The 269,203-nt window shown below is 59.2% G+C and overlaps 16 protein-coding genes and 1 pseudogene across 47 annotated transcripts; 6 read left to right on the top strand and 11 right to left on the bottom strand.

The window, feature by feature from the left end:
* Positions 1 to 2,762: 2,762 nt before the first annotated feature.
* On the top strand, positions 2,763 to 14,955 carry WNT10A (Wnt family member 10A). Its single transcript, XM_090046174.1, has 4 exons — positions 2,763 to 2,912; positions 4,281 to 4,543; positions 8,070 to 8,446; positions 14,392 to 14,955. Exons 1-4 carry the CDS (start codon positions 2,863 to 2,865, stop codon positions 14,857 to 14,859), a joined length of 1,158 nt encoding a protein of 385 aa, XP_089902300.1. The 5' UTR covers positions 2,763 to 2,862; the 3' UTR covers positions 14,860 to 14,955.
* Positions 14,956 to 36,756: 21,801 nt separating this feature from the next.
* Positions 36,757 to 46,634, top strand: CYP27A1 (cytochrome P450 family 27 subfamily A member 1). Of its 2 annotated transcripts, XM_090046164.1 has the most exons (10): positions 36,757 to 37,041; positions 38,095 to 38,285; positions 38,586 to 38,785; positions 38,875 to 39,072; positions 39,386 to 39,546; positions 39,820 to 39,983; positions 43,038 to 43,119; positions 43,383 to 43,583; positions 45,125 to 45,407; positions 45,991 to 46,634. In XM_090046164.1, the coding sequence occupies exons 1-10, from the start codon at positions 36,772 to 36,774 to the stop codon at positions 46,068 to 46,070; spliced, it is 1,830 nt and encodes a 609-aa protein (XP_089902290.1). In that variant the 5' UTR covers positions 36,757 to 36,771; the 3' UTR covers positions 46,071 to 46,634. The 2 variants fall into 2 exon arrangements, with proteins under 2 accessions (XP_089902290.1, XP_089902292.1); XM_090046166.1 differs by lacking the exon at positions 45,125 to 45,407.
* A 167-nt stretch (positions 46,635 to 46,801) lies between these two features.
* On the bottom strand, positions 46,802 to 65,330 carry PRKAG3 (protein kinase AMP-activated non-catalytic subunit gamma 3). Of its 8 annotated transcripts, none has more exons than XR_016442139.1 (12): positions 61,261 to 62,000; positions 60,092 to 60,390; positions 59,693 to 59,774; positions 59,413 to 59,471; positions 59,241 to 59,286; positions 58,839 to 58,893; positions 58,347 to 58,473; positions 55,312 to 55,477; positions 55,144 to 55,181; positions 53,723 to 53,869; positions 52,905 to 53,087; positions 46,802 to 47,453 (listed from the first exon to the last, which is right to left on the bottom strand). XR_016442139.1 is itself a non-coding variant. In XM_090046169.1 (12 exons), exons 1-12 carry the CDS (start codon positions 61,613 to 61,615, stop codon positions 47,431 to 47,433), a joined length of 1,491 nt encoding a protein of 496 aa, XP_089902295.1. In that variant the 5' UTR covers positions 61,616 to 62,042; the 3' UTR covers positions 46,802 to 47,430. The 8 variants fall into 8 exon arrangements, 7 of the variants coding, with proteins under 7 accessions (XP_089902295.1, XP_089902297.1, XP_089902299.1 ...); XM_090046169.1 differs by having other exon boundaries at positions 52,994 to 53,087; positions 61,261 to 62,042; XM_090046171.1 differs by lacking the exons at positions 46,802 to 47,453; positions 61,261 to 62,000 and adding exons at positions 52,002 to 52,904; positions 64,970 to 65,330 and having other exon boundaries at positions 52,994 to 53,087; positions 60,092 to 60,451.
* On the top strand, positions 61,226 to 61,428 carry LOC149867787 (U2 spliceosomal RNA; annotated as a pseudogene).
* Positions 65,331 to 65,483: 153 nt separating the features above from the next.
* Positions 65,484 to 91,217, bottom strand: TTLL4 (tubulin tyrosine ligase like 4). 3 transcript variants are annotated; one of them, XM_090046161.1, is made up of 19 exons: positions 91,099 to 91,217; positions 84,949 to 86,305; positions 84,672 to 84,760; positions 83,188 to 83,251; positions 81,576 to 81,700; positions 80,933 to 81,043; positions 80,179 to 80,255; positions 78,952 to 79,146; positions 78,667 to 78,749; positions 77,657 to 77,785; positions 77,315 to 77,437; positions 76,365 to 76,463; positions 74,759 to 74,893; positions 74,261 to 74,398; positions 73,085 to 73,187; positions 71,128 to 71,338; positions 67,128 to 67,195; positions 66,930 to 67,012; positions 65,484 to 66,830 (listed from the first exon to the last, which is right to left on the bottom strand). In XM_090046161.1, the coding sequence occupies exons 2-19, from the start codon at positions 86,232 to 86,234 to the stop codon at positions 66,683 to 66,685; spliced, it is 3,267 nt and encodes a 1,088-aa protein (XP_089902287.1). In that variant the 5' UTR covers positions 86,235 to 86,305; positions 91,099 to 91,217; the 3' UTR covers positions 65,484 to 66,682. The 3 variants fall into 3 exon arrangements, with proteins under 3 accessions (XP_089902287.1, XP_089902288.1, XP_089902289.1); XM_090046162.1 differs by lacking the exon at positions 71,128 to 71,338; XM_090046163.1 differs by lacking the exons at positions 65,484 to 66,830; positions 66,930 to 67,012; positions 67,128 to 67,195; positions 71,128 to 71,338 and having other exon boundaries at positions 73,137 to 73,271.
* An 853-nt stretch (positions 91,218 to 92,070) lies between these two features.
* On the bottom strand, positions 92,071 to 108,565 carry STK36 (serine/threonine kinase 36). 3 transcript variants are annotated; one of them, XM_090046158.1, is made up of 27 exons: positions 108,462 to 108,565; positions 108,163 to 108,265; positions 107,892 to 108,032; positions 107,665 to 107,742; positions 107,335 to 107,465; positions 106,978 to 107,227; positions 106,582 to 106,675; positions 106,207 to 106,376; positions 105,540 to 105,700; positions 105,210 to 105,336; positions 104,954 to 105,097; positions 103,866 to 104,045; positions 103,599 to 103,696; positions 103,264 to 103,369; positions 102,873 to 103,014; positions 102,173 to 102,300; positions 100,895 to 100,996; positions 99,250 to 99,348; positions 98,931 to 99,025; positions 98,650 to 98,713; positions 98,298 to 98,408; positions 97,697 to 97,771; positions 97,239 to 97,410; positions 95,586 to 95,733; positions 95,242 to 95,401; positions 93,583 to 94,314; positions 92,073 to 92,978 (listed from the first exon to the last, which is right to left on the bottom strand). In XM_090046158.1, the coding sequence occupies exons 2-27, from the start codon at positions 108,244 to 108,246 to the stop codon at positions 92,832 to 92,834; spliced, it is 3,939 nt and encodes a 1,312-aa protein (XP_089902284.1). In that variant the 5' UTR covers positions 108,247 to 108,265; positions 108,462 to 108,565; the 3' UTR covers positions 92,073 to 92,831. The 3 variants fall into 3 exon arrangements, with proteins under 3 accessions (XP_089902286.1, XP_089902284.1, XP_089902285.1); XM_090046159.1 differs by having other exon boundaries at positions 105,540 to 105,697; XM_090046160.1 differs by lacking the exon at positions 93,583 to 94,314 and having other exon boundaries at positions 92,071 to 92,978.
* Positions 108,566 to 108,599: 34 nt separating this feature from the next.
* RNF25 (ring finger protein 25) lies at positions 108,600 to 116,949 on the top strand. The gene is made up of 10 exons (XM_090046157.1): positions 108,600 to 108,692; positions 108,921 to 108,995; positions 109,277 to 109,379; positions 109,465 to 109,532; positions 109,899 to 109,968; positions 110,125 to 110,196; positions 110,674 to 110,805; positions 113,278 to 113,367; positions 113,611 to 113,745; positions 114,036 to 116,949. The coding sequence occupies exons 1-10, from the start codon at positions 108,649 to 108,651 to the stop codon at positions 114,717 to 114,719; spliced, it is 1,473 nt and encodes a 490-aa protein (XP_089902283.1). The 5' UTR covers positions 108,600 to 108,648; the 3' UTR covers positions 114,720 to 116,949.
* A 2,798-nt stretch (positions 116,950 to 119,747) lies between these two features.
* On the bottom strand, positions 119,748 to 125,881 carry LOC149867782 (sterol 26-hydroxylase, mitochondrial-like). Its single transcript, XM_090046156.1, has 9 exons — positions 125,681 to 125,881; positions 124,328 to 124,518; positions 123,848 to 124,047; positions 123,561 to 123,758; positions 123,087 to 123,247; positions 122,650 to 122,813; positions 122,351 to 122,432; positions 121,818 to 122,018; positions 119,748 to 120,071 (listed from the first exon to the last, which is right to left on the bottom strand). The coding sequence occupies exons 1-9, from the start codon at positions 125,879 to 125,881 to the stop codon at positions 119,952 to 119,954; spliced, it is 1,518 nt and encodes a 505-aa protein (XP_089902282.1). The 3' UTR covers positions 119,748 to 119,951.
* A 1,196-nt stretch (positions 125,882 to 127,077) lies between these two features.
* On the bottom strand, positions 127,078 to 138,940 carry BCS1L (BCS1 ubiquinol-cytochrome c reductase complex chaperone). Its single transcript, XM_090046155.1, has 7 exons — positions 138,173 to 138,940; positions 129,597 to 129,736; positions 129,324 to 129,518; positions 128,863 to 128,926; positions 128,436 to 128,605; positions 127,915 to 128,032; positions 127,078 to 127,330 (listed from the first exon to the last, which is right to left on the bottom strand). Exons 1-7 carry the CDS (start codon positions 138,784 to 138,786, stop codon positions 127,078 to 127,080), a joined length of 1,554 nt encoding a protein of 517 aa, XP_089902281.1. The 5' UTR covers positions 138,787 to 138,940.
* Positions 138,941 to 139,217: 277 nt separating this feature from the next.
* Positions 139,218 to 156,086, top strand: ZNF142 (zinc finger protein 142). 3 transcript variants are annotated; one of them, XM_090046153.1, is made up of 9 exons: positions 139,218 to 139,331; positions 140,286 to 140,578; positions 142,189 to 142,404; positions 143,476 to 143,700; positions 148,359 to 149,171; positions 149,897 to 150,074; positions 150,480 to 153,411; positions 154,330 to 154,435; positions 155,522 to 156,086. In XM_090046153.1, exons 2-9 carry the CDS (start codon positions 140,338 to 140,340, stop codon positions 155,998 to 156,000), a joined length of 5,190 nt encoding a protein of 1,729 aa, XP_089902279.1. In that variant the 5' UTR covers positions 139,218 to 139,331; positions 140,286 to 140,337; the 3' UTR covers positions 156,001 to 156,086. The 3 variants fall into 3 exon arrangements, with proteins under 3 accessions (XP_089902279.1, XP_089902277.1, XP_089902280.1); XM_090046151.1 differs by having other exon boundaries at positions 142,189 to 142,908; XM_090046154.1 differs by lacking the exon at positions 142,189 to 142,404.
* Positions 156,087 to 159,078: 2,992 nt separating this feature from the next.
* Positions 159,079 to 182,620, bottom strand: CNOT9 (CCR4-NOT transcription complex subunit 9). Of its 4 annotated transcripts, none has more exons than XM_090046148.1 (8): positions 182,465 to 182,620; positions 171,625 to 171,804; positions 165,902 to 166,017; positions 164,931 to 165,070; positions 163,884 to 163,993; positions 162,758 to 162,856; positions 159,998 to 160,089; positions 159,079 to 159,559 (listed from the first exon to the last, which is right to left on the bottom strand). In XM_090046148.1, the coding sequence occupies exons 1-8, from the start codon at positions 182,486 to 182,488 to the stop codon at positions 159,391 to 159,393; spliced, it is 930 nt and encodes a 309-aa protein (XP_089902274.1). In that variant the 5' UTR covers positions 182,489 to 182,620; the 3' UTR covers positions 159,079 to 159,390. The 4 variants fall into 4 exon arrangements, with proteins under 4 accessions (XP_089902274.1, XP_089902273.1, XP_089902276.1 ...); XM_090046147.1 differs by having other exon boundaries at positions 159,079 to 159,566; positions 159,999 to 160,089; XM_090046150.1 differs by having other exon boundaries at positions 164,931 to 165,040.
* A 34-nt stretch (positions 182,621 to 182,654) lies between these two features.
* Positions 182,655 to 229,432, top strand: USP37 (ubiquitin specific peptidase 37). 2 transcript variants are annotated; one of them, XM_090046145.1, is made up of 24 exons: positions 182,655 to 182,763; positions 184,278 to 184,483; positions 190,040 to 190,211; positions 190,782 to 190,882; positions 192,375 to 192,559; positions 192,916 to 192,990; positions 193,624 to 193,721; positions 195,778 to 195,862; positions 197,348 to 197,509; positions 198,191 to 198,322; positions 199,801 to 199,924; positions 200,230 to 200,435; positions 203,475 to 203,592; positions 204,192 to 204,271; positions 205,914 to 206,078; positions 207,316 to 207,384; positions 209,312 to 209,474; positions 212,072 to 212,327; positions 217,392 to 217,558; positions 221,069 to 221,129; positions 223,307 to 223,422; positions 224,763 to 224,832; positions 225,470 to 225,608; positions 228,914 to 229,432. In XM_090046145.1, the coding sequence occupies exons 2-24, from the start codon at positions 184,328 to 184,330 to the stop codon at positions 228,999 to 229,001; spliced, it is 2,988 nt and encodes a 995-aa protein (XP_089902271.1). In that variant the 5' UTR covers positions 182,655 to 182,763; positions 184,278 to 184,327; the 3' UTR covers positions 229,002 to 229,432. The 2 variants fall into 2 exon arrangements, with proteins under 2 accessions (XP_089902271.1, XP_089902272.1); XM_090046146.1 differs by lacking the exons at positions 221,069 to 221,129; positions 223,307 to 223,422.
* A 4,959-nt stretch (positions 229,433 to 234,391) lies between these two features.
* Positions 234,392 to 246,598, bottom strand: VIL1 (villin 1). Its single transcript, XM_090046116.1, has 20 exons — positions 244,296 to 246,598; positions 242,952 to 243,052; positions 242,712 to 242,786; positions 242,402 to 242,598; positions 242,155 to 242,263; positions 241,914 to 242,024; positions 241,620 to 241,822; positions 241,384 to 241,462; positions 241,205 to 241,303; positions 240,943 to 241,096; positions 240,638 to 240,738; positions 240,419 to 240,556; positions 240,092 to 240,250; positions 239,544 to 239,723; positions 239,297 to 239,442; positions 238,416 to 238,560; positions 238,005 to 238,193; positions 237,128 to 237,196; positions 235,586 to 235,735; positions 234,392 to 234,626 (listed from the first exon to the last, which is right to left on the bottom strand). Exons 2-20 carry the CDS (start codon positions 243,024 to 243,026, stop codon positions 234,513 to 234,515), a joined length of 2,493 nt encoding a protein of 830 aa, XP_089902242.1. The 5' UTR covers positions 243,027 to 243,052; positions 244,296 to 246,598; the 3' UTR covers positions 234,392 to 234,512.
* Positions 246,599 to 246,740: 142 nt separating this feature from the next.
* On the bottom strand, positions 246,741 to 249,339 carry CTDSP1 (CTD small phosphatase 1). The gene is made up of 7 exons (XM_090041739.1): positions 249,204 to 249,339; positions 248,882 to 249,018; positions 248,674 to 248,775; positions 248,340 to 248,396; positions 247,965 to 248,057; positions 247,558 to 247,743; positions 246,741 to 247,487 (listed from the first exon to the last, which is right to left on the bottom strand). The coding sequence occupies exons 1-7, from the start codon at positions 249,337 to 249,339 to the stop codon at positions 247,359 to 247,361; spliced, it is 840 nt and encodes a 279-aa protein (XP_089897865.1). The 3' UTR covers positions 246,741 to 247,358.
* A 902-nt stretch (positions 249,340 to 250,241) lies between these two features.
* Positions 250,242 to 258,111, bottom strand: SLC11A1 (solute carrier family 11 member 1). Of its 4 annotated transcripts, XM_090046120.1 has the most exons (15): positions 256,432 to 258,111; positions 255,835 to 255,974; positions 254,828 to 254,950; positions 254,512 to 254,631; positions 254,323 to 254,429; positions 254,149 to 254,219; positions 253,919 to 253,986; positions 253,607 to 253,762; positions 253,078 to 253,236; positions 252,887 to 252,976; positions 252,693 to 252,812; positions 251,726 to 251,875; positions 251,489 to 251,562; positions 251,246 to 251,399; positions 250,242 to 251,179 (listed from the first exon to the last, which is right to left on the bottom strand). In XM_090046120.1, exons 1-15 carry the CDS (start codon positions 256,448 to 256,450, stop codon positions 251,021 to 251,023), a joined length of 1,710 nt encoding a protein of 569 aa, XP_089902246.1. In that variant the 5' UTR covers positions 256,451 to 258,111; the 3' UTR covers positions 250,242 to 251,020. The 4 variants fall into 4 exon arrangements, with proteins under 4 accessions (XP_089902246.1, XP_089902244.1, XP_089902247.1 ...); XM_090046118.1 differs by having other exon boundaries at positions 250,242 to 251,399; XM_090046121.1 differs by lacking the exon at positions 251,489 to 251,562.
* A 136-nt stretch (positions 258,112 to 258,247) lies between these two features.
* CATIP (ciliogenesis associated TTC17 interacting protein) lies at positions 258,248 to 261,176 on the bottom strand. Of its 5 annotated transcripts, XM_090046140.1 has the most exons (10): positions 260,794 to 260,840; positions 260,644 to 260,694; positions 260,173 to 260,373; positions 259,756 to 259,811; positions 259,577 to 259,663; positions 259,334 to 259,501; positions 259,123 to 259,241; positions 258,947 to 259,023; positions 258,748 to 258,836; positions 258,248 to 258,654 (listed from the first exon to the last, which is right to left on the bottom strand). In XM_090046140.1, the coding sequence occupies exons 2-10, from the start codon at positions 260,690 to 260,692 to the stop codon at positions 258,454 to 258,456; spliced, it is 1,047 nt and encodes a 348-aa protein (XP_089902266.1). In that variant the 5' UTR covers positions 260,693 to 260,694; positions 260,794 to 260,840; the 3' UTR covers positions 258,248 to 258,453. The 5 variants fall into 5 exon arrangements, 4 of the variants coding, with proteins under 4 accessions (XP_089902266.1, XP_089902264.1, XP_089902265.1 ...); XM_090046138.1 differs by having other exon boundaries at positions 258,947 to 259,241; XR_016442133.1 differs by lacking the exon at positions 259,577 to 259,663 and having other exon boundaries at positions 258,595 to 258,654; positions 260,794 to 261,176.
* On the bottom strand, positions 261,168 to 266,453 carry LOC149867773 (putative thioesterase PNKD). 7 transcript variants are annotated; one of them, XM_090046134.1, is made up of 9 exons: positions 265,309 to 265,518; positions 263,941 to 264,056; positions 263,594 to 263,706; positions 262,871 to 262,929; positions 262,324 to 262,416; positions 261,998 to 262,161; positions 261,809 to 261,895; positions 261,625 to 261,740; positions 261,227 to 261,548 (listed from the first exon to the last, which is right to left on the bottom strand). In XM_090046134.1, exons 1-9 carry the CDS (start codon positions 265,455 to 265,457, stop codon positions 261,375 to 261,377), a joined length of 1,071 nt encoding a protein of 356 aa, XP_089902260.1. In that variant the 5' UTR covers positions 265,458 to 265,518; the 3' UTR covers positions 261,227 to 261,374. The 7 variants fall into 7 exon arrangements, with proteins under 7 accessions (XP_089902255.1, XP_089902260.1, XP_089902258.1 ...); XM_090046129.1 differs by having other exon boundaries at positions 261,168 to 261,740; positions 265,309 to 265,521; XM_090046132.1 differs by lacking the exon at positions 262,324 to 262,416 and having other exon boundaries at positions 261,313 to 261,548; positions 263,515 to 263,706; positions 265,309 to 266,437.
* Positions 266,454 to 269,203: the final 2,750 nt, after the last annotated feature.

Genomic DNA, 269,203 nt, shown 5'->3' with positions numbered 1-269,203 from the left:
GCCCAGCAATACCTCACCAGCGCGCGGGGCCCGGCCGGGGGGGTGAGGACCGGCCCCGCGGGCGGGACGAGGTCGGGGTGCCGTGCCACCGGGCAGGGCTGCGGGGGGCTGCGGGTCATGAAGCAGGGCGGAGCGGGGCTGGGGTCCGGTCCCGGGCCGAGCCCGGGGGTCAGCTCCGGCCACGGGAGGGGCCACGAGAGCCCACGTCGCCGTGACTCAGGGCCTGACTCAGCCGCCGCGGCCCCGTGACCTGTAGCGGGGGGGCTGGGGACACGCGGCAGCGCCCCCCGCCCCGCCGGTGCCCCCCGCCCCGCAGCCCCTGCCCCGCAGCCCCGCCAGTGCCCCCCACCCCTGCCCCGCAGCCCCTGCCCCCCCAGCCCCGCCGGTGCCCCCCACCCCCGACCCGCAGCCCCTGCCCCCCCAGCTCTGCCGGTGCCCCCCACTCCTTGCCCCTGCCCCACCGGTGCCCCCCACCCCGCCCCGCAGCCCTTGCCCCCCCAGCCCCGCCGGTGCCCCCCAACCCGCAGCCCCCGCCCCCCAGCCCATGCTGCGCTGTCACATTCATGGGGGCTCCAGGGCCAGAGCCTCGGGGATGGCAGGAGCCCGCGCCGGCCCCTGGCTGCCCCCAGCAGTTTCCCGGTAAGGGGCCAGCATGTGGCATCGAGGCCTGATCCTCAGCTGTGTCCTGCCCCCTTGCTCCTGCCTCCATTAACCCTCTGGAGCCCCCCCACAGTCCAGGGCATCACAGAGACCTCTCCCGGCATCACCTCTGGTGCCGCAGGTCCCCCCGCCCTAGCCTGGAAACCTCCCAGGGAGACCGAGTCACGGTGCTTGGTGCCCCAGCCCACCCCAGGCACCTGGCTTCCACCCCGGGGCTCTGGGCAGATGCACCCGGGGGTCCGGGAGGTCTCCCACCCTTCCGCAGCCGGGTGCATGCCCAGTCAGGGTCTGCAAGCCCAGCTGCCCCCAGCCCCCACCTGCACAAGGCGGGTCTCGGGAGCTGGGCCCACCACGACCTGGACCAAGCTGCCGCATCTCCACGGGGCCCCGGGGACCCCGGCAGGTCCTGCACTTCCTGTCCCAAACAGCCGAGCGGGTCCCACCCCAGAGGTGGCTGCATCCAGGTGCTGTGGCCTCATCACGGGGAGCAAAGGGCGACTTGGCTCTGGGCACTGGCCTGGACCTGGGCAGCGGGGTGCCCCATGCCAGGGGGGGCTGTGCAGGACAGTGGTTAGAGCAGGGGTGGGGCAGCCAGGATGTGGCCTGACCTCACAGGTGCTGGCGGGGACCACATTACATATATGACGCAGTCAGCCACATGATGAATGGAGGCCATCCACGCCTGATTATCATGTGGCAAAAATGGTTGTCCAGCTACAAAACGCTGGTGCTGGAGAGCAGGCAATGTGTCCTGAGCCCAGTAAGTGCGCAGCAGGCCTGGCCACATGTTACATGTATGACACAGCTGACGGGCAAAGCGTGCAGTCAGTGGAGACTGGCCGTGTGAGCAACAGGGTGACCACACCGTTCGCTGGCTCGCGGCGCAGTGGGCTGGCCTGGGAGGGTCTGGACGGAGCCGATCCTGCCTGGGGCCAGGCTGGGACTGGATGTGACCCCACAGGTCCTGGCCTTCTCCAGGGTGCCCGCGCCGGGCTCCCAGCACCCCCCAGGGCCAGGCCCTTCATCTCAGGGGCCGAGGGGGCAACGCCCACGGGGAATAGCTCCCAGTTCTGAGGATAACAACCTGCTACTGCTGCTCCCCAGCTCCAGCCTCAGGTCCTGCATCCACCCCACAGCCACCGCCACTGGGGGGGTTACAGCAGGGGACGGGCTGAAGTGCAAAGCTCTTCCCTGCTCCCCCTTGCCTGTGTCCTCCCAGGGGCAGCCCCCCCCCCGGGGAAAGACCCTGCTCCAAAAGCCGCCCTGGGCTCAAGCCCCCTGAGCCCCCTGTGCCTCCTCCAGCCTAAAGGCCTCGTTGTACCTGTGCAATGCCCGCCAGGAACCCGACTGCGGCGCTGGGCCCCTGGACCCTGCAGTGTAGAGAGGTGCTGGATGTGACCCCACAGGCCCCATGCCGCTGGGGCTGCAGGATTCTTGTCCTGCCTCTGCCACCGGCGCTGTGCCTGGCCCTGGTCCAGTCCCTTCACCCTGGCGGCACCTGGTTCTCCCCTCCACAGGGTGGGGGGGCAGAAGGGACCCCTGTGTGCCTGGGGCGGGGGGTGAAACCCCCTCTTGTCCCCCATGGGCGCAGGGCTGGGCAGCGGGGCGGGGCGACCGGGCAAGACACCGGGGGCGGGGGGGCACGCCGAGGCTGGCCAGTTAGGGAGGGCGGCTAGAGGCCTCCAGTGAAGCCAGCGCTAGGTGTTGCATGTGCGCTCGGCGCTGGGCTGCAGAACGGGCCCACTCTACAGGCGGAAACACTGAGGATGCCGGCGCGCAGGAGCCCCGCTGGGCATCCTGGGGACAGGGAGAAGCTGAGCCCACCCCCGCTGCAGAACGGGCCCATTCTGCAGGCGGAAACACCGAGGACGTCGGCGAGGCGCGGCCCAGGCAGCATCCCGGGCACGGGGAGGAGCTGAGCTGAGCTGGGACCCCTGCCCGGCGGCACAACGGGCCCATGCTGCAGGCGGAAACGCCGAGGAAGCGGGCCCGGAGGCGCGCCCCGGGCATCCCGGGCACGGGGAGGAAGCGAGGCGGGTCTGGCACCCCCCGTGCCCGGCGCGGGGCGGCGCGGGGCGGCGCGAGGCGGGTGCGGGTGCGGGCGGGGCGGGGCGGGGCCCGGGCGGGGCGGGCAGGACCCCGCGCCCTGCTCGGCGCTGCGGGCGGCTCGGGCCGGGCGGAGGCGGCTCGGGGCCCCGCACCATGGGCCCGGCGGGGCTCTGCGCCCTGCTGCTCGGCCTGGCGGCGCGCAGGTAAGCGGGACCCCCCCGCCCCCCCGCTTCTCCGCGCCGCGCCGCGCCGCGCCCCGCGCGAGACGCGGTCCCGGGTGCGTCCCGGGCACGAGCCCCGCCCGGCCGGCGGCCTGCCTCAGTTTCTCCAGGCGGGGGTCGCGCCTGGGACCAGACCCCACGGGGACGGGTGGGGCGCTGCTCCGGGACCGCTGCTGGTGCCAGGGATGGGGAATGCGGACCCCCGCGCGGCACCCCTCTGCCCGCCCTGGGTGCCCTCTGCTCCAGCAGGGAGGGGCGGGCGGGGGCGCCCTTGGGACCCCTGCCCCCGGCTCGGCGCCAGCCCCGGGTGCCGGGGAGGGGGGCTGGCTTGGGCGCTCCGGGATCCAGGGGAGACGGGGCCTGGGCGTCATCGCTGCCTCTCGCCTGGTCTTCCCCCGCCCCGGCTGCGCGTCTGTCCGGGCCGTCCCCAGCGCGCTGCACCCCGTCGTCTGGCCGGGTCGTCCCTCCCTCCGCCCCCTGCATCATGTGTCCATCTGTCCATCCAGCTCTCCCTCAAGCCCCCTCATATCTGTCCGTCCATGCCTCCATCGATCCGTCTGTCCACCGATCCAGCCATCCTTCCTCTGTCCATCTGTCCACGCAACCAGCCCCAGCACATCTGTCCGGCTGGCTGACCGTCTATCCATCCATCCCTCCACATCATCCACCCCTTCACGCACCCATCTTTCGCTCCAGCCCCCTCATGTCCACCGATCCATCCATCTCTCCCTCAGCCCCCTCTACATCCATCCATCCACTCCTTTCTCCCTCCAGCCCCCTTACATCCATCCATCCTTCTGTCCCTCCAGCCCCATAATCTCCGTCCATCCATCTGTCCATCCATCCCTCCACCTAGGTCTTGATCCATCTGCCCAGCATCATCCATCCATCTCCCCCACCCCTCCTGTGTGCAGACCCCACTCCGTTCCGCCCCCCCATCCACCTGCCTCCTCATTCCTCAGCCCTCCAGACACCCCGTCCCTACTTACCCTGCGCCCCCGTCCGCTCTGTCCGCCCATCCTGTACCCACGGGCATCTCTTCCTTCCTCCTCTCACCTCTACACACTCCCTCTGCTCCCCTCAGCCTCTGGATCCATTCCCTGCCCCTTCAGGCCCCGGACGCGTGGCACCTCTGTCCATGTGTCCATCTGTCCCATCGCTCCTGTCCCTCTGTCCGTGCCCGGTGGCGCTGGGGCCCAGGGCGGGCAGGTGCTTCTGGTGCCAGGGGTCGGGACGGAGCTGGCGCTGCCCTACGTCAGCTCCACACGGGAGGGCCAAAGCCATGCCCCGGTCCCTGCCCAGGACGTGCGGACTCTGGCACTGACCGCCCGCGTCTCCGTGTCCCCCCAGCTCCGTCTCCAACGAGATCCTGGGCCTGAGGCTGCCGTCGGAGCCGGTGCTGAACGCCAACACGGTGTGCCTGACCCTGCCGGGGCTGACGCGGCGGCAGCTGGAGGTGTGCGTGCGCCACCCCGACGTCACGGCCTCGGCCATCCAGGGCATCCAGATCGCCATCCACGAGTGCCAGCACCAGTTCCGGGACCAGCGCTGGAACTGCTCCAGCCTGGAGACCAAGAACAAGATCCCCTACGAGAGCATCATCTTCAGCCGTGGTAAGGACCGTGCCCAGCCCGGAGACATCGGGGCGCGACTTGCCACTGGCACCAGCCCCCAGCTCCTCCGTGCTGCCTGGGGCAGGGGCGCCGGGCTCCACAGGCTGGGAGGAGAGCGCCGGGGTCTGCTTGGGCCCGTGGCCCCCAGGCCAAACAAGCTTCTCTCCTGGCAGTGGCTTTGCTGCGGAGGCGGTCCCCTTCCCCCTGCAATGCGGCCAGCTCGGGGGTAAACCTCCCCTCCATCCCCTCTGGGCTCACTCACGGCATCGCTGTGTCTGGGGACAAGGCCAGACCCGGTGCCCGCGTACCTGGAGCCCACCCCTTTGGCTGTTTTGGGGGCTGGGGCCGCGGCCTGGCGGGCGCCTGGAGGCTGTGAAAGGGGTGCCACCCAGCAGCCCTGCAGGGCCAGGGGCAGAGGGGCCGTGCATTCACCCCCCTCCCGTTGGACCCAGGGAGCTCAAACCTGGACAGCGGCAGGGCCATTTCAGGCCCCTCTTGGGCCTGCTGCGGGGCAGCCGTGCCGTGGGGTGGGCGCCCCGCTCGGGCATCACCCCGGCCACGAGAGGGTAGAGTCGTCATCTGCGAGGGGGCGGCCCTGGGGTCTCTGACCCTAACGCGGCACCATGCCTGCCTCTGCCCGGCCCGCAGCAGGGTGGCAGATGCAAGGCAGGGGCGTCCCACACTGTCGGGATGGACCGGGCCCCGCCTCAGGGCCAGTGTGGGGGGGAGACCGGGGACCCCATGGCAGCTCCAGCAAGGTGGGGGCTTTCCGCAGACCCCAGGCCCAGAGCAGACGCTGGAGCCGCTCCTGTGCCAGGCGGGGGCGGGGGGTCCCGGCGGAGCCGCCGTGCGCGCTCAGATCATCCGAAGTGACAGCGCCCGTTAATCTTTCATTCCCTTCCCGCTGCCGCGGCCATCAGCTCAGCCGTGCGTGCGCGGCCTGTAAATTATTTGTAGGCCCCCCCGTCGGCCCACCCCCCGGCCCTGCTGCCTCTCACAGCCCCTCCTGCCAGCCCACGGTGGGACCGGGCGGCTCCTCCGCAGCCGCTCGCCCCGTGTCCGTGCCCGGGGCGAGCGGACAGGAGAGGCAGGGCAGGGTGGAAAGGGCCGCGGAGGCGCAGACCGCAGGTGCCCGGCAGGCAGCGCCCAGGGCAGGCACCAGGCTCCTGTCCCTCCTGCAATGTCCAGCCCTGACCCCTTGCCTGGGGGAAACAGGCTCCCCCCAACCCACGGGGGCTGGGTCAGGATTTGAACCCGGTCCCCCACGTCCCAGGAGGGCGGCGCATGCCCCATCCGTGTCCGAGAGGAGCCACGAGCTTGGAGCGGGGTCCCGCGTGCTCGGGAGGGGACGGGGGCAGGTCGGGATCTGCCCTGCCTGGCTCGGGGCCAGCCCCTGGCGGGTTCACCTGCAGTTTAATTAGGGAGTGAAGGGGGTGGGGGGGAGGACGGACGTGTTGCAACCGGCTGTCTCCAAGGGCCTGGAGGAGCCGGGCAGGGGAAGTTCTCTCCCATCTGCCTGGCCCTGGCTGGGGACCAGGCAGCCGTGGGCTGGGGGGCTGGGCACAGCCGTGGAGCTGGCCGGCTAATGAGGCGGGCCGGCCTCATTAGAGCTTGGCTGCTTCTGAGCGCCCCCAGCCTGGCCCAGCACATCCTGGTGCCCACCCGGGGACGCCGGGCCTGCCCCCACGCATTTCCCAGCAGCGCGGGCATTCGGGGCCTTGCAGGCTGCACCGAGTGCCAGGACGGGGGACAGGTGGCATTGGGAAATGTCATTTGGGCAGGACCCTCCGGGCTCCAGATGCCTCGCTCCTGGCAGGTCCCTGGGCTCTACCGCCCGCTGGGGCTGGGGTAAAGGGGTATATCCGCACCCGCATGCAGGGGCTCTTGGGTGGCTCCGTGCGTGGCGGCCACCCGAAAAGTGATAGCCTGTCAGGTGTCTGGAGGAAGGGAAAACGTTGTCCTGCCTCTGCAAACCCCTGGGGTGCCCATGCACATGCAGGGCTGGTCCCCGCGTCTGCAAAAGGATTAGAAAAGGCCCAGAGACGGGCAGCCAGCGCGAGCAGGGGCCTGGAGCTGTTGCCAGAGGCTAAAAAGGCCTGGACTTTCCCATCTGGAAAACGGGCAGAGGACAGGGGCCTGTCGCATCATGCAGGCTGCGGACCAAAGGGGCAGGGAGCTGTTGTTCCCCTGTCCCAGCCGCTCGGCCGGGGCGCCGCTCCAGGTTCAAAACAAGCAAGGGAAGAGCTTTCTCGTGCAACGTGTTGTTAACGAGAGGGATTCGTTGGCGCAGGAGGGGGTGGAGGCCGAGAGCAGGGGGACGGCGTATCTGTCTGTTCACGGCTCTTGGAGCCCACCCCGACCCTAACCCTTGAGCGGCTTCAACCCAGTGATGGGGGAGGCTGGGGGGGTGCCGGAGAGGGGTTAATGCTCGCCCTCGCTAGCATCCGCCGGAGACGGGACACGGGGCTGGATGGACCCTGGGTCCGACCCAGTCCTTAGGTCCCCCAAGAGCCCGCAGCGGGTGCCCGTGGGGCGGGCGACACAGGGCGGCCCGGGGGAGGATTGTGCAACGTGTGGGACCGCGGGGAGGCCCGGCTTGATGCCCGTCGGATGAACGGGGGCAGACGAGGGCGACTGGGCCGAGAGGGGGACGCAGGGGCGGTCAGGACCCCGGGGAGCGACCGTTCCCTGCTCCGGCTGAGTGGAGGCAGGTTCGATCCCAGGTTAAACCCCCCGGGTGTGATGCGGCCGGGCTCCAAGCTCCCCGTTCGCCTTGTTCTCTGCCCCGCCACAGCCCCCCGGGATCTGCTGGGGGTGTCCCGGGTTGGGGCCTCCCCCCGGCATCAGGGGGCTGAAGCCCCCTCCAGAGGTGCTGGGTGCTGTGCCCGGCTGTGCCAATGATCTTGGTGGGACTCAGCCCCACGGGATCCTGGCTACGCGGGGTTTGTCTGGGCGGGTCCGGATGGGGCTGACCCTGCTTCGGGCTGGGGTCTACGATCTATGCACCCGCCGTCCCCGGCAGGAGGATGCTGTTGGCCAGCGCTGGGTGCAGCCGTGTGGGGCTGGGGCTGAAGCCAGCTCCTTCCCTCTTTCCATCAGCGCCTCGTCAATATTTAACGTGCGCCTGTGTGCAATTAGTGCCACCAGCCGCGGCCCCATCAGATCATCGCAGGGACCAGCGATGAATCATTGAAGACATCAGGGTTTGCAGAGAAGTTGTTATACGCCGGGGCCAGCCTCACGGCACACGGCCCAGCTGGGGGCAGCTCTGAGCGCTGCGGGGTGCCAGCATGGGGTGCCCCAGCCAGCCGGGCCCCTCCTGCCTTGGCAGGGAGCTCTCTCCAACGCACGGGACCCCCCATGCATCCCCTTCCCCGCTTGGAGGTTTCCCTGGAGCCCATGAGCTTGGTGCCAAGACCTGGGCCCCTGGCCGAGAGAGGGCGAGGGGGCTGCGCCTGGGCGAGGCCAGGAGTCCCAAGATCCCAGCCCCAGGGGTTCACTCCTGCTCTCCCCCTGCTCCCCGCAGGCTTCCGGGAGAGCGCCTTCGCCTACGCCATTGCAGCGGCCGGCGTGCTGCACGCCGTGGCCAACGCCTGCGCCCTGGGCAAGCTGCAGGCCTGCGGCTGCGACCAGACGCGGCGCGGGGACGAGGAGGCGTTCCGCAGCAAGCTGCACCGGCTGCAGCTGGAGGCCATGCACCGCGGCAAGGGCATGGTGCACGGCGTGCACGTGGAGCCCACGCCGGCTGAGCCGCCGGGCCCCGCCGACGCCTGGGAGTGGGGCGGCTGCAGCCCCGACGTCGACTTCGGGGAGAAGTTCTCCAAGGACTTCCTGGACTCGCGGGAGACCTACCGGGACATCCACTCGCGCACGCGCCTGCACAACAACCGCGTGGGCCGCCAGGTGAGCCGGGCAGTGCTGCCCCGGGCGCTGGGGGCGGGGGGCACCGGCCAGCAGCCTTCCAGGAGGACGGCAGCCCCCCAGGCTAGCTGGGCTGGGGGGCCACTGGGGTATGCCCGGGCCCCGCAGAGGGCTGAATCTGCCCCTTTCAAGAACAAAACTGCCCCAGGAGCTGCTGAGCTGCTTCTCCCCCGTGATAGCCAGTGCGGCTCCCCACACGCAGAGCCCCTCGGGTAAGGAGATCCTGCGTTCGTGGGCAGGGGCCGGTGGCTGGGGAGAGGGGGTGGATGACGTGTGCAGCGTGCCCCCGCTCCCCTCCTTTCTCGTGCTGCCAGGGTTCGTCAGAGGCGCTAATTAGTGGCTCTTGTAGCCGTGGCGGCACACAGGAGGGCGTGGGCATGGCGCCTTCCCCGGCCCGACTCGGCTGGTGACTGCGGCACGTCCCTTCCCTGCATCGCCCAGGCCGTGCAATGAGGGGCAGAGGCCACGCGGTGCCCCGCGCACTCCCAGGCTGCGCCAGGGTGTACCACACAGGCATGCACGGCTCACGGGACACGCGCCCTGGGGGCACACGTACACGCCTGCGGCGTCGGGGCAGCCTCGCCAGACACTCACACTCATGCACGCTCCTTCGGCCGCAAGCCCTGCACGCACCTCCAGTGTGCATGCACGTGCCAAAAGCACACGCCTATGATGTGTGCTTGTAGAGCCACCCCTGGCACACGCTCCTCCCCCACCTGTGCCTAGCACGCACGTGCGCGCATACCCAGTACGCCCACACTTGCAATGTGCACACGCTGTGCGATCCTGCAGTGACACAAGCCCGGGGCACATGTGCTCACGTGCTCTCGCCTTCCTCCAGCTACTGGCTCCTTTGCACTTAAATCCTGCCCTCTGCCCTTCCCGACCTGTGGCCCAGGCGTGGAGCCGCCCCAGGGCCAGGATCTCCACCAGGTTCAGGGCAAGAGATGGCAGGTTAGCTGGGGGTGGCAGGTCAAGGTTGGATCCCGGGAGCCACCTCTGCACTGCCCGAGCAGGGACGCACTGGGGCTGGGGGTGCTGCAGCGCGGGAGGGCGCGAGGGGAGGCTGGGCGGGCGGACGAGGTGCAGCGCTCTGCTGCGGGGCTTTCCCAGGCTGCTGCAAGGGGCCGGCAGGGAATTCCACCTCTCCTGCTGCTACACGTGTCGGGGGTTTTCAAACCTCCCGGGTGCTGGCTGCAGCCCAGGCTGGGGATGGGGACTGGGCTGTGCCAATGCTCCTGCTGGGACCAAAGCCAGGCGATCTTCCCCTCGGCTCAGGGTCATCCTCATGCTGCATTTGGGGTCAGGAAGGGATTTCCACCCCAGGGACTGGGGGGCGTTTATCTTCCTCTGGGTCTCTGCATCTATTAACAACCTTTTCTAGAAGTAGGACGCTGGCCACCGCGGTGCCCCCAGGGCAGGGGCGGTGAGATGTCTGGTGTCGTGTCTGGTGGCTGCACTGGGAGCTCAGACATGGGGGTTGTCTGGGGTGGTTTGCACAGGGCTGATCCTGCCTCGGGCAGGGGGTCGGGCTCGATGTGACCTCTGGAGGTCCCCTCCACCCCCACGGCTCTAGGACTCGATGACTCCATGATAGAGGCTTTATGCCAGGGTCCCGGCGCTGTAGCATTCAGTTGCAGATCAAAGCAAATATTGCTCCTGGCACGTGCACCGATTGCTAGATGAGATACGAAGTGTAAAAGCCCCAGTGCACCAGGCAAAAGGATAATCCACAGATCTGTTTGGACTTTGGAGACGCACAGGGCTGGGGGTGTCTGAGCAGGGGGTGCCTGGACCCCACTGTGCGTGACCCCAGTTTGCAAGACTGGTCCGGAGCCCGCAGGGCAGAACCGAGGCCGTGTGGCGGCCGCACCCCGTGGAGCAGTGCCAGGGCCCTGGGGGTAGCAGGGCAGGGCCTGGCAAGGGCTGGGGGGTTTCAGGACCGGGGTGGCAGAGCCCGCCATGCGCAGCCCGCCGGCCCGGAGAGAGCCTGGGCACGTGGCAAACGCTGCACATGCCTGGGGGGTGCCCCAGCACAGGGCAGGGCCCATGGAGGAAGTCGTTAGAGCTCAATGGACACGTCGTATTCAGTTGGTAACACAACATCTTGTCTTCTTGAGCATCCTGATGGCGCCAACAATGCTTCGCTGCCAGTCACGTCTACCCCTGAGTTCGCAGGCCCGCATCTGGTTGAAGGTTTCTAGTGAGAGCCAGAACCAGCCACTTGGCTGGGAGGTAGAGGAGGGACGTGACCAGAAACTGCTAACAGCAAGGTGGCAGGAGAAAAGATAGCGTGAGCCGTGCAACATGGAGCGCGTTAGCAAGAAGAGAGGGCTGTTCACGCCTGCGAGTGGAGAGAGATTAGCAGGAATCGCAGAGATGACGCTGACCTGAGCCCCTCACTGCCGCCTGCATAGAAATGCGGCTGCCTCAGCTGGGGTTAAAGTTTGGGTTAAAGCTGGAGTTAAAGCTGGCGGTTGCACCACGGCCCCCACCACTGCATCCCCCCGTGCCCCCTGCCCTATGTCCCTCAGGGATGGGAGAGGAGGGGGTGCAGCGACAGGTTGCTCAGTTAGGCTGGAGCCCAGGGGTCCTGGGCCAGGCGCCCATCTGTGCGGTCACTTATGTGCACCTGGGAGCATGGGTGAGGGTCCCCATGGGCTTGACCACCTACGACAGGCATGCATGGCCCTGGCCAGGCCGTGGGGGCGAGCAGGGGGTGCCGTCTCTAGTGGGGGAGTCCGATGGACCTGATCCAGCACGAGTGCCCCACTGGCCTGCCCAGAGCCTGGCATTGAGGATGGAAAGTGAGAAGGGGCCGTGCCAGGAGACAGGTGGTCCCAGGTCGGGGTGGGTGGGGAAGCGAGCTCTCCCTGGGGATTGAGAGCCTGCCCCCCCCCCGCCGCAGTGGGTGCCTCCCTGCCCCCCCAACCCCCTGCAGGAGCACGTCGCAACAGGCCTGTTCGGAAAGCACCACGGCAGCCCCGGGGGAGAACGGCCACGTGGTGGGCACTGCGCTGGCCTGGGGGGTCCCTGGCGCGGGCCAGGCCCACTGAGCAGCGTGGCAGCCCTGAAGCCCCCCAGCCCCAGCCCTGCTGCCCCCAGGGCCGGGGCATCGGTCACCTCCATGGGCCTGGGCTCTGCCCTGCTGGCCCTGTGTGGGTCTGGCCAACTGGGGTCACTCCCTGCTCAGACGTGCCCTGCCCCTCCCCCATCCTGCACATGGGGCTGGGAGGGAGTCCCCCCCATTGCTGCTCCACAGCCAAGGGGTCGAAGCCCCCCCAGAGGCGCTGGGTGCAGGGGCCCGTGCCAATGCTCCTGCTGGCACTCAGCCCTGCAGGGTCCTGGCTGCAGGGTTTTGCCCCTCACTGATGCTGCCTTGGGGGGCAGGCAGGGATTTGCCCCCTGCTCCGCTGGGGCAGTTTCCCCTCCCTCTGCAGCGGGGGCACGGCCTGGGCCTGGGCTCTCCCCAGTGCCCCCCGGCAGCAGCAGGACGTTGGCAGCTGCGGCCCCCTGTATCCCAGGGGCGGGGGCGATGCCCGGGGCTGTGTTGGGGCGACAGTGTCGTGCAGCTCCGAGGTCGCACACGGGGTTTGTCCTGGACGGGGCTGATCCTGCCGCAGGTCGGATGTGACCCTGCACCTCCCTGTGGCCCCACAGCTCGAGGACTTCTCTGACGGTGCCAAGGGGCCGGTGGCACGGCACGGCATGGCACGGTGCAGCCCCTGGGCATGCTGCCATGGTGCCAGGCCCCCTGAGCAGGCAGGAGTCCAGGGTGGGAGTGAAGGGGTCGGAGGTCTTGGCCAGGCTTCCCAAGCCCAAGGGCAGGAGGAGGTAAAGGGGGCAGCAGGGAGAGGGGGGATAGCATCAGACAGGAGGCGGGGGTGGTGGGGGTGCAGTCTCTATCCTGCAAATATTCTCCCCCCACCAAGAGCCATCTCCTGTGACCCCCACCCCACGGACAGCAGCCCCTGGGAGCATGCCCCTGCCACCCGCCCCGCACCAGACACCCCCACCCCGGGCCACAGCCCGCTCACTGGGGGAGCCCGCAGCGCCGCGGCTGCCAGCTGGAAGCCTCCAGCGCCCACGCGTCGGCTGCCGGTGGCCGATCCTGCGGAGAAAACGGGGGCGGGGGGGTGGGCTCCATGCCTTCCGGGTCCCCGTGGGTGTCGCACGGGAAGGGACAGGCTGGGGCTTGGCACGGGCAAGTGGCCGAGCTGGGTGGGGGTCTCCGGCCGCCTGCCTCGGGCAGGACTGGCCCTGGGGACCCAGCCAACGTCCAGCGTCTGTAGGGAGAGGACAGCGGCTGGGTCCAGAGCCCCCAGGGCCGGGTGTTTCACCCTGGCCAAGGTCCCCCAGGGATCGGGGCCCTGCTGAGTCCTGGCTCTGCCCCGCCCAGGACTGTCCTTCCCTGCGAGCCATGCCACCCCTTGCCTGAGTCCGGCCCGGGGGCAGATCCCTGTGCCTGGTGACACCAGGGTCCCTGCTGCAGGGTTGTGCCCTGGGCCACATCACGTGTGCTCATGCACACACGCGCCATCCTGGCCTCACCAGCGCACCCCACGGCACCGGGACCCTGGCATCGCTGCCCTGGGTCTTACCTGGGGGCCCCTGAGGCTTAGCCCCGTGCTGGGGCCGCCTCACCTGCAGCAGGTGCTGGAAGAAGGGGTGCTGGGTGCTGGCTCCACTGTGGATAGTTCAGACCGTGCCAGGTTGTGGTGTGCCGTGCCATGCCGTGCAGTGCTGTGCCATGCTACGGTGTGCTCTGCTGTGTCCTGCCATGCTGAGCTGCGCCGTGCTGTGTGCCGTGCTGTGCTGCATCATGTGATGTCAGTCTGTACTGTGCCAGGCTGGCTCACAGTGCCATGCCATGCTATGCTGTGATGTGCTGTGCCGTGCCGTGTGTCGTGCTGTGCCCCGCCATGCTATGATGTGCCATGTCATGCTGTGTTGTGCTATGCCCTACCGTGCTATGACATGTTGTGCCATGTTGTTTCATGACATGCCATGCTACGATATGCTGTGCCATGCCCTCCCATGCTATAGCATGCTGTGTCATGTGGTGTCATGTTGTGCTATGCCATGCTATGCCATGTGGTGTCATGCTGTGCTATGCCATGCTATGCCATGCCATGTTGTGTTGTGCCATGGTGTGCTGTGCCATACCATGCTATGTATGACATGCCATGCTGTGTTGTGTCATGCTGTGATATGATGTTTCATGAGGTGCCAAGCCATACCATGCTGTGACATGTAGTGTCATGCTATATGATGCTGTGCTGTGCCATGCCCTACCATGTCATGCTGTGTTGTGCCATGTTGTGCCATGCTGTTCCATACCGCGCTATAACATGCTGTGCTGTGTTGTGTCATGTTGTGCTATGCTGCTCCCTGCGGTGCCATGCCTTGCCATGCTATGACATGCTGTGCCACCTGGTGTCATGCTGTGTTATGCCATTCTGTGCCATGCTATGACATGTTGTGCCATGCCATGTTGTGTTGTGCCATGCTGTGCTGTGTCATAACATGCTTTGCTGTGCTATGTCACGCTGTGCTGTGCCATGCTATGACATGCCATGCTGTGTAGCATCATGCTGTGATATGCTGCTCCATGCGGTGTCAAGTCATACCATGCTGTGACCTATGATGCCATGCAATATGATGCTAGGCTGTGCCATGCCCTATCATATCATGCTATGATGTGCCATGCCATGCCATGCCATGCTATGACAAGCGGTGCCACGCCACATGATGCTATGCCATGCCCTACCATGTCATGCCATGCTGGATGTGCCATGCTGTGCCATACCGTATTGTCATGCTGTGCCATGCCCTACCACGCTATGACATGCTGAGCCACATCATGTCATAGCGCGTGCCGTGCCGTGCCGTGCCATGCCAACACCCGTGTCCGCTCGCGCTCGCAGGTGGTGCTGGACAACATGCGGCGGAAGTGCAAGTGCCACGGCACGTCGGGCAGCTGCCAGCTGAAGACGTGCTGGCAGGTGACCCCTGAGTTCCGGCGTGTGGGCACGCTGCTCAGGGACCGCTTCTTCGGGGCCACGCTCATCCGCCCGCACAACCGCAACGCGGGGCAGCTAGAGCCCGGCCACGTGCGGCACCGGCGCCGCGCCGGCATGGGAGACCTGGTCTACTTCGAGAAGTCGCCCGACTTCTGCGAGCGGGAGCCGGCGCTGGACTCGCTGGGCACCCGCGGGCGCCTCTGCAACAAGACCAGCCCGGGCATGGACAACTGCGAGAGCCTGTGCTGCGGGCGCGGGCACAACATCCTGCGCCAGACGCGCAGCGAGCGCTGCCACTGCAAGTTCCACTGGTGCTGCTTCGTGGCCTGCGACGAGTGCCGCGTCACCGAGTGGGTCAACGTCTGCAAGTAGCCCCCCCTCCGTGCACGGACCCCCCCGGCCACGCCGCCGCGTGCCATGGGCCAGGAGGGGGAGCGGAGCTGGTAGGGGCTCCCTGCCCCATCCCGGCTGCGGGGAGGGGGAGCGGGGAGGGGGCAAGCTGGGGGGTGGGGACAGTGCCATAAGTTATTTTATTATTGTGAATAAAAGTGGAGCGGAGACGGCGTGGTGCATGTCTGGAGGGCCAGGCCTGCCCCCAGCGGGGCTCAGGACCGGGCCCAGCGAGGGCCCGGGCCCTCTGGCCAGGGGCAGGTGCCAGACGGGGAGGAGCCGGTGCCCGCTGCGGCGCAGCCCACGCAGCGTGAATCATGCAGCTGGCATCTCCCTGCCCCTCCCCGGCTTCGCCCCTGGGCTATGAAAAGCAAAGCAAAGCGGCACAGGCAGAGGCAGGGCCGTGGCCCTGCCTGCTCGGGCTCTACCACGCTAGCCTAGTCTGGGCTGGGGGGCCACAGCCGGACCCCTGCGGGCAGGCCCAGACCATGGCCACCTGCTCCACCAGGCACGGACCAGCCCCCCGCATCTCCCAGCAGGTCGTGGGGGCAGGAGACCACCTGAACCCCCGGGGCCACACGGGAGATGTGGGGCTGAGCCAACGCCGAGGCTGCCGTGGGGACCTCGAGCAGTGGTGCTGGCAGGTTGGGTACCCAGGAGCCACTGCTCCCGGGCACGTCCGCAGCCCCCCACTCAGGTCCGCCGAGGGTCTGGGCCCCGGAGCCAGGCACTCTGGCAGCAAACACGTTGCCTGGCGTGAGGTGCACCAGTCCTGGAACAGGGGTGGGCATCATCAGCGTGGGCATGCTGTCCGGTCCCTGCCCACGCCCTGGTGCCTGGTCTCCGGGGCCGGTGATCAGGGCCCCGCTGGGATTCCCCACCAGCTGCCTCTGCAGAGCAGTGAGTTGCTTTGCTGGGAGCATCACAGGGTCCTGGAGCCCCCTGCACTGCCCCGCGGCCTGGGGCTGGGTCTCACGGCTTCCACCTTCCTGACCAGCCCGCGCACCCTTCACCTTCGTGGCTGCACCAGAGACTTCACGGCCTGAAGCAGCAGCAGGAAGGAGCCTGATGGGTTTCAAGACAATGTCGTGGGCCTGATCCTCAGCCTGAGAGTCCCCGGTTTCCCCTAGCCCCAGTCTGGGGGGGCCCATGCCTCCCCTGCTCCTGGGTGGGGAGCTCTCCCCTGGGATGGGACTTTCCCCGGAGACGAGGGCGGCCCGCTGTGAGTAACTGCTCTGGTATTCGCTCCCCGCTTGCACGCTCCAAGCCTGCTCACCGCGCTCGTGCCCCCGGGCACAGGCAGGGAACGCCCAGCCCCGGCCCCGGCCCCGCTCCGCTCGGTCCCTGGGCCCAAGTGTGGCCAGGGGCTGCACCCCGGTGACCCCCCACCCTGGAGACGGGGCTGACGTGGGGCAGCTGCCCCAAGATGCCCTCAAGCTGCGTGGCCCTGCTTGCTTTGGGGGTCACATGGATCCAGGGCTCTCTGGGCAGAGAAAACGAGGGACCTCCCTCCCCGTGGAGCGTGTGGACGGACTGGAGCAGACTGGCCCCTGCCCCCCCATGATACCCATGTCCCAGGCTGGCGGGGCTCGGGCCCCCTCCCCCATCCCCTGCATGGCCAGGCTGACCTGCAGGGAGTGCTCTCGCGCCAGCCCCCAACTCCCACCGTGGTGCCATTGGCCGACCCCCCCTGTCAAGTGGCATCACTTCTGCTCCCCGATTGGTCAGTGGTTTATCGAAGGTGGCAGCCTGCCAGGGTTTTCGGGGGTGCCATTGGCTGAGAGGTGCTGTGCTCCCACCCCCTATAGGTGTGGGCGTGTCCAGGTCATTACTGGGGCAATAAAGCCCAGTGGGCAGCCAGGCCAGTCTGGTCTGGGGAGCCCCCGGGGGCACAGAGCCCGCGAAGGGGCCTGATCCCGGCACGGGAGGGCCAGGGCCAGGGAGCCACCTCCAGCTGGAGCAGAATCGGGGTCGGGGCCACGGGGGAGCAAAGGTGGGGGGAGAAGGAGGCCGGGCCGGGAGGCGCCGACATGAAAGCGCAGTGAGGCAGGGCGGATGAAAGGCCCCGCGCCCCTGCCCGGGGTGCACTTCAAGGGGCCGGGTGGAGCTGGGAGCCCTGTAATCCCGACGCTGCCTGCTCTCATGTGGTTGCCTGCAGCTGCCTGCGGTCGCCCCAGCCCCGCTGCTCCGCTCCGCTCTGCGCAGGGACTTTCCAGCTGGGGGGAGAGGGGGGACTTAATGACAGCCTGGGAGGTGCCCGCCAGCGCCCTGTAATCACCGCACGGGGGGCGGCGGGCACGGAGCACGTGCAGGGCCACGGAGACCCCAGGGGAGCGGGGAGCCCCTCGGGGGGGCTGCAGGTCGGCAGTGAGGCAGGGCATAAAGGGAAGGGGGCAGCTGGGCCCTGAGCCCGGGGGTGGGGGGGTCTCCGGGCTGCAACCCCCTTGCCTTTTGCCCCGCTCTGTCTCTGGTGGCATCAGGCTTCAAGTGCCCATCTCGAGAGCCCCAAAATGGGGCTTCCCCCCACACCAGCTACCGGGGCCACCAGCTCCCCCCTGCAGCCAGGGCGGGACCCGAGCCTCGCTCCGCCCCTGGCACGGGGGTGGGTGGGCTGTGCAGCCCCCGGGGCCAGTGGGTGATGGGGGCCCTATCCAGGCCTGGCCCCGAGGAAGCCAGAAGCTGGCAGGGCCCCACAGCCGCCCCAGCCCGGGTGCCCGCAGCCCGAGGCACCCGGGCACGTAAGCTGGGTCGCTTGCGGCCGGTCAGCCCCCTTGAACCTCCTGGCTCAGGGGTGGCTCAGGCCTGCCGTGCTCAGCGCCCTTCACCCGTCCCCGCTGGCTCCACCTTTCCCCATTCCTCAGGCTCAGCCCCCCCATTGCTGCTCCCTATGTCCGGGGTTGAAGCCCCCCACAGAGGCGCTGGGGCTGCGCCAGGGCTCCTGTGGGGCCTCAGTCCTGCAGGGCCCTGGCTGCAGGCTCTTGTCCCCACTCACGCTGCCTGGGGGGGCAGGCAGGGATCTGCCCCCTGCTCAGCCTGGCCTGGCCCAGCCTGGGGGGTTTCCCCTCCCTCTGCAGCGGGGGCACGGCCTGGCCTGGGCTCTCCCCAGCGCCTGCCACCCCGAGCAGCAGCAGGACGTTGGGCTGCGGCCCCCCCGTGTCCCGGGGGTGGGGGCGATGGCCGGAGCTGTGTCGGGGTGATGGTGCCGTGCGGCTCGGAGCTTGCACACAGGTTTATCTGGGCAGGTCGGATCCTGCCTCGACCCTGCAGCTCCCCGCTGTCTCTGATTCAGTTTGTCTACAAGGGGCACTTCAGCCTTCGGCCAGGCAGCCGCGGTGGGCACCGGGCTCGGGGGCTTCTCCTGAGACACCCACGGGCTTTCCTGGAGAGCGCTGGCCGCAAGCTCCTGCCCACACAAGGGGCACAGCCCGCGGGTCTTGTACCCAGCCCTGTCTGCCCTCGGGCCCCCAGCGTGGAGGGTCCCCACCCTGGCCCCGGGGCCCTTCCCGGGTGCAGACGGGGCTGGCGGTGAGGCAGAGCCGTGCTCCCCGAGCCGGGCACAGGCCTGGAGGAAGCTTCCTGGCTCCTGGCAGCTGAGTGCGGCAGCCACCCCGGCACGTCCCTGCCTGGAGATGGGGGCCACGCAGGTCCCCCCAAGCTGGGCAGGCCGGGGGCGCCCTGTGGCCTCCCCCAGTAGCCATGGGGAAATGCCTGCCCGCCTGGCTCTGCTCGCCGCACCCCAGCCCCAGCTCCGGCGCCCGGGGCTAATTCCAGCCTCCCGTCCGGGCGAGGCTGCGTCGTGCCCATGCCGCACCCCAGAGGTGGCTGCATCTCAGGCTGGGCCTGGACGTGCGTCAGCCCCTGCGCCGCCGGGGCCTGCGGGGCCGGAGCAGCTGGGGAGCGGTGCAGAGAGGCGCTAATTATTTAAGGCGGGACGGGATAGGGTAGGCGCTGCACTGGGGGGGCCGCGGGCTGGCTCCCAGGCCGGCTCTGCCCCCACACGCCGGGCCCTGCTCAGCATCTCGCTGGCGCTTTCATGTCAGGGATTCACGCCAGCTTTGCATAATGAACGCCGGCGACGCAGGGGGAGCATGGGGAGTGGGGGCTGCCGTGGGGCCCAGGAGCCTGCGACAAGGGGCCTGGCCGGGGTGCCAGGGGCAAGGGGACCGCGCCAGGCCTCCCTGGGCGATGGCTGCAATCCCCCCGCCTCTGCTCCAGGCTGACCCCGACCGCGCCCCTTCCAGCCGTCCCGCAAGGGCCCCGACCCGGGACCCCCAGCCGCACTCGCTGCTCCGGGGGCCCCCCAGGTGACTCAGGCTGCCAGACGAGGAGCCCCCCACCCCTGCCCTGGTCCCCAGGACGGCACTGAGTGGCAGGCACTTGGAGCAGACGTGCTCAGGCAACCATAGAAATCCCAGACTCCCGGCGCCGCGGGGTGGGACGGGGCTGCGGGTCACATCCAGCCTGAGGTAGGATCAGCCCCATGTGCCCCGTGTGTGACAACACCGTCGCCTCCGACAGCCCCTGGCATTGCCCCCCGCCCCTGGGATAAGGGGGGCCGTGGCCCTACTTGCACCCCGGCTTCGAGGAGGGCTCAGGGGAGCAGGCAGGACAAGCCCCGGCCCGGGAGGAGCCCCCGGGGAGAAGCACGGGGGTGTCTGGGAGTTGGCAGCTGCTGCCCAGCCCTGGGGAAGGGCAGGATCAGTGGGGCCATGGCAAGCTCCAGGGACCAGTGAGCCCCCACTTGCCGGTGGGCTGCCCCAGTGCTGGGGGGTGCTGGCTGGCTCCGTGTGCCCCAAGGCACCCCGGGGGAGACACCGAGATGTCTGGCCTCGTCCAGCCCTGACCTCCCCGGCAGGGTCACGGAGACCCCCTTACCCCAACCCCAGAGGGCAAGAGCTGGAGGGGCCGCGCCCCGCTGCCCCGAGCACCCCCGTCGCCAGAGCCGCGTGGCACCGCCAGGCCTGTGATTAACGGTACAGTTCAGCCTCGTTCCCCAGCACACGGCAATTACACGCAGTGCAACCCCCAATTAGCTGAGGGAGTGGAAATAAGTGTGTGCGCCTGTGTACGTGCATGCTTGTGTGTCTGTGTGCATGCATGCGGATACATGTGCATGTGTGCATGCCTGTGTGTATGTGCATGCATGCATACATGTGCCTCTGTACGTGTGTGACCATGCATCCCCATCTGTGCCCGCACATAGACATGTGTGTCCTCCATCGAAGCATGTGTGCATACATGTGTGTTGCAGGCATAGACCTGTGTGTTCCTGCATGCATGCATGGGTGAAAACGCGTGCATCCATATGCATGCATGCGTATGTGTACATGCATGTGCATGTGTGTGCGCCTGCATGCCTGTCTTTATACCAGTATGTGTGTGCATGCGGGTAGGAACCAGGGAGGTTCTGTGCCCCACTAATGCCACGTCAGGGCCAGACACGCCACGCTTGGTGTCCAGCAGCCTTGGCCTCCCCTTGTCCCGTCTCCCCCTCCTCAGCCCCAGGAGGTCACATGTGTGTTGGCATGTTCCCCGAGTTGCCACATCTCTTGCAGATGGGATGGGGGGACCCCCAGGGCCTCCAGCCCCCTCCCCTGAGATACCTCAGCCCCCACTGCTCCAAGCGGGGAGCCAATAGCTCCAGACCCTATGGTCCAGGGACCTGCACAGTGCCCGGAGGCCTGGGTGACATGTGTGGCTGCAGCTGCTCTCATGATGTGTCCTGGGGGTGGGGGGAGCTGACAGGCGCCCCTCTAAGCCCCACTCTTCCAAGCTGGGCCTAGGTGCCTTGCGACCCCCCACCTGGGGCAGAGGCAGATATGCCCACGCCTGGGTGGACAGGGGACGTTTGGGGTCCCTCCGAGCTGCACAACAAGCTCGTGCCCCTTCTGCAGCTGGGGTGGGGGAGACAGTCCCCCCCGGCCAGCCCCACTGTGGGGGGGAACACCCTCCTGCGGCTGCGGCTGGGGGCGATAATGACAGGGTGACACCGGCAGCCGCTCTTCCCTGACATTTTGTGGGTGGATAAGTACAGGTCCGGAGCCCCTGCGACGGCCTCGGCCCGTGCACAGCGCCCCGCCACATGTGGCCACAGCTGCACCAGGGCTGGCACAGCTGGCAGGGGGATGGGGCAGGAGGGGACAGGCTGGGCCTGCCCCACTGGAGCTGGGGGCTGCAGGATCCTGGCCCGGATGACGGGGCAATGAAGCGAGAAGCTGCCTCTGGGCAGAGTCGGCCCGGTCCATCCATGTGTCCTAGGCCCCGTACTGCAGACCCGGAGTCTCCCTGGGGTCTCAGGTTGGGCATGAGGCACCTTGGAGCTGGGAAGATGTGTTGAGGCTGCAATAGGGGCCCTGGAGAGACCCCCTGAGACCTCCCACCGGAGCCCATGGGGCCATGGCACAGGCTGGCCTCCTCCCTGTCCAGCTGTTCAGCCCCTGACTTCTTTGCTGGGGGAGCCTGGAGCTGGCCCACGCAGCCCTCCTGGCCCTGGGTCTTCCGGAGCTGGGGGGAAGCCTCTGTGGAGGCCAGGACGGCTTGCTTCCTTGCTCACATCTGGCGAGCAGGTGTGAGAGCAGCGCGGGCTGCGGGCGGCTGCAGCTGGAGGGAGCCGTGCCCTCTGCCGGGGACCCTGGAGCGTGGGGGGGCAGGGGGAAGGGAGCGTGTCTGCACCAGGAGCTCAGGGTGCAGCACACAGGGGCTCAGCACCCACCGCACAGGGCTTAGCATCCACTGCACCCATGCTGCACAGAGCTCAGCACCCAATGTGCACCTGATGCACCGAGGGCCTTTGGGAATCTGGCTCTGGTCAGGGGTCAAGGGTCAGACATGTCTCCTAAAACCTCCCGGCCAATCCAGGGGCTCCCTCTAGTACGGCCAGTTCAGCTGGGGAACGATGCCAGGCCTGCTGCCCCTGCCCAGCACCCTCCCCAGCCTCCACTGTCACTGGGTTGAAGCTGCCCAAGGAAATATCTCTGTCCACGAGCCATAAATAGATGGATCCTCCATGGATGTATCCAGACCCTTGCTGACCCCAGCTCTGCTCTCGGTCTCCATCCTGTCCTGGGCCAGTGAATCCCACTCGTTCACAACATGTCGCATTAAAAAGTATTTTCACTTGCTTGTTTTTAAACCCATCCCTTGGTCATTGCAGTGGTGCCCCTGGCACGCGGGGAACAACAGCTCCCTGCTCCCGTGGTCTTCACCCTTCCTGATGTTATAGGCCCCTGTCCTCTCCCCCCTTGGCCAACTCCTATCCATGCTGAAGACTCCCAGCCTTTTTTAGTCTCTCCTGGTCTGACAACGGCTCCAGGACCCTGCTCACGCCGGCTGCCCTTCTCCGGACATTTTCCAGTTCAATGACATCCTTTTGGAGCTGCAGAGACCGGCTCGACACACAGGATTCAGGCCGTGGGTGCCCCAGGGGTTTGCATAGAGGCAGGATGATATTGGATTGAGAATCACAAACAACGAGGGTTGAAGGGAGCTTGGGAGGTCACATCAAGTCCAACCCCCTGCTCCAAGCAGGACCAGCCCCACCTGCATCAACCCAGCCAAGGCTTTGTCTACCTGGGTCTTAAACACCTCCAAGGATGGAGATTGCACCACCTCTCTGGTAACCTGCACCACCCTCCTCGTGAGAGAGTTTTTCCTAATATCCAACCTCAACTTCCCTTGCTGCAGCTTGAGCCCATTGCTCCTTGTCCTGTCATCTGCCCCCAGTGAGAACAGTCTAGCTCTGTCCTCTTTGCAGCCCCTGCAGGGAGGTGAAGGCTGCAGAGGGAGGGGAAACCTCCCAGGCCAGTTGAGCAGGGGGCAAACCCCTGCCTGTGCCCCCCAAGACTGGGGGCAAGAGCCCTGTAGCTGGGACGCTGTGGAGCCGAGTCCCAGCAGGAGCATTGGCACAGCCAGGCACAGCCCACGTGGAGCCTGGGAGCAGGATTGCGGTGGCTCTGCCCTTGCTGTGCCCAGGGCCGTGGGATGGGGTGGCTGAGCCTGCCACGGAAAGCTTGTCCCCCGGCTGTGGACACGGGATGGGGTCTGGCTGGAGCAGGCGTGTGCATGCGTGTCCGTGTGTGTGGCTTTGCTAGTACACGGAGATGCATTCTCCCAGGGAGCAGTGTCGGTACAGCACAGTGGCATGTGCTATGCCTGGGGTGCACACATGTGTGTCATGCCTGTGTGTCCCACACTGCATGTGGGCAAGCAGGCCTGTAGCCTGAGTGTGCACTTGTATCACCACACACACACATGGGTCTGTGTGCGTGTGTGCTTACACACCTGTGGTGGGGATTGCACACACTGTCTCAGCACATGCGTGTTTACCATGTGTTTTGCCCATGTGTGCATTTGTGTGTCTGCATGTGTGAACAGCAGGGGCCAGCAGGAGACTGCATGCTGAGGGGCAACCAACACGGGTTCATCAGTGGCAGGTCCTGTCAGACCAACCTGGCGGCCTTTTACGACCAGGTCACCAGATCATTAGCCGCAGGGGTAGCAGTGGTCATCGTCTTCCTGGACTTCCGGGAGGCTTTCGACACTGTCTCTCACCCCGTTCTCATTAAGAAACTGGGGGGGGTGCGGTGTCGACACCCCCACAGTCAATGGGTCACCAACTGGCGGGAGGGCCGCACCCAGAGAGCGGTGGTGGACGGGTCGTGTTCGACCTGGAGGGACGTGGGCAGGGGGGTCCCCCAGGGCTCGGTCCTCGGGCCCGCACTGTTCAACATCTTCATCAGTGACTTGGACGAGGGGGTAAAAAGCACCCTGTTGAAATTTGCTGATGACACTAAGATGTGGGGGGATGTGGGCATGCTAGAGGGGAGGAACAGGCTGCAATCGCACCTAGACAGGTTACAGGGGTGGGCGGACGAGAACAGGATGGGATCCAACACTGACAAGTGCAAGGTGCTGCACCTGGGGAGGAAGAGCCAGCACCATACCCACAGGCTGGGGAGCTCCCTTCTCGTCAGGGCAGAGGCAGAAAAGGATCTTGGAGTCATCATTGACTCCAAGATGAACGTGGGCCGGCAGTGCAGGGACGCGGTCAGGAAGGCCAACCGCACCTTGTCCTGCATCCACAGATGCATCTCGAGCAGGTCCAGGGGGGTGATCCTCCCCCTCTGTGCGGCACTGGTCAGGCCGCAGCTGGAGTCCTGCGTCCAGGTCTGGGCACCGCACTTCAGGAGGGATGTGGGCAGCACGGAGAGGGTCCAGAGGAGGCCACTCGCATGGTCGGGGGCAGCAGGGCAGGCCCTACGAGGAGAGACGACGGGACCTGAACCTCTTCAGCCTCCACAAGAGAAGGCTGAGGGGGATCTGGTGGCCTGTTACAAACTAGTCGGGGGGGACCAGCAGGCACTGGGGGAGTCCCTGTTCCCCCGAGCACCGCCGGGAGTGACCAGGAATAACAGTCACAAGCTGGCAGAGGGCAGGTTTAGGTTAGATATCAGGAGGCACGACTTCCCGGTCAGGGCGGCTAGGGTCTGGGACCAACTTCCAAGAGAAGTGGTGCAGGCTCCTGCCCTGGGGGTGTTTAACAGGAGGCTGGATGAACACCTTGCTGGGGTCGTGTGACCCCCGTACTCTTTCCTGCCACGGCAGGGGGTCGGACTCGATGATCTGCTCAGGTCCCCTCCGACCCGACCAACTATGAAACTGTGAAACAGGCGTGTCTGCCTTGCGTTGCATGGTGGGGCTGGGCATGCATGCACTGCTGCTGGATGTGCATGTGCTGAGTGTGGCACATGTGCATGCACGGGCAGGGGGCATGCCAGGGGACGTGCGTGCTCCTGGACAGGGGCGAGGAGCAGCCGGGGGCCAGGGGTGACCCCTCTTCCTCCCCAGGCCCCGGTGCAGGGTGGGCAGCTGAGGTTCTCTCCCCAACTTGCTCTGCTTGGATGCTTGCCGGTCCCATTGGCCAGTGCCCAGTCACCATGACAACAGGATGCTGTCACCATGCCAGCCCCCTGCAGAGGTGCCCTAGGATGCCCCACGGGCTGTGTGCACTATCCCAGAATGCACTAGGGCACCCCCGCACCCATCAGGTGCCCCACGGCAGGGACAGCACGGTCTGGGCTTTGCAGCTGCCGGCCTGCTCGTCCCGTGCTGGGACCCCCACTCTGTCTGGGCAGGGACGGGCAGGAATAAACCCCGGGGACTTTCTCCTTCCTGTGCAGTGCGGTGCAAACCCTGCTCCTGTCCCCCTTCATCCTCCTGGGTGCCAGGAGGGGACCTCTGCCAGGCATGGGGCAGGATGGGCAGCTGAGACCAGCCAGGGGGTTTTCCCCTCCCCTCCTCTCCCCGCTGCCTTGCAGGGACACTGCAGCAATGGGCACCCTGGTCACATTCCTTCCCACTTCAAAGGCCCCATAAATCACCCACTTTTTGGTACAAGCCCGGGCATAAATCACCAGGGAGCAAAGGTTGCTCCTGGCTGCAGCCGTGCTGGGCAGGGCTGGCTTGCCAGAGGGCACTGGGCACCAACGGCACGGGTGCCAGGCCCAGGCCGTACCCCCGCTGCAGAGGGAGGGGAACCCCCCAGGCTGGGTCAGGCTGAGCAGGGGGCAAATCCCTGCCTGCCCCCCCAGGGCAGCGTGAGTGGGGGGCAAGAGCCTGCAGCCAGGGCCCGGCAGGGCTGCGTCCCAGCAGGAGCACGATGTCGACGTGAGGCCAGAGCTGCCGGGCCCGGGAAGGGCCCGGGACTAGGAAATCGGGGACAGGAGAGATTTGGCGCTGAGCCCCCCCGGCTCAGAGGAGAAGCCGGTGCAGCGCTGAGGTCATTGCCGCGTGAATCACCATCAGTAGGTTTCAGAGTTAACACCCAGCGCCCCGGAGAGCAGGAGGCGGCTCTTCCAGGGGACAGTCCCAGGTGCCTGCAGGCTCCGGCGGTGTCCGTCTGCCCCGCAAGCAGGGCAGCAGGCAGCCTCCTCTGCCCCGTGCGAGCCTCTCTCCTCTAGCCAGAGCTGGGATTGCAGCCTGGGGGGCGCAGGGGCTTGGGGCGCTCAGCCCAGAGGGGAAGGGGCGCAGGGCACGGCATGCAGGGGAAGGTATCAGCATTCAGCCCCTGGGCCGTGCAGCCTCCTGGGTTTGGGGACTGCAGTGCGGTCGGCCTTGGGGGGCCATGAGAAGGACAAGGCTGCCCCCCTGTGGCCAGCTCTGGGCAGTGCATGGGGCAGCAGCCCGGGGTGCAGGGGTGGCCAGTGCCCCCCACCGGGGCAGTGCTGGGGGCCTGTGCCCCCAACGGGAGCTACCGCCATGCGGGGCATGGCCCTGCTGCCACTGCTGCCCCAGGAGCACCAGGGCTGGGGGGGCTGGGGGGTCCCGGGGCAGACCTAGGTGGATGGACTCTGCCGGGAGCATCTTGCAGGGGGGCTCTGGGGACCCCCCATGGGGACAGGGAGCTGGGGGGCCACAGCCAGGCCAGGGGGCTCCAGGCAGGGGGCCAGGCGAGATGGGGCGACCATGGCCCCCCCCCGCCCTGGGTATTGCCCCACCCCCCAGAGACGCCGCCACCCTGCCACGTGGCCTGGTCATCCTCAGCCTTATCTGCCCAGCGCCCACCTGTGCAGCTGGCAGGGCCCCCCCGAGGCCGCTGCGACAAGGCGCCTTTGTGCTGAGGCTGCGGGGAGCGGGGTCCCAGCCCGGCCCTGCCACCGCCCCCCCCCGCGGCCTTGGGTGAGTGCCCATCTTCTCCGTGCCCCTTCCCTCCTTGTCCCCTGCCCTGCCCAGCCTCGGTACCCCAAGGGGGGTGGGGGTCCCAGCTCCCGCTTCAGCCTGGGAACGGGCAGGGCCGGGAAATACCCCCGTGCATTGGCCCAACACTCATGTCCCCCCACTCCTGTATTGCACTCCCCTCCCTCCCGCAAGGACTCCAGGGGAAACTGAGGCACGCAGCCACGGGGGCTCGGCCCTGCATGACACGGGGCTCAGTGATGGTGCTCCCTGTGGGAGGGAGTGAACAGCCCTAATTGCGCCCCTCCCCTGTGCCCAGAGGGACCCTGGGGTGCTGAGAGCCACTGTCAGCGCCCGGCCCCCGCCCACGACCCGGCAGGCAATGCCCCCCACCCTTCCTGGCCCAGGCTAATCTCCCCGACTGACAGACGGGCCTTTCATCTGCTCTTCCCTTGCTGTCAGCAGCCTGCAGCAAGGCCCATGGGGCCAAGGGACCCTCCTCGGGATTTACACCCGCTGCAGCCGAGACCTGGCGCAGCTCCCCACGCCCAACAGCCCTGCATCCGTTCACTGGGGCAGCAGCTGGGGCCAAGCAGCTCCCCTAGTGCCCGCAGGGACCTATCCACCCAGCCCCTGCACCCTCCTGCTGGAAGAAACCCCAGGAGCCAAGGGAGAATCCCCAGTCTGTGCCAGCACTACGGGGCCCATGACACATGGTAGAGCCATTCTCGCTCCAGCTAGCAGGGGGCCCATTCCTGACCCTTGCCGCACACCCTGTTGCGATAGAGGAGCCGGCTGGCTTTGGTGGAGATGCCAGGGCCTGGTGACAGCCGTGACCCACCGTCCCCGGGTGAATGGGGGTTATAGGGCATGGGGTGGGTACAGTTGTGGGCACAGGAGGGGGGACCAGCTGCCCGGGGAAGTACAGTCATGGCTGGCTTCACTCTGGCCCCTGCCCCCCAGACCACTGCTTGGAGCACGAGTTTGCCAGGTCTCTGCCTAGTTCCCGGGAGAGCGCCATGACCCCAGGCCGTCACCGCCAGCTGCCCTCTCGCTCGCGCTCCCTGGGCCAGGCTGCACATGACCCTGCAGCTCCCTGCCAGCCCCGCACCTCTGGGACACGGCAAGGATGCGAATAGTTTCATAGTTTCATAGTAGCTAGAGTCGGAAGGGACCTAGGAAGATCATCTAGTCCGACCCCCTGCCTTGGCAGGAAAGAGCACCGGGGTCAGATGACCCCGGCAAGGTGCTCATCTAACTTCCTTTTAAAAATCCCCAGGCTAGGAGCCTGCACCACTTCCCCTGGAAGCCGGTTCCAGGCCCTAGCCGCCCTGACTGTGAAGTAGCGCCTCCTAATATCTAATCTAACCCTACCCTCCGCCAGCTTGTGACCGTTATTCCTGGTCACTCCTGGCAGCGCACGGGGGAACAGGGACTCCCCCGATACCTGCTGATCCCCCCTGACCAGTTTGTAGCAGGCCACAAGGTCCCCCCTTAACCTTCTCTTGTGGAGGCTAAACAGGTTCAGGGCCCGTAGCCTCTCCTCATAAGGCCTGCCCTGCTGACCCCTGATCATACGAGTGGCCCTCCTCTGGACTCTTTCCATATCGTCCACGTCCCTCTTGAAGTGTGGCGCCCAGAACTGGACGCAATACTCCAGCTGCGGCCTGACCAGTGCCGCACAGAGGGGCAGGATCACCTCCCTGGACCTGCTCGAGATGCATCTGTGGATGCATGACAGGGTACGATTGGCCTTCTTGACTGCCTCCCCACACTGCCGGCCCATGTTCATCGTGGAGTCAATGACGACTCCAAGATCCTTTTCCGTCTCCGTGCTGGCAAGAGGAGAGTTCCCCAACCTGTAAGTGTGGTGCCGGTTCTTCCTCCCCATGTGCAACACCTTGCACTTATCAGTGTTAAACCCCATCCTATTCTCATCCGCCCACCGTTGCAACCTGTCAAGGTCAGCTTGTAGCCTATTGCACCCTTCTAGTGCACCCACATCCCCCCACATCTTAGTGTCATCAGCAAACTTGAACAGGGTGCTTTCTACCCCCTCATCCAAGTCACTGATGAAGATGTTGAACAGCGCGGGCCCGAGGACCGAGCCCTGCGGGAGCCCCACTGCCCACATCCTTCCAGGTCGAGAAGAACCCATCCACTACCACCCTCTGGGTGCGGCCCTCCAACCAGCTGGCGACCCATTTGACCGTGTGGGCATCGACACCACAGTCTCCCAGCTTTTTGATGAGGACAGGGTGAGAGACAGTGTCGAAAGCCTTCCGGAAGTCCAGAAAGACTACATCCACAGCAACCCCTGCGTCTAATGATTTGGTGACCTGATCGTAAAAGGCCACCAGGTTGGTCTGACAAGACCTGCCACTGATAAACCCATGTTGGTTGCCCCTGAGCATGCATTCCCCCGCAAGGCCCTCCTGGATGTGTGCCAGGATGATTTTTTCAAAGAGCTTACCCGGGATTGAGGTAAGACTAACTGGCCTGTAATTTCCCGGGTCCTCTTTTTTTCCCTTTTTGAAGATAGGGACCACATTGGCCCTCTGCCAGTCCTCCGGCACCTCACCAGAGCACCACGAGTGCTCACAGAGCCGCGCCAGGGGTCCCGCAATGACCTCGGCCAGTTCCTGTAGAACCCTAGGGTGAAGATCGTCCGGACCAGCGGACTTGAACACGTCCAGCCTCTCCAGAAGTACCCTAACTAACTCCTCGCTAACCCCCGGCCCAGGCGTGTCTCTCCCGGGGCCTGAGGGGGGCCCAGCAGGGAGGTGGCTGAACTGGTCCCTACTTAGGAAGACAGAGGCAAAGAAATCGTTAAATATGTTAGCTTTGTCATCTGGCATGACGAATGAAGCTAATGAAGATCATGCCTGGATCCTTAACGACCGCCAGCCCAGGGGGTTGGGGCACTGGCACCAGGGGGACCTGGGGGGGCAGCAGCCTGGTCTGGCACCGCTCCCCACGGCTGTGTGGCACTGTGCGCAGGAGCCCAGCTCCGCACTGAGCCTGGGGGGCGTGTGCCCCCAGTGCAGCCCCCACCTCCCCCCTGCCAAACTCCCCCAAATTCATGCCCATCCTCGCCCAGCCCAGCAGACAGCATTGGCAGGGGCTCGGTGGGGGCACTCCAGGCCCCCAGCGATGGGGGGAGGGTGCAGGCAGCAGGCAATTCTCCAGAGCGGCAGAGACGCGAACGGCCATGTGATGGCACCGCGCTGCCAGAGGGGGTCCCGGGAATGACCCCCACACACACCCCCAGGCCTGGAAAGCAGCCAGGCAAGGCGGGGATCTCAGAGATGCTTCAGAGCCCGAGCAGGTGCCCAGGGCCGGGGGCTGCAGCACGGGGGGGCCAAGGAGAGGCTGGGTGGGAGGGTCGTGGTGCAGCGATGCTTGCTTTCTGCTGGGGGGTCCCAAGCAGGGGCTGTGCTGGCTGCCCCCCACCATGGTCAGGGGTTGAAGCCCCTCCAGAGGCACTGGGCTGTGCCCGGCTGTGCTGATGCTCCTGCTGGGGAGGCTACAGGCTCTTGCCCCTGCTCCCTCTGCCTTGTGCCGGGGGGAGGCAGGGATTTGCCCCCTTCTCAGCCTGGCCTGGCCCAGCCAGGGGGGTTCCCCTCCCTCTGCAGCGGGGCACGGCCTGGGCCTGGGCTCGCCCCAGCGCCCGCCACCCCCCGCCCGCAGCAGCAGGACACCTGTGCAATGCCTGTGTCGTGCGGCTCCGAGGTCACACACGGGGTTTGTCTGGGCAGGTTTGCACAGGGCTGATCCTGCCCCGGGCAGGGCTGGGCCTGGATGTGACCCACGGCTGCCCCTGCCAGCCCCGCGGCTCTGGGACTCGTGACGGCCCCTGGAGGGACCCACGGACAGCGAGTCTAGACTCTGGCTCGTAACGTGTACAAGTCGGGCGCTTGCCCACCGCCCTGGGGCAGGCAGAGGCGCCCCTGCAAGTTCATTGAACCCCAGTGCCGCAGGGCCGCAGGGAGCCCGGGGTCACATCCAGCCCGAGGCAGCATCGGCTCCATCCAAACCAGCCCAGACAAACCCTGTGCGCGACCTTGGAGCCGCATGACACCGTCGCCCCGACAGCCCGGGGCATCGCCCCTCGGGAAGGGTGGGGGGGGGCAATTACTGCAGCGAAACATCCTGGCCGGGGGCAGCAGGCAGGGTGTGGAGTGCCATCGCCACGTGGGCTGTGGTGCCACGAGCCGCTCCCGCGCGCCGGGGACCTGGAGGTGGCCGGCACGTGTGCTGCTTCGCGGAGGTGACGCAGGGCCTGGGCAGCCCCGGTTGCATGTCGCAGCCCCACGCTGCAGGCACAAAGGACCCGCGGCCTCCTTCCCCCGCCAACCTCCAGCACCGCCCGTCGCTGCCCGTGGTCATGGCCATGGAGGCTGTGCCCACGCGAGGGACAAAGTGCCTGCTGCAAGCCCTTGAACCTGCCTGCCTGATAAGGGGAGTTAATGATCAGCGCAGGGGAAGGCCACCCCCCACCCCACTGCCGCCTGCTCCGCACAGGCAGCCGGGCATGGTAGCACGCGGCTGGGGCAAGGCCCGGGCCGCTGCGCCCCACAGGGCCGGGCACGCTGGCTCCATCCCGCACCCAACCTCCTTCCCCCATGTTGGCATGCCCCAGGGCTCCCGTGGCCCAAAAGCAGCCCCCCCCCCACACATTGCTGTCTACTCCTTGGCTCCCTCCAGGCTCAAGCCAGCGCCTGGACGACCCTGCACTCGGTGGCTTGAAACCTACCCCTGCAGGGATGAGTGTCCAGGTGAGCGAGACACCGGCTGTGTGCCTGAGTCCCCCATGTACACACTTGTACATGCACCCCCCCCCAAGGGAATAGTGGGCAATGCAGAATGAGGGGGAGGCCAGGCTACAACAGACAAGCAGGATGCTGGGGTTAAGGGACTTGCCCAGGGACATCCGGGAAGCCGGTGGCAGAGCTGGGACCATTTCATTTTCATGTTCTGGGCCTGGAGGGGAACAACAGCTCCCTCTCCCTTGGTCTGTAGTCTGTGCGATGTTATAGACCTCTGTCCTCTCCCCCCTCGGCCAGCTCCTTTCCAAGCTGAAGTGTCCCGGCCTTTTCAGTCTCTCCTGATCTGGCAGCGGTTCCAGGCACAACCCTCTTCGGGTGCCACAAGGCAGGGGCCACACCGTGGGAGCTCTGCAAATGCCCACCTGCGTGGTCAGCCCCGAGCTTTGCAATGGGAACCAGCAGTATCACAAGCCTCCCGAGCTCTTGGCCCCAGACCCGCTCTGGGATGTCTCCAGAGTCAAGGAGCAGGGGGCAGCTCCGAGCCCGGAGGTCCCAGCGAGGCCTGGACAAGCAGGCCGAGAGACTTCAGCCGTTGTCCGCCCGTGGCTCGGGTCGGAGAGCGGGGACACTGCCATGTCCTCCCCGTCCCCCCAGAGGCAGCGACAAGGGAAACAAAGGCCGCCTGGGCAGCGCTCGGGCTGGGCATGGAGCCGGCGGAGGGGAGGGGGCCGCTCCATGCAGCCGGGCGGCTGGGCCGGCTGGTCTCAGCCTCCTGCGTTGGCCTCGCTCCCGGTTGGCAGCACCCGAGGCTGAAAGGAGCAGTGCGGGGACTCGAGGAAGGACTGCGAATCGCTGCGGGGAAACGAGGTCACTGTCCCTGGCACAGGCCGGGGGCTGGGGGCTGGGAACAGCTGGGCCAGCGCTCCTGCTCTTAGACATTTCCAGTGATGGAGACCCCACAGCATCTCTAAGTGCCTGTTTCAATGCTTCGCCCCCTCATCTCCAGCACCAGCCCTGCCGGGACCCTCCGTGCTGGAGGAATGGGGGAAACCCTCCCCCGACCTGGGCACTCGTCCTCCAGCTCCGCTCTCTGCCCCGGGACGTGGGAGATGGGGCGGGCCGGGCCCGGGGTGTCCCCCAGGAAATGGCAGCTCTGATATTTCTGGTTTCTGCACCGACGACTTGTCCAGTCCTTGCTCCTCCTCCCTCCTCCCTCCCTGGAAGTCGTATGAGGAGCAGCTCCACCAGCCCGGATCCTCTCTGCTCCTTGTATTCTGGGCAGCCCATCCCTGGTGCTCTCTTCCAGGAGGCGGAGGGAAGCGGGACAGGAGCAGGGACCTTGTTCACCTAAAGAGTCATAGGACCCCAGAGCCACAGGGCCTGCAGGGAGCTGCGGTGTCGCATCCAGTCCTAAGGCAGGATTGGCCCCATGCAAACCCATCACTACGCCTCAGCCCCCCTGCACTGCACCCTTCCAGCCTCTCCTTGCACCCCCCCGTGCTGCAGGGTCCCCGGCCCTGGCGTCTCCCCGCGGCTGCCCTGCTTGGGCCGTGCGGATGTGTCTCTTGACAAATACTGCTTGTCTGGGGCTCTTGAAACCCAAAGTTTCCCTTCCCGCAGGTACCCCCAGCTCAGCTCAGCTCAGCTCAGCTCAGCAGACGTCTGCAGGACAACACAGCTCTCCCTCCCTGCTTCTGGATGGGCCAAGAGGGTAACGCTGCTGTCTCCTGCATCGGGGTCGGAGACTCCCAAAGCTTTGTCGACCCACAGCCGTTCTGGAGCCGGAGTCGGCAGGGCTCAGGTCTGTGGAAGGTGCTTTCTCCTGCTTTATTCTTCCTGGACGGACCAGATGCAGCGCTGGCTGCATGCACACCCTCCCTCTTGGTTTCACAAGCGAGGCCTGGGCCTATTGCAGGTGAGATCTTCTCCCTCTGGATTTCAGCCCTTGCCAAGATTTCCTGTGCTCTCTGCTGCTGGAGGAGATGCGTCCCCTGGTACACCACATGCCCATTCCCTGGGCACAGTCTCGGGGCCGGAAAAGCTCACATGCGAGCCTCAGATCCATGCCGACATACTATTGCTGCAGGCACGGCCTCTTCCAACCTTCCTGCGCTTCCTGACAGCTCATCACCTCCTTTCCCAGAGCACCGACGAGCAGCCTGAACCTGAGAGGGCCTGGTCGGGCCACACTGCTTGAGAAGCACAGAAAGAGGCAGTTCCAGGACTGCAAGCAGCTGTCCAGAGTCACGGACTCGTAGAGTGAGGGTGGAAGGGACCTCGGGAGGTCACATCAAGTCCAGCCCCCTGCTCGAAGCAGGACCAGCCCCAGCTACAGCATCCCAGCCAGGGTTTTGTTTACCCGGGTCTTAAAAACCTCCAAGGATGGAGACTGCACCGCCTCTCTGGGGAGCCTGCTCCAGTGCTTTACTACCCTCCTAGGTTTTTCCTAATATCCAGCCTCAACTTCCCTTGCTGCAGCTTGGCCCCATTGCTCCTTGTCCTGTCGTCTGCCCCCACTGAGACCAGCCCAGCTCCATCCTCTTTGCAGCCCCCCTGCAGGGAGGTGACGGCTGCTATCAAATCCCCCTCGGTCTTCTCTTCTGCAGACTCAGCCAGCCCAGTTCCCTCAGCCTCCCCTCACCAGTCCTGTCCCCCAGCCCCGCAACCATTTTCACTGCCCTCCGCTGGACTCTCTCCAATTGTCCACATCCTTTCTGTTGTGGGGCCCACAGCTGGACACAGGACTCCAGATGTGGCCTCCCCAGAGCTGAAGAGAGGGAGGAATCACTTCTCTTGACTTACTGGCAATGCTCCTGCCAATGCAGCCCCGGATGCCGTTGGTTTTTTGGGCACCCAGGACACACTGCTGGCTCCTGTCCCGCTTCTTGTCCCCTGTCCCCCTGGTCCTTTCCTGCAGAGCTGCTGCCCAGCCTGTCCCCCCCACCTGCCCTGGTGCGGGGGATCGCTCCCTCCGCAGTGCAGGACTTTGCACTTGTCCTTGTTGAACCTCAGGAGATTCCTTTTGATTCAATCCCCCAATGTGTTGAGGTCCCTCTGAATCCCAGTCCAACCCTGCAGCATATCTACTCCTCCCCCCACCTTGGGGTCATCTGCAAACTTGCTGCGGGTGCATCCACCCCACCTTCCACATTGTTGATGAAGATATTGAACAAATATCTCCGTGAGGCATGGAGCAGAGAGGAGGAGGGTGCAACCAGCACAACCCAGCAGCCTGGGACTTTCCTATAGCAGAGCACAGGCATTGCAACACCAAGCTTACCCCATGTCCCGTGCCTGTCCGGCCTCTCCTTGAACCCTCCAGAGCTACTGCAAAGGACCTTGGCAGAAGCAGGCTTTGCTGATGGCTGAGTGACCTAATAAAAAGGCAGTTTGCAAAAACACTGATTCAGAGAAAACAGGGGGAAAAAACAATCCAATAGCTGAACAAATGGAGAAGGACAAAGCCATGGCTTGGAAAGCAGGGATAACAAGAGGCAAGCTGTAGCGAGGGGGCACCCCGACTCTAAAAGCGGGGCCGCTGGTAGTGTGGGTTGTACGTCCTGTGCCCTTACCGTTGTCTGGGTGTTTTCGCTGAGCCGGGCCAATGGCTAGAGAGCCCCGCTGGTGCCTTGCCCCTGGCCTGAGAGACAAGGAACTTTTTGGAGCTTTTCCCACCAAATACGCTTGCAATCGTTGTTTCTGCATCTCACCCAAGCTCCAGGAGCCAAGTGGCAGACAACGGAGCCCGTGGCCCTGCCTGGACCCGAAGACACAACACACAGTGTGGGGGGCGACGCTCCTGCCAGACCCGCATGCTTCAGATCAAAGCAGCAGGAAACGCATGGAGCTGGCACCGGGCCCTGCAGCGCCCCGGCACCCTGGGCAGATCTGGGATTTCAAGAAGTGGGGTGCACGCAGCAGGAGGCACGGTTTTCTCCAGTCAGAGAGAACCCAGAAGCTTTACTAACAGATCAGGGCCTCGGCATTGGAGACCAAAGCAAAAAACATGCCACTAAAAACCCGTGTGCCAGCACTACTGCGCAGTAGTGTGAGTTGCTGCCCATTGACCTCGTACCTGGTTCTCCAAGGACTAAACTTAATGTGCAGTAACTAGGATGCAGTAATGAATGTGTAAACATGCCCCGTGAGTCATTGCTTCTCCAGACTGGAACTTGTTGGCTGGAGTTGAAAACAGTCTAGGGGGCTGGAAGAAAGGGATGTCCCCAGGGCGGGCTGGGACAGGCGCCTCCCGAAGAAGAAAGGGTAGTTTGGATGGTGGAGTATCAAGAGCATTAAAAAGGAGAAAGGGCGGCTCATACCTGTGGGATGGGAGATATTAGCAGGAAGGGGGAGATGATAATGAGCACGGACTGATGCAAAATAAGGGCTGGGAGGGAGCTCGGAGAGTCGCATCTAGTCCAAGGCTCTGCTCCAAGCTACATCATCCCAGACATGGCTTTGTCCACACCTCCAAGGGTGGAGACGCCACCACCTCTCTGGGTGCGCTTCACCACCCACCTTGGGAGAAAGTTTTTCCTTATATCCAACCTCAACGTCCCTTGCTGCAGCCTGAGCCCATTGCTCCTTGTCCTGCCATCTGCCCCCACTGAGACCAGCCCAGCTCCGTCCTCTTTGCAGCCCCCGGCAGGGAGGTGACGGCTGCTGTGCAATCCCCTCGGTCTTCTCCTCTGCAGGCTCAATCAGCCCATGTCCCTCAGCCTCTCCTCACACATCACGGGCGGGTTGGAGGTAGCTGGGCCGCGGCCGTGAGTGAGACCTCAGACCACTGCAGCCCTACGGGACACAGTGATTGACTGACAGATGAAACAAAGCAAAATGAAACGATGATATGCGGGTTATTTCCAGGTCATGCTGCAGCCAGCCAAGACTTGTCCTATTCCAGATATAGATGTTTCCTACTTTTGTGGCCAGCCCGGACCTCCAGGTGACCGCCCAACCACCTCCTAAATTTATGCTGCCTCAAGCATCCTGGTAGTCTGCGATTGATCTTATCTGTGGACTCAATGCTGGCTTCAAATTGTGTCGCCATTTCTAATACACTGGGCGCATTTACATGTGCGCATTTACTGCACAGTAACCAAAATGACTGTGCCGTATGGGTGCGTGTCTGCACGCGCATCACTGCACAGTATATATGGCAACTTCCACCGACTTGCGTGTAAATGTGATACGCGTGTCCTGCAAGTGTCGAATTCACGCCGGATGAGTTAGTGCGCAGTGCGCAGTGGAGAAGCGCGTGTGCGACGTCCAGCCGGGCGGTGACAGGTGTCAGCTCCGCAGAAAGCATCCAGGGCTTCGCCCTCGTCCGGGCGAGCGCCGCGGGCAGGGGACGCGGGGCTGCGGCGCCCGGCTCTGCCCCCCCGCCCCGCCTCCGCCCGCCGGGCCGCTGCGCGGGGCGGATCCGGCCTCGCGCGCGCCTCCCGCTCGGGCCATGGCGCTGGGCGGCCGCGGCCGGGGCTGGGGCTGGGGCCGGGGCTGGGGCCGGGACTGGGGCTGGGGCCGGGGTCGGGGCTGGGGCCGGGGTCCGGGTCGGGGCCCGGGCTGCGCGGCGCTGCGGGCCCCGGGGCCGGGCCGCAGGGGCAGCGCGGCCGCGGCCGGGCGGCGGCTGAAGGGCCCCGAGGACCTGCCGGGCCCGGGGCTGCTGGCCGGGCTGTACTGGCTCTTCCTGCGCGGATACCTCCTGCACACGCACCGGCTGCAGGTGGGCGCGGCCGGCCCCGGCCCGGGCCCGGGCCCCCCCGCCCGGCCCCCCCTGCCCCCCCGGCCCCCCCGGCCCCCGGCATCTGTCCCCTCCAGCCCAGGCACCCTCTGCCCTGGGGCCCCTGCCCGTGCACCCCCCACACCCAGGTCCCCCGCCCCGTGCCCCCCAGTCAGGCACCCCCTGGTACCCTGGGGCCCCCTGCCCCTGCACCCCTCATCCCCGGGTCACCCTCCCCGTGCGCGCCGGCCCAGGCACCCTCTGCCCTCCGTCCTGGGCCCCCGGAGCACTGGGCTGGGGTCCTCCATCAGCCTGGTTAGGGACCCCTGCCTCAGTTTCCCTGGGGGCACGGGGAGGCTGCCTGGTCTCCCTGGCTGTGGGGGGCACCGAGCGCCCATGGGAAACCGAGGCCCTTGGTTTCTTCCGGAACAAGGAGGCTTCAGGGAGCCATAAAGCCCCGTCAGGCCGGCTTGGCGGGTGGACGGGGGCGGCATGCCCGCCCTGTCCTGGCCCGGGGCGGCTGCAGGTCACGGCCACGGGGCTGGCAGAGACCTGCAGGGGCACGTCCAGCCCTCGTCTCCCTTCTGCTCAGCCGGGTGCTAGGGGCTGGAAGCTGGAGGCAGGGCCAGATCCTGCTGCTCCCCATGGGCCCTGTCTTAGGAGCAAGACAAGGGAAGACTCAGGCCCCCCCTCTGACTGCCCAGGCCCAGGCAAGGCCTGGCGCGGGGGCCCAGCCAGCTCCGCTGAGGCCGCAAAACTGGTTCCTGCGGCTCTGAATGTGTTTTTCCCTCGGCGCTAGAATTGCAGCTGGAGCTGGGGGTAGGGGAGGCACCTGCCAGCCGAGGCAGGTCTGCAGAAACCTGAGCCACGGGGCTGGGCACGCCGCATGCAGGGGTTGAGCTCCCGGCCCTGTGTTCCCGCACGGCGGGCGGATCCGAACCTGTCTGGGCTTCACGCCTGCGCCTCGGCCCCCGTGGCAGCCTGCACCTGCGATGCCTGGCATCCTGGCACGCCCGCCCTATCGCTCTGGTCGGCATCAGTCCCTCTGCCTTGCAGCTCATCTCCAAGCAGGCGTACGGGCCCCTGTGGAAGTCGTCCCTGGGGCCTTACACCAACATCAACGTGGCCTGCCCCAAGCTGCTGGAGCAGGTGCTGCGGCAGGAGGGCAAGTACCCGGTGAGGAGCGACATGGCGCTGTGGAAGGAGCACCGCGATGCCCGGGGCCTGCCCTACGGCCCCTTCACTGAGTGAGTCCGGCGTGTGGCGGCTCCAGGCTTGGGGAACAGGGATGGGGCCCCCAGCTTCTCTCAGCGAGTCTGGCTCCTGCTTCTCCCTGCGGGCACGAGCAGTACCAGGTCCTGAACCAGGGGGACGGCGGAAGCAGGCTGCCCAGGATGGCCCTCGGGCACTGTGGTGCACCCCACTGCTGCAGATGCAGTGCACACACCACCTGCAGCGGAGCCCCGTCTACACTAGGGCTCATCTCCGTCCAGGCGCGGGGGGGCTGCCGAGGGTGCGGCTCAGTCTGATGCTCGTGCCCCGTGCAGGGATGGGGAGCGCTGGCACCGGCTGCGCCAGGTGCTGAACCGGCGGATGCTGAAGCCGACGGAGGCCATGCTCTACGCCGGGACCCTCAACGCCGTGACATCCGACCTGCTGGGGCGGCTGGAGGCCGAGCGGCGCGGCAGCCCCTCGGGCCAGGGCTTGGGCGACGTGGCCAGCCTGCTCTACCGCTTCGCCTTGGAGGGTCGGTGCGGGGCCGGGGCCGGGCTTGGGGGCCCTGCTGGCCATCACCCCGCGGCCCTGCCCGTCCCAGCCCCTCCCTTCTCCCCCCAGGCATCGCCAGCATCCTGTTCGAGACCCGCATCGGGTGCCTGGAGCCGCAGGTGCCACCTGAGACCCAGCGCTTCATCGACGCCATCGGCTGCATGTTCCGCGACTCCGTCTTCGTCACGGCCCTGCCCGCCTGGACCCGGCCGCTGCTGCCCTTCTGGGACCGCTACCTGCGCAGCTGGGACACCATCTTCGCCTTCGGTCCGTGCCGGCGCGGGGGAGGCTGGGTCGTAGGCCCAGGGGCAAGGGGAGCGGTGGGGTCGCATCCAGCCCAAGGCAGGATCACCCCATCCAAACCCTAACCCTAGCCCAGGCCCAGACCGTGCCCCTGCTGCGGAGGGAGGGGAACCCCCCCAGGCCCTGGGTGGGGGCTGGGGGACTCCGGGGATCTGACTGCCTGGGGGGTCCTGGCTGGAGGGGACCGGCATGAGTAGGGTGGGGGGCTCTGCTTCCAGCTGGGCCCTGCCTGCCCCTGCCTCGGTTTCCCTCCTGCCGCTCACCCCTGGGCCCACAGGCAAGCAGCTGATCGACCGCAGGATGGAGGAGCTGGCGGCGCAGCAGGAGCGGGGCCAGGAGGCCTCCGGCTACCTGAGCTACCTGCTGGCCTGCGGCCACCTCACGCCCACACAGGTCTACGGCAGCGTGGCTGAGCTGCTGCTGGCCGGCGTGGACACGGTGCGGCCCCGGGGACCCCCCGTGACCCCCTCCCCAAGCCAGGCTGGGCCCAGGGGGGATGGGGGACCCCTGGGGCCCTGGCCCTGGGACCAGACCTAGGCTGGGCTGCATTTGGAAGGGAGGGTACCTGGTCCCAGTACGGCTCTGCCTGCCCCGCCTGTTTCCCTCCTGCTCTGCCAGGTGCCAAGTGCTGGGTTGGGGGGAGATGGGGGTCAGGACAGGGCTACCTGGGGCTCCCCTGATCACTCACACCTCCCCCCACCCCCCACCCAGACATCCAACACGTTGTCGTGGGCTCTGTACCACCTGGCCCGGGACCCGCAGGCCCAGGCCGACCTTCACCGCGAGGTGACCGGTGTTGTCGGGGGGCAGGTCCCCGATGTCCCCCATTTGGCCCAGATGCCACTGCTCAAGGCCATCGTCAAAGAGACGCTCAGGTAGGGGCTGGGATGCTCTGGACCTGTCCAAGCCCCAGGGACCGCGAGTGCACAGCGGTGGCCTTCACATCTTGCCTGGGAGGGAAACTGAGGCAGGGGAAGCAGGAGGGAAACAGAGGCTGCTCCCTGCATCTCCTTGGCGCCTGCAGTACCAGGGTTGGGGGTCAAGCCCCTGCCACCCCTGAGCAGCCTGGCATGGCCCTGCCATGCACCTTCCTCCTGGCCCAGGGAAGACAGGTGCTGTAGTGACCTGCCAGGCTCGACCCCAGGGTCACCCCCTTAGCAGCAAACCAGATCAGAACGACCCGCTGGCGGGCGCCCAGCTTGCTACGGCGTCCGTGCAAGTGCCACGCACGTCATGTCCTAGATCACGTCTGGGAGCAGAGATGCAGCTGTTATTGCCATACATCCTGTTTGCTACGTTAGGTGCATTATAGCAGATCTACACTGCTGCATAGTACTGCTATGTGTATTATTTGCTAGATTATATATAGTATAGCATATATATATTGCTAAATATGATTGTTAGATATTTTATTTGCTAGATTATATAGTAGCATATATACATATTGCTATATATTATTGCCATCTATTTTGTTTGGTAGATGATATATATCATAGCATATATATATTGTCTAATATAATTGCTATATACCTTATGTTCTAGATTATATATTCTAGTATGCATATATACGTATAGCTATGTATCATCTGCTGGATTACATATATATTGCTATATATGGTTGCTATATATATATTCTTTGTTAGATTATATATAGTATAGTATATATATTACTATATATATTATTTGCTAGATTATATATTACATATAGCTATATATATGGTATGCCATATATAATCTAGCAAATAACTATATGTTACTACTATATGTTACATATGTGGTATGCTATTGCTATATGTTATTTGCTAGATTATATATATTAGATCATATATATAATTCCAGGATTACATTTGTTAGATCATATATATATTGCTCTATATTATTGTTAAGTATATGCTTTGCTAGATTATATACAACATTTTTAAAAAACCCAACACATTAGGCCAAAAAGAGTCCAGAGGCAGTCACATTTCTATCCAGGCAACAGCAAGGGCCTGCCCCGAGTCCCGCAGTCATGAGAGTCAAATGAACGTCTCTTTAGTTCATAACACATGTCGCCTTCTTGTGCGCCCTGATGGCGCCTGCAGCACTTCACAGTGGGTCGTGTCTGCCAAGTTCTCAGGCCCATGTGTAACAGAGCTGAGTGTGCGCTCTGTTACTCACAGGGGCACAGGCAGCAGCAAAGCAGCCTGCAGCTGCAATCCCAATTAGGCAACTGACTGGAAACAGGGCCCAGCTGTTTCCTATAAGAGCAGGACCCTGAGCAATGTGGCCGGCAGTTTGCTGCCAGCAACTGAGAGGACACCACCCAGCTGAAGCTGCTGCTCATGAAACACCCTCGGAGATCTGGGGGGGACTATGGGGATGGTAGGAGTTTCCCTGTCCCGGGGCATGACATACAACTACGGGGTAGGATAGTCTGGTGGGGCTACCCATGGTGGGGTAGTCCCTGGAAATGCCAGGCCAGTTGTCTCCCCAGTGAAAGGTGAGTACAGGGCACCTTTTAACCCCAACCCCCACAACTCAGGTGGGTACTAAGAACAAAGCAGGGGCCCAGGCTCCCTGTGAGCTCTGAGGTTTCAATAAGAGAGCTGGGTGAGAGGCCCACATGAGCATGAAAAGACCACAAGGGTCCCAAGTGGGGCTGGGAGCCCTGAGTGGTGTGATCAAGAGCCCGGTGTGAGGGCATAGGGATTGCAAGCTCCAGTGGGGAGTGAGAATCCCATGTGAGACTCTGGAGCATGGGTCCCAGTGCGGAGGCACAGGCTTATGGGCCGGGTGTTAGGTCAAGCAAGTTAAGGCCGGGTGTCAGGCCATAGATTTCATAGACATTAGGGCTGGAAGGGACCTCGGGAGATCATCGAGTCCAGCCCCCCACCTGAAGGGCAGGAAGTCAGCTGGAAGTCAGTCATAGGATCCCAGCAAGATAAGCATCCAATTTGCTCTTGAAGGTGTTCAATGTAGGTGCTTGAACCACCTCTTCTGGCAGGCTGTTCCAGGCCTTGGGGGCTCGGACAGGAAAGAAATTCTTCCTTATGTCCAGCCTGAAACGGTCTCGCAGGAGTTTGTGACTGTTCGACCTCCTCATCCCATGGGGCGCTCTGGTGAACAGAGGTTCCCCCAGATCCTGGTGGTCACCCCTGATAAACTTATAGCTGGCCACCAGATCACCCCTGAGCCTGCGCTTTTCCAGGCTAAAGAGTCCTGTGGCCAGACAGACTATAGGCTGGGTGTCAGGCCGCACAAACTTGGGCCAGGTGTTAGGCCATGGATGCCATCTCCAAGGCATGGGACATGGTATCAGGGAAGGTTCGGAGCCATGTATAGACCCTTGGCATGAGGGCAAGTAAATGGATAGCCTCCCGCCTGACATCTTAATCGGTATCATCAAAGGCATGGCAGGCGAGGTGGGCAGTTAGCCCAGAGACAAGTAGGCAGACCAACAACTGACCGGCCCCAGGATGCCCACTTGTTATATCACACCTGAGTGAAGGTTTCTAGCTAGAGCTGGTGGGGTGGGGGGTAGAAGAGATACGTCCCTGGGCTGGGCTGGGCTGGCAGGTGGCAGCCAGCAGAGGAAAGGCTGGTTTGGGCAGGAGCATGCAGAGAGCTCGAACAAGGAGAGAGGGGCGTTCACACCTGGGAGCGGAGAGAGCTTTGCAGGGACCCGGTAGCTGACAGGGAACCGTGAGGCTGGGTGAGGCCTTTGCTGCTGCCTGGATAGAAATGTGACTGCCTCTGCCAGCAGCTGGGGTTAAGTTTTAGGTGGAGCTGGAACTGGGGCGGGGAGCCTCAATTGCGTCATGGCACCCCCAGGCTAACTGGCAGATAAGGGGCAGGGGAAGAAGAGGCAGGTAGGAACATGCCCAGGGATGCTCGGGTTGGGGTGCTCTGGGCTCCCCCCTGCCATGTTAACACCCCCATTCCCATAGGCTCTACCCCGTCGTGCCCACCAATGCCCGGATCATCGTGGAGAAGGACATCGTGGTAGGAGACTATCTCTTCCCCAAGGACGTGAGTGTGTGCTGGGCCCTGAAATGGGGAGTGGGAGGGAGGACTGTGCATGGAGGTGACACCTGTTTGGCACCATGGAGTGTCCCAGCTTGGACGGGCTAGGGCTGAACCTGGGGGTGGAGGAGGAAGGACTGGTGGAGAAGGGGGTGTGGGTCAGGAGCGAGGTGCATGAGCAGGGCTGGAGAAGGGGGCTGTGGGTCAGGAGTGAGGGGCATCAAGGGTTGGGAGCTGTCCCAATGTCACGGTGCCCTGCCACCCCGCAGACGCTGTTCGTCCTGGCGCACTACGCGATGGCTCATGACGAGCGCAGCTTTCCAGAGCCTGAGCGCTTCCTGCCCCAGCGCTGGCTCCAGGCCGGGGCGGCCCCCCACCACCCCTTCAGCTCCATCCCCTTTGGCTATGGCGTCCGCGCCTGTGTTGGCCGCCGCATTGCTGAGCTGGAGATGTACCTGGCCCTCACACGGGTGAGTGGGGGGGCCTGTGCTTGCATGTGTGTGCACAAGTATGCGTGTGATGCATCTGTATGTGCATGTGAGTGTATTGGTGTGCATACGTGCATTCAAACGTACGTGTGCAATTGTGCCTGGGAAGGTACTTGTGTGCACGCGTGTGTTCACAGGTGCATGTGTGCCTGGGCATGCATGTGCAGGTGTGGGTGTTCACGTGTGCACTTGTGCATGGGTGGTTGTGTGCAGGCATGTGAATGCTTATGTGTGTGCTTTCACACATGTGAGATTGTGTATAGGAATACATTTGTGCAGGTGTGTGTTCCTGCGTGCACTTGTGCATCTGCATGTGTGTGTTCAGGTGCATGTGCACACATTCCCATGTTTGAATGTGCATGCGTTCCTCTAGGCTGGTGTTTGCATGTGCACATTTCTGCATTCACGTGTGTGTGTCCATCGGTGGGTCTGTGGGGGTGCATGTGCACATGGCCACATCCAGCCCTGACACAGATCCCTGCAGTGGCCGCAGCCTGGACAGAATGGGTGGCTGGGAGAAGAGCCCCACAGGCAGGAGCTGCAGGAGGGGAGAGGACCTGGCTCTGGGGACAGGGCCAGAGCTCGGCCCCAGCTGGGTTAGGAAAGGAGGTGGATGGGGCTGGGATCCGCTTGTGGAAGAGACTGGCACCTTCTGGCTTCCAGCTTCCCCTCCCCAGGCTGCCAGGCAGAGCAGAGGAGTAGGGTCAGAGCCCTAGCAGCGTGGGGTGGGGGGAGTTTTGGGGTTGCATCCAGCCCGAAGCAGGAGCCGCCCCATCCAAACCCCCAGACAAACCCTGGGTGTGACCTCGGAGCCACGTGACACTGTCACCCCCAACACAGCCCCGGGCATTGCCCCCGCCCCTGTCCTGGGATAGAGGGGGGCCGCAGCCACCAACATCCCCCTGGCAGCAGTAGGTTGGTGGGCGCTGGAAAGTGCCCAGGCCCAGGCCATGCCCCCACTGCAGTGGGAGGGCTAAGCTGAGCAGGGACAGCCTGTAGCCAGGACCCTGCAGGGCTGAGTCCCAGCAAAAGCATTGGTGCAGCCCCAGCCTGAGCTACAGCCAGCACCGAGAGCCTCTGGGGGGGCTTCAACCCCCTCACCCAGGGGGCAGCCAGCACAGCCCAGCCTGGGACACCCCCAGCAGAGCACGGGCATCGCTGCACCTCAATCCTCCTGCCCAGCACCCGTCCAGCCTCGCCTCGCACCCTCCTGTGCTGCAGAGCACCCCCAGCCCTGGCATCTCCCTGCTCGGGCCGTGCAGAGGTGTCTCCCCAAATCCAACCTCAACCTGCCTCCAGCTCTGGCTCTGCATCCTCATCCTCTGTGACCCTCCTGAGGCTCTGGCCAGCTGGGCCTTGCTATGACCCCGCTTCATCCCCCTGGCAGTGGACACTGGGTGGGAGCTGGTTGCCCCACGGCTGAGACCTGCCGCTGCTGCTGCCCATGGCCCCAAATGAGATGCAGGTGGGGGTGAGCTCTATATTAGCTGTTAGCTCACATGGAGGAAATCTGGGAATTGCAGGCTCAGACTCACAGACAACGAGGGTGGAAGGGAGCTCAGGAGGTCACATCGAGTCCAACCCCCTGCGCCAAGCAGGACCAGCCCCACCTACATCATCCCAGCCAAGGGTTTGTCTACCCGGGTCTTAAACACCTCCAAGGATGGAGACTCCCCACCTTGGGGACTGTGAACACAATAGGAAGCATCACGAAGCCCTTCATAAACCCATGGGACAGTCACACCTTAAACCAGCACCCAGCTCTGGTCCCCACAGCCCCAGGAGGAGAGAGAAGAGCTGGAGAAGGTGCGGAGCAGGGCAGCAAGGAGGCTGGGGGCTGCGGAGGGGCTTCCCTAGGACCAGAGACTGAGGCCAGGCCTAGGAGAGACGTGGGAGGGGACAGGAGCAGGGTTTGCACCGCACTGAATGGGGAGGAGGAAGTCCCCGCGGATTTATTTCTACCGGTCTCTGCCCAGACAGAACAGGGGTCCTTGCACAGGACGAACAGGCTGGCAGTTGCAAACCAAGCCCAGGCCGTCCTGCCCCCCGCGGGGCATTCACGGGGGGCTCGTGCCCCCAGACGTGGTGGAGCTGAGAGCGCAGCTGGATCCACCGGGGACCGGACGCGTGCAGGGAGGAAAGGGGCGCAGGGAGCGCTGGGCCAGGGAGCGAGGGCCACAGCCTCTGCACCAGCCCTGCTGGGACCCTCCGTGCTGGGGGAACAGGGGAAAGCCCCGCATGGCCCCGGGCACTTGCCCGCCAGCTCCGCTCTGGCCCAGGACACAGGGACAGGGCAGGACGGGCGGGGGCTGAGCCAGCGCAGGGCAGCTCGGCAATACCCGTGCTGGAGGTGCGAGCACAGCACTGATGGGCATCTCACCCCCCGCAGATCGTCCAGAACTACGAGCTACACCCGGACCCCCGCGGCGGGGAGGCGCGGCCCCTGTCCCGCATTGTGCTGGTGCCTGACAAACCCATCAACCTGGAGCTTGTGGCCCGGGCGCCAGTCCCCTGAGTGCAGCCAGCCCTGCCGGGGACCCTGGGGGTCCTGTCCCGGCCCAGGGGACAGACTCCAGGGCAGGGTCAACGGGTCATTTTATCGCTTCAGGACCAAGCTGGAGGTTACTTGTGCCCCCCCCCCCCCCCCATGCCCACTGCTGTGGAGGGCTCTGACCCTCTCCCAGACCCAAAGGGGCCCCAGCTGGCACCCAGGACAGGGCTGGGCTTTGCAAGTCCTCCAGCCCAGCCCTACAAGTGACCTGGGCACTATGTGCCCCATAGGGTTCTGCTGTGCCCAGGGTTGGGAGGCAGGGGGTACCACCAGCTGGGAGCCCCAATGCCTGGGTTTACCCCCAGCTCTACCCCAGATAGGCTAACCCCATGCAAGCCTAGGCGGCTCTGTGCCTCAGTTTCCCTGTTGGCCAGCAGTACCGCTAGCCCATGTGCAAGCCATGCAGAGGGGTCGGGGGGAGAGGGGCTCTGCCAGACCCTAGAGGATTCAGCCAAACAGCAGTAAACCACCAGTGTGCAAGGCCTAACGAGTATGTGCGATGCTATGGGAAGGGCAGGGGAGGGGTCTTGGGGCTGGGGGGGTGCATATCTGAGCCCTGCCACGTGCCCTCGAGGCAGCCCCAGGCCTGGTGTGAGCGCCAGGGTGGGGGGGACCTCCCTGCCCTTGTCACGGAGCCACATGGAGCCAGTGCAGTCCCACAATTTATTTCACAGCTCCAAGAAGCAGGAGGAGGGCGGGGGGCAGCCAGGGGCAAGTAACAGCCCCCAGTGCCCACCCCTACCCCAAGCAATAGCTGCTGTAGCTGCAAGCGCCGGGCCAGGGGCAGCATTACCCCGGCACCTGCTCCCAGCCCAGCCCAGCTCCAGGTGCCTAAAGGTCAAGGGTCAAATGTGCCTAGGCCTTGGCACAAGCCCAGAGCCCTCTGGCGCTGTCCATGGCCCAGTTATGGGACCCAGGGGTCCAGGGCCTTGCAGGGAGAAGCAAGGGGGCAAGCAGCCCCATGTCTGGTTGAGCACGAGAAGCACAGACAGGACCAGACCGGCTGAGCATAGCCGTGCCCCCCCAGCCCCACGCCAGCAAACCCATTCCCTGTAAGTCTCCCCCTGGGCATGGGTGGCAGGACTGGGTCTGGCCGCCTGTCCGGTCCATGCGAAGGTCAGAGCCTCGCACCGCGGGCAGGGCATTGGGTACCAGACAGGCGTCGTCTCAGGTCCCAGGGAAGGTGATGCCAAGACAGCTTCACTCCTCCCCGCCGAGCACAGCAAGCAGGCCGGGTCCCTTGCCAGAGCTGTGGTTCTTCCCGGGGGCAGCAGCTCCTCAGAGCGAGCTCCAGTCGATGCCTGCAGAGAAGGGGGCAGGGGGTCAAGGGGGGCAGAAGTGGGAGGTCACATCCCCCTCCCACACCTTTTCCCAGCCCCCCACTGAGGCACTGCAGAGTCCCAGAGCCCCTGGCAGGGAGCTGCAGGGTTGCATCCAGCCCGAGGCAGGGTCAGCCCCGTTCAACCTCCCCCGACAAACCCTGTGTGAGACCTTGGAGCCGCATGACACCGTCACCCCGACACAGCCTAGGCATTGCCTCCACCCCAGGATACAGGGGGCCATGGCCCCAACGTCCTGCTGCTGCCTGGGAGGTTGGTGGGTGCTGGGGAGAGCCCAGGCCCTGCCCCCTTCAGAGGGAGGGGAAACCCCCCCATCCAGGCCAGGCTAAGCAGGGGGCAAATCCCTGCTTGCCCCCCACCCTCCCCCAGGCAACGTGAGAGGGAGGGCAAGAGCCTCCAGCCAGGACCCTGCGGGGCTGAATCCCAGCAGGAGCATTGGCACAGCCCCCAGCACTCAGTGCCTCTGCGGGGGCTTCAACCCCCTGACCCCAGGGGGTGGGGGGCAGCCCCAGCCTGGGACAACCCCCAGCAGAGCACAGGCATCCCTGCGCCTCGACCCTCCCGCCCAGCCTCGCCTTGCACCCTCCCGTGCTGCAGAGCCCACTACTCCAAGCCCACCCCTGCCTGTTACCCTGAGTGGCAGCCAGCGCCGTGTGCCGAACCACCCCTGGGGCCATGGCACTACGCCTGGCGCCAGGGCTGAGGACAGTGGCCCAAGGCAGGCACTGGGGGTGGGGGGGAGTGTTAGCTCCAGGCAGCCCCACCCCTGGCACTCGACAGACATCACCCCACACACGTGGCCACATGGAGCACAGCTGGCAGGAGGGCGTGGGGGGGACAGAGCACGGGCACCACGTGGCTGGTGGGCGGCTCGGGGCCCTCAAGGCCTGTAGACAGTGACAGCCGCAAGCTGCCCCATGCTGCATGCAAGGATCCGTGGCAGCTGGCAGTCTTTGCCCCCTCAATGCCATGTTGGTGGGGGGGCGAGGAGGTGCCGCTAATAGAGAGGGGTCTCTGCTCATGCCAGGCCGTGTCAGTCTTGCACACCAGCCAGCTGAGGTCGTGCCCCCCAGGGGATACTGCCCATCTGCTCCCAACGCAGTGAAGCCCTGCCAGGTTAGGGAGAAGCAAAGGGCCAAGCCTGGCTTGCAGGCAGATTCATAGGTTCATAGATGTAGGGTTGGAAGGGACCTTAATAGATCACCAAGTCTGACCCCCTGCCCTGGGAAGGAATGAATACTGGCTCATGTGACCCCAGCTAGGTAACTGTCAAATCTCCTTTAGAAGTCCCCCAGGGCAGGAGCCAGCACCACTTCTCTTGGAAGCTGGTTCCAGGCCCTAGCCGCCTGACCGTGAAGTCGCCTCCTGATATCTAGCCTAAATCTGCCCTCTGCCAGCTTGTGACCGTTATTCCTGGTCACTCCTGGCGGTGCTCGGGGGAACAGGGACTCCCCCAATGCCTGCTGGTCCCCCCTGACTAGTTTGTAACAGGCCACAAGATCCCCCCTCAGCCTTCTCTTGTGGAGGCTGAACAGGTTCAGACCCTGTCGCCTCTCCTCGTAGGGCCTGCCCTGCTGTCCCCTGACCATGCGAATGGCCTTCTCTGGACCCTCTCCATGCTGTCCACGTCCCTCCTGAAGTCCAGCGCCCAGACCTGGACGCAGTACTCCCGCTGCGGCCTGACCAGTGCCGCGTAGAGGGGGAGGATCACCTCCCTGGCCCTGCTCGAGATGCATCTGTGGATGCACGACAAGGTGCGGTTGGCCTTCCTGACCGCGTCCCCACACTGCCAGCCCATGTTCATCTTGGCATCAATGACGACCCTCAGATCCTTTTCTGCCTCTGCCCTGACAAGAAGGGAGTTCCCCAGCCTGTGGGTATGGTGCTGGCTCTTCCTCCCCAGGTGCAGCACCTTGCACTTGTCGGTGTTGAATCCCATCCTATTCACATCTGCCCACTCCTGTAACCTGTCTAGGTCCGATTGTAAGCTATTCCTCCCATCTAGCGCGTGCACTTCCTCCCACATCTGAGTGTCGACTGCAAATTTGAACAGGTGCTTGTTACCCCCTCGTCCTAGTCACTGATGAAGATGTTGAACAGTGCGGGCCTGAGGACCGAGCCCTGGGGGACCCCCCCTGCCCACATCCCTCCAGGTCAATTATGACCCATCTACTACCACTCTGAGTGCGGCCCCTCAGCCAATTTGTGACCCATCTGACTGTGTAGGCAGCAGTGCCACAGTCGCCTAGCTTTTTAATGAGGATGGAGTGAGAGACAGTATCAAAGGCCTTCCCAAAGTCCAGGAAGACTACATCCACCGCAACGCCTGCTTCTAAGGATTTGGTGACCTGGTCGTAGAAGGCCACCAGGTTGGTCTGACAGGACCTGCTGCTAATGAACCCGTGTTGGTTGCCCCTGAGCATCATCCCCACTGCTGGCCCCTCCCAGATGTGCTCCTGGATAATCTTCTCAAAGAGCTTCCCCTGGATCGAAATAAGATTAATGGGCCTATAGTTGCCCAGGTCCTTCCCCCTCCCTTTTTTGCTGGACCTGGTCCTGGCCATGGGGGGTGACCTGGTGAGGGGACTGCAGGTCCTTGACCACCTGGGCAATAGCGATCATCACCTGCTGGGTTTCACTATCCCACGAGGGCTCTGGGCTTGTGCCAAGGCCTAGGCACATTTGACCCTTGACCTTTAGGCACCTGGAGCTGGGCTGGGCTGGGAGCAGGTGCCGGGGTGATGCTGCCCCTGGCCCGGCGCTTGTAGCTACAGCAGCTATTGCTTGGGGTAGGGGTGGGCACTGGGGGCTCACACCAAGGCTAAAGCCCTTGACTTCAGAAGGGCCAGCTTCAATAAGCTTAGGAGCGTAGTGGGGGAGGCGCTGAGGGCTCAGAGGGTAGAGGAGATGGGAGTCCACGAGGGATGGTTGTACCTTAAGGGGACGATCCTCCAGGCCCAAAGGCTAACAGTCCCTGGGAGAAGCAAGGGGGGTAAGAGTGCTCAGAAACCCCCTTGGCTCGGCAAGGGCACTCAGCAATGCCTGAGGACTAAAAGCTGGGTGTACAGCCAGTGGGAGGGAGGAGCGGTCACCAAGCAGGAGTACTCCTCCTTGGCCTGGGGGGGTAGGAGGGCTATTAGGAAGGCCAAGATGGGGATGGAGCTCAGGCTAGCATCCAGGACTAAGGACAACAAAAAGTCCTTTTTCAAGTACATTGGGAGCAAGAAGCGGGAACCAGGCAATGTAGGGTCCCTGCAAGATGCAAACGGTAATCTTGTGGCTACGGCAGACAAGGAAGCTGATATTTTTAACAGTTTCTTTGCCTCTGTTTTCTTGAACAGGGGCCGGGACATCCCACCGACCAGAGGTAGGGACAATCTTGGGGACAGCTCTGTCAGGCCTTGGGTCAGGGCAGGTGTAGTTAGGGATATTCTGGAAGGGCTGGACATTTTTAAATCTGCAGGTCCAGATGCCCTCCACCCAAGGGTGTTGTGGGAGCTGGCAGGGGTCATTGCGGAGCCCTTGGCCTGGCTGTATGAGCATTCGTGGGATTGGAACTGGTTAATGTGGTCCCCATTTTCAAGAAAGGGAGGAGGGAGGACCCAGGTAACTATCGGCCTGTAAGCCTCACCTGGGTGTTCGGGAAGATCTTGGACAGGATGATCAAGGAGCAGATCTGTGGGGGCAGCAGGGGAGATCGTGCTCAGGGGCAACCAGCATGGGTTCATCAAAGGCAGGTCCTGCCTGACCAGCCTGGTTGCCTTTTATGACCAGGTGACTCAATCCTTGGATGATGGTGTCGCCATGGATGTAGTCTTTCTGGACTTTAGGAAGGCCTTTGACACCGTCTCTCACCCCATCCTCATCAATAAATTAAGTGACTGTGGCATTGATGCCTGCACAGTTGGGTGGGTAAAAAACTGGCTGACGGGGTGCACCCACAGGGTGGTGGTGGACTGGCGAGATGTGAGCAGTGGGGTCCCGCAGGGCTCGGTCCTCAGGCCTGGACCGTTTAACATCTTCATCAGCAACTTGGACGAGGGGGTGGAAAGCAGCTGTCCAAGTCTGCTGATGACACTAAGATGTGGGGCAAGGTGGGCACACTTGAAGGGAGAGAGGCTGCAACTAGATTTAGACAGACTGCAGAAGTGGGCAGATGAGAACAGGATGGGGTTGAACGTAGACAAATGCAGGGTGCTGCCCCTGGGGAGAAGGAGTCCACAGCACACAGACAGGCTGGGGAGTTACCCTCTTGAAAGCAGAGGTGGAAAGGGATCTTGGAGTCATTACTGACTCCAGGATGAACATGAACCACCAATGCCAGACCGCAGCCAGCAAGGCCAGCTGCACCGTGTCATGCCTCCAAAGGTGCATCTCCAGCCGGTCCAGAGAGGTGATCCCCCCCCTCTATGCGGCACTGGTCAGGCCGCAGCTGGAGTACTGCGTCCAGTTCTGGCTGCCGCACTTCAGGAGGGATGTGGGCAGCCTGGAGAGGGTCCAGAGGAGAGGGCCACCCACTTGGTGAGAAAGCAGCAGGACAGGCCCTATGAAGAGAGACTGAGGGACCTGAACCTGTTCAGCCTCAGCAAGAGGAAGCTGAGGGGGGTGCCTACAAACTCCTCAGGGGAGATCAACAGCAAATAAGATCCCTTTTCTCTGCAGCACCACCTGGGGTGATGAGGAACAATGGTAATAAGCTGATGGAAAACAGGCTTAGGTTAGAGATCAGACGGCAATATTTTACAGTTAGGGTGGCCAAAATCTGGAACCAGCTTCCCAGGGAAGCGGTCCTCGCCCCTACTTTGGGCGAATTCAAGAGGTTAGATGATCACCTCCCTGGGGTCTTGTGAACCCAGCATTCATTCCTGCCTATGGCAGGGGGTCAGGCAAGATGATCTGATCAGGTCCCTCCTGACCCCAGCTACTATGAAACCATGAATAAAATGGGGACTACATTGGCCTTCTTCCAGTCGTCTGGCAGCTGGCCAGAGCACCACAAGTGCTCGTAAAGCCGTGCTGGGACCCCTCGATAACCCCTGCCAATTCCCTCAGCACCCTGGGGTGGAGAGCACCAGGCTTGAACCAGGAGGTGAGGGAAACACCCCCCCGTCCCACCCCGCCTGCCCACAGATCACCACCTGCTGCATTTCAGGGGCTCCTCTGCCAGGGGCACAAGGACTGGGGGGGATGGGGGTGGTCAGGGCCAACAGGACAGCTGCAGCCAGGGAGCGGTGGCTGGGTGCATCGAGGGGGCATGGGGGTGCCCATCCATGGTACGTGGAGATGCCAAGGGATTTGCCGGCACGGGATACAGACCTGAGCGCGAGGCAGGCACGGGGCCCTCCCAGCCCCAGGGCAGCCAGGCAGGGGCATGCGGCAGGGGTGGGGGGGCGATTGGGGGGCAGAGCCTACCTGAGCCGGAGAGAGAAGCGGAGAAAATGGAGGGTGGAAATGGAGAAAGGATGGAGCGTCGTGGGCTTAAGAGTTAAGAGCATCGATACCTGCGGGCGTGAGCACCAGCGCCTGGAGGATGTCAGACAGCGAGATGATGCCTCGCGGGAAGTGCTGCTCGTCCACCAGAACCAGGCGATGGACCTGTCGGGGGCACGGGGCAGGTCAGAGCTCAGCCTGGCCATAGGCACGGAGGTAGGCACAGACAAGAAATCCCAGCATCCTGGGGACGACCAGGAGCTGAGGCAGCCCAAGGCAGGATCCGTCCCATCCAAACCTGCCCAGACAAACCCCATGTGTGACCTCGGAGCTCCTGACAAAGTCCCTGGCATCACTTCCGCCCCCGTCCCCAGGAAAGCAGAAGGACTGTGGCCGCCAACATCCTGCTGCTGCCAGGGGGGTTGGTGGGCTCTGGAGAGAGCCCAGGCCCAGGCCTTGTCCCGCTGCAGAGGGAGGGGAAACCTCCTCCCCCCAGGCTGGGCCAGGCTGAGCAGGGGGCAAATCCCTGCAGAGGCATCTGCCCAAATCTAACCTGCCTGGCTGCAACCTCCAGCCCTGGGCAGGGACCTCTAAGGCCTTCCCTGCTCTGGGCACCTTTGTGGGCACCCCCTGCTTTCTCTGGGCACCTGGGGAGAGAAGCTGCTCCCCCTCGTCTCTGCAGCATTTCGTGCACTTACAGGTTGCTCTCATGTCCTGGAGCCCGGGACGGGGTCCAGAGCCCAGTGAGGGGGTGAAGGGCCCAGACAGGGGTGTTTGAGGTGAGGGGACCAGAGACCGACCTGCTCACTGGTGATGCGGTCAATGACGGCCTCCATGGTCTCGTGGGGGTAGCAGGTGAGGACGCCCTCCAGGCTGAGGCTGCGCTGCCGCAAGGCCTCGCCCACGCTCACGTCCAGGTTGTTGTAGGTCTTCTGTGCCGCCAGGTGCTGCGGGAAGAGACCCAGGGGTTGGACCTGGAGCTGGGTCCCAGCCAGGACATCCCCCCAACCCCACTGGCAGGACCCTGGCTGCAGCTCTTGGACATGGAGGAGTCCCCGGCCCAGCCTGGGGGTGGAGGGAGAGCTCTCACTGGCTAAGTAGGCAGGGGTGAGCATGTGTGTGCAGCATTTGTATACCTGCAGGGGTTGTGTGTGTGTGTGTGTGTGTGTGTGTGTGTGAGAGAGGGGACATGCACATGTGCAGCGTGTGGGTGTGCATGTCTGCAGGAGTTGTGCATGTGTGGAGGTGAGCCTACACGTGTAATGTGTGTATAGGTAGGCATGCCTGTGGGGGCTGTGCGTGTGTGGGGGGTGAGCATACCACGGCAGTACATGCATGCAGGAAGCATGTGTGCAAGCACACACACACGTGCATGGGGGGTGCTCACCCTGCCACCCCTTGGTGCCACACTGGCACACTGCACTTGGTACCAGACCCCACTGCCCTGGGGATTACTTCAGAAGTCTCCCCTCCACCCCTCCACACATGCGTGCACACTCCCCTCAAACACACACTGCACACATGTACTGATCTCCCATACACACACACAGACACACATAACTCCTGCAAGCATGCACACACTGCACACATGCTCACACCGACACCCATGCACATACCCCCTGTAGGCATGCCCACACACATGCTGCTTCTGTGTGCTCATCTCCATTCACACACGTGCCACAACCCCTGCACACATGCACAAGAATATGTACACACACACACTGCATACATGTGCTCACTCCCACACCCACGTGTACAATGCCTGCATACATACACAAGAACACAAATGCACAACCCTGACCCACGTGCATACCTGCTGCACACATGTGCTCACCCCAATACACACATGCATACACCCCCTGCAGGTGCATACACATGTGCACAACCCCTGCATGCATGCACAACATATAGTACACATGTATGTTCACTCCAGCACATGTGTACAACCCCTGCATACATACACAAGAACACACAATGCATACGTGCGCTCATCTCCACGCACACACATGCACAAGCACTGCATGCATGCACAAGCACACACACGTGCTCACCCCTGCACACACATGCACAACCGCCCCTTGGCAATCGGGGCTGGTCCCTGCCCCAGAGTAGGTGCCCCTGCAGCTCTGAGGTTGTGGAGCAGCTGTTGTTCGCTCCCGCCCCCCTGAGGCAGCATGGACAGAGCCCCCCCACGCCCACCATGCCTGCCCCTGGCACTCACAATGACGTCAAAGCGGGAGTACAGCCCCACGACCTTCCCTGCGGGGACATGGGAGAGAAGTGTCAGGGCCAGGGGCAGCAGGGATGGGATCCCACACACCCCCAATGAGTAGGCGGTGGGGGCAACCCAGGCATGGGGCAGGACACGGGGGAAAGGGTGCACCAGTACCAGCTTCGTTGACGACTGGCAGGGCAGAGATCCGGCGGTCGACAAAGATCTCAAGGGCGTCATAGACAGGCGCTGCCTCGTGCACCATGGCCACGTTGCGGAAGGTGCCAATGCCCAGCTCCTGGATGGTTTTCTGCAGAAACCGCGGCTTCGGGATAGTTGCGCCCTGCAAGCAGCCCAGCTGCACACACCTGCACGTGTGATCGCACCCCCCCACACTTGGGCTGACCCATGCACATTGTTGCCTGCACACACAAATGCTGTACATGCTGCACGCATGATCCTGCACACACGCATATACGCAGCATGCATGTTCTCATGCGTCCAGCTCACTTGCATATCCGCCCACATAGATCCATAGATGTAGGGTCGGAAGGGACCTGAGCAGATCATCAAGTCTGACCCCCTGCCATGGCAGGAATGAATACTGGCTCATATGCCCCTTGGTAAGTTTAAGCTCATATGACCCCAGCTAGGAATTATCCAGCCTCCTTTCAAAGCCCCCCGGGGTAGGAGCCAGCACCACTTCTTTTGGAAGTTGGTCCCAGACCCTAGCCGCCCTGACCGTGAAGTCGCGCCTCCTGATGTCTAGTCTGAATCTCCCTCTGCCAGCTTGTGACCGTTATTCCTGGTCACTCCTGGCCGTGCTCGGGGGAACAGGGACTCCCCCAATGCCTGCTGATCCCCCCTGACTAGTTTGTAACAGGCCACAAGATCCCCCTCAGCCTTCTCTTGTGGAGGCTGAACAGGTTCAGGTCCCGTCGCCTCTGCTTGTAGGGCCTGCCCTGCTGTCCCCTGATCATACGAGTGGCCTCCTCTGGACCCTCTCCATGTTGTCCACATCCCTCCTGAAGTGCGGCGCCCAGAACTAGATGCAGTACTCCCGCTGCGGCCTGACCAGTGCCGCGTAGAGGGGGAGGATCACCTCCTTGGACCTGCTCGAGATGCACCTGTGGATGCACGACAAGGTGCAGTTGGCCTTCCTGACCGCGTCCCCACACTGCTGGCCTATGTTCATCTTGGCATCAGTGATGACTCCAAGACCCTTTTCTGCCTCTGCCCTGATGAGAAGGGAGTTCCCCAACCTGTAGGTATGGTGCCGGTTCTTCCTGCCCAGGTGCAGCACCTTGCACTTGTCGGTGTTGAATCCCATCCGGTTCTCATCCGCCCACCCCTGTAACCTGTCTAGGTCCGATTGCAGCCTGTCCCTCCCTTCTGACGTGCCCACGTCCCCCCACATCTTAGTGTCATCAGCAAATTTGAACAGGGTGCTTTTTACCCCCTAGTCCAAGTCACTAATGAAGCTGTTCAACAGTGCGGGCCCGAGGACCGAGCCCTGGAGGACCCTGCTGCCCACGTCCCTCCAGGTTGAATATGACCCATCTACCATCACTCTTCGGGTGCAGTCCCTCAGCCAACTAGTGACCCACCTGACTCTGTAGGCATCAGTGCCACAGTTGCCTAGCTTTTTAATGAGAATGGGGTGGGAGACAGTGTCGAAGGCCTTCCCGAAGTCCAGAAAGACGATGTCCACTGCTACCCCTGCATCTAAAGATTTTGTGATCTGGTTGCAGAAGGCCACCAGGTTGGTCTGACAGGACCTGCTGCTAATGAACCTGTGTCGGTTGCCCCTGCACATGGTCTCCCCTGCCAGTCCTTCCCAGATGTGCTCCTGGATAATCTTCTCAAAGAGCTTCCCAAGGACTGAAGTAATAATAATGGGCCTATAGTTTCCTGGGTCCTCTTTCCTCCCTTTTTTGAAAATGGGGACCACATTGGCCCTTTTCCAGTCCTCCAGCACCTCGCCAGAGCACCACAAGTGCTCATAAAGCCATGCCGGGGTCCCGCAATGACCCCTGCCAATTCCTCAGCACTCTGAGGTGAAGAGTGTCTGGACCTGCTGGTTTGAACATGTCCAGCCCCTCCAGAAGTTCCCTGACTCGGTCCTCCCTGACCCTAGGCCTGGCGGAGTTTCTCCTGAGTCCGTTCTGTATCCCAGTGGGAGAGATGTCCCAGTCCCTGCTCAGAAAAATGGAGGCAAAGAAATTGTTAAAAAGGTCTGCCTTTTCCTCTGGTGCAACCACCAGATTGCCTAGCGTATCCTGCAGGGACCCCATGTTGCCTGGTGCCTTCTTTTTACTCCCTATATATTTAAAAAAGGACTTTTTGTTGTCCTTGATGCTAGCCCTAGTTCCCTCTCTGCCTTAGCTTTCCTAACAGCCTCCCTACAGACCCGAGTGGTGGAAGTATATTCGTCTTTGGTGATAGCCCCCACCGCTTCCACTGGATACACACCTCCTTTTTGGCTTTCAGATGTTCCTGAATGCCTTTGGTGAGCCAGGGGGGCTTTTGAGCACTCTTGACCCCTTTGACTCGCGTTGGGACTGTCACCCCTTGGGCTTGGAGGATCGTCTCCTTAAGGAGGAGCATGCCCCCTGCATGCTTGCACACCTCTACCCAAACATATGCTGCATATGTGTGCTCACCCATACACACATGCTTGTCCTCTGCATGCATGCACACCCATGTGCACACGTGTGCTCACCCCACTACATGTATGCCTCCTGCATGTATACACTCCCACCCATACACTGAACATGTGCTCACACACACTTGCCCTCTGCACGCATGCACACACACACATCCATATGCACACAGCACGTGTGCTCACCCTGCTACATATGTGTGTTTGTACAAGCCTGCTGGGGGCATGCATGTGCACACACACTGCACGTATGTGCTCACAACCACACACAAGCACATAACTCCCGCATGCAGACACATACCCAATGGCACTGCATATGTGTGCTCATCTCTTGGCTCACACACCTTCTTGCCCATATGCAATGTGTGCCCATCACCTTTCCACACGCATGTGGTTCGCACACGCCAGGCCCTCTGCACCCAGCTCAACCTCCAGGTACCCCTAGTATGCCTCTCCACCCTGCCAGGCATGTTTCAGGTATGGCCCCTGCCACACACACCTCCTGCTGCCACAGACAAGGGCAAGGCAGGGCCCCCCCCATGCCACTCACGAAAATGTGGAGGAACTTGAGCAGGCGCTTGTGTGTGAGGATGTGCAGGACATCACCCGACGCTGGCTCGATCACGGGCAGCCGGTGGATTTTGTGCTTGATCAGTGAGTAGACAGCATCAAAGAGGCTGGGGGGAGCAAGGCCCAGGGGTAGCATGGGGGGGTAGCTGGGGCCCCCCTGCCCAGCTCCAGGTCCTTGGCTCTGACCATAGTAGGTGGGGCACCTGGGCTGGGTGGCTCCAGCCTGCCAAGCCCCCCCACCTCCACCCCATCACACATAGCTCAGGGGCCCAGACTCCTGGGTCCCATTCCTACCCCTCCCATCTTCACTGCCTTCACCTCCCCCTCCCTGACCCTGACCCTAGTGCCCAGCCCCCTGAGTGCTGGGAAAGACCCTGATGGGGGTCCCAGCTACCTGGGGGATTGGCTTAGAGCTGCCCCTGCCTCCCCAGGGTTCCCTGCCTGGCGGGGGGGGGCGGGGGTTGTCAGTTACCTGTCATTGGGGGAGATGAAGACGAGGGGTTTGCAGGAGCCTTGCAGGTAAACCTCTACGGGGAAGCAGAGAGTGTGAGAGGGGGTGGAGGCAGCACATGTACACAGATGCACACACATGTATATGTACATGAAAGCAGGCATGCACAAGTAGGCACATGCACATACAGGCACAGAGGCATGCACATGCACACACACCTATGCACACACACACACACACACACACACACACACACACACATCCACGCCCTGCCTTGGATGTTTCACAGTAGTGGCTTGTGTCAGATCTGTGCGCCCTGACCCTGCATGAAGCCCCCTCCTCCTCACATCCACACATGCTCACAAGCACACACACACACACACACAGTCTCCCACCTGCACACGTGTGCACATGTGATCTCACCTCTCCAGGTCTCAATCTTGTGCTGCTCGATCTCATAGATCTGCACCTGCAGAGCATGGGGGGGAGGAGTGAGCAACTGGGGGAGGGGAGGGTCTTTGCACAGGGGCCACAGCACCCATGGGGGGGTCCCACCTGGCACACTTCTCCCACACCCCCTGGGGCCACAACTCACCAAGGGTGACCGGTAGTAGCGGTGCAGGATGTTAATGAAGTCTGTGATGGTGAGCATGCCTACAGGGGGGCAGGGGGGAACATCAGGGGGTCCCTGAGATCAGAGGCCCCCCCAGCAGGCCCTGAAGAGTGTGGCCACCCCCAAGAGGCCACAGTCCCTCCCCTAGAGATCACCGCAGCCCCCAGACCACACCTGCACCCCCAGAACCCACAGTCCCCCCCAACCCCCAAGACCTGAGCAAAGGACCACAGCTACCCCGAGGCCATGGGCCTGCACTCACCCACAAAGCACCGCTGCCGGCTGTCCCACAGTGGTGCCGCCCGCACGCCGTTAGCCACCATGGCCAGGAAGGCCTTCTTGATCTGGGGTGGGAGTGGGGAGGGAAGACTTCAGGAGGGGTGGGGCAGGCACCAGGCCACAGCCAATCCCCCCAGGGCCACGGTCGCCGCCAAAGATCCAGGTCACTCTCCAAGACCAGAGCTGACCTGAGACAATGGCCAACCCCCTGGGGCCACAGCCCCTTCCCTAGAGACTATTTCCCCCCCTCACCCCCCCAGAAGCCACAGCCCCTCTCGGAGACCACAGGCTCTCAGCCCCTGCCTCTTGACAGCCCAGACCCCCCCAGCGCCAGCCCAGCCCTAGAGCCGCAGGCTCCGGCCCCCACGACCCCCGGCCGCACCTCAAGTGAAGTCTCGAAGACGACGAGCTTGGAGCTGGTGGGCATGGCGTCGTAGCAGCAGTGGCTCATCATGAAGCGCATGTACGCCTCGGCGTCCGGTGCCTGGAACTCCACATCCGGGCCCAGCCCCAGCAGCTCCGCGTCCAGCACCGGCTCCGGCTCCGGCTCCGGCGTGCCCGAGCTTGTGGCCTGGGGCTCCGGCTGCACGGCCTCTGGCTCCGTGGCCTCAGGCTCCATGCCCTGCACGTCGGCTCCTGCGTCCCCCAGGCCCAGCCCCCCAGCACAGGGCCCGTGGGAGCCTGGAGGGACGAGCAGGAGCCTCGTGAGGCAGGGGCAGCTCAGGGGCCTGTGGCTGTGATGCTGGGGGGGGGCAGGAACCCTGTTGTTTTGCCCCCTGTGGGGATTACAGGGAGCAACCTCATTTCCAGCCCTTCAACCCTGCCGGTGCCCCTTGCTCCCGACCTGCAGCCCCCCAGCCCTGCTGGTGCCCCTCACTCCTGACTCCAGGGCTGGAAGAGACAGCTCAGCTGGCAAGGGCAGACTGGGAGGGGGTCCCCAAGATAGCAGAGAGACAGGATGGAGGGGACTCGGGAGAGCCCTGGGTTTCACAGTTAGTAGGGTTGGAAGGGACCTGAGCAGATAATCTAGTCCGACCCCCTGCCCTGGCAGGAAAAAGTACTGGGGTCAAATAGCCCCAGCAAGGTGATCATCTATCCTCCTTTTGAAGACTCCCAGGGTAGAAGCCAGCACCCCTTCTCTTGGAAGCTGGTTCCAGATCCTAGCCGCCCTGACCGTGAAGTCACCTCCTGATGTCTAGTCTGAATCTAGAGGGGAGGAGGCTCTCCTCAGCCAGGCTGGCTGACCTGCTCCACCCGGCTTTAAACTAAGCCCGCTGGGGGATGGGGGGACTACTGCCCCTGCTGGCCCGCTGAACGGCCCTTGCAAAGCCAGCGGACCAAGGCACTTAAGGGAGCCCACCCCTGCCCCAGCCCTGGCACAATCTGTGGGCAAGGCAAGAGCCCCCAAGGGCACACTTCCCTGCCTGTACACTAATGCCAGGAGCCTGGGCAACAAGCAGGACGAGCTCGTCCTCCTGCTCAGTGCAAAGAAATATGACGTCACTGGGATAACCATAGAGATGCTCTGGTTGGTTACCAGAGTGTACTTACCTGGCCACGTAGGCGAGCTCCCCAGGGTAATTGTCTCTGATATGTCCTCCATAGGAGGTCTATATTGAGCAGATTCTTTTTGGTATTGGGTGGTGGAACCGGAGCGTGCTCCATCCACTCCATGCATTGACCTGGTATTACAGTGCTTCCAGGACCGGTGCAAAAAAAGCAGAAAAAAAAAAAAAAAAAAAATGGGATAACGGAGACCTGGTGGGACTCCACCCATGACTGGACCACGGGCATAGAGGGCGATACCCTGTACAGGAGTGATCGTGTTGACAGAAGGGGCGGGGGTGTAGCTCTCTATGCGAAGGAAAGCTACATGTCCCTGCAAGCTGATGTTGGCGACCGGCATGGACAGCTAGAGACCCTCTGGGTAAAAATTCGTGGGGAATTCGGCACAGGGGACACAACGGCGGGAGTCTGCTACAGACCTCCCACCCAAAGTCCCGAGCTTGACCAGGAGTTCGCCCGGGAACTGACTGAGGCCGCTTGCTCCAGGACCTTGGTTGTCATGGGTGACTTCAATTACCCGGACATCTCGTGGGAAGATCACTCAGCTAAATCCGAGCGGGCGCAAAGCTTTCTCTCGTGCGTGGATGACCTCTACCTGACTCAAGAAGTCTATGGGCCAACGAGAGGCAAAGCGCTGCTCGACCTGGTACTGGCTACGGGGGACGACCTAATCGGCGACCTAGTGATCGATGGAAAGCTGGGTGACAGCGACCACGAGCTGAGCACCTTCACCATCCGCCGTAAAGCTGGCAAGTCAGTCAGCAACACAGAAGTCCTTGACTTCAGAAAAGCCGACTTTGACAAGCTCAAGAGGCTTGTTGGTCAGGCCCTTAGGGACCATGACCCCAGGGAGATGGGAGTTCAAGAAGAGTGGTTGCTTCTCAAGGAAGCGATCCTCAGTGCACAAGCTAAATCTATTCCAATACGGAGGAAAGGCAGCAAGAAGGCACAGCAGCCCCCCTGGCTCTCCAGAGACCTAGCGGACCTCCTGCGGCTAAAAAGGAAAGCCTACAAAGGATGGAGGATGGGATTCACCTCCAAGGAGGATTACTCCGCGCTGGTCCGGTCCTGCAGGGAGCAAACCAGGAAAGCCAAGGCTGCAACTGAACTCCAACTAGCTTCAGGCATCAAGGACAACAAAAAGTCCTTTTTCAGATATGTGGGGAGCTGGAGGAAAAGCGAGGACAACGTCGGACCCCTGCTAAACCAGATGGGGCGACTGACAACTGACGCCCAGGAAAACGCCAACCTATTAAATAGGTACTTTGCGTCAGTCTTTCATCAGTGACACGGGACGCCCATGCCTGCTATGGGACAGGGAGATCCGGGTGATGGGGATCCCCTACCCTCCATCAATGCTGACCTCGTGAAGGAACACCTTGAGAAGCTGGAGACCTTCAAGTCAGCTGGCCCTGACAACCTGCACCCCAGGGCACTCAAGGAGCTGGCGAGCGTCATAGCCCAGCCCCTGGCACGGGTCTTTGAAAACTCCTGGCGCTCTGGCGTAGTGCCCGAAGACTGGGAGAAGGCCAATGTGGTGCTGATCTTCAAGAAAGGGAGGAGAGTGGATCCGGCTAACTACAGGCCCATCAGCCTGACTTCTATCCTGGGGAAGATCTTAGAAAAGTTATTAAGGAGGCCATCCTTGAGGGACTGGCCCAGGGTAACATCCTAAGGGATAGCCAGCACGGGTTTGTTGCGGGTAGGTCTTGTTTGACTAATCTCATTTCCTTCTACGACCAGGTGACCTATCACCTGGACAAGGGAGAAGAGATTGATGTCATATATCTTGACTTCAAAAAAGCTTTTGATCTGGTATCCCATGATCACCTCTTGGCCAAACTGCCCAGTTGTGGCCTTGGCTCCACCACGATCCGCTGGCTGGGAAATTGGCTTCGTGGTCGGACCCAGAGGGTTGTGATTGATGGCAGTCACTCATCGTGGTGCCCTGTGACCAGTGGGGTCCCTCAAGGCTCTGTCCTGGGACCCATCCTGTTCAACATCTTCATTAATGATGTGGACATTGGAGTCAGGAGTGGACCGGCCAAGTTCGCCGATGACACCAAACTTTGGGGCAAAGCATCCACGCCAGAAGATAGGCGGGTGATCCAGGCTGAACTGGACAAGCTCAGCAAATGGGCAGATGAGAACCTCATGGTGTTTAATACCGATAAATGCAAGGTTCTCCACCTTGGGAGGAAAAACCTGCAGCACCCTTATAGGCTCGGCAGCGCTACGTTGGTTAGCACTACAGAAGAAAGAGACTTGGGGGTCATCACTGACCACAAGATGAACATGAGCCTGCAGTGCGATGCTGCGGCTAGTAAAGTGACCAAAACACTGGCTTACATCCATAGGTGCTTCTCGAGCAGATCCCGGGACGTCATTCTCCCCTTGTACTCGGCCTTGGTGAGGCCGCAGCTGGAGTCCTGCGTCCAGTTTTGGGCTCCACAATTCAAAAAGGATGTGGAGAAGCTTGAGAGAGTCCAGAGGAGAGCCACGCGCATGATCAGAGGTCAGGAAAACAGATCTTATGATGACAGGCTGAGAGCCACGGGACTCTTTAGCCTGGAAAAGCGCAGGCTCAGGGGTGATCTGATGGCCACCTATAAGTTTATCGGGGTGACCACCAGGATCTGGGGAAACGTCTGTTCACCAGAGCGCCCCAAGGGATGACGAGGTCGAATGGTCACAAACTCCTGCAAGACTGTTTCAGGCTGGACATAAGGAAGAATTTCTTTACTGTCTGAGCCCCCAAGGTCTGGAACAGTCTGCCAGCGGAGGTGGTTCAAGCACCTACACTGAACACCTTCAGGAGTAAATTGGATGCTTATCTTGCTGGGATCCTATGACCCCAGCTGACTTCCTGCCCTTTGGGCAGGGGGCTGGACTCGATCTATCGAGGTCCCTTCCAGCCCTAATGTCTATGAAATCTATCTATGAAACTCCCTCTGCCAGCTTGTGACCGTCACTCCTGGTCACTCCTGGCGGTACTCGGGGGAACAGGGACTCCCCCAGCGCCAGCTGGTCCCCCCGACTAGTTTGTAACAGGCCACGAGATCCCCCTCAGCCTTCTCTTGTGGAGACTGAACGGGTTCGGGTCCTGTCGCCTCTCCTTGTAGGGCCTGCCCTGCTGCCCCGACTATGTGAGTGGGTTGTGGGTTGAGAGTGAGGAGCACTGGGAGGGCTGGGCAAGGAACTGGAGCTGTGGGTCAGGACAGGCACTGGCAGGGCTGGAGGTGGAAGTAGGGGGCTGTAGGTCGGGAGTGAGGGGCACCAGCGATGCTGAGGACCGACACTGCACAGCCACCCCAACCCACCTGCCTGCTGCGAGGGCAGCCAGGCGTCCAGTGGCCGGACCTGGCAGGGCGGAAGGCAGTGCGAGGTGGACACTGCCGTGACCGGGGCCTTGCACCTGCTGCTGGGGAGGCACCAGCAGGGCAGCCCAAGGCCTGGGCCCAGCCCCACCCCGCAGGGGGTGGAGCCCCCGCCATGGGACCTGCTTTGGGGCTGGGGGAAAGGCAGGGGGGGATTCCAGACCACAGTGGGGTGCACCCCCAGGCTGGCAAGTGCCAGAGGCCTGGGGCAGGAGGGGCCTAGGAGCTGGTGCACCTGGACCTTGGCCCACCCCTGGGGACTGTCCCCCCAGTGGGGGCTGCCCCTGGCCCCCCAGACCCCCGTGCCCTGCTGGTACCTGCTGGGTGGCGACAGGCAGCTCCATGCAGCCGCCCCGGCGCTGTTATTCTGAGCTGGCTGCAGGCAGATTGAGTGTCACAGGCCCCACGCCCTGTGAGGGGGGGTGGGGGGGTTGCTAGACCAGAGCCCCAGCACCGTGACCCTGGCAGCGCTGATGGATGCAGACAGACGGGGGATGCCCAGGCGGACGCACGGCCAAGTTTGTCCAGCCCCTGGGAGAGGGGGCTCAGCCCCACAGCACAGCAGGCCCCTGGGAGCCTGCACCGTTAAGGTCCCCCCCCACCCTGCTCCCCCGCCCCACAAGGTCTGGCTCCAATTTCGGGACAGCTGCCCGGGCAGCTCACATAACCTCTCGGAGCACAGGCCAGGCGGCTCGGCCCTCTGCATGGCTGGGGGGGTGGAGCCCAGGCAACATCCCCCCCCCGCCCGCAAGCCTGCCTGTTTCCCCACGTCTCCAGCAGTGGCAGGGCTGGGGGTGGGGGGCGACGAGCAGAGATCAGCGAGGCCCAGCCCTCAGCACTCACAGACTTTATTAGAAAACCCACTGGGACCGGCGTCACCCCATACAAAGCCAGACCCCACCCCCAGCCTGGGGGACACCCTGGCACCAGGAACTAGGGGGTAGGGGCCACGCACATCCCCAGGGGCAGCCCCTGGTCTTGCCAGAGGGCTCCAGGGGGCAGGGCTTGGCACTGGGTCTCCCTTTTGGCAGGCACATGGCAGGGGGAGGGGGCAGAGGGCAAGGCACAGAGAGGGCAGCAGGTGCCAGGCAGGGGGTGGGGGAAGAACAGGACAGGCGCCTGTAGGGTCCAAGCCACAAAGCTGAGCCAGGTGCCAGCCCCATGGCCGGGGTGGGGGTGACACACACACAGCTGGGCCCTGGACACCCAAACGGGGCTCTCCGCTTTCACTGCCGCCTGCGGCTATTTTCGGTCACTCAGGAATGCCGGACTGGGGCACGCAGAGGGAGGAGGGCACTGCCTTCCCCTGCTGGGGGGAACTGGGCAGACTCGGGGCAGGGCCCGGGGCTCTGGGCACTTGCACGCCACAAGCAGACACGCAAGTCCAAGGCTGCTGGCTGCCCTGGCCCAGCCAAGCCTCAGGGCCCAGTCTCTAGCCCAGACAGAGCAGGTGGGAGGGGGACCCCCTTGCCTGGAACAGCGCCAGCTCCTGCCCTCCACCGAGGGCACCGTGCAGCAGCCTGGCTCCTTTGGGGGCAGAGCGATGTGGAGGCACCGCCTCTGCCCTCGTCGGTGCAGGCAGGCAAGGGTTGGTGCCTGGGAGGGGGAGAAGGGAGCAGGGTCAGAGTCTGGGGGCAGGGAGGGCAGCAGTGCCAGTGCCCAAGTCCCCTTGGCGGCCATCGCTCCACATCCCTGGGCAAGACGGACCTTCCTGCGGGTGGCAGAGCTGCGGGGTGGGGGAAACTGGACCCAGCCCCCATGGCACAGGGGCTGTAGCTCTACCCCCAGCGCCTCCCCCCTGCCCAAAGAACGGCGCCAAGCCCCGACCTCGCCTTCCAGAGATCATTATTGAAACATCCCAGTGCCCAGCGGCCTGGCTCCCGCACCCTGTGGCACACGGGCAGCGGGGCAGGTTCCAGGGCTCCTGTGCTGGCACCTGCAGCTTCCGGTGAGGTAGGTTCAGGGTTCCCCCCCCAGCCACACAAAACTTTCAGCTTGGGGTAGGGGCAAAGGGGGTGTTGGTGGCTCAGTCACATGACCAGGGTGGGCTCGGCCACAGGGGCTCCAGGCTTCTTGCTGGCTCCGCCACCGCAGGGCAGCAGGGATGAGCTCTGGGGTCCAGGGCTGGACTCTGGCACCTGGGTGGCATCCTGGGGCTCCTGTGCTGGGAGGGTCTTGCTGCAGGGGAGGGGAAGGGAATGGGGTGGGTGAGTGACTGAGAACACATGCCAGCCCCCTCCTCTGGGCAAGGGCCCATGCCCTGCAGCCATCACATACCTGATGCGGCTGGGGTCCAGCTTGCTGAAGCCATTGAGGTGGGGGTCACTTTTCTGGAGGAGATGGGACCTGGGCAGAGACCACTGCAGGGGGAAGAAAGGGGCAGGGGCATCATGAGGTGCTGAGGCCACAGTTGGGGTCCCAGGACCAGAGCCCCAGGGCCTGTGGTGGGAGAGGAGGGCACGGGCGGTCTCTCACCAGCGGTGCATCCGTCGCCACCCCCGCATAGAAGCCCTGGCGGCACCAGCTTCGCAGCAGCTCCAAGCCTGGAAGGAAAGCCACTGGGTGAGGAGGGGGGCAGCTGGGCCCTGGGGCAAGTGCCACACACAGAGGATGGGTTTGCTCAGCTCAGCCTGGACGGGTTTCATAGTTTCTAGGGTCAGAAGGGACCTGAGCAGATCATCGAGTCCGACCCCCTGCCATGGCAGGAAAGAGAACTGGGGTCAAACGACCCCAGCAAGGTGACTGTCTAGCCTTGTCTTAAAGCCCCCCAGGGTAGGAGCCAGCACCACTTCTCTTGGAAGTTAGTTCCAGATCCTAGCCGCCCTGACCGTGAAGTCGCGCCTCCTGATGTCTAGTCTGAATCTCCCCTCTGCCAGCTTGTGACCGTTATTCCTGGTCACTCCTGGCGGTGCTTGGGGGAACAGGGACTCCCCCAATGCCTGCTGATCCCCTCTGACTAGTCTGAGGACTTGTTCCCAGGCTTCAGATCCCCAAAGGGCCAATAGAGAGGATGGAGATGGCCTTTTCTCTGGCCTGCAGGGGACAGGGCAAGGAACCAGACCAAACAGTACCCACAACTATGGCCCAGCCAAAACCAACGAGCGAAGCGAATAAACAGGTAAGAGAGAGGGGCCAAGGTAACGCTGGGACTAGGGGGTCAGTACACACACCCATAGGAGGCCTCAAATGCCTCTAAACAAACGCTCGTAGTATGGGCAACAAGCAGGAGGAACTCACCCTCCTGCTGGCTGACACCAGCCCGGACATAGTGAGGATCATGGAAACGTGGTGGGACGAAATGCATGACTGGGCAGTGAATATCCAGGGCTATAGGCTGTACAGGAGGGACAGGATGGGGAAGAGAGGTGGGGGTGTGGCACTCTATATTAAGGAGGGATACACATCCTCGTTAATTAGCAAGGAGTCAAGGGAGGGGCACTCTGAAGTGCTTTGGGTTAGAGTACAAGGCAGTCGAGGGGAAAGGGACTTAACAGTGGGGGCCTACTACAGACCTCCCAACCAGGGAGAAGAGCTTGACCAGGAATTCTTGGGTCAGCTCACAGAGGTGGTGAAGGCTAAGGATGTGGTAGTCATGGGGGACCTGAACTTCCCAGACATCTGCTGGGAAGAGCAGTCAGCCAGGGCTGACCGCTCACGTCGGTCCCTAGCCCAATTGCAGGACCTTCATCTAACCCAGGAGGTGCACAGCCCCACCGGGGGGACGCCTTGTTGGACCTGGTGCTGGCCACGGGTGATGACCTGGTGAGGGGGCTGCGGGTGCTCGACTACCTGGGCGACAGCGATCATTGCCTGCTGGAATTCACCATCCAGCGCAAGGTGGCAAAGGCCTGCAGTAAGGCAGCAGCCCTAGATTTTAGGAGGGAGGACTTCAATGAACTAAGGAGAATACTTGGGGAAGGACTGAGATCCTGGAGGGGAGGAGAGCCAGGCGTCCAAGGAGGGTGGTCGCTCCTCAAGGAGACGATCCTCCAAGCCCAAAGGAAGGTAATCCCAACGAGGATCAAAGGGAGCAGGAGAGCACACAAGCCTCCGTGGCTCACCAAAAGCATCCGGGAATGTCTCCTTGCTAAAAAGAAGGCGCACACCCAATGGAAAGAAGGGGTCATCACCGGGGGGGACTATTCTGTAGTTGCTCAGGGATGTAGGGGGGCAGTCAGGAAGGCCAAGGCAGAGATGGAACTGGGGCTAGCTTCCCAGATTAAGGACAATACGAAGTCCTTTTTTAAATACGTAGGGGGTAAAAAGAAGGTCGCGGGTAACGTGGGGCCCTTGCAGGACGTGATGGGAAACTTGGTCGTCACACCAGACGGCAAAGCTAACATGTTTAATGATTTCTTTGCCTCCATCTTCCTAAGTAGGGACCAGGACAGCCACCTCCCTGCTGGGCCCCCCTCGGGCCCCGGAGGAGGCACATCTGGGCCACGGGTTAGCGAGGATTTAGTTAGGGAGCTTCTGGAGGGTTTGGATGTATTCAAGTCAGCCGGCCCGGATGATCTCCACCCTAGAGTTCTAAAGGAACTGGCCGAGGTCATTGCAAGTCCCCTGGCACAACTTTACGAGCACTCGTGGTGCTCTGGTGAGGTACCGGAGGACTGGAAGAGGGCCAACGTGGTCCCCATCTTCAAAAAAGGCAGGAAGGAGGACCCAGGAAACTATAGGCCGGTTAGTCTCACCTTGATCCTAGGCAAGCTGTTCGAGAAAATTATGCTGGCACACATCCAGGAGGGGCCAGCAGGGGACTGCACGCTTAGGGGCAACCAACACGGGTTCATCAGTGGCAGGTCCTGTCAGACCAACCTGGTGGCCTTTTACGATCAGATCACCAGATCATTAGACGCAGGGGTAGCAGTGGACGTAGTCTTCCTGGACTTCCAGAAGGCATTCGACACTGTCTCTCACCCAGTTCTCATTAAGAAACTGGGGGGCTGTGGTGTAGACACCCACACAGTCAAATGGGTCGCCAACTAGCTGGAGGGCCGCGCCCAGAGGGTGGTAGTGGATGGGTCCTTCTCAACCTGGAAGGACGTGGGCAGTGGGGTCCCCCAGGGCTCGGTCCTCGGGCCCGCACTGTTCAAAATCTTCATCAGCGATTTGGACGAGGGTGTAAAAAGCACCCTGTTCAAATTTGCTGATGACACTAAGATGTGGGGGGATGTGGGCACACTGGAAGGATGCAACAGGCTACAATCAGACCTAGTCAGGTTACAAGGGTGGGCAGACGAGAATAGGATGGGTTTCAACACAGACAAGTGCAAGGTGATGCACCTGGGGAGGAACAACCGGCACCATACCTACAGGTTGGGGAACTCCCCTCTTGTCAGCACGGAGGCGGAAAGGGATCTGGGGGTCATCACTGACTCCAAGATGAACATGGGCTGGCAGTGTGGAGAGGCAGTTAGAAAGGCCTCTGGCCTGCAGGGGACAGGGCGAGGAACCAGACCAAACAGCACCTTGTCCTGCATCCACAGATGCATCTCGAGCAAGTCCAAGGAGGTGATCCTCCCCCTCCATGCGGTACTGGTCAGGCCACAGCTGGAGTACTGCGTCCAGTTCTGGGCGCCACACTTCAGGAGGGATATCGACAGCATAGAGAGGGTCCAGAGGAGGCCACTCGTATGATCAGGGGACAGCAGGGCAGGCCCTATGAGGACAGGCTGCGGGACCTGAACCTGTTCAGCCTCCAAAAGAGAAGGCTGAGGGGGGATCTAGTGGCCTGTTATAAACTAGTCAGGGGGGATCAGCAGGCATTGGGGGAGTCATTGTTCCCCTGAGCACCGCCAGGAGTGACCAGGAATAACGGTCACAAGCTGGCAGAGGGTAGGTTTAGGTTAGATATCAGGAGGCGCGACTTCACGGTCAGGGCAGCTAGGGTCTGGAACCAGCTTCCAAGAGAAGTGGTGCAGGCTCCTACCCTGGGGGTGTTTAAGAGGAGGTTAGATGAACATCTTGCTGGGGTCGTTTGACCCCAGTACTCTTTCTTTCCTGCCAGGGCAGGGGGTCGGACTAGATGATCTGCTCAGGTCCCTTCCGACCCTAGAAACTATGAACAAGAGCCTCAGGCTGCGGCAGGGGAAACTGAGGCAGGAGTCCAAGAGCAACTGGACTGAGAGGGGTGTGGATGGAACCTCCATGCTTGGAAACCAGACCAAGTTGGACAGATGCGTGTCTGGGGTGGTGTGGATGTGGGTGCTCCTGCCTTGTGCAGGGGGCTGGCCCAGAAGGGACTCCTGTGGTCCCTTCCAGCCTGACTTCCCTACAACTCACTGTGCCAAGGACCTGGGGGGTGATGGCAGAGTCCTGGAGGGGTTAATGTCCAAATGCAGCCCTCTAGGACAGAGCCTGCTGGGAGCCAGACCCGCCTCAAGGCCCACACTGGGCCAGCCCTTCCCTGGACATCCAAGGGCACTGGGGGGAAGGAACTGTAAAGAACCCAGGGGGTGCGGAGGGGACTTGCCTTTGCCCTTGCACAGGTGGTAACGAAGCTCCCACTGTGCCGTGAGGATGTTGAAGTAGCGTGGCTGCTCGAAGAAGCGCAGGTAGCGGGAGGCACCAGGCCCGGGGAAGACCCGCTCAAACTGCCCGCGCCGCGAGAGCTCGTCCTCCGTCTCCACCAGCACCCGCACGTCATCTGGCGTCAGCACATCCAGCACTGAGGTGTAGAAGTCCTGTACCCGGAAGCAGCAGGTGTGGGTCCAGAGGATGGCAAAGGGGGCCACAGCCCCTGGGGCCAGCTCTTGGCTCAGTCCTGCACCCCAGCCCTCCCCACTGCTGCCGAGAGCAGGATGCGGACCCAGGGCTGGGGTTTGCAGCCCAGTGTGTTTAGATTGGATCTCATAGTTTCATAGAAGTAGGGTTGGAAGGGACCTATTAGATCATCGAGTCCGACCCCCTGCCTGGGCAGGAATGAGTGCTGGGGTCAGATGACCCCAGCCAGGTGTCTGTTCAATCTCCTTTTAAACACCTCCAAGGAAGGGGACAGCACCACCTTCCTTGGAAGAGTAATCCATATCTTGGCAACCCTCACTGTAAATAATTTTTTCCTGATGTCCAGTCTGAATTTGCTCTCTTCCAGTTTGTGGCCATTATTTCTAGCGACCCCGATGGGGGTAATCATATCCCCTATTTCTTGCTGGCCCCCCCGATGAGTTAGTAGGCAGCTATGAGATCAACTCTCAGCATCCTCTTGTGGAGGCTGAAGAGGTTCAGGTCTCCCAATCGGTCCACATAGGGTTTTTTCTGTAGGCCTTTAACCAGATGAGTGGCCCTCCTCTGAACCCTCTCCAGGACATCCACAACCCTCCTGAAGTGTGGTACCCAAAACTGGACGCAGTACTCCAGCTGCAGCCTGACCAGTGTCATACAGAGGTGCAGGATCACCTCCCTGGACCTGTTTGTGATGCAACTACTTCTCCAAGAAAGGGTGCAATTAGCTTTACTTGTTACCTCCTCACGTTCGTTTTGAAGTCGACTACAACTCCGAGATCCCTTTCCATAGTCCTGCTACTCAGTATGATCCCTCCCAGGCTATAGGAGTGTTGATGACTGTTCCTCCCCAGGTGCAACACATGACACTTATCCTTGTTAACCTGCATCCTATTCTGTGCGGCCCATTTCCCCAGCCTGTCCAAATCAGCCTGGATTTGCTCCATGCTCTCCAGTTTATGTACCTCCCCACATAGTTTGGTGTCATCAGCAAACTTGGTGCTTTCTACTCCCTTGTCCAAGTCACTAATGAAGATATTGAATAGTACTGGTCCCAAGACAGAGCCTTGGGGGGACTCCATTGCCTACGTTTCTCCAGGTAGAAACTGACCCGTCCACCACCACTCTGTGGGTGCATCCCATAAGCCAATTTTCTACCCACCGAACCGTGCAATAATCTACATTGCAACAGTAGAGATACTTCTTGGGAGAGACTTCTTCACTGCCTGAGCAGGGAGACTGCAGGGGTGACATCAAGGAAGAGGGGGGCTGTTCAGCCCTGGAGGGTTCCAGATGGGGATGGAGATGGTCTAGGTGCACCCAGCACCTCATAGGGCTGATCCCGCCCCAGGCAGGGGGTTGGACTAGACATGACCTCCAGAGGTCCCTTCCACCCCAATTCTCACTTTGTGGCTCTCAGCAGAGCTCCCTGAGCCACAAGCGACCTGTAGGATATGGAAACTGAGACACAGAGGTGTTGCCTGCTTGTTGAGGAGATCCAGAAGGAGGGCCATGGCAGGGCTGAGGCCTCAGAGCTGCAGCCAGGGGGGCGCAGGGGCCTGCAAGGGTGGGACACACACACACACACGCACGCACACACACACACACACACGCACACACACACGCGCACACACACACGCGCACACACACACGCGCACACACACACACGCGCGCACACACACACGCGCACACACACACACACCTCGTACCTGGTTGGGCGCCTTCTGTGTCAGGTAATATGCCCTCTTCATCTTCTCAGCCACCAGCTGCTCTGGGGCCGGCCGGGGCTTCTCCCTCACTGTGCTGCTCAGGCTGTGTGGAGGATGGCGTGGTTACGGCTCTGCCTGTTGGCAGCCTCCCGGCCCAGGGCCTCCGCAGGCTCCGGGGAGGAGGTGGCTGCAGCCAAGACAGAACCACCGCAGCCCACATGAAACCACAAGCTGGATCCCCGGTGACACTCCCTTGCTCATCTGCCGGGATCCCAGGGCCTCTGTCTGGCAGCACAGATCCAGGCCCCCCCCACACTGGCTCTTGGCTGTAGCCATGGGTTTGTCACAGGCCCGGCTGCAACATGTCCCTCCTTCCCCCATACTGTCCTGGACTCACTGAGCCAGCCCTGCCCAAGCACCAGGGAACGCATGGAATCGTGTCCATCTCCAACCGGCTGCCCAGCTCTGCCCTGGACAGGGCCCAGCCTGACTCAGGCCCGTCCCTGGATGCAGGATGGTTGTTCTGGATCCCATTAAGGGGCTGGTGCTTCTCCAAGGCCAGGTCAGGCACAAAGTGCCTCAGGGCAGATGGCCTCAGGGCAGGCAGAGAGGCTGCTCCGGCCTCTGTTTGGGGCAGTGGCAGCAGACAGGACTGGTGTCATCCTGCGGTGGGGCAGGGCTAGCAGTCGAGAGGAGCCAAGCTGCTCCAGACTGATTCATGGGCTCTCTAATGCCATGTGACACTGGAGCCAAAGCAGGATGGACCTAGGGTCTGACCTGGGAAGTGGCCATTCTTCTGGGCACTGCACAGGCCCCGTGAAGGCCATGGGTGCTGCCTGACACCTACTCCAAACACTGCTGGCAGCCATGAGAACACAGAGCCCCCCTCTGCTCTCTTGAGCCATGTGGAGGTGGTGTGAGACTGGGCAAGGAGGGAACTGACTAGACACTGGGCAAGGCACAATGGCCAGGTCAGAGACCCCTGCACAGCCACGGGCAGTCAGAGCCTTAAGCTTCTCCCATAACTCTAACCCAAGAGACCTCAGGGGCCTGTGGGAAGGGGCGAGGGTCCACACCCAAGCTAAGGATCTCTGCCCTGTTCACAGTGTAGCTGGGAGCTGAAGGCAGGGACCAGCTGCAGGAGGAGGATTGGGCTAGGTCCAGTCCCCGACTCACCTGGTGGCAGAGCTCCTGCCACTGGTGGTGCCTGAGGCCACGTCATCGGCGGGTGGCAGGACAAAGCCAGCCAGGTTCAGCAGGTCACGGACCATCTGGCCCTTGATGCTCATGTCCAGCGGCGAGTTGGAATGGAGGCTGTGGGGAGCAGGGAAGAAATGAGTCTGCTGTGGCTGGAGATCCCAGAGGTGCCTGGGCCCTCTCCGCACCTGCAAGGGCTGTGGGAGTGATAGTCGAGGAACTCTATGAGGGCAAGTGTCCCCTCCTGCACTGCTGGGCAGCTCCCATGCAGGCCCCAGATCCAGTACACCCACCCTGCCCTGCCAAGAGCACAGCTGAGTGCCCGGCTGTTGACCAGCTCAGCCGGGGGAACGTGCAGAGATGCTGAAATAGAGAAAGGGCAGGGAGCCTTTGTGCCCCGCTTTGGCAAGGGAGAGAGAGGAAGGGGCCCAAACTGACATGCCGGGCAGTAGGGCCGAGGGTCCCCCGGGTGCCCACCTTGGGGAAATGTTGACTTCCAGGATCCAGGGTTTGAGGTTCTCATCCAACATGACATCAAAGCCGAAGAGCTCGTGGCAGCAGTACGGGCGCCGCACGTACATCTTCACCAGGCTCGTCACGTAGGGCTCCGACCTGCCAGCCAAGGGGAGGCATGCTGGCTTGGGGAGCTGGGCAGCAGCTAGCCACGCCACACCATGCCTCATGCAGAGTATCCCAGAACTCTCCCAACAGGCCAGTCCTGGGCATAGCAGCACAGACCCTTGCTGAACAAATCTTTGCTAGTTGTGGCCCCCTGGTCTCTGCTCCATGCATCAGGTAGGTTTTAAGCCCCACCTCCCCCAAGAGATGCTGGATGCTGGGCCCAGGTTGTACCAATGCTGGTGCCAAGACTAAGCCCCGCAGGGTCCTGGCTAGAGGCTCTTGCCATTCCCCCACCCTCAGCCTCAGCCTGCCTTGGCTGCGGGGCAGGCAGGGATTTGCCCCCTGCTCAGCATGGCCTGGCCTGGGGGGGTTTCCCCTCCTTCTGCAGCTGGGGCACAGCCTGGACCTGGGATCTCTCCAGCGCCCACCAACCCCCAGGACATTGATGGCCACAGCCCCCATGTATCCCAGGTGCAGGGGCGATCCCTGTGGCTGTGTCAGGGGTGACTGTCGTGCAGCTCTGAGGTCGCACACAGGGTTTGTCTGGGGCTGATCCTGCCTCAAGCTGGATGTGACCCTGCAGCTCCCTGCTGGCCCTGTGACTCTGGGGCTCTGTGAACCCGAACTCAGGTCCCAAGTGACCTGCCCTAGCCAAGCCTTGGTGGGATCTGTGGGGGCCTTTGACAGGGGAAACTGGCCTTTGAGAACAGGCTCCACAGCACTGGAGACCTGCCATCCCTGCCCTAGCCCCACAGGGCATGCTCCAGCCTGAGATCATGGTCCTGAGGCCTAGGTGAGGGCAGATGCACAGCCAGGTTCAGAGGGTGCCCGAGCGGAGGCCTGGGCACCTCACAGCCATCACCACAGGAAGGAGACAAAGTTCCCAGTCCCTCTGGGGCTGCACCTAGATCCCTGTGGCCCAAACATCAGGCACAGCCAGTGCTGGATAGGCCGGGGAGGGGAGGGGTGCAGAAAGGAGCTTGGGCAGAGCATATGAACACGAGGTGCCTAGGGCAGCCCCCACCTTGGACCCAAGTCCCAGGAGACAGACAGATGGCCCCAGACCCTTCTGCCCTGGGGTAACTGCCCCCCACCCCAGCTCTGATAACAGTCATATGTAATGCAGCAGAAGCTCATGCAAGTGGCAGCTATCACAGGTTGGCTGGGGGCAGGGGTCAAGACACTAGGCTGGCTGCAGATGCCAGCCCCCCACGCTGCTGTGACCCATGCTGGGAGCATTCTGTCCCCAGCTCTGCCCAGAGGAGAGCCACACCTGGCAGAGTTACCCTGAGTTAGGGGCACACATCTGTCCATCCCACCCCAGCTCACTGGACACCGATTCCACCCAGGCTGCAGGTGATGGCTAAGCCCAGCAGCTGCTGTAACTACATGACCAGGGAACACGACAGCTCAGGGCTGTGGCAATACTAAGGAAGCTGGCGGGGGGACCCCTGAGACTCACGCGATGATGGTCTTGATGACAATGTCCTTGATCTTCTCCCAGATGGCCTCGCTGTTCACCCCCTTCTGGCTCAGGTAGCTCCAAAGTGCTTTCAGTGCCCTGGGGGAGCCGGATGCCGGGAGGTCACAGCACCAAGTGGCCCTGTCCCCCCCACAGCACATGCAGGGAGGGGCAGGGAGCCACAGTGGGCAGAGTCAGAGAGCGTGCTCCTCTGTGGCCAGTCTTCTCTACTACAGACAGCCAGTGCTGCAGCAGCCAGGGTGAGCTGGGATAGATAGCTCTGCACCCCCAACCCCCTGGGATAGTGAACCTCCCATACAACCAGTCAGGATTGCATGGGACAGGTCACCACTGTTCCCAGGTCCTGCACAGGAACCAGAAGGATCAGACAGCACTGTGTAACACGGGCATTACAGCAGGAAGGGGGCAGGGAAGGGCAGGGCCTCCCTACACGCAATCCCCAGCATGGGCAGCAGTGTCAGCTGCTCCATACCCTGCAGGTCCCACGGAGCCGCAGAGGGGGGACCTGCAGCCTGCCTGGCCCAGATGTGACCATGACCCAGGCATGTCCTGGCCCCCATCACCACCCTGCACCTGTGGGCAGCTGGGGGTAACTCTGGGCAGAATCATTCTTGGTAAGGACAGCACTGAGCACGGTGAGACCTGGCCCAGCTCCTGGAAGCAACAACGGGGACACCAACACTCGGGTCACCGGCAGCTGCATCTGGCGCATCCCAGCATCTGAGGTTGCCAGAGCAGAGGGCAGCTTGGCAAGGGAGGAGCTCTCTGGCAAACACCATCCTTAGCTCTGCCACTGGCCCTGCCCATGCCTCAGTTTCCTTGCCTGACATGGGACAACACTGGGCAGCTTCTGGAAAGTGCTTGGAGCTCTGTGGTGGTGGAGGCCTCCCCACCTGCAAACGATAGAGAGGAGCTAGCCCTGGCCTTACCACTTGTGGCCCTGGCAGGCGGTCTCGTCAGCATTGGCCTTGTACTCTGTGTTCTTCTTGTTCACGCTGTAGTTGGTCAGGTGCATGAACTTGTTGCCAAGGCTCTTCATAGAGGACGAGTACCTGAGCCGGGAGTAGGAGGATAGACAGGGATCAGCACGTGGGTAATGGGGTGCCCAGACAGTGCCAGGGAGGGGGCTCTGTCTTAACCCCTGCCCTGGGAGCACCAGACTACTCTGCTACAGAGAGAACTGGTGCTCCCCAACAACATCAGCCCCCTACCATGCCCAGATAGCAGCACGGCTTGTCTGTGCCCCACCTGAGCTGCCCCCCAAGACATACTTGCAGCTGGCAAAGCGCACAAGCCCATCCCTGAAGAGGTAAATGCGGAGCGGGTCATAACACGTGACGTAGACATAGATGCGCAAGTCGAATTTGCTGCCTCCAATGAGGTAGGGCTTATGCAGGTACCTGCAGGCAACGAGGGGGGCATGAGGGTGGGGAGGGGCATGGCTGTGATGGTCCAGGCTCCTGAGTTGCACCCAGGCCCCCCCCGTCCACAGCTCTGGTCCAAACCAGCCTGGCCCAACCAACACTCCTAAGCTTCCAGGGATAGAAACCCCTCACCCTCCTAGGCAGTCTGGCCCAGGGCACCATGGGTTCTTGGCTGGGGGATAACACAAGGAGGCTTGGAGATGCCTCGTCCAGCCTCAGCACATAGCCCAGAGGAAGGTTCCTGTGACCCGAGACAGACCTGTCCTAGCCCAGGTCACTGCCCCTTCCCAGGGATCCAGGCGCTGGGTGCAGCCCAGTCTGGGGCTGTGCCCAGCTGTTTCAGTGCTCCTGCTGGGACTCAGCCATGCAGGGTCCTGGCTACAGGCTCTTGTCCCCTGATTACACTGCCTTTGTGGGGGCAGGCAGGGATTTGCCCCCTGCTCAGCTTGGCCGGTGTGGTTTCCCCTCCCTCTGCAGCAGAGGCATGGCCAGGGCCTGGGCTCTCTCCAGTGCCCACCAACCCCCCTGGCAGCAGCAGGACATTGGCTCTGCCTTCCCTGTTGCAGGAAGGGAGCTGGGGTCTCCCAGCTCCATCCCAGTGCCCCCCTTGGGCATTGCTGGGGGCACCTACTCTACTCACTTGCCTATCAATAAGCTACTGCCTTATCGCCAACCCACTCCTATTATAAGGCACTTGGCATCTCTGTTCTGACATGGGGCACAAAAGGGTTTTTAGAACTGGGTTATTTCCCTGGGCAGGACCCTTGCTCCTGCGCACCCTTTGAGAGGCAACCTTTCCTGCAGGGGAGATGGGAACAGAGGCCTGCCTGCCTGCCCACATCCCCACGCCCAGTCACCTCTGCACCAGCAGCGGCCGGCGCTTGGGCAGCTGGCTCCACTTGTGGACGACCTGGATGCCGATGCCTCTTGCCGATGCCGGCTGGAGAAGGGGTCACACACAGGAGAGGGGATTAGGTTCCCTACCAGTGCCTTGGCACCAGGTCCGATGCTCCAACTATCCCCTCCAAACGCCCCAGAGCCAGCCCCCACAAATGCCCAGGCCCAGGCTGCGTGTCCCACTCTTAAGCCCTGAGCCCCACCAGCTGCCCTGTGCTCCTCATTGAACCCACCCCCCAGCGCACCGGCTTCACGATCCACTTCTGGCGGTTGCCACCCTCCTCCCAGGCCTGGCGCAGCCCCCGGATATCCTGAGGCAGGATGAAGGACTGGGGGAAGAAGTTGAAGTCCCGCTTGCCGCAGCGCGTCTGCATCTTGGCCAGGTTCCGCCACAGCCGGTCCTTGCGCCCGATTTGGAATGAGCCGGGAAAGTGGTTGATCTGGAAGAAGGATCGAGTGAGCTGAGGCAGCCACCCCCCAGCCTCCTAGTCCCAGGCAGGGACAGGCCACCACCGCGGAGAGGCCAGTTTGCCTGTATGGCCAGAGCACTGTACTGGCAGGGCTATGTATGCCTGGGGCAGGGTCCATTGTCAATCGTAGAGTCCCAGGCTGTGAGCCTGGCAGGGAGCTGCGGGGTCATGTCCAGCCCGAGGCAGGATCCACCCAGTCCAACCCCCGCACAGACAAACCCCATGTGCAACCTTGGAGCTGCATGACACCATTGCCCCTGACAGCCCTGGGCATCATCCCCACCCCTGGGAAAGCAGGGGGGCCGTGGCTGCCAACATCCTGCTGCTGCCAGGGCGTTGGTGGGTGCTGGAGAGCCCAGGCCCAGGCCGTGCCCCTGCTGCAAACAGAAGGGAACCCCACCACCTGGGCCAGACTGAGTAGGGGATAAATCCTTGCCTGCCTCCCCTCTCCCTCCAGGCAGTGTGAGTGGGGGGCAAGAGCCTGTAGCCGGGACCGAGTCCCAGCAGGACCACTGGCACAGCCCCAGCCTGGGCTGCAGCCAGCACCCAGAGCCTCTGGGGGAAGTGCAGTGCCCCACATGCCTAGTCACAGCCAAGCCAAGCGGTTTGCCTGGCAGCCAAGCTCTGCACTCTACCCAGGCCCAGAGCAGGACCCAGTGCATGGGGAGACTGGACAGACGGGGGTGGGGAGATGGCAGTGGTGAGGGAAGCCATCACCTCTGCTAACCAGGCTCAGACCTGAGTGTAAAGCAGGTTTGAAAGTGTCACCATCGAGGGTGAGGGGGCAGCTCATGCTGAAACAAGCTCCCAGGTTCCTTGTGGCCCCTCTCACCACCCTGCAGCCCTGGTGGAGGCCCGGGGGTGCCAGAGCTGCAGAAAGAGCCCACACGGGCCAAGCCACAAGTTCCATGGGGTTTCCCAGTGCTACAGAGCAGCATGTGACCACCCCTAGGCACCAGCCCTGCTGCCTCCCACCATGGGCACCCCCTAAGCTCTCCTTACCTTCTGGTGCTCCTTGATGATGCGGAAGGCTGGAGACTTCATGTGGTGGCCCCAGCAGCCCAGCCAGTCGCTGTTCCCTGAAGGGAATGAGGGGGTGTGGGTGCCCCAGCCCTCACCAGCTCAGAGCCCAGAGCACATGGCTCCGCAGCCCCCTCCAGCTCCCATCCCCAGATGGCCCAAGTGGGCGCTGGGCCCCAGTGCTATGTGAACCTTGCAGCACAGCAGATGCTGCCAAGGCAACTGCGGCAGCCTCCCCAAGAGTGCCCAGCATGACCTAGGCACCAGCCATTACCGCCCATTTCACCCAAGGGTGCCTCAAGTGTCCTGTCCAGGCTGGGATGGGGGAGTTCAAAACTATGGCTCCCCCCAGCCCTGGAGTTGAGCTGAGAATCACCCTCCCAAAGCAGGCATGAGGGCTCCCCTGGTCCTCCCAGCTCCCTGCACACTCACACGACCCAGCTCCAGCTGTGCTGGAGGGGTGGTGCTACAGGTACAGATACCTGTAAAGACGCTGGCTCAGGCAGTCCGGGCCTGGAGCCTTCCTTTTGGGATAGTTCAAGCTGTTGTGAATGGTGCAGCAGCCTCTGGGGACAGCCCCCTGGGTCCAGCTGCTCCATGCTTGGCCCAACCTGCTCGGGGGCTGCTGGCCACCAGCCCCTTTGTCCCGGGGCAGCAAGAACCTGGCTCAAGCTCTACAGGGGCTAGGGCAGGGTGATGGGAACCCAGCAGGGCGCCGCGGCTCAGGCAGACTCACTTCTGCTGACTCTGAAGTGTGAGCGGGCAACTGTCTGTTTCACGACATTGGGGGTGACTGAACTCATCTTCCACCGCAGCAGGCGCCGCTGTTCCCAGGGCAGCTTCTCCACTGGCAGGGGAAAGGAGGTGGCAGAGGGTGTGAGGGAGACGGTGAGCCTGACTGGGCCCTGGTAACCCTAAGACAGCTTGGGGCGGGGGAGCCTGCCGGCTGAGTGGTAACCCAGTCTGAGCACCAGGAAAGCCTGTCTCTAGGATCCCACCACACAGGGTTACGAGAGCAGGGGACACAAAGGGCAGCAGACGTGAGTGGACACCAGTTGCCTCTGCCTCCATACAGCCAGCGCCCAGCATCTCCTGTCCTCCCATAGTGCCAGCCTGATCCCCCACCAGGGAAGTAGGCAGGTGGGGGGAAAATGCTTCTTTGCCCCGTCTCTCCCGTGAGCAACCAATGCCCTGAGAGGCTGGGGCTGTTGCATGGCCTCACCTGAGCCCAGGGCAGGCGTCCCAGCACTGAAAAGGGCAGATGATGACTTTAGTTGGCTCCTTTCAGGGGACGGAGGGGCCCTGACTGCCTGGGAGGGATGAGGACAAGGGGGAGAGGAGCCCTCAGAGCCCAGATTCCAGCTGCCCTCCTTCTTTACCTCTCTCGTCGCAGGTCCCGAAGTAGATGGTTGGGGGCACGTTGGGGAAGAGGCTGCCCAAGAGGGCTGGTCTGAGCACCCGCTCCTGGACCTCCACCCGTTGTGCCAGGCCCTCCTGGCAGCTCCTGTGGGGAGGGCAATGGGGCACGAGAGCTGCTTGCCTGACACCTGCCTGCCACGGCCCCAAGCCAGGGAGCCCCACAGCTCTGCAAGGAGTGAGCAGGTGTGGGGGTTGCGCACATCACCCATGGGCTGCGCTCATGGGTGTAGGGGCGTGGCAGGGCCCCAAGGTCAGAGACAGCCAGGCTGGCCCCCAAGGACATTTAGCTGATGGCAACGAGGTGCTATGGCTGCTCCGGGGCGCCAGTGCAGAGCGCTTCATCCCCCTGGCAGCTGCTCCTACTGTGTGGGCACAGCCAGCCCCAGGGTCAAGGGCGCTACAGGGCTGCACACGCACATGTACACACTCACACCTGCATGTATCCAGCAACGTACCTGCATGTACGCATATGCATCCACAAGTACACCCGCAACCCACACATGCACATTACACACCTGCACAAGTGTATATGGCCAGGCATGTACACGCCCTTACATACATGCCTGTACATACATACATACGCACCCACATCTGCATGTACACACACTCACCCCCAGGTGTACACACACGCTTACACCTACACCCCACAATAAACATATACACCAGCACGTGCATATGAATTTATACACCTGCCTGCACATGTACATACCCATACCCACATATACACATCCATGTTTGCACACACTCACACCCACATGTACTCACATGTACACACAGGCTTATGCTTACAGCTACACCTGCACATATACACCCACATCCCACACACATACATGCTCAAACCCACACTTGCACATACACATGTACATGCCAGACACTCATGCACAAACACACCTGCATCTGCACATACAAACACCTGCAACTACACACCTCTCATGCCCCACCAGGGGCAGCACTACCCCCCAGGACCCCCTCACAGAGAGCCCCTTCCATGGCTGCCCACCCTAGGCTCACAGCAGCCAGGGACAAAAAGCCCATTAAAGTGTAGACACACGATGCAATTACCCCAGGGCAGCACTCAGCTGACCCCCTGCCAGCTCCTCCTCCTCCCAGGCCCACAGGCCCTATCACACCACCTGGCTAGCTGGAAGGGGGCCCATGGGTCCCTCTTGCTCTCCACAGTGTCCTGGGACAGAGCTCCTAGCGCCAGGCTGGGGATGCGCCTGCCAAATGCTTGCTGAGGGATAAAGCCCATGTACTCGCCCAGCACATGCTCCGTGTGTCCCTGTCCTCAGGGGAGCATCATGGGGCAGCTCTGAGTGTCCCCACGAGGGTGCTAGAGTCTGGCTGACCAGAGCTGCAGCCAATGTGCACCCATGACCCCAAGCATGGAGGCCAGCACCGGCCCCTGCCTTCGGAGCTGGAGACCTGACAGGCCATTCAGGCCCAGGCTGCCTCGGTGCCTGGGACAACAGAGCTTGGTCCGAGTGCTGGGTGCAGCTGGCTGCAGCCCAAAGATTACAGGTCCCAGAGGGGCCCCGTTGCCTGAAGGATGTCACCTGCCTAGCAACTTACCTGGATATGAGCGCCACTGACCCGCTGGGTGACAGGCCCATGACAGAGGAGCTGTCTGACTCGCCTGTTGGAGACAAGACAGCATTAGGCTTCCAGGCTCCAGCTGCTGCCTCCCAGGGGGCCTGGGAGAGCAGGAAGAAAGGCGGTGCCCTCGCTCCCTCCCCACTGCCCAGGACCAGCCACCTGGAACATGTCCCTAGGGCTCCATGAGACCCTCATGTGATACCTGAAAGTCCACAGGTGCTCGGGCACCCCCGGGCCCAGGGACTTCAACATGTCTTTGTGCAGCCTGGTCTCCTCTTCCAAACCACCAGTCCTGCCCAAGCCAGTCCAGGCAACCCTCTGCTCCCTTCTGGAGCCCAGCACTGTTCGCAGTCCCCAGCCAAATCCTGGCCAGGTGCTATCATCTCACTTGTCTCACACATGCAGGGATGGGAGCATGTCTGTGTGCCTGCTCACAAGCCAGGCCAGCTGCATGGAGGTGACCCCAGACTGCAGCTCTCTGATGGAAGGTGCATGGGGGATGGGGACAGACTTCTCTGTGGCCATAGGGTATAGTACATGGAATGAGGGACTGAGATTGTAGCAGGGGAGATGGAGAGCAGAGATTAGGAAGAGTCCCCTCTCTCTAACACGAGGGGAATCTCCATCCATCAGGTCTCAGGAAATGCTTCTTCACTGCCCAAGCAGGGAGTTTGTGGGGAGACACCAGGGCTGGGGTACTCTGCAGCATGGGAGGGTCCAAGGAGAGGCTGGACGGGTGCCAGGCAGGGAGGATCAAGGCACAGCAATGCCTACTCTGCTGGAAGGCGGGGGAAGGGGGGTGTCCTAGGCTGCTGGGCTGTACTGGCTGACTCCCCACCCCTCCCGTCAAGGGCTGAAGCCCTTCCAGGGATTCTGGGTCCTGGCTGCAGCCCAGGCTGGGGCTGTGCCTGAGCTTTGCCAATGCTCCTGCTGGGACTCAGCCCCATAGGATCCAGGCTGGAGGTTCTTCCTCACCCCACTGCATTGGTGGGGGTGTCAGGCAGGGATTCACTCCATGGTCAGCCTGAAGGGTTTCCCCTCCCTCTGCAATGGGAGCATGTCCTGGGACTAGGCTCTCTCCAGCACCCACCAAGCCCCCTGGCAGCAGCAGGACATTGGCGGCTGCAGCCCCCGCCTTCCTGATGGCAGGGGTAGGGGCAATGCCCGGGGTTGTGTTGGGGGCGACAGTGTCATGCGGCTCCGAGGTCGCACATGGGGTTTGTCTGCTTCTGCCTCAAGACTGGATGTGACCCCAGAACTCCCTGCTGGCCTCATGGCTGTAGGACTCTACGATCCTCAGGAATTTTCCAGAGCAGGAGGGACACACGCTGGCCTGGTCCTGCCCAGAGCAGGGGCCTGGCCAGCCTGACCACTCTGTGAATTTGTGCACATAATTCTGTGGGTGCTGCGATGGTGCTGCCATTTCAGTGTCCCCCTCTGCACCTGCCCCACCATCTCACCGTCCTCCTCCTCCCCATCCTGGCTCTCATCATCCAGCCCATCGGGAAGCTCCTCTTCTGCCTCGTCCTCAGGCTCACTGGGGGAAGCGCTGGAACACAGAGTGGGAGGTGAGAGAGGACCATGGTTTCCCGTGGGTCCCGCTTCCCCTTGCCACCCGCATCCAGACCTGCCCGAAAGGGGGAACATGGAGCAGAGATTGACACCCCCAAGGGTGGCCAAGTTCCCAGCCCCCATCCTGCGGGGAAAGGCAGATAAGCCCCTTCCCCCAACACTTACTCTGGGAGCTGTGGGGATACCCTCGGCATGCCCATGGCCTTGCACTTGTCCTCATCTAGCTGGACAGTGGCAATCTGGGCAGCGACTCTGGAGACAGCGGTGAGGTGCATGGGCCTAGCTGTGTCCCCATTGCTCAGCGACAGGAGGTCCAGCCCACGACAGGGCAGGGGGGTGGGCGCTTCAGTGCTGGGGGCGAGGAGCTGAATGCTGATGCGCTTCGTGCAGGCACTGGCACTGGGAGGGCTCTGGCCCCCGGGGAGGCTGCAATGCCTTGGCTCAGAGCTCTGGGGAGCCAGGGTGACCTGGGGGCTCAGCTGGGTGAGGAGGTGCGGTCTCCAGTGCCCGGCCGCAGGGAGTACATTGCAGCGGAGGCCACTGGCGGCTGGACAGACAGAGTCGAGGTGCCGGCCGTAGTCTTCGCAGGTGCTCACCTTGCCCCTCAGCTGCCTTACAGCCTCTGTCAGCCGGATCTCACGCTCCCTGGTCTGCAGGCTCCGCAGCCGACTCTCCGCATCTTCCAGGCACCATGGGGTCAGGCCCTCAAGGGTGGGGGGCAGGCGGGCCAGGACAGCTGGCTGGGGCCCTTTCATGGGTCTGTTCTCCAGGCCTGCAATGGAGCCATCACCGGTGCCCCCAGTGCAGGCCCAGGACGTGGCAAGCTGCCTCAGGGAACTCTTCCCTCTCTTTCTCTGAGGGGACGGGGGCGAAGGCACTTGGGCACTGCTTGGCCGCAGGAAGGCATTGTTGTTCAGCACGGGTCTGTAGGGACTGGGAGCTGGCTGCCCCAAGCCCAGGGGGGAGTCTTTAGGCGAAGGGGAATGGTCTTTAGGCGCCCGCGGCAGCGGGGCCAGCTCTGGGGCGGCTGACAGCATGCCAGGGCCCTGGGTGAAATTGCTGGCTGGGGGGCCCTGGGGAGGGAGGGGGACCGACCGGCGTTTGAAAGTGCTCGAGCGTAGACAGATGGACTCAAGCCGCTGGTAGGGTCTCTGCCGGGCGTAGGATCGGCGGTACAGCAGTGTGCTCCCTGGGGAGCTGGGGAAGGGCAGGGGCAGGCCAGAGTGGGCAGCGTCACCAGGGCATGGCACAGGCAGGGGCGGGAAGCTGGGGGGCCCCGGGTGGAGCAGGCTGGGGACCGGTGGAGCCCTCACATGCTTCCTCTCCAGCCTCCAGATGGGCTTGATGTGCTGTGGGGCCAGGGGCCAGGCCTGGCTCTTGCAGGCTGGCTGCGGGGTGCTGAGCGTGAGCCCAGCACTACAGCTATAGTGCTGCGGCCCAGCCGAGGCCATGGGTGGCCATAGCAGGGCGGGCAGGTGGGTGGGCAGCCCCTCACTGCGGCATCCTCAGCAAGTCCGGCAGCCTGCAGGAAGGACACAGAGCAGAGACGCCAGGTTAGAGCATGCCCAGCTGGAGCAGGACAGGGGACAGGGCCCGATCTGCTAGAAACCCTTGCCTCTGCTTTCCTTCCTTTGGAGGGCAGACCCACGCCCCCAGCATGGAGCCAGCCGGGAGGAAGGAGGCGGTCATAGAGACAGGAACAGACGTGATGAACATCCCAGGAAGGTGCTTGCTGCATCCCAGGGGCAGGTCCCTGCTGGGTGGAGGTAGCCAGGTAGGGGCCAAGCAGGGATTGAGCCAACCTCCAAAACAGCCCTCCTGTCTCAGCCCTGGTGCCCAACTCGTTTCTGCCCTCCAACCCTGAGCCTGCCCAGAGCCTGAGAGGCCCCACACTTGGAGGGTTGTTTAGGTCTCTGCTGCCCAGGAAGCCGGGCCCATGAGAGATGCAGCCCCACAGAAGTTCCTGCCTCTGGCGTGCTCCCTGGGCCGCTGCAACTACAACATGGCTCTGATGCTACCTATAGCCCCTGGTGCATGCCACGTGCCATAGACACTGTGTGTCCATGAGGCTGGGCCCATGGCTGGGCGTCCCTGCAAACCAAAAACCCCATCACTGGGTGTGTCCATTCCCCACCCCGCTGCAGTGCCCAGCAAGTGGAAGAGGCACGGACTCTGCTAGCCTCAGAGTGACCAGCTATGCTACCCATGAGAAGAGCCCTGTGCCCAGCGGCTGTGGCCCCTGCTGGGAAGAGAACACTGCCAAGGAAGGGTCAGGGGAGCCACACACACACAGACAGCAAGAAGCTGCCAGCACCAAAGGGACAACGCAGGCCAACACCTGCTCATGCTGACTCAATGGGACACCCCTAACCAGGTGCCAAGCCTCACCAGGGACATGCAGCAGAGAGCAGCTCCCACCGCCCTGAATGGCCATGGCACCAGGTGCCCACAAGTTGAATGAGTCCCCAGCACAAGCCCACAGGAACTGCCAGCCTGTAGGAGCTCTCAGCAAGGCACTGTATGCCCATGTCTGGAAAGAGCTCTCTGCCAAGCCCAGCAGGACCCGCAGGGCCTGGCCAGGACTGCCCACCCCTGCTAAAGTGGCCCTGCTATGGGGGCAGGAACTGCAACACACCTGCAACACAGCGGGCATGAAGCCAGCCTCTTCCACACACCTGCTCGAGGAGCCAGGCCCAGCGGGTCACGCTGGACAATGCAGCATTGCCACACCCCCATGGGCATGGCTGATGGAGGATGGCAGATGCCATGCCCCCTACTGCCATGGGGCACATGGACAAGAAGACAGACAGGAGTTCGCTTCCTGCTGAGCCTTGTAGCAGGGACATTGAGGTCCCGGGAACATGGAGTCCTATCAGGCTGCACTGCAGCCAGCATGCAGCTGAGGGAACCCGAGCCAGCCACAGCAGGAGGCCAACAGGGCTGGTGACCCCCGCTCACACCCAGAGGCAGATCTGTGCTGTTGTGACAGCCAAACCAATTAGCACGGGACAAACGGACACGGCTCCCTGGCTCAGGTGTCCCTGGCAAGCGGGTTTACGCACACACTGCAGCCAGAGAGGACGGACCAGGCCAGCTCCACTTGGATCAAGGTGAACGCGAGGGAGACAGGAGTTCTGTCTGGGCTGTTGAGGCAGCTCCCAGCCAGGAAAAGGGGCTTTCAAACCCAGGGATAATTAGCGCACATTCTCCGTAAGCTCCTGGAAGACCTCCACCCACCCACTCTGATGAGGTCTAAGGTGCTGGCTCGGGCCCTGAAATGTGGGGAGACAGCCCAGCAATGAGGGGTACTGACAGTGCTACAGGGACACTGATCCAGGAGACTGGGGCTGAAGAACCAAAGGAAGCGCAATGTAAAATGTCACTCGCCTCCCAGGGGAGAGAAGTGAGGCAGCTACTGCATGGCTGGTCCCAAGCAACAGTGTCCTGGGGCACGGTGACATGCTGGGGCAGGTGGTTGCAATGTCCATAGCTGGGGCATGCAACAAAGGGGATGGAGGAAGGATGCTAAATTCTCAAGCTGTGGGGCCAGCAGGGAGCTGCAGGGTCACATCCAGCCCGAAGCCAGGATCAGCCCCATCCAAACCTGCCCAGACAAACCCTGCATGTGAATTCAGAGCTGCATGACACAGTTGCCCCCGACAGCCCTGGGCATCACCCCTGCCCCTGGGAAAGCAGGGCGGCCAAGGCCACCAACATCTTGCTGCTGTCAGGGAGGGTTGCATGCATCAGTGCGCCTTGATCCTCCCACCCAGCACCTATCCAGCCTCTCCCTGGACCCTCCTGTGCTGCAAAGTCCCCCCGGCGCTGGCATCTCCCATGTGGCTGCCCTGCTTGGGCAGCAAAGAAGCATTTCCTAAGATCCAAACTTAAACCTGCCTGGCTGCAGCTTTCAGCCATGGGTCCATGTCCCACTCTTGAAGCTGGTGTGCCAAGGGGGTCAGAGAACAGGAACTGAGACGCAGACTGATTGATTGACCGACACTGAGGAGAGCAGCTGTCCTGGAGGGGTCACTGCCTTGCTTCCTGTGTGGGCTGGTCCTAGCTCCCCTGCCTGGCTTCTTCCAGAGTGAGTCCTGACTTTAACTTCACTGCCCTGCACCTCCTGGGCACTTGTTACAGCATCTGCAGTGACTCCCATTTTCTCTGGCCTTGCCACGCTTGCAGGACAGAGCAGCACTGGGACAGCAGCCACAGACCCGCAACCGGGACCGTCATTGTGGAGGCACAGGGCATCCAGTGAAGGGCTGGACACAGGATATTCTCATATAGGCCTTGCCAGAACACCAATCCATGTGCGCTGTTTGCACAAAGCTTTGGACAGAGCAGCAAACCCAACGCACGTAAGAACAAGCTGCACTGTGCAAACATGGCCAGGATGGCGCCAGACATACGGTCTCACCACGAGACGGACAGGCCAGTGGCAGAGTGACCAGGCTGGATCAGGATGCGAAACAAACCCGTAGCACAGGACAGTTAAAGATATTCAAGATACTCGGGTGTAATCCATTTGACCGCTACAGAACAGGTGGGTTGGCAAGCACGGGAGCTGCGTGGCAGCCTAGGGGAGCTAATGTGGTGCCATGTTGACTGCCTCGTCACAGGTACGAGCGCCGTACCTCCTGGTCTGACATGCTTATTAGGCCAAACCGTGTCAATCCTGCGCTTGTAGATGAGACACCAGGCTGAATCTTTGCCATGAACAGAGCCTGTGGTCACTCTTTAAGACAAGGCGGGGGTTGGGATCTCCCAGTTTTGGCTGTCGACACCGCGGTTCCCGAGACCTCAGGGCTGACGACACACTAGTAACACCCGACACAAGGACAACAGCAACAACAACACAGGTGGCAACCAACATGAGGGCAACGTGGCAATGGCAGCTAGGAGCCTCCTTGGACAACTCACGGCAAACAGTCCTCTGCCCAATCCAAGCCCTTCTGAAGTGTAGCGGGCACCTCCACCACAGCTGAGCCCCCATGGCTGGAACAGCTTCCTGTGAGTAGAGAGAGGGGGAAAGCCCCTGTCCCTCTGCCCAGCTGCTGCCTGTGACTGTCGGGGGGGTCACAGGACAGTGTCATATCCCACGCTCCAACGCTCCCATCACAGGCCTCTGTCTGGGGATGGGGGACTGCAGATCAAGACATGCACACGCTGCTGCAGGGGGGAGGCAGGAGATGCTCCACAATAAGAATCACGACTGAAGCAGGTGGAGATCAGGCCCAGGCTCCGCTGGGGAGCTCCATAGCCCCCTGGACGGACGGACCACGCTGGGGCAGTGGAGATGCGGGCTCCAGGGTGCTGCTGACACAGAGCCCATGAGCAGATGGAAACGACTCCAATCCCCTTTGCAAAGCATGAACCCCGGTCCTGTGGCCCCATTCCTGGCTGTGTCGGAGCGGGGGGAAGCACTGACAACCTCAGCAAGCACTTCCCTGCTGCCCCCGAGCACCCATGTGCGTGACAGGGACCTTCAGCCCTTCAGAGAGACTCCCGGGCAGGCCTAGGCATCCTTGGGAGCTCCCGGCACAGCAGAAGCAAGGATTTAACGAGCCTGCGGGGATTAGTCAGACACTGGGACAGCCCGACATGCGTGTGGGATTGCCCTTTGAATGGGGTTAGGCCTGAGCCTGACCCCATTCAAAGGGCAATCCCACACGCATGTGCAAACCCCACAGCACGGGCCATGGCTACGGCATCCACCCGATGAAGCCAAGTCCAGACGGCTCACGGACACCGTCGCGGGGCGGTGACACCACCCAGGAGCCACTAAACTGGCCCTGGAGCAAGGGCTGGGCCAGGCGCCCCTGCAGCTGAGAGCTTCCTTGCGCTGGAGGGGACCGCGACCCTGTGCGCATGACGAGTCGGGACAGGCGCAGGCAGGGGCCGTGGCACCGGAGCCCGGGACCCCTGGGAACACCACCAACGCCAGGAACTGCCGCCCGACGGACTGGGGCAGGCCGGGGGCACCAGATCCATCCCAGGAGGCATCGACGACCTGGCTCCACGGAGCCCGGACAGGATGCGACCCCAAGGTCCCTTCACGCTGTCCCAGTCTGCAGGGGTGTCGGGTGGAGCCCCTCCTCTCTGCATCCCCTGCAGGGAGCTGGCGGCCGCTGTTCAGTCCCCCTCAGTCTTCCCATCTGCAGGCTCGACCGGCCCACCTCCCTCGGCCTCTCCCCACCAACCCCCACGGACCCACATCTAGACACCGCGCCCCAGATGTGCCCCCACCCGCCACTTTACCCCGTCCCGTCCCGGGCCGGGGGGGGGGGGGGATGGGGGACAGGGCACACTCACCGCGGGAAAACGCGAAGCCCGGAAACTCCCGCGCGCCGGCACCGAACGGCCGCGTTCCCATAGAGACCCAGGGCGAGGCCACTCCCGGCGTGCCCCGCGCGCTCCCGGCGTGCCCCGCGTCTCTGCCGCATGGGACTACATCTCCCGTCAGGCCCCGCGCACCCTCCCGCCCGGACTACATTGCCCGCCAGGCCCCGCGCCCGGCCAGGACTGCGCCTCCCGGCATGCCCCACGCGCCAGCGGCCGCGTGCCCGCAGGCGTTGCCCCGCGTGGCAGGGCTCGGGCGCGGGGCGGCGCTGCTGCTGGGGGCGGTGCGCGAGTTACAAGCGTGGGGCAAGCGATCAGGGCCCCTAGTATGGATGATATCTTCTATTAAACCACCACGATTTTTGCTATAAAAAAACCCGCTTCAGTTGCCAGATGAAGGGTGTATGCGCCCAAAGCTTGTAATTATTTGTTGTTGCAAAAATCGTGTTGGTTTAAAAAAAGACATCACCTGTCCTACGAGCCCCGATTGGGTTTTTTTAAAACTTCGATATATAATGCAGCCAGTGGGCAACCCTGCCAGAGCTCTGTGTGTTTTTCCTGTGGTCCTACAGGAATTACTCCAGTGCCGGGCCCCTGGGGTATTAGTACAGCCTCCTTTGAACAGGAGGAAACTGGGCGTTGTGTCTCTGGCGATGGCTGGTGCCGATGCACCTGCATCTGCCTGTGGTCACATCTGTCTGTGCCCTTGCTCCGTTGCTGATCCACAATCCTGTTTCCTGACGATGTTCTTGAGCTCTTCGGGACAACGGTGCCTGGATCAAGCCTTGGGGCTGGGTGTGTCTTTTGTGGCCCCAGGCAGAGAGCAGAAAAACACCCAGCCAGGCAAAAGTCATTTATTGGAATAAAACAAACCCAAGAAATAGCTGAAAATGTGGGGGTGGAAAGGTCCAGGCAAAAGCCCTGATGCTCCACCCCCCCGCCCAGGTGGAGGGCCAAGCCCCATCCCTGCCCCACCCTCCCATCAGCAGGACGTGGCACAGGGGGTCTAAGGGGAGGGGAACTGGGCTGTGTTACTTAAGCACCGTTATTATTCCCAGTTGGGGAATAAAAAGCTTCCCCCAGCAGCACTTGACTGTCCAGGGCCCTGTCCCTGTCCTGCCCAGCAGCTGCAGCCACCATCCCAGCTGAGCCAGGGAGACCATCCCCAGCCCAGCTGCAGTGGGGATGACACGCCGATTCCCACCCTCAGCTGCTGACAGTGGTTCCTGACTTGTCCAAGCCCCTGTGAGACCCCAGAAATGGGGCAGGACATGTGTGGAGCACGCTCCCTGCCTCACAATGGCTTGTGCTCATCCCTGCTGGATGAAACTTTGACTCCCCATGCTCAGCCCACAGGACTGGGCACTTCTGTGAGGGACAGGGACCAAGGAGACCCTGGCTGGACTAGGGAACATGAAGGCACATCCTGGGGCTACAAGGCCTCTTGAGAAGACTAAGCTGCGAGTGGGGACCCGCTCAGGGCCAGGATCTCCCTGCCTCCTGGTACTGCGATGGAAAGGAGGCATTTCAGTTCCTCTTCTCCATGCCCTGGGTGTCCCCAGTCCTCACAGGAACAGTCTCTCCATCAGCTCTTGATGGGTCAGGGGTCCAGTGCTCTGGGCCATCCTCAGGAGATGAGCAAGGTGGTGTCCCTGAGTCTGGGCAGGCTCTGGAGTGTCTCCCCGGAACGGGCAGATCCGGCCCCTTCAGGCACTGTGCGTGGGCCGGAGGAGATGGATGAGTTTCTCGCAGTGCCGGGCGGAGGCGGGGCGGGGGCTGCGGGAGAGACTGGCCTGGAACCCATCGAGGGATGTGGCCCCCAGCTTCTCGCTTGCTTTGAGAGACACCAGCACCTGGGAGAGGAATGGGAAGCCACGCCAGTCACACAGCACCCCCCACCCCCAGCCACCACCTTCCCTCCCAGTTAACCACCCTTGGCAGGGGGAGGCCCCTGGCCCATCCCTATATCCCCTGCTGCTGCCTTGCCATCGGTTGTCACTGATTGCCAAAAAAGGGCAACCCCAAACTATGACAGTGAGGGTACATGCAGGCCGCAGCTGTGGGGGGAAAGCAGGCCTGGCATGGAGCTGGACACAGTTGGGGGGATTAGGGACATTTCCCTGCTGTGCCACTGACCCGCCACAGGGCCTAATCTTGTCTCTTCACAGGCCAAATCCAGGCCATGGACTGGAGGTTACCAGCCCCTGAGCTAGGTGACCTGCAAGAGTGGGCACCCTGCTGCACCGGTACCAAGAGTGGGCCAGGCAGCCTGCGCGTGGCATGTGATAGATGGAAGAGAGGACAGGGAGAACCATGGGGCAGGGAGCAGAAAGCAGAGCAGGGGATCGGAGAGGGAGCAGAAAGCAGAGCAGCTGCTTTGGTAGGGAGCACAGGTCAGGGAGCAGAAAGCAGAGAAGCAGATGGGGCAGAGGGAGATGCGGAGGCCACAGGCAGTACCTGGCGTATCCCAGGCTGGCGGCTGAGGGCCCGCAGGGCGATGAGGGCAGCCTCCCTCACCACGGGCTGGGAGTCGTGGCAGGCGCGGTGCAGCAGGAGCCGGGGGACCTTGTTCTGGATGAGCACGTCTGCCAGCTCGGCTGAGTTGCGCCCCAGGTTGCCCAGGGCCGAGGCAGCGTTGCTGCGGGTCCTGGCCTGGGGGTCTCCTAGCAGCCGCACCACGCAGGGCACGGCCTGGGCCAAGCCCTGCACCAGCCCGCCAGCCTGGTAGGCCGCGTTGCCCACAGCAAAGCTAGCTGCCCTACGCACGGCCCCATCGGGGTCACCCAGGAGCTCCAGCAGCCGTTCCAGCAGCCCGGCCTGGCCCCCGGGGAGGCCCAACTTGTGCCGCAGCAGGTTGCCCACGAGGCTGCAAGAGCCGGCACGCACCAGGGGCTCTGGGTGGCCCAGCAGGCGGCTCAGGACCCGGCCAGTGCTGTCGGAGCCACCCAGCAGGCCGTGGAGGAAAGGCAGGTGTGCAGGACTGGCCCGCGCCACCTGGGCCAGTAGGGCCAGCAGCTGGTGCGTGGGCTGGGCATGGGTGCCGAGCAGGATGGCTGACAGGAAGGCAACATCCGGCTCCGATGCCACGGCCACAAACTGCCCCACTGCCCGCTCATCGCGCAGGGCCAGGTGGCAGAGGAGGCTCAGTGGCAGCTCCGTGGCTGGCAGGGGCAGGTGGTGGCAGCAAGCCTGGCGGGGACAGAGAGAACAGGGCACCAACTCAGCAGGGCCACCCCACACCTGCTGTCCTGGAGCCACTGGGTAGGGCTGGACTGGCTCCTGTTCCTGGCACAGGGACATCTCGACTGGCACTGGTCTGGCAAGGCCAACCCCACTCACCACAAAGCAAACATCCAGGGGTGCCATGGGTTTGGCTCAGGTCTGTCCTGCCCTGTCTCCTGTGTCCCGGGGCAGAGTGGAGCTGGAGGGCGAATGCCCAGGGCCGAGCGGGGCTTTCCCCTGTTCCTCCAGCACGGAGGGTCCCAGCAGGGCTGGTACACAGGCCGTGCCCCTCGATCCCTGCCCCAGCACTCCCCGTGCCCCTTTCCTCCCCGCACGTCCAGTCCCTGCTGGATCCAGCTGTGCTCTCAGCTCTGCCACATCTGGGGCCACAAGTACCCCCTTGAATGCCCCACGGGGGGACAGGACGGCCTGGGCTTCGTTGGCAGCTGCCGGCCTGTTCGTCCTATGCCAGGACCCCTGCTCTGTCTGGGCGGAGACAGGCAGGAATAAATCCCCGGGGACTTTCTCTTCCCCGTTCAGTGCGGTGCAAACCCTGCTCCTGTCCCCTTCCGCATCTCTCCTAGGCCTGGCCTCAGTCTCTGCTCCTAGGGAAAACCCTCCGCAGCCCCCAGCCTCCTTGCTGCCCTGCTCTGCACCTTCTCCAGCTCTTCTCTCTCCTCCTGGGGCTGCAGGGAGAAACCAGTTCTGCCCCTGGCTTTGGCCACATGCTCCACTGTGCCTTGGCAAAAGCCTGCAGCATGGGCACAGCCAGATGTGGGCACCAGGCACTCCAGGTAGGAAATGAGAAGGGAAGGAGGCAACCCAGGGTCCCACCTGGGAAACAGAAGGAAAGAGCACGGGGCAGTGGGGAGAGGGGAAGGGGGGCCCAGGTACCTGCAGCAGATGGGTAGGGATCTCAGCTTTGCTTGCGGCCTCCACCACCCGCGCCAGGGTTTCCTCATCCACCTCCAAGGCGAAGGGGAAACACAACAGCTGGCAAGTCTGGAGCACTACAGCAGCGACCAGCCCAGGGTCCCCATCCTCACCTGCCTGCCTGCAGCCATGACAGAGCACACAGCTTAGCACAGAGGCCACACTGGGGTGGGAGAGGTTCACAGGGGCCCGCAAGGTGTCCAGCTCCAGCAGTGGGGCACCGTCAGCTGCACCATGCATGTTCCAGTGCCCCTGAATGCCACTGGTGCCCTACCCTGCCCTGGCCACCCCTGTGCCCAACTCACGTCTGGGTCAAGCGAAGCAAGAAGTCGGGAGACAGCAGCTTGCGCAGGGTGGCCAGGGTAAGGCTGCCGGGCTGGGCCAGCTGCCCGAGGCAGAGGTGAGGCTCCCGGGTGAAGACGAGGAGCGCCAGGTTGAGGAAGAGCAGGGTCCCTGCAGGCACAGGGGTTGGCAGGGAGGGCCGGCTAGCACCACCTGGGCCCTGACTCCGCGCCAGCCCCAGACCCACCGTGGCTACTGTGATTCGAGCAAATTGACCAGGGAGTTGGTAGCTCGATCAGGCAGTCAGCTGCCATTGCACTGAGCTGCCCCCCTGCCATTCAGCTCCATGTGTCAGGGGGTTGAAGCCCCTGCCCCAGAGGCATTGGGTGCTGGCTGCAGCCCAAGTTGGGGCTGACCCCAGGGTGTGCCAATGAACCTGCCGGGACTCAGCCATGCAGGATCCCAGCTGAAGGCTCTTGCCCCCACTCATGCTGCCTTGGGGAGGGGCAGGGAAGGATTTGCCCCCTGCTCAGGTTGGCTGGGCTTGCGGGGGTTCCCCTCCCTCTGCAGCAGGGGCAAGGCCTGTGCCTGGGCTCTCTCCAGCACCCACCAACCCCCCTGGCAGCAGCAGGACGTTGGGCCACGGCCCCCTGTACTCTGGGGGCAGGGGCAATGCTTAGGGTTGTGTCAGGGGTATCTGTTGTGAGGCTCCAAGATTGCACACGGGGTTGTGGTCCGGGTGGGTTTGGACAGGGCTGATCCTGCCTTGGGCTGGACATGACCCTGCAGCTCCCTGCCAGCCCCACTTGTCTGTGACTTTTATGATTTCTCCCACAGCAGACCCCAGCCCCCCCAGCAGTACAGATGTGTATGGGGGGGGGAGGAGTGTCTCAGGCATCTCTGTCTACCATATCAGAGCAGCATCAGCTAGAGCCAGCTCTGCAAGCCAGGGTCACAGTCATGGGCTCCCATACTAGATTCTACCTGGGTCCGTGGCCCAGGGGCTGGGGCGTGCTGAACCTGCTCTACAAGTGGCTCAGAAATCCTCCTCCCAGCATGGCCAGGGGCATGCTAGCTTTCCACATCCTGCAAGCAAGTAGGGTGGGCTGCACAGAAGCCCCCAAAGCCCTGGGGGAGGTGCCAGGATTTGTAGGGGCTGAGGCGCTGGCAGTAGGCTGAGCTGGTCCCAGAAGGGAGGGTGCAGGATGCAAGGCACTGGGGCAGACAGCATGGGGCACACGGTGGGATCCTGTGACAGAAGCCTGCAGCCGAAGCCCCACGGCCCGGTCAGGAGCTTCGGCCCAGAGTGTCAGTGGCAGGCCCAGGGGCATATGCAGGGTCTGTGACAAGCAGGGAGCTGTCATGCCTGCTCCCCACTTCCTCCAGCTCCTGTCAAGGCCCGGGCACAGGCACAAGCTTGAGGCCTCCAGACCCCAGGGAACTGCCCTCTCCGGAGCCAAGCCCACAAGCCAACTGGAGCACAGCTCCCAGCTGCCCAGACCCATCCACAAAGGTCTGCTAGGAGCCGAAGCCAAGGCTCATCCAGCCTCTCCCAGCTCAGAGCAGACCCATGGAGACTGTGAGCCCCACTCCCCGGCAAGAGGAGCTGGAGCCCTGGTCCAGGACACAACTGGTTGGCAGGGATCATGGAGGGTCCCAGAGGCCTGGCCACCTACCTTGAGGGGAGATGAGGTTCCAGTCTGGCTCCAGGGTGGGCTGGCCAGGCCGAGGCGTCTCACTCTCCATCTCAGGCTCTCCACAGGCCAAGCCAAGGGCCGCAGCAACCCGGTGCCACATGATGTCCCATAGCTCCGAGCCGGCAAAGCCCCACGCACCCAACCCCTCCTCCTGGCAGAGGGAGAGCCCGGATGCCAGCTCCAGATCAGGGCTCAGACTCCTCCGAGCCACATCATGACAAAGATGCCTTTTCTCTGGGACCCCCCAACACCTTCGAGCCCTGGCTGCGGCTGGGTGTGGACCCCAGTAACCAATCCCCCTGCCCCACGCAGACTACTGGCTCTAACCAGGGACCTAGAAGCAGGGCAGTGTGGGGGGCTATCCAAAAAAACCCTGCTGGTCATGAATGGCCTGGTCTGATCCCATCCACCCTGGCCCAGGCAGAGGAGGGTGGTACCTGGGCCAGGAGCTCCAGCAGGAAGAAGAGGAGTCCATCATAGAGCCCAGCGCCCAGCGGCGGCGGGAGACACAGCTGTAAGAGAAGGGAGAGGGTGGGAGCTGGACCTATACAACCTCCACAGCCCCTCTACTTTCCTGGGGGCAGGGGTGGGGGGGATGCCTGGGGCTGTGTCAGGGATGACTGTGTTGTACATCTCTATGGTCGCACGTGGGGTTTGGATGGGCAGGTCTGAACCCCAAATACTTTGTACTGAGCTGTTCCTGCCCACACCATGCCTAGAAAAGCCTTGGCTACTGCCACAGACCAGCTGGTGGGTGGGTGGGTGGGTGCTCAGTCCAGGCTTGTTTATGGACAATTCTGTGCTTTGTCACCTCGAGGCAGCCTGATGGGACCAACAACACCCAACCCCCCGCAGGGCACCGACAGGGTCTTACAGCGGTCATGGCCTAATGTAGAATTTGGGACCTTCATGACCACCCCCAGACCTCCCCCCTGGACACTGTGGATGCCCCATGCCCTGGGCTGGGTGTGGCCCCGGCCCAAGGGAGTTGGACACCCCAGAGTTAAATGAAGGGAGAGAAGTGCCTGTGACCAGTACCTGGGCATGGGCAGTGAGAGCGTTGGTTAGAGCCGCTGTAGCTTCCTCCCCGCCAAGATCGACGGCCACCCCGTGCTGGCAGAGCTGAGTCAGCAGGAATCCCGCGGCGCTCTGGGGCCAAATGGAGGGTTCAGGACCGGCTGCCTCAAGAGGCAGCCGTGGCTCCCCTGCAGCCCCACATGGCCACCCCCCATCAATGTCAAGCACCTCCCCCCCAGAGCAGGAACAGTCAAACCAGCCCCCACTCCCAGACTGGGCTGTATCAAGCCAAGCCAGACCCCCCCAGCACTGGAGTCAGGGTGGGAGGGGGCAAGAGATGTGGGGATGGGGCAAGAGGGGACAAAGCACTCACGACGAGGGAGACAACAGCCGAACGGGTGAAGAGCTCACCAGCCTCAAGTGCCACCACATCAAGCCTGGAAGGAGGGGTGAGGAGAGGCTGAGAAGTCCCAGCCATCGCCTTCCCCAACCCCAGAATGCGGCCACCTCTGAAGAGCAACCGCAACACACACGTCCCCCCGACCCCTCAAGGGCATGTTGCTCTCAACAGCACAGCACAGACAGACTGACCTGAGCCCCCTGGGGCAGAGAGGTACATACCAAAGTGCAGGGTGTGGGTAAGAGAGCACTTACCCGGGTGGGGGTGCCTGGAGCTGCAGGGTGAGCAGAGACAGGAGGTGCAGGGTGGCCTCCTGAGCCTGTCCCTGCACTAGCTCTGGCATCGGGACCTACCAGGGGAACAGTGCATGGTGTGGGGCACTGAAAGGGGACAGGCCCTGGGCAACCTGTCCCCTTAGCACCCTCCCAACCCTGGCCAGCATGAGCCCAGGCCATCTCTCTGCTCCTTCCCTGAGCTCCGCTCAGTTTCTCCATCATCCCCCAATCCAGCTGTGGGTCCCCTGTTCCCCTTCCCCTGCAGAGCCTACTTGCCCCAGGGGGTGCCAGGACCTACCTCTCCCTTCAGCAGCTGTGCCAAGGCCCCTGACACTCGTGGCTCCATCTCCAAGAGGCGACACAGGCTCTGGCTGACGTGGCAGGCAGCATATAGGATCTGGGGGGAAGGACACTAGCCTTGACCCAGGCCCCGCAGCAGGGTGGGGGGTCAAAAAGACAAAGAACATGTTAGGAAGGAGGGAACTCAAGACAGAGAGGACCATGCTGCCCTTTATAAGCCCCCGCAGTGTCCACATCTTGAATCCAGTGCCCAGGTCTGGTCCCCACAGCCCCAGAAGGAGAGGAGCTAGAGAAGCTGCAGAGCAGGGCAGCAAAGAGGCTGGGGGCTGTGGTGGGGCTTCCCTAGGAGAAGATACTGAGGCCAGACCTAGGAGAGATGCTAGAGGGGACAGGAGCAAGGTTTGCAACACACTGAACGGGGAAGAGAAAGTCCCTGGGGATTTATTTCTGCCTGTCTCTGCCCAGACAGAGCAGGGGTCATGGCATGGGACAAGCAGGCCAGCAGCCGCCAACCAAACCCAGGCCGTCCCGTCCCCCACATGGGGCATTCAAGGGGAAACTCATGGCCCTAGACCAGGGAGAGAGGAACAAGAAAACCCTGCTCAGACCCAGGCACTCACCTTCTAGCTCCGCTCTCTGCTCCTGGGATACAGGAGACAAGGCAGGACGGACCTGGGGTCTGAAGCAGCACAGGGCAGCTCAGATGTTCTTATATGGGGCCCCCAGGACCACTGTCTGGACCCATCCCCAGCTCCTTGGCAGGCCCCAGCAGCAGGCTAAGGGACCCCTGAAAAAGCACTGCCCTGCAACCTGCTCACATGGGAGCCACAGGATGCCCCAGTCCCTCCTGGCTGGTACAGGGTGGGCAGCAGGGACTTGTTAATGGGAATTGACTTTCCATTGACCAGCTAGGGGCAGGGTAGTTTCATAGTTTCATAGCAGTTTGCGGTCAGAAGGGACCTGAACAGATCATCCAGTCTAAACCCTCGCCACTGGCCGGAGCACACGCTGGGATCACAATACCCCAGACAGGTGCTTGTCCAACCTCCTTTTGAATTTACCCAAGGTAGGAGAGAGGACCACTTCCCTAGGAAGTTGGTTCCAGATCCTAGCCACCCTAGCCAACAGTGAAATAGTGCCTCCTAATCTCTAACCTAAACCTATTCTCCAGCAGCTTCTGACCATTGTTCCTCGTCACCCCAGGTGCTGCTGGGGGGAATAGGGCCCTTCCTATTTGCTGATGATCTCCCCTAACGAGTTTGTAGGCAGCCACCAAATCCCCCCTCAGCCTCCGCTTGTGGAGGCTGAACAGGTTCAGGTCCCTCAGCCTCTCCACATAGGGCCTGTCCTGTTGCCCTCCAACCAAAGGTAGAGTAGGGCAGGGGTTCTACCAAGTAGCAGCCTGGCATGGAAAGGGGTGCCTTGGAGGAGACAGGGGGGCAGAGCCAGGGGGACCTCCCTGGGAGAGGATGGTGCCAGCACAGCCTGGCAAGGACTGCTCCCAGCATGTGGGAACAACAGCCCCCAGCACCAGGGCTGGGCTCTATCAGCTGGAGCATTACAGACAGGTGCCCCACGCCCCGCTTCATGGGGCACCAATGCCCGAGGAGGGGACAGACAGAGGGACCTGGGTTGACCGTCACCTTGAGCCCATTCAGGGAGCAGGTTGGGCGCTCCAGCCTCTCCAAAAGCCGCCCCAGGACCTGGGGAGTCTCGGCCAGCATCTGGGCCACATGCTGAGCAACCTGCAGAAGGGAAGCCAAAAGCCTGGTGACCCCATGCCCTCTGGAGACCCCAAGGCAGGAGTGGATCGGGGGGGGGGCACCTGCACCCCTCTTTGATTCCTTTTCCACCCAAAGTTTAAACCCAACCGTTGAGAGGGCCAGGCTGAGAGAATCAATGAACCTCAGGGTTCAGCGTCATTTCCTGGATTTCTGCTCATCTTTCTCCACTCCCAGATGTGAAAGGTCTCCATGTTCCCCTGCTCAAACCAGCCTCTCCCCTGCAATCTACAGCTTGATCCCCACTCCTGCTCACATCTTCCTCCTACCCTCAGCCCTGACGACTGGGTCTAGTGGTAGCAAAAACCCCTCGACTCTTGCGGAACAGCATGAGCTCAGGTGTAGAAACGACTGACGGTGAAGTCTTGGAAGCGTTGCCAAGGTGCTCATGGTGAGATTTTCTTTTGTGAATCTGAACGGTGATGGCCGCAGGCTAGTGACATGCTGTTTTCTACTATTTTAGCTATTTTCTTGCCTAGGTTTCCTGGGTTTTTTAAATTTGAGATCTCACCTGAGCACGTCCCAATAATTCTGCGTGGTTTTGCTTTGATCTTAAAACAGAATAATACAGGGCCAGCCCCTAGAGGCTATTAGTAAAGTTTCTAGTTTCTCTTTAACTGGAAAAAATGTGTGTTGCGCTACCTGCAGTGACAGGCTGCACTACCTGCACCCCCCTTTTCAGACTCCTTGATTTTCCCCTGTCACTGCAATGGTGCCAGCAGCTGGCGACAGAGGAGCAGCTGCCATCCATGCTCTCACACAGCAAGGTGAAGCCCTGGGAGGAGGGGGGAGTTGTCACTGTGATGCTCCGGTGCTGTCCCCGGCCCCACTGCCCTTTCGGTCCCTGGAATCGAGTCTCTGCCCCCACAATGCCCTGGCTGAGATGGTCACACTCTCCCTCCCCGAATTCCCCCTGGGGTCAGATTTCTGCCCATCTCCTCCAAACTGTGCCCTGTTATACCCCAGCCACTTCCCACCCCAGAGGTGGCTGCGAGCATCTGTCAAGTCTTGAGGGACCCTGGCCATAGATCAGCCTGATGTGATCTCCGCTCTCAGCTCCTCTGTTGGAAAGGGATGTCCCCGCTGCACCCCCCCAGGGACCTCTAACCAGAACAGCTGCAGCAGGAGGCCTAGCTTGACCTGCTTCTTGGCCTCCCGGCACCCGCTGCGCCCCAGTGGGATGCTGCAGGCCGAAGCCAGCGCTGCCATGAAGATGTCAGCCAGGCGCTCACTCTGCTCCTGTGTGGTCTTCGCCTCCTTCACTGAGCCTGGGATGGGAGGGAATCAAGGGAGACTCACAGACACGAGGAGAAACAAGATGGGGCAGATAATGCTGCCAGTGTGGAGAGGAGCCGGAGGCTGGAAAGCCCAGGGGGCTGCAGGTCAGGAGTGAGGGGAACCAGCAGGGCTTGGGGGGAGCAGGGGGCTGTGGGTTGGGAATGAGGGGCCCTGGCAGGGCTGGGGCGGCAGGGACTGCAGTGTGGGGCACCACGATGGCAGGCATGGAAAGAATCCATCCCAGCTGCTGCCCATTTCTGACTCTGCCCAGGGCTCAGGACTGTAGGTAGGAGAAGATGGGCAGGGCCCAGCCCTGGGCACCAATTTTGAGGAGGCACCAGAGCAGCAGTCCCTGGGGAGCTGGTGCCACAGCAGAACCCTGCAGTGTGGCATTCACTGCCTCTGCTAATCTCAGGAGCTTCCCCCATGACCTCCCAGCAAGAAGGAAGTAGGGAGCCCAGCCCTTAGGCCCCACTAAGCGGTGGGGTAGGGGCCAGGCTGGGGGAAGGGAGACAGGCCTAGCCCAGCCTGGAGCAGGGAAGAATGGCAACACAGCACATACCTGCTGGGATGGGCCACTCGCCAGAGGCCCCTTGGATGAGTGTATCCAGGAGGAGGTGGTGCTCAGCACACAGCCCTGCATAGAAGGAGCTGGCGACAGAGGAGCAGCTGCCATCCATGCTCTCACACAGCAAGGTGAAGCCCTGGGAGGAGGGGGGAGTTGTCACCAAGTGGGGAGGGACCTGGTGGGGCACCTACCTAGTGCTGAGCGGCCCAGGTCATATTCCCCAGGAAACCTGCAGGATTGGGCCCCCCACGGTAGCCCTAGTGCTGGGGGGTAGGTGAAGGGAAGACCAGTGGGACAATCCCAGGGGTCCCTGACTCCCCGAGGCACCAAATGGAGCTGAGCGAGGTGTGGAGGGGCTGGGAGCCAGTGGGGGTGGCATCCTCACCACGACACTTTGCTGCTGAAGCCGCCTCTCGCCATCCATGGGCTGACGAAGCAATCTGGGCAGCAGGGCCAGGAAGAGGTGGGTGGCCTCGGCAAAGATCTCCAGGCTGAGGAGAGGAAAGGGGTCAGTGGGGGACCAGGCAGAACCCCGTGGGAGTGGCAGGGGAGCAGAAGCAAGCCTGGGGAGCCCGCAAGGAGGGCCAGGGCCCCCAGACCACCTCCCCAGGGTCCTGCCCCCTGCCCAGCCCCCAGGCCACCCAGAACCAGGAGCCGGGGCCCCAGCAGTGATGTCCGTGTCCTTCTGAGTCTCTCCACTGCCTGCTGCATCCCCCGCACCTTCCCCTTGCTATGCTCCTCTCCTGGTTGAAATCACTGGTGAAATAACCCGTCATCACAATGACAAGGTCTGTCAGCACCATGATGCTCCAGGGTTGCTGTGGGAGCAGAGAAGACCAGTGCTCATGAGCCAGTGAGTACAGGGACCCTCCTGGCCAGGCACCATGTTCTGGCAAGAGCACAACCCTCCCCCAGAGACAGTGACCCCCAGGGGTGCCAGCTGGGCCGTGCCACACCAGCCCCCGGCCTGTGGCTGCGCCTGCTCACCTGCATAGTGCCAACACTGTCCAGGACCTGCCCTGCCAGGCCCAGCAGGACACGCGGCAGCTCCAGCTCCCGGCAGAGGTCGTACAGCCGGGCGGCGTCAGAGTGGCTGGACAGGAGGTTCCCTATGACACGCAGTGTGGGGCGCAACCGGGACGCCCCCTCCAGCATCCCCTCCAGCACCTGGGAGGGGAGAGACGAGGGGGATTGAGGGCACTGAGACTGGAGCCACCTGGTGCCAGCATTGCCGGGCATTCTAGAGCTGTGGGGACAGCAGGGAGCTGCACGATCACATCCAGCCCGAGGCAGGATCAGCCCCATCCAAAACCGCCTAGACAACCCCCATGTGCAACCACAGAGCCACACAACACCAGCACCCCTGATACAACCCTGGGCATCACCCCCACCTCTGCCCCTGCTCCCGGGATACAAGGGGGCCGTTGCCACCAACGTCCTGCTGCTGCCAGGGGAGTTGGTGGGTGCTGGACAGAGCCCAGGCCCAGGCCATGCCCCCACTGCAGAGGGAGAGGAAACCCTCCCAGGCCCAGGCCAGGCTGAGCAGGGGGCAAATCCATGCCTGCCCCCCAGCTGCCCAAAGGCAGCATGAGTAGGGGGCAAGAGGCTGTAGTCAGGACCCTGTGGGGCTACATCCCAGCAGAAGTTTTGGCACAGCCCAGGCACAGTCCCAGCCTGGGCTGCAGCCAGCACTCAGCACCTCTGGGAGGGCTTCAACCCTGAACCGGTGGGGGTGGGGAGCAGTCAGCTCAGCCTCAGGCTGGGACACCCCCCAGCAGAACATGGGCATCGCTGCGCCTCGACCCTCCCACCCAGCATCCATCCAGCCTCGCCTGGGACCCTCCCATGCTGCAGTGCCCCCAGCTCTGGCATCTCCCTGTGGCCGCCCTACTTGGGCAGTGAAGAAGTGTTTCCTGAGATCCAGCCTCAACCTGCCTGGCTGCAACTTCCATCCCTGGTTTTACAGAAGAGAGCAACCTCTGTCCTGCTCTCTGCAGAAGAGAAGTTGTTCTTTGTCATCTCAAAGGGCCCCCTCCACCTGACGGAAACGTTGGAGCCCTGTGCCCCATACTTACCTGCTGGCTGGCATGGTCCATGCGGGCACGCAGGCGTGGTAGGAACCCGGGGTCCTCCAGCAGGCTCAGGGGTGCGCTCAGCTGCAGCCGGGATGGCTCTGTGGCCTCCACCAGGTGCTGCCACTCCTCATCGCTGTCCAGCTCCTGGGTCAGATGTGGGTGGGGCACGGGGGACTGGCTAATACTGCCCCAAGTGTGTGCCCCCAGTGGGCTCCCTGTCTCCTCGGCCTGGGTGGGGGTCCAGCAGGTGGCTCACCTCGTTCTCCAGGGCTACAGCTTCGATGCTGCGGCGGCCACGGCGCCCTGCTTTGCCCGTTCCCGGTGGCGGGGGGGGCCCTGGCCCTGGGAACTCCCGCTCGTAGTCTTGGGTGATGCAGTGCTCCCTACCCAGGGCAATGGTGCTGTTAGGGGCTCCACGCATGTCTCCCCACGCATGCCCCCCCACGCTCTCTTCAAGGAGAGACTGGACAGTTACCTTGCTGGGGTTACCTAATCCCCAGTTATTTTTCCTGCTTGGTGCAGGGGACTGGACCTGTTGTTCTTCCAAGGTCCCTTCTGATCTTACAATCTATGAATCAGCCCTCACCCTGGCGTTGGTGGGGGTTCGTCCACCTCCCACTCCGTCCTGCTCGGCTCCGGTCCCTGGGTGGTGCGGGGCCCGTCCACGGGGGCTGCTCTAGGCCTGGGGCCTGGCCCCCCTTTGCCACTGGGATCCTGTCTGCCTGTTGACTCCGTCTTTGCCTGCTGCTGGGAAGCCGGCCAGAAGGGTCACGGCTGCCCTGGACCAGCCAAGCCCAATGCTCGCTGCCCCATCCCATCCAGCTGTACAGGGACCTCACCCAGCCCTAGCGAGAGCACTGGCACACAGGGCTCTCATGGTGGCATAAGGGGAATCACAGACACGCAGGGGTCTCACACCAGTATAACAGTGTCCCGCTGCTGTAGGACTCAGGGGCATGGTGGTACAACTGCCTCCCCCAGGGTAATTTCAGCCTGTCTGCAGTCAAACAACTCAGGGCCCAGCCAGCCCGTCCCTCCTGACCCTCACCTGCTGGGGCAAGATGCTACGCAGGACAGCTGCCCTCTGCCTGCCCCAGCCCCGGGCATGGGTGCCCAGAACCGCTGGCAAACCTGGGAGCCATAAGAGCTAGCCCAGACCATGCCATGCTCCAACCACCCCTTGGGGCCCACCGGTACGAGCACCCTCCCACTGCCACCTCCGACTCGCCCCAACCCAATCAATGGCCCTGCACCTTTCTTCTGGTTTCCTCGGCCATCCTCTGCCTCGCCTTCCGCAGGATCTTGGACTGGCCTCGCCGAGGGGCCAGAGTGTGGGCTTGCCTCTCCTTCAATGCCTGCAGCTCCGGAGGCAGCTTGCTAGTGAAGGGGTTGGGGATCCCCTGCTCCTCTGTGTCCTCAATGACTGGAAGAGGGATGGGGGGGGTGTTAAGGCCAGTTAGCCCCAGCCCCCACAAGCCATGAGGGGAGGTGGCAGCAGGGCCTGGGAGACTGGCAGCCCCTGGAGGGGCTTGGGGAAAGCCAGGGAGAGGCTGGCGGCCACAGTCCCAGGGCAGAGGTAGGAGGTAGCAATGGCAGTGTGGCCAGGGGCAGCAGGTGCAGGTACTCACTGGTGACATGTCCGGTGAGGAAGGGGTGGCCCAGCAGCTCCGGCCATGACAGGCGTTGGCAGGGGTCCTTCATCAGCAGGCCCTGCAGGAAGCTCTGTGCAGCACCAGGCACACACCGTCACTCTCCCCGCAAAGTCCTACAGCCTTGCTGCCCCCCAACCCCCGCTGCCAGCCCTGGGAGACGATGAGTGGGCAGTAGTGATTAGAGCACCCTGGATGCCCGGCTGTGGGAAGTGTGGAAGAGTGGCTAGAGCCAGGAGAGGAGGATTAAGAGCCAGGACACAAGGGTTCTGCTCCAGGGGCATCAGTCAGGGACAGCTGCTATGCCCTTGCAAGCCCTGCAGGCACCCGACCTGCAAACCCCCTCCATCCCACACCGGCGCCTGCAGCCGTCACCTTGCAGGGGGGGCTCATGCTCTTGGGCCACCTGACGGGGTCGCTGACGATGAGGCTGACGAGCTGGAAGATGCTGGTGGTGTAGAAGGGGGGCGCCCCAACCAGCAGCTCGTACAGGATGCAGCCCATGGACCAGAGGTCAGCCGCGTGGTCGTAGGGCTGCTCCTGCACCAGCTCAGGCGCCATGTACAGCGGCGTGCCCTTGATGGATGTCAGCACCAGAGTGTGGATGCTCATGGCCCGGGCAAACCTACCAGATATGCCCCAGGCCTCAGTGCTGGGACAGGGAGCCTCAAACCTGTCCCCCAAACCAAGGGGTGTTCCCCGCCCCACAAAAGGCGTGTTGCCCCGCACTACCCAAAGTCGCAGAGCTTAATAACGCCGCCTTTGCCCAGCAGGATGTTCTGGGGCTTCATGTCACGGTGCAGGATGCGGTGGGAATGCAGGTAGTAGAGGGCCGAGACCAGCTGAGCGGCAATGGCCTGTACCTGCAAGATGCAGCAACTGAGCCCCCCCATCCCATCAAGGCCCCCAACCGACTCCCCCCGCCCTGCGCAGACCCCCATACTCAGCCCAAGCTGGACCTCTCTGTGCCTCGGTTTACCCCGCCATCAATCGGGAACGGCTGCCCCCATGAGCCCTGCAGGCACCCGCCCCCCTGCCCCATCTCTGCTGCGCCAGAGGTACCTGCTCCTCAGGCAGGCTGCCGTCGTCCTCCAAGATCTGGAAGAGCTCCCCCTCCGCGTAGTCCGTCACCACCACCACCTGCGGGGGGGCAGCAGCCCTGTCACAGCCCGGGTGGTGACTCGCTGAAGCCCCCAGACTCGACCCATGGAAGCAGCCCGCCCCCCAGCCTGTGTCCGACGGGGGGCTCCAGACAGAAGCCAGGTCTGGTCCCACTCAGCCCCCCTCACCTCCTTGTCGGTCTCAAAGCTGTCCAGCATCTGGATGATGTTGGGGTGGTGCAGCCCCCGCATGATCTCGATCTCCCGCTGCAGGTTCCTCAGCTCCTTCTCCGAGCGCCCCAACTTGGGGATGAACTTCAGGGCCACCACCTGCCCGGGCCGGCGCAGGCGTGAGCCTGGGAGCCCACCACCCGAAGTCCTCGAGCCGGGGGTAAGGCCCTTCCTGCCCCCGAGGCAGCACCGCCCGGGCGGGGGGATGCGGCGCGGGACGGACCCTCACCTGGGCGCTGTGCTTGCGGCGTCCCTTGTACACGCGCCCGAAGGAGCCCTCGCCGATGACCTCCAGCACGTGGTACCTCTCCATGGCGACACGGCGGCCCCACCTGCCACGACACAAGGGTCGGTCCCGTCCCTCCGCCCTGCCACGGGTGCCCCGCGGGGCCTTGGTCACATCACGCAGCCTCCCGGCGGGAAGAGAGCCCTCCCTGCTCCCCTGCCCCTCCCTCCGCTCCCCCTTCTCCTGCCCCGCCATCGTCTTTCCCTTTCTACGCCCCCCCGGGACCCCCGACCGACACGCACCGCCCGGGCTGCCGGTGCGCCGCCGGACAGAGCGACCCCTTCCCCCGCTCAGGCACCTCCGAGGACGCCCCCGCTAGGCCCCCTCAGGACCCCGCCGCGTCGGCACTGCTTAGCAACGGCCGCCTGAGTTTAGCGGCAGAGGGGCTACGTCGCGGCGCGCTTCCGCTTCCGGGTGAGGCGAGGCAAGATGGCGGCGGCCGGCGACTGTGCGGAGGAGGGAGCGGTGGAGGGGTAGGTAACCATAGTGACTGCCCCTCCCGCTCACGCTGCCTTGGCGGGGGGGCATGGATTCCACACCCCCCCGTCGGGGTGGGGGGACACGGCCTGTGCCTGGGTTTCCTCCAGCCCTCCTGGCAGCAGCAGGCCGCTGGGCCGCTGGGTGGTTGGGGGGGGGGCCGGACGCGTCTCCGCGGCGCTGGGGCAGAGGCAGCCCCCCCGTAACGCGCTCTCGGTCCCCAGGGCGCTGCCGTGCGAGGTGGAGGTGCTGGAGTCCATCTACCTGGATGAGCTGCAGGTGTCCAGAGGACACAGCAGGTACTGGGAAGGGCCCCCGCAGTCACCTTCCTCCCCTGACCCAGCTTGTGCCTACAAGGGGTTGATGTGTCCGGCCCTGCTGTGGCGCTGCGAGTCCAGGTGGACAGGTGCTGTGGGTCCCCGATATACTATCGCCCTTTGCCTGGGCGTTTCCAGCGCCCCTGCCCCTGCACCACCTTCAGTAGGGGTCTCCCCCCATGGGACTGGGACAAGTGCCTCGGGCTGCACCAGCCACGGCCCATGTCGCCCTCTGGCCTCACCTGCGCCTCCCTGCCTGCCAGGTCTGAGCCCTGGGAGATCTGCATCACCCTCCACCCGGCCACTGCCGAGGACCAGGACTCGCAGTACGTGCGCTTCACCCTCGGGCTTGCTGTGCCCCCGCAGGTAGGCCCGGGAGCCAGCTGCAGGGATGGGGCGGGTGCTATGCCTCACCGTGAGCCCTGCTCACCTCCATTCGCTTGCTTCACAGTATCCCAACAAGGCACCTAAGATCTCCATCCGGAACCCACGGGGGCTGTCGGATGAGCAGATCCACAAGTGAGTGCTGGGGAGGGTGGCGCAGCTTGGGAGGAGGTGCCTGACTAACTGGGGATCCATCCGCTCCGGTGCTGGGGCAGAGGCACAGATCTGCACTGCCTCTTGACAGGGAGTAGCGAGGGAGATGTGTATTTCGTGCTCCGCCCTTGTCGTGTAGGATCGCTCCTCTTCCCACTCTGCCCGCCATGGCGTGTGGGCACTGGGGAGCTAGATGGGCCTGAGCTCCCAAGTTGAGCTTCAGCAGAACTGTTCCTACATCCGGCTCAGCTCTGTTGCTGGCCAGTCCAGCTGTTCCCATAGCTATCTCCCCGCTACGCAGCTGCTGAATCTGTCCCCTCAGCGACTGTTTCTGCTTCTTCGTTCCAGGATCTCCCAGACGCTGGGGCAGGTGGCAGAGGCCGGGTTGGGGACAGCAGTGCTGTACGAGCTGATCGAGGTAAGAGGGGGAGGCAAGGCCTGGTGTGAGGTGCTAGGGTAAGGCAGAGCCTGCCACAAGCTTGCGTGAGCCCTTCCCATGGGCAGGGGAGGCCCGAGCTGAGGCTGTCATGGGGGCTGCATGGTAAAGTGCTCACTCTCTTCTCTCCCTCCACAGAAAGGGAAGGAGATTCTAACTGACAACAATATCCCTCATGGCCAGTGTGTGATCTGTCTCTACGGCTTCCAGGTAGCACCCCCGTGCACAGTGACGAGGCCCATTGCCCTGGACTCCGAGATCCCCCAGCCCTGCCCTGCCCTGGGGGACAAACGCTGGCAGTGCCTTGCTGCTGCCAGGGGGCCCAGTACCCTGATAGAGCCCAGGCTGAGGACATGTCCCTGCTGCAGAGGGAGGGGAAACCACCCAGGTTTTCCCCAGGGGGGAAATTCCCTCCTGTCACCAATGCAGTGTGGAGCTGAGCCTGAGCACAGGGGCAAGAGTCTTTCCCCAAGACCCTGCGGGGCTGCATTGGCACAGTCTTGTCACAACCCCCCAACCTGGCATCAGACCACAGGGTGGGAGCTGTAGGGGTCAGGGGCAGGCTGAGGGCAGGGAAGGCCAAGTGGAGCCAGATGCTCTCCTTCCCAGCCCTTCAAACCCCAAGTGGCTTGGGAGTGGGCTCTAGGGTCCACTGGCGTTCTACCCAATGCTTTGTTTGCCTCGCAGGAGCGAGAAGCATTCACAAAAACCCGCTGCTACCACTACTTCCACTCGCACTGCCTTGCCCGCTATGCCCAGCACATGGAGCAGGAGCTCCGCGCCCAGCAGGAACCGCACCTGGCACCCCTGCCTGAGCAGGTAACTGGCCCTGGCCCTGGCCCTGGCGCTGGCTGCGATGCCAACAGCAGACTTTGCCCTTGCCCAGCATGCCCAGGCCCCATGAGCCCTGCCCAGCAGCTCCATGCCAGAGCCGTGGACTGGGTTTCATAGTTTCATAGTTAGGGTCAGAAGGGACCTGTGCAGATCATCAAGTCTGACCCCCTGCCATGGCAGGAAAGAGTAGGGTCCAACGACCCCAGTAAGGTTGGTTGTCAAGCTTTGTCTTAAAGACCCCTGGGGTAGGAGCTAGCACCACTTCGCTTGGAAGTTGGTTCCAGATCCTAGCCGCCCTGACAGTGGAGTAGTGCCTCCTGATGTCTAGTCTGAATCTCCCCTCTGCCAGCTTGTGACCGTAATTTCTAGTCACTTGTGGTAGTGCTCGGGGGAACAGGGACTCCCCCAATGCCTGCTGGTTCCCTCTGACTAGTTTGTAACAGGCCGCAAGATCCCCCCTCAGCCTTCTCTTGTGGAGGCTGAACAGCTTCAGGTCCCATCGCCTCTCCTCGTAGGGCCTGCCCTGCTGCCCCTGATCATGTGAGTGGCCTCCTCGGGACCCTCTCCATGTTGTCCACATCCCTCCTGAAGTCCAGCGCCCAGACCTGGACGCAGTACTCCAGCTGCGGCCTGACCGGTGCCGCATAGAGGGGGAGGATCACCTCCTTGGACCTGCTTGAGATGCATCTGTGGATGCACAACAAGGTGCAGTTGGCCTTCCTGACTGTGTCCCTACATTGCCGGCCCATGTTCATCTTGGCATTGATGATGACTCCAAGATCCTTTTCTGCCTCTGCCCTGACAAGAAGGGAGTTCCCCAGCCTGTAGGTATGCTGCTGGTTCTTCCTCCCCAGGTGCAGCACCTTGCACTTGTCAGTGTTGAATCCCATCCTATTCTCATCCACCCACCCCTATAACTGTCTAGTTCCAATTGTAGCCTATTCCTTCCTCCTAACGTGCCCACATCCCCCCCACATCTTAGTGTCATCAGCTAATTTGAACAGGGTGCTTTTTACCCCCTCGTCCAAGTCACTGATGAAGATGTTGAACAGTGTGGGCCCGAGGATCGAACCCTGGGGTATCCCACTGCCCACATCCCTCCAGGCTGAAAATGACCCTTCCACCACCACTCTGGGTGTGGCCCTCCAGGCAGTTGGCGACCCAATTGACCATGTAGGTGCTGACACCACAGTCCCCAGTTTCATAATGAGAACGGGGTGAGAGACAGTGTCGAAGGACTTCCAAAAGTCCAGAAGGACTATGTCCACTGCTACCCCTGCATCTAATGATCTGGTGAGCTGATCGTAAAAGGCCACCAGGTTGGTCTGACAGAACCTGCCTCTAATGAACCTGTGTTGGTTGCCCCGAGCATAATCTTCCCCCCCAGCGTCTCGTGGACATGTGCCAGGATAATTCTCTCAAAAAGCTTACCCAGGATTGAGGTAAGACTGACTGGCCTATAGTTCCCCGGGTCCTCCTTCCTCCCTTTTTTGAAGATAGAAACCACAGTGGCCCTCTTCCAGTCCTCTGGCACCACACCAGAGCACCACAAGTGCTCATAAAGCCGTGCCAGGGGTCCCGCAATGACCATAGCCAATTCCCTCAGTACTCGGGGGTGGAGGTTGTCTGGACCAGCTGATTTAAATACATCCAGTCCCTCTGGAAGTTCCCTGACTAGATCTTCCCTGACCCATGGCCTAGGTGCGCCTCCCCTGGGGCCTGAGGGGGGCTGATCTGGTCCCTTCTCAGAAAAATGGAGGCAAAGAAGTCGTTAAATAGGTTAACTTTGTCATCTGGCGTGTCAACCAAATCTCATAGCATGTCTTGCAGGGGCCCCACATTACCAGTACCTTCTTTTTGCCCCCTGTGTATTTAAAAAAGGGCTTCTTGTCCTTGATCTGGGAAGCTAGTCCTAGGGTGATGGGCTCCCTGCCAGCTCCAAGCATTAGAGATCACGGGAGCAACTCGCTGTGTTTTCCCTTGGTTTTAGAGCCACTGTGGGGCTGGTGCTCACAGCTATAACTTTTCCCTGGAACGTGTTTTCCGCAAGCAGAGATCCTCCTTAGCCATGTGACCCTGGACTTGATACTTGATGCCCAGGCTATTCCAGGTTTCTTATGTAACTGCCAGAGTTAGCAGCACCGAGTTGTCTCAAAGCCTTCTCAACCTCCCCAGCCTTTGAGCCAGGCTCCAGACAATCAGGCAGAGGTGGAAAACCACGCAGCTGACAGTTCAGCTGCCCGGAAAACAAACTGGAGACCCTTCTCTCCACACATCTGCCTGCAGCCCCTCCCCATCTCTGCAGTGCCTTAGACACTGCAAACCTCCCAGCAGTGGAGGCTCTCTGGGCACGAGGAAGCAGAGTGGGGATTGCCTGGCTCCTGGGGCAGACACGTGGAGATGGGCACTGCAGGGCCTGCCCTGTGACTGGGCACCATGTCTCTTTTGCCCCTGCAGGGACCTGGTGTGCAGTGCCCCGTGTGCCGGGAGACACTAATCTATGACCTCTCAGCGCTGCAGGCTGCACCGCCCCCACAGCACCCCTTGGTAAGTGGCACCTACCTGGCAGTCCAGCCCAGCTGGTCTGAGGACACAGTGTGAGGCATGGCCCTGCCCCTGCTGCCTAACCCAGGATGCTTTACAGGCCCCTCATGTATGATTTAATAGTCCTTGCCTTGCTTAGGGCTTGCCTGATCCATCCCCTTTACCTGGCCTTAAAACTGCCAGGCACCAGAGGCAGCGGTTACAGGGGCATGGGCAGGGGCTGATGCACCCACTGTCTACTTCTAGGAGCAATACAGGCCTGATGCGGAGGCACTGCGGCAGCAGGCAGAGCTGCGCCTCATTTACAAGCGACAGCAGAGGAAGGGGGGCATCATCGACCCAGAGGCTGAAAGGAACCGCTACTTCATCAGCTTGCAGGCAGTAGGTGGTAGGGACAGGCATGTGGGTGGCTACAGGCCCTGGCGGTGTGGGCTGCTCGGGGCGGGGGCATAATTCTGTCATACTCTTGCTGGGGCTTTTGGCTGCTCCAGGCCAAGGAGGCTTTTCACCACAACTCAAGGTCTTCAGGCAGCCTCGTAGGCTCTGACCGTGAGACTGGAACAGCCAGCAGAGCCTGAAGACCAGGCAGTAGTCACGGGCTGCTGTCCCCAGGAGCCTGGGGTCAGCCTGGCAGCCATACCCCCTTGTCATTGCTGGCTTCCCTTTTTCAGCCTCCAGCTGCCTCTGAACCAGGCCCTGTCCCCCCACTGGAGCTGCCAACCCCAGGGGCTCCTGAGCTGCCCTGCCAACTTACAGGTGGTGCCCCGGACCCACCTGATCCCTCTGGAGCCCCTGTGTTGAAGGGAGAAGCCAGGCACCCAGACAACATGTCTGTGCCTGTGGAGCAGCAGAACAGGAGAGAGCGGCGACCAGGGCCCAGGGCCCAGCCCAGGCCTGCAGGCAGTGACTCAGATACTTACTACCGAGCCCGGGGGTTTGGCCGGAGACCGGAGCGGTGGGAGGACAGGAGCCAGAGGGCCACCAGGCGCTGCAGCCAGGAGCACCCCCGGCCGCATGCCAGAGCCCAAGCGTCTGTCTGTGCCAACAAGGAAGAGCCATGCCAGGACAGCACCACAGGGGCGACAGTTGTGAAGGAGGAGAGCAGTAGCGAAGGGGCCTGGATGCCAGAGCAGGCAGCCAGCACCCGAAGCCAAGAGAATGAGAAACTGGCACTGAACCACTCCAAGCCCCAGCCCTCCCCCAGCTGGCAGGGCCCCTCCCCAGCGCGGGACTGTGGGAGGTGGGGGAAGGCACGGGAGCAGGGCACCCACTCCCGTGGGCCTCGAGGGAGGGGGGCCTTCCGGCCTGGCAGCAGGCGGGAGCCCCGGGTCCTGGAGACCGAGAGCGGCTCCTAGCAGGAGTGGCCGGGGGCTGGGGCGAGGGTGGGGGAGACTAATAAAGGTTCTGTTGGCCTAGCAGCACCCAGCTTCCCCCCCCATAGAGAAGTGGGGGCAATGCCAGTGCCTGGCAGGGTCTGGGCCTGATCATGGCGCTGTCTTTGCCTCAGGGAGCTGGGGGCTGCTGGACCACTGCTGTTAACAAGGGGCTGGTGCTGATGCAGCGCCCTGGTCCCCCATGCAGCCCTTTGCCAGGCTGATTCCTGCGGGTGCCAGCTGGTGTGCTGGCCTCCCTGCCCAGCTCTACTGAGCTGCAGCAGCCATGCCCACAGTCCCCCTGGATGTGAGCACTGAGGTGGGGCTGGGGCCTTCCCCAGGGTTCTGGCCAGCTTTGCTGGTGCTAGCGCTTGTCTGGTGCACTAGTTACCTGGAGCCAGGAGTATCCCTTCAGCCATGAGCTCGTGGCCAGCCTGGAGCCAGGGCAGAGACTCCAGTGCTGCCGTGTTCCTGCTGGAGCCCCTGCTGCCTCTGGGGCTCTCTGGAGAGAGCAGCGTTGTCTCCCTGGCACATCAATGGCTCTAGGCTGCACAAGTCTAATTACAATTCACCTCCCCTTCATCATTAGCACATCTGCCCCCCAACCTAGCCCCCTGCTTTGGCTTCTAGGCAACACATGGCCACATCTTAGCCCAGTGCCAGCATGACAGTGCTCCTGTTCAGCGCAGTCCTCCATTGCCTCCCATGTCAATGCAGTCTTGGCTTTTAGCCCCAGGGACAGTGGGCAAGGCTGGGCACTTCTCACCCTGATTTGCTGCTGCTCCCTGAGCTGGGAAGGAGATTCCCCCAGGATCTCTGCTGCCCTGGCACCAGCTGAGCTTTCCTTCCTGCACCTAGATGTCTGATATGCCCCCAACCAATGGGCATTGGACCTCGTGCTCTGTCACAGCTCCTTTGTGGCTTGGGGAAGAGGCTGGAGCCATCACAGGCAGCTTAGAGCTGAGCCATTTGGTGCCAGAGCCCCAGCCAAATATGGCACAGGATCTGGTTTCAGTCCTGGAGGGCTGGGCTTGAAGATTAAAGTCCACGCTTAGGAGTTCAAAGACAGCAGCCAGCGGGACCTGGGACACAGCAGCTGAAGGATGACACCTTCCTGCAGTGGCTGGGAACCCCACCAACTCCATTTCAACCTCCTCCTGCACCCTGAGACCAGGCTTTTGGTCTTTGCCTTGACTTCCCCAGTTGCCCAGTGGGCCTAACTGTACTGACCTACCTCACAGGGCTGGGTGAGGCTGAGCGCACTGGCGCTGCGCCCACAATTAATAGTATTAAAAGTGAGTGGGGTGACTGGCAGCCTCATGTCCTCTGTGCATAGGTGACAGGCCCAGGGCACGCCAGCAGGAGTGGGGTCGTGGTGTCCCAAGTCTGCCGTCAGCTTCACCACCGGAGCAGCACCAAAGCCATTCGTGGCAGCCCTGATACTCTACTTCCAGCTGCGTCGCAAACCCGTGGTCCCCCTGACCACAGCTTCCGGCCTACAGGGCCACGGGCTGCAAGGCAGGTTGCCGTTGTACCATAGAGTTTGCAGCTGTCAGGGTTGTAGCCAAGGCTTCACAGTGCCCCCGTAGCCTTGACCAGCCCGGGCATGTGACTGAGGGATAGAAGTCCTCAGCCCAGACACTGCTGGGCTAGTCGGCGTGTGGCAGCCAAGCTGAAGCTGACTCAGTTTCCCTACTGTTAGTACCTGGGCCCTCTGTTCCCCAGTACCATGTTCCTGAGGGCCAGGGGCCCCCATGCCCCTCTCCACATGTGTCCTGCACCCACTGATGACAGCGAGTCTCTCTGGCAGGGCAGACTCTGGCATCCCTTGCTGGGAGGGGATTGCTGCCCCTAGTAGACCTGCCATATTCACCTGGCCACGGACTCCATTGCATGCGCCTGGCCAGCCAGTGACCATATCTGCGGCTCTAAGGCACCGGGCTGTAGGCAGCCTCGCCTAGTGGTTAGATCAGCATGGAAGGGCAGGCCCCATCTAATCCGGGACCCTGGGTCCAGAGCCACCAGGGAATCCAGAAGCAGTCCAAACAGAGCACAGGAGGCTGCGACCTGGGTCCCGGAGCAGAGGGGGAAACATGCTAGGAACAGAATGAGACCAGAGAGCACAGGCCACGATCTGGCCACAGCTGGGCTGTGCCAGAGCTGTTTGACCCAGTGATGGGGGTTGATGGGGTAGATCAGAGCCTCCAGGTCCCTGGTGTGGGTTCAAAGGGGGACAGTGGTGGGCATGGGGCAGGACACGGCCAGGGGCTGGAAGTGCCACATGGGAAACTGAGGCAGGAGGGGGATCAGGGCTAGGATGAGGAATCTCCAGGCCTAGCGCAGATGGATGAGCAGGCTGGAGTCCCACAGGGCTGGGGCCAAGCTCAGCTCATCAACTCCCCCTCCACTGCTCACAGCCTCCTTGAGTATTGGCTCAGCCCAGGCTGCAGGGCAAGCACACGCGGGCCCCTGGGATGCAAGCCAGCGTGGGGAGCTGCAGCGGGCAGCCACCTCCCCTGGGCATGGTGCCATCACCACTGCTTTATAGTTTCATAGTTTCTAGGGTCGGAAGGGACCTGAGTAGATCATCTAGTCCGACCCCCTGCCATGGCAGGAAACAATACAGGGGTCAAACAACCCCAGCAAGATGTTCATCTAACCTCCTCTTAAACACCCCCAGGGTAGGAGCCAGGACCACCTCTCTTGGAAGTTGGTTCCAGACCCTAGCCGCCTTGACCATGAAGTCGCGCCTCCTGATATCTAACCTAAACCTACCCTCTGCCAGCTTGTGACCGTTATTCCTGGTCACTCTTGGCAGTGCTTGGGGGAACAGGGACTCCCCCAATGCCTGCTGATCCCCTCTGACTAGTTTGTAACAGGCCACTAGATCCCCCTCAGCCTCATCTTGTGGAGGCTGAACAGGTTCAGGTCCCGTCGCCTCTCCTCGTAGGGCCTGCCCTGCTGCCCCTGACCATGTGAGTGGCCTCCTCTGCCCCCTCTCCATGCTGTCCACGTCCCTCCTGAAGTGCGGCGCCCAGAACTGGACGCAGTACTCCAGCTGTGGCCTGACCAGTGCCGCACAGAGGGGGAGGATCACCTCCCCGGACCTGCTCGAGATGCATCTGTGGGTGCATGACAAGGTGCGGTTGGCCTTCCTGACCGCGTCCCCACACTGCCGGCCCATGTTCATCTCGGAGTCCATGATGACTCCAGGATCCTTTTCCGCCTCCGTGCTGACAAGAGGGGAGTTCCCCAACCTGCAGGGATGGTGCCGGTTGTTCCTCCCCAGGTGCAGCACCTTGCACTTGTCTGTGTTGAAACCCATCCTATTCTCGTCCGTTCACCCCTGTAACCTGCCTAGGTCTGATTGTAGCCTGTTGCTTCCTTCCAATGTACCCACGTCCCCCCACATCTTAGTGTCATCAGCAAATTTGAACAGGGTGCTTTTTACCCCCTCGTCCAAATCGCTGATGAAGATGTTGAACAGTGCCGGCCCAAGGACTGATCCCTGGGGGACCCCACTTCCCATGTCCCTCCAGGATGAGAAGGACCCATCCACTACCACCCTCTGGGTGTGGCCCTCCCGCCAGTTGGCGACCCAATTAACTGTGTGGGTATCGACACCACAGCTCCCAGTTTCTTAATGAGAACAGGGTGAGAGACAGTGTCGATAGCCTTCCGGAAGTCCAGGAAGACGATGTCCACTGCTACCCCTGCGTCTAATGATCTGGTGATCTGATCGTAAAAGGCCACCAGGTTGGTCTGACAGGACCTGCCACTGATGAACCCGTGCTGGTTGCCCCTAAGCATGTGGTCCCCTCCTGGCCCCTCCTGGATGTGTGCCAGCATAATTTTCTCGAACAGCTTGCCTAGGATCGAGGTGAGACTAACCAGCCTATAGTTTCCCGGGTCCTCCTTCCTGCCTTTTTTGAAGATGGGGACCACGTTGGCCCTCTTCCAGTCCTCCGCTACCTCACCAGAGCACCACGAGTGCTCGTAAAGTTGTGCCAGGGGACTTGCAATGACCTCGGCCAGTTCCTTTAGAACTCTAGGGTGGAGATCATCCGGGCCGGCTGACTTGAATACATCCAGCCCCTCCAGAAGCTCCCTAACTAAATCCTCGCTAACCCGTGGCCCAGATGTGCCTCCTCCGGGGCCCGAGGGGGGCCCAGCAGGGAGGTGGCTGTCCTGGTCCCTACTTAGGAAGATGGAGGCAAAGAAATCATTAAACATGGTCGTCACACCAGACGGCAAAGCTAACAAGTTTCCCAACGCGTCCTGCAAGGGCCCTATGTTACCCGCGACCTTCTTTTTACCTCCTATGTATTTAAAAAAGGACTTCTTATTGTCCTTAATCTGGGAAGCTAGCCCCAGTTCCATCTCCGCCTTGGCCTTCCTAACTGCCCCCCTACACCCCCGAGCAACTGCAGAATAGTCCTCCCTGGTGATGACCCCTTCTTTCCATTGGGCGTAAGCCTCCTTTTTAGCAAGGAGACATTCCCGGATGCTTTTGGTGAGCCACGGAGGCTTGTGTGCTCTCCCTCTCCCTTTGATCCTCGTTGGCGTTACCTTCCTTTGGGCTTGCAGGATCGTCTCCTTAAGGAGCGACCACTCTCCTTGGACACCTGGCTCCCCTCCCCTCCGGGACCTCAGCGCTTCTCCAATTATCCTCCTTAGCTCGTTAAAGTTTGCCCTCTTAAAATCTGGGGCCACTGCATGCCTTTGCCACCTTGCGCTGGATGGTGAATCCCAGCAGGCGATGATCGCTGTCACCCAGGGGGTCGAGCACCCGCAGCCCCCGCACCAGGTCATCACCCGTGGCCAGCAGCAGGTCCAACAAGGCGTCCCCCCCAGTGGGGCTGTGCACCTCCTGGGTTAGATGGAGGTCCTGGACTCTGTCTAGGAACCTATAGCCAGGACTGTGGCAGGGAGGATGGGGGATCCCCTTCTGTGACCCCCCACCCCACCCCACCCCGCCCCCCGGCCACACAGTGCCCACAGGATGCTCTCAAGGGTGGCAGAGAAGGATTTTATTGTGCATGGTGCCCAGGGAGATGCTAGAGAAAAGGGTGGGGGGAGCAGGCAACCATGGCTCCAACCTACACAAAGCAGCCAGCTCAGAGCCCCGGAAGCAGGCCTGGATCCTGGCACCCAGGCTGGGCACCCCCAGAGCACCCAGCTGGAGGATGAGGGAGAGGCAGCAGGTTCAGGTGCTCATGGCGCCCGGGCCACAAGCTCCAGGTCAATGGACTTGCCTGGCACCAGCACAATGCGGGACAGGGGCTGCACCTCCCTGCCACTGGGGTCCGGGCGCAGCTCATAGCTCTGGATGATCTGGGGGTGAAGGGTTAAGAGCCAAAGTCGCTGGGTAGGCTGGGGGGAGGGGTCCGTGCCCCCCCGCCCTCCCAAACCCTCCCCAGGCTCTGCCCTCCCCCGTCATCCCAGCTCTGCCAGCCCTGCCTATCCCTATGCCCAGCCCGTTGGCAGCTGTGAATGCACACACGTGTGCCACCATTCACAGGGATATGTGAACACGTAGGCACGCATACAAAGGCATTCATATGTGCACATACATGTGAGCACACACACACAAGCACACTTGCATGCATGTGTCCACTTGTGAATGTGCACACATGCATGTGACTGTTCACGGACACGTGAACGTTCAGGCATGCATGCAAATGCATTCATGCGTACACACCCATACATGTGTACACTTGTGAACACAAACATGCATGTGAACACATTCCCTTGCACACACGTACATGTGAACACACATGTATCTGAACACATTCTCAAGCACACACGTGTGTGAACACCCACACATATGCAAGCACATTCATACACATGTGAATGTGCAGACATGCACGTGACCATTCCTGGCTGCATCTGAATGCACACACATGCATGCAAATACATTTACATGCATGCACACACATGTGAATGCACAGATATATGCAGAGATGACTGTAGCAGGGTGCAGGGCCCTAGGCAAATCAGCCAGTGTGGGGCCCAGATGCAGCGGTGGTGGTGGTGTGGGAGGGGAGGGGAGGGGAGAGGGGCAAACTGGCCGGATGCGAAGCCAGCCTGGCTCCATGGGGCCCACCAAAGCATGGGGCAGTCACCTCGATTCACCCCCCTAAAGACGGCCCCGGACATATGTGAGCACATTCACATGCACATGCACATGTGAATACACACACACGCAACTATTCACATGCCTGTGTGAACTCACACAAGGTACACATCCATGCATCCATATGTGAATGCATGCACACACAGGCAGCCATTCATAGATTTCATAGACATTAGGGCTGGAAGGGACCCCGGAGGTTCATCGAGCCCAGCCCCCCGCCCGAAGGGCAGGAAGTCAGCTGGGGTTGTAGGATCCCAGCAAGATAAGCATCCAATTTGCTCTTGAAGGTGTTCAGTGTAGGTGCTTGAACCACCTCCGATGCCAGACTGTTCCAGACCTTGGGGGCTCGGACTGAAGAAGTTCTTCTTTATGTCCAGCCTGAAACGGTCTCGCAGGAGTTTGTGACCGTTCGACCTCGTCATCCCTTGGGATGCTCTGGTGAACAAATGTTCCCCCAGATGCTGGTGAGCACCCTGATAAATTTATAGGTGGCCACCAGATCACCCCTGAGCCTGCGCTTTTCCAAGCTGAATAGCCCCATGGCTCTCAGCCTCTCATCATAAGGTCTGTTTTCCTGACCTCTGATCATGTGTGTGGCTCTCCTCTGCATCGCATTGCAGGCTCATGTTCATCTTGTGCCTTCAATGCGATGTAGCAGCTAGTAAAGTGACCAAAAAGCTGGCTTGCATCCATAGATGCTTCTCAAGCAAATCCTGGGACATCGTTCTCCCCTTGTACTCGGCCTTGGTGAGGCCGCAGCTGGAGTACTGCGTCCAGTTTTGGGCTCCACAATTCAAAAAGGATGTGGAGAAACTTGAGAGAGTCCAGAGGCATATGTGAATGCATACGTGCACACATCCGGACACATACATGTGCATGCCAACACATTCACATGCCCACACATGCTACCACAAATGTATATGTGGACGCACCCCCCCACTCACCCGTGCTAGGGCCAGGTGCATCTCCAGCTCAGCGATGCGGCGGCCGACACAGCCGCGGGTGCCGTAGCCAAAGGGGATGGAGCTGAAGGGGTGGTGGGGGGCGGCCCCGGCCCGGAGCCAGCGCTGAGGCAGGAAGTGCTCAGGCTCCGGGAAGCTGCGCTCATCCCGGGACAAGGTGAAGTGGGCGAAGCTGATGAGCGTCTGGAGGGACATGGAGCCGGCAGGGTGTCCTCAGTGCCCACCCCACCCCTCCCCTCCCCTCCCAGCCTGGGCCCACTCCAGGAGCAGTGGCACAGCTCCAGCCTGGGGTGCAGCCAGCGCCTCTGGGGAGGACTTCAACCCCTTGACACGTGGGGCAGGAGCGGGGATAGGGGCAAGCAGCAGCCCAGGGGAAACCCCCGCCCAGGAGGCTCTCAACAAAGTGACACAAGCTCCCTGTGGGGCCCCAGCCCCTGACCCAACTAAATCAGCTGCTCCCCACTATAGCAGTGCCCTTCAGCCTCATGGACCTGGTCCCAGCCCTGTAGACTCACCCCCTTGGGGAAAAGATAGCCCCCGACAATGATGTCCTTCTCCACGGCCACGCGAGAGTTGACCTGGACCACGGGGTAGAGCCTGGGGGAGAGGAGAGGAGAGGAGGGAGCTGGGCCTCCAGCCATCAGGTCTTGGAGGGGAGGCCATGGGCACAGCCATGGCAGCTGAGCACCCGTGGGGCTCACGCCGCAGCCTCCCCCCTCTGCCTATCACTAGGGAATCGGGGCCCTGGGCATGGACCAACCAGGGACTTGAACCCGCGTCTTGCCAGCCCTGGCCAAGGGCATCCAGCCCCCACCTGAGTGTCTCCTTGATGATGGCCTTGAGCAGTGGCATCTGGGCCAAATGGGGGACATCGGGGACCTGCCCCCCGACAACACCGGTCACCTCGCGGTGAAGGTCGGCCTGGGCCTGCGGGTCCCGGGCCAGGTGGTACAGAGCCCACGACAGCGTGTTGGATGTCTGGGTGGGGGGTGGGGGGAGGTGTGAGTGATCAGGGGAGCCCCAGGTAGCCCTGTCCTGACCCCCATCTCCCCCCAACCCAGCGCTTGGCACCTGGCAGAGCAGGAGGGAAACAGGCGGGGCAGGCAGAGCCGTACTGGGACCAGGTACCCTCCCTTCCAAATGCAGCCCAGCCTAGGTCTGGTCCCAGGGCCAGGGCCCCAGGGGTCCCCCATCCCCCCTGGGCCCAGCCTGGCTTGGGGAGGGGGTCACGGGGGGTCCCCGGGGCCGCACCGTGTCCACGCCGGCCAGCAGCAGCTCAGCCACGCTGCCGTAGACCTGTGTGGGCGTGAGGTGGCCGCAGGCCAGCAGGTAGCTCAGGTAGCCGGAGGCCTCCTGGCCCCGCTCCTGCTGCGCCGCCAGCTCCTCCATCCTGCGGTCGATCAGCTGCTTGCCTGTGGGCCCAGGGGTGAGCGGCAGGAGGGAAACCGAGGCAGGGGCAGGCAGGGCCCAGCTGGAAGCAGAGCCCCCCACCCTACTCATGCCGGTCCCCTCCAGCCAGGACCCCCCAGGCAGTCAGATCCCCGGAGTCCCCCAGCCCCCACCCAGGGCCTGGGGGGGTTCCCCTCCCTCCGCAGCAGGGGCACGGTCTGGGCCTGGGCTAGGGTTAGGGTTTGGATGGGGTGATCCTGCCTCGGGCTGGATGCGACCCCACCGCTCCCCTTGCCCCTGGGCCTACGACCCAGCCTCCCCCGCGCCGGCACGGACCGAAGGCGAAGATGGTGTCCCAGCTGCGCAGGTAGCGGTCCCAGAAGGGCAGCAGCGGCCGGGTCCAGGCGGGCAGGGCCGTGACGAAGACGGAGTCGCGGAACATGCAGCCGATGGCGTCGATGAAGCGCTGGGTCTCAGGTGGCACCTGCGGCTCCAGGCACCCGATGCGGGTCTCGAACAGGATGCTGGCGATGCCTGGGGGGAGAAGGGAGGGGCTGGGACGGGCAGGGCCGCGGGGTGATGGCCAGCAGGGCCCCCAAGCCCGGCCCCGGCCCCGCACCGACCCTCCAAGGCGAAGCGGTAGAGCAGGCTGGCCACGTCGCCCAAGCCCTGGCCCGAGGGGCTGCCGCGCCGCTCGGCCTCCAGCCGCCCCAGCAGGTCGGATGTCACGGCGTTGAGGGTCCCGGCGTAGAGCATGGCCTCCGTCGGCTTCAGCATCCGCCGGTTCAGCACCTGGCGCAGCCGGTGCCAGCGCTCCCCATCCCTGCACGGGGCACGAGCATCAGACTGAGCCGCACCCTCGGCAGCCCCCCCGCGCCTGGACGGAGATGAGCCCTAGTGTAGACGGGGCTCCGCTGCAGGTGGTGTGTGCACTGCATCTGCAGCAGTGGGGTGCACCACAGTGCCCGAGGGCCATAGTGTAGACAAGGCCTGGGCACCCTGTGCCCACCCTCAGCTGGGGGGCTGGGAGCCAGCAGAGAGGCACCCTCCCTGCCTGGGCAGCCTGCGTGGGTTGGGGGGCGGAGGGGAGCCATGGCACTCACTCGGTGAGCGGGCCGTAGGCCTGGCCCCGCAGGTCCCGGTGCTCCTTCCACAGCGCCATGTCGCAGCGGGTAGGGAAGCGCCCCTCCTGCCGCAGCACACACTCCAGCAGCTCGGGGCAGGCCACGTTCACGGTCACGTAGGGGCCCATGTGCTGCTTCCACAGGCTGCCGTAGCGCTGCTTGAAGATCCCCTGGGGAGGTGGGCACTGTGAGATGCTGCCTGGCCACCTTGGCCTGCGATCCGGGCACCGGGTGCCTCAGCTGGGGACTGGGAGCCTCCGGGGCAGGAGCACAGCCCCAGTGCTTCTGGGAGGGAGGGGAGGCTTTAACTGCTTGGGCAGTGCAGAGGGGCCTTCCCAAATCCAGCCTTAACCTGCCTGGCTGCAGCCTCCAGCCCTCGAACCCTGCCCCCTCTGGGCACCTTTGTGGGCACCCCCCACCCTGGGCAGCAGGAGAGAAGCTGCTCTCGCTCCCCGCGCAGCCCCCACATCCCCCCTGCAGCCCCTTCCCCCCAGCAGAACATGCCCGGGTCCCTCAGCCTCTCCCTGCATGACTTGCCCTTGACCCTACCACAGCCTCTGCCCCCTCCAACGTCTCCACCAGCTTGTTACCACACGGAGCCCGGAGCTGCCTGCAGACGAGGCCTGGCCAGTACCGAGCAGTCACTGCCACCACCCCCGTGTCCTGCACCCACTGCTTCTATCGCTGGGCCCCAGAAGCACGTGGGCCTTGTGCATAGTGGCCCCCCTGCCGGCCCCCGACGCCCCAGGCAGGTCTCCGAGGTCCTTCTCACCCCCCGGGGCCACTGCCGTGTTTGGATGTTCAACGATGGCTCCCTCACTTGCGAGCGCAGCGCTCCATCCTGTCAGGCCCAGCTCAGCTTCCCATCCCTGCCTGGCCCCCGCACCCTGCCCTGTCCTCCAACGCATTCCCCAGCCTTTCTGGGACATCGCTGCGAACTTTCTCCAAGAGCCTCCCATGCCGGCAGTATCCACACCAAACGGGCGCTGGCAGGACTCGGCTCCCAACTGGCATCAGAGATAGAGATGGAGCCAGTGCCACGTGCTTTGTGGCTGCTCGGGGACTCTCCTCCTCCAGGTCTCTCCCAGGGCTGAGCCAGCAGCTGCCTGGGCATGGTGGTGAGGCTGGTCTGGTCCACGGTTCCCACGTCACTCTCTCGGTCCAGCTGAGGCCAGAAGCTAAGTGCCGCAACCCCAGGCCCAGCCCCCTCCAGCTGTCAGCCTCGTGCTCCGTCCCACTCCAAAGCCGGCCGCGTTTCCCCGGCAAGTGAGCAGTCTTGGGGGAGCGAGGGCTGCGGGACAGCCCCCGGAGCCCAGGGCAGCCCCTGCTTACCTGCAGGTCATGCATGTGCAGCAGGTACCCTCGCAGCAAGTACCAGTACAGGCATCTCAGGACACTGGGTCCGGGCAGCTCCTCCAGGGACTTCAGTCTCCCAGGCACTGTGGTAGCCACCGTGGCCTTGGCCTGGGCCCAGCCGGGCCCCTGGGCTCTGGCCCGCAGGAATGTACAGAGCTGCCGCTGCAGGGACATCATGGCTGCTGCTCGGATCCTGCTCTCCACAAGCCAACACAGGAAAGGCTTCTCCAAGGCAGTGCCAACTTCCCTTCGGCTGGCCCAGACCTGGCTGTGCGCCTGGGCTGGAGGGGAGCCATGGTGGGAGGGTGCTAGGCCCCCACTGGGAACGCAGGGTGGTGCAGGGGTGTCTCCAGAAGTGGGGAGCAGAGATCCCACAGGGCCCCGGGGGCAGGGCAGCAGGCGAAGCGGAAGCGCCTCCTCCTAGGGAAACCAGAGACGTGGATCAAGGTAACTGCTTGATGCCACGCAGGCTGGGAAGAACCGGTACGGCATGTCTGTCTGGCCCCTGTTCAGGCTGGCTCTGGGAGGATGGATTTTGCACCCCACCTGGGGCCTGTCCCAGCTGCAAACCACAGCCCCAGGGCAGAGGCCCAAGGACCAGAGCCCCACAAAATGGGCAGATAATGCAGGCTGGCTAGGTGCCTAATGAAACAGGCCCAACTGCATGGAGGCCTCTATGAGGGGGCATTAAGGCCCTGACCCTCCCACCACAGGGTCCCACTCCAGCACTTGCCCAGGGCACAGCCACTTGGGCCAGAAGCACGGGATCCCGGTTCAGAGCTGCCCAGAGGACCATGGGACACAATCCCACCAGCCTGGGCCCCAGAGGCAGAGCCAGGTCAACAGAGGGTCCCCCCAGTCCAGACCCCTTGCCCAAGCACCCACACAAGCACACAGACACTGGAAAACGGTTTAAACTGGCAGGCGTGGGGCAAGGTCTGAGACAAGGTCCTCAGCTGCCCTCCTCCGAGCCCTGCCGGGACCCCCAGGCTGCGCAAGACACACCTGCCCCAGCCGGGCTCTGCGCCTGGTCCCTTCCACACCCCCCCCACACAGCACTGCCCGCTCGGCCCACAGGGATGTGTCCACAGCTTCCTCTGTGCCAGGCTCTTCCATACCGGAGGCAAGGACTTGTGCTGAACTCACAGGCTCAAGCTCCTTTCAGGTCATCCAGCCCAGGGCTTGGCAGCTGGCTCTGGGCAGAGGTAAGTCCCGCAGGCCAGCAGCTCGCAACCCTGGCAGGCTGGGGTGGCCCCTGGATTTGGCATGTCATGGTTAGCAGGAGCTTGAGGCCATGTGGAGGTAGGAAGAGAAGAGATCTGGGCCTGGGCCTGTGCCCGCGGTCATGCCAGTTCCCCAGGGCCGGCTGCAGCTCAAGGTGCCAAGGCCCCAACATCTGTGATGGCCCCGGGGGGATCTGCCTTGTGCAGCATAAAGTGCCCCTGCACCTGCGCAGCACTGAGCTGGTCTGAGACAGCCAGGGCCCGGTCGGCGAAGTGCTCAGCCGCTGCCCGCGACTGCTCGGGGTAGAAGCGCTGGAACATGTGGGTGAGCTGCCAGCGCGAGCAGGGCCCCACGTACTGCTTCAGGTCCACGCGCCCTGGCCGCACCAGCGCCGGGTCCAGCCTGAGAAAGGAGATGGGCATGGGGGGGCCGTTACAAGGGTGGCACGGGTGCAGCCTCCTGCCCCAGCCATAGGCAAGGACTCTGTAGTCCCTTCCCCAAGGCAAAGCAGGTGCCCACAGAGCCCAGCTGTGCCCCTCCCTGGTCAGCCCCTTCCCCCACAACACACGGCAGGGAAGAAAGGGGGACTCTTGCTCCTGGGGGTCCTGGCTTGAAGGGGAGAGGGGCTTCTGCAGAGCTGGCAAGACCTTGGAGGGAACAGGTGATGGCTCCACCCCACCCGCTTTGCAGCCCAGGGGATGAGCTGCTTCTGCTGGGGTGGGATGCCCATGGAGACACGTGTCCAGACAGCCATGGCACTGGTGCAGACACAGCTACTTGTGTGATGCAGCATAGACATTGGAAGGACAATGCCGACCTCAGGGCTCGTAGCAGCAGGCACCGAACCAGGCAACAGCCTGGAACCCACCGTGGGGAGGAGCAGGGGACCCAGCAGGTGCTGCCTCACCCAAGAGCTTTCGAGGTGCTTGGCCTTCCTTCCCCTATGACCTTGGACCCCCGTCCCCCTCCCTCTCCTCAGCTCTGACCTGTCAGCGTGGTTCGTGGTCATGAAGACAATCCTGGCCTCGGTGGAGGCCACACCGTCCAGCGCGTTGAGGAGACCGCTGAAGGTGAGCCGGCCCATGCCCTGGTACGCTGTCGGGTCTTGGGGAGACAACAACTCAGGCTGAGGCCAGACCCCCGCAGTACCCTGATTTCCCCACCCTGCCCTCAGCTGCAGTCACCCATGCCCCTGCCTGGGGTAAGGAGGGCAAATGTCTCCCCTCCTGCATGTCTGACACTGGGGCTCCTTCTGTGCAGGCCACACAGGGGGCCCAGGCCCTTTCCATGGGTGGTGCAGGGCAGGAAGCCAGGCTGGCGTCCAGGTGGGTTTGTGCACCCAGAGGTGTCTGGCGGCCTCACGTCACAACAGGCTGGACCAGGGACCTAGAGGCAGCCTCAGACCACACAGGCACCAGGATCACCCAGTGTTTTGGGTCCAGCGGCCTGGACACAGTCACCCGCCCTCTGCCCAGAGCAATGCCCAGTGCCTGCAGCAGCCCCTCACTTTCAGCAGCCAGGTCCCGGCTGACGAAGGCAGCATCCACGTCCTCCAGCAGCACAATGCTCTGCTGTGGGGCTGCGCTAAGCAGGTGGTTGAGGCGGTCGTCAGACAGACTCCGGTCACTCAGGCTCAGCAGGCAGATGCTGTACTGCAGCTCCCCGGCCAGGGCTGTGCTGTGCAGGGACGTGCAGCAAGGTGAGACACGTGCCAGGGATCCCCACCCCCCGAGACCCACAGGAGAGGTCCTTCCTGCCCCACAGCCCAGAGGTACCTCATATGCCCAGCAGCAGACAGAGGGCCAGCCTCTGGCCTTTCCAACCCCCACACCAAGCTGCTGTGAAGCCCCTCAAACCTCCTTCCTCTACAGGCCTCAGGGGACCTCTTAGCAGCATCCCCCACACTTGGAAGCCAGAGGGAGCAAGTGACTTACATGAAGCTGCTCTTCCCGCAGCCTGGAGGCCCATAGAGCAGGTAGCCACGTCTGTAGGGGATCCCTGGCAGGGTGTGGAAGGGATTTAGGAGCCGGAGCCAGGCCTCAAGCAGCCCTGACCCTGCTGCAGTCGCACCCGATGGACGAGGATGGCACCACTCCCCATGGCCTCGTGCTCCAGCGAGGGGACCGACTACGTGACTCTAGCACTACGGCAGGAGCCGTTAGGGGCAGTGCTCTCCAGGGAAGGGGCCTAGGGAACCGGGATGGGATACATCCATGGCAGGAGTCAGGAGAGCAAATGCACAGCACCCCACAGAGCCACAAGGTCCCTGAATGGAGTCTTCTCCATCCCAGGAGACCTGGGGCCAGAAAAGAACAGAGCCAGGCCACGACCAGCCCAGGGGTGTTGGGAGGTCTTGGAGCCCTGAGAGGTGAGGCAGGGGTGGGCGGCACCTTGCCTCGATCGCTGTACCACTGGGGGCTGGCGATGAACTCCTGCACATCCCGCACGATCCGCTCCGCGATGCCCTCATCCAGCACCACTGAGGCGAGCGGCCGGCGCCGGCGCGGGAACCCGAACGGCCGCCACTCGGCCCCCATCGCTGTGTACATCACCGTCTTCCCCTCTTGCTGCTGCAGAGCCAGCTCCCGGGCTGTAGGGAGGGAGGGAGGGTTGATGGTGACAGAGGGCAGCAGGAAAGGAGCGGGCAGGGGCAGGTAGGTCCCCTTGCCTTCCTGAAGAATGCTGAAGAAGATGTCACGGTTGGTGCCCAGCGCAGTGAAGGTGACTGACTCCCAGGGCGTCCCTGTGTGCAGGTCGATCATCTGCTTCTCGCGGTTGCGCTCCACGCGGATCCACTTTCTTCTGTACCTGGTTGGGGGGGAAGAGGGGACAGGGGATGAGACTGTTGGGTTGTAAGAGGGGAGCTGGGACCTGACTGCCAGGGGTCTCAGGGCCGTATGAAGGATGCCTGCCCATGCAGTGAATCGCTTGTGGCTTCCTGGCCACTTCAAGGGTGAGGACCCAATTCCTGGGGCTCACGTCCCACCGGGCTGGTGCTGGCACAACCCTGCCCAGCCCAAAGCCCAGCCACAGAAAGAGCTATGGTGCCTCCAGGCTTTGGGTAACTCCCTGGGGACCCGCCCGGCCCATGGCCCCAGGCCCCACAGCTGGGTCCTGTCACACTGGAACCCAGTTGTGACCACTGAAGAGTCACAACCCAGGGCAGAGCAAAGATGGGGGTTGTTAGGGTAGCTTGTCTCGTTTCATGCTTTAAAATTGCATCTGTTGATAGAGTGGTGGTGAATTACAATATTATTTAAAGTTTTCTTTTATATTCAGCCTAAAGTTCTGAATAGCCTCATTGTTATCTGCACTTTTCATTTTGCTGGTGTCTGCAAGATCAGCTGGCCTTGCCTCTTGCAAGGAGCTCGTGGCTTTGAGTTTGCTCCCATAGTGTTTCTTTCCTTTTCTATCACTGTGAGAAGTTTTTCTAACACAACATAGTAATAGTTTTGTTACTAGCTCAAATGAACTGAACTTGGCACTAACCAGTCGAATCAGAGGGATGAAATGATTGGATGTGTTAATGAAAGGGGAGAAGGGAGACCAACGGACAATGCCCAAAGTAGGCCACCAGAAAAAAGCCAGATTAAGAGGCGTGCTCATGATGGGTCTGTGGAACAAAGGAATATGCTGAGGGAATAAAATATGGACAACATTTCATAGATTTCATAGACATTTGGGCTGGAAGGGACCCTGGAGGATCATCGAGTTCAGCCCCCTGCCCCAGGGGCAGGAAGTCAGCAGGGATCATAGGATCCCAGCAAGATAAACATCCAAATGTATCTTGAAGGCATTCAAAGTGAGTGCTTGAACCACCTCCAGCGGGCATCTATTCCAAACCTTGGGGGCTCGGACAGCAAAGAAGTAATTTCTTATGTCCAGCCTGACATAAGGGAGGAACAACCAGCACCATACCTACAGGTTGGGGAACTCCCCTCTTGTCAGCACGGAGGCGGAAAGGGATCTGGGGGTCATCACTGACTCCAAGATGAACATGGGCCGGCAGTGTGGGGACGCGGTCAGGAAGGCCAACCGCACCTTGTCCTGCATCCACAGATGCATCTCGAGCAGGTCCAGGGAGGTGATCCTCCCCCTCTATGTGGCACTGGTCAGGCCGCAGCTGGAGTACTGCGTCCAGGTCTGGGCGCCGCACTTCAGGAGGGATGTGGACAACATGGAGAGGGCCCAGAGGAGGCCACTCGCATGGTCGGGGGCAGCAGGGCAGGCCCTACGAGGAGAGGTGACAGGACCTGAACCTGTTCAGCCTCCACAAGAGAAGGCTGAGGGGGATCTGGTGGCCTGTTATAAACTAGTCAGGGGGGACCAGCAGGCATTGGGAAGTCACTGTTCCCCCGAGCACTGCCAGGAGTGACCAGGAATAACGGTCACAAGCTGGCAGAGGGTAGATTTAGGTTAGATATCAGGAGGCACGACTTCACGGTCAGGGCGGCTAGGGTCTGGAACCAGCTTCCAAGAGAAGTGGTGCAGGCTCCTACCCTGGGGGTGTTTATGAGGAGGCTGGATGAACACCTTGCTGGGGTCGTTTGACCCCAGTACTCTCTCCCGCCATGGCAGGGGGTCGGACTAGATGATCTGCTCAGGTCCCTTCCGACCCTAGAAACTATGAAACTATGAGTCGGTCATGGCGGAGTTTGTGACCGTTCGACCTCATCATCCCTTGGGGCGCTCTGGTGAACAGACATTCCCCCAGATCCTGATGAGCACCCCAGTAAGCTTATAGGTGGCCACCAGATCATCTCTGAGCCTGCACTTCTGCAGGCTGAAAAGCCCCATGGCTCTCAGCCTCTTATCATAAGGTCTGTTTTCCTGCCCTCTGATCATGCGCGTGGCTCTCCTCTGCACCCTCTCAAGCTTCTCCACATCCTTTTTGAATGCTGACTGCAGAGAGACCAATCTGAAAGCAAGCAGTCATCAAAGGAGTGAAGTTAAAGAAAAGCATAAAAGGAGGCAGCAAGAAAGTAAAGTATGTCGTTGTCATCGACCGTCCCAGCCAACGAAGCACCCTTTTCTTCAGGAACTCACTGGCTTTCTTTTCTGTTGAGCAAAGTAACATCTGGGATTGGGTGAGACATTGTACTGAGTGCTTTTTCTCTCTCTGAATATAGAACCTGCTAAGATAATACTTGTTGTACTAATAAAGTTAGACTTTGACTTTAAGACACTGAGTTGTCTGTGTTCGTATTTCACGTTCCATTTAAGTGTTAATTGTGCTTTAGCAATCCCTAAGCACTATCTGGTGGACAGTGGTGTTAACAGGGTGGGGGCAGGTCAGGGCTTTCCTGGGAGGCTGAATCAGCTCTGAGCCACCCCCAGCCCACTTGGTCTGAGTGTGCTTCCCCTCATGGTGCTGCTGGGTCTCCACTCCTGCTCACTACATTGCCAGGCAGAAGATTCAGACCCTGGGGCACAAGCAACTCTGAGCATGGAGGGCATCCTCCCCCCCCGGGAACCCTCCAGCCCAACCCCCACACCCATGGGGCTGCCAGGAAGCAGCAGGGTCACATCCAGCCCAGGCAGGATCAGCCCCAGCCAAGCCTGCCCAGACAAACCCCATGTGTGACCTTGGAGCCACACGACACCATTGTCCCTGACTCAGCCCTAGGTATTGCCCCCAACCCTGCCCCTGTGAAAGCAGGGGAGCTGTAGCCGCCAATGTCCTGTTGCTGCCGGGGGGGGGGGGGTGTACGGGAGAGGGACCTCAGGAGGTCACATCTAGTCCAACCCCCTGTTCCAAGCAGGACCAGCCCCGACTACATCCTCCCAGCCAGGGCTTTGTCTACCTGGGTCCTCAAAACCTCCAAGGATGGAGACTCCCCCACCTCTCTGGGTAACCCATTCGTGTTTTACTACCCTCCTAATGAGAAAATTCTTCCTGATTTCATAGATTCATAGTCATTAGGACTGGAAGGGACCCTGAGGATCACTGAGTCCAGCCCCCTGCCCCAGGGGCAGGAAGTCAGCTAGGGTCAAAGGACCCCAGCAAGATAAGCATCCAAACGGTTCTTGAATGGGCCTGCACCACTTCTGGAGGGAGTCTATTCCAGACCTTGGGGGCTCGGACAGTAAAGAAATTTTTCCTTATGTCCAGCCTAAAATGGTCTTGAAGGAGTGTATGACCGTTAATCCTTATCCCTTGGGGTGCTCTGGTGAACAGATGTTCCCCCAGATCCTGGTGGTCACCCCTTTTATACTTATAGGCAGCCACCAGGTCTCCCCTGAGCCTGTGCTTTTCCGGGCTGAAGAGTCCCATTGCTCTCAGTCTCTCTTCATAAGGTCTGTCCTGCTGCCATCTGATCATGTGTGTAACTCTCCCCTGGACTCTCTCGAGCTTCTCCACATCCTTCTTTAATTGCAGAGCCCAGAATTGGATGCAGTACTCCAGCCACGGCCTCACCAAGGCCGTGTACAGCAGGAGGATGACATCCCAGGATTTACTTGAGAAGCACCTATGGATTTAAGCCAGAGTATTGTTTGCTTTACCAGATGCGACATCACATTGGTGGCTCATGTTCATCTTGTGGTCAGTCATGACCCCCCAAGTCTCTTTCAACCGTGGTGCTAGTGAGCGTAGCACTGCCGAGCCTATAAGCATGCTGCAGGTTTTTTCTCCCAAGCTGGAGTACCTTACATTTATCTATCTTGAACATCATCAGGTTTGTGTCGGCCCACTTACTAAGCTGATCCAGGTTAGCCTGGATCACTAGCCTGTCCTCAGGTGCTGATGCTACGCCCCAAAGTCTAGCATCGTCTGTGAACTTAGCCAGTGCACTTCTGACACCAATGTCCACATCACTGATAAAGATGTTAAAGATAACCAAGGACAGAGCCTTGGGGGACACCATTGGTCACAGAGCACCAAAATGATTCGCTACCATTGACCACTGCTCTCTGGGACCGACCGCGGAGCCAGTTTCCCAGCAATCAGACTGTGGTGAACCCAAGGCCACAGTTGGCCAATTTTTCCACGAGGAGGTCATGAGACGCCAGATCAAAGGCTTTTTTTAAAGTCCAGATATATGACATCAATCTCTTCTCCCTTGCCCAGGTGATACATCACCTGGTCACAGAAGCAGATGAGATTGGTCAGGCAAACCCGTGCTGGCTGTCCCTCAGGATGTTGCCTTTGGCCAGCTTATCCAGAAGGGACTCCTTGATAATTTTCTCCAGAATCTTACCAGGGATTGAGGTCAAGCTGATTGGCCTGTAATTCCCGGGATCTACTTTCCACCCTTTCTTGAAGATGGGTACCACATTGGCCTTCTTCCAGTCTTCAGGTACTTTACCGGAGCACCACAAATTTTTGAATATTTTTGCCAATGGTTGGGCTACGACACCTGCCAGCTTCTTGAGTACTCTAGGATGTAATCTGTAAGGATCGACTGACTTGATATAGTAAAGGATCACCTTGAGAGGCTGGACACCTTCAACACCAATGCAGGGTATAGATACACCCTCACCCTAGCTGCCCTGCATCTTGCTAGGCAGGGCAGTCCCATGGGACTGATGAAAGACCGACACAAAGAACCCATTGAGCAGATTGGCCTTTTCCTGAGTGTCGGTTTATCAGCTGTCCCGTTTGATTCAGCAGGGGCCCAATGTTACCCCTGCTTCTTTTCTGATACCCTACATATCTGAAAAAGGACTTTGTTATCCTTGATATATGTGGCCAGATGAAGCTCAGTTGCAGCCTTGGCTCTCCTGATCCACTCCCTGTAGGTATGGACCAGTGCTGAGTACTCCTCCTTGGTGGTACTTCCAGCCTGCCATCCTTTATAAGTCTCTCTTTTGAGGTGTAGGAGGTCCTCGAGTTCCCTTCTGAGCCAAGGGGGTTGCTGTGCCCTTTTGCTACCCATCCTCCGAGATGGGATGGCCATTGCTTGTGCTGTCAGGATCGTTCCCTTGAGGGCTCCTCTTGGACTTCTCTGCCTGTCGAGTCGTGGTCCCTTAGGGCCTCGACAACGAGCCTCCTGAGCTTGTCAGAGTCAGCTTTCCTAAAGTCAAGGACTTCTGCTTTGCTGACTGACTTGCCAGCTTTGCGATGGATAGTAAAGGTGATCAGCTCGTGGTTGCTGTTACCTAGCTTTCCATCGATTCTTAGGTCATCTCCTCTGGCCAGTACTAGCTCCAGTAATGCTTTACCTCTTGTCGGCCCATAAACTTCTTGGGTCACGGAGAGCTCATCCATGCAGATGAGGAAGCTTTGTGACCAATCGGATTTGGCTGAGTGCTCTTCCCTGTCCAGGTAGTTAAAAGTCTCCCACGACTAAGGTTCCTACTAAGGTGCGTGCGTGCGCGGCTGCACACAACTAAAAGTGTGGCCATGCACAGCCTTTTCAAGGCCGCGCACCAGGAGAGGAACTGACTGTCAGCTCCTAGGCAAGGTGGGGGTGGGAGCCTGGCGTGGGCTCCGCTGGCTCCAGGGAAGTGCTCTGCTCCCCCGTATCAGGGCTGGGGAGTGGAGCACTTCCTTGGAGCCGGTGGAGCCCGCGCCAAATCCCTTCCCTAGCCTCACCTCACCTTGGGGAGGAGGCTCCGCCGGCTCTGGGACACTGCTCTGGATTCATGGGCAACACTCGTGACATGAGTGCTTGTGCAACTGTGTCTGTCTTGGGGGGTGGGGGGAGGAACTACTGCAGGCCTGGCTGCTAAGCTACTGCATTACCAGTTACCAATCAATCATGATTCACGCTGGGACCTGCTCAATACACAGTAGCTAGCTACTAGTAGCTGTGGTGGGCCAGTAGGGGGCACTCCTGTGTTGAGCCACCCACCCCCCCTGCACCTGACCACCCTCCAGGCTCCCAGTGCCTCCCTGGGGCATCTCGTGTCTGGCTGACCCCCTTCCTGGAGCACACTCGCTAGCCTGGGGGTAACATAAGCTGCCACCACCCCAAGAAGGGACTCTCTCGGCCCTGTGTCCTCGGGGAAACACTGGCATAATAGTCATATGGGTACTCGACCCAGTACAGGCACTTGGGGCACTTCCCCAAGTTGGGGGCCAAAAAGTAGTTTCCCTTAGTCCGCAGACCTAAGGGGCCTCTCAGGCATAATTTAGACCCACCCCTCAGTAAGTCTCCTACACTGGTCACAAAGGAAGACTTTATTGGTTACAGGGATAGTGTGAAAATAGGGTACAGGATAGAGCAATATCATAGAAATCCGATAGAGCAAAACTGTCTGGCTGAGGTAGCCTTCTGATCACGCATCTGAGTTACTGCCAGCTAGATATCTAACCAGATCTCGAGTAGCTTACTCACAAGCGTCATCCCGAGGCTGTGGGAGAGCCCCTCTGGAGGCAGGCCACTCCCCGCTCATGAGCTATGGGGGAGAGAGCCAGTTTCAGATGGTAAACTCCTCTCTACATCTGAGTCCCCCGCATGGCTGCTGCCTCCTCCTCCTAGGCAGTCTTGACTTATATAGCTCCTGTGACCTCATTCACCTGGTCCAGTGGAGGCCAGCACCAGTTGGCTGTTGGCCAACCAATTTGAAATACATCACTAGTTGCCGGGCAGACTCTAGCCCACCAGGTAGATGCCCCCCACCCAGGTAGGTGATACCGGTCATGTAGGCAGAGGGAGCAGGTTTCCCCCCTCCCTGAGGACTGCGGCCAGCTCAGGTTTCATAGTTGGTCAGATAGGAAGGTGCAGATCAAGTCCGACCCCTGCCATGGCAGGAAAGAGTACTGGGGTCAAACAGCCCCAGCAAGATAATTGTCAAGCCTTGCCTTAAAAGACCCCCAGGGTAGGAGCCTGCACCACTTCTCTTGGTTCCAGACCCTAGCCGCCCTGACCGTGAAGTCGTGCCTCCTGATAGCTAGCCTAAACCTTCCCTCTGCCAGCTTGTGACCGTTACTCCTGGTCACTCCTGGCAGTGCTCAGGGGAACAGGGACTCCCCCAGTGCCTGCTGATCCCCTCTGACTAGTTTGTAACAGGCCACTAGATCCCCCTCAGCCTTCTCTTGTGGAGGCTGAACAGGTTCAGGTCCCGTCGCCTCTCCTCGTAGGGCCTGCCCTGCTGTCCCTGACCATGCGAGTGGCCTCCTCTGGACCCTCTCCATGCTGTCCACATCCCTCCTGAAGTGTGGCGCCCAGAACTGGACGCAGTGCTCCAGCTGCGGCCTGACCAGTGCCGCGTAGAGGGGGAGGATCGCCTCCCTGGACCTGCTCGAGATGCATCTGTGGATGCAGGACAAGGTGCGGTTGGCCTTCCTGACCGCGTCCCCACATTGCCGGCCCATGTTCATTTTGGCATCAACGATGACTCCAAGATCCTTTTCTGCTTCTGCCCTGACAAGAAGGGAGTTCCCCAGCCTGTGGGTATGGTGCCGGTTCTTCCTCCCCAGGTGCAGCACCTTGCACTTGTCAGTGTTGAATCCCATCCTATTCTCGTCTGCCCACCCCTGTAACCTGTTTAGGTCCGATTGCAGCCTATTCTTCCCTTCTAGCGTGCCCTCCCACAGCTTAGTGTCATCAGCAAATTTGAACAGGGTGCTTTTTACCCCCTTGTCCAAGTCCCTGATCAAGATGTTGAACAGTGCGGGCCCGAGGACCGAACCCTGGGGGACCCCACTGCCCGCGTCCCTCCAGGTCGAAAATGACCCATCCACCACCACTCTCTGGGTACGGCCCTCCATCAAGTTGGCGACCCATTTGACTGTGTAGGTGTTGACACCACAGCCCCCCAGTTTGGGTTGGAGCTGCCTGAGGAAACATCTCTGCCCTACAGCCATGAATAGATGGATCCTCCATGGATGTACCCAGCCCCTTGCTGGCCCCGGCTCTGCCCTCAGTCTCCAAACCCACCTGGGGCAACAAATCCCATACCTTAATGGTGCATTATGTCAAAAAGTCCTTTCCCTTGTTCATTTTAAACCCATCCCCTGCTCATTGCAACCAGTGCTCCTGCCTCTAGTGTCTGGGATGCGGGGAACAACAGCTCTCCGCCCCTTTGGTCCACAGTCCGCATGATGCCAGACCCCCATCCTCTTTCCTCTCAGGCCCAGCCTTTTTAGCCTCTCCTACTCTGGCAATGGCTCAAGGCCCCTGCTCATTTGGTTGCCCTTCTCTGGACCTTTTCTAATTCTTTTACATCCTTTTCTACTCCTATGGCAGCTCAGCTCTGCTTTCAGCCTCCACCACCTCTTACGGTGATAAATCCCACATGTTAATAACCCATTGCATGAAAAATATCCACCCTGCCAAGGCGCAGCCCTGCCCTTACCAGATGAAGTGGTTTCCTGGGCTGGGCATGAAGTCAAACCTGGTGGTGACACGCCCGCTCTCATGCTGCTGGTAGGAGGTCTCCACGCTGAGGTGCTGGGTGTGCCGGGCGTGGTGCGAGATCCAGCTCAGCAGCCACTGGTAGCTCTTGTCCTTGCTGGGCACCTCCAGCGTGATCATGTAGTGGCGCCGGAAAGCCACCAGCCCCACTTGGGCCCCTTTGCGAGCCAGTGCCAGGGCCGTGCCCACCCCTACCAGGCCAAAGCCTGCGCCGAAGTAGGGGTTGTCCTTGAGGGCTGCCACAAAGTCGGAGAAGGGCATGGCGGGGGCTAGGCGTGGCCTGCAGAAACACCGCAGTCCAGAGCCGAGACTGCTGGGGAAGAGAGGAGGGAAGCGGTGAGCCCGGGATAGCGAGCCCAGGATATGGGTACGGACGGGGGAGCTGGGTCTTGAGCCCACCCCGGACCCAGCCTCTACAGATGCCCAGCTGCTGTCCTGCCCCGAGGCCTCAGTCTGCAGCACGCCCGAGTACTGGGGGGCAGGAAGGACCCCCCCAAAGTAACTCCTTGATGCCTCTTGGGGGGCATTTGAGAGCCCCCAGCAGAGGCAGGACATGCTGCCATCGTGCCCTCACATCCCCTTACACGCTGCAGTCTCAGGCCCGGGGAGAGAGTCACAAGCACCACAGGCAGCAGTGCCCTGTTCTGGGGCCCAGCTTCCTTGTCCCCGTTATCAATGCTCATAACAGGCCAGCCCCCCCATAACCCCGCATAACAGGCCAGCCCCCCTTGGGGATCTCAGTCCCCCCACCCATAGCAGACCAGCCCCTCACCCCAGGAAGGCCCCAGCCCCCCTTGGGGTCTCAGCCCCACCCCTATTTAAAAGGTTTCAGGGCCCCCATTAAAGACCCGGGCCCCTCCCCCACCGACCAGGAGCCGCCCCCACCTCCACGCGGCGCCGCTCTAGACCTCCACTTCCGGTGCACTCCATGGTTCCCCCCCCCACCTCTCCCGGCGTCCCGCTTCCGGCTTCCGGCTCCACCCCCTCCCGGCCGACGGGCGGCACCATAGAGAGGCGCGAGTCGGGGGTAGAGCGGTGGGCGCTGCGCGGGCACCATAGAGATGGGCCGCCCGGGGGGCAGAGTGGGCCGTGCCCTGCAGGTCAGGGGGGGCCGTGCTCGGAGGAAGGACCTGGGGTTGGGGGGGGGCCTGGGGTCCCCAGGGTCCAGCCCCCTAGGAGGTTCAGGCCCCTGCGGCTGGAGGTGGGCACAGTTGGGTTGGTATCCCCCCGCGGGGACCCCCCAGGCTGAGGTGGGGGGCCCTGAGGCCACACAAGAGATTCCCCCATGCAGTGGGGTGCGGGGGCAGGCAGCGTGTGTCCCCCCCATCCCATAAGGTCCCTGGCCTGTTATAGGGCTGAGACCCCAAGGGGGGGCAAACTCCTTTATGGGGGGGCTGGACCTTCCTGGAGGGGTTCAGGCCTGTTATGGGGGGCTGAGACCCCAAGAGGGGGCAAGCCCTGTTATGGGGGGGGTCTGGGGCTGTCACCCTGTGAGTGCTGCAGGACTCACCCGTGGGGAACCGCCTGGGTGGGGGTCCTGGCCCCCGCGAGGGATTTGGGATGTCCCTGCAGGCATGCTGTCCTAGTGCTAGCAACTATGTCTGCAGCCCCCCCGCATGCTTCCCCTCTCCCCCGTCCCTGCCTTCGTCGGCCAGCAGGAGACACAGGCGACCGGGTGACGGTTCCCCCGCTCTCCCCACAGCGCTGCCAGGGCTTGGGGCACTTTGTTGGCCAGCCACGGGGAGCTGCTGCTCCGTCAGCTTCAGGTGGCAGCTCGTAGCCCCAGAGCGCGGGATGCTTAGCAGCTTCGGAGCCTTCCCCGTGATCCCGGGGAGACCTCAGGGAGGCTGACACAGTCACGGGTCCTCAGGTCCCTCCAGCCCTCGGGTTTCTGCCCCCAGAGCCCCTGAGATCGGGCCCTGCCCGAGCCGTAGTGAAGGAGTGCCCCAAATAAGCCCATGAGAACCTTGGCTGTCTCGGTGCCGCTGTCCTGAGAGTCCCTGCGTGGCGTGGGGGGGGATGGGATTCAGCGGTGCCTGGTCTCTCCCTTGCAGAGCTTGGCTCCTCCATGGCACAGCGCAGCGGCCTGAGCAGGAGTGCCAGGAGATGAGCGCGGAGACGGTGGCTTCAGACATGGACGCCCTGTGCCCTGAGCTACTGCTCCCTGCCCCAGCAGACACAGGGCGCAGCAGAGGCCCTGACGCTGGCAAGGTGGAGCCGTCGGCACTGGCTGTGAGGCAGAGCCTGTTGCTGGCGGAGGGGGCGCCCGCGGGAGTGCAGGACATGGAAATCTTCGTGGAGGCTGTGGCGGGCAATGTGGTGCTGAGCAACCCAGGCAGTGCCACAGGTACGGGCGGGCGGAGGCGTGCATGGGTTGTGGTCCCCGTGGTTTTGCATCTCAGCACTCCTTAGGCAGCTAGAACCAGGCCAAGGGGTCAGCCTGGCCTGGAGCTGCAGGCATTCACAGAGCAGGCAGGAACCGTCTGGGGGCCGACCTGAGCCCGCAGACCCTGGGCTGTCAGCAAGGGCCGGACACATGAACTTGCACCGAGCAGACCCCGGCGTTTGTACATAGATGCGAGTTACCCCAGGGACTGGAGCACAGAATCACAGAGCCGGGGGGCTGGCAGGGATCTGTGGAGGTCACCTAGTCCCAGCCCAGCCTGAGGCAGGATCTGCCCAGACAAACCCTGTGGGTGACATCGGAGCCACACGACACAGTCGCCCCTGACACAGCCTCGGGCATCGCCTCCACCCCTGTCCCTGGGAAACCAAGGGGGCTGTAGCGACCAACGTCCTGCTGCTGCCAGGGAGGTTGGTGGGTGCTGGAGAGAGCCCAGGCTGTGCCCTCACTGCAGAGGGAGGGGAAATCCCCCCTGGCCGGGCCAGGCTGAGCAGGGGGCAAATCCCTGCCTGCCCCACCAAGGCAGCGTGAGTGTTGGGGTGAGTGCTGCAGTGGGGGCACAGCCTGGGCCTGGGCTCTCTCCAGCACCCTGGCAGCAGCAGGACGTTGGTTGCTACAGCCCCCTTGGTTTCCCAGGGACAGGGGTGGAGGCGATGCCCGAGGCTGCGTCAGGGGCGACTGTGTCGTGTGGCTCCGATGTCGTCCACAGGGTTTGTCTGGGCAGATCCTGCCTCAGGCTGGGCTGGGACTAGGTGGTCCTCCAGCCAGGACCCTGTGGGGCTGAGTCCCTGCAAGAGCATTGGTACAGGCCCAGCCTGGGCTGCAGCCAGCACCTCGCGGGGTGGGGCACTTACAACCAGGGTTGATGTCTCAGCAGCTGACTACAAGGAGACGGGGGAAGCCGCAGTGGCAATGCTTGGCCTTTGGATCCAGCCTGTGGCCTGCGTTGTCTGACCTGTGGGGCTCCCTAGGGGTCTGAATATCAGGCAGTGGGGCAGCACTGTGCTCCCAGCCATTGAAGCAGCCACTGCTTCCCCCTGCAAGCAACCGTGGGGACTCGCAAGGAGCCTCACAGACTGGATGACATAGAGCCATGCCAGGTTGGATCCAGCCTGTGGACTGATAGAGCCGGATAGGTAGAATCCCCTGCATTAAATCAGTGGCTGTGGCAGGATGGGCTGCAAACGCACCACACCTTCCCCAGGGTCCCTTCTCCTGGGGGAGCGCTACAGAGGAGCCAGGCTGGTTGCCCTGGTTTCCTTTGGTGGAGGGCAGACTGGTCCCTCTGATGTAGATGGGGCTTGTAACTGTTCCCTGAGACTTTCACTGCTCTGCTCAGCACCAGCCTGTCTGCTGTGTTTGGGTCTGCCTAGCAGCAGCCTTCATAGTGGGGATATGGGTCTGCTGGGCACAGGCCCAAAGCCGGCCCACCCCTCCCAGTCTCCAGAGCTCATCGTCCTCCTCATCTTCAGCTCACAGTCCAGAGGCGACATGCTCCCGGTCTGGGCCACGGCGGCGGTAACACGCTCCTGCTCTCCATCTCGCCCCTGCAGAGGTCTTGGTCAAGGTGGTGGAGCTGTACTTTTGTGAGCGATGCAGCCAGAGCTTCTCCGACCCCGGCCTGCTCACCCAGCACCAGTGCCTCACACTGGTAGCCCCTGAGTCCCTGGAGCTGCCCAGTGCACCCCAGCTGGCAGCACCCACCACCGAGGGACCTGGAGTGGGTCCAGGCCTCTGCCAGGAACTGCCCCAGAGGTTGCCGGAAACAGGTGGGCAGGACAGAGACCTCAACTGCCCGGATGAGCACCTGCTGTGCCCCATCTGCCAGGTGGATTTTGCACTCCCCAGCAAACTCAAAGAGCACTTCAAGACACACCGTAATTCCATGGTCACCCTGGCATGCCCTGCGCCAGGCTGCCCCTTCCTGCCTGGGGACCGCAGGCAGCTGCGTGGGCATGTGCGGCGCATGCACCAAGCAATACCCATCTCCTGCGTTTACCGTGCCTGCCCCATGCTCTTCCTGAGCCACCCAGCTATGGAGGAGCATCACCGCAGCCACTTCCCCTTCCACTGCACTCACTGCCCGTTCGTCAGTGCCAACATCAAGCTCTTCCGGCAGCACACGAAGAGCCACTGCCCTGAGCCAGCGGGGGCCACAGAGATCTTCCTGGATGTGGCAGGAATCAGGGAGACCCTCCCAGAGTTATTGGAGGCTGGGGAGCCCCACAGCCCTGGCATGCATGACTTTGCCACCGGGACTGGTAAAGTCCCATGTGAGTGCCTCTGCTGGACCCTAGTATCTGTTGGGGGGGCAGGACAGCTGGGAAGTGGCATACGAGCAGATGCAGCAGGGAGAGGGGCTGGCTTCAATGTTGGCTGTGGTGACCCAGCACTGGTTACAGCCTCCCGACCCACCCTTGCCTGCCAGGGAGAGGTGTGCCAGACTCGTTGAGGGGGGAACTGTAGGGTTGACTCTCCCAGCTCAGTCCTCTGGCCTTAGAGTTCAGGATGGGTCTTGCTGCACTGTGCTGATGGGGCTACGGAAAGTCCAGGAGATACTGGGTTTCCTGGGCTGGAAGGAGAGAGCGGGATCTTTTGTGGCCCTGGGGTCCCCTGCACGTGCCTGCCTGGTGTCTCCCTTTCTGGGCTCCTCTTGCAAGTTGGGGTTAGAAATGTGCCAGGTGGAGAGAGAGGAGGGATCAGGGCTGCTGCTGTGGAGCTGAGCCAGGGGTTATTCCCCAGCAGCTGCTTCTGCTCCATGGGATGGGAAACAAGATCTCTGGGAGCAGGGTAAGAGGTGGTTCATTGAGTCAGACAGCCAATGCACTCTTTTCCTGCAGCCGATGACAAGGCCTCCAGGGAGGCAACGTGTTCCCTTGACCCACCAGCCTGGGATGGCAGCCACAGCGCCCCCGAGGACACTGCCAATGAAGACGGACAGGTGTCGGCTGGGGAGGACGATTCTGAGAGCAGCGGGGATGAGTCTCTGGACGAGGAGGAGGGCGAGAGCACCGGTGAGGCAGCCACCAGGAAGGCCAAGGCCCCTCGGGCCCAGCGGTTCAAAGGTAGAGTCCCCCAGTGCCCCGCTGGGTGCCTCCAGGGTGGCCCTGTGGGCAGCCGAGTTGGTGTTCGGGCTCCCCCTGACAGCAGCACATGTGTGATGGGGGCCAGAGAACGCAACTGATGAAGAAGCCTGGTGGGGAAGGCGGGAGTCCCTTGGTCCCACCATTTCATGCCATGATGGCTTGAGCATGGGACCACATTGCTCTTGTGGCCAGCGTCATGAAATCCCAGTTGCCTTGGCCGAGCTAGTGCCTGGTGTGTGCCACCCTGGCTGACATGTCACAGGGCAGGGTAGGACAGTGGTGTGAGCTGTGGCACCTGACTGCTTGCTGGGATGTGGGGATGAGCAGGCCTCAAGTATTTGGTGGGGGGCAGTTGGAGCTTGATCCTACAAGGTCTCTGTCCTGGGGAGCAGGAGCTGTTAGAGGTTAGGGGCCAGCTACAGTCAGGAGGCAGAGGGTTCTAAGGGACCAGGACATAGGCAGTCACCTGTGAGAGGCATGAGCTGGGGGTGGGTGGGTCAGGGACAGGAGAGAGGTTTCAGCCTAGAGTCAGTGGCTAGGGGGGCCAGAGTAGGCAGCTTTAGCTGTATGGCACTGGGACGTGGACAGTGACCATGCCAGATCCAGCAGCCACTGTCAAAGGGCAGGTGTTGTCTGCATTGGACTTGGGAGCAAGGAGTCGCAGACAGGACCTGAGTGCCAGAATGAAGCTGGTAGGCAGGACCCAGGGGCCAGGATACCGGAAAGCGACAGGATGGGACCGAAGAACAAAGAGCCTAGGGTGACCAGAGGCCTCTGATAGGCACTGAGTGGGCAGCAGGGGCCATCATTAGGCCACTGGTACCAGGCCACTGGGTGATTGAGGCTGCCTGGTGGCAGCTTCACCTGCCTGCTGCCCTGGCGCCTGCCGAGGGCATGAGCTGCACAGGGCTTGAGGCACCCGACCCCAGCATGGCGCTGGACTTGTAGAATTCCAGAGCCGTGGGGCTGGCAGGGACCTGTGGGGCCACATCCAGTCCAAGCCTTGCCTGAGGCAGGATCAGCCCCATCCAAGCCAGCCCAGACAGATTTGTCCTTTAAACTATACATAAAGTGACCACCATAGAAGGATAGAGAAGGACCGCCGCCCCCGCCCCCCCTCACATCTAGCCCAACCCCTGCCTGAAGCAGGATCAGCCCTGTCCAGACCAGCCCAGGCCATAATTTAACCATAAACTAAATTCTACATAAGACAACCATTAGCCCTGGCACAGCACAGACCTCACACCCAACCGTGCACCCAGGAAAGCAGGGGACCACAGCTCCCACCCCCCTGCTTCTATAAAAGGGTGTTGATACCCACTCCAGAGCCCCCAGACTGACCGGGGGAAAATCCCTTCCTGCCCCCAAATGTGGTGATAAGTCTGACCCTGAGCAGAGGAGCAAGACACTGTAGCCAGGACCCTCTGGTTTTGATCCCAACAGGAGCATTTGCACAGCCCAGTCCCCATCTCCATCCCCAGCCTGGGCTGCAGCAGCACCCAGCACCTCTGAGGGAGGCTTAAAACCCTCCTGGTACATGGAACAGCAAGAGGCGGGCAGCCAGCACAGCCCCAGCCTGGACACCCCCAGCAAAGCACAGGCATCGCTGCACCTCGACCCTCCCTGCCCAGCCCCCGTCAAGCCTCTCCTTGCACCCTCCTGTGCTGCAGAGCCCTTCCACCCCAGGAAGTCTCCTCTGCTGCCTCACTATTCTATCAGTTTTCTCTGAAGGTCTCAGGCTGCTCGGTCCTGTGTTTGAAGGGCCACGGATCTAACCTAAGCTACCTAGTCCTGTGCCCAGGGACGGCCAGGTGCCTTTGGCCTGCAAGGTGCACTGGGGGCCTTTCACCCTGAGTCCAGGTTGCCCATGTGGATAGGCACGCCTGCCTTGGGGACAACCAGCTGGTGCTCAGAGCAGGCAGCCTGGATGAAGCCCTGCTGCCTCAGGATCTGGAGCGGGAGTGACTCCAGGACTCTGACATGCCAGCTCCCTGAGCCCTTACAACCTGGTGCGGCTTGAGACGATGACTACAGGGGCACACGTGTGCGGTGGGAGCAGCCAGAGGGCTTTAACAGAGCTGTCAAAGCCAGCACTAGTCGAATTATAAAGCACACACCAGCGTGCTCAGGGGGCCGGTCTCAGCTCCTGCCCCCTCAGTGTGGACTGGAGCATTGGTGGTTGGTCAAAGTGGATCGTGCCTGTACAAGCAGTTACCAGAACGGGAGCCGAAGTCAAGCCGGGCATCTGCAGTGCAGTGGAGTCAAGCGGTAGCAGTAGGAGGGTTTCCTTTGGTCACTCATCCCGCTCCTACACTGGTGGTCTTGCTCGGAGTAGCACCCTGTTCTTGCTGGCCATGCTTGAGCTGTTACCTCTGGGGCTTGTCTCCAGGGAACCAGACTGGGAGCTTGGTGCCCTGCCTTGCCCTGCCTGGCTGCATCTCAGTTCACTGGGTCCCTGGCAGCCAGATGGCCACAGTGAACAGCCACTCGCATGCAGCTCTCCCCCAGGCTGCTCACAGAATCAGCAGTGGGGCTGGAAGGGACCTCCAGAGGTCACATGGAGTCCAACGCCCAACCTCGGACTTGCACCCAGGCTGAGCAGGGGACAGATCCCTGCCTGCCCCCTTCCCCAAGGCAGTGTGAGTGGGGGGCAAGAGCCTGCAGCCTGCGGGGCTGAGTCTCAGCAGGAGCATTGGCACAGCCCTAACCTGGGCTGCAGCCAGCACCCAGCGCTGCTGAGGGACAGAAAAAACAATACCTGCAGCAACAGGAGGGGGAGAAATCCCTTCCTGGACACACATGGCAACCAGCAAAGCCCAGAAGCCTGGAAGACCCCAGGGCCCTTGACTGGCTTGCAGCCTGAAGACAGCAGACACAGCTCAGGGTGTTGTACCCTCTGACTGTGTGGTCAGAAGGGCCCTTCTGTGCCCCCTGCATGAACTAAGAACAACTGAGCTGCCCTGTGCTGGCTCAGCCCCAGGTCCACCCTGCCCCGTGTCCCAGGGCAGAGCGGAGCTGGAAGGCAAATGCCTGGGGCCGAGCAGGGCTTTCCCGTTCCTCCAGCATGGAGGGTCCTGGCACGGCTGGTGCAGAGGCCAGGCCCCTCACTCCCTGCCCCAGCGCTCCCCGCGCCCCTTTCCTCCCCACACATGTCTGGTCCCCGGTGGATCTGGCTGCACTTTCAGCTCTGCCACGTCTGGGGCCACGAGTCCCCACCCCTTGAATGCCCCGTGAGGGGACAGCACGGCCTGGGCTTGGTTGGCAGCTGCAGGCCTGCTTGTCCCATGCTGGGACCCAGCTCTGTCTAGGCAGAGATAGGCAGGAATAAACCCCGGGGACTTTCTGTTCCTCATTCAGTGCGGTGCAAACCGTGCTCCTGTCCCCTCCAGCATCTCTCCTAGGCCTGGCCTCAGTCTCTGCTCCTTGGGAAGCCCCTCTGCAGCCCCCAGCCTCCTTGCTACCCTGCTCTGCACCTTCTCCAGGTCTTCACTCTCCTGAGGCTGTGGGGAAAAGAGCTGGGCACCGGTTCAAGGTGTGGATGCCTTATGGTCTTATAAAGGGGCCTCATGATGCTTCCCATTGTGTTCACAGTTCCCTTCTTCATTGTCCCAAACCTGTTTGCCTGTTTGCTGACTGCTGAGCATGGACCTGATGTGTTTAGTGACCTGTCCCCAATGCTGAACAGGAGCCAGCAGTGCGCTCATGGTGCCAAGAAGGTGACCAGCATCCTGGGCTGCGTCACTAAGAGCGGTGCCAGCAGGTGGAGGGCAGTGATTCTTCCACTCTGTTCAGCACTGGGGAGGCCACATCTGGAGTCCTGTGTCCAGCTGTGGGCCCCCACTACAGAAGGGATGTGGACACATTGGAGAGAGTCCAGCGGGGACAACAAAAATGGTTCAGGGGCTGTGGGACAGGACTGGTGAGGAGAAGCTGAGGAAACTGGGCTGATTGAGTCTGGAGAAGAGAAGACCAAGGGGGATTGAATAGCAGCCTTCACCTCCCTGCAGGGGGTTGCAAAGAGGATGGAGCTGGACTGTTCTCAGTGGGGGCAGACGACAGGACAAGGAGCAATGGGCTCAAGTTGCAGCAAGGAAAGTTCAGGCTGGATATTAAGAAAAACTTTCTCACGTGGAGGGTGGTGAAGCACTGGAACAGGCTATCCAGAGAGGTGGTGCAGTCTCTATCCTTGGTGGGGTTTAAGCTCCAGGTAGACAAAGCCTTGGCTGGGATGTAGCTGGGGCTGGTCCTGCTTGGTCACCAGGTGTGATCTCCTGAGGTCTCTTCCCACCCTCGCAGTCTGTGGAAGCGCTTCCTACCACTGATCGTCTGTGTTGCCCTTCTCTGCACCTTCTCTAGTTGTCCAGTTGAAGGCGTGGGACCAGAGCTGGTCACCGGATTCAAGGTGCAGATGCCCCGTAGAGTTGTAAAGAGAGATCGTGATACTTTATCTCGGCCTCTTTAATCCTCCGTTTCCAAGCTGGCCGTGGCACTTTACTTCCCTCTCTCACACCTGGGGATAGTCCTCTCCCATCTCCCACTGCTCTGGGTGGCACAGCTCTCTTTGGGATCTAGCCGGGGAGTCAAGGGCAGGCCCTGGGCTTTCCCCAGGTGCAGGCTGATGCCCATTTACTTTGCAGGGGATGTGGCGGAGGGCTCGGAGTCCCTGTTCAAGACCCATATGTGCCCCGAGTGCAAGCGGTGCTTCAAGAAGCGGACGCACCTGGTGGAGCACCTGCACCTGCACTTCCCTGACCCCAGCCTGCAGTGCCCCAACTGTGGAAAGTTCTTCACTAGCAAGAGCAAGCTGAAGATCCACCTGCTGCGGGAGACAGGAGAGAAGGCCCACCGGTGCCCTCTGTGCCAGTACTGCTCGGTGGAGAGGAATGCCCTCAACCGCCACATGGCCAGCATGCATGAGGGCATCTCCAACTTCTACTCAGATGTCTACGCCTGCCCCGTGTGCCAGGAGCCCTTCAAGCTCAGCCAGGCCCTTAAGGAGCACCTCAAGAGCCACCAGACCGAGCCCAAGCGGCTTAGCTGCTTCGAGGGCGGCTGCGACTACAGCACAGAGGACCGCAAGGACTTCACGCGGCACCTCAAGGAAGCCCACAGCCTCAAGGCAGTGGAGTGCACGTACCACGCTTGCTCGCTGCTCTTCGGCACGGCCGAGGCCATGGAGACCCACCGCAAGACCCACTATGCCTTCCACTGCCAGCAGTGCGACTTCATCTGCTCCAACAAGCATGTCTTCCGCAAGCACAAGCGTCAGGGCCACCCCGGCAGTGAGCAGCTGCAGTGCGGCTTCTGCCCCTACACCACCTTCAACCCCGTGGAGTTCCACGACCACCTGGGCAAGATGCACGCCCACGAGAAGATCCACAAATGCGGCGAGTGCGGCTTCGCCACAGCGCACAAGAGGGTGCTGATGCGCCATGCGCTCCTGCATACTGGTGTGTGGCCCTGGCCAGGGGTGGGGGAGGCGGGAATCAGGGCCTTCTCTAGTGACCTGCCACTGCCAGGGCTACACCGACAGCCAGACTCCTGGGTTCCACCCCTGGCACTGGGAGGGGTGCAGGGTGTGGTAAGCCAGGAGGAAAGGGGGTGCCCTCCCCAGCGCTGGGGGTCGAAGGCTTTCTTGCCAGGGCTTTTGGGGCTGGCACCGACCTGTCATAGGGCCTGCGGGTCAGTCATGGTGCAAGCAGATGGTTGCCGTGTCTAGCTCTAGCAGTATGCAGCCCACCCAGCTCCATCCTATGGGGCCAGTGCGTGTGGGCACGAGCATTTGCACACCTCTGACCTGGACAGAGGGCCACAAGGGCTTTGGCACAACCCAGGAACCCAGCACATTGCAGCCAGGGCCTGGCACCTTCCTGCCTCCTCTTGGGGGGTGTCTGCATCGCTGGGTGCCAGTCAGCAGGGACACCAGGATCATCCTGGATCAGACCATGGGTCAGTCTTGCCCGTGGCAGAGAAGCCTGCCCTGGGGACAGCTCGGGGGCCAAAGCTTCTGATCCCAGCAGCCACGGCTGCTCTAGGGCTTCCTCTCCCCTGTGCCCCAGATGGACTCTGTCCCGGGACACCAGTGCCTCATGATGGTTGCCCCTTCCCCAGGAAGGCTGGGCCAGGCTGTCCTGTCCCCCTACCTGCCCCTCTGGTAACAGGCTTCTTCCCACAGGGGAGAAACCTCACAAGTGCGAGCAGTGTGACTTCACATGCCGGGATGTGAGCTACCTGTCCAAACACATGCTGACCCACTCCAGTGCCAAGGACTTCATGTGCACGGAGTGCGGCTACGTTACCAAGTGGAAGCACTACCTCAACGTGCACATGCGCAAGCACACTGGGGACCTCAGGTACAACCCGGAGCAGCTGGGGGGAGGACTGAGCCAGGTAGTGGAGCCCAGAGGGGCAGCAGGTGGGGCTGGCAGCACCTTGATATGTGCCAGCCTTGTCTTGGGGTCACCTGTGTGGCCCTGGGGGGGTGACCCCAGGCCCTCTATGTGGGAGCAGCCCAGAGGTGTTCGGGGCCAGATGGGCTACCCAGGCCTCATGCTCAGCCGCTAGATGGACCTTTTGAGGCCCGGAGACTGGTGCCTGACTCCCTGCATGGACAAGGCAGCACAGAGGCACACGGGAGGGACTGGGGAAGCACACTGAAAGGCAGAGCTAGGCCCAATCCTGAGGGGATCCAGGGGGGGCAGAGGGGCTGCTGTGACCCGGCTCTGGCCATTTCTTCCCCCCGCTTCCACTCCCGGCAGGTACCAGTGCAACCAGTGCTCGTACCGGTGCCACCGGGCTGACCAGCTGAGCAGCCACAAGCTGCGGCACCAGGGCAAGAGCCTGATGTGCGAGGTGTGCGGCTTCGCCTGCAAGCGCAAGTATGAGCTGCAGAAGCACGCACAGGCCAAGCATGCACAGGGCTACCAGGCACCTGTCTTCCAGTGCCGCTACTGCAGCTACCAGAGCAAGTATAAGCAGGCGCTGCGCAGCCACGAGAACTGCAAGCACACGCAGCAGCGCGAGTTTCGCTGTGCCCTCTGCACCTACTGTACCTTCAGCAACACCAGCCTCTTCTTCCACAAGCGCAAGGCCCATGGCTACGTGCCTGGTGACAAGGACTGGCTGCAGCACTACGCCAGCAAGGAGCAGGAAGCCGGTGCACCCCATGGGGCCACAGGATGTCACACTGGGGAGGAGCCATGGCAGGGGGCCAGCTTGGAGCCCCCAGAGGAAGAGGAGGATGGTGAACCAGCCGGCGTAGAGTCCCTGCCGGAGCTAGCCACAGGACAGCAGGAAGGCGGCACGAACGTGGCGACAGAGGAGGGTGGGACATCCAGTGAGGCCGTGAATGGCTGCACACTGCATTTGGAGACACTGGAGGTCTCGGCACAGGTGGTGCTGGAGGGCATGGCCCCTGCAGAGGCTCTGGGCTGCAAGGACCCTGGGGCTGGGTATGGCATCCTGAGTGCCGCTGAGGCCTTGGCACTAGAGGACGGCACCCCTGGGCTGGAGGACATCGCTGACTTTGAGGAAGAGCCGGACGTGGCTGGGGCACCCGAGGGCAATGTGGGCAGCCCCAGCCTAGAGGGGAGCCCAAGCCAGCACCCATTGGAGGGGCCTGGAGATCCCATTGCAGGGCAGGACCCTGCTTCACCCACAGCCACCGGGATGGGAGAGGAGAGTGGCCAAACCACGACAGCAGGGACGGAGGAGGGTGGCGGCAAGCCCGGGGACGAGCCAGCGGCAGAGTGGGAGTTGCGGGCGCTGCGGCAGCAAGACAAGGAGCAAGCGGAGACACTGGTGCTGGAGGGGCGCGTGCAGATGCTAGTGGTGCAGACGGAGCGCCAGGTGTTCACCTGCCGTGCCTGCCCCTACGTCACACGCAAGGAGCGCGCGCTGGCCCTGCATGCCAAAGCTGGCTGCCAGGCCCGGCGCACCCCCCTCCTGTGCCACGGCTGCGGCGCCAGCTTCAAGCAGCAGCGTGGTCTCAACACCCACCTGCTTAAGAAGTGCCCCATCCTCCTCAAGAAGGGCCAGATGCCCAAGCCGCTGGGGCCGGAGCAGCCCAGGAATCCCCCGCAGGGCCCCCAGTCTGTGGCCGTGGAGGACAGCACAGGCGTCCTGGAGGCAGCAGAGGGGAGCCCGGAGCCTGGGGCCACAGAGGATGGCACGGAAGGGGCAGGGGGGAGCCAGGTCCCGGAGCCCTCCTTGGAAGCAGAGCCAGTGCCTGTGCACCCAGGCAGCCCCCTCCCTGAGGCCATGCTTCCGGGAGCCAGTCCAGCCACAGCGCTCCTGGCCCCTCCAGCCGTGGGCGAGATGGCACCGGAAGGTGCCGGTGCCCCTGCGAAGCCATCGGAGAAATACCGAGTGGAGCAGGGCAAGCTGCGCTGCAATGCCTGCGCCTTCAGCTGCTCCCGCCTGTCCACCATCACCTCACACGTGGCGGACGGCTGCCGGGGCCCAGCGCGGCTCCGCTGTGCCCTGTGCCCCCAGGGCTTCCACTCCCGGCGGGCGCTCAGGAGCCACTGCGCCCAGCAGCACAGCCAGCCCCAAGAGGCTGAGGGGCCTGGGAATGCTTGCCTGCGCCCCCGGCGCCGCCTGTCCTGCCCCAGCTGCCCCTTCACCTGCCAGCAGGAACGGGCCCTGCGGACACACGCGCAGCGGGGCTGTGGGACACGACGTGGCACTGTCCCCCCACCCCCCTCCCCTGCTGCGCCCCCCCTGCGGCGGCACCGACGCCCCCCCCGTGGGCGCTACAGCCAGCGCCCGGCGCTGCAGTGCAGGCAATGCGAGTTCACCTGCAAGCAGGCCCGGTGCCTGGGGCAGCACGTGCGTGTCAAGCACGAGGGCCTCAAGCCGCACCAGTGCCCCTACTGTGAATTCAGCACCACGCGACGCTACCGCCTGGAGGCCCACCAGTCGCTGCACACGGGCGTGGGGCGCATCGCCTGCGGCAGCTGCAGCCAGACCTTTGGCACCAACTCCAAGCTGCGGCTGCACCGGCTGCGAGTGCACGAGAAGACGCCCACACACTTCTGCCCGCTCTGCGACTACAGCGGCTACCTGCAGAACGACATCACCCGCCACATCAACAGCTGCCATCAGGGCGAGCCGCTGTACCCCTGTGCCCGCTGCGACTCCCGTTTCAGCTCGCCCACTGCCCTCAAGCAGCATGCACTGCGCCGCCATGCTGAGCCCGCTGCCTGCCGCTGCCCCCACTGCGGTCTGCAGTGCCGCAGCCTGGCCATGCTGCGGGGTCACGCCCGGCGCCAGCACCCGCCTCGCCTCGAGTGTGGGGCTTGTCACGAGGCCTTTGCGACCCGCCGCGACCTGGAGACGCATCGCCAGCAGCAGCACTTCAGCCATCGCTGTGGACTCTGTGGGTTTGCTGCCCGCGAGCGCCAGCAGCTGGTGCGGCACTACGTGGACAGCCATGAGCCACCGGCTGCTGCCCCTGCTGCTGACCGGCCCCTGGCCTGCCCCTCTTGCGACTTCACCTGCCGCCACCAGCTGGTCCTGGAGCACCACGTCAAGGGCCACGGTGGCACCCGTGTCTACAAGTGCTCTGACTGTGCCTACACCACCAAGAACAAGCAGAAGATCACGTGGCACATCCGCATCCACACAGGCGAGAAGCCTTACAAGTGCCACCTCTGTACTTACACCTGTGCCGACCCCTCACGCCTCAAGGTGAGCCTGCATAGGGAGCCTGGAGGTGCCCTGGGGCAAGGAGGGGGACCTCCTGGGGCTGTGCCTGTCTGGAAACCAGCTGCTTTGTGGCTGCAGGCCCACCGATCCCATGTATCTGTCAGCCAGGACCCCAACCGGATGGGTCTGTTATGATTAAGAGGCCTTTGGGTAGGGCCATGGGGCCACCCCCTGGGAGTGCTGAGCTGGGCACCTCAGCCCTGAGCTTCCCTAGGCCACTGCTCACACCTGGCGGGGTTGATGGCAGCTCTCGAGGTATGGCCAGCAAAGGCAGGGCTCTGTGGCACTTCCAGATGCACGGGTCTAGCTTCCACACAGCTCCTGGCAGCTTCTTGTCTCCAGGCCCTGCTGCGTTGTTTTGGCTGGGGGAAACCCAGGGGTGGGAGTTGGCACCAGGAGGGACAAGCCCAGCTCCTGGTAGCTGTAGGTACGAGCAGTGTAGCCAGGTATGGGAAGGCAGGTGGGTCCTAGGCCACAAGCTATGACCCGGTCTCTGCCCGATACTCCCCTGGAGCCACAGCTGAGTCCTTTACTGCCCCAGGTGGGGAGTGGGTGGCTAGTCCTGGCCTCTCCCTCCATGAGCACAGTCCTGATGCTCTCACCCCGCCTGAGGCAGGTGTCTGGGTGCTGAAGTGAAGCCCATCCCAGTCATGGGCTCTTCCAGGAACCGGTCCTTGTGGCCAGCAGAGCCCAAACGAGCTCAGCGTGGGCTGCTTGTTATGCCACGTGGTGTCAGCTTCACATTCTGCCTCCCCATATCATGGACACGGGGTAGACGCAGTCTTGGCCCCAGGGGCAGTGCCTCAGTGCACCTGCCCCAAAGGAGACAGCAATGGACAGCTGGGGGTGTGCTGGGGGGGAAACCACCAGCCACTGACTTGCCTACCCATCTCCACCTAGTACCACATGCGAATCCATAAGGAGGAGCGGAAATACCTGTGCCCTGAGTGCGGCTACAAGTGCAAGTGGGTGAACCAACTCAAGTACCACATGACTAAGCACACAGGTGAGTGCCAGGCGTGTGTGTGTGTGGTGGGGTAGGCTACAGGGCACAGCACTGCTCCGGCCATCCCCAGCCAGCCGGTGCCAGCCTGGCCAAGGGGTTGCGGGCAGTCTCCTTGGGAAGAGCAGACAGCTGGGTGCTGCCATAGGCTGGCTCCCAGTGGGGGATATGCCCTCTGCTCCCAGCAGCCACAGGGATGGGCACTGGGATACACCCACCTCCCCATGGGCAGGGGCTGGGCAGCAGCAGGACAACAGGCTGGACCATGCGGGGGCCCAGGGACATGGCAGGCTGTCCTCAGCCAGCTGGGCAGGGCTAAGACGGAGCTTTTGGGTGCTGGGGCCCTTGTCCTCACCCCTGCCAGCCAGAGCAGTGCCAGCCCATTGCCCCCAGCTTGGATGAACAGAGGTGGACCTGGCCCCATGGGAAGATTCTGAAAAGGGTGCAAGCAGTGAGGGGCATTATCACATGTGAAACAACATGTGTTTATCTCCAGCTAAAAAGAAACCAGAAGCTCTCCTACCACACCAGGGGCCTGGGCTGTCTCACTTAAGATAGAAGGCAGAACAGATACAATGACATGGGAATGGGTTAAAAACAACCTGCTGGGCTGTGAAATGGGAGCGTCATGACCAGGAGCAGCCAGCAGAGAGGGGAGCTTGATTGATGGAACTTTGAAACTTAAAAAGAAAGGGATGGGGGGGAGTGGTCATGAACACCTGCCCGATGAAGAGATTGGCAGGAATGGGGAGGTAATGATGAACCGGTGAAATCAATCGACTACCCTCTGCTGCCTGAATAGAAATGCTGCTGCTACTGCCAGGCTGTTGGGTTTAAGTTGCGGGTAAAGCTGGAGGGGCCCCAGGAGGGCACATTTCCTGCCCCCAAAGCAGTGGGGGGCTGAGCCTCGGGGGGGGGGGGGCAAGAGCTTCTAGCCAGGACCCTGCAGGGCTGAGTCCCAGCAGAAGCCACTGGCACAGCCTCAGCACAGCCCCAGCCTGGGCTCCAACCCCTGGATCCACCCCCGGGGACCTCAGGGTAGGGCCTGCATCCCCGCTCCCTGCTGACCCCCTTACTGCCACCATGCAGGCTTGAAGCCATACGGCTGCGAGGAGTGCGAGTACCGGACGAACCGGGCAGACGCGCTGCGGGTGCACCGGGACACGCGTCACCGGGAGGCACGGGCTCATATGTGTGAGCAGTGTGGCAAGGCCTTCAAGACGCGGTTCCTACTGCGCACGCACCTGAGGGCCCACAGCGAAGCTCGGCCCTACGTGTGCGGTGTGTGTCAGCGCGCCTTCCGATGGGCCGCCGGTCTGCGCCACCACTTTCTCACGCACACTGACCTGCGCCCCTTCTTCTGCCGTTTCTGTGCCTACCGTGCCAAGCAGAAGTTCCAGGTGGTCAAGCACGTCCGGCGCCACCACCCCGACTGCGCCAGCGCCGCCGACCCTGCCCAGGGTGTGGGCAAGGACCCAGGTGCCCCCACCCTGCATCTGCACGATGTCCAGCTGCATGGCCGGCCCCAGGACAATGGCGGAGGGGCCCCAGCTGAGCCCCAGGGGTAGCCTTCACCCTGCATCAAGTGCACGTGCATGTACAGGCCACTGTGTATACAGGATGTAACATAAATGGGAGCTGTGCTCATTTCTAACCTGGCTCTGGGGGTCACCGGGGGCAGGGTACCCCAGACACCTCTGGTCCGGTGGGGGGGGGGGGGGGGGGGGGGGGGGGGGGGGACAGGACACTAGTTTCCCAGGCGGGCACTGAATCCACCTGAGCCTGCTTGGCTGAGTAGAGCTTCCAGGCAGCCAGGCCCCAGGGCAGGGTGGCAAGGCAGTGCTGTGCTAGATGCCCAGGAGACCCCCTGCCCCACACCATCCCCAGACCCATTGCCTAGTACCCCCTCTTGTACTAGGGGCCTGGGGCAGCTCCCTGGGTTGTAGTGGAGCCATGGGGAGCCCCAGCCCCTCTCTACTCAGATGGGTCCATGCTGTAGATCCCCACAGAAGAGGGCCCCCACTGAGCCCAGCAGGCACCAGGGGTCTCCCAGCTAGTGGGTGCTGAGGCTGGATGGAGCTGTGAGCCATCCCCAAGACACTGGGACACATCTTCGTGTGACCACCTGGCCCAGCAGGTCTGGGCACCACACGAGCATGACCCTGGCTGCTGCCAGGGAAACTGAGGCACAGGGAGGCAGGGCCCAGCCCCAGCCAGCTGTGTGGCAAGAGGGGAGCAGGACATGGGGACATCCTTTGTGCTCCCTTGCCACCAGCCCTGCAAGGGGAGGCTGAATCGAGCAGGAAGCGACCCACCCTCACTAGTGCCCATGACAGCCCTGGGGACCTGGGAGAAGCAGGCTACAGCCCCTGGCATGGGCAGGGAGGGACCAGAACAAAGCAGGGACCTGGGACACACTCAGGAGGGTCTCAGCCCCAGGCTGGGTGTAGGGTGATGCCCTCCCTGCTGTGCTGGGTGCCTGGTAGCTCTGTCCCCAGCCCAGTGCTGGGGTGCAAGGAGTCTCTTCAGGAGGGGACGCAGCCGCTGGCACCTGCTGCCTCTGGGCAAGTGGCAGACATCGTTCTGGGCACCAGCAGCAGCAGATGCTGCAAACCCCAGAGTAACTACTGAGCAAGCGGCCAGAGCCTCCAAGGTGGTGGCGGAGGGGGGTGGTTCTGGGATCTCCCCGTGCCCCAGAGGGACAGGGCAGGCAGCCCGGTGTTGGGGTAAGCCAGCTGCAGCCACCCTGCTTGGTTGTGCCCAGCTGCCAGCCCTGCAGGTCCCTGGGCCTTGTGGGGCTCTCGCTGCTCTATGCCAGCTACAGCCTGTCCCGTTACCCCCAGAGCTCTCTCCAACCCCCACTCCCAGCCCAAAACACAGCCTGGCCAGCCCCACTCCTTTGCCCTGCAGGGGGGGAATGATCTCCTACCCCAAGCCAGGATCAGGGCCTCAGTGCTCACTGGGTCAGAGGCAGGCAAAGAGCATGGGGAACTGGCTCACGATGTTGTTGCACAAGGTCTCCTGTCCTCCACTGCTCCATCATGGCGCCCGGTATCTTGTCTCCACTGGCTTGGGTTCAAGGGAACCCAGAGCTGCTTCTGCCCTGCTTGTGCTCCCACAGGTGGAAGGAGAGGCCTGGGGGCCTCGGGAGCCGGCTGTGCCCGCACCCCACAGGGAGGGCAGTGGAGTGATGCCAGGAGCCCCAAGGGACCCAGCACCCCCTGCTGCAGGGCACTCCCCCCGGTGGGGAGCACCTGCCTGGCTGGGCTCCCATCCAAGCATTAAATGCATACAACCGGGCTTAGCTAAGCAGAGCCACTGGGAGCCCAGCAAGACAGCCCAGTGGTAGGGGCCCAGCCCACCAGTGAGACCCCCGCCACCCCAGCAAGGCCCAGGGTGCCCAGACCTGGTCCCTGATGTTCTGCATCTGGAGCTGGGGGGGAAAGGGGGGGCAGGTGCTCCTCACTCCGGCCCCTAGCCCCATGCCCAGAGCACCCCACCCCCAGGAACCCAGCTTCACCCAAGCCCCCTGTGACTCCCACCCTGTTGCCAGAGCTGGGCAATTGTATCCCAAGATTTCCCCGCAAGGTCCCTCCCTAGAACCCCTTCCCTACAGCCCCACCTTGAGTCCACCCAGGACCCTAGCCCCAGAGCCCCCCCAGCCTATGGGAGCCCCAGTGCCCCCCATAGCCAGAGCTCCCCCCCCACCCTGCCAGCTCAGACTGGCCACATGCCCTGCCCTCACCCCCATGTTGTTCCTGGGGGCACGAGAGCCCCAGCCTTAGGTACAGTACAGGGTGGGGGCTGCAGCAGACTCTTACCACCTTTCTGCCCTAGGGCCAAGGCTGCGCTGGGCTTGCCAGCCCCCCCCAGGAGAAACTGGGTCACAGTCTGTGGCTTCCCCCCTGCCCTCCACTCCTCAGCTGCCTCCTTGAGCTTCCAGGCCTTGGCCTTGGAGAAGGATGAGAGCTCACAGGGCCCAGGCATGCTGGTGGAGAAGGGATCCAGTCCAACAGCACAGCACTGGATCCCAGCATCACAGACTGGGGAGCTGTGGCCACATCACTGCCACAGCCCCGACCCCAGGGCCACAGCCAGGTGGAATCACAGCACTGTGGCCACAGCTGAGCCACGTCAGGGCCAGACAGTATGAGGGGAACCAAGGTCCAACCACATCGGAGCCGAGCCTGGCACCCAGGGGCAGGAGAGCCATGGGAAGGGCTGAAGAGGGGCCAAATGGCTCAGGCAGCCAACAACTACTGCATGGGGGCAGAGGCCCAGCCTCAGCCTCTGGCTCATCCTGCATCCAGCTCCCTCAACGGCAAGCGGCTGCTGGGCTGAAGCAGGCGAGGGGCAGGTTTGCCCCGCAGGATGGAAACACTGGGTGGCAAAGACCGGCTGGAGTGGGGCCAGAGGGAGACCAGCACCCCACGGCACCTGGAGCCACGCTCTCCCACCTTGCGGCCATTACGCAAGCCACACCTGGACCGCAGTCGTGGAGAGGGCCAGAGCTAGAGACTGGGGATCTGGAAGTGGATAAGTGCCAAGCTAAGAGGGACACGCGGCCCAACAGTGGCGTGGAGCCCCCTCCACCTCTGTCTCCAAGACCCCAGGCCCCGGTGCAGGCAGGCAGGCCAACGAGGGGCTAAAACAAGCTGGGCTTTTATTGAGCTTGCTCATCTCTCAGGCCTGTAAACAGCGAGCAACAAGGGTGGGACACAGCCCGGGCAGGAAGGCCTTGTGCCCACGGCTGCTGCTGCAGCCTGCCAGGTACCCCAGCATGGAAGGGATCTCGCTCACCCCGTGCCACAGAGCCTGCTGGTGTCTGGAGCGCTGGAGGCAGGTGGGCGCTACCGAGGCGGCCCTGGGGCGGGGGGCAGGGGCTGGCGGCCCCGCAAGAGGTCACGTGTTCTTGGAGGCGTGGAACCCTGAGCTGTTTCCTCGCGGGCGCCCGGCGGTCACTGCGGGGGCAGGGGGATGCCCCGCGGGTCGGTGACCTGCCCCTCCTGCAGGTTCTTGACCAGCTGAGCCAGCCAGCGCTTGGTGGTGGTGTCGTCCTTGAGGACCTGGGCGAAGGTGGTGTCCTTCAGCTGATCGGGAAGGCACTGCCTGAGGGCTTCACGTGCCCTACACCAGGAGACGAGAAACAGGGGGACCAACAAATAAACCCGCACTGGCGAGAAGGGGGGGACCAACCCCGCTCCCGGGATGCTTGCTGCGCTGCCCAGACTGCCTGGAACACGCAACTGTCTCGTGGGCCCTTGACAACGTGCTGTGAGCACACAACTCCCAGCTCCTGGGCCTGGGACTGAGCCCAGCAGAGCCAGGACCTCAGAAGCAGAGGGAGCTGGCATCCTGCCCTGGCACCTGCCTTCCAGGGACGGGCCAGGCCGTGCAGAGCCAAGACAGGCAGCGATGCCCTCGGGAGAGCTGGGTGAGTCCACAGGGGTCCCGGGCACAGAAAAGCAGAAGTGGATTTGGAAGGAGACATGCGGCCCCAGCCCCCTGCCCAGCAGTGCATCAAGACAGCCCTAGTCCCAGACCCCAAACTCCTAAGATGTTTACCTGGGGTTGTCGGAGAGACGCAGGTAGCAGCGCACCACGTGCTTCAGCAGCCGCGCCGAGGGCTCCTTGGAAAGCTGCAGCACCATCTTGCCCTGTGGGCCAGAAGGCAGAGGGACTGTCAGGAGCTGCCAGCCGGGATGGGGCTGCCCGGCTCCTCCCCTTCACCCTGGGCATTGGCAAAAACGGATCCAGGGCGCTACAAAACGGGGTGTGGTTTGCAGAGAGGGGCTATGCCCAGCTCCCAGCCTCCTTCCCCTGCCCCCCGCAACTGGGGCAGACAACTGGCAAGGACACCAGTGCCAGGGAGGGCAAGCACTGCCCTGTCCCTCCGCTCAGAGGCAGAGCCCCTTCCCTTCACTTCCCACCACCCCCTCCTGCCCGTCACTGCCAGCTGGGCTGTTTAGCAAGGCAATGGTCAGGGGGCATATTCCCCCTCCCTGTGCCTGCTCCCAGGCTGGCAGGGAGGGGAGCTGCCATGTCTCGGGCCAAGTGCAACCCCTGTGCAGTGCAGCTGGAGCATACAGGAGCTCCCCATCCCTGTCCCAGCAGCAGGCAAGGGAGGGAGGGGAGGTGCCTTTGAGCACAGAGGGGAAGGGAGGGGGGAAACACTCTTGCTGCCTTTAAGACTGAAATCCCTGGCTGTTGCTCCAGCTGCATGGTCAGAAAGGTGGGAGGTAGGGGGGGCCTCCAGATCTGCCCCTGGTTAACCATCTCCCCAGAAGACACCAACCAGCTTTGAAGGATGGAGCCCCAGGTTTCCCCAGCCCAGGGGCTAATCATTCCCTGCACTACTGTGTTACACACCTGGGCCTGGTGTCTCACCCAGAACCACCAGCTTCCCTTGATCCGACAGCATGTGCAGACAGTTTGCCCTCCTGGGAGAATCTCTCATGGGAGGGATTTAACCCTGGTTGTTCCCAGGTTATTTCTCTCCTGGAGCAGGCATTGTTACTCTGAGACAAAAAGCCTAAATGCCAGGACATTTCTGGTTTCTCCTGGGAAAGCAGTGACTCTCTCCTGGGAGAAACTGAATTCTGTACAAGGCCAGAAACACCAAGCAGCTTGCAGCCTGGTACCAACACCCAGATGCACCTCCAGTTCCCGCCGACAGTCCCTTGGCACTCCAGCAGCCAGTTCAAACCCCATGTACCCTCCCAAGCGCTAGCATTGAATCAAAATGACTGGCAGAAAGCCAAGCACCTTGCAAAGAGTCTAAACCTGCCACCTTTGCAGTCACTTTGGACATGGCAAGTTTTGCTAACCAATGCCAGGCTAGACCTGGGGGAGGGCAGTCTGTGCTCTCAGAATCAATCTCAGAACCATAGAAAATGGGGGCTGGAAGGGACCTCAGGGGGTCACATCTAGTCCATCTCCCTGCTCCCAGCAGGACCAGCCCCAACTACATCACCCCAGCCAAGACTTTGTCTACCCAAGTCTTAAAACCTCCAAGGATTGAGACTCCACCACCTCTCTACAAAGCCTGTTCCAGTGTTGCACCACCCTCCTTGTGAGAAAGTTTTTCTTAATATCCAACCTCAACTTCCCTTGCTGCAGCTTGAGCCCATTGCTCCTTGTCCTGCCATCTGCCCCCACTGAGCACAGTCCAGCTCCATCCTCTTTGCAACCCCCCCCGCAGGGAATTGAAGGCTCTTACCAAATCCCCCTCAGACTTCTCTTCTGAAGCCCAGTTCCCTCCGCCTCTTCTCACAAGTCCTGTACCCCAGCCCCACAACCATTTTCAATGCACTTAAAGCTTGTGTAAACTCTCTCCTAGCCATGCAGTCAAGTCCAGTTAACATCAACACCAAGGAGAAACCTTATTTCCTGGCCCATCACAGCCACAGCACTCCAGCCCTACTGAAAACCCAAAATCACCTCTCTGGGTTTTCCATAAAACCACACCAGCTGGCAAAGGTTATACCCCTATTTTTAAATTCCATACTGGCTAGCCCTGAGATCTGTTTTTCCCCCGGGGTATTATAAACTATATTAAAAACACATCAGTGGACTGCAATGATCTCGGCCCACTCTTTTAGGGCTCTTGTGTGCATGTAAGCATAATTAATCATCTTTGCAACACCAGGATGTTAGTGGCTGGGGTCCTCCTGCTTTCCCGGAAGCAGGGGCAATGCCTGGGGCTGCATCAGGGTGACTGTCATGTTACTCAGGTTGGACATAGGATTTGTCTGGGGCTAATCCTGCCCTGGGACTAGATGCGACCTCCGGTGGTCCCATCCAGCCCCTTCTCTCTGTGATTCTAACATTACCCATGTCTATGGGCTGCAAGATGTTTAGGTCTTGCTCTGTTACTAATGGATGGGAAAGCACTTAACAGTGTAACCGATCGTTCCACCTTGTTCCAAACGTGGAAGAGAAACCTACTGAATGCTTCCGTTGCCCCCCACATCACTGCAACTCTACCAGCTCCACCAAGGAACAGGCACATACCATTACCAGGACAGCTTCTGTTCATAACCTGCCTTTAAAAAGGCCTTTAAAAGCCTGTAAGATATCAAGTGACCTACACTTAAAACACAGGTATTTCCTAAAGCACAATTAACGTCCTTTCTAGTCAGAGGCATTGCTGCTAACGAGGTGTTTAATCAGGCTGCTTGCAACCTGCTAAAAATAATGGATCTTCTGACACTTTGTCCAGCCAGTTGATGGCGGTGGCTTGCCCTTGAGGGACTTGGCTAATCATACCACCCTGCGGCTGGAGCAGAGAGAGGTGAGCAAAGGGAAAGGACCAGCCAGTCCTACCAATATCATGGCGACGTGAGAAAACCGCTCATATGTCTGGCAGATGTAAGCCAGCCCGGTGTCATCCAAGAGGATCTTCTGAAGAATAAAGGTGGCAACCTGGAATGGAGGAGACAGAACACGCTCAGCTGCTTCCACAGAGAACGTCCAGCCCCATCTGTTCTGTGACGGGAACCCCAGGAGGACGAGCTGGACATTGCCCCACATGTGGAACTGGCAGTGAGCAGGGGCACAGCAGGGGAGGGAGTTGGGTGTGAACAAAGGACGAAACCTGGTCAGGTGTTCGCTAACAACCACCAGGGCACCATCCAAGAGACCTCAAGCAGGGGAGGCCTCACTACTCGGTTTGGCTGACCAGCTGCAGGGAGCAGGTGATGGGTTTAAAATGAACGAGTAAAAGGACTTTTTGACATAATGCACTACTAAAATGTGGGATTTGTTGCCCCAGGAGGGAGTGGAGGCTGACAGCAGTCAGGAAGGGACTGGATATGTTCATGCAGGATTCATGGGTGTTGAACAGACTGGGTGGAAATGTTTCATCAGGAACCTCCAACCCAATGATGGTGGAGGCCAGGGAGGGTGCTGGATAGGGGACAGAGCACTCTAGAGAGATCCAGGTTGGCGTCATCCTCTATATAGCATCGGGCCTGCCAGTGTTGGAGATGGCACACAAGGCTGGATGGACCATAGGTCTGACCCAGTCTAGCACTGGAAATTTTACCCTATGATCAGGCTGGTAAGGACTGGGTTGGGGGTGGGGAGAGAGAGGAGGGGTTGCCTTCCTCTGTAGCAAGGGGTCATAGTCCTCTCCCTGGGATCTCTTGAGTGTGTATTAACAGCCTTGTATAGAAGCAGGATATTGTCCCCCAGCAGGGTCGGGTGTGATGTCTGGTGTTGTGTCAGGATTGATGGTATTTTTATGAAAAGTTTATATGATGGGTTTGTCTGGGATGGTTTGGACAGGGCTGATTCTGCCTTGGGCAAGGGGTTGGACGAGACCTTCCCTCCGGAAGTCCCTGCCAGCCCCGCTTCTCTAGGATTCTGTGATCTACCTGCTGCCATGAGGGATGAAGGGGCCAAGGAAGCACCGAACACAGACCCAGAGAACAAGGCTCGGGGCAAGTACCGTTTTGGAGAGCTCGCTTCCAGACTCCATGATGCGCAGGCACAGCGGGATAATCTCTGTCGTCAGGAGGAAGTTGATGACTTCCTGCTCGTCTGTCTTCACCAGGGCTCCTGGGGAAGGTGGGAGGGAAACCGTGGATGGGACTTGTGAGACAATCCTGGTTTTTTTTAGAGCACACTGAGCATTGCTCCAAGGCTCTCACATGCAGAAGCACTTCTGAGTACCAGCAGGACACCCAAAGGCCTGAATGGGTCCTCCACGGTGGGGAGTGGAATCAGCAGTCAGCCTTCCCCAGAGGTAAATATTGAGGGGACTGAACCCCTGGATTTCCAAGCAGGCACTTACAGAAAGTTGCCCATACCACCCAGGAGCAAGAACCAACACCTCAGACAGGCCAACAGCTTTTGGGAGTCCTTTCCAAGCATGTGCTATGGTCATGAGAGCAGAGGGGAGTGTGTTGTACTGTACTACCCAGCGACCCAAGGCCACCCCCTCCCCAGGCCAGGTTAGAGAGCTCCTCAGCAGAGACATCATCATCTAGGGGGGAAAACGTGTCCAGGCCAGGACAGCATAGAGGGAAACCCTGGTTTGCACCCTCTAGTCACTGGTCTTGGCTGGCTGAGGACTGAACAGAGGCTGCTGACAGGACCCACTCCCACAGCCCCTCTGTTGGGGCAGACCCTTCTCTCCTGGGTGAGGAAGGGGTTTGTGACCCTCTCTCCGGCCTGCACCTCCCAGCAAACCCTCTCTGGCATGGGCTGATGAGATACAAGCTAGAGTATGCACTTGGGCATCAAACCCCTCTGCCCACAAAAGCCATGGCTGCAGGGCTCCTGGGGGCTTTTCATTCCTTGCATGTAGCATTTAGAGACACCGCTGCGGGCTCTACAAGGAATGAAGCCAGCAAACTCGGTGCAGTGAGAAGTGACAGCCTCCAGCAGCGGTAACACCGATATCACATGGGGAAGGACAGTAACAGGGATGTGGATGGTCTGCATTGGTATAAGGGGCTGCAGAACAGCAGTTAGGGAACAAGCGGGTGCTCACCGATGACGCCGAGGCTGGTGAGCCTCAGGTACTCGAAGGGCCGGGTCTTGCTGACGGTGTGCAGGAAGGGGTAGAGGAAGAGGGGGATGTGGGCCGCCAGGAAGGCCGACCTGCAAGAGAGGACACGATCCTTGAGAGCCCTGGGGGGAGATGAGAACACGTGACACGGGCACAGAATGTGTTCTCCTGCCTGGGTCTGTGCAGATGCTGACACAAGCACTCCTCACTGGAGACAGTGACAGGGAGGCAGGCGAAGCAACTGGCTGCAGGCCACGTGCCAGGCCAGGGCAGGCGATCACCTGCCATTACAGCTTCTGGCTGTGCAAGCTTGACCCTCAATGACCTGCCACCCCCCTGCCCATGGCCTGTCCCTGCTCATGTCTAGACAGTTAGACAGTACACTCTCTATGGCACAGACTACCAGCCACTACCTGCATGCATGGCCCCAAGCCCAGTAGAGAACATGACAGCATCTGCGCATCTAAAACCACCACCACCAGCTCCAACCCCTCCTGAGAGTGGACAACAAGGAAGGGAGACTGCAGGGAGCCAGGGTGAAGGTTACTTCATTACTGTGTTCAGAGGAAGCTAAAGGGCGCTCACCCTGTGTGGGCTCAGCCAAAAGCCTTCCCCAGCAGAGATCTCTCTGGAATTGTGATGATACAGAAACCCACCACCAGGCTCTTTCCTTGGGCACTAACATGGGGGGCTGTTAAATACCATGTGGCAGGGGCTATGAAACACCTTGTGTTCCCTGATCACTCCAGCAGGCTGCTTCAGGGAGGCTGGAAAGGCAAGGCGACCAGGCCATTGGGCTGATTTTGCCAGCGCCTGATGGCGTCTTCTGACACTTCGCTCTCACAGCAGGAACCTCTCCCAGGCTGCATGCACAGGTGCGCCGATATCATGAGTGAAAGCAGCATTGAGCTGTCGATCACCCACCCTTGGCCGTCACCCCATGCGCCCCTTACCTGGTCTCTGGGTGTGAGGCGACGCACTGCAGCAGCGCCAGGGCATTGCAGACTCGGTTGGACTGATGAGCCGTCAGGGTTGGTGGGTTTATGGAGGGGTAAATATTTACAATTTCCTGGAAGAAATTAAAGCAACAGTAAGGGCCAAGGCTCTAACAAGAAAGCCAAGTGCCTGCGAGGAGCTGGGTGAGAGCTGCCTCCTCCTGTGACCAATTCAAGAGCAGTCTGAAAGGAAGTGGAGCCCTGAAGGCAGCCAATGCTGCCTAGGGGAGGTCTGCACTGCACAGCTGACAAGGATGGCAAAGGGATGCAGCAAATCTGCAAGAAATTCTTCTGATGACAGCTGCACTGGACTGCTCCAGAGGCAACAACAAAGATGATCAAGGGCTTGGAAGACAAGCCACATGAGGAGAAGCTGAAGGAGCTGGGTCTGTCCCACTTGCAGAAAAGGAGCTTGAGAAGATAACTGGGCCAAAAGAAATCTCATGAGGTTCAACAAGGACAAGCGCAAAGTCCGGCACTTAAGAGGGAGCAATCCCCTGCACCGGTGCAGGATGGGGGTGGCTGGTTGGGCAGCAGCTCTGCAGAAAAGGACCTGGGGGGACAGGAGACAAGAAGCTGAACAGAGCCGGCAGTGTGTCCTTGTTGCTGAGAAGGTCAACATCATCCTGGGCTGCATTGGTAGAAGCGTTGCCAGCAGGTCAAGGGAGGTGATGCTTCCCCTCTACTCAGCACTGGGGAGGCCACATCTGGAGTCCTGCGTCCAGTTCGGGGCCCCCCACTATAGAAAGGATACGGACACATTGGCGAGTCCAAGAGAGGGCAATAAAAATGGGTGGAGGGCTGGGGGACATGACTTATGAGCAGAGGTCTAGGGAACTGGGTTGATTTAGTCTGGAGAAGAGAGGACAGAAGGGGATTGAATAGCAGCCTTCAACTCCCTGAAGGGTGCCAAGAGGATGAAGCTGGACTGTCCTCAGCGAGGGCAGATGACAGGACAAGGAGCAATGAGCTCACGTTGAAGCAAGGAAAGTTGAGGTTAGATATTAGGAAAAAAACTCTCTCACTAGGAGGGTGGTCAAGCACTGGAGCAGGCTCCCCAGAGACGTGGTGGAGTCTCCATCCGTGGAGGTGTTGAAGACCCAGGTAGACAAAGCCTTGGCTGGGATGATGTAGTTGGGGCTGGTCGTGCTTGGAGCACGGGGTTGGACTCTATGCGACCTCCCGAGGTCCCTTTCACCATTATTTTCTATGATTCTGAATACCTGAAGGACTGCTGTAGCACCTTTTCTCTCTTGATGCAGAGAGCAGGACGCAGACCCCTGGCTTGAAGTTGCAGGGAAGTCGGTTTACATTGAATCCCAGGAAACACTACTACACTGTTAAGTAGGGAGACAGTGCGGGGACTCTTCAGCACTGGATGGTTCAAGAAGCTGGAAAGGCGCTGGGCAGGGATGATCTCGGTGCAGTGATGCCTGTGCTATGCTATAGGGATTTCCCAGGCTGCAGGGATTTACTAGTTGCCTCCCAGTGCTATATGTGTTGGGGGGGGGGGGGTGGAATTTAAGCTCTCCTCACCAGGCACTGGGTGTTGGCTGCAGCCCAGGCTGGAGACTGTGACCCGCAGGGTCCTGGCTAGAAGCTCTTGCCCCACCACCCACACTGCCTTGGGGTGGCAGGCAGGGATTTGCCCCCTGCTCAGCCTGGCCTGGGGGGTTTCCCCTCCCTCTGCAGCGGGGCATGGCCTAGGCCTTCTCCAGCGCCCACCAACCCCCCCGGCAGCAGCAGGATGTTGGTGGCTGTGGCCCCTCTGTATCCCAGGGGCTGGGGGGGAGCAATGCCTGGGACTGTGTCAGGGGCAACTGTGCTGTGTGGCTCAGAGGTCACGCACAGGGTTTGTCTGGGTGGGTTTGGACAGGGCAGATCCTGCCTCGGGCACAGCTTGGACTAAATGTGACCTCCTCAGTTCCCTGCCAGCCCCACGGCTCTAGGAGTCTATGATTCTTAGACTCCCAGCCAGCACCTACAAGTACTTACACAGTTGCAGAGAAAAGCACCTACACCATGCCCAACCATCCCAGAATGCAGTTCTGCTGTGTGCCAGGACCTCTGTTCTCCTTGAACTGACTCTACAGAACCAAATCACAAGGTCCCATGAGTACAAGAGAGGTCTTGAGAAGTACAAAGCTTCTGACCTACTTCTGTCATAAAGAAGCGGGGCTGGAAGGGACCTCTGGACTTCATATCTAATCTAATCCCTGCCCAAGGCAGGATCAGCCCTGTCCAAACCACCACAGACAAACCTATTATCCAACCTCTGAGCAAAATGACAGTCACCCCCCACACAGCCCCAGGCATCACCCCCACCCCTGCCCCAGGGGTGCCATGGTCACCAACTTTCTGCTGTTGTAAAGGGAGTTAATATATGCTTGAGTGACTCCAGGTAGAGGCTGCAAAGACAAACACCACTGCCCCCCAATCCCAACTCCAGTCTGTACAAATCTGACCATGGGGGAAAATTCCTTCCTGACCCCATATCTGGCATCAATCTGACCCTCATCAGAGAGGCAAAACCCCCTAGCCTGGAAACTCCAACTTTGGCACAGCCTGGTCCCAACCTCCACCCTGGGCTGTAGCCAGCACCCAATGTCTCAGAGAAGTTTAAAAAGAACCAAAACTCTGACATGTAGCAGCAGGAGGAGGAAAAAAAACTCTTCCCAACCCCATGCTCATTTCTAACAGCTTCTGACCTCCTCCCCTGGTCCCTTCCAAAGAGAAGTTTAACTCTGCATGCCCTGCCTCCCTGACTTCCTTTCTTCCAAGGACACCTACATGTTGGATGCTGAGAGAAGCTGCTATGGAATATAGTGCCCTGGGAAGAGGCAAACAGCTATGTCTGAGCAGGGAAGGATGTGGGTGTGTTTATCTGGAGCATCTCTCCATGCAGTTGGGGAGTGGCCAACTAACTGCCACCCAAACCAGGGAGTAGTCTGTGTTACTAGGGAACTGGGGGAGAGAGGGGACAAGCCAGTGAGATGTGTAGGGGTTCTGGATACACCAGGCTGTAGTTATACTAAGCTCGAGGTAAGCTATGGTATCTGTAAAGGACCTTGGGAGTAGCTGGCTTCCTGAGGAATAAGTAGTTAGGCTTCACTAGTAAAGTAGAAATAACAAGAGGCAAGCTGGATTTAGCAGGGGGTGAGCTGGGAAAGCCCAAACTCAGCAGGACGTGAGCTGGAGAAGCCCCAAATCAGCAGGGAGCGAGCCCTAGATACCCGACTGTGGCAGGCAGCAGCTGCAGTTGGCAAGAGACAGCTACGCTGACTGGGCTGATGGCTAAACAGTCCTGCTAGTGCATTGTCCTAAGAGGCAATAAACCTCTCTAAACTTTTGTCACCGAACCTAAGAATTGCCATGTCCTGGGTCCATCTTGCCCAGTGTCCCATCCCGTTGCCCCCCCGCCCCGTGTCACGGCAGCAGAGAGCAGAGGCTGAAAGTGAGAGTGACCTGGGTCTAATGAAGGTTTTTTCCACTGTTCCCCTCTTGCAGCTTCCAGCATTTGTCCAGCCCAGTGTTTTTCAACCTTTTATCATTTGTGGACCCCTTTGGAAATTTCAAATGGAGGAGCAGACCCCTTGGAACTGTAAGTGTGGGTATTCACATGCTTTTTAATTGATCACAGTCATCTTTTGGGGATCCCTTAGACATAAGCTACAGAACCCCAAGGGTCTGTGGACCACAGATTGAAAACTACTGGTTTAGAAAGTTCTGATTCAGAGGCTGAGACATTCACTCCCATACTCAACAGCTCCGGATGCCCCTTTCCTCTGAGAACATATCTAATCTCTTTGTTTCATAGTTTCATAGTTTCTAGGGTCGGAAGGGACCCGAGCAGATCATCCAGTCTGACCCCCTGCCGTGGCAGGAAAGAATACTGGGGTCAAACGACCCCAGCAAGATGTTCATCTAACCTCCTCTTAAACACCCCCAGGGTAGGAGCCAGGACCACCTCTCTTGGAAGTTGGTCCCAGACCCTAGCCGCCCTGACCGTGAAGTCGCGCCTCCTGATGTCTAACCTAAACCTACCCTCTGCCAGCTTGTGACTGTTATTCCTGGTCACTCCTGGTGGTGCTCGGGGGAACAGGGACTCCCCCAATGCCTGTTGGTCCCCTCCAACTAGTTTGTAACAGGCCACTAGATCCCCCCTCAGCCTTCCCTTGTGGAGGCTGAACAGGTTCAGGTCCCGTCGCCTCTCCTCGTAGGGCCTGCCCTGCTGCCCCCTGACCATGCGAGTGGCCTCCTCTGGACCCTCTCCATGCTGTCCACATCCCTCCTGAAGTGCGGCGCCCAGACCTGGACGCAGTACTCCAGCTGCAGCCTGACCAGTGCCGCATAGAGGGGGAGCATCACCTCTTTGGACCTGCTCAAGATGCATCTGTGGATGCAGGACAAGGTGCGGCTGGCCTTCCTGACCACGTCCCCACACTGCCGGCCCATGTTCATCTTGGAGTCAATGATGACCCCCAGATCCTTTTCCGCCTCCGTGCTGACAAGAGGGGAGTTCCCCAGCCTGTAGGTATGGTGCTGGTTGTTCCTCCCGAGGTGCATCACCTTGCACTTGTCTGTGTTGAAACCCATCCTATTCTCGTCCACCCACCCTCGTAACCTGTTTAGGTCTGATTGTAGCCTGTTGCACCCTTCCAGTGTGCCCATGTCCCCCCACAACTTAGTGTCATCAGCAAATTTGAACAGGGGCTTTTTACCCCCTCGTCCAAATCACTGATGAAGATGTTGAACAGTGCGGGCCCGAGGACCGAGCCCTGGCGGACCCCACTGCCCACGTCCTTCCAGGTCGAACATGACCCATCCACTACCACCCTCTGGGTGCGGCCCTCCAGCCAGTTGGTGACCCATTTGACTGTGTGGGTGTCTACACCACAGCCCCCCAGTTTCTTAATGAGAACGGGGTGAGAGACAGTGTCAAAAGCCTTCCGGAAGTCCAGGAAGACGATATCCACTGCTACCCCTGCAGTGAATCTAGCTAAACCATCAGCTCCCAACAGATCTGCTGGCAGCAAGTCCCACACTTTAAATGACATGCTAGGTGAACAAGAACTGCCAGGTAAAACTTAAGATCTACTAGTTCCATGCTGTGACCCCTTGTTCTTGTCTGGCAAGAGACAGTCCATAATAAATCCCTAGTGACTTTCTTTTTACCGTGTAATATTTTGTAAGCCCTTGCCATGTGTCCCCTCAACCTCTTTTCCGAACTGACCAGGCCTGGCCTCTTTAGTCTCTCCTCACACTGATGCCCCTCCATAGCACTAGCTGTCCTTGCTGCCCTTCTCTAGTTCCTCTATATCCTTTTTGAGGAGTGGGGATCACAGCCGGGCACAGCATTCAAGGTGTGGATGCACCATGGATGTATAAAGGGGCATCATAATACTGCCAGTTTTGTTCACAATTCCTTCTTAATCATCCTTAACACGCCTGCCTTTTTGACAGCTGCTAAGCATGGAGCTGATGATTTTAGCCAACTATCTACAAGGACTCCGAGATCTCTCTCCTTCAAGTCATTTATTCTGTATCGCACCGAGGCTCCAGGAGGCTGGTGGCAGATGTCAGCCTCTGTGAGTCCACAGACCTGAGCAGCCTGAACCCCAAGAGTGACAGCAAGCAGGAGGCTGGCTGGCTGGGAACACCCCCGCGACAACACTACGCACCTGGAGGAGGGCTGCAATTGTGCCGAATGAGTGCCATAGCATTGGGGCCAGGTCAGGCACTGACTCCCGCTTCTTGCTCAGCTCCAGTAGGGCATTCTCGCGGGTCTCGGGGCTGGACAGCTCGTTAATCCACTGGTAGATCTTCTCACGATCCACCTGAGCCAGTGCTGTTGGCACCGGCTAGATAGGAGACAAAAAAAATCCATGAGCATGCTGCCTTCCTATCCAATTCAAACCGTGCTCTTTCCATGGGACAGACAGATATGAGACGGGCCATTAGCATGGCCATGCAGAGAGCCTTGATGTGGGAGGAAGGCAAAGCCCACATTGTTTTTTAAAGGTAGCAGGACCTGGGGTTAGGGTCTTTCACTGACTAGGACCAATCTTTTGTTACTGCAGTGTCTTTGAACCTCCTGATAAATGTCATCTAGTAACCTTCTTCAGCAAGCTGCATGTCTCCAGCTTGCCCCAGCAGGGATCTAGGGGAGGTGGGGTTTTAAATCCTCTGTCCACAGGGGAGATAGAGTTGGATTAAGTGTCTGTAGTGGCACTGCTCAAGCCATGAACATTACAAAATGGCATTTATGGCACACTTAAAAGGCAAAAAAAAAAGGAAGGAAGAAAGAAAGAAAGAAAGAAAGAAAAACAGGGACCTCTGGGGCGGACTTCGCTCTTTTTGTCATCTCCAAAACACTCAATGTCAGCTTCTCAATTCATTAAAATTACACCAAAATAAGCTCACGAAAGTGAGGAAACATCCAAAATTATTCCAATATTTGCATGGTACAGTGGGGCAAACTGACTCTACAACTAAACACTTAACTGGTTGCAGTCTATCCTGTTTATCTTGCTTGTGTTCCTGACAACTTCTACTATATAAACACATATGCATATACATATATACCACGCTCATACATATACAGCTACCTATACATACATTCATGTACATGTGCAATACATAAGTGCCCATATCTGCACATGCATGTGCAGTACATAAGTACATGCATTTACATGCACACACATGTGCATATATATATGGACACACGTGTGCGCATGCATGCATACATGCATGCATCATTTCATAGTTTCTAGGGTCGGAAGGGACCTGAGTAGATCATCTAGTCTGACCCCCCCACCATGGCAGGAAACAATACTGGGGTCAAACAACCCCAGCAAGATGTTCATCGAACCTCCTCTTAAAAACCCCCAGGGTAGGAGCCAGGACCACCTCTCTTGGAAGTTGGTTCCAGATCCTAGCCGCCCTGACCGTGAAGTAGCGCTTCCTGATATCTAGCCTAAACCTGCCCTCTGCCAGCTTGTGACCGTTATTCCTGGTCACTCCTGGCAGTGCTCGGGGGAACAGGGACTCCCCCAATGCCCGCTGATTCCCCCTGACTAGTTTATAACAGGCCACGAGATCCCCCCTCAGCCTTCTCTTGTGGAGGCTGAACAGGTTCAGGTCCTGTCGCCTTTCCTCATAGGGCCTGCCCTGCTGTCCCCTGATCATGCAAGTGGCCTCCTCTGGACCCTCTCCATGCTGTCCACATCCCTCTTGAAGTGCGGCACCCAGAGCTGGACGCAGTACTCCAACTGCGGCCTGACCAGTGCTGCATAGAGAGGGAGGACCACCTCTTTGGACCTGCTTGAGATGCGTCTGTGGATGCATGACAAGGTGCGGTTGGCCTTCCTGACTGCCTCCCCACACTGCCGGCCCATGTTCATCTTGGCATCAATGATGACCCCCAGATCCCTTTCCACCTCCGTGCTGACAAGAGGGGAGTTCCCCGGCTTGTAGGTATGGTGCCGGTTGTTCCTCCCGAGGTGCATCACCTTGCACTTGTCTGTGTTGAAACCCATCCTATTCACATCCGCCCACCCTTGTAGCCTGTCTAGGTCTGATTGAAGCCAGATGCTTCCTTCTAGTGTGCCCACATCCCCCTACATCTTAGTGTCATCAGCAAATTTGAACAGGGTGCTTTTTAGCCCCTCGTCCAAATCACTGATGAAGATGTTGAACAGTGCGGGTCCGAGGACCGAGCCCTGCGGAGCCCCACTGCCCACGTCCTCCCAGGTCGAACATGACCCGTCCACTACCACCCTCTGGGTGTGGCCCTCCAGCCAGTTGGCGACCCAATTAACTGTGTGGGCATCGACACCACAGCCCCCAGTTTCTTAATGAGAACAGGGTGAGAGACAGTGTCAAAAGCCTTCCGGAAGTCCAGGGAGACTATGTCCACTGCTACCCCTGCATCTAATGATCTGGTAACCTGATCATAGAAGGCCACCGGGTTGGTCTGACAGGACCTGCCGCTGATGAACCCGTGTTGGTTGCCCCTAAGCATGCAGTCCCCAGCTGGCCCCTCCTGGATGTGTCCCAGCATCATTTTCTCAAACAGCTTGCCTAGCATCGAGATAAGACTAACTGGCCTATAGTTTCCTGGGTCCTCCTTCCTCCCCTTTTTGAAGACTGGAACCATGTTGGCCCTCTTCCAGTCCTCCAGTACCTCACCAGAGCACCACAAGTGCTCATGGAGCTGTGCCAGGGGCCCTGCAATGACCTCAGCCAATTCCTTAAGGACTCTAGGGTGGAGATCGTCTGGGCCAGCTGACTTAAACATGTCCAGAAGCCCCCTAACTAGTTCCACGCTAACCTTTGGCCCATGTGTGCCTCCCCCGGGGCCCGAGGGGGGCCCAGCAGGGAGGTGGCTGTTCTGGTCCCTACTTAGGAAGACGGAGGCAAAGAAATTGTTAAACATGTTAGCTTTGTCATCTGGTGTGACAACCAAATTCCCCAACGCGTCCTGCAAGGGCTCCACGTTACCCGGGACCTTCTTTTTGCCCCCTGTGGATTTAAAAAAGGACTTCTTATTGTCCTTAATCTGAGAAGCTAGTCCTAATTCCATTTTTGCCTTGGCCTTCCTAACTGCCCCCCTACAACCCCGAGCGACTGCAGAATAGTCATTCCTGGTGATGACCCCTTTCTTCCACTGGGTGTAAGCCTCCTTTTTAGCAAGGAGACATTCTCGGATGCTTTTGGCGAGCCATGGAGGCTTGTGTGCTCTCCTGCTCCCTTTGATCCTCGTTGGGATGACCTCCCTTTGTGCTTGGAGGATCGTCTCCTTAAGGAGCCACCACTCTCCTTGGACACCTGGCTCCCCTCCCCTCTGGGACCTCAGCGCATCCCTGACTATTCTCCTTGGCTTGCTGAAGTTTGCCCTTCTAAAGGCTAGGGCTGCTGCCTTACTGCATGTATACATACAGACACCTTAAAGGAAATCCTTTGAAAAATTGTTTTTTGTGAAAAAAATCTTTTTCTGTAATAAGGCAGAAAAGGACAAACATGTCTTAAGGTCCATAACTGTTTTTCAGACTCCACAGGACAGTTTTCAAAGCTACTGCTGCACCCTTCCCTGCAAGGGTAAGTGTGACATCAGGGCTTGCCATATTTCTGGTACAAGAAAAGTCACAGTGGGGATTCCAGATTTTAAAATTCTTTCAAACTTCTGTCTACAGGACCTAAACTTCCACATCAAAACCTCAGGTCCAGACCTGTCCTGGTGCAAAAGCACTCACAGGGTCAAAATGTGCATGGCTGCTCTACACCAAACAGGCTGGCAGTCAAGCTTAAAAGAATCCTTGCACCTTAACATGCTCCATTGAGGTGTCAAAAATTCACATTTCAGGCTGGTCAGGCAGTGAAAACAATGAAGCTCTGGTAAAGACCTGTCCTAACAAGTCGGAAGGAGACATGTCACAGCTCCCTGAGGACACTCCCTGCTGCCCTCAGCAGCCACTTCTCAATATTCACCTCTCTCCTCTCTTTACTCCATCCCACACTTCAGGAATATCCCCATGCATGCCCTAGTTCATTAATACAAACTCTAATTGCTACCTTCCACTCTCCACTCACTTCTGCACAGTGACAGCACCAAACAGGCTCATTTGCAGCTGTCCAAGATACACAGCCAGAACAGACAACATGTATATGCCACATATAAGACAGGATAACACACTCCTACACCCTTCACCCAATGCAGTGCAGAACAACCCCTGTAAAAATCAGAGGCAAAGCTATGCCTGTATAATTACCCCCATGTAGTTGTCATCTGTCCCCAAGTTATCTTGGGACAGGCATTTGCTCAAGGTGCTGAAACACCTGCTTAGTGGACGCAGCTATCCCAGGGTGGCTGCACATCTGTCCCTTCCACATGCCAGAAGAATTAAAGGATAAATTATGCCAGTGCATATGTGTTGTTTGTCCAGGCTCACAACCCTGCCCTGCTGAGCTCCCAAGTCATTCTTCCCTTTATCTTTCCCCATATTAATCCTTCCTTCATCTCCTCCTGGTCTTGGGACATTTCAGGCTTTTTTTTTTTTTTTAGTGTGGTGAATAGTGACACATTCATTCTGTGTTAAAAGCTGAGAGACTAATCCTCTTAGCACCTCCAGTAATGAGGCTTACGAACACCGCAGAGTTTGGTTTGAATGACTGAGCGGCAAGCCCTTTAGCTGAGCTCAAATGTTCAGCCCAATTGTGCCAGGCCTGCTGGAAGTTTCAGTTCAAGCTGAATCTTTGAAGTGTTAGCCTGGGTCAGAGATTGAGAGAATACTAAATACATTCTCCACGCAATTAAGTTCATTGTGTCCACTGCCCTCGTTAATTAGAAGCAAATTGGTCTCCATGAGCTTTACAGCCTCCCATCATATTTAACTGTTCCCCGAAACACTCAATTAAAAGTCTTGAGGAAATGTTATTTCTTACATTCCCAAACTGCTGCTTTCCAGGCTACCACACATTTTTCTACTCTCTACCTAAATTCAGGGGGGACTTGAATTGGTAGATGCAAATACTCCACACAAATATTCAGATGAGCATCTAGGATCTTCCCAGACTGATTCCTGTTGCACCTTCAGCATGCAAGAGTTAGGACATGTGCTTTACCACACCCAGGACTGATCACTCCTGGAGCGTTGAAGGCCTCATGACGCTTTTTGCAGGAATAAAGGTGTTCCCCCCAGTTTTTGGGCCAAGCCACAACTCTGAGAGTTACACAAGTTCATTTAGACAATTAGGAACCAGAAGAAAAAAAATTAACAGGAAAATAAAAAGGCAATTCTTTCTAAAAGTCCAAGTTAAACATACTGACTGCTTAGAGAAAGGCACACCACCAGGCAATATTGTGTCCTAGCTATTTCTTGTGAGATAATTAACACAAGAACCCCAGAATGATCTCTCTAGTTAACAACTGTGACCTAACCTGGGTCTGCTTGCTTGGTGCTTTCACATCCCCTACTTTTACTTCAAGCTTTCCTTCACTAGCTGTTTTCATCTCTACTCTCTAGACCTCCCCAGTACTGAGCTATGCTATTTTCAGTTTTGAAAGCTAAATGCTGGCACTGTATAAAAGGCCAGGACTGTCTCACTGCAGCTTTCTAAAGACAAGGGTCTTTCTACCTAAAATAAGACTGTTCTGCTTTAGTCCCACTGGACTAAGCCAGGGCCTTCCTCAAGGAGAGCAGGATGTGTTGCAGCCACTAGCTCCCTCCAGATATTTCACAGATTTCACAGACACCAGGGCTGGAAGGGACCTCAGGAGATCATCGAGTCCAGCCCCCTGCCCAAAGGGCAGCAAGTCAGCTGGGGTCATAGGATCCCAGCAAGATAAGCATCCAATTTACTCTTGAAGGTGTTCAATGTAGGTGCTTGAACCACCTCCGCTGGCAGACTGTTCCAGACCTTGGGGGCTCGGACAGTAAAGAAATTCTTCCTTATGTCCAGCCTGAAAAGATCTTGCAGGATTTTGTGACCTTGCGACCTCGTCATCCCTTGGGGCGCTCTGGTGAACAAACGTTCCCCCAGATCCTGGCGGTCACCCCTGATAAACTTATAGGTGGCCATCAGATCGCCCCTGAGCCTGCGCTTTTCCAGGCTAAAAAGAGTCCCATGGCTCTCAGCCTGTCATCATAAGATGTGTTTTCCTGATCTCTGATCATGCGCGTGGCTCTCCTCTGGACTCTCTCAAGCTTCTCCACATCCTTTTTGAATTGTGGAGCCCAAAACTGGACGCAGGACTCCAGCTGTGGCCTCGCCAAGGCCGAGTACAAGGGGAGGATGACGTCCCGGGATTTGCTCGAGAAGAATCTATGGATGCAAGCCAGCATTTTGGTCGCTTTACTAGCTGAGCATCGCATTGCAGGCTCATGTTCATCTTGTGGTCAATGATGACCCCCAAGTCTCTTTCTTCTGTAGTGCTATCCAACGTAGCACTGCCGAGCCTATAAGGATCTGCAGGTTTTTCCTCCCAAGGTGGAGAACCTTGCATTTTTTGGTGTTAAACATCATCAGGTTCTCTTCTGCCCATTTGCTGAGCTTGTCCAGGTCAGCCTGGATCACCCGCCTATCTTCTGGCATGGATGCTTTGCCCCACAGTTTGGTGTCATCGGTGAACTTGGCCAGTCCACTCCTGACTCCAATGTCCATATCATTAATGAAGATGTTGAACAGTATGGGTCCAAGGACAGAGCCTTGAGGGGCCCCACTGGTCACAGGGCACCACGATGAGTGACTGCCATCAATTACCACCCTCTGGGTCTGGCCACGGAGCCAATTTCCCAGCCAGAGGATCGTGGTGGAGCCAAGGCCACGACTGGCCAGTTTGGCTAAGAGGTGATCATGGGATACCAGATCAAAAGCTTTTTTGAAGTCAAGATACATGACATCAATCTCTTCTCCCTCGTCCAGGTGATAGGTCACCTGGTCATAGAAGGAAATGAGATTGGTCAAACAAGACCTACCCGCAACAAACCCGTGCTGGCTATCCCTTAGGATGCTAGCCTGGGCCAGTCCCTCAAGGATGGCCTCCTTAATGAACTTTTCTAAGATCTTCCCCAGGATAGAAGTCAGGCTAACGGGCCTGTAGTTAGCCGGATCCACTCTCCTCCCTTTCTTGAAGATCAGCACCACATCGGCCTTCTTCCAGTCTTCTGGCACTGCACCAGAGCGCCAGGAGCTCTCGAAGACCCGTGCCAGGGGCTGGGCTATGACGCTCGCCAGCTCCTTGAGTGCCCTGGGGTGCAGGTTGTCAGGGCCGGCTGACTTGAAGGTATCCAGCTTCTCAAGGTGTTCCTTCACGAGGTCAGCATTGATGGAGGGTAGGGGATCCCCATCACCCGGATCTCCCTGTCCCATAGCAGGCACGGGCATCCCGTGGGACTGATGAAAGACTGACGCAAAGTACCTATTTAATAGGTTGGCTTTTTCCTGGGCATCAGTTGCCCCATCTGGTTTAGCAGGGGTCCAACGTTGCCCTTGCTTTTCCTCCGGCTCCCCACATATCTGAAAAAGGACTTTTTGTTGTCCTTGATGCTTGAAGCTAGTTGGAGATCAGTTGCAGCCTTGGCTTTCCTGGTTTGCTCCCTGCAGAACCGGACCAGTGCAGAATAATCCTCCTTGGAGGTGAATCCCGTCCTCCATCCTTTGTAGGCTTTCCTTTTTAGCCAAGTAGGTCCGCTAGGTCTCTGGGGAGCCAGGGGGGCTGCTGTGCCTTCTTGCTGCCTTTCCTCCATGTTGGAATAGATTTAGCTTGTGCACTGAGGATCACTTCCTTGAGAAGCAACCACTCTTCTTGAACTCCCATCTCCCTGGGGTCATGGTCCCTAAGGGCCTGACCGACTAGCCTCTTGAGCTTGTCAGAGTCGGCTTTTCTGAAGTCAAGGACTTCTGTGTTGCTGACTGACTTGCCAGCTTTACGGCACATGGTGGTGAAGGTGCTCAGCTCGTGGTCGCTGTCACCCAGCTTTCCATCGATCACTAGGTCGCCGATTAGGTCGTCCCCTGTAGCCAGTACCAGGTCGAGCAGCGCTTTGCCTCTCGTCGGCCCATAGACTTCTTGAGTCAGGTAGAGGTCATCCACGCACGAGAGAAAGCTTTGCGCCCGCTCGGATTTTGCCGAGTGATCTTCCCACAAGATGTCCGGGTAATTGAAGTCACCCATGACAACCAAGGTCCTGGAGCAAGCGGCCTCAGTCAGTTTCCAAGCGAACTCCTGGTCAAGCTCAGGACTTTGAGTGGGAGGTCTGTAGTAGACTCCCACCGTTGTGTCCCCTGTGCCGTATTCCCCACGAATTTTTACCCAGAGGGTCTCTAGCTGTCCATGCTGGTCGCCAACATCAGCTTGCAGGGACATGTAGCTTTCCTTCACATAGAGAGCTACACCCCCGCCCCTTTTGTCAACACGATCCCTCCTGTACAGGGTATCGCCCTCTATACCCGTGGTCCAGTCATGGGTGGAGTCCCACCAGGTCTCCGTTATCCCAATGACGTCATAATTCTTTGCACTGAGCAGGAGGACGAGCTCCTCCTGCTTGTTGCCCAGGCTCCTGGCATTAGTGTACAGGCAGGCAAGTGTCCCCTTGGGAGCTCTTGCCTTGCCCACAGATTGTGCCAGGGCTGGGGCAGGGGTGGTCTCCCTTAAGTGCCTTGGTCTGCTGGCTTTGCAAGGGTCGCTCAGTGGGCCAGCAGTGGCAGTAGTCCCCCCATCCCCCAGCGGGCTTAGTTTAAAGCCCAGTGGAGCAGGTCAGCTAGTCTGGCTGAGAAGAGCCTCCTCCCCAGGGGAGAGAGGTGGAGGCCATCTCTTCCCAGCAGCTCACTGCCTCTCTCGCCAAAGAGCGGGCTGTGGTCGTGGAAGCCAAAGCCTTCCCGATGACACCAGCTCCGCAGTCTTTGGTTCACTACGTAGATCCTCCTCTGCCTCCTCAGCCCATAGCCCGAGACTGGGAGGATCGATGAAAACACCACCTGAGCTCCCAGACCCCTAAGCCCCACTCCCAAATCCCTGTAGCGCCTCATGACCTGGCTGGGGGTGCTCCGAGCTGTGTCACTGGTGCCCACGTGAATAAGGAGCATGGGATAGTGGTCTGTGGGCTGGAGGAGCTCTGGGATCCTCTCCTCAATGTCTCGGATGCGGGCCCCCAGGAAGCAGCAGACTTCCCGGGCTAAGGGGTCGGGGCGGCAGATTGCCCTCAGTCCCCCGCAGGATGGAGTCTCCCGCAAAAAACACCTTTCATTTTGTCTTGGGGAGAGCAGGGGCGGTAGCTGTGGTTGTAGGGTGTAGTTAGGTTCCATTTATGCCTCTGTACCCTGGAAAGTATTAAAATATCAAGGTGTAGCTACTTGCGTCAGTCTAAACTCAAGTAGAAGGGTAGATTTGCAACACACAGATGAACCAAAGCAGATATACAGGATATGACAGACATACTATATACAGTATATGATATACATACAGTATTAGAGTACCTTCAGCACAGCTCTTCAAGAAGACACAATTCTGTCAGGTGCTGTGACCAGAGCACACGTCCACTACAAATATTTAAAATCAACTACCGCAATATCTTGCTTTCCTCATAGCAGCCAGAGGCAGGTTTTCGGGTTTTTTGGTTTTGTTTTTTTTAAAATCAATGCTGCTTTAAAGTGATTTTGCATCAGAAGGAAGACTAGAAAACAGAATAAGAAGCTCCACCAGCCTCTCATATATGATGAAAAGCACAGTAGGGATTGCAGTGGATGGTTCAAAGCACTTAACTCCAAACTTGTATGTTTTGTCCTCTACAAAACATCACTTCTGAGCCTAAATATTTAGCTCAGCAACTGACCGACAGCCACAGCAGCAAATCCCATCTGAATGTGATATTCTAACATATGGAAGATGTGAAAGTTGCTATAATTAACACCGTGCTTGCTAACAGTTCTGCCAAAGACAAGCAAGGTGGGGGTCTCACCCTTTTAAATGCTTGGAAAATGCCAGCTCTTATTTCTCACTGTTTTTGACTACAGAAAGAAAGCAGAGCGGTTCTGTGGCTGCAAAGAAAGCCCGCAGCAGGTCAGAGTAGCTGTAAGCCTATGAATTCCTGTTTGAAATCTCCAGGTTCATCTCGAGAATCAGGATCACACACCTAACAGTGCTAATGCTGCGCAGCCCGAAAGGATCTCCAGGAGCTGCAGCACCTGGCTCTGAATCACTGCTTTAGAGACAAACTGATCCAAAAAGGCAGCAGCTCTCATATGCAGTGGCCGATCGATGCCTTTGATGATGCCCTGTTGCGTCCGATGCTGGTTCATCTCTGCAACCTCCTGCCGCTCATCTCTAAATACACACTGGGGGGGGGGGTTGCCTTTGGGACCACGGCTTCTACCTAGCATCTCTTGAGCACGTTAACAACCTGTTAAAGGAGCAGGTCGGCAGCCACAGTGCCCCCTGCTCTGCCTAGGGCAGGGCTGGCTGCGAGGCCTGGTGCGGCGATGAGTTTTGTAGACAGTTGAGGCAATGGTTTGTCTGGGCTGGTTTGCACAGGGCTGGTCCTGCTTCAGGCAGGGGGCTGGACTCAACCACCACCCCAAACACCATGGACAGCCCCCCTCCCCTCAAAACTATGACACAGCCCCCAACCAAAAACTAAGGGACCGCCCCCCCCAAACGCCATGAACAGCCTGTCCTCGCCACAAAAATCTATGGGACCACTCCCCCAAACACCATGGACAGCCCCTCTCCCCCCAGAACTACGGGACCGCCCCCCCCCCCAAACACCATGGCCAGCCCCACTCCCCCAACTATGGGACCGCCACCCCTAAACAACATAGACAGCCCGCCGGCCCCCCCACAAGACTACGGGAGCGCCCCCCAAAACACCATAGCCAGCCGCCACCTCCACCCCCCAACACCATGGCCAGCCCCCCTCACCACAAATCTACCGCACCCCCCCCCCCCAAACAAATACCATAGCCCGCCCCTCCCGCAATAGGATGGCAAGGCCCCGCCCCCCGGGGCGGGCGGCGCAAGCTTACCGCGGCCGTAGCCAGGCTGTGCATGGCGACGCCGCCGGGGCTCGGGCCGAGCTCAGGAGGCCGCCATGACTCCGCGCTGCCCCCCCCCGGCGCCCTCTAACCCCTCCCCGTGCGCATGCGCCGGGTGCGCGGGCGGGGAGGGCAGCGGCACTGCGCATGCGTGCCCTCGCGCGCGGGGCATGCTGGAGGTGGCGCGGTGACGTCGACACGCCGTGCGTGTGGCCTCACGCTGCCGCCCGGTTCCCGCCATTTGCCTTCAGCCCTCCCCCCACCCCCTCAGGAGCCGCCGCCGCGCGCAGGTATGGGGGGGCCGTCTCGCGGGGGAGGGGGGTGCTTCCCCCGGTGCGGGAAGCACCCCCCCCCCCCCGCCCTGCGGGGAGGAGCAGCAAACACGGGGCCGCGGCGGTGGGTTCGGGGGGGGACGGACGTGCAGGCCCTGCCTGTTGCGTGCCTCAGTACTCTCGTCTCTAAAATGGGCCTAATCCTCCCCGAATGCTCCTCCGATCCCCTTCCCCTGCCCAGTTCACTGCTGTGCTCCCTGCCCGGTCTGCCGCACCGCTTTCTGCTCCCTGCCCACCGCCGACGCTGCCCGACCGCGGCCCTCATACCCCGTCCCTGACCCGGCCTGCAGACGACCGCGCTTGCTGCGCCCGTCCCTTCGCTGCTCCCCCCTCCCCTTTCCTCTTCTGTTCGGTGCGTCCCCCCTCCCCTTTAGTACGGGAGGGTGCGCCCCCGCCTCCCCTTTGATGTGGGAGGGTGCAGCCCCCTCGTGTATGCACCTCCCTCCCATTTAATGCCAGCTAAACAATTTTGTCTTGTTCCCGGGCAGCCACCGTGGACAGAGTTCGAGACCGGGCACGTTCCAGGGGCATCGAGGCGAGTCGGTCGCTACCGATGAGCAAGAGCGAAAGGGTCCCCCCTCGTTTTTTAAAAATTTCTGGAGCCCGGCTGCTCCATTAAACCAATTAGCTGTCCTGGTGTCCCGGCACTGTTGGCGTCCTTGGGTTTTAACGGGCGTCCTTGGGTTTTAACGCAGAATAACATCCTAATGGTTACGTTTGGGATTATGTGTGGGTTCCCTTGGGAAGCACTTCCCTTTTTTTTCCATAGTTTCATAGTAGTTAGGGTCAGAAGGGACCTCAGTAGACCACCGAGTCCGACCCCCTGCCCTGGGCAGGAGCGAGCTTGGGGCTGGATCAGTCCAGGTCATTCCTCTGTGAGGTCGTAGAATATTGGCACAATAACGGCACTCTTCACATTTTGTTCATAACCTGCGTTGCCGGGCATCCCGCAGTGCTGGGTGTTATCCCGATCATAGCAAGAGCAGTGTGCGAGAGAGGTGCGCGGTGCAGCTGGTAGAGGAGATAGGGGTCACGATAATATGAATAGATGATGGCGTGACTTTTGTCCTTTAAGAGGAGAGGTGTTCCTGAAAAGATGGTTGTTGTGTAAATTTACCAGGACTTTGCAGAAGTTGCAGGTATAGATTTCCTTGAAAACTTTCTTGTTACTTATTTGGTCTCAGCCAAAATCAGGTTTGTTTGGAAAATTTGTAGGGTCTTCACAGAGGTTTTTCAAAGTTTGATTTTTTGGTGTCTATTCAACACTGTTCGGTGCAGCTTATCTTGAGAGAGTAAAATAATTAATGCTCTGAAAATAAATTGGGATTTTTTTGTAGTCCAGATATCCTGAAATAATAACATGCAATTGGTTTATTGCTGTACCTCCCAAAAATGCTGCTGCTTTTTTTTTTTTTTTTTTTAACACTTCCACAGCTATTTTTATTTGCCAATTGTACGTCTCTTTCGAACAGGTTTCAAGGTGGGGCCAACACAATCTCTTGTAAGTTAATAGCAAGACAGCATGGCTCCGCTGAAGGTACACGGCCCCGTCCGGATGCGTAGTATGCAGACTGGGATTACAAAATGGAAAGAAGGAAGCTTTGAAATAGTGGAGAAGGACAACAAAGTGAGTCTAGTGGTTCACTACAATGTTGGAGGAATTCCAAAGACATTTCAGGTACACCAACTATCAAGGCTTTTTGTCTGAGCTGTGCATAGATTGTGCCCTTTTGTGACCAGCTGTCCTCTCTGAGACTATTAAGTATCACACAGACTTCCCTCTGAGACTGTTTCTTGTTCCTTATTTCCAGCACACTAATCCTTTTGTCTAACCCTGCTGTAAATTATTCAGATGTTCTGGTAGGTGAACTGCCATACCAGGCAGGGAGCGCACTATTAATTGGGAAGAAATGAGACCTAGAAACCACGAAAAAAAGACAGAGCTGTGTAGCATCTGGCCTCTCAGCTTGTTGGAAATCCAAACCCTTTCACTTGATACACTTACACAATTGAGATGAAAGTCTACTGGCACCTCAGGGCCTTTTCTATTCTGGTGCTTTTCCCAGTTGAAATGCTGAAAAACTCCAGTGTGGATCTACCAGTAGTCTTTCTGCTTACTGGTGTGAGGCTCTTCTTCAAAGTGTTGGCTTGTCTAGGTTTTAAATGCTCCAAGCAGTGTGACTTGCACCATCTCTCTTTGGAAATTTGTGAGTGCTTGCCATCAGGAAATCTCTTCCAATATTCAACCTTATTTTTCCTTCTTTCATTTGCCTTTTATTCCTCTTAATTATTATTTTTAATGCAGTGGTGCCCTAAATACATTTTGTCCAGCTTATGTGAGAAGATTGTAAACTCTTTAGAGCCTGTACTGGCTAAAAATCCCAAACAGACAAAGAATTGAAGGAAAGAGCATTAAAAGCTCTTGGGAATTGCTATAATAGATTGGACCCATGTAAGATAAGGGAAGAACCACCCAGAATTGCACTTTAAGTATTACTGTGTACTTGGTAAGGTCCTTCTGACCTCATGAGTCTTGGGGAGTGGTGGTACTTTGAATGGATTAGGAGGATTTACTGGTTCAGGAAGTACCTGTTGCATCTGTTTTCCTAGATGCACAGCAAGCTACCGCACTGCTGGCAGAGATTTTGGCTTAATTGATGGGAAGATTAAACTACCTGTTGTAGAAATCATAGAGGGTGGAAGTAGGGCTGCAAGGGGCCTTCCCAGGTCATCTAGTCCAACCTACTTCCTGAGGCAGGATCATCCCTATCCCAACCATCCTGTACAATTCATGATCTAAACTCTTTGTAAAACTATTGTCACCCCGACACAACACCTGACGTCACACCCAAACCTGCCATGGGTGAAGCAAGGAAACTATGACCGCTAGCAGCCTGCTTCTATAAAAGATTGTTAATATATGCTCAAGAGATCCCAGAAAGAAGACCACATCCTCCTGCTACAGAGGAAGGCTAACACCCTTCCCCACCCCCAGCCCCAGTCCAACCAGGGAGTAAATTCCTTCCTGACCCCAGATATGGTGTTGGTCTGACCCTGAGTGGGGGGAGAGAGACAGGAAGCAGGAACCTCAGGCTTGAAGTCCTAGCAGGAGCATTGGCACAGCCCAATCCCCATCTCCAGCCTGGCTTGCAGCCAACACCCAGTGCCATGAAGGGAGGCTTAAAAAGCCACTGAAAACTCGTGGCGCTCTAGTGTAGTGCCCGAAGACTGGAAGAAGGCCAGTGTGTGGTGCCTATCTTCAAGAAAGGGAGGAAAGTGGATCCAGCTAACTATAGGCCCATCAGCCTGACTTCTATCCCAGGGAAGATCTTAGAAAAGTTTATTAAAGAGGCCATCCTTAATGGACTGGCCGATGCCAGCATCCTAAGGGATAGCCAGCACGGGTTTCTTGCGGGTAGTTCTTGCTTGACTAATCTCATTTCCTTCTACGACCAGGTGACCTATCACCTGGACAAGGGAGAAGAGATTGATGTCATGTATCTTGACTCCAAAAAAGCCTTTGATCTGGTATCCCATGATCACCTCTTGGCAAAACTGGCCAGTTGTGGCCTTGGGTCCACCATGATCCACTGGCTGGCAAATTGGCTCCGTGGTTGGACCCAGAGGGTAGTAATTGATGGCAGTCACTCATCTTGGTGTCCTGTGACCAGTGGGGTTCCCCAAGGCTCTATCCTTGGACCCGTATTGTTCAACATCTTCATTAATGATGTGGATATTGGAGTCAGAAGCAGACTGGCCAGGTTCACCGATGACGCCAAACTTTGGAGCAAAGCATCCACACCAGAAGACAGGCAGGTGATCCAGGCTGACCTGGACAAGCTCAGCAAATGGGCGGACAAGAACCACAGAAAAATGCAATGTCCTCCACTTTGGGAGGAAAAACCTACAGCATCCTTATAGGCTTAGCAGAGCCTTTGGGGTCATCATTGACCACAAGATGAACATGAGCCTGCAATGCGATGCTGTGGCTAGTAAAGCGACCAAAACGCTGACTTGTATCCATAGATACTTCTCAAGCAAATCCCGGGATGTTATTCTCCCCTTGTACTCGGCCTTGGTGAGGCTGCAGCTGGAGTACTGCGTCCAGTTTTTGGGCTCCACAATTCAAAAAGGATGTGGAGAAGCTTGAGAGAGTCCAGAGAAGAGCCATGCACATGATCAGAGGTCAGGAAAACAGACCTTATGACAACAGGCTGAGAGCCATGGGACTCTAGCCTGGAAAAGTGTAGGCTCGGGCGTGATCTGATGGCCACCTATAAGTTTATCAGGGGTGACCACCAGGATCTGAGGGAATGTTTGTTTATCAGGGTGCCCCAAGGGATGACTAAGTCGAACGGTCATAAACTACTACAAGACCGCTTCAGGCTGAACATAAGGAAGAATTTCTTTACTGTCTGAGCCCCTAAGGTCTGGAACAGCCTGCCATCGGAGGTGGTTCAAGCACCTACATTGAACACCTTCAAGAGCAAATTGGATGCTTATCTTGCTGGGATCCTATGACCCCAGCTGACTTCCTGCCCTTTGGGCAGGGGGCTGGACTCGATCTTCCGAGGTCCCTTCGAGCTCTAATGTCTATGAAATCTATGACACGTGCAGCAGAAAGTTTTTTGGGGGGGGCGTGAGCAACCAGCAAAGCCCAGCAGCCTGGAGCACCCTCACAGCAGAGACAGGCATTGCTGCACCTAGATCCTCCCCACCCAGTGCACATCCAGCCTTTCCTTGAACCCTCCAGTGATCCTCTCCTTCCCAGTGTGTAGTGGTGAGATCCTGAGATCTAATCTAAACAGACTTTGCTGCAACTTCAATCCATGGGTCTGCATCCTCCCCTCTACAGCAAAAGAAAAAAGAAGCTTTCCCTCTTCTTTATGGCAGCCCTTCAAGTAGTTGAAGGCTGCTGTCATGTCTCCTTTTCCACAAACTGAACATGTGCCGCTCCAGCCTCTCCTCATGTGACTTACTTTCTAAGCCTTTTATCAGCCTTGTTACGTGCTTGCTCTCTAGACTCTGTCCTGTGCTGTCAATGTGTTCTGAATGTTTTGATATAAAAACGTAGATAAACAGTGCTGAACGCCTTATCTATTGCAAGTGACAGAAAGCTGTTGCGGTGGTGATTTAAAATGTATGTGGCTAAATTCTCAACAGTCAGGTGATGCAGTGAGTAGTGGTTCCTCTTACACAAGGCTTTGGCAGAAGTGTCAACCCTTTTTCATATTCCATTTCAAATTCATCATAGAATTAGTTGGTCAACTTCTAGAAGAAATGAAGAAAATCTTTCTAGATGCTGTAGAGTTGTTGGTTGTAGCCGTGTTGGTCTAAAGACATAGGCAGACAAGGTTCTTTAGGTAAATGTGATAATCTTTTTTAGACCAACTAAATAGTTGGTTGCAAAGAATAATTTTTCCAACTGTTTAGTTGGTCTAAGATATCATGTTTACCTAAAGAACCTTGTCTTTCCAGATGCTAGCAGCTCTTCAAACTCCTTATGTTACACTACTGCTTAAAAACTTGTTTGGGTTAGGTGCTATATGGGAACACAGTAGGAAAGTGCCATGAAGGCCTTACAATCTAGTTGAAATAAGGCATGGCAAACAAATGCATAATGTGGTGGATAATAAATACTGTTGTCTCATTAGAGTTTTTCAGCTGGAGGTTTGGACTTGGATGGTGACATGATGGAGAGTGTTCCCTGATGGGTTTATTTTAGAAGAGAATGAAAGTTTATAGACCCTCTTGAATTCTTACTGACCGAACATGTTTAGTTCAGTGGGCACTGGGTAATTGGGAAAGATTGGTGGTGGGTAATTTCACCAGTCAAAAAACCCACTTGCTGACTGACATGGATTTCATACTTCATATATGGACTTGTGTTTTTACTTATATTGGCTTCTCAAAGCTAAGGACTAAAGACACAGGAAAAAGTGGATGTAGTATAAGTTCCCTCGCCCTGCCCCTTAAGCATTCATCCTTATCTGATGAACTGAGCACTAATGTAATTTATGATCAGAAGGGGTCAGGACCATGTTTCTATCACTTGTAGCTTCCTAGATCAAACAGTTCTATTGGATAGAGACAGGCAACAACTTCTGTCTCGGATGGTAAGACTTTTGCTGCAGTCTGAGGCATGCTTCTATATTAGCCTAACATCACCATTTATATTGTTTGTACTAGTATAGTATCCAAAGCAGAGTAAGGGGGCTAATGCGTTAGGTACAGTACAAATAGAGAATACATGGCAGATAGATCTGGTGCTTTTGAGCACTCGGAACCTTTTCCTGCTTCTGTAATGACCCCATGTATGCACAAAGAAAACACTTTATTAAATACATTGTGAAGCAAGCCCTTAATCTAGGGCAAGACTAAATGAGTAACAGAAAGAGGGAAGAAATGAGGAAGGATAAGGGTAATTAAAATGGGAACATTCAGTTAGGTAACTATTGCACAAGTTTGATGGTTCCTGAGGACCATGAATAATCTTTCTTTCTTTCTTTACCTGTTTTAAACATTTAAGCTCCAGCTACATATAACTGAACAATTACTAGACAGATGATTTTTTTTTCAGTGTAACTCGGAACTTAAGGTATAAAAAGTAGAAAGTAGCAGAGGAATAATTAGAGCAGTGATATGCTTTTTGAATTACAGGCATGTTTGATCATAACACGGCTACTTTTTTTCGTCTTTAAAAAAGAATTAAACCAAGTCAAATATTTACTGAATGCACATCCACACTCTCATGCTTCCTAGCCACATTTCTTCCACGGAGTTGGGAATTTGTCGTCCTTGAGGGCCAATGGAAATTGAGACGTTTTCCAGATCTGAATTTTGTTCTGTAAAAGTTTGCTAAGGCCTGAGTTTTTGGAGGGACGTGGGGGAAAAGTTGCTTTTAAACAGCATGGCACCAGGCATTCTTTTGTTCAAGGTTAACAAGTGTGAGAGATTTCACTTCAGCACAGTATGCTTCAGAAAATACTAAATGCTTGAAAGCAGAGGCTATGTAGCCAGAGTTATGGTGGCGTTCTTGTAGTTTTGTGAACCTCGAGTGTGTTAATTTTGGGCATTTGACCTTTGTTCAAGAATGGAATGGAAACAAAATACTAGTATTTAAGTGCATTTGCAGAAGATAACTGGTTTGGGATTTTCTTTTTCCTAAATGAGGGTGCTTTAAAATGGTTATTTCTTTGATCCCCATTTACAGTCGCTTTTATTTTCTTTCTAGTTAAGCCATAACATTAAAACTGTGGTCCTGAGACAAAATGGTGGAAAACTGTGTTGCCTGATGCTAACGCTAAAGGATGCCAGCTTCCTGACAATTGATAAGGTACCATCTAAGGATGCAAATGAAATGAGGATGTATCTAGATGCCATCCTTCAGGACAGAGTTCATGGTGGTAAGGCCAAAACATTGCAAATAGCCTGAGTAGCAGCAGATGTTGAATGAGCTTGTGTCAGTTCCACTTTGTCCTTCCTTTTCATTTTCTTATCTGTCTGGAGCTTAATTATTTTTTGCTTTTGAGTGCTTTCCTTCAGTCCAGCAAGCCAAACTGTACTTTGACATTATATAACTTCCCTGTAGAATCTTTCTGCCTAGTGCAACAAGCTAGACAGCATATGAACATAACATTAATTGTATTTGTTTCATAAACAGGTTGGTATTTGAAAAATCCCTGCCTGTAACTTACCGTTTTCTTGTACAAGCACAGTCTCCTTGTCTCTTCTTTTTCTGTTAATAGTTTATTGATGTGTTTGGAGACCAGAACCAGTATGAGGAATATCTGTAAGCATGTGCTTTGTTTAAGCTCTTATATTCTGGATACTGTACTGTCTGCTGCATATAGGTTCTGGTTTTTATGCATGTATATGGTGCATGTTTTGAAAACTGATGCTGAAATATTTATTATAATAAAGTCGCAGGACACAAAATTGCAACCAAGTTAAATGGAGTGTGCTTTTATTGTCAGCTGTGAAACCCTCTCAAGGATCTGGTAGCTTTGGAGGTATTCTGGGCAACAGGACAAAACAGAAGGAAACAAACAGGCAGTTTCCGTATGTCGAAAACCAGGTTTGTTAAGCTATTTGATTTCACTGAAGTCTTTTCCTGTCTCTTCCATTTAATCACATGCCCTTTCCTTCTAAGTTTTTGATTAATAATATAGTAGCATGACGGGTAATTAAGATTTGTTTAAAGCCTTTGGAACTGAGAGGGGCTAGGATAGAGGTGTGTGCTGTTGCCTGAGTCCTTGGAGAGGTATGAGGGAATAATGTGGTTTTTGTTTGTGAAAAAATCTTCTGTATTAAGGGAAATTTATTGGCTGACCCTGGAAAAGGGAGCAGTGATTCCTTGTTGGACAGTATGTGGGCCTGCCCTAGAAAGGAAGTAAAGGGGGAAATAGATACCTGAGGATCTGTCGTGGATAGTTCTGAAAGTTGATTGAAGTTTTCATACGGAGTCTGCACACAACAGGGGAGTGACATTTGTATCTGTGACTAGATATACATCTGCAGCTAATATATCCTCAGGTTTCAGCCTGACTTTTGCATTAAAAGTATTAATTTCTGGTTTCAGAAAAATATGATATAATACCCATAATTTTCTTGGGCTTTTCAGGTTATAAAGTCTAAGCCTCCCTGTGCTAACACCAGCTTTTCTTGAGGCCAGTATTTGTGGGTTCCTTTGCTTGTCACTGAGTAAAAGATTTGCTGTGTATCCAGCGGCTTTCAGTTATGTAACTGCGAATGTTCCAAGGCAATGCACCCCCCCTCCTTTTTTTTTTTTGCAGCCTCTAATGGAAATATGTTTTGAGATTAATTTTAAATAAGTAAAATATAATCAAATCAACAGCAGAACAGATGCTTTTGGGGCAGCATCTTGCAGCTTTTTTTGCCAAGCAAACATCAAATGTAATGCCATGAAAGGAGCTGCCAGGGGTTGGCAGCACTTAAAGAGCCCCCAGAAGTGCTCTGGAATACCAGAGACAAGGCTTCTGTTCCACAGAATTTAGGGCTTTTGTAGAAGGAACAAGAGTGAAGCTGAAAAAATTGGGGGAGGGAAAAGGGCTACGGGAGTAGATGTCATAGGATCATAGAGAAGCAGGGCTGGAAAGGGGGGCATCTAGTCTAAACCCCTGTCTGAGGCAGGATCAGCCCTGTGCAAACTACCCCGTACAAATCCATTATGTAAACTCTTTGTAAAACTACTGTCACCCCTGACACAACACGAGACGTTGCACCTGAACCGGCCACAGGGAAAGCCAAGGAGACCACAAAAGCCAGTGTCCTGTTTCTGTAAAAAATGTTGTTAATATATATTCAAGAGGTCCTGGTTTAGAGGGGCATGGGAACTCTGTTTGTGGGCACAGTCTGGCGGTTTTAGATTTTTTTTTTTTTTTTTTAAATAGGCGAAACATGAAATGTCCATGTTCTTGCTTGTTACGTCAGTCTATTTTCAGGTGCCCCGTTTGAAAGTGGTGGGGGCATGTAAACAATATGCTAAAATACAGGTAAAGTCCTGTTCTTTTGGATGATGATGGGTTTTGCTCCCTTGGACTTTGCAGACACCTTCAAAGAGAGTGACTGTGGAAAGCAAGGATGAAAACTCCTTTCGGAAGATGCTGGGCACTTCAGGCAGCAGGGCATCTGTCAAGAGCTCCCCAGGAAGCGCAGCACCCAGCAACAGGGTAAACATTCCGGCATCTCCCACCTCATCAACGCCTCACAGAGCAGGTTTATTGGAAAATCGGTACGAGCTAACATTCTTTTTTGCATGCAGTCGTCAAAACTTGATACTAGTCCCAGGGACTGTCTTAACGTCCCGCACATATAAGTGCGTACCAGCCATTTTCATTTTTTCCCCATAAACTTAGCAAGCAGGTTCAGCAATTTGTCTCCCAGCTTATGGCTGCTGCTGGTATTTGTGCTCTGGGAATAGCCTGAAAGAGCTTTGTGCACAAAATCCTTCTCTATATGTTGTATTTTAAAACTGAATGTTGTGGCACATTGGTAGGAAGTGCAGAGAATACATAGGGCATGTGTGTGGAGGAGAGAGGATTGCCATCTTGTATTGGTTCCTTAAATGTTTTCCCCCCACTCTATTAGTGAAAAGAGGAAAAGAGCACAGCCTTCTGGTTCAGAGATGAATGAAGATTATCCTAAAGAGAATGATTCTTCAACGTAAGTTCTTCCCAGTGTCCAACTTGCCTTCTTTCTTCCCTTGTCCACTGCCCCATGAAGAGAGGGCTTGCTAAAAAAAGTATCCAGATAAATCCCTTTGTCAGGGTGGCACCATATTTGAAGTTAGCCTCATAAAACTGCTGATGTTTTATACATCTGGAAAAATGGGTAAGGCTGTGAAATTCAGCCTTGTCTAAGGCAATTTGGTATGTACAGTTAGTATGTTTGACTTCTGTGTAAGTTGATCACTAACTGAACACATCTTCCATGATGCTGTTGAACACTGAATATTACCTAGGTCTTCACTGTTCAGTAGCAATCTGCACTTGGTAAGCAATGGGTAGCACTTGGTAAGCAATGGGTAGCTTGACAAGCTTGAGCTTTGACTTGTAAAAAGTCATAGCACAAGGAGCAGGGAGGGCATTTCATACAGCAGAGCTGAGAGCTGTGTGGGTAACATGATAGCGATGGGGCGTGTGTAATTAGCAGCTGCTGCAGTTCACCTCCTCCATGGTTCATTTTAACAGTCAATGAGAGTTAAATATTTAAAAATATATGAAAAGCACAAACCTGACCCAGAATATGCCTGGGTTTCTCGCTGCTGCTCTGACTTCAACTCTCTTTTACCTTTAGTAATAACAAAGCTATGACTGACCCAGCTTGGAAGTTTTTAAGTAGTAGCCGAGAGAAGCAGCTGAGCCTGAAACAAGCAGAGGAGAACAGGACGTCAGGTAAACAAGCATTTCATATCTGAAAGGTAGCCTTTTCCTTGGCCCTGGCAATTTTAGTGCAATTTTATCCTGCTCACATTCATTTAGTGCTGCCGCAAATCGTTTTCCCAGCCTATCACTTTGACTAGGTCACTTCTCTTTTTTAGTCTCTACTGGCTCCCTGTCTGTATTGCATCAAACATAAGCTTCTTGCCTTCATTTTCAGAGCCCTTTGTAGCCAGTCCCTCTTGTTTCAATGGCTATTGAGTGGCTGACTTGTGTCGTTGGTCAGTCAAATGACAGCCTCCGCTTGTCCGCTTGTTGAATGCCTTCATGTTTTCCCCCTTACAGCCCTCATACTTTAGTGGAACACCTGGTAAACATTCCACAACTTCCCTCATGCTCCTCAACACTCCCCTTGCTGCCATCCCTACAGAAAACCAAGACACCTTGTCATTGTATATCACTGATGTGCTGACACCATTGTCTGTCACTGTAGTCTGATTTGTTTCCTTCTCTCCCCTCCACCCCACTCCCATTTATCTGACCAGCTGCGGGTTCTTGTCTTCTATTTCATCACTAAACTCTTTGGGGTGGAGGATTGCCTTTTTTGGTTGGTGCTTGTATAGTCCCAGCCAGATTTAGGAGCCTGGTTCATGGCAAATGATCCTATGTACTACAGTGACTTGAATAGCGAACGTCTTAATCTTAATTAGGCAGCCCCAAGGCTAACAAATGTAGTCCTTCTGCAGTCCTGAACACTGAGTACTATGATTCACAAAGAGGAGTGTAACCTAGACCTCTGGATTTGTGAAGAACAGTGGTGCAGAATTAACAGCGGAAATACCTACAGCTTTGTAGCTTGGCTTGTGCAGATATTCCTCTGATGGAACAAATGAGGTAGACGTGATCTAACTGTGAAGAGTTTGGCTTTTAAAAGGCATCAGAATGAGAAGCTGAAATTCTGTTTATCTAAAGGCTGAGGTAACAGCAGCACAAACATCCTGATACTATTGTTCATTTATCTTGGACTTAATCCTACAGGTGTGATAAAGGGTGAAGAATAAGGCTAGCCATAGATGTAGCCCACTGATCTATCAGGACAGTGGGTGTTGTGTTCCCTGCTTCCAAAGATGTGCCCTGGATATTGCTGGGGGCAGGTCTCTGGAAGCAGGGGAAGCCAGACAGGGGCTCCTGGGACTTGAGGGGCCTGAACCTGAGCAAGAATTCCCCAGGTGTATGGGACTGGGCCTGGGAGCACCTGCCCCTAGGCAACGGGAGAGTGCAAGCACCGCCAGCTGCTCACACTTGCTCGCCATAAAGCAAGTGTATGTCCACCACAATTAAGCAACCCAGTTTATTGCAACCTGTCTCAGCCACACAGTGGCATACCAAAAGTTATGGGCATCTATTTATTGTTGCTTTGTGTCTCGACAAATTTTTTTGATGGTGGCACAAAGGCAATGGAAGGCAATATCTCTTTCCACCCTAATCTACAATCTAAATAGATCTTCCTGTAGCCCATCAAGAGTGTGGTTTTTTTCACTTGAATCTTTTAATATTCATCACTTTCAGTGCTACTGCATTTATAATGTAGAAACCTTCCCCCTGCCACCCCATTTGCCCCCAGATATACATTTGTTTACTGTTAGTTGGAAAGTGGATTGAGAGATTTGAATTTTCATTGCAAAGTGTTTGGAAATTTGTAACTCTGTTGGAGATCACAGCTACCAGCAGTTTTCCTCTGAATGGTCTTCTCCAACTTGAACAGCAGTCAGATGTCCATTACACCATTTCAGTTGTTCTTCATTGTAGTAGCCTTTTTGTATTCTGCTGTCCATTAGAACTGGGATTTCAAGGTGTCAGTACCAGTCCTATTTGCTTTAGAATTTCAATACACATACTAAACTACATGTAATTAATAGTTAACACTTAAGTCATGAAGCAGCTGTGGGGGAAAGAATGACTCTTAAGTATTTTTTAAAAATGTTAAAGGTTTTCATTTCCATTACTCAAGTCAAGCATGCACAATAGAGCCTCTCAGAACAAGCTGACATGTTTGTTTCTGTTCTTCAAGGGATTTTACCACTACAGTCATCTTCCTTCTATGGTAGTAGGTCCTCATCAAAGGATTACTCCACTAGCAATTCCAACCTGGACAGGTAGGCATGGCTTTGTAACTTATACAAATGACACAGAGCTGCATTGCAGCATCTTGGTAAATGCACAAGAAATTATAATGCCCAAATAGTAGATATATTCTACAGGTGAAAACTGTCTTTCTTCCTAACAATAATATACAAGTGACTCTCTAGAAGTGCTAAAACTTGCTATGGTTGGATACTAAACCAGCGGGCCAGATCTGGCCTGCAACACTGTCATCTAGCCTGCAGGTCCCCTCACAGATCTGGCGGTTTTGTAGCAGGGCAGTGAATTTCCAGACCTATGGAGAGCCCTGGGCCAACTGTGTTGGATCAGGCACCTGATCCCAACATTCAAAGTTGGGTGGGGTAGCACCAGGTCCCAGCACCCAATCCCAGCATGGAGGGGCAGCCCTAGGGCCCAATCCTGGTGTAGGAGGAGGCAACACCAGGCCCACTTCTGGTGGGGGGGGTCTGGGACACAGTGGCACTGGGGTTCCAGGAGCCAATCCTGGCACGTGGGGCTCTGTCCAGCCTACAGACCAACCCCATGCCACTCGTCTGGCTAGTAGGGCTAAATGGCAGACCTCATAGACCACATGGACCTTAATGTAATGTGGCCTAGGCAGACTTCTTAAAATCTCTGAACCTATTTGTTTAAAGATTTTTCACATAGGATGTAAGGGGTACAATATACTGTGTTGGGGAGCTCTGCTGGAGGAATTAGTTTATCAGTGGAAATATGTGGGTACCCCTTCTGCATTTTGCTTCTTTGATCCCACTTCTACTTCATTGTTTGCAAGGGTTGGGAGGAATTTGACATCCAGAGCAAACTTGCAAGGAAGTGAAATGGTTTGGCAGTCCAAGTGTTAGGCTTGAAATATTCAAAATCCCAGCACAGTCATATCAGCCCTTCATCCTTCCTATCATGATAACCAAATGACTAGTGTTTCAACAGCATCCAGTTTTGCAGTCCTGTGCTAAGCACAAGTCCAGTTACCTTTTTTGCTAATAGGGCAGACACAGAAGCCAGGAAGAAGGGAAGTACTGTCCCCATTCTTGAGATGAGAAACCGAGGTATGGAGGCCTTGTTACTTGCTGAAAGGGTCACAGAGGCAGCAGAGTCATAAATTTTTAGATCACGGTCGAATTAAACCGGATCTCCTTAGTTGTGGTCTAGTGCTTTTACCACAGGACTGTTGCTCCTTCAAACAGCAAACTCGTCAAGTGAGACTAAAACCAAAGAGCATGTTTGTCTTGCCTGAACATCTGAGATTCAGAGGAGTTTTTCCATCAGAAAGGGGCTTACTTGGTGTCCTGGACAGAGTTTTTTCCTCCCAACCATAGCTCGCTGTTTTGCAATATGCTGTCTTGACCCCCTGACAGCTTCACTTCACTGGAAAGATGCTGTTCTTCCAGCAGTGAAACAAATCCTGTGTCACAAGCTACTGCTGATGAAATGAGGTGCTTTCAAAAATTTACATTTTCCACTTTTTCCTCACTTAGGTCCAGCATGTCGAGTCAGGCACCCTCAGCCAAAAGAAGCTTGGGCTTTCTCTCTCAGCCAGCCCCTCTGTCTGTGAAAAAAATGAGGTCTAACCAAGACTACACAGGCTGGAACAAACTTAGAGTGCCCCTTTCCACCCATCCGCAGCAACAGCTCCAAGGGTGAGTTTCAGCTGTGTTGTTGTTAGACATTTTTGTGTCATTGGGATGTGCACAAAGTGAAGGGTACTGGTTCCCCTACAAATGATTCTGCATTTTTCTACAATCCATGAGAATCATGCTGAAAGAAGGAATATTTCCTAGATCAGAGGTTCTCAAACTGAGTTGTGATCCTCCACCCGGGGGCTGCGAGCAACTTAAAAGGGGGCTGCAAACTTCCCGGGAGGTACATGTGGTGGTGCAGGGAAGTGGTGCGCAGCTTGAAGTGGTGGATAGTGACTGCTGCGTGCAAGCTCCCTGTCTGCCACCATCCGGCACTCAGAGTCATGGTATCACAAAGTTTGAGAACCCCTGTCATATTGGGGAATTGAAATTTTATAATATGAAGGTGTCACAGTGAATCCTACCAACTTACTGAAGGAATGTGCTGCTTTGAAAACTTTTCTCCATACCAAATATAGGCAAATAGGTTAAAATGCTATGCACACCTAGTTGGTAGAAATAGCCACCTATGCTATCCAAAATACATACAATGGTACAGTCCCTGCTGTGAATAGCATACAGGCTAGATGAAAAACTGGACTGTTACAAGAGGAGTCGTGGCACCTATGACAGACAGCTGGGACTGTGAATGACGTGTTCATAATTCCCTGTTTCACTAATATCCCTTGTCCTTCTTTTCAGGTTTTCCAACTTAGGGAACACCTGCTACATGAATGCCATTTTGCAGTCCTTGTTTTCAATTCAGTCATTTGCTAATGATTTACTTAAGCAGGGCATCCCATGGAAGAAGATTCCACTCAATGCACTTATCAGGTAAAATTCATCTGCTGGGGTTGGCTAATTTCTCCTCTTGCTGGAAAATGAACTTAATTCCTCGGCACTGGGGTACGTTTGTAGAGCATGACACTTGAGCATGAGCAGATGACTCTTGATTCTGTAGCTGAAATATAGAAAGAAGAGACTAGGTTCTGACCTTTTCTTCCATGGAAATTGTTTGTTTCTGATGGTAGCAAAAGAGTGATATAACCATGATGATCCAGAAAGGATTTCTTAGGGTGATGCCTTTTATCGGACCAATTTTATAGTTGGGAGAGAAGGTTTTGAAAGCAAGGCTTTCTTCATTGCATCATATGTATATATATCTTCTGTTCAAAAGCTTGTCTAACTCTTTCACAACTGTACAGTAGGTCCAAGAAAATAGATCACTCTAAGAAATCCTTGCCTCTCACATAAAAGCCACATGCATGAAACGTACGTTTCCTGTCTCTGGTTTCTTTCTGTTTCTGGATATATCTTTCTTGAAGTCTGTGAATTCTTCCTACACTGTTTAGACTTGGAAGTTGTTCCATATGCCTTTTTGAAATATCCCCTCCTCAGTATTTGCAATAAGGCTTCTATAGCTGGTGCTAATTGTCTGGGCAACTCTGGGTGAATCTTGTGACCCACTGGCTGTTCCAAAGGGGGTGGGAAATAGTGGGGGAGGGGGCTGATCTAGTCCTTAAGTACAATAGAACACACTAATTGCTCCATAGCACTTGTCTTTAATGATGTTGCTTTGTTTCATGCAAAGTATCCACATCCCTTGTTAAATGAAAAATCCTAGTTTTCTTTCCTTATTGGAATAATGGGCATGTGACTGAGGGGGGTGGTTTTCTCCTTATCTAGGGGTGATGGTTAGATAGTTTTTTTCAATTTGAAAGCATTACACTTGAGGGAATCTTCCCATTGTGAAAGTGATTAGATTATGGTAATCAGGAGGAGGAAAGAGCAGTTGCACCAGTGGCTTATTAATAAGGTTGCCAAGAATGATTTTATGTAGATTGAAAGAAGAAGCTCTTGAGTTTCTCTGGCCTCTTGAGTTAGTTTTATAACTGCTGTATGTTGCAACTTGATTGCAAAAAAATAAGACAGCACTGAGTCGAATTGACATTTACAAAAGTTTTTTATTGGCTGTGAGAATTAAGGTTAACTACTCAGGTTGCTTGTTTTGATGTCATCTGATTTCGTAAATAATTTAACATAACACATTTTTCTGTTGATGGTTACATAGAAGACTGTTTGAATCCCACTGAAATTGTGGCATGAGGTCTTACATTTTAAAACACCTGAAACACAAAAAGAGCATCTGTTTCCCTGTGCCTGAGCAATTTTTATACCATCCCACCCCTCTATCATCCCCCCAATAGAAAACAGGCAGCATGAACATTTTCGTGGTAGAAATCTTGCGGTTTGCTCTACCTGTCCAAAACTTTGGAAAGGCAACCGACCTTTCATTGCATTAATTTCTCCAGACGCTTTGCCCATCTGCTTGCTAAAAAGGATGTGTGCAGCCCTGAGGTAAAGAAAGAGCTGCTCAAGAAGGTGAAAAGTGCCATTTCAGCTACTGCGGAGAGATTTTCTGGTTACATGCAGAATGTAAGTGCTCTGTCTTCTAGGAATCATTTGTATGCATTGTGCATTGAGTTAGGAATTGCATTTGACCGAATTGGAGCCCCCTGGAAGCTTATTGCTTGCAATTTTAGTTGTTAATTAAAAGAAATGGCTGCCCATTGGATTTGTAGTTGTATTAGATCTCTCACATGATCCTATCTAAGTCGGTGGCAGTTAGTCTATATGTTGTTGTTTTTTTTTTCTGGTGCATATTTATACATGTATATATTAAAGTTTGAGAGCATACACTCATTGGCTTAAATGACTGGATTCATTTGTACTATTTCCAGGATGCCCATGAGTTCTTGAGCCAGTGCTTGGATCAGCTGAAGGAAGACATGGAAAAGCTAAATAAAACTTGGAAGAGTGAGCCTGCACTGAGTGAAGACAACTCCCCAGGACGGGCTTCGGATGCCCTCTTGGCTACCAAAGTTTACACTTGTCCAGTTATCACTAACTTAGAGTTTGAGGTTCAGCATTCAATCATATGTAAAGTGTAAGTTGATTTTAAGAAGTCTCTCATTTTAGGAGGAAAGTGTTCTTATTCTGTGACCTCTTTGGATGCCCGCAGACCAACAACCAAGGCTAGAACTAAGCAGGCTTTCCCTCCACCTTCCCACATAGTTTCATAGTTTGTAGGGTCGGAAGGGACCTGAGCAGATCATGTCTGACCCCCTGCCATGGCAGGAAAGAATACTGGGGTCAAATGACCCCAGCAAGATGTTCATCTAACCTCCTCTTAAACACCCCCAGGGTAAGAGCCTGCACCACTTCTCTTGGAAGCTGGTCCCAGACCCTAGCCGCCCTGACTGTGAAGTAGCGCCTCCTGATATCTAACCTAAATCTACCCTCTGCCAGCTTGTGACCGTTATTCCTAGTCACTCCTGGCGGTGCTCGGGGAAACAGTGACTTCCCCAATGCCTGCTGATCCCCCCTGACTAGTTTATAACAGGCCACAAGATCCCCCCTCAGTCTTCTCTTTTGGAGGCTGAACAGGTTCAGGTCCCACAGCCTGTCCTCATAGGGCCTGCCCTGCTGTCCCCTGATCATACGAGTGGCCCTCCCCTGGACCCTCTCCATGCTGTCAACATCCCTCTTGAAGTGTGGCGCCCAGAACTGGACGCAGTACTCCAGCTGCGGCCTGACCAGTGCCGCATAGAGGGGGAGGATCACCTCCTTGGACCTGCTCGAGATGCATCTGTGGATGCATGCCAAGGTGCGGTTGGCCTTCCTGACTGCCTCCCCACACTGCCGGCCCATGTTCATCTTGGAGTCAGTGATGTCCCCCAGATCCCTTTCCGCCTCTGTGCTGATAAGAGGGGAGTTCCCCAACCTGTAGGTATGGTGCCGATTGTTCCTCCCAAGGTGCATCACCTTGCACTTGTCTGTGTTGAAACCCATCCTATTCTCGTCCGCCCACCCTTGTAACCTGTCGAGGTCTGATTGTAGCCTTTTGCATCCTTCCAACGTACCCACGTCCCCCCACATCTTAGTGTCATCAGCAAATTTGAACAGGGTGCTTTTTACCCCCTCATCCAAATCGCTGATGAAGATGTTGAACAGTGCGGGCCCGAGGACCGAGCCCTGCGGAACCCCGCTGCCCACGTCCTTCCAGGTTGAGAAGGACCCATCCACTACCACCCTCTGGGTGCGGCCCTCCAGCCAGTTGGCGACCCATTTGACTGTGTGGGTGTCTACACCACAGCCCCCCAATTTCTTAATGAGAACAGGGTGAGAGACAGTGTCAAAAGCCTTCCGGAAGTCCAGGAAGATTATATCCACTGCAACCCCTGCGTCTAACGATCTGGTGATCTGATCATAAAAGGCCACCAGGTTGGTCTGACAGGACCTGCCACTGATGAACCCATGTTGGTTGCCCCTAAGCATGCAGTCTCCTGCTGGCCCCTCCTGGATGTGTGCTAGCATAATTTTCTCAAACAGCTTGCCTAGGATCGAGGTAAGACTAACCGGCCTATAGTTTCCCGGGTCCTCCTTCCTGCCTTTTTTGAAGATGGGAACCACATTGGCCCTCTTCCAGTCCTCCAGTACCTCACCAGAGCACCACGAGAGCTCGTAAAGTTGTGCCAGGGGACTTGCAATGACCTCGGCCAGTTCCTTTAGAACTCTAGGGTGGAGATCATCCAGGCCGGCTGACTTGAATACGTCCAACCCCTCCAGAAGCTCCCTAACTAAATCCTCACTAACCCGTGGCCCATGTGTGCCTCCCCCGGGGCCCGAGGGGGGCCCAGCAGGGAGGTGGCTGTTCTGGTCCCTACTTAGGAAGATGGAGGCAAAGAAATCGTTAAACATGTTAGCTTTGTCGTCTGGTGTGACGACCAAGTTACCCATGTTGTCCTACCCGGGACCTTCTTTTTACCCCCTATGTATTTAAAAAAAGACTTCTTATTGTCCTTAATCTGGGAAGCTAGTCCCAGTTCCATCTCCGCCTTGGCCTTCCTAACTGCCCCGCTACATCCCTGAGCAACTACAGAATAGTCCTCCCTGGTGATGACCCCTTCTTTCCACTGGGTATAAGCCTCCTTTTTAGCATATACATATACAAGATGAACAGAAATAAAGATCTTCAAAGTGCTTGATGCAGCCTGCATAGGGCAACATGTCCATTGTGAGTACACTTGAGAACAAACCTTGTCCCACGCTGCTCTCTTCCGTTACACTCTTTTTGAAGCAGGCTGCTAGCTTTTAATTTATGCAGATTTGGTGTAAAAACTTCCTTGCTTCCCAGTCTGTGTCTCCTACACCAGATCAAGGCTTTACAGCAAGGGGATCACTGAAACTAGATCTCCTTCCAGACCAGGGAAGGCCATATTTTTTCTGTCTCTCTCTTCATGGGTTTTTACAGGGAAAGGACCCTTCCTGTGGTTTCTGTAATGATCAGTTGGGTATGTTGAATCTGTGTATCTGCCTGGTCATTTGCTGTCCCTGGACAATGCCATCCATGGTTGGCACTTGGTTAGCTGGTTGGGTGCTTTGTGGAGGTTTCATACGCGCTATTGTGCAGTTCATGTTGAACTGGGTGTATTAAATCGTGCACTTAAAATAATTGCAGGCTGGTTCATATGCAACTTGACATCAGACAAATTAATTGGGTTCTAGATTTTCTAGCAGGAAAATTCATGTGTAAAGGCATCTTCTGGATTTCTTCCTGCTCTTCCTCCAAAAATGAGCTGCTGCTTTTCCCTGATAGAAGGATGGGTACAGGTGGAGGTTTTCTTCAACTATGCCACCAGCTGCTTTGATTTCCTATGTGACAGATCGCTGGGCTACTCCAAAATAGTTCTGTGGCGTCTGGTCTTGTGTTTGTTGTCAGACTGTGTTTCATGTGATATTTTATACTTCAAAGCTAAGTTTCCCAAATCCAAGAGTAAGCTCTTACAAATCAGTGACACACTATCGTCCTGAGGAGTTGAATCAGGATAGTACTTTCTTTTGGGGAAAGGTTAGTTGCACCATGTCAGTTCTGAGAGCTTTCAGGCTTGTTTTAGACTAAGAATGATGTCTCTTTCTGTTACAGGTGTGGTGAAACGGTCACTAAACGTGAACAATTTAACGATTTGTCCATTGACCTTCCTCGAAGAAAGAAGTTTCTTCCTTCCCGGTCCATTCAGGATTCCCTTGATCTCTTTTTTAGGGTATGTAATGCTACTATTTTCATCTCAGTACATGTACATACCCACATATGTGCATGCTCCCACCCTCCCCCCACTGTATAGTTGAAACTAACAGGACTTAATTCTGCATTTTTGCTAAAAATGAGAGAGAGGGTGTTTCTTGCACCACTCTTACTGGGCCTTTCTAACGGGATGTGGGCATGAAATACATGAGCTTGCACTCCTTTGTGGAGATTGCAGTGAGAAGTCCTATACATTAGTTGTGTTCAAAGTGTTGCATAGACAATATCTGAGCTTTGCAGTGCTCCTGACACTTTACAACAGTGTTAGTGTTTACCCCCTTGTAGAGTTGTAGGGCAGCAGCCAGGCAGGGAGGAGCATGAGCCTGCATGCATCTCCTCCTTCAAAAGATCTCATGGCACCCCAGGGTGCCCTAGAGCCCTGGTTGAGAATCACTAGCTTATGTCATTCATTTTCTGGTGTGTCTTGTTGAAATAAAATGAGAGTTAATAAATAAGCCTTAAAGATGACTACTCTCTTCAGAGAAACCTAGTGGACTGCAGAAGCCATCTGATTGTTTGATTCATTGTCTGGTCTTTGGTTTGCCTTGTCTTAAATAGGCAGAGGAGATTGAGTATTCCTGTGAGAAGTGCAATGGAAAGTCCGCCATTGTCACACACAAGTTCAACAGGCTTCCGAGGTAAGTGGATAACTCTGTTGATCCCCCCTTGATTCGAGTCTTCCCTGAATCTGCCCAGTCTTCCAAGACACCAGCGGTCTCTGGTTTTGTTTTTTTTTCCCCCCCCATTCCTCATACCGTTATTTCTTGTCTTTTTAGCTGTTAAGTAAATCATTCTGTGTGCTAACACTTAAAATTTGTTGGGCTTGGTGGGCTGAACTGGGGGAGAGACAGCTCAGACTGCCTCCCTCAGGTTCCGTTTCTGGATTTCTGATTTTCTGCAAAATGAAGAGGTTTTGCCCACTGATGTAAGAATATCAGAGATGCCAGACTGGGTCTAAGCACAGGTCCAGCTAGCCCATTATCCAGTCTCTCACAGTGCCAGAAAGTGGGCGCTAAGGAAGAGTATGTATATAAAGGCAAGGATTTCTTAGGGTGGTGTCTTTTCTTGGACCTACTGTGTAGTTGGGATAAAGTTACACAAGTTTTTGAATGTAAGACATCCTTCATCAGGGCTGGACCATCACAGCTACAACATCACTCTTGCATTACAGTATTGAGGACGTATCCAGACTTATCTGTCCCCTACCTCTATCCCCCTTTGGCTTCCAGCATTCAGAGGCCTATGGATATTGAGGTTGCACCCCCAACTGCCATGTTGAATACCCACTGACAAACCTGTTCTCAAAGAATTTCTCCAGGCCCCTTTTGAAACTTTTGCTTAAACTTTAGGAATTTGTCAGAAGTGACGTTGAAAAGATGCTGTTTTCCATATGCTCGCGCAAGGAGAAGAGCTGTCCAGTTGAGCTCAGCAGCTGCTTCTTTCCTCCTTGGCACTTGTGCTTTTACCTCACAGTGACTGGGGCTTTGAGGAAGTGAGCAGAGCTTTTCCGATAAATCACTTTCTCTCTGAGAAGTCAGAGCCTGACAGATTCTCCCAATAAAGGCACTGTTGCAATAGAAATCCTAGTACCACTGCATAGCTGCTACCTGGTCTAAATAGAGAGCACTAATAGCTGTGCAAGGCAGAAGATTTCCCACAGGACAAAGGCACGTGTTTGTGAAGAGGACCATGCTCATGCCTGTCTTCTGGCTTTGTTCAGAGCAGTTTCTTAGCTCGGCCATTCTCTGGGAGAAACAAGGGCCTGAATAAAAGCCAGTTGGCTTCAGTTCAGTCTGGATTAGAGTAAAATGATGCTGATTTTTTGAAGTAGGAATCCTTTCATTGGGAAAGTCTGCCTGTCCTCACCACCACAGGGTGTTTCCCTGGTCTGCAGCACTGGTATCTTGCTAGAGAACAGTAGTGATCAGACTGCACAACCCCACTCCCCGCTTTGGGTACACTGTATCTGTGCTTCTTGTTTTGTCCTAATGATATTACTAGACTTATAGATCCCAACTAGCCCAAAGTCCAGGGACTGTGGGGGTGACACCTATACGTACCTCAGACTTCCTCCCTAGCATATAACAGTCAGTCATGGCATTCAGAATCTCATCACAAAAATGAGAGGCTGAGCTAAAATTAAAATATATTTGAAACTGAGGTGAGTATATTCTGTAGAAGAGCAAACTGGGTTTCAGGTGTCTCTTCGTTTCCACCTTACCTGCGCTCTGGTCTTGACCTTCATGGAGCTAATCATGCCTCCCCTTTTATATCTTTCAGGGTCTTGATTCTTCACCTGAAACGATACAGCTTCAATGTAGCACTCTCCCTCAATCACAAAGTTGGGCAGCAGGTGGTTATACCAAGATACTTGACCTTGTTATGGCACTGCACAGAAGGCACCAGGCCGCCACATACTCTGGGCTGGAGTGCACATTCTGCAATGTAAGTGTGCAACATTGAATTGGTGATGGTGGTAGATCCCAGGCTATTAAGCGCCCAACGCATCAGGGAGTCTGTTGCCCTGAGCAGTTATGTATCAGGTGTAGTCCCCATCCAACCTTTGCTTGGCACCCTCTTGTAGAAGAGCCCCATAGAGGCAAGAGAGGATTACATCTCATGATGCAGCAGGGCTGGCTTTGGAGACTTGAAGCTAGGATGGGACACTGTCTGCAAAATAACCTGTGCAATGGTGCTGGGCCAGGCTCTGGAGGATGGGCTGTGTGCTAGGAAACTGCTGTCAGTACACACTGTAATTCAGTGTCAGCTGCAGTGCAGATGCTCTGTTGCAGTTAGCTTTGTGTTAGGCACACCTTGGCTTTTGCCATGGGATGTCACTTAGTGTCCAGTCTATACTGACTTTCCCTAACACCCCCCCCCACCACTCCCGGTCATTTATTCATTTATAAAGCTTTTCCACAGTGTTTATCATCCTAGTATCCAGGCACTTTACATAGTATATTTGTCCTTGTAATACATCTGAAGCAGGGAATATGCATCCCTGGCCCTCAGTTTCCCCTATAAAAGTGAGAATCATTTGCCTGTTGCCCCAGGATGATTCATCAGTTACGGAGTTAGCCTGCTTTGCATCAAGGGCATGCTGCTGGCTTCTATTCAGTCCCACAGTGAGGTAGTGTAGTTAATCCATTCAGCCATGGCATATTTATTTCAGATATAGTCTTGAACATAGAGAGCAGCATTTGAGGTTAACACAAAGGGTTTTCAGCATCTGTTTTAGTAATCGGCAGTTCTAACCACTGACCAGGACAAAAATATCTTCAAGCATCTTTGGGAGGATGGTATTTCTAGTAGGTTTTAATGGGACTCACATTTTTCAAGCCTAATGTTTCCTCCTGATTAGCTGGAGAGATGGAATCCGGCTGCATCATCAGTAGGCTGGAAGAGCAGTCTTTTGTTGGGGGCAGTCTTCTATGTTGCTTGGACAAGGCTGAAACAATGGCAGTCCCCTGACAACTGTAGGTGTGAGGAACTAGGGGGTGCTCAGGTGAGGTTGCAGTGGAATGGGAAATTTGAGGAGAAGCTGAATTAGAATAATTGATGCAACCTGCCAGAGGAGGTCATGGTTTTCAGGTCCTGAACACGCATACGTAGCAGGTGAGTTCTGTAGGGTTTCTTCTATGTGTATAAATATGGCAATAAGTGCTTTGCTTTTTTTTAATAGATCTCGACCATTGAAAGCCTCTCAGATGGTGAATTCCTGCACCATGATAAGCACTTCCACACCTTGTAGGTGAGTTGCAATTCCACAATTTTGTCTGTGAGGGAGTTCTCTGAAAAGCTCCTAGCGTGGTTACTTTTTTTTTTTCCTTGCCTTTCTCCAATGCTGCGGGATCTTCTTTATATCCATTCAAATCCCCTCTCGTGTTTTTTGTTTTTACTTATTTACTGCTTTTTCACCCCGTGTGGAATTAAAGGGTGAAACTTGTTGCCACCAGATGTGGTGGAAGCTGAGAGTTCAGCCAGATTCGCCAGGGGTTCAGACACGTTCTTAGAGAAAAGGGGCATCAGGAGCTATTCATAGTTTTGTAGTTGGTAGGGTCAGAAGGTGTGGGAGGGTGGTTCCGAGGTAGCCACCCCTCCCTGCGTCGGGACTGCCTCCCGCTGGCTAAGGGTCTCTCACCTGTGGTCGCACGCGTCTGACTTGCCTGGCACGACTGTGATTGTAATCTGGTTCAGTTTTCGAATGTCTAGCATGTGCCAGTCCAGAAGTGAGACTCCTCCTGTTCATGGGGTCCTGTCGATGAGGGCTCCGCCTCCCCTACACCCTCGCCCGTACCGCCAGGATGGTGACCGCCAATCTGGGCTGGTCACTCGTCAGAATAACGATCAATACGTCCGTAAAAGAAATGCAAAGGTCAACACAAAGTTCACAGCCAGGGATTCCCTAGAGCCAGGGGCAGCTTGGTCTCTCAGCCGCCTTCCATGGTATTACCCTGTATGCTGGGGTGCTGGCACCCTTTCTCTGGCTCTCTTTGAGCTCTTCAGCCCTCCCCAGGGCTTCCGGAGGCCACTCGGTCCTCCTGATTATGGGTGAGGCAGTTTCACCGTCTGTGAGTGCCCCCATATTACTGTATATAAGGTTCCTGGCTCCTGCCGGGTCTAGCCGCTCCAGGCCGCATCAAACAGTCTGCCGCCTCACTGGGCCGCTTGACTTGGCTCCCGTGCCCCGTTGGGTTTTACCCTTACCCCAGAAGGTCCTGCCGCGTCTCAGGACGGCTCGCATCCGCCCACGTGTGCTCCCGCCGGTATCGGCTCCTCCTCCGCCTTCTTCCGGTTCCCCTCTGCTTGCCGCCGGCGCCTCCTTTATGTTGGCCCTCTCCGTCTGGGCCCCACCTTCGTCCCTGCACCTGGCAGAGGCACGAGTTCGTCCCGCGCTCTTGGTCTGAGAGTGGGGCTTGAATGTGATTGCTTCGGGGTGGGGAGCTTCGGAGCATGTCAGCTCCTTCCCTCCTTCTCAGAAGGGACTTGAGGAGATCATCAAGTCCGACCCCCTGCCATGGGCAGGAAAGAATGCTGGGGTCAAATGACCCCGGCTAGGTGTCTATCTAGCCTCCTTTTTGAAGACCCCCAGGGTAGGAGTGAGCACCACTTCCCTTGGAAGTTGGTTCCAGATCCTAGCTGCCCTGGCTGTGAAGTAGTGCTTTCTGATATCTAGCCTAAATCTATTCCCGATCAACTTCTGGCCGTTATTCCTTGTTACTCCCGGTAGTGCTCGGGAACAGGGACTCTCCCATTGCCTGCTGGTCCCCCTTGGTCAGTTTACTGACGGTTTATAGACAGTTTGAGTACGAGGCGAGGGGCGCAGCCTCTGAATCGGAGCTGGACTTTAAATGAAATGCTGGAGGCTGCAAGAGAGAGGAATGGGGGAAAATCCCTAGGCAGTCCAATTCATTCTCCCTTCCAGCCGCCTCTCTCTGCCACTGTGTGACAAAGGAGACGAGGCAAGAAGGACCTACGGTCTGACCCAGTAAATGGCAACTCTTACGTTCTTAAGTTAATAGATTTTCCCATGTAGCAGATTTCAGTTGGGTCTTACAGCTCCTTGACCCTGCAGCCTGTTTCACCAATATCTGAATTTTATTTTTTTTTGAAGATGGGGTTGTGAGTTAAACTTTTCTCCAGCACTGGGGAATCCTGGCAGTATCTTTAATTTTCAGAAAGTACACCTTCAAATCAAAGAGCTCGGCCATGCTCTGCATGGATTCAGACAGCGATGATGAACCATTGAAGCGCTCTGTGGCCCACAGCCAAAGGTTGTGTGATGTAACCATCAGAGAACTTCCTCAGCAGCAACAGGCACCACCAGAAGATCCAGAAAAGGTAAGGGTCTGCTCCCCTCCATACAATTTGCAATGCAGGCAGTTTCCTATTAGCTAGGGCCTTGCTACATGTTACATCTATTATGCAGTTGACTGGTTAATCATAGAAAATGAGGGTTGGAAGAGTCCAACCCCCTGCTCAAAGCAGGACCAGCCCAACTATATCATCCCAGACAAGGCTTTGTCTACACAGGTCTCCACCACCTCTCTGGCGAGCCTGTTCCAGTGCTTTTACTACCCTTCTTGTGAGACTTTTTTTTCCCTAATATCCAACCTCAGCTTCCCTTGCTGCAACTTGAGCCCATTGCTCCTTGTCATCTGCCACCTGCCACCACTAAGAACAGTCCAGCTCCATCCTCTTTGCAACCTCCCTGCCAGGAGTTGAAGGTTGCTATTCAGTTCCCCCTCAGTCTTCTCTTCTCCAGACTGAATAAGCCCAGTTCCCTCAAGCGCTCCTTGAATCATGTGCCCCAGCTCCTGAACCATTTTCATTGCCTTCCACTGGACTTGCTTCAACTTGTCCACATCATTTCTGTAGTGGGTGCCTCAAAACTGGATGCAGGACTCCAGATGTGTCCTCACCAGTGCTGAATAAACGGGAATAATCTCTTTCCTTGATCCGCTGGCAACATTCCTATTAATGTAGCCCAGGATGCCATTAGCCACCTTCACAATAAGGACGCACTGTTGGCTCATATTTAGCTTATCATCCACTGTCACGCTCCCAGGTCCTTTTCCGCAGATTTAATCACGCAATAAATTTAGACTGGCCATGTGGCAAGTAATTATCACATGATCAAAATTACTTTCCAATGATACAAAGAACCAACCAGCTATAAAGTCAGTGCTTTAAAAATGTGTAACAACTCTAGTGCTGGTTTCTATCCAGCTGTAATTTCAGTGTGTAGCAGTGTCCTCAGAGTCACAAACAAACCCTCGGAACCTCCCAAATCCCTTGCAACCTAGTGTCTGTGATCTCCTGTCTAGCACAGACAACATGAAACATGCGTATATATTATTGGCTCATAACTACCACCGCAGTGCTAAATGGGGGTGCTTTTTACTGTGTTGGCTAATTGATTTCTTTGTATGGTTCATAGACTCATAAAATTAAACTAGATGACCTCTGGAAGTCCTACTTCTCTAACTCCCAGCCTGAGCCAGGATCATCAATTGTCTTGTGTCTTGTTGGAAGCAAAGGCTTTAGGTCAGGTGTGCCAGCTACAAGACATGGTGTTCAGACAATCCCTAGGGCATCTGAATGACTTTCTTACTGAAGCTGTGCACTGACAGAAACATGATGATGGGAGTCATCACTAGTAAAATTACCCAGTAAATATCTTTGTTTAACTGGGGACTGAGACAAACGAGGCAGGGAATACAGCATGCAGTTTAGATGCTTTGTGGACTTGAGCTAAGCAACATCTTTTGGACTGTGGTCCTGTTATAGCTGATAGACAGGGAAAAATTTCACTGTGCACCAAGTGCTTAAATCAGTGGTTCTCAACCTTGTTAGGCTCAAGGCCCCACGTGGGAAATGTCATCTCTTAGGTTTCACTCAGTTTTTGACTGTTGTCAGATCATAGAAAATAATTCTGTGGGAAGACCTCTCAGAAAGACCACATCAGGGCAAAATGTTTTTAACACTGAAATCTCCAGGTTTATCTTCGGAATCATGTTCTTGCACCAAACGGTGTTGATGTTACATCACACTCCATCACACACACACACACACCAGTAAAGATGATGTGTGTACGGATGGGATCTACCAGCTCTCCTGGTCTAGAGGAAATGGTGATAAGAACCGAATTCACTAACCATAGGACAGTACTTTTTCTCTCTAATCAATTAGTTATTCCAAACTGCAAAACATGTTTTGAGACACTTTTACATATCCAAAGCACTGTCACTATATTTAGCTAATAAATAATAGTTGGGTTGGCAGGCCAATCAATTGGCTAGTTAAATATTGTCAGTTGACCACATGTTTTTTGACCAGTCAAAGATGATAGCAATTTTACCAAAAACCCCTACATTTTTGTAGTTTTCTTGACAAATGCATAATGTAACAGTTTTTTGACACATTTAATGGGGCAGTTTTTGCTTTTTCTGTATATTACTTGGACCTATTGACAATTTTCTAGTTTTTGACTGATTATTTGACCAGTCAGTTGACCAAACTTTACCTGGCTGGTCAAATATCCAACCCTAAATAATAATAATAACAGTTGTAGTAACCATAGTATTTGAAACAATAATATACAACTTTTTTTCCTTTCCAATTGAATTTCAGGTTCCATCCAAAATTGTAGCTTGAAAATATCTGACTTAAAATCTCCTAAGAGGAAAAATACATTATTCACCAGCTTTTAACTATATGAAAGACTTGCATTAAAAATCAGTAAATATACCAAGCTGTATAATCACTTGAACGTGGTGTGCTGTAGATGTAGTGCATTGTATAAAAGACAGCATGTTTTTCTATTTGAGCTGTGAATAGTATTTGGCAGCCCAGGTTCCCCCTTTGGATTCACCTGGGAAAAATGTGCGTATCCATGTAAATCCAAAGTGACCCCCCCTGGGTTTTTCCATCCCTAGGGTTCAAAAAGAAATAAAGCAGAGTGTGATAAATCTGCTGACCTGGGAAGTGCTGGCTTTGATGGAATGAGTGAGGATGAGCTGTTAGCAGCTGTCTTGGAGATCAGCAAAAGGGAAGCTTCGCTGACTCTGAGCCATGACGAAGATAAGCCCACCAGCAGCCCTGACACTGGCTTCGGAGAAGACGAGGTCCAGGAACTGCCAGAAAATCTGGAATCGGTGGAGGCAGAGAAGCCCAAAATGGCTACAGAATCAGGTAGGGGCAAGTAATGTCTCTCTGCTGAACCAGAACTTCGGTAACTATAGAGCTGGTCATTTACAGCAGCAGATTGGTATCACACAGGGATGATATAGATAAGTGCACTACACATACAGAGTCTGATGCACGAGTACAGAGAGGCATCTGGATTCTCTGCTACTTGCTATATTGAGCTTTGAAACAGTTGTCTGTAGGTTTTACAGAGTATAATATAAGGTCACTACCAACATTTAGCAAATTTTTCAGCCTCCTGTTTAACACATGCCAGTTGGCCCCCTAACCCCAATGTTAAATCATGTTGCAGTATTCAAAAACGAGTGCTTTGTGTTGAGTGCAACTCGCTTCCAAAAACTGTCTGACTAGCTAACTATTAGCAGATAGCAGTGTAGCAGCAATGTCTGAAGATGGCCTTTGTGTATGAAGTGATATTTTTTTCCCCAAAGGATAACTGAGAACACTTATGTAGTGAAAAATAAGTGGGTTTTATACTTTAATTTGACCTTTTCTCTAGACTATATATACATTTTTTTTTTACCATACTTGTTCTTGCAGTCCATAAGAGAGAGCGTTTGCTTTCCAAAACGCTACCCCTCCCACTCTCCTGCTGTCCCCACATGCACGCATACATTTCAGCACAAGGAGCCCCAGCGTACCTTTGCATATTATGCCCTGCCAGTCACCAGAGTTGCATGCTGTTTTAATGTTCCTGACGTTTGGTGACACTTAATGGAAATTTTGTGCTTTTGCTATGCATTATTTGGTTCTATTGGCAATTTTCTACAGTTTTTGTCTGATATTTGACCAATCAATTGACCAGACTTTATTTGACTGGTCAAATATCCAGCCCTAAATAATAATGATAATGATGATGTTATTACTGTCAGATGGGACCATGGATTTCAGTGGGGATAGCTGAGTCAGTTAGGAGGCAATTCTGTTGTCCTAGGCAGTATTAGAGACAGATACGTGAATTTTTGTCCTACCCTGACTTAAATATGCCCTGTTTGCTGCCCACCACTAAGCACTGCAGGAGTCTGACAGGAGTAATGCATCAGGACCTTGCTCAAGGTCTGGGGAAGACTAGTGTGTGCTCTGAAGTGAGCATGGTAAAGCTGGTAAGCCTGAGTGACCATGTGCTCAGCTTCATAGTTTCATAGTAGCTAGGGTCAGGAGGGACCTGATCAGATCATCTAGCCTGACCCTCTGCCACAGGCAGGAATGAATCCTGGGTTCACAAGACCCCAGACAAGGTGATCATCCAACCTTCTTTTGAATTTGCCCAAGGTAGGGGCGATGACCACTTCCCTGGGAAGTTGGTTCCAGATTCTGGCCACCCTAACTGTAAAATATTGCCTTCTGATCTCTGACCTAAACAGGTTCTCCATCAGCTTATTGCCATTATTCCTTGTCACCCCAGGTGGTGCTGGGGAGAAAAAGGCTCTGCTTATTTGCTGATGATCTCCCCTGATGAGTTTGTAGGCAGCCACCAGGTACCCCCCCAGCTTCCTCTTGCTGAGGCTGAACAGATTCAGGTCCCTCAGTCTCTCCTCATAGGGCCTGTCCTGCTGCCCTCTCACCAAACCGGTGACCCTCATCTGAACTCTCTCCAGGCTGGCCACATCCTTTTTAAAGTGTGGCGCCCAGTACTAGATGCAATACTCCAATTGCGGCCTGACCAGTGTCGCATGGAGACTCAAGAACAGGAAGGCTATACCCTGGAAAACATTGCCAAGGTAATCATTGCATTGCTAGTCAATCATGCTGATATAAGCTGCTATGCTCACATGATTTGGTAGCAATACAAGTGTAGAAAAACCTCCGTGCCTTTAATGTATGTACATCTGTGCCTTGGTCTATTGTCAGTGGCCGTGAACAGGCATGTTAAACGCACCGCACCCTTCTCTTGCTTTCAGAGAAAGTCAGGGAGAGACCTTGCTAGTGTTAAGTCTGATAGAGGGTGCCCGTTCCCAGCCCCCTCTTCTGTGCGACTTGGAGCCCTGGTCTGGAGCATTGCAGCTTCCAGTAAAAGTCTCAATTTGCAGTCATCAGCAGCTCTGTAATGAATCCAGCCTTTCGTTATTCATCTAAGAGGATTAGATGGGTCTGGATTGCAAGCCTGCACTTGAGGTCACGGAGGCTGGAATTCTGCTTTCCCTAATCCTCGTGATTACTAGAACAGATGCTGAAGCCTGTGTTTCCAGCATGACGTCAAACTAGGGAAGGTGTGTTGAGACCACTCGTTCTCATAGCGGAGCCTGACCACATCTTGCCTGCAATAATGGATCTCACTATTTGCCCCCCACCCCAACACAAACGTCTGCGATTCAGCCCACTTATCCTGTCCATAGCACATACCTTACAGGTAAACGGCAAGCTTTTGCCCTTCTTGTTTTCAGAATCCCTTAGAAATCCCGAAGAGACCTAGGAACCTGAAAAGAAGCCCTTGCAGCATTTCAGATGTTGTTGCTTCCCACCATCTCTAGCAAAGACAGGCTTAGAGGCCTCTGTATTTTTAAGGGAAAATAGATGTGAATGCTGAGGGTGGAGCTGCCTCTTTGCGTTCCAAGGGGGCACCATCAAGGCAAGCACCTGTTAAGTAGCCCCACTCTGGCTCAGTCTTCCTTGTGGTAGATGCCAGTGTGCACTTTAAGGGATGGCATCCAGTGTGAGGACAAGAACAGGGGTTCTTTTAAAGTAAAATGTGGCTTGTCCCCACAGCCATTAGCATCCCTGTGAAGTTCTCTCCTGGACTTATGGGAATGCCCAATGCTACATGGCTACGGGCTTTTAAGTCTTTCTAAGGCAGTGGGTGTTGGCTGCAGCCCAGACTGGGGACTCCTGACTGGACTGTGCCAATGCTCTTGCTAAAACTCAAGCCCAGAGGGTCTTGGCTGGAGGATCTTACCTCTTTAGCCTGAGCCTTTAGGGCTCGAGTCAGACAGCCACATTTGGGGTCAGAAAGGAATTTTACACTATGGTCAAATTGGTACAGATGAGGTTGCGGGGGTTGCCTTCCTCTGTAGTGGGGAGCATGGCCTCTGACTGGAGTCTCTTGAAAGTATATTAACAACCTTTTATAGAAGCAGGACATAGGCTGTCATGGTCCCTGTTTTCACTGGGTCAGGGGCAGGGGTGATACCTGGATTGTGTCAGGGGTGACTGTCATGTTGCTCAGAGGCTGGACAGTGGATTTGTCTGGGATGGTTTGGACAAGGCTGATGCTGCCTCATGCAGGGAGTTGGGCTGGATGTCCCTTCCACCCCCCATTTCATAGTTAGTAGGGTCAGAAGGGACCTGAGCAGATCATCAAGTCCAACCTCCTGCCATGGCAGGAAAAAGTACTGGGGTCAAAAAGCCCCAGCAAGGTGATCATCAAGCCTCCTTTTGAAGACTCCCAGGGTAGGAGCCAGCACCCCTTCTCTTGGAAGTTGGTTCCAGATCCTAACCCTGACTGAAGTCGCGTCTCCTGATGTCTAGTCTGAATCTCCCTCTGCCAGCTTGTGACCGTTATTCCTGGTCACTCCTGGTCATGCTCGGGGGAACAGGGACTCCCCCAGTGCCTGCTGATCCCCTCTAACTAGTTTGTAACAGGCCACTAGATCCCCCTCAGCCTCATCTTGTGGAGGCTGAACAGGTTCAGGTCCCATCGCCTCTCCTCGTAGGGCCTGCCCTGCTGCCCCTGACCATGCGAGTGGCCTCCTCTGGACCCTCTCCATGCTGTCCACATCCCTCCTGCAGTGCGGCGCCCAGAACTGGATGCAGTACTCCAGCTGCGGCCTGGCCAGTGCCACATAGAGGGGGAGGATCACCTCCCTGGCCCTGCTCGAGATGCATCTGTGGATGCACGACAAGGTGCGGTTGGCCTTCCTGACCGCATCCCCACACTGCCGGCCCATGTTCATCTTGGCCTCAATGATGTCTCCAGGGTCCTTTTCTGTCTCTGCACTGACGAAAAGGGAGTTCCCCAGCCTGTAGGTATGGAGCTGGTTCTTCCTCCCCAGGTGCAGCACCTTGCACTTGTCTGTGTTGAATCCCATCCTGTTCTCATCTGCCCACCCGTGTAAACTGTCTAGGTCTGATAGCAGCCTATTCCTCCCGTCTAGTATGCCCACTTCTTCCCCACATCTTAATGTCGCCCACGAATTCGAACATGGTGCTTTTCACCCCCTCATCCAAGTTGCTGATGAAGATGTTGAACAGCACGGGCCTGAGGACCAAGCCCTGGGGGACCCCACTGCCTACATCCCTCCAGGTTGAAAATGAGCTGTCCACTACCACTCTCCTAGTTTTTTAGTAAGAATGGTGTGAGGGACAGTGTTGGAGCATCTCCTCCTCCCTCCCTCCCCGGCCCCTGGTGGACATGGGCCAGGATAATTCTCTCAGAAAGCTTACCCAGGATCGAGGTAGGACTAACTAGCCTATAGTTTCCTGGGTCGTCATTCCTCCCTTTTTTGAAAATGGGAACCACATTGGCCCTCTTCCAGTCCTCTGGCACCACACCAGAGCACCACAAGTACTCGTACAGCTGTGCCAGGGGTCCTGCAATGACCTCAGCTAATTTCCTCAGCACTCGGGGGTGGGGATCATCTGGACCTGCTGATTTAAATACATCCAGTCCCTCCAGGTGTTCCCTGACTAGATCTTCCCTGACGCTAGGCCTGGGTGCGCCTCCCCTGGGGCCTGCAGAGGGCCCGGTGTGGGGGCTGATCCAGTCCCCACTCAGGAAAATGGAGGCAAAGAAATTGTTAAATTGGTTAGCTTTGTCCTCTGATGTGATGACCAGATTTCCTAGTGTGTTTTGCAGAGGCCTCACATTACCCAGTACTTTCTTTTTACCCCCTCTACCCTTCTCTGTGATTCTATGAATTCACCTTTGGAGGTCCCTTCTAGCCCAACTTCTGTATGATTTCTATGAATTCCCAGAGCTAATCAACACGGGCCCCACATCAGTAGACGTCACTGTGCTCCCAGGAGTTGAATAGTGTGGAAAGGGTTTAGCTGGTAACAAACAAAGAATGGAGTGGGGGGAAAAGAACCTAAATATCCTCTTGGTTTCCTCAGGTCCTGCCAACTTTACAGAAATCACGAAGGATTTTGATGAGAATAAAGAAAACAAAACTCCGGAAGGCTCCCAGGGGGAGGTCGACTGGCTTCAACAGTACGACATGGAGCGGGAGAGAGAGGAGCAGGAACTGCAGCAGGCACTGGCTCAGAGCCTTCAAGAGCAAGTAAGAGCACATTTTCCTGCCCCTGCATCTCTCCCCAGGAACTTAAGGGCAAGTTGGCCCAGTCCCCAGGCATCTCATGGTCTCCCTGTTATGCCAATCTGGAAGAGAGTAGGCTCAGAAAAGCAGGGTTAGTCTAATGAATGAATAGCAGGCTTGAAATTAAACACAGTTTAGGAGGAATCGTGGAAGCGCTGGTTTCCTTTCCCTCCCTCTAATTCACATCCCATTAAGGCTTTGCAACCAGGTCTAACAAGAGTGCAAGGAGCTGGGTCCCCAGCAGCAGACCACCACACCAAGAGAGTCCTTTCAGCCGCATCCCTCACTTAAACCAGGCCGTGATCAGCTGCCGCCCTATGGCTGTGAGATCCCATGCGGTGTGCAGGCAGGTTGCTCAGAAAAAAAGTCCAAAGCTAGCACCATGAGTTACAGCCCAGAGCACCCAAAGACCCAGTTCAAACCGAGGGCCAGGAAGAGCATGGTACTGAGCTACAGGTAGCCCCATTCTGTACCCGATGAAGCTTGATGTATTTCCAGCTGTGAGACCGTGTACTCCAGGCCTGTGCTGCAGGGATGCCTTAACCAGGAATCGACCTACCAGTCAGATGCAGATTTGGCAAGGGGAATGCCCTTGGTTATATGTGGGCATCTAGAGGTGCGGAGAGTTCCTGCCGTGTTGTGTGTGCATGTCAGGCTAGACTTACTTAGACAGCCTGGAGTCAACTTAGTGTGTCATTGATATAGTCACCGCTGCTACCGTACAGGAGGGTGAAGGTTGAACAGAAAAGCTGGTCTGCTTTGTGTTAATGTTTCAGTTCTCCATCCTGGGGTTGGGCTTTGCCATAAGGGCCAGGGGACAATCTCCTCACCCTTCATCATATTCCTGGAAATTAACTCTTTCATGGTTGCACTCCATGCCAGACATAGTGTTGCATCTGCCTGACTGAAACAGACTCCTAAGTGCTTTAGGCCCCTGCCACACATTGTACCTAGGAATTAATCAATCAATAGAAATCCTGGAGAAGTGGGGCTGGAAGGGACCTCCAGAGGTCAAATCTAGCCAGCCCCCCTGCATGAGGTAGGATCAGCCCTGCCCAAACCACCCGAAACTAATCCATAATCTAAACCCTTCATAAGACTGCTGTCAACCCTGACACAACACCAGACCTCAGACCCAAGCCTGGTGCAGGTGAAACAGGGGAACAACAGCAGCCAATGACCTGCTTCTGTAAAAAGCTGCTAATATGCACCAAGAGATTCCAGGTAGAGGCCATGCTCCTACTACAGAGGAAAGCAAAGCCCCCCAGTCCATACCAACCTGACCATGGGGTAGAACTCCTTCCTGACCCCAAATATGGCATCAGTCTGACCCTGGGTGGAGCCAGGACCATCTAGCAAGGACCCTGCGAGGTTGGTCCCAGCAGGAGCATTGGTACAGCCCAGTCCCCATCCCAAGCCTGGGCTGAAGCCAACACCCAGTGTCTTTAAGGAAGGTTTAAAAACACCCTGACACTTGGAACAGAAAAGGGGATCAGGGGCAACCAGCAAAGCACAGAAGCCTGGAACACCCCTATAGTAAAGCACATATTGCTATGCCTAGATCATTCCTGCCCAGTGGCTGTCCCACCTCTTCTTAAACACTTCCCAGTGAAGGAGAGTCCCCAGCTTCCCTGGGAGTCTGTTCCACTGCCTTACAATTAGGAAAAGCTTTGCTGTTAAAATAATCACATCTTAAGTTGTAACCCAGCCACATGTTAAAGCAGTTAGTGGCATCTTGAAATAAGGAATAAGCCACACAGTTTTTCCACAAAAAATGTGGAATAACTTTTGAAGCTGGTTCCTATGATGCCTGTAATTGAACGTGTGGCCAGGTGCCCCTGTGGCTGGCAGCCCAGATCAGCTGATGGGGCTCCCAGCTGTGGGGGCTTAGAAAATTAGAGTTGGAAAGTACCTCAGGAGGTCACATCTAGTCCCAGCTACATCATCCCAGCCAGGACTTTGTCTAGCCAGGTCCAAAAAAACCTCCAGGGATGGAGACTCCACCACCTCTGGGTAGCCTGTTCCAGTGCTTTGCTACCCTCCTAGCGAGAGAGTTTTTCCTAATATCCAACCTCAGTGTTTCTTGCTGCAACTTGAGCCCATTGGTCCTTGTCCTGTCATCTGCCTCCACTGAGACCAGTCCAGCTCCATCCTCTTTGCAGCCCCCCTGCAGGGAGCTGAAGGCTGCTATCAAATTCTACCCCCACCCCCCTGCTTCTCTTCTCCAGACTGAATCAGCCCAGTTCCATCAGCCTCTCCTCACAAGCCATGTGCTCCAGCCCCCCAAACCATTTTCACTGCCCTCTGCTAGACTCTCCAGTGTGTCCTGCTCTCTCCTGTGTCCCCAGCCTGGAACACAAATCCCTTGGCACACTTGATTGTATTGTACAGAGTTACAGGGTTGTGGTCAAGGGCGCTGGGATGTGTTCAGACCCTGAATTAAGGAGCCCACTTTGAATAACAGCATTGGAAGAGATGTCAAGGGGCATCTGGTATGGTGCAGTTGTGAAATGTTTGAGATGAATCGCCCTGCTATGTAGTACATGTGGGGAGCAATGCTGATTGGCTTTGGAAGTAATCACAGCCCTGTTCTTCAACTGGAATAAATGTGACTATAAGGAACCCTTTGAAGGGTGATGGGAGAAGCATAGGGGCATGCGTCCAAAACTTCAGCAGGGTTTGAAGTGACCAGCTTTGGGTCTGAGAGGTAGTTAGCTGTGTTAGTCTGAAGTCAGTCAGGAGGTAAGGTAGATATGCACCTTTATAGGCTGACTAAATAAGATACATACAGAGAGAAAGTGCTCCCAAGCATTCCTGAACCCAAGTTCACTTCATCAGACACTGAGCAATGCAGATTCCCAAGTGCTTTAGGATTGAAGGTGAGAAGCTTTGATTCTAACATCAATCACTGCTCATTGATGCCAGTGTTTGCAAAATCTTTCCCTGGGGTTGGAAAGTAGGAAGAATTTTCCCTGAGTTTTGTGAAGCTGATGGCTCAGTTACTCCAAGCACTTTTAAAACAAATGGCAGACATTTTACTGCTTTAATTTGGGGCTTGTGTCCTACATTTCAGACAGAAAATCACCCCGTTTTTGAGGGGGGGTTTTGAAAGCGCAAGGGGCTTTGTGCACTGGGGAAAGTCTTTTGCTGGATAAAAGACTCGCAAACTCTCTCTGATGCTTTTCAAACCAACAACCCAAAGACAGCACATGGTGTTAACTAGGACGTGCTCCACTGCATACCAAGTCGTCAGCAGCTTTGACGAGTCTTAATTAAGGCCCATCCCCCGGGCCTCTTGCACTGGAATACTGGACTCTAGCTGATTGCAAACATTCCTTTGCGTGGAACTTTTAATTGACAATGTCAGGTTTGTTGTAGAAACCAGAGCAGCGCAGTGTCAGCGGGAACGCACACTGCAAGAATTTTAAACAGCCGGGGACTTCTGCGAACTAAGTTTGATTCTCTTCCCATCAGGAGGCACGAGAACAGAAAGAAGATGATGACCTCAAGCGAGCTACTGAATTAAGTCTGCAAGGTGAAATTTATTTAACTCCCTCCATAACACTGCTTTTCAGGGGCCCAAAATCCACGTGGGATTCTGAAAGGCAGCTGGGAGTTTGTCCTTTTTCTCTTTGATGGGACTTCGCTCTGCTTGTGTCAGCTTTCTTGTTTCCATTCCATTATGGAAACAAGGGCCAGGGAAAATCCCTCAAGTGGAAACTGTTCTAGGCTTTTTTAGTGGGGGGTTCATTCCTTTAATTCATCTTTTTTTTTTTTTTTTTTAAGTAACATTGGCAAACATTTGACACATGGGTTTTGAAACTCTCCATTCCCTGAAAGCCAACTCCCTATGGCAAGAGACACCTGCGTCTGAGACATCTGAAGAGTGTTACCTTAGCTAGATTGACATGTGGGTGCCCCTGTTCATCCAGGAAAATGAGAAATACTTTATATTTCATCAAATGGCAGTTCTCAATCTTTCTAGACTCAAGGCACTCCTCACTGGATTCAAGGGACCCCTTGGAAAAGCTCTGAGCTTTTGCTTGGTTCTTGACTAATTGGTTTTTGACCCTAGAAAATACTAGAGCCGTTCTGTTATGAACAACTCGGATGGACACAACAGGAGAGAGTGCTTGTGGCCCCTGGATTTCTGTTCGAAAACTCTGTTTATCTTGTGATTCACTTGTAGTGTTTGCAACCCAACACCCGACTGCTTGGCACTCTGTGGCATGCTTAAAAGGATCTCATGGCACCCCAGGGTTGGAGATTCAGTGGTGCAGTGTGGCCTAGCTCAGATTCAGCCAGTTTCTGCTGCCAGTGTCCTGGGGCGTTGTTGGCACCTTCCTGACTTCACACTCCCCAGCTTTGGAGTTGTAGCCAGACAACAGCCTTCTCCAGGTGGCTGTGTGCATTGTCCCTACCACTCTCAGTCCTTAGTAGCCTGAGAGAACTTGGCATTGGGATTTCAGTATCCTCTTGATTTGCAATCACTTAATTTTCTTTCATGCCTTGAACCTTGTCAGATGAATTTCAATGAGCTACCGCATCATTCATAAGTGTCAGCAGATACCTGCCTAAAGGGGTCTGCTAATAACCTTTCTCTACAAAGCAGCTGTTCTGTTTTAACAAGCAGCCAGCAGTACTTTCTTCTAGGGCCCTTTATGGGATTCTCGTAATCCAGAGGCTAGGAGCAGGCTGGGATTTAGTTAATCTATCACTGAGTTTCCATATGTGGCCTATTTAGAGGGCAGAATTTCTCTTTGGTGATGAAATATATCAGCACTGGCAGAAAAGCCTTCTTGGCTAAGAGCCATTCAACTCGAGAACAAACTTCTGGAGGCTGTTATATTAATACCGGCTGCTGCTTTATTTTATTTATCTATTTGTTTATTTTTTTTTGGAGGGCTGGCTTTAAGAACCTCTTTGGCAAAGAATTTTCACAATAGCTGGCACGATCCTAAATTAAAAAAGAGAGCATGTTCCCCCTGCTAGCCATGGACAGCAGAAGAGCAGAAGGCTCTTGTCCATCTGAGCTGCACAAAGTAGATTTGTTTAGTACAAAGTTAAATCCTCCTAAGAGCACTGTGAGCTGAGAATACTGTGTCCAGGGGGACACTGCTGCCCTTCTGGCTCTCATACAGCCACTCACAGCTGCCTCAGATGCCTGTCTGAACTGAGCACGCCGCTCTGTGAATATAGCGCCTGGTTTGAAATGACAGTTCGTAGCTCTTCTCCACTGACACGACAGCCAGCCCGGTAAGAGAGGTGCCATTGTTTCACTTGATCTGGGACCCCCAGAGCTTATGGCATGTATAACTATACAATCAAATTAAGCTAGGGAAGCTAAAAAAAAATAAAATTACCAAGCAGCCTACATATTGCAGTGACTTTCTGCATTTTTTATTTGACCTACTGAATAAAAGGGTAGAAGCTTTGTAGATGGATCTGCATGCTATAGGTAGGTTCTGTTCTGTGAATCCAGTATACAGCATAAGTTATTTCACTTTCTTTGTCTGACAAGATAATAGACAAGTTCTTGGAGTGCCCAGAGCCCCTTGCTTTCATCCGTGAGGAGCCGTGAAACTTTAAATATTTTCATTAGGGCCAGCTAGTAGAGTTGGACGGCCCTGCAAGCTCTGTGATCACACCTGCTTTCCCGTACATTTCCTGCCACATTTTCTCACACAGCATCATTGTCTTTGTGCCATTTAGAGTTTAACAGCTCTCTTCTGGACAGCGTTGGCTCTGACGAGGACTCTGGGAATGAGGATGTTCTTGACATGGAGTACTCGGACGCCGAAGCAGAAGAGCTGAAAAGAAACGCTGAGGTAGCAATCCGCGATTTTGGATGCTGAATGAGAAACGAGCCGCTTGTTCGGCTGTTCAGCACTTGCTGTTTGGGAGCAAATGCATCTGTTAACCTTTAAAAGACACAAGAAGAGAAGAGATGCCATGTACTGGGGCAGACTGTTGCCTCCTGTCTCTTGTCACACAGTGGCGAAAAGTGAATCTGAAAGGGAGAGTGAACTGGGTCTGACCAGGGTATTTTTCCCCTGTTCCCCTCCCACCTACAGCCTCCAGCATTTAAGGTCTAAGATGTTCTGATTCGGAAGCCGTGCCCCTCACTCCCCTGCTCAATAGCTCCTGATACCTCCGTCCTCCAAGAACAGGCCTAATCCCTTGGTGAATCTGGCTGAAGTCTATACTTCTACCTCCTCTGGTGACAACGAGTTTCACCCTTTAATGGGGTGAAAAAGAACTTTGATTTTGTTAAGTAGTTGCCCTCTTCATTTGACAGACAAAACGATATAAGGGCTTTCCTCACTGCAGGAGTTGCTACCAAGAAACCTTGAGTGTAGTTTTGAAGTGTGGAGGTGTAGCGGGGGAGCCAGGAAAGGGTGATTACTACTGCTACAAGTGTTTTTTGTGTGTGTGTGTGTGTGAAACAAAGTAGGTGATGGGCCCGTTAAGAAAGGAAGTCTTTTAGACCATGCAGTGGTTGCTCTGAGGTGTTGAGGGAGAAGGTGCATGAGTTCTGGGTCAGGTGTCACACAGCTCATCTCCCATCTCTCTGTTATGCTCTCTGCCCCACGGAGCAGCCCTGCCTGAGAGCTGCTTGTTTCCTTCTTCGGAAGGAACATGTGCTACAGCCATGGAGAAGGGGGTAAGAAAAGGTGTGTTGGTTACTGGCAGCACTGTGGAGGAGAATCTCTGTGCCCCCCTCTGGGCATGGAGTGCCAGTTCCACGCCCTGCTTATCAAAGATGTTCTTAACACTGTAGTAACCAACCTGGCTCCCAGGGTGGTTTATTTAACTTTATCTCTGTGGACTTAGTACTGACATCCGTGGAAATCATTTACTTGGGGAAATTAGCTTGACGGTGCAAAGCAAAATGGAGAGCACGTGTCATCCAGTTGGTCCAGAAGGGAGAGCTGTGCTGTTCCACTGGTGACTGGGGACATGGAAACAATTCAGAAGTGTCCCCCACCCTCCAGTTCTCAAGGGATACTCTTTTCTTGTTGTCCAGTCCAGTTTCTATGCACCTGAGTGTATTTCTTGTTCAGGCAGCTGCTGTGGACACAGGACCCAAGGCCAAATTCTAGCCATAGGACTTGTTCTGAATCCAGTGCCAAAATAAAAGCAAATCCTTTTAAACGCTGTTTTCCAGGTAGGAGAACTCCCTCATTCCTATCGTCTCATCAGCGTTGTCAGCCACATTGGAAACACATCATCTTCAGGTAGGGAATATACACTTTGGTATCTTCTTTTAACTGCTCTTGCACTGCTTAAAGATACGTAATGTTGAGTTACTGTAACAGCATCATACGTAGGTTCAGGGGAACATTACAATCCATTTTCTTGGTCACTGTTAATTAGTAAGAATAACCTTTCAGTTTGTAATTGAGCTTCCAAAATAAATCTTTTTCCAGTGGCTGAACAATATGTTTCGTAGGGCCCAACCACACATTCAAATGGAAGCTGAATAGAAACCAGCTATAAAGTGGTTGCACTTTTTGCAAACACTATTTTGTAGCTGGTCAGTTCTTTTTGTAGCTGGATGGCCACTTTTATGGTGTGATAATTGCTTTGCACTTGTGGCTGGTCTGAATGTATTGTGATTAACCCATTCATGGTGTGACAATTACTTTGCATATGTGGCTGGTCTAAATTTGTTGTGTGATTAACCAGTTTATTGCATAATATATGCAATGTGTGGCAGGAGCCTAAGAAAAAGAGGGTTGGAAGGGGCTGCGTAGGTCACAAGGGCTTTCCAAGTTGCTTGAGGCCAGGCAGTCTCATCAAGGTGTCAAAACAATTAGTTGATGGGTTTTTGAGCTAGCACGTGGAAAAAATGTGTCTTTTTTTGTTTTGAAGGGCATTACATCAGCGACGTCTACGATATCAAGAAGCAGTCCTGGTTCACGTACAATGACCTGGAAGTGTCCAGAACTCAAGAGGGCACCGTACAGTGTGACCGAGACCGAAGCGGCTACATCTTCTTCTACATGCACAAGTAAGAGAGTCTTGGAGCTTAGGGCAAAAGTGTTTAAAAAAAAAAAAAAAAGCCATTTCTCTCTTGCCACAGAGAACAGGATGCAAACCCAGCGCTAGAAGTTGCAGCAAAGCAGGCTTATCTCATAGATTTCATAGACATCAGGGCTGGAAGGGACTTCAGGAGATTGAGTCCAGCCCCCTGCCCAAAGGGCAGGAAGTCAGCTAGGGTCATAGGATCCCAGCAAGATAAGCATCCAATTTACTCTTGATGGTGTTCAACGCAGGCGCTTGAACCACCTCCGCTGGCAGACTGTTCCAGACCTTGGGGGCTCGGACAGCAAAGAAATTCTTCCTTATGTCCAGCCTGAAATGGTCTTGCAGGAGTTTGTGACCGTTCGACCTCATCATCCCTTGGGGCGCTCTGGTGAACAAACGTTCCCCCAGATCCTGATGGTCACCCCTGATAAACTTATAGGTGGCCATCAGATCACCCCTGAGCCTGTGCTTTTCCAAGCTAAAGAGTCCCATGGCTCTCAGCCTATCATCGTAAGATCTGTTTTCCTGACCTCTGATCATACGCGTGGCTCTCCTCTGGACTCTCTCAAGCTTCTCCACATCCTTTTTGAATTGTGGAGCCCAAAACTGGACGCAGGACTCCAGCTGCGGCCTCACCAAGGCCGAGTACAAGGGGAGAATGACGTCCCGGGATTTGCTCGAGAAGCACCTATGGATGCAAGCCAGCATTTTGGTCGCTTTACTAGCTGCAGCATCGCATTGCAGGCTCATGTTCATCTTGTGGTCAATGATGACCCCCAAGTCTCTTTCTTCTGTAGTGCTACCCGTCTCTTTCTTCTGTAGTGCTACCCAACGTAGCACTGCCGAGCCTATAAGGATGCTGCAGGTTTTTCCCCCCAAGGTGGAGAACCTTGCATTTTTCGGTGTTAAACACCATGAGGTTCTCATCTGCCCATTTGCTGAGCTTGTCCAGGTCAGCCTGGATCACCCGCCTATCTTCTGGCGGTGGTGCTTTGCCCCAAAGTTTGGTGTCATCAGCAAACTTGGCCAGTCCGCTTCTGACTCCAATGTCCACATCATTAATGAAGATATTGAACAGTATGGGTCCAAGGACAGAGCCTTGGGGGACCCCACTGGTCACAGGGCACCATGATGAGTGACTGCCATCAATTACAACCCCCTGGGTCTGACCACGGAGCCAATTTCCCAGCCAGCAGATTGTGGTGGAGCCAAGGCCACAACTGGCCAGTTTGGCCAAGAGGTGATCATGGGATACCAGATCAAAAGCTTTTTTGAAGTCAAGATATATGACATCAGTCTCTTCTCCCTCATCCAGGTGATAGGTCACCTGGTCATAGAAGGAAATGAGATTGGTCAAACAAGACCTACCTGCAACAAACCTGTGCTGGCTATCCCTTAGGATGTTAGCCTGGGCCAGTCCCTCAAGGATGGCCTCCTTAATAAACTTTTCTAAGATCTTCCCCAGGATAGAAGTCAGGCTAACGGGCCTGTAGTTAGCCGGATCCACTCTCCTCCCTTTCTTGAAGATCGGCACCACATTGGCCTTCTCCCAGTCTTCGGGCACTACACCAGAGTGCCAGGAGTTTTCAAAGACCCGTGCCAGGGGCTGGGCTATGACGCTCGCCAGCTCCTTGAGTGCCCTGGGGTGCAGATTGTCAGGGCCGGCTGACATGAAGGTATCCAGCTTCTCAAGGTGTTCCTTCACGAGGTCAGCATTGATGGAGGGTAGGGGATCCCCATCACCCGGATCTCCCTGTCCCATAGCAGGCATGGGCGTCCCGTGTCACTGATGAAAGACTGATGCAAAGTACCTATTGAATAGGTTGGCTTTTTCCTGGGCGTCAGTTGTCAGTTGCCCCATCTGGTTTAGCAGGGGTCCAACGTTGCCCTTGCTTTTCCTCCGGCTCCCCACATATCTGAAAAAGGACTTTTTGTTGTCCTTGATGCTTGAATCTAGTTGGAGTTCAGTTGCAGCCTTGGCTTTCCTGGTTTGCTCCCTGCAGGACCGGACCAGTGCAGAATAATCCTCCTTGGAGGTGAATCCCGTCCTCCATCCTTCTCAGGAAACACTTCTTCACTGTCTGAGCAGAGAGGCCATGGGAGAGGCACCAGGGAAGGAGAGGACTCTATTACTGGAGGTTTTCAAGAAAAGGTTGACCAGCCACTGGATGGGGATGATCTAGGCTCAGCAAGTGATCTGCTGTGGAGGTGTCCCAGGCTTCTGGGCTTTGCACATTGCCACACAAGGTTGAAAGGGAATCCCTCTGTCACCCCCTTTCTGCTACATGTGTCAGATGTGGGGGTTTTCTTAAGCTTTCCTTAGAGGCACTTGGAGTTGGCAGCAGCTCAGGCTGAGGATTTTGACAGCTGTGCCAGTACTCCTGCTGGGACGTCAAGCTAGGGGGTCTTGCCCCTCTGCGCGGGGTCAAACCAATGCGAAATTTTGTGTCAGGAAGGAATTTTATTCCATGGTCGGATTGATACAGGTTGGGGGGGGTCTCAAACATATATTAATAACCCTTGCAGCAGCAGTACATTAGCTGCCACAGTCCCTCTGCTTTCCCTGTGGCAAGTTTGGATGTTGTGTCATGCCAGGGCTGACAGTAGTTGTACTAAGAGGTTAGTCAGTAGATTTGTATAGGATGGTTTGAACAGGGCTGACTTGGGCAGGGGTTGGGCTAGATGCGACCTCTGGAGCTCCCTTCCAGCCCCACTTCTCTATGTTTTCTATGATCTCCCTTCTCCTGACCACCCTCCTCAAAGTTGAGGGCTTCTCTGGGGATCTTAATTTTGTTCCTGCCCTAAGAGTCTGAGAGTCCTGTGATAGTACACAAATCTACCATGAATATGTCCGGTTGCAATGAGATGCCAGCCTAGCATTAAAGACGTATTTAAAGGAGGAGGTGTGGCATCTCAGCAGTATTATCTATGTCAGCCCCACACATCTGTTTTCCCTTTGTTTTATCCTGTTTATCAGGGCCCTTGTTCCCTCCAACCGTTTCACTGGCACTAGCTAATTGTTTTAGTTTCGTTGCCCTCTTCCTGTCAAGTCTTAACGGTTGTTGTTGTCAAACTGTTTTGTAATAACCAAAAACTTAGTCCTGAGCTGCTTATGAATTCATGGGGCTGGGCATAGAGATCCGTGGGGTATCTCTGTTGGCTTAACTCCCATCATCTGGAATTTCTCTGAGGCCTCAATCCAACTTCTTGTTCACCACACCTGTCTTCAGCTTGTCCAACTACTCTCTAGTCATTGATCTCACGATGTGCCTTTCTCCGGCTTCCTAGGGATATCTTTGAGGAGCTGCTAGAAGCAGAGAAGAACGTGCAGCCGCTGAGCACGGAAGCGGGAAGGTCTGTGCGCCAGCCCCTGTGAAGAGCAGGGTACCTCGTTCCTCCTGACTGTGGGGAATTCTGAACTTGTGCCAGATGTGGAGGAGAACAAACTGCTCAGGGAGAGACGGAGCGTGAGAAACACAGGACTCTCGACTTGCCGAACCATGGGCTTGAGCTGCGCTCGTCAGCCTTGGTGTCCCTGAGAGCACCTCCTTTTGGGGGGCGACAGGGGGAAGATTTTTATTGTTCTGGGAATAGCTTTGTCAGCGTGGAGCCTTAAAGAGTGACATTGAGCCACCAGACTACAGCTGCTCATGAATTGATCTCACAGTAGTGCAGAGAGACCAGACCTTCCAGGCCCATTCGCCTAGGACGTGCGAGTGGGGAGGAGAGTTGCATATCACTTGGCATTCTATTCTTTTTTCTTTTTCTTTTCCAAGAGCAACTGAAGCAATAGATTCTGTAACCCGGCCTGTATCGTGTTAGTAACGTTCACTGGAAACCCCCCCGACACCAAGTATCCTATGGCCAGTCTGCCCTGCTAGCTGGGGTGTCCGCACCGTGCCAGTTGAATGTGTCCTGACGTCGGCAGGATAGTAGACACTCTGGCGTTTCTTTGCAGTGCTGGGAAACAAAGTGCCAGTGCTGTGGCACGTGTTTAAGACTCAGCTGCCTTCCATCACCTTGCCAGAGTTCCTCGTCCCCCCTGGTTTAACGCTATTATACGCACGTTTGGTTTTGTTTTGAACTTTTTATTCTCTGACTGCCTCTTTCCATAGCATTGTTGCTTGGTGCAGCTCACAGAGAAAGCATCTGTCTCCATGTGCATGTTTCTCTCTGGCTTCAAACCACGTAGGGTTGCCTTGTTTTGACTTCAACAGTCGCAGCTGATAGGATGGGGTGGAAGGTAAGCTTTGACCTGTTGGTAGGTTCAGAAGTGAACCCTGGCCACGTCTCGTCGCACGCCAGAAACTGTCATTCTGGCCCAGCCCCTTCAGAGTCTGCACATGGAAAGCTTTGTCTTTTTGTATCATCTCAAACTGAACGAGTGAAGAAAACCGGTTGGCAAGATTACCCTTGGATCGCTCCGTTAGACTGAGAGCCAGGGTTTCAAACTGACCTTCTAGACCCCCAGAACTCCCCAGGGAGAGATGTGCTTTCAGGGTAGCTATAAATTTATTGGGCTTTTGAGGAGTCTGGAGCATTCAACTGCTATAAACCAGCTCCATTGAGAAGCTTTGGGAACTTCAAGGTTAAGAAGAGATTTCAGGGCACATGTGTTTTACCTCTTCTATTTTCCTAGTTGACTTCAGTAACACGAAGCTCGTTTTATATCTGGTTTCAGTAAAACATCCCACAATTTGGTTCTTATTAGCACCTTCAAACCATCTTTTATTTAACTTGGGCAGATGTTTCCTTCAGCTGCTGGGTTTTTTGTTTGTTTGCTGTTTGGGTTTTTTTTGGGTTTTTTTCCTCCCAAATGAATTGTTATTAGCAACTGGAGGAGCTGATTGAGTTTTGCCCCTAATTCTGCCTCTTTGCAATTGGATTAATTGGTTACAGATGTTGAAGGGGTTTTATTTTTCCCCCCTTTCTTTGCTATCAAGGATGTTCTGTTTTAAAACTACCATGAGGAGTTTCTCAGGAATAAAATACCTAGAGCTAAGCAGATGCGTCTCTGATGGCAGTGGGCATCAGATAGGGATGATCCGGGTCCACAGAGCTTCTGGGTGGAAGACTAACTGCAACCAAAGAAGCAGAAGGTCTTGCCAGGTGCTGGTCTTGCATTAAGCGGGCGTAGATGCGGACCTGCTACATGCATGGCAAAGCTTTGCCGTTAAGATGATGCAGCTCCGGCCGCCCACAGCATGGTGTTATAAACCGTTCAAATTTTCCGTTGTTGAAGTGAAGGTGCATAGAACTGGGGCGAGAACAGTTCCCAGAGGACTTTGTTGCAGAGGCCCAGAGCAAAAGGTGGGGAGCATGGTGTTAGAGCAGTCACTGTTCTCCACCGTGACTCGCCCCTTCCTCTGGTTTTCCCCCCAGTCTTATAAGAGCAGCTAGCGCCGATGCTAAAAGTGTCAGATCCACTAATGAACTGAGCAGGGAACTTAGTTCCCTCGGGTCTAAGCCTGCAGCCCCCCAGATCCATCCATGTGTAAATGCCCTTGGGGAGCCTGGTGCCAGCAAAACGCCCCTCTGATGTGTGCATCTCAGGCTTGGTGCAAAGGGGCAGCTTGCAGCCGGGTTTCCCTGTTGGAGCAAAGACTACATTCTCACCTGTGTTGTTAGCAGCCGGTGAATGAGCTCCTGTGGGCCAGTGACCTTGCCTCCTGGAGCTTGTTGGTCCGATCCATGTCCAGGTGTCCCCAGCATCCTTCACTGTGCACCTCCCATGCTGCCTATCTCATTACAATAACTTGACGCTGCTCAGCTTTAGCCACTCCGTGTGGCCTTTACAGTCAGTCTGGTTTGTAGCTACAGGATGGCTCTGATCCTCTGGGCCTCATGCTTGTAGTAGAAGCTTTTGCCAAGCCAGCTGGGAAGCAGGAGGCTTTTGGGGGGTAAAACAGCGATGCCAGTAGGGCTCGTGGGTGTGCCTAGCTAGCGAGGGTGCAGTGCAGGGTACATTACCCATCGCTCAGAGCGTCCTCGCTCAGACCCGTATTCACCCCAGAGTCTGTTTGGTTTGGTCCAGCAACAGTCCAGTCTGGAAGGGCAGCGCATGAGGCTCTTGCCTCTCTTCCCCTCAACTTTTGTCAGCTTTCCGTTGATCTTGGTTTCGCCTCTTCCTTATGTTTGCTTTGTGCAATAGCTGTGCTCGTATTGGGGGTGGGGAAAGCAGAATTGCTGCTGGGCCCATCAGAGAGGTGCATACAGGGCAAGACTGGCCAGAGAGATGCAGTCTGTGCTGGAAGGATGCATCTTCTCTAGCTGGGCTTTCATCCCATCCTCCTTTCGCATGAGGGGTTTAACAGGGCTGCTACAGCCAACGGGAGAAACGGCGAGTTAGCCTGCATTACCTTCGTATAGACATTGAGGGCCCATGGCAAGGCTGGGGGCACTGGGCAGGACCAGGGGAGCAACAGGGCTCATCACTTCCTTTTCTAAACCGATCTAATTGGGGCTAGTAACCAATCACCAAAGACAGGATCCAGTGGGGGCCTTACCAGAGAACCTGCCTGCCACCTGGCTTGGTAACTCTCAGGGTTGCAGGTACATGTCCTGCCATGTGCGCGTGTCAAGGGGAGGCCACATGACCACCACTGGGGCCCTTCCCTTCTTCCCGGGGAACAGCACTTCTCTGCGTTTTAGCAGATCTGTTCCACTGGGATCTTCAGAGGTTTGCCGTCCCCTCCACGTTTTTAAATTTATGTGTAGATAAGCTTTTCTTTTGTGGAATTAAAACCTTTATCAACCCTCCCATGCTCCCACATCTCCATTTCCCCTGCCCCATGCAAGTGGCGGGGGTGGGCTGGCAGGAACGGGCCCCCAACGCATCTGTGCTCAGTGCACTCTTGTTCCTTAGTCTGGGACCTGGAGGAAGCAGCTGGTATGGTCAGTCTGTTACCCAGGAATGAACTTACTTCGTCGTTTAGCGAGCTTCAGTGCAATCCCGTGGGTGCCAGCTGCGGTAGAGTGACAGTCCGCGCCAGCCCCCCCAACCCCCCGGCACCCACGGGCTGCTGTTTTATTGGTGCCGAAATCCTGATGGCTGCAGCCTAGTGCAGCTTGCCCAAAGAGCTGGGGACTCTCCATCCTTGGAGGTGTTCAGCCAAGGCTTTGCCTGGGATCCACTTGGGGCTGGTCCTACTTTGAGCAGGGAGTTGGACTGTGATCACCTGTGGTCCTTTCCCACCCTCAGGCTCTGATTTTATTGCAGTACCTGTTCTTGTTGCCCAGTTATGACATTGGGCGGCTAAGGGAGTTCATTAAGGCTCCACTCCTTGATACACCCCCCTCCCCCCCGATGTTTCAGCGTTAGGATGGAAAAGCTAGTCCCTTCCTCGTGGGCTCTACGTTGGCCATAGCCAAGAGCTGAGGGAGTCATGGTGGACACATCACCAAATGCATCAGCTCTGTGCTCAGCAGCCAGCAAAAAAGCAAAGAGCAGGTGCAGAATGAAGGGAATTGTGAACACAAAATAAAAGCATCACAGTGTCCTGTAAACCCTTGGGGTGTCAGCTTGGGGATTGCCAGCTGCTGTTTACTGACACGTGGTGCAACTGGGGAAAGAGAAACCATCCGCACCAGCTGCCGTGGTGCCTCCTTCCTTCCCTCTGGGCTCGTTTGGTGCTCATGGGGCATGGTACCTGTTCCCACTTGGGCACCAGGAGACAGCTCAGCCTCTTGCAGCTGCTGGCAGGGCTTGGGCTACAAGCTGCTCTGGGCAGCAGGGACATGCCTCTTGTATGTGCTGGTCAAGCCCCCCAGGCTATCAGACAATGGGGTCAAGGGCAGTGAGGAAGCACCAGCTGCACTTCAACTCCCCCCACCCCTTATTCCTCCCCCAGCCTGGCACCTTCAACCCTGCAAATATTTGTACAGGGCTTTTATCAGGCCTCTGCTGATAACAGCAAGTACAGCTGCCATACAGGGCCCCGACCTTTGGCACGGGCAGCCGGGAATCTGCGGCACCGTGCCAGGCCTGGGCCTATCCCGTGCCACACCTTGCTGCAGCACTGAGATTGCTTCTAGGGTGCTCAGCATAGTTTTGCAGATGTGGTGGGACCAGCATGGACATGCACACATGGACACGCTTGGACGTGCATGGATCCGTACACAGAAACGTGCCCATGCATGGACACCTACACAAATACATTTATATGTGTGGACACAGACATGCAGAGATGAGCATGTATGGATGCACGCAGATGTGGACATGCCTGAACATGGACAAGCACAGACAAGAATACACACAAGCCCACGCATGCAGACACACAGGTGTGGACATGCATAGGTGTGGACATGCATGGAGACACACTTGACCACTCAGGGGCACACGTATGACGGGGACATGTGAGCACCCACACAAGCAAATGTGGACACTGCAGGTCCTGCAGCCCCTTGGGAACAGAGCTGGGGTGAGGATTCACACTCCCACCTTCCCTGTGCTTCGAGCAAGTTCCCCCCGGGACAGAGGCCATAGCAGCCCCACCGCAGACATCCTACCCAGCCCAGACCTCCCCCTTCTCCCTTCCCACCTCTGCCCAAGCCAGGATCCTCCACCAGCCCTGGGTCCTATGCAAATGCAGTCTGGGCAAGCCAAAACTTCTCCCCTGAAGTCTCACGGGTGTGGGACACGGCTGAGATTGCCAGGACTAGGGCGACCTCATGGAGATCACCAGGATGGGGGAGGAACATGGCTGAGATCATGGGGACTGGGGGCAGCAGCTGAGATCACCAGGAGCGAGGAGGCCGAGGCCCTGCTCTGTGCACTGGATTTATTGGGTAGCATCTGGGCGCGGTGGTGGCCGCCTCGAGGGCCACAGGGGGGCATGGGACAGAGCCCCCCATGCCAGTGTCCCCAAGCACTGGGGCTGGCACCGCCTCAGAAGAGCCCCTTCTCCTTCTTGAGCTTCTGCCTCTTCCAGAGCGGCAGCGCGGCGAAGGCACCCCAGGACATCCCGAACACGGCCTGGAAGTCCCGATCACTCAGGTGCTCCTGTGGGCACAGCAGAGTTAAGGGTGGGCGCTGCGTGAGCCGGGAGGCTGCAGAGCTCGTACCAGGGGATGGAGGGGAGAGGCGGGGTCCGATGCACATGCTGTGCATGTGTGTGCACACACCAAGCCCCCTCTCACCTCCTCTGCATGCACACCAAGCCCCTCACCCACTTCTGTGCAGATGCATGTGTGTATATACACACCAAGCCCTTCTCACCACCAACCCACCCGTGTGTATCCACAGCAAGCTCACTCATTTTCCACACACGTATATATGTACACTGAGCCCATCTCATCACCACCTACACACACACATACACACGTGTATATGTGTGTACATGCACACTGAGCTCAACACTTTCCCCACACACAAACACATACACAGCCCCTCACCCCCTTCTACACACACGTGCACACACCAAGTCACTCACCCTCTTCTACACACATATACCAAGCCCCTCTCACCTACACACACACACACGCATGCATGCACGTGTACATCATGAGCTCCTCTCTTCACCCTCCCTCCCCCACATACAACCTCTCACCTTTTACACACACGTGTACTCACACACCAAGCTCCTCTCTCACCACCTCCCCCAACACACACAACCCCTCACCATCTTCTACAAACACACCCCTAAGTCTCTCTCACCCATGTGTGCACACAGCACATGCATACACCCACTGTGCCTCCCTCATCACCTACCACATATACCTGTGGACACATCCACCTCCTGCAGGCACACCAAGACCCTCTCCTCTCTTTCCTCACACACATACACACGTATGCGCCCCCATACACACATGTGCATGTTCCCCCTCTCCCTTCACCTCCTCAGTGCATTGTCCACACATGTGCATGCATCCCTCTCCCCTCCTCCTGCACACAGCGGGCCCCTCACCACCTCCTACGCATGTGTGCACACACGTGGGCATGGCCCCTGAGCCCCCCCTCACCTCCTTCCTGCTGGGGTCCACTCCCTGGGGCAGATCTTCTGTGGCCTTGTTCAGCAGCTCCTCCAGGGGGAAGGTCTGCAGGGTCCTCGAGCTCAGTGTGCTTGTGGTTGTGGTCGAGGTCGTAAAAACCTCCTGCTTTCCCGTGAGCCCCTGGGAGACAGTGAAGAGGCAGGGGGAGGGGAGGGTCACATGGGGCTGCAGCTTGGCTTCCCCAGACCACCCCCCAGCACGCTCAAGGGGCACAGCTGGTCCCATCCAGGCACGGGCAGATCTAGGACTCTAAAAAGCAGGGGGTGCAGCTAACATGGGGCATCGTCACACACCCCGGCACCTATTTTTCTCCAGTGACAAAGAAACCAGTAGGCTGGGATCGTCAGAAGCAGCCATGCAGCTTGTGCAGGTTCATGAGACAAAGTCCTGCCTTCTTGAGCCAATTACAGCCATGTCCAATTGTCTTGCCAAATTAAAGCTGATGTGAGTTATTACATCCGCAGGATCATAGGAAATGTGGGTTGGAAGGGACCTCGGGAGGTCATCGTATCCAACCCCTGAGCTCTTGCTTCTCCCTCCTGACCGCGACATAGGAGTTCCCTTGCCAGGACCAGCCAGCGGGGCAGCCAAAAGGCTCGCGCAAGGAGAGAGGGTGGGTAACACCTGGGGAGTGGACAGATTAGCAGGAATCGGGTCTATTAAGATGAGCTGCAAAGTTCATGGAGGCCCTTGGTGCTGCCTGAATAGAAGTGCCACTACCACTGCCAGGCAGTTGGTTAGAAAACTTTGAATGGAGCAGGAAGCAAAGCAGGCGGAAGGGGGAGTAACTGCACTACCTCACCCCCGCTGGATCTGCCCCTGCTGGGCCCAGCCAGGAGCATCTGGGCACCTGCTGGGGGCTGCACTGGTGCAGTTCCACCCCCCTGCTCCCCCCGCCCCCCCACTTGGACTACTGCTCCATCAAATAGCTAAAACCAGCTGCCTGGCGGAGATAGGCGTTTTTATTCAGGCAGCGTGGAGGGAGTCGATGGACTTCACAGCTCATTATCGGCTCCCTGGTTCCTGCTCATCTCTTCACCCCACAGACATTAACACCCCTCTCTCCTCATTAACGGCTCCACTAATCAAGCTACCCTTTCTTGTGCTACCCCGCTGCCTGCTCGCAGCTCCCGGTCCCGCAGCTCCTCTTCAACAGCCCTGCAGACTGCTTTGAATCCCAGCTAGAAACCTGAACCCAGACACAGAAACCACTTCCCACAGTGCACCGAGGCCCTGCCCAGATGCTTCAGACAGCTACAGGGTGTTTCCTGAATCTGAAAAGAGACATTTGTCTGCTTCTAATGACTCCAGGACTAAGGAGGGCACATCATTTGATCATTTTTTGCGAGTTGTGAGTTTAAGCACAAGGTACGATGCAGCCAATTTAGGCAGGGGCCCACAAAGTTTATTCTTTGGCCGTGGTTGCAGTGGTGATGGGTTTGCAAACTCCTCGATCAGCCCACGGTGCCGTAGTGCTGCTGTTGACCCACCCAAGGGCACCTGGGCACTTACCGCTGTGACAAGGCTAAAGTTTTTGTTGTCTTGAAGCTCAGCCCTCAGCTCCTCATACGACTTCTTGTCCTGTCAGGGAGAGAGATGGAGACCAGGGCTCAGGCGTGTCTGGTGAGCTCAGGGGCAGCTGAGGTCCAGGAGCTCATCCATCTCCTTTCAGCACAGCAGTGCCCTAAGGCTGGGCATGGGGGCAGGGAGCAACGTGCAGAGGAGCAGATTGGGTAGACAGCACAGGGCAGGGAGCAGAAAGCAGAGCAGAAGACTAAAGAGAAAGAACAGGGTGGGGAGCAGAAAGCAGAACAGCTGATAGTACAGGGGCAAAAAGCAGAGCAGTGGATGGGGCAGGGGCAAGGAGCAGGGAGCCAAGCAGCACATTGAATAGAGACAGTGAGGCAGGGAACAGAAAGCAGAGCTGGGGATGCGGCAGGGAGCACAAGGCAGGGAGCAGAAAGCTGAGCAGCCAATAAGGGAGGGAGCAGAAAGCGGAGCAGAGGCTCAGGCAGAGCACGCAGGGCAGGGAGCAGAAAGCAGAGCAGCCGATGGGGCAGGGAGCCCATGGCAGGAAGCAGAGCCCAGAGCAGTGGATCAGATGGGGAAGGGGATCAGGGTGGCACTCGGGGAGGGGACAGGGCAGGTTTGTGGCACCCCTGCCCTCAAGGCTGCCCCCCACCACTGGCTCCACCTGAGTCGGTGCCCCTGTGCACCCCCCAGGAGGTGCCCCTGCACCCACCCACGGGACCCGGCCCTTGCCTCCGGAGCTGCCAGGGAGTCTTAAATAGCCAGGGTGAATTGGGGTTTAAAATCCCCAACATCTGGGCTCTGAATCTCCAGTGTGCACTGCCGGGGCCGGGGGGTCCCTACGCGGCCCGTCACTTACCTGCCACTTGAGGGGGTCCCAGGCCAGGAACCAGCCGGTGAAGGTGGGGGGCTCATGGCCCTGCCTCACCACCACGATGGGGGTCTGGGGGTCGCGCCCGCTGGGGTGGGAGCTCAGGTACTCCTGGGCCATCACCGCCGCCGCCTCCTGCTCGCTCGCGTTCGACTCCTTCCCGATCCAGAAGAAAACCTGCGCCACAGACAGGCTCTCCAGACCTGCCCGGAGCCAGGGGGCTGGGCACAGGGCAGGATCAGGGCCTTTCTGGACATGGGACCCCACAGCTCAGGCTGCTGGCTCAGCTAGGGCCATGGGGATGCAGGGAGGGCCTGGGTCTCAATCCTGCCCTGGCCAGCCTCTTGCTGCTCGGGGGACCTCGTTAAGGGAGGCTTAATTAGCCCCTCCGCCCCACACCTGGTCCCAGGTGTCCAGCAGGAAGACGTCGTCCTCCTCCAGGTCATCCTGGTTGAAGTCCACAATCTCAGTGGCCACGAAGGTGCCCGTCTGGTTGGAGCACTCAAAGAGGCGGGGGGTGACGGACGGTGTCTCCTCCTGCAACCTGCCGGGACATGGGTTGGGGAGGGGGCGTGGGGACCCCCCCTCCTGCAGCTGCATTGCCCAGGGGACCCCGCTTTGATCCCTGCCCGCCTGGACGCAGCCACATTTCTATCGAGGCAGCACTGACTTAGTGGCTCAGTGTCATGTCCCGGTTCCTGCTAATCTTTCTCCACTCCCAGGCGTGAGCGCTGCTCTCTCCTTGTTCAAGCTCTCCATGTTCCTCCGCCTTTCCTCCGCCAGCCTGGCCCAGGGACGTCTCTCCTGTACCCCCTGCCCCGCCGGGTCTAGCTAGAAGCCGGCACTCCGGTTCAGGCCCACGAACTCGGGGGTGGGCACGACCGACCGTGAAGCATTGCAGGTGACGTCAAGACGGTGCTGGGATCCTGAGACTATGGATATGTCTGGCATGGTCGGGACGGGCCTGATCCTGCCTCAGGTGCGCAGCTGACCCCAGAACTCCCTGCCGGCCCCATGGCTCTGGGTCTCTACGATAAATCAGGGCAAACAAGGCACGGCCCCCCACCTGCGCCCTCCATCCACTCATGTCCCTACTACTCCAGGCCTCTGCCCCTGCATCCCGGCCCCCCACCCGGCTGGACCGAGCCTGGAGGGGTGGCCGCGACACCGTAACCCTAACAAATCCTCCCAGCGGCCGCTCCCTGCGGGGCGGCTCCAGGCTGCACGGCGGGCGGCTCCGGCAGGGTCCCGGGGACCGCGGGGACGGAGCGCGGGGGTACCTCTTGCTGCTGGCGTAGGGGGCTTTCCCGCCCAGCGCGGCCCAGAAGGCGGGGGGCTCCTGCCCTTCGGCCACCACCAGCTTCTCCGTCTTGGTGATGAGGTCAGTCACCATCTTGCCCATCTCCCGCTCGTCCCCGCTGCAACCCTGCCGGAGACGGCGTGCGCGGTGGCTGCAGGCACCGTGGGGGCGCCGGTTGCCCAAAGACCCCTTGCCCCCCCAGGCCTCTCCGGCCTGGCCGTACCTACCTTGCCGTACCAGAGGTAGCAGCAGGCCGGGGTCTTGAGCACGAAGACGTCGTTGGAGTTGAGGGCGGCGGCACGGGCGGGCACCTCGATGGCTTTCGTGCTGGTCTCGCTGGCGCCGTGCACGTGGAACAGGCGCGTGGCTGGCGCCGTCTCCGTGGCTCCGGCCCGGGAGCTGCCGCCCTGTGGGGGTGGAGGGGTCAGAGGGGAGCTCCTGGTGCTGGGGCCAGGGCTTGGGCACTGTGGGGTGGGGGGCACTGGGGCTGCGCCAGCTCCATGGTCCCAGCCTCCACGTCCACCAGCTGTCTGGGTGGCCTCAGCACCGCCCCGTGCCTCAGTTTCCACGTGGCTGGAGGGGGGCGCTGCCATGCTCAAGCCCAGCCCTGCTGAGCTCTGTGCCTCAGTTTCCCCATATTCCAGCACCGCCATGCTCAGGCATCCTTGGGGTTGCCACTCCCCGCCCCAGGGCACAGCCAAGGCATCTCGTTAGCCACGTGGGCCCAAGCCAGACCCCCCAGCAGCCCGCTGGAGCTGGCCCGCTCCATACTCACGGCATACACGACCATCTTGCCCTTGAAGACAGCCAGCAGGTGCGGGGGCTCCTTGCCCATGGGCACACGCACTTGCACGGGCTCCCCCCCGTACTCCTGGTCCAGGATCACCGCCTGGTAGGCTGAGGCGGCCAGCTCGTCCGGGCTGGCGTGGCGGCCCTGGGGGAAGGGGGTGTCTCAGAGCTGGGCCCCCTCCCACCCCCCACAGCACCAGCCTGGACTTGGGGTCCCGGGGACACAGAGTGTTGCACTCGGCGAGAGGGCCAGGGAAGGCTCCTGGTGCCCCCAAGCCGGCCAGGAACCGGGGGTCTCGGGGCAGCCACTCACCTGCCACATGTAGAGGATGTGATGGGGGCGGCCGCCCACCTTGTAGGTGTACAGCACCAGGTAGCAGTCGCCGCCGTAGAAGTGGCCCAGCCAGCGCCGCTCCACGGGCACCAGCTCCCGATCCTCCACTCGCCACACCTGGGGGTCCGGGCATGGGGGTGAGACCCCCGCACCCCAGCCGACCCCCCCGGCACGGGGCAAGGGCCCCACGGCGCCTACCTGGACCTCGCCGGAGCCGTCGTCCACCATGCGGGTCCGCGCGGCCACTTGGGGCTGGGCGTGCAGTGTCGTGGCGTCGAACTTCACCTGCTCCACCTTGGCTGCGGGGCAGGGCGGGGGGCTGAGGCTGGGCTGGGGGGACCCCCCAGACCCGTCCCCCCATGCTGGCTGGACCACCGTGGGATGGGGTCTGGCAGGGGGACCCCAGGGGCTGCGGGTTGGGAGTGAGGGGTACCAGCAAGGGGTGCCCCCCGCTTATCACAGTGCCCTCGGAAAAGAGGAGACCCCCCATGCCCCCTGCTTACCCACGGTGCCGCGGGCGTGGGTCTGGCCCAGGCCACGAGTCTGCTGCGGCTCCGTCCAGCCCTGGAAAAGCTGCTTGAAGACGGGCGACTCGGCCCCATCGTTCTGTATCTCCACGGATGTGGTCTCTGGGTAGCCCTTGGCCTTGAGGAAGCCCTGGGGGGGACACAGCCGGGCGTGGGGCAGGGGACCGGCCCCCTCATGTGCTGGGAGGGCACGAGGAGGGTCCTTGCTCCAGGCCCCCAGGGCTGCCCCCCATCTCACCAGGGCCCTGCTCACGGCCTGGTCCCGCTCCTGCCGGCTGGCGTTCTTCCCCTTCCACACGAAGATCCTGCTGCCGCCCTGGTCCAGGATGTAGCAGTCCTGAGGGGCAGAGACCCCAGCGCCATCAGAACCAGGCCCCGGGCAGGGAGAGGGTGGGGGGCTCTCGGGGGGGCACGTACGTCGTGGCTCAGCATGTCTTGGGCCAGGGGCCGGACGGCGACTTCCTGCACCAGGAGGTTCCCTTCGGCGTCGGACACGCTTCGGGGGCGAGAGGGGCACACTCAGCACAGCCAGGGGGCGCCGGCCCTTTAAGAGGGGGCGGCCCGCCCCGTGCAGTGGGCCAGGGGTCCGGCAGCCAGGCGGCAGGGGCGCCCCCCCGCCCGCCATTGCCCCCCACTCCCGACCCGGGACTCACTGGTACAGCTTGAGCGAGGTGGCCAGGGCCTGGTCGACCAGGGTGTCGGGGGTGGCGGCCGCGAGCTTCTTGCGCTCGCCCAGCACCTCGGTCATCACCCGCACGAGATCCGGGGACGCGGCCTCGTCCTCGCCGTCCACGACGCCCACGACGGCACGGCCGCCACGCTCCTGGTCCCGGATCTCCTTGGCCAGGGTCATCGCCTGCCCCACGGGAAAGCCCAGGGGTCTGGTCAGCCCAGGGAGGGGGTGGCACGGGGGCGCGGGGCGGGAGCCAGGGGCCGGGGTGCGGTACCCGCAGGCGCTCGCGCCGGTTGCTCTCCGGCCCGTTCCACTGCACGAGGACTTGGCCCAGGTCGAGGAGGAAGACGTCGCCCAGGTTGAAGCTGTCCCAGCTCAGCTCCACCTGGGAGAGGGGCCGGGGGTGAAACCCTGGGCTGGGGGCAGGGCAGGGGAGGGGGGGGGACTCCCCCCGGGTCCTCCTGCCACCGCGGAGCGGGGCTCAGGACACGTGGGCCCCGCTGGCCCGGACCCACCTCGCCGGCCGCCACGCGCCGCCGGCCCTTGACGTGCAGCAGGCGCCGCACCTGGTGCGTGTTGGTCTCCACGTGCCGCATGCCCGAGGCCACGCCGCCCTTGCGGTACCTGCGTGGGGCCGGGGCGTCAGACCGGGGCCAGCAGCGGGTTAACCCCCACCCCCCGGCCGCAGGGGTCCGATCCCTTCCCCAGCCCCGGGCAGACCCCCGCCGCGCCCCGGTCCAGCGGCGCCCCCGGCCCACGCACACGAGGCCGCGGGGGAAGCAGGCGCGGAAGGCCTCGCTCTCGGCGCCCTGGGGCTGGCGGTGCTGCACGGCGGCGCGGCCCAGCTCCTCGTCCAGCTGCGCCGTGTAGATGGCGGCCGCGCCCTGCTCGTCCAGCGACGCCGCGCGGCCCAGCCAGAAGTGCAGCGCGTGGCTCTGGCCCCCGCCTGTCGCCCGTGTCTGCCGGGGAGGGGGCACCGTCAGGGGAGAGCGCCTGCCCCTGCCGCGGCCCCCCCAGCCCTGGGGCCCCCCTCCAGCCCTGGGCCCAGCCGCGGACCGCCCCCCGCCCCTACCATGAGCACCACGTAGCAGTCGCCTTCATAGAAGATGCCGTAGGACTGGGGCGGCACCGGCACCATCTTCATGTCCTGGGGGGGAGAAGGGGTGCTGAGCTGGGGGGTCCCCAGGCCAACCCCCCACCCTGCTGCAGCCTTGGGCTCCAGGTTCCTCCTGGGCTCCGGCAGGGGGAGACCCCAGCCCAGGCAGCAAGGCCAGACCCCCACTGTAACCCCCGCGGCCCCCCGAGACCCCACCTCAATCCTCCAGATCTGCAGGCCCGGCTTGGTCTTGCTGAGGGTGCGGGTGACCTTGGGGTCCAGCTGCACCATGGTGGGGGGCGGCGGGGGCGCGGGGCCTGCAGGGACCGACAGCGTTGTTTGCCCTGGCCGGGAGTGCCATTGCACACCCACGCAAATACACGCATGTGCCCCTCAGCCCACAAGCGGACATGTCGGGGCCTCTTCCGTGGGCAGACCTGTGCAGCCCGTCCACACCGGTGTGCCCACATAGGTCCTCACCCATGCAAACTGCCATGGGCACACGCGTGTGTGGTCACATGGAGGACATGCGTGCCCCCTGGGTGCTTTAGTGACCCATGCCCATTGGGTCAGCACCTGCCCCCACCAACCTGGCCCCTACCCCATGGTTCAGGGGGGAGCCCCAAATCCACCCTCCCAGCCCCTGGAGGGGTCCAGCAGCTCCTCAGCCCGATGCCCACCCCCTCCTGGCATCAGGTGCCCGGGCAGGGGGCGGCTGGCGGGGTCCCACCCCTACCTGGCAGAGTGCAGCTGTGCGGTCGCAGGTGCACACGGAGACGGGCGCAGCCGTGCACTAGACACTCGTGCAAGGCACAACCTTTGCTCCCCGCACCCCTGGCCTCACCCGCCCCTGGCACCGCCCGCAGCACAGACGGGCGGGTCTGGGGGATGCCCCACTCCCCGAGTCCGGGCTCTGTCCATGCCCTGGGGATGCCAGTAACATCTGCCTGTAATTAGCACGTGTGGCAAGGCCACAGGGGACTGGCCATGGCTAAACCTGGGAAAACGCCTCCAAATAGCAAGGGCGGCTGCGGGCTCCAAGGTCCAGCGCCTGCCCCTGTCGAGGGCTGCACAGCACCGCCTGCGCTGAGCCTCAGTTTCCCCTTATCTCCGAGCAGCCCCAGCCTCTGCCCTCGCCTTATCTGGGCTGCTGTGTCAGGGAGCGCCCGCCCCTCTTGCCCTACGGCTCCAAGGTCTGGGGCAATCCCGGAGCCCTGCCCCAGGCAGGGCCCGCCAGGTGCCAGCTCAGAGCTGCACGTTCACATGCAGGCACACGTGTGCACCCACACGCTCTCACACATGGGCATGTCGGCACAGGCACCCACCCAGGCACAGGCACACACGTGCCTGCCCATGCGCATGCACACACACACGTGCACGCACGCGCATGCATGTCTACCCAAGCACACGTACACGTGCCCCAGGTCTTCAGTGCTCCTGGGTGTGCCCCCCCAGCACCCAAGCAGCTCCGGATGCAGCAACACGGCCAGCCCCCCCAGCCAGCTGGGCCGTGCCCCCGCCCGGCCTGGTACTGCCCCCCAGCGCTCTCCCGAGCCTCACCTGGTCCAGGCGTGGTGGCCGGCCCTGGCGGCTGCAGCTGGGCACTGCCTGGGGTGGGTGGGGGGAGGCATTATCCCTGCCCCACTGCACAGTGCCCACTCCCCCCTGCACTAATGAGCTTCCAGCAATTAGGGCAGCGCTCATTAGTGAGGAAGCAGCAGCCAAAGCTGCTGGGGGGGGAGCGGGGCAGGGGAGGTAGCGGTAGGCCAAGGCCCCAGGGAAGGGGCCGTCTGGAGTGCTGCCCCCCCAACCTGGGTTCTCCCCAAGGTGTGTAGGGGGTCGGGGGGGGGGTCTATCAGGGGTGGGCCCCCAGCAGGACGCCTGGGTCCCTTTTCTGTGCCCCTGTGCCTCAGTTTCCCCAGCTGCAGAGTGTAGCAGCCCACTGTGGCGGGATGGGGTGGGGGGGCCGGGACCCCGACTCTCTCCCAGCTCAGAGGGACCAGGGAGCCAAGGGGTTACAGTGGGGGGGCGTGGGTTCTGGGGGGGACGGGCAGGTCCTGCCCTCCCCCAGCCCTGGCAGGACACGTGGACATGCCCCATGCAGCTGTCCACAAGGGGGCCAAGCAAGTACACGCGTGAGCAATGTCTGTGTTCACACAGAGGCTCAGCCTCCTTCCCACATGCATGCGCCCGCTCACCCATGCACGTGTGTGTTTGCACATTCACCCCCACTTCCCACATGCACATGTGTATGCTCGCTCACTCTCGCTCATGCAGTCACACACAGTGCCTTGACATGTGCTTGTTCGAATAGACTCACTGCCCCTTCTCCCCCCCATACACACACGTGTGTGCACACAGTACTTCCATACATGGAAATGTTTGCACACAGACTCACCCTCCTTCCCCCCCGCCCCACACACATATGCACTCTTATTCTCACCCCTGCTGTCTCACACCCATATCATGTGCATGCAGGGTCTCCCTGCACATGTGTTTGCAGACTTATCACATGCACCCCCTCCCACACACCCACACGCACACTCCCTCACCCATGCAGTCACACACATGTAGTGTCTCCACACATGTATTCACTCACACACATACACTCTCACCATCATGCACACACACAAGCAGCGTGTCAGCAGCCTGGCCCGAGACACGCACATGCACGCATGCTCACCCATGCAGTCAAACACGTGCAGTGTCTCCACACATACACGTCCACACGCTCACCTCCTTCCCACACTCACACACATTCACCCATACAGCTGTACACACGCACACAAGCAGCGTCTCCACCAGCAGCCCACCCCAGACACGCACACTCTCATCCCCACCCGAGACAGCAAAGCCAGGCTGGAAAAGACCTACCCCCTCTACCCCGGCCCCTGCTTGCCGCCTGCCTCAGTTTCCCCTTCTGCATCCTGAAGCCCTTGCTCCCCTGCAGCCAGGGAGAAAACCCCTTCTCTGTCCTCTCGCCGCCGCGGGGCCGCGGGGCCTGGGACCAACACCCCCCGCGGCCTCCTCTCCTGCAGCCCCCATCACCACCTGTCCTGCCGCCGGCCCCCCACCCCTTAGCATCGTCCGGCCCGTCCTTCCTGGCGGCCGCCAGGGCCAGCTCCATCGTGGCTCGGGGGGTCGCCAGCCCAGAGCCCCTCAAGGAGAGCGGGTGACACCCGCCTGCTCCCCCTTGGCCCCAGGACGGGCCGCAGCCGGGGTGGCTCTCCCCGATGCTTGCTGGGCTCCAGGGTCTGGCCAGAGCCAGGGACACGCGTGTTCACACAGCCTCGGAGGCCACGGCCACCTCCTCCGCGGCAGCGCGGCTGGGCCCGGCCCAGGCACTATCAGTGCATCCGAGTGTCCTGCCCTGCGCACACAGGCAGGCACGCACGCGTGGGGGTGCACATGCCATCGGGGGCTCCACACATATATGTGCATACACATACACTCACCCATCTCATACACACATACTCTGACACATATGCAGTCTGCCCTCCCCCTGGATACTCACACCTGTGCACGTGATCATGTAGTCACCCCTCACACACAGACATGGTCTCACATGTATGTGCACACTCATCCCCCCACATGTTCACTCTCACACCCATGCAAGTAGTCATGCACATTCACTCCTCTCACACACATGGTCTCACACATGCATGTGTGGCTACATGTACTTTTGTGGACACTCACACTCATCCCCCTCCCGCTTGCACTCACTCTCACACCCGTGCACAGAGTCTCAGACGCAGGTATGTGCACATGCCTGCTCATGCTCAACCCCTCCCACATACACACATGCTCTCACTCATGCATGTAGCCACACACACAACTCACCCCCCTAGACATGCACTCCCTGACACTCATGCACGTAGTCACAAACACGCTCACTCCTTGCACACATGCATGATCACACACAAACATGCACTCACCCCCCTCACCCACATACATGTGCTGTCTCACACACACGTGTGCGAGGCAAAGGAAGGCACGCAGCGCGGCTGGTTCTTGGCTGGTTTCTTTCCCCCCCCGTTACACACTCACACAAAGGCACTTGGGCTCGGCCACGTCCCGGCTCTCCCCCGAGACGCAGCGAACACACAAGGACGTGGGGTCGGGACCCCGTTCCCAAGCGTGCTCGGCTGCTCTCGGCCCAGGCAGGCTGTTGCACGCGGGGACAAAGTGCTGGGCTTCTGGAGGGGGGAGGTCAGGATCAGGACCGGGGCCTCAGACCTGCCCCCGCCCCCGTCCAAGGCACGACATCCACAGCCCCTAAGGGGGGCAGGACAAGGGGGTATAAGGCAGATGAGGGCCCCCGGAAACCTCCCCATGGGGCAGGGGAGCTGGCAGCACGAGGAGAAGGCACTGATAGAGGCAGAGGGAGGGCAGCAAAGACCCCCCCGGGGGGCAGCACCGGGGCAGGCAGCAGGGGGCGCTCCTCACAGCACCAGACCAGAGCCCCCCGCTGGCCGGTCCCTGGGAGCTGGGGGGCTCCACGCCCAGAATGCACTGCAGGCCACGATGGGGGCCAGGCCTCGGGCCCAGTCCGTGTCCGCCGGTCCGTGTCCGCGGCGCCACGCGCGGCCGGGCGTGTCCTGGCCCTCGCACGCGGGCGCGGCGCTAGCTGCTAGTCCGGCGCTGCCGCAGCACGGAGTACACGTCCTCCACGCGGCTCAGCCCCTCGAAGAACGGCAGCAGGTCCCGGAGCTCCGTGTCCGCCATGTTGTCGAACCACGAGGCCACGGGCACCTGTGGGCATGGCGGGGGTCAGGCCGCTGCCCCCCGCCCCCAGCGCCCCTCGCTCCCGCCCCGCACGTACGGCGTTGTCGGGGTGGAAGACGTAGGACGCGGGCGAGTTGTCCACGATCAGCACCCGCCGCAGGTCGCGCCCGAGCCGGCTCAGGTCCTTCACGTAGTTGCCGCGGTGGAAGACGCAGGACTCGCGGAAGAGCCGGGCCCGGAAGGCGCCGCGCTTGTCCAGCAGGTCGGCCACGGGGTCGGCGTACTGGGGGCACAGGCCGCGGGGGCAGGGGTCACGGGGGCGGGGGCCCAGCCCCTGGCCACCCACAACACTGGGGATTCTGGGCGACCCGGGGGGCGCTGCAGCTGGGGGCCGTTGCTGGCCAGAGGGGCGCAGGGCCCGGCGCCCCGACGCCTGGGGCCGGTCCCCGTCGCGCCTCAGGGGCCCCCAGCACCGGGGGGCTGGGGAGGGGCCCGGCGGCTCACCTTGGCCAGGCTAGCGGTGAAGAGCACGCACTCGAAGAGCTGCCCCATGCGCTGCAGGAACTCGTCCACGTGCGGGCGCTTGAGCACGTAGACCTGGGGGCGGGCGGGGAGGCGTAAGCAGGGGCACGGACCCCCGCACTGAGCCCAGGGGACCCCCAGGGCTGGGCCCAAGCAGTCGAGGGCAGCACTCGAACCCGGCGCCGCCAGCCTGGATTCACCCCCAGCGCACCGGACCCCCGAGAGCCCCCGCACACCCAGCCGCAGCCCCCTTGGCCTCCAGCCCCCCGTGCATCCGCGCCCCCCCAGCTGGGCCCAGGCTCACAGCACCCCCTACTGGCCCCCAAGGGGGTGCATGTGGGGCTGCACCCCCCCCACCTGATGAACGACGCCGTCGATCTCCACGGGGATGATGAAGTCCGCATTGCTCACGGGCTGCAGGACGATGGGGGCGGTCAGGGGGGAGGTCACGGCCCCCAGCCCCCTCCAGGCATCCTGGGGGCGGGGCACAGGGCAGCGCCGGGGCAGAGGCCAGGCAGGCAGGGGGAGGGGTCTCTGAGCTTGGAAGGGGGGGTCCCAGGGCAGTGGAAGAGGGCACCTGGGCTTGCAGGGGGGGGGGGGTCCTGGCCCTGGAGGAGGGTTAGTTTTGGGGGGCAGCCATGGAGCGAGAGAAAGGGATCGCGGGGGGGGGGGTCCTGGCCTGGCCGCCCACCTTGAAGGAGCTGTGCACCAGGGTCTCGTCCAGGTCGATGACGGCGCAGAGCTTCCCCGCGTCCTGCGCCCGCGCCTCGGGCAGCAGGGTCCGGCCGTCGGCCTGCGGGGCAGCGCCAGGGCTCAGGGGTGCGCGGCCGCCCGCCCCCGCCCCGGGGTCCCGCCGGGCCCCCCCCCCGCCGCCCGCCCGCCCCCCCCCGGCTCCTGACCTTGGCGCCCGGCTCGTCGGGCGGCAGCAGGGGCGCGCGGGGCGGCGGCTCGGGGTCCCCCCGGCACAGGCAGCAGAACAGCGACCGCAGCAGCCCCCCGCCCCGGGGCTTCTGCCCCGGCGCCAGGCCCGGCGCCCCTGGGGGGAGGGTGACGGTCAGCCGAGCTCCGCGCCCCCCCGGGGCCCCCCTCGCGGCTCCGCGCGCCCGGCGCGGCGTGCCACCCCCTGCCCGCTGGCGGCCCGCACTCCCCCGGGGCGCCCACGCGGCGGCGCGCGCAGGACCCCGCTCGCGGGCCGGGACACGCGTGGGGGCGCTGCGCTACCCCGGCGCGGCGGGCGGGGCCCGGGCTCGTCGCGGCCGAGCTGGGCGATGACCCCGGCGCCGTCCATGGGCGCGGCCGCGCGTGGGCTCGGGCCGCGCGTGGGGCCCGGGCGGCGGCGGAAAGTTTGCTCCAACATGGAGCGGCCGGAGCCAGCCCCGCCGCCGCCGCCGCCGCTTCCCGGGGCCCCTTAAAAGGGCGATGCCGCCGCCGGCCCGCCGTGCGGCTGCTTCTGGGGCCGGCGGCGCGTAACGGGGCCCGGCCCGTGGTGCCGCTGCGCCCGGGCCGCATCCCGGGCCGGGCCCCCCAGGCGCAGCCCCTGCCCCGGGCCGGGGTCTCCCGGCTGCCGCCCGCCCCATGGGGGCGCGAACTCCATCCCCCATGATGCACGGGGAGGCTGGTCACATGGCGCGCGCCCCTGGTGCGTCACGGGAGATGTAGTCCTGGTGGGGTCGGGGCTGCTCCGCGCATTCAGCCCGGGGGGCGGGGGCAGAGGGGCCGCAAAGCGGGCGGAGCCGGGCTCGTCTCAGCGGGGGCAGGCGGCAGGACGGGGAGCAATGGGCGCAGGCTGCAGCAAGGGAAGTTGAGGCTGGACATTAGGGAAACCTTGCTCACGCGGGGGCGGTGAGGCCCGGGGGCCGGCTCCCCGGAGCGGGGGTGCAGCCCCCATCCCTGGCGGCTTCGAAGACGCGGGTGGACAAAGCCCCGGCTGGGACGCTGCAGCCGGGCTGGTCCTGCGGGGGGCAGGGCCCGGACCAGATGTGACCCCCGAGCTCCCTCCCACCCTCGCGGGGGCTGTAGGGCTGCGCAAGCCCCCGCTTCGTCGGCTTTTCCTTCGATCTTAAACAACAGCGGGTGCCAGCGCCCCCCCCCCCCCCAGCAAAGCTTGTAGATGCTCTTTAAACTGGAGAGATACGGGAGAAAACCGGCGGGAGAGCCCAGCGGGAAGCATCACGAGGCGCGGAGCGCCCACGCCTCGAAGCGGCGCCGGCTGCGGTCCCGCCGCCCGGGGGGCCAGGCTGGAGAAGGTGCGGAGCAGGGCGGCAAGCAGGCTGGGTCTTCCCGAGGGGAGAGACCGAGGCCAGGCCTGGGGCAGACGCCGGAGGGGACAGGAGCAGGGGCAGAAAGCCCCCGGGGTTTATCCCCGCGCGTCTCCGCCCAGATGCGGGATGTGCCCACGGAGACCCTGGGAGGAAGCCCGTCACTGTGGCTCCCCAGCGGGGGCTTGGACCCCCCAGCGCAGGGTGTGTACGGATCCGTCTCCGAAGTGCTGCAGGAGAGACCTTGGCCTTCCCCGCCGCACCCCCCCCCACTCACGGTCCCAGGTCTCGATCGTGCCCCATCTCGCGCCCCTCGTGACTCACCCCTTCCCGGCCAGGCAGCCGCACTCCGGGGGGGCTAGGGGCAGGTTGGGGGCGCTCAGCCGTCGTTGGGCCCACCCGGTGCATCGCCTCTTTAAGGGCCGGGTGCCGGGCGGGGCCCCTTTGCCCCCCCCCCCCCCACCCCAGCCCGGGCGGGAGCGGCGGCCCCGCAACAAGTGTCCCCGCGCGGAGGGGGGCAGGCCCGGCCCACGCGCGACCCCCCAGGAGACTCAGGGCCGCGGGGCAGCTTGACCTGGTTTATTGCCCTCCGGACTCCGGCCCCCCCGCTCGCTCACAGCGCGGGGCCCACCCCGAGCTGCGCTGCACACGCGTGGGCCCCGCACAGCCCCCGCCGGGAGGGCCCCGGGCCGCCGGTTCACCTCCCGGGTGCAAGGGCCCCGATCCCCGGGGCAGGGCGGGGGCAGCAGGGGGCTGCGGGCCGGGGGTGTCACTCCGCTGTTAACCCCATCCTTGCCCCTGCTGTCTCCGTGCGTCGTGGGCTGGCAGCGCCGGGGGGCGGTCCGGGCCCGGGGGGCCGTCGCGGAGGCCGTAGGCGAAACGCGCGTGGGGGCCGCGGGCCAGGCAGGAGGCTCCGTGCGCGATGCAGCAGGTCCAGAGCTGGGGGGGAGGCGGTGAGACGGGTCCCCAGTGCCCCCCGCTGCGCCCCCTCGGCCCCCCCCGTACCAGGTAGGCGACGAAGGCGGCGTAGGCGGCCAGCACGACGCCCGCGGGCACCCAGTAGGCCACGCTGCCCAGCGAGGGCAGGAAATCCACCACGAAGTAGAGGTTGATGGCACAGACCAGCGCCGCGATCAGCGCCATCACCAGCTTCCCCGGCCTGGGGGGGTCAAGGGCAGGCCCGGGGTCAAGGGCCTGGCCCTGCGCGGACCCCGGCCCTGCTCGGGTCCCCCCTTGCCCCCCACTCACAGCCCGTTGGTGAAGTCGGTCATGAGCGGCCGGAGGCTGGTGAAGGTCAGGACGGGCAGCACCGCGAAGGGCAGCTGGGGGCACAGGTCAGGGTGAGGGGCACCGGTGGGGCTGGGGGGGACGGGGCATGGGGGCAGGGTGAGGGGCGGCGGTGGCAGAAGTGAGGGTCACCAACAGGGCTGGGGGTGAGGGGCAGGAGTGAGGGGCACCGGGGGCCAGGGGCCGCGCTGCCCGCACCAGGATGCTCTGCAGCACGTTGAGCAGGTCGTTCATGCCCGTCAGGTGCTGCACGTCCTGGAAGGCGGCGACGAGCACCGTGGGGACGATGGCGCACGAGCGGGTGAAGAGGACGCGGGCGAAGCGGGACCAGCGCAGCTGCAGGAAGCCCTGCGGGGTTGGGGTAGGTGTCAAGGCAAGGCTGGGACCTCCCCCGCCCCCGCCCAAGCCTGGGGGCAGGAGTTGGCAGGATTGGGGCCTGGACACCCTGCCCCCCCAGGCGGCTGCGGTGCCCAGGTAGCTTCCAGGCCCAGGGCGGCGGGGCGGCTGCGGCTGCACTGAGCAGCCACCAGGTGTCAGCGGGACCCAGGGAACCGCTCATTACAAGATTCAGTTATGCAAATTATTTAGATGAGGTGCATGAACTCTGCTCCCTTGTGCAAACGCCCCGGCCCCGTGGTTTCGTGGTTCCATGGTTGGGTTGTGGCTGCCTCTGCGGGGGGAGGCAAGACCCAAGGAGGGGTTGTGGCCTCAAGCCCTGCCCACAACCCCTCAGCTCCGCCCCCAGCCCCAGAGCAGCTGCCACATCCTGCTGCCAGGGTCAGCCCCAATTCCTTTCTAGTCTGGCTGCAGCCATCATTAGAGTCCAGAGTCGATGCCCTGCCGTTCGTTCATGGGGGAGGTCACCCCATGTGACTCAGACCCTGGGGGCGAGGGGCAGGTTTGCTCAGGCAGGCCCATCTGGGCAACCACCACCTGCCCCAGTGAGTAGGGCTTAACCTGCCCCCACCATAAAGGCGGTTAACTCTGGAACCTAATGATGTGCCTGGTTTATCTGCCTCCCTGCTGATGCTCCTACCAGGTTTTCCTTGTCTGCCATTGGGGCTCCCACCTCCCCTAAGGCCTCCACGGGGCTGGGATGACCCTGGGGAAGTCCCAGGAGGCTTGGGGGATCCTAGACCCCCCCACACCTCCCCCTGCAGCTCACCTCCATAACGAACTGTCCCGCGTAGGTACCAGTCATGGTCGAGCTCTGCCCGGCTGCCAGGATCCCCACGGCCCAGATGTAGAGGGCAGCTGCCCCGAAGTAGCAGCCCAGGATGACGCCCTGGGGTGGAGGGGAGGGGTCAGTGCACACCCTGGCCCTTCACATTGCCCTGCCCCCTGCCCCCCAGTGCTCACCCCCTGGTAGAGGTCCACAGTCACGGTGCTGTTGTCTGCAGGGAAGATGTTGGCGTATTGGCTGACACTACTGTTGACGCACACGTTGTGCTGCAATGGGTGGGGGCAGGTCATAAGAAGGTGGAGGTCAGGGGAGGGGGCTGGGACCCCTTAGGAGAGGGTGTCAGGGCCAGACAGGGGTTGGTGCTCACCACATCGCTGTTGCTGCGGTGGTAGAAGGCCTGGCCAAAGACGGCCATGACGAAGAGGTTGATGAGGAAAGAGATGCCCAGCGCCAGGCACGACTCCAGCAGGAAGTACCCATTGGCTTCCCTCACCTCCTGTTGCTGTGTCCGGTCCACAGTGCGGGACTGGAGGGGCACAGAGCGGGCACCATCAGCTGGCACTGGTTTCCCACAAGCCTGGGGCAGTGCCCCTTGTTGGCCAAGGCAGGGCTGTGGGAGTAGCCCTTAGTGACCGAAGCGGGGGTACCACAGTGGGCCTCACACTGGCTGGAGACTGCATCGCAGGCCAGGGGGGGCATAGGCAGGAGTCTCACCATGACCCTGGCAGGGGTCTCCCCATGACTGGAACAGGGGTCTCACCATGACTAGGGCAGGGGTCTCACCATGATTTAGGCAGGGGTTTCACAGTGACTGGGACAGTGTCTCGACAGGATCAGGGCAAGGGTCTCACTAGGACTGGGGCAGGGGCTTACCTTGACCAGGGCTGGGGGCTCACCTTGACTAGGGATGAGTGCAGGTAGATATTGTGGGGCATGATGATGGCGCCTACAATGCCCACGGCCTGCAGCAGCTCCTCGCGCCCACAGCCCACACAGTAGGGCACAAAGATACCCCGGAGCACTGCCTCCTGGGACGGTCGCACCACCACATACTGCCGGATGGGGGAGGGGGCACAGGTGAGCCTGGAAGCGCTGAACCCCGCCCCCCCCATGCCCTCCACCCAGCTCCTGGAAGCCACTCACACCCCAGATCGTGGATGGGGAGCAGGAAGGACAGGCCTGGGGTGGAGGTGGGGGTTGTCACTTACCTCGTAGCCGAAGGTCACAGCCATGATGGTGATGAGGAGGCCAAAGAAGGCTTCCAACTTCCGCAGACCTGGGGGGGGCAGGGGGGAGTCCAGGGGCAGCTATAGTCCCATGGACTGCCCCCACTGGGGGCTCTGTCGGGGTACAATCTAGGGAAGCATGAAGGGGTTTGGGGACTCCCTCCGCAGTAGGTGGAGGGCGGGATTCAGCTGTGCCCCCCCCGGGAACTCACCATATTTATCCAGGAAGAGGAAGAAGAGGGTATCGATGATGGTGATGAGGACCCCACCCCAGAGGGGGATGCTGTGAAGGGAGAGGGTATAGAGGGGGGGTTCAGTCTGGCTCAGACATGCGTGTCCCTCTGGCCATGCGTGTCACTGGGCAGTGTGGGGCAGGGGGGCATTACCGTCCGGCCGAGAGCAGGCTGAACGCGATGGCCGTCCCGATCACCTCTTGCATGTCAGAGCCAATGATGGCCACCTCGATGGTGATCCACAGCAGCACACGGGGCACCTGCGGGCATGCACCAGTATCATGCCTGAGACCCCTGTACCCCATGGTCTGTGGGGGGGCAGCCTCCCACCCCCCAGCTCACCTTGGGGTAATAGAGGTAGCAGATCTCGCCCAGGTCCTTGCCGGTGACAACGCCAAGGCGGATGGCCAGGCGCTGGCACAACAGGCCCAGGATCGTGGCCCACAGCAGCACCCACAGCAGCTGTCGGGGCAGGGGGGCAGAGCTCAGTGGGGAGTCGTTCCCCCCACGCCCCAGGCAGGGGTTTGTCCAGTGCCAAGCACAGCCCACCCCCCACCCAAGATAGCTCCCCCAGTGGTGCCCACAGCCTGCAGCCCCCCAGTCCCTGGTGCCCACAGTCCCTCTAAGGCCCCCCCAGCCCCTGGTGCCCGGTGCCTACCTGGAAGCCAGCCACAGCCCCACACTGCAGGTCCGACTCGATGTTGCCGGGGTCCAGGTAGGCGATGCTCATGAGGAACCCAGGGCCCGTGAAGGCCCATAGCTTGCGCAGGCTGAAGCCGGGCTGGGGGGGGACATCAGAGGGGTAAATACTCCTCCTGCCCCCCTTTCTTGCCCCCTCTTCTTGCTCTGCTACAAGGAGCAGGGCTCGGCCAACAAGGACCCCCAGCCCTGTCCAGCTCAGGGGCTGCAACCCACCCAGTACTAAGCTGGGGGGGCAGCTCCATGGGTGACACCCCCCCGGCCCTGGCCTCCCTTCCCCCCCAGCGTGGGAAGGGCCCCTCTACCCACTTCCCCTTCCTGCCCGCCGCACACTTGAGTCCTTTCCTGCCTTGCTTTGAGCCTGTCAGGAGGGGCTGGGGGGGAGGAACCCCAGAGCCCAGCACCCCTCACCCCAGCCTTTCCCCCCCAGGAAGCTCCCAGGACGTGTGGAAAGGTGTGAGGGTGGGGGGGCAGATGCCCCCCAGCCAGGGTCTTTCTCCTGGATCTGAGTCCTGGCAGCAGCACAGACAGCGAGGGCAGGGGGACCTCCCCCACCCCAGCCCCAGACAGGGGTGCCCTCCATGCCCCCCACCCAGGAAGCGCCAGGGCCCTGCTGATTTCAAATTCGTGCCCCGCCCCCAAGGTGGGTTGCAAAACAGAGGTGGCGCCAACAGAGCCCAGGAGCTGGCGGCTGTTGCTCCCCCCCAGGGTCAGGGAGCAGAGTCAGGGGGGAGACCCCCCCCAGTCCCCAAGCAGGGTCCCCAACTGCCTCTGGGGCAGCCCACCCTCTGCCTCAGTTTCCCCAGGCGGGGCTGTCAGGACCTTCCAGTCACTAATGGGCAGCCTAGGCTGATCCCATTACCCATCAGGGAAAACTGAGGCAGGAGAAGGGCGAGAACCCATGCATCCCGGAGGCTGGTGAGATGAAGCTGCACACCCCCACCCCCCGGCCCAGCACTGACTCACCCTGTCCTCCCGAGGAATGGGGATCCGCTCCTCCAGGTAGGTGCCCCCCGCAGCCCCGCGCTCCCTGGGGGGGATGGGGCAGCCCCCAGCCTCACAACTCTGTGCCTGGTATTGGGGCATTGTCCAACGCCAGCCTCGGGCTGAGGGGCAAAGCTGGGCTCAGATCAGAGCCTCCTACCAGGTCCGGGGGGTGGCAGGGGCAGCATTAGGGGGCCCTGTGCTGCCAGGGGAACTGAGCCACGGCAGCATTTGGACAAGCGGGGGCAAGAACCCAGGCGTCCTGGCTGCCTGCTGGGGGGCCGGGGGGTGTCACAGGTCTCAGCCAGTCGAGGGTTGACCCAGGCCCGCAGCCGGAGGGTGCCATGGCTCCTGGCGCCTGCCCCTCGCTGGAGACAGGAACATGTGGCAACAGGAAGTCGTTGTGGCCTGCGGATTGGGCTGGGGGGCATTGGGCTGGAGGGGTCCTGCCCCCCCGTTAGAGCCAGGGGGGCCTCAATGGGGGGGTCTAGGTAGGGGCAGGGACCCCCTGGCAGGGTGGAGGGCATTAGATCCCCCCACGTGCATCCCCATGTGGGCAGGGGGCTCTAGGGGTCTTACCTGGCCGTGGCGTCGCCATGGGGGCTCCGGGCCCCGATCCGGTCTTGGCCTGGGATCCTGCGTCCGCCTGGAGCACGAAGAGGAAGTGCTCCTTCCTGGACGCCCCAGGGGCCTCCCCATCCCTCCAGCCGGGGGGGCGGGGGACACACCTGGGTGGCTCTTGCCCGTGCAATGAGTTCTGGGGGTCTCAGCCCCAGCCCAGCTGTAGGATCGGGGCCGAGGGGCCCTGGAAGCTGGGGGGGGGGGGCGGGCTGGGAGAGAGCTGTGCAATAACTTGGTGTTTGCATGCACTTGGATGTGCAATGCAGACTCACATGCCTGCACTTGGGCATGCATGCACACACCAGCTCACCCCCAACACTTGTGCACAGGTTCACATAGACATGTTGCACATACATCTGTGCACCCCCAGGCTCATTCACAGCTTCACATGCACTTGGCACACACACATGTGCACTCATACCCACCTGCATGCACAGGCACACACACTTGCGCATACATCCTTTCACACATGCAGGCACACACACACTTGCATACAAGTTTGTGCGTGCATGCACACACACACCTGCATGCACACACAAAATGTACATGCATTTGCACATGCACACACCCACAGACATGTTTGCGCACACCTGCACATGTGAGCATGCATGCACCCCCCCCCCCACAGCTGCTCATGTTTGCACCCCTGGACCCACACGCCAAGGTGGGGGGGGTGGGCCAAGCCGGCTGCATGGGGCCCAGGTTCAGGGCACTTCCAGTCACTAATGGGCAGCCTAGGCTGATCCCATTACCCATCAGGGAAAACTGAGGCAGGAGAAGGGCAAGAACCCATGCATCCCGGAGGCTGGTGAGATGAAGCTGCACCCCCCCCCCGGCCCAGCACTGACTCACCCTGTCCCCCCGAGGAATGGGGATCCGCTCCTCCAGGTAGGTGCCCCCCGCAGCCCCGCGCTCCCTGGGGGGGATGGGGCAGCCCCCAGCCTCACAACTCTGTGCCTCCCGGGGATGCTAATGGGCCCACGCGGGACAAGCCAGGACGCGTGTGGTGCTGCTTGGGCGCGGGGGACGCCGCGTGTGGAGCTGGGGGGGGGGGGGCAGTGGGGGGCAGGCAATCCCAGGGGACTTTGCCCTCCAGCCTGGTGGAGAAACTGAGGCAGCCCCAGAAGGCAGCAGGGCGCAGGCCTGGGGGCAGAGTGCCGCGTGCCTCAGTTTCCCCAGTTGCAGCTGCCGTGAAGAGGCAGCAAGGTGAGAGGGGCAGTCAGGCCTGGAGTCCAGGGCCCTTGGGCGAGCCTCCACGCTTGGACGGGGAGGAGGGGTGAAGGCAGCAGTCATTGACCTCGTCTCAGTTCCTCCTTGTGTCTGGCTGGCTCGGGGTGGGGGTGGGGGTGCACCTCATCCCAGCCCCAGTCCTAGGCGCGGGGCCAGGCCCAGGCACCAGAGCAGCACGATTCCCCACCCCCCGCCCCGCCGGGATGTCGGTTATTGCAACATGTTCCGGGAACTGGGAGCTCCTGTGGGGGGTGGGACAGGCCCAGGCCTCAACCCTGGGGCCTGGGGGGGGCAAGGGGGAGGGCTCAAACACCCCTCCCCCCGGCTCCATCTCCAGCAGCGAGGGGCTGCAGATGCCCAGGGGGCTGCTGGGCTCACACTTCAGGCTGGAAAGCACCCCCCCACACTTCTGGGTCCATACTTGGCCTCAGTTTCGCTGCCCCCCCATGCCCAGCAGAGGCAGCAGGGGTCATACCCATGCCCAGTCTCACGCCTGCCTCAGTTTCCCCCATGCCCACCAGGCACTGGCGCACACAAGCAGCACTTGCAAATTAGCTCAAGGCTTTTATTAATTAACCAGACAGTAAAAGAGAAAGAGAGTGTGAGTGTGTGTGTGTGTGTGTGGGGGTGGGGTGGTATTAAAGCTCAGCAGCCCCCTCTGCCCCCTCCTCCACCCCGGGGTCTCAGGATACCCTGGGGGGGGCATATCCACAATGCACCAGGGCAGCAAAACTGGGGTCCTCGAGCCCTTTAGGGTGGGCTGGGTGGGCAGGCGCTGCGGAAGGGGGGTGATGGGGGGCGCTGGGTGGCGAAGGGGGCGAAGAAGGTGGCAGCGAAGGTGGAGGGGTCCGGGGGCCGGCGCAGCAGCAGGGCCTGCAGGAAGTCCCCCAGCAGCGCGGGCAGCTCGGGGTGGCGCCGCACGTAGGCGGCGTGCGAGGCCTGCAGCTCCTCCTGCGCGGGCACAGCCATCAGCCCCGCACCAGCCTGCCCCTCTCCCCCACCGCGCCCCTGCGGCTGGGTCGGGGTGGGCCCGCTCGCACTCACCTTCCTGTCCAGGAACTGCGAGCGGAGCTGCGCGTCGTCCTCCCATGCCAGGGGCTGCTTCCCCCAGGCCAGGGGGGCTTCAGTGGGCTCTGGGGGCCAGAGAGGAGTCAGGCAGCCTGCTATACCCCCCTCCCCAGCTGCCTCCAGGAAAGGGGACTCACTGCTGGCAATATGGGGTCTAGGACGCGTGGGGGCTCACCCTGCTCCGGCAGCGGCGGCTTGTCCAACAGCAGGGCAGTGGTGGGGCAGCCCACCTGGATGCGCCGAGTCAGATGCCTGGGGGGTGAGGGGTTAATCCCCCTGGGACCCCCCACCCGTGAGGGCACAGCAGGCCCCGGCTGCCAGGGCTCCCTGCGGGGGGGAGGGGGCACATACCCGTCGGGAAGGAAGCTGTCCTGCCAGGTCAGGGGCACAGCGGCCCCCACAGCGCGCTCCAGCACGAAGACCTCGGCTTCCTCCGCGCCCACCTGCTGCTGCTGCGTGCCCAGCGCGCTCTGGGGGGCATCGGGCAGGGCGGTGCCGGGGTCCGGGGCAGGCTAGGCCCCTGGTGCCCCCCAATCCCACCCCTGCCGCTGCCCGGACTCACGTAGGCAGCCGGGCAGAAGCCGCCCTCGGGATCCAGGGCCAGGAAGACGGTGCTGGGGGGCACGGCGCAGCGCCGCGCCAGCACGCGGCCCAGCAGCACGGCCGCGCCCTCCAACACCAGCCCCCGCGCGGCCGGCAGCTCCTGCGCCCAGTGCTGGCTCTGCTGCTCCTGCCGGGGGGGGGGGAGAGCTGAGCGGGGACCCCCAGCGCTCCTTGCTTCGGGGCAGCACGGGGGTCCCCTCACCTCTCCCTCCACCGTGGTGCAGCTGATGAGGATCTTGCCCCCGCGCTGCACCAGCTGCGTCGTCTTGTCCAGCGGGTGCCCGGGCAGCTGTGGGGGGCGGCGGGTGAGGGCCGGGCTCCCCCACGCGCGTGCCTCCGGGCCCGGTGCACGATGGGAAATGCCACATGGGGGGCACTCACCTTCACGTACTCGTGCTGGTGCTGCTCCAGGGTCTCCAGCTTCTTGGACACGAAGGCTGGGGGGCGGGGGGGCACAGGGCCGCGGTCAGCCTGCCTGCGCCTGGGGCAGCAAGCAGGGGCGCAGGGCTGGGGTACCCCCACCCAAGTGCCCGCCCCTCGCTCCCGGCCCTGGGGGCAGAGCGGACCCCTTGGGGCAGGGGGGAGGCACGGGGGAACTCCGCGGCTGTGGCGCTGGTGCACGCCGGGAACCGGGGGGCACAAGGCCCGGGCCGCAGCCACAGAGCTGGGGGGCTCGGCGCCGGTGCACGCCGGGAACTTGGGGGTGCCGGGCTGGTGCATGCCGGGAAGTCCCGCCGCCGCCGCGTGCGGGCCGCGGCCGGCCAGCCCCCGGGGGAGCGGGTCCCGCGAGCAACCCACCGCGCAAGGAGGTGCCGCAGGGCGCGCCGTCCACGCAGGCCCGGCTCGTGGCCCGCACCAGCACGCAGGCCTCGTCGCGCCCGTCCGCGTGCCCGTAGGCGCCCGGCTGGGCCGCGACCCGCAGCTCCCCGCACGGCCGCCCGCCCGCGTCCAGCAGCGCCAGCGTCTCGGCGAACAGGCAGGGGCCCAGCTCCGCCGGCCCTGGGGGGAGGCCGGGTCACCGCCGCGGGCGCACTGAGGCGGGGGCGGCCCCCCCCCACTCCTGCCTCGCGCGACACCGCTTCCCCCGAGACGTGCGCGCCGGGACGGGGGGCTTGGCCAGCCCCTAGCCCCCCCCGCTGCCACCCCATCTCCCAGCATGCTCTTCTTCGAGGGGGTCGCCCGGCAGGACAAGGTGATCCCGTGACGTGGCTCTGCGTGACGACGCAGCAGCAGCCCGCGGGGCGGCGTCACGCGTGGCGCGGCACCCACCGAGCAAAGACAGGAGCTCCAGGGCGGCCCGGCTCGGCGCGGCCGCCATCCCTGCGGGACACGCGGGGCTCAGCCCGGGCCGCCCAACGGCCTCGTCCCCGAAAATGCACTCCACGCGAGGCCCCCAGGGTCGGGGACCGCCCCACGCACCTAACACCCGCCGGCACCAGTGTGTCCAACCGTCGCTTGGCAACCGCGCGCGCCCGCCTCTTAAAGGGCCAGGAGCAGTGAAGCGGCGTGTGCCGCTCCCACGCGGGACACGGGGATGGGCGGGGGGGGGTGTACAGCGGGGCCGCCTGAGCCCAGGCAGCACCGTGGGCCCCCCACGAGGGCTTCACCCTGGGCTTGAGGGCCCCTGTGCACCACTCTGAGCCTGGTGTAAAACCTGTCCATTTATTAGCATTGCAACCCCCCAGGGCTGAGCAGCACCTGCAGTCCCCGCCCCCCAGCAGCCCGGCCCCCCGGGGGGGGGCAGAGTGAAGCCAATCAGCTCCCCTTGCCCCCCAGGCCCAAGGCCCCCCTAGCTGCCACATGTGCTGCCCTGGCTCTGGGGCTCCAGGGGGGAGATGTGTCCATCCCCCCCCAGCTGCTACAGGCCCAACACACCCCCTCCGGGGACCCCACACAGACGTGGGGGGTCTTCTGAGGGGCAGCCTGCAGGGTCAAAGGTCAGAGTCCTTGCAGGAAGCGGCTGGGCCTGGGGGGGGGGCGCCCCTGCCCCCCCAGCAGCGCTAAGGGGCCCTGTAGTGGTCCTTGCGCCGGCGCAGCTCGCCCAGCACGCGGGCGCGGAAGGCGGCGCCGTCCTCGCTCCCGCGGCGCCGCAGCCCCAGCGCCGCCTGCACCTCGGGGCTCTGCGTGCGCAGGAAGGGGTTGTAGGCGCGCTCCTCGCCCAGCGTGGACGGGCACTGGGGGCGGGGGGCGAGGGTCAGGGGCTGCCTCTGGGGTGGCACCGGGCAGCCCCCGGCCCCCGGCCCCCCTCACCGTGCTGCGGTGCTCCAGGCGCTGCTGCCCAGCCCAGCGCAGCTTCTGCTCCAGCTGCGGGTTGTCGGCGTCCAGCAGGCTGGCGAAGCCCAGGCACTCCAGCGCGTACTCGTGGCCTGGCCGGACACGGGCGTCAGGGGGGGCCGGACACCTGGGCTCCAGCTCCCGCCCCCCCGCCACTCACCAGGCCACAGCAGCGTGTCCTCGCCCAACGCGGCGGCCGTGTCCAGCGATGCCAGCATGGTCTCCGGGGTGCCCTCGAAGATGCGCCCTGCCACGGGGGTCAGGCTTCAGGGTCCCCTGCACACGGGGGTCCCCCCCACCCTGCTCCAGGTGCCCACAGGCTCCCGGGGGTCCGAGGGCCCCGACTCACCGCAGCCGGAGAGGAAGAGCAGGTCTCCGGAGAAGAGGCAGGGGGGGGCGGCAGGGGGGGTGCCATCCAGCACGTAGATCATGTGTCCCACCGTGTGCCCAGGCGTGTGCCGGGCTGTGAAGCGCAGCTCGCCCACACCGATGCGTGCCCCATCCAGCACCGGGCTGGGTGGGCACAATGGGGGGGGGTGAGGGGGGTGAACCCGCTCCTGAACCGGCCCCCCCCAGCTGCCTGTGGCCACACGCACAAGGAAGCCGACAGCTTCTCAGGACGGAGGCTGGGGGGGGGGGTGGAGACCCAGCCCCTGCACCCCGGCCCCCACTCACTGGGTGAGCTGGGGCACGGCGTCGGCGGCGCTACCATAGACGCGGCAGGAGCCATGGCGCCGGCACAGCTCCGCGTTGCCCCCGCTGTGGTCCCTGCGGGTGACGGACCCGACAGTCAGTGCCTGCCCCCCCCGCCCCCGGTCCCCAGCCTGCGACATCACCTCCTGGCTCAGGGCACAGCCCCCATTTCTCGGGATCTTTCTGTCCTGTTCTGCCCCCCACCCCCACCTCCGTTGCCTCGGGGTGAGGCTGGCTCTGCCCAGCCAACCTGTGCCCCTGGCCCCCAGAGCGGGCACCCAGCCACACAGGGGCTGGGCAGGATGGGGGCTGTATCAGCCCCCACCCCCACTGTGTCAGGACTGCCTGTGCAGGTTGCTCTGCCTCCCCCCCCCAGCCCTTACCTGCCATGTACCCGGGCAGGTAATCAGCTGAGCCCTGAGGCAGTGGCTTTTGTGCCCCCCACCCAGTTGGTGCCCCTCACTCTCAAACTGCAGCCCCCTGCCCCCCAGGTACCCCTTGCTCCTGACCCATAGCCCCTGCCCCTCACCAGTGCTTGTGGGTGCACAGGATGGCGTCCAGGGTCACTCCCTCCTGCTCGATGGCGGCCTGCGGGAGGGAAAGGGGCAGTGCCAGGGAAGCGAGGGCAATCCTTGTCCGGGGGCGGGGGGGGGGGTGGCAGTACCTGGCCTGTGTCCCTTCCCCCCAAGCCAGACCCCCCTCCCCAGGGCTGGGCACAAAGGGGCCCCAAGGACCCCTGCACCCATGAAATGGGGAGGTGAGGTGGGGATTGGGGTAGTGGCTCTGTGTGTCCTAGGCCCTATAGTGCTGAAGCCAAAGGGGAGTCTCCTTTGCTGGGGCAGCAGGGGGTTGGGTGTCAACCACTGAGGACCCTCCAGGGGCTGGGGCCTAGCCCTGATACCCCCTCTCCACCCTGCCCCCGCAGCCCTGCTGGTGCCCCTCACTCCTGACCCACAGCCCCTGCCCCCGTGACCAAAGACCCTTGGGGGAGGCCCTAGGTAGATCTACCTGCCCCCCATGGGCAAATACCTGCCCCCCCCGACAGCCCTTCCTCCTGAGGACTCCCACCTCCCCAATATCTGGGCACCTTCATATCTCCGCAGGCTCCCAAAGGGCCGGGGGGGGCGGGGGGGAGAAGGGGCAGCAGCCTAGAGCTCCCCCCATGAATCACACCTGCAGCAGGGGGATGGGCACCCCCACCCCCCGATCTGCCTCTGCCTCTGCCTCTGCCCTGGGCCTGGGGAGGGCGCACCTGCACGGCGCGAGGGTCAGCGGGGTCCACAACGGCCGCGCGCCGAGACGCCGTGTCGATGACCAGGTAGCTGTAGTTGGTGGCCAGCACCGGCACCGGCAGGATCTTCACGCCTGGCAGGGACCCAGCAGTCCTGAGATGCCCCCTCTTCCCCTGCCTGCACCCCCGAAGGGCATCACGGGCCAACCTGGGGCTGCGCCCAGACCCCCAAGCCCCTGGGCTGAATCCAGGGTCCGGGCACCAGCTGCCCCCTCCCCAGGAGCAGTACAGGGGTTTATCCCCTGGGCAGCAGGGAGCGGGGGGGGGGGGGGGTCAGGACTCCCCTGGCAAGGTGGCGAGGGGCTCACCTGGGAAGGCCACGGGCTGGGGCACAGAGTGGCCGTGGGGGTAGCGCTCCCGCGCCTTGCGCACCTGGCGCTTGTAGAAGAGGTAGCCGAGGCGGGTGTGGGCATACAGGCTGTACCTGGGGGGCAGAGCAGTGTCACTGGGGGGGCAGCTCCCCCATTACCCAGCCAGAGGGGGCTGCAGGTCGGGAGCGAGGGGCACCGCCTGGGCCCCGCTTCCGCCCCTGCATCCTGCCCTGCCCCTTCCCTGCTAGGGACACGCTATTTGTGACACGCGCCTCTTGCACAGCAGGATACGCCCCCCCCCCCGTCCTGGTCCAGCAGCCCCAGTCCCCCTCTGCCCTCCCAGAAGGCGAAGGTCGTCACACTACATTAACCCCTTCCCTGCCTGGCTGGGGGCTTGGGCAGGGACCCCGGCTGCATCGCATTTGCCTACATGAGGATGCATTTATGCGTCTCCAGCTGCTCCTGGGTGGAGGCTTAGGGGAAACTGAGGCCCAAAGGGAGGGAAGCCAGGAGTCCTGGCCCCCCGCCCCGGGAACCACACCAGCGAGTCAGCAGCTCCCAGCGCTTGTGGCCGTGGCTCACTGGGGGCCTAGAGCTGGACTCCTGGGTTCCCTGCCCCAGCTTCGCAGCCCATCTGCCAGCTCTCTCCGTGCCTCAGTCTCCCTTGCAATGGGTAGGTGGAGTGGGCAGGGCCTGGTGGAGGAGGCATCCCGGCATGCACTGGGCTGGGGGGACCGGTGGCCAGAAGGCAGGTTTCAGAGGGGACCGTGCTGGACCGCTGCAGGGGGGTACTCGTGTGCGCGGGGGGGGGGAGGTGTCCGTGCATCCGGGCCGGTGCACGTGAGCGCGCTCCTGCGCGTGCCTCCCACGTCCCGTGTGACCAGCTCCGGCAACCTCATGACCCGCTGGGGTCACATGCCAGGCGGGGGCGAGGCCGGACCCGGAGCTGAGCTCAGCACAAGCCCCGGGACGCCTGGATGTGTGCCAAGCTCCCCTCGCCGGGCCTGGGGGCGACCCCCTCTGCCCGCGCTGGGCCCCAGGGGACGGGGCGGGCCCCCACTCAGCGCCGGGCACCTCCAGCCTGCAAGGGAAGCACCCGGCCTTGCCCTGCCAAGCCCGGGGGGGGGGGGGGGCTCTGGTGGGGGGCGGGGCCCATGCCGGCAATCCAAGCTCATTAGGGCTCCCTGATTACGCTGCAATAAGCAGGTCGGCCCGGGGGGGAGGGGCAGGTGGATGCGGCTCGGGGGGGAGCCCCCGTGTTAACCCCTCACTGCCCGGCGCAGGGAGTCGCGGCCCCTCGTGCCTCAGTCTCCCGCCGGGCGCCGCACCGGGGAGGGGGCCCGCCGCCCGCGCCCCCGCACTCACCCGAGGCGGAACAGCAGCGGCCCCGCCAGGGCCATGAGCGCCCGCGCCGCCACGCGCCCGCCGGCCCCGCACCGGGCCCGGCCCCAGCGCAGCCACGCGGCGCCCGCCCCGCACAGCGCGCGCAGCGCCCGCAGCCCCGCGCCCGCCATGGCCCCCCCGGGCCCGCGCCGCGGCGCATCCCGCGCGAAGCCCCGCCCCTCGGCGCGCGGGGGCCCCGGGCCGGCCAATAGGAGCGGCCGCGGCGGGCGGGGCCGGGGCCGGGGGGCGGAGCGGCGGCGCCCCCCGCGCTCGGCAGCCGCCGGGGCACGCGGCCCCCCGCGCGGCCGCGGCTCTCGTGCGCGGCAGGCTCGCGGGACCTCGGCGCGGGCGGGCGGCGGCGAGAAGCGGGACAGGGCCGGCAGGTCGAGGGGCCGGCCTTCCCCTCTGGTCAGCGCTGCCAGGCCACAGCTGGAGGCTGCAGAAGGGGTGTGGGCACACTGCAGAGTCCGGTGGAGGGCAGCGAAGATGGCTGGGGGGCGGGGGGAAACGGGCTGCTTGAGTCTGCAGAAGGGAAGACTGAGGGCGATTGAATAGCCGCCGCCACCTCCCTGCCGGGGGCTGCAAAGGGGATGGAGCCGGGCTGGTCTCAGTGGGGGCAGATGACAGGACAAGGGGCAATGGGCTCAGGCTGCAGCAAGGGAAGTTGAGGTTGGATATTAGGAAGAACTTTCTCACGAGGAGGGTGGTGAAGCACTGGAGCAGGTTACCCAGAGACGGGGTGCAGTCACCATCCTTGGAGGTGTTTAAGACCGGGGTAGACAAAGCCCTGGCTGGGATGGTGGAGCTGGGGCTGGTCCTGCCTTGAGCAGGCCCTGGACTGGACGTGGCTCCGAGACAGACACCTCACAAGACGGAGACAGACGCCTGCTGCCGCTGGTGCCGATGCTGCGATTTTCCGTTCCCAGCTGTTCTCATCTATCTCCTACGTTCTGTTACTGGATGAAATAATGCGTGTCGATAACAATCATTTATTTTTGCAATCTATACTGTATTTCCTGACTCCACAATGACTCTGACTGTAGACCGACCACCCCAGATGGGCCAATTCCATACATGGAAAACCAGAACATCCTGTAATTGTAGAGCTCGCTGTAAATTTCCACATGTAGAATCAGATTATTGGAAGGTGTCCTACATCTGTCTCCTGCTGTGGAGGGGGAGGCATGTACCCTGACCGCTGCCCTTTGCCCCCCCCACACTTGCCCCTGTGCTCGCACCCTGACACCCGCCGCCACCCAATTCCCAGCCTGTGCTGCCGCCTGAGGCGCTCAGTGCCGCTGTCCACCCCTGCCGCTGCCCAGTCCCCAGCACGTCGCTTCCTCATAATAAGAAAAAAATGAGGAAAAACCATCGTGTAATTTTTAAACTTGAACCAAAGAGTCAAATCCTGAAGTGATGCCCCCCAGGCCTTGCGTTCGGTCCCGTGCTCGTTGTGATGTATTAATCCAGATTTCTCTACGTGGGAGTTTCTGATGCTGTTCTGCACGCTCGACCCAGGTTACGGTCCGCAGGGAAAACCGGACGTTCCTTATCTGCGGCACACAGGCTCTAGAGGGGGTTACTTGGCAGGCTGCGTGGGTCAAGCAGAGACCTGCCCAGGCGGCCCGATCCTGCTTCTTCATCAGGAACCGGCCACTGGGAGCGGGGAAGTTGGACCGTGGGCCCAGGCGTCCCCTGCCGTGCTAGACACCCGGGGAGCCCAGGTGTCCGGGTGCCTTCTGCCCGCCCGGCGCGGTGAGCTGGCACCCGCGGGTGGCTGACCGGGTGCAAGGCAGCCAGGAGCTGGACCCCATGTGTCAGCCCCTGCCCCGGGGAGGGCTGGAGGCCGAGGCCGGGGCAGGGGGTGGACAAAATGCAGCTCGGGCCGGATCCAGCTGCTTTTGTCCGGCTCAAGGTCCCCGCAGGGGACCTGGTGGGAGCAGGCGACTGGGTGGGGCCTGCGCGAGACCCCCGTGGCTCCGTCTGCCTGGCAGAGCCCGTGGAGGGGGGGTGTCCACGCCTGATTTTCATGGAGACGCCGCTTGCATGGCCCCTGCTTGATCCGTGCATTGCTGCCTTCCCTCCCCCCCTTTCCTCTTCCTGCACAACCTCATTCCTGAGCGTGTCTGTATTCCCACAGGCTGGGGGGAAGAGCAACCTCCAACCACCCCCGACACCAGCCCAGCCCTGGCACTGGGTGTCTGACTTGGTCACGGGCCTGCCTCTTGCCAGCGGGCTCTCGAGCATCCTGGCGGTAGCGGACCTCCTCGCCAAGAAGGCCCATTTCATCCCCTGCCCTCAGACCACCACAGCCCCAGAGACCCCCTGACTGGTCCAGCTGCCTGGTCGTCCCAGGGTGGCAGGAGGTTTTGGTTGCCCAGATTCAGGATGGTCAGGGGCATCATACTCTCCAGTGGGCCGGGAGGGCTGTGGCCTAAGAGGTGTCATGGGGCGGCTGTGCACCCGGGGCCATGGAAGTGCACAGGGCAGCAGCAGCTGGGGCTGATATTGTGCATCTCCCACCACTACCGCCACGTGCCTGCCTGGGGCCATTGCCCTTGCCTTTTGCAGCTATGAAGAGAGAGAAAGCATGTCGGGGGGGACAGGGACTGGGCCATAAGGTCTGCGCGGCTGGGACCCTGACCTCCCACCGTCTGGAACGGAGGTGGGGGTTGCTCAGGTCTCGGGCCCGGCCTGGGATCTCTTCGATCTACTCGTTTTGCAAATGAGTTTGTAATGTTGGAGGATGTTTCTGCAGCCCTGAGGGCTAGGACCTTATGGAGGGGAGAAGTCCTTGGATCCCAGCAAGGGAAGCTTCCCTCCCATCACCAGGGATCCTGGTTTTCTCTGTTTAAAAATCCAAAATTCTCAGATACAAGCCCCAAAATTCTCTCATTAAAAGTCAATCAGGACTCGTAGTAGAGATGATATCTTTTCTTAGACCAACAAGATTTTGGCCAAAAAAAATTCTTTAATTGAAAGCTTTCTGGCACAAACACTCTCCATTAGGCATTGGAGAAAAGGTTGTAAAAGTTAAACATCTATTTTGTTTCCACGATTGAAGAGAAACCCCGCTATATAGATAGGGGGTCGGACTTGAAGATCTACAAAGTCCCTGCCGACCTGACTTCTATGATTCTTGCTGTTTTGATGCTATCTTTTTTTCATAGATTTCATAGACATTAGGGCTGGAAGGGACCTCGGGAGATCATCGAGTCCAGCCCCCTGCCCCAGGGGCAGGAAGTCACCTGGGGTCATAGGATCCCAGCAAGATAAGCATCCAAATGTGTTTTGAAGGCGTTCAAAGTGGGCGCTTGACCCACCTCCAGCGGCCGTCTGTTCCAGACCTTGGGGTCTCGGACAGCGAAGAAGTTCTTCCTTGTGTCCAGCCTGAAATCGGTCACAGTGGAGTTTATAACCATTTGACCTTGTTATGCCTTGGGGTGCTCTGATGAACAGACGTTCCCCCAGATCCTGGTGGTCACCCCTGATAAACTTATAGGTGGCCATCAGATCACCCCGAGCCTGCGCTTTTCCAGGCTAAAGAGTCCCGTGGCTCTCAGCCTGTCATCGTAAGATCTGTTTTCCTGACCTCTGATCATGCGCGTGGCTCTCCTCTGCACTCTCTCAAGCTTCTCCACATCCTTTTTGAATTGTGGAGCCCAAAACTGGACGCAGTACTCCAGCTGCGGCCTCACCAAGGCCGAATTCAAGGGGAGAATGACGTCCCGGGATCTGCTCGAGAAGCATCTATGGATGCAAGCCAGCGTTTTGGTCGCTTTACTAGCTGCAGCATCGCATTGGAGGCTCATGTTCATCTTGTGGTCAGTGATGACCCCCAAGTCTCTTTCTTCTGTAGTGCTATCCAATGTAGCAC

Source organism: Crocodylus siamensis, chromosome 4 (genome assembly GCF_052110815.1).
Source record: "Crocodylus siamensis isolate JL-2025a chromosome 4, ASM5211081v1, whole genome shotgun sequence".
In the NCBI taxonomy this organism is placed as follows: Eukaryota; Metazoa; Chordata; order Crocodylia; family Crocodylidae; genus Crocodylus; species Crocodylus siamensis.
Note: the sequence above shows the minus strand (reverse complement) of the source record. Positions and strands in the feature narration are given on the sequence as shown.

Excerpts from the sequence above, each read along its gene's own strand:
- WNT10A (XM_090046174.1), top strand. The coding sequence starts at position 2,863 with ATGGGCCCGGCGGGGCTCTGCGCCCTGCTGCTCGGCCTGGCGGCGCGC. Across the intron at positions 2,913-4,280 it reads CTCGGCCTGGCGGCGCGCAG|CTCCGTCTCCAACGAGATCC; the intron begins GTAAGCGGGACC and ends GTGTCCCCCCAG. Across the intron at positions 8,447-14,391 it reads ACAACCGCGTGGGCCGCCAG|GTGGTGCTGGACAACATGCG; the intron begins GTGAGCCGGGCA and ends TCGCGCTCGCAG.
- CYP27A1 (XM_090046164.1), top strand. The coding sequence starts at position 36,772 with ATGGCGCTGGGCGGCCGCGGCCGGGGCTGGGGCTGGGGCCGGGGCTGG. Across the intron at positions 39,073-39,385 it reads GGACACCATCTTCGCCTTCG|GCAAGCAGCTGATCGACCGC; the intron begins GTCCGTGCCGGC and ends CTGGGCCCACAG. Across the intron at positions 39,984-43,037 it reads ATCGTCAAAGAGACGCTCAG|GCTCTACCCCGTCGTGCCCA; the intron begins GTAGGGGCTGGG and ends CCATTCCCATAG.
- PRKAG3 (XM_090046167.1), bottom strand. The coding sequence starts at position 61,615 with ATGCCGGTCGCCAACATCAGCTTGCAGGGACATGTAGCTTTCCTTCGC. Across the intron at positions 60,391-61,260 it reads GAGCTCGCCTACGTGGCCAG|GCTCCCACGGGCCCTGTGCT; the intron begins GTAAGTACACTC and ends TCGTCCCTCCAG. Across the intron at positions 53,870-55,143 it reads ACTCCCGCTTTGACGTCATT|CACCTGGCGGCACAGAAGAC; the intron begins GTGAGTGCCAGG and ends CTCTTCCCGCAG.
- TTLL4 (XM_090046161.1), bottom strand. The coding sequence starts at position 86,234 with ATGGCCTCGGCTGGGCCGCAGCACTATAGCTGTAGTGCTGGGCTCACG. Across the intron at positions 79,147-80,178 it reads TCATCAAGGAGCACCAGAAG|ATCAACCACTTTCCCGGCTC; the intron begins GTAAGGAGAGCT and ends TCCTTCTTCCAG. Across the intron at positions 71,339-73,084 it reads CACAGAAGGCGCCCAACCAG|GACTTCTACACCTCAGTGCT; the intron begins GTACGAGGTGTG and ends TTCCGGGTACAG.
- STK36 (XM_090046158.1), bottom strand. The coding sequence starts at position 108,246 with ATGGAGAGGTACCACGTGCTGGAGGTCATCGGCGAGGGCTCCTTCGGG. Across the intron at positions 99,026-99,249 it reads CACAGCTGCTGAAGGGAGAG|GTCCCGATGCCAGAGCTAGT; the intron begins GTAGGTCCTGGC and ends TTCCCCTGGTAG. Across the intron at positions 98,409-98,649 it reads CGGCTGTTGTCTCCCTCGTC|AGCGCCGCGGGATTCCTGCT; the intron begins GTGAGTGCTTTG and ends ATTTGGCCCCAG.
- RNF25 (XM_090046157.1), top strand. The coding sequence starts at position 108,649 with ATGGCGGCGGCCGGCGACTGTGCGGAGGAGGGAGCGGTGGAGGG. Across the intron at positions 109,533-109,898 it reads TCGGATGAGCAGATCCACAA|GATCTCCCAGACGCTGGGGC; the intron begins GTGAGTGCTGGG and ends TCTTCGTTCCAG. Across the intron at positions 110,806-113,277 it reads TGGCACCCCTGCCTGAGCAG|GGACCTGGTGTGCAGTGCCC; the intron begins GTAACTGGCCCT and ends TTGCCCCTGCAG.
- LOC149867782 (XM_090046156.1), bottom strand. The coding sequence starts at position 125,881 with ATGATGTCCCTGCAGCGGCAGCTCTGTACATTCCTGCGGGCCAGAGCC. Across the intron at positions 122,814-123,086 it reads TGCTGGCCGGCGTGGACACG|ACATCCAACACGCTGTCGTG; the intron begins GTGCGGCCCCGG and ends CCCCCCACCCAG. Across the intron at positions 122,433-122,649 it reads ATCATCAAGGAGACACTCAG|GCTCTACCCCGTGGTCCAGG; the intron begins GTGGGGGCTGGA and ends CCTCTCCCCCAG.
- BCS1L (XM_090046155.1), bottom strand. The coding sequence starts at position 138,786 with ATGTCCTGCCTCTGCTGGGGGCTCTCAAATGCCCCCCAAGAGGCATCA. Across the intron at positions 128,606-128,862 it reads TGCGGGAAGAGCAGCTTCAT|CACAGCCCTGGCCGGGGAGC; the intron begins GTAAGTCACTTG and ends GTCCCTGCACAG. Across the intron at positions 127,331-127,914 it reads ACCACGAACCACGCTGACAG|GCTGGACCCGGCGCTGGTGC; the intron begins GTCAGAGCTGAG and ends CTCCTTTCTCAG.
- ZNF142 (XM_090046151.1), top strand. The coding sequence starts at position 140,338 with ATGAGCGCGGAGACGGTGGCTTCAGACATGGACGCCCTGTGCCCTGAG. Across the intron at positions 149,172-149,896 it reads CCATGCGCTCCTGCATACTG|GGGAGAAACCTCACAAGTGC; the intron begins GTGTGTGGCCCT and ends TTCTTCCCACAG. Across the intron at positions 153,412-154,329 it reads CCGACCCCTCACGCCTCAAG|TACCACATGCGAATCCATAA; the intron begins GTGAGCCTGCAT and ends ATCTCCACCTAG.
- CNOT9 (XM_090046147.1), bottom strand. The coding sequence starts at position 182,488 with ATGCACAGCCTGGCTACGGCCGCG. Across the intron at positions 165,071-165,901 it reads GCCTCACACCCAGAGACCAG|GGCTCTCAAGGATCGTGTCC; the intron begins GTAAGGGGCGCA and ends ATCTCCCCCCAG. Across the intron at positions 163,994-164,930 it reads CACCAGCCTCGGCGTCATCG|GAGCCCTGGTGAAGACAGAC; the intron begins GTGAGCACCCGC and ends CACCTTCCCCAG.
- USP37 (XM_090046145.1), top strand. The coding sequence starts at position 184,328 with ATGGCTCCGCTGAAGGTACACGGCCCCGTCCGGATGCGTAGTATGCAG. Across the intron at positions 192,991-193,623 it reads AAAGAGAATGATTCTTCAAC|TAATAACAAAGCTATGACTG; the intron begins GTAAGTTCTTCC and ends TTTTACCTTTAG. Across the intron at positions 199,925-200,229 it reads TTTCTGGTTACATGCAGAAT|GATGCCCATGAGTTCTTGAG; the intron begins GTAAGTGCTCTG and ends TACTATTTCCAG.
- VIL1 (XM_090046116.1), bottom strand. The coding sequence starts at position 243,026 with ATGGTGCAGCTGGACCCCAAGGTCACCCGCACCCTCAGCAAGACCAAG. Across the intron at positions 240,557-240,637 it reads ACGGCTCCGGCGAGGTCCAG|GTGTGGCGAGTGGAGGATCG; the intron begins GTAGGCGCCGTG and ends CCGGACCCCCAG. Across the intron at positions 239,443-239,543 it reads GCTACCTCTGGTACGGCAAG|GGTTGCAGCGGGGACGAGCG; the intron begins GTAGGTACGGCC and ends CGTCTCCGGCAG.
- CTDSP1 (XM_090041739.1), bottom strand. The coding sequence starts at position 249,339 with ATGTTGGAGCAAACTTTCCGCCGCCGCCCGGGCCCCACGCGCGGCCCG. Across the intron at positions 247,744-247,964 it reads TCACCGCTAGCCTGGCCAAG|TACGCCGACCCCGTGGCCGA; the intron begins GTGAGCCGCCGG and ends CTGTGCCCCCAG. Across the intron at positions 247,488-247,557 it reads TCTTCCACCCCGACAACGCC|GTGCCCGTGGCCTCGTGGTT; the intron begins GTACGTGCGGGG and ends CCATGCCCACAG.
- SLC11A1 (XM_090046118.1), bottom strand. Across the intron at positions 254,951-255,834 it reads CCATTCCTCGGGAGGACAGG|CCCGGCTTCAGCCTGCGCAA; the intron begins GTGAGTCAGTGC and ends GTCCCCCCCCAG. Across the intron at positions 253,987-254,148 it reads CCTCTTCCTGGATAAATATG|GTCTGCGGAAGTTGGAAGCC; the intron begins GTGAGTTCCCGG and ends TGCCCCCCCCAG.
- CATIP (XM_090046137.1), bottom strand. The coding sequence starts at position 261,176 with ATGTGGCAGCTAGGGGGGCCTTGGGCCTGGGGGGCAAGGGGAGCTGAT. Across the intron at positions 259,502-259,576 it reads GCACCACGGTGGAGGGAGAG|GAGCAGCAGAGCCAGCACTG; the intron begins GTGAGGGGACCC and ends CCCCCCCGGCAG. Across the intron at positions 259,024-259,122 it reads GACAGCTTCCTTCCCGACGG|GCATCTGACTCGGCGCATCC; the intron begins GTATGTGCCCCC and ends CTCACCCCCCAG.
- LOC149867773 (XM_090046129.1), bottom strand. The coding sequence starts at position 265,457 with ATGGCGGGCGCGGGGCTGCGGGCGCTGCGCGCGCTGTGCGGGGCGGGC. Across the intron at positions 264,057-265,308 it reads CCGCTGCTGTTCCGCCTCGG|GTACAGCCTGTATGCCCACA; the intron begins GTGAGTGCGGGG and ends TCTGCCCCCCAG. Across the intron at positions 262,162-262,323 it reads GCCGTGCCCCAGCTCACCCA|CCCGGTGCTGGATGGGGCAC; the intron begins GTGAGTGGGGGC and ends GTGCCCACCCAG.